Source organism: Bos mutus, chromosome 17 (assembly GCF_027580195.1).
Source record: "Bos mutus isolate GX-2022 chromosome 17, NWIPB_WYAK_1.1, whole genome shotgun sequence".
Taxonomy (NCBI): Eukaryota; Metazoa; Chordata; class Mammalia; order Artiodactyla; family Bovidae; genus Bos; species Bos mutus.
Window position 1 is genome coordinate 2,990,421 of NC_091633.1, and position 265,028 is coordinate 3,255,448.

General features: G+C 50.6%; 7 protein-coding genes across 17 annotated transcripts; 2 read left to right on the forward strand and 5 right to left on the reverse strand.

Annotated features, from left to right (window-relative positions):
* Positions 1 to 9,372: 9,372 nt before the first annotated feature.
* TUG1 (taurine up-regulated 1) lies at positions 9,373 to 10,105 on the reverse strand (the record flags this gene model as incomplete). Its single annotated transcript, XM_070385848.1, has 1 exon — positions 9,373 to 10,105. A coding segment is annotated over one exon (465 nt), but the record flags the coding sequence as incomplete, so codon positions are not given.
* MORC2 (MORC family CW-type zinc finger 2) lies at positions 10,043 to 59,074 on the forward strand. Of its 10 annotated transcripts, none has more exons than XM_070385847.1 (28): positions 10,043 to 11,144; positions 18,112 to 18,165; positions 20,250 to 20,284; positions 28,457 to 28,771; positions 31,313 to 31,381; positions 31,870 to 31,960; positions 35,356 to 35,464; positions 38,877 to 39,036; positions 39,149 to 39,260; positions 39,663 to 39,788; positions 40,222 to 40,301; positions 40,927 to 41,009; positions 41,498 to 41,583; positions 42,879 to 43,019; positions 43,112 to 43,266; positions 43,388 to 43,516; positions 44,002 to 44,107; positions 44,397 to 44,529; positions 45,560 to 45,634; positions 45,713 to 46,093; positions 46,607 to 46,741; positions 47,114 to 47,168; positions 47,564 to 47,705; positions 47,810 to 48,052; positions 48,142 to 48,235; positions 49,973 to 50,161; positions 50,849 to 50,902; positions 51,302 to 59,074. In XM_070385847.1, the coding sequence occupies exons 5-28, from the start codon at positions 31,342 to 31,344 to the stop codon at positions 51,368 to 51,370; spliced, it is 2,988 nt and encodes a 995-aa protein (XP_070241948.1). In that variant the 5' UTR covers positions 10,043 to 11,144; positions 18,112 to 18,165; positions 20,250 to 20,284; positions 28,457 to 28,771; positions 31,313 to 31,341; the 3' UTR covers positions 51,371 to 59,074. The 10 variants fall into 10 exon arrangements, with proteins under 10 accessions (XP_070241948.1, XP_070241942.1, XP_070241943.1 ...); XM_070385841.1 differs by lacking the exon at positions 28,457 to 28,771 and adding an exon at positions 11,547 to 11,645 and having other exon boundaries at positions 51,302 to 59,073; XM_070385842.1 differs by lacking the exon at positions 28,457 to 28,771 and having other exon boundaries at positions 10,043 to 11,645; positions 46,610 to 46,741.
* A 19,032-nt stretch (positions 59,075 to 78,106) lies between these two features.
* Positions 78,107 to 201,108, reverse strand: OSBP2 (oxysterol binding protein 2). 2 transcript variants are annotated; one of them, XM_070385560.1, is made up of 14 exons: positions 200,248 to 201,108; positions 174,161 to 174,369; positions 103,186 to 103,442; positions 92,026 to 92,218; positions 91,479 to 91,596; positions 90,554 to 90,602; positions 90,232 to 90,378; positions 89,228 to 89,473; positions 87,311 to 87,431; positions 86,957 to 87,060; positions 86,788 to 86,883; positions 86,523 to 86,707; positions 79,768 to 79,994; positions 78,107 to 79,607 (listed from the first exon to the last, which is right to left on the reverse strand). In XM_070385560.1, exons 1-14 carry the CDS (start codon positions 200,901 to 200,903, stop codon positions 79,465 to 79,467), a joined length of 2,751 nt encoding a protein of 916 aa, XP_070241661.1. In that variant the 5' UTR covers positions 200,904 to 201,108; the 3' UTR covers positions 78,107 to 79,464. The 2 variants fall into 2 exon arrangements, with proteins under 2 accessions (XP_070241661.1, XP_070241662.1); XM_070385561.1 differs by lacking the exons at positions 103,186 to 103,442; positions 174,161 to 174,369; positions 200,248 to 201,108 and adding an exon at positions 98,620 to 98,820.
* Positions 201,109 to 211,851: 10,743 nt separating this feature from the next.
* Positions 211,852 to 216,554, reverse strand: C17H5orf52 (chromosome 17 C5orf52 homolog). Its single transcript, XM_005906399.2, has 3 exons — positions 216,282 to 216,554; positions 213,891 to 213,999; positions 211,852 to 212,318 (listed from the first exon to the last, which is right to left on the reverse strand). The coding sequence occupies exons 1-3, from the start codon at positions 216,545 to 216,547 to the stop codon at positions 212,121 to 212,123; spliced, it is 573 nt and encodes a 190-aa protein (XP_005906461.1). The 5' UTR covers positions 216,548 to 216,554; the 3' UTR covers positions 211,852 to 212,120.
* Positions 216,555 to 216,679: 125 nt separating this feature from the next.
* On the forward strand, positions 216,680 to 222,309 carry DUSP18 (dual specificity phosphatase 18). Its single transcript, XM_070385849.1, is given in 3 exon segments — positions 216,680 to 217,083; positions 219,566 to 219,843; positions 219,846 to 222,309. Coding segments are annotated over 2 exon segments (564 nt in total). The 5' UTR covers positions 216,680 to 217,083; positions 219,566 to 219,635; the 3' UTR covers positions 220,202 to 222,309.
* Positions 222,310 to 232,806: 10,497 nt separating this feature from the next.
* Positions 232,807 to 239,972, reverse strand: SLC35E4 (solute carrier family 35 member E4). Its single transcript, XM_005906402.2, has 2 exons — positions 238,600 to 239,972; positions 232,807 to 233,791 (listed from the first exon to the last, which is right to left on the reverse strand). Exons 1-2 carry the CDS (start codon positions 239,216 to 239,218, stop codon positions 233,358 to 233,360), a joined length of 1,053 nt encoding a protein of 350 aa, XP_005906464.2. The 5' UTR covers positions 239,219 to 239,972; the 3' UTR covers positions 232,807 to 233,357.
* A 5,005-nt stretch (positions 239,973 to 244,977) lies between these two features.
* On the reverse strand, positions 244,978 to 261,103 carry TCN2 (transcobalamin 2). The gene is given in 10 exon segments (XM_005911482.3): positions 244,978 to 245,523; positions 247,647 to 247,762; positions 250,018 to 250,189; positions 251,751 to 251,937; positions 252,061 to 252,095; positions 252,098 to 252,232; positions 253,370 to 253,531; positions 256,182 to 256,351; positions 257,083 to 257,275; positions 260,573 to 261,103. Coding segments are annotated over 10 exon segments (1,296 nt in total). The 5' UTR covers positions 260,637 to 261,103; the 3' UTR covers positions 244,978 to 245,461.
* Positions 261,104 to 265,028: the final 3,925 nt, after the last annotated feature.

Genomic DNA, 265,028 nt, shown 5'->3' on the forward strand with positions numbered 1-265,028 from the left:
CTTGTCAAGGTTGAACAGTAAGCATTATATTTAATTTTTAAAATTCTTTATTTTGAAATAAGAGTTTAAATGTGAGTAGTGTAAAATATTCAAGTACAGAAATGTATAAAGTTGAAAGTCATGTAATCTACACTGAGACTTTGCATTATGAACATAAACAAATTCCTAGATGAGTTCATACTACACATTTTTCTAGCAATGGTTTGTTTCACTTAATAAATTATGGCCATTTTTCCATGCCCATATGTAATAAGTGTATTTTATTCTTTACAACAGACATGTAAATGTCCTTATATGGTTGAACCAGGTGTTTTATAGTGGTTATAACAAATTCTTTGCTGATAAGCATTTAGATTTTTTACTATATTTTTCTACCATGTAATTAATTTTTATGCTTCTGCAGTAACTTAAATATGTCAGCTCTTGTTCCACTCTATCTTCTGGACTGGAAAATAATATCAGTGTGGCCTTGACCTCTAGTTTAATAAAGATTCTGATATTGGTAGACAAGTATCTTAGGACTCAATTTCAAGTAACAGAAACCCAACTCAAAGTAACTTAAGCAAAGAAGGGTATTTATTGATTCACATAACTGAAAAGTCCAGGGGATATACTAGCTTCAGGCACGGTTTGATCCAGGGGCACAAACGTTGTCATCAGGACTCAAGTCTCTCCATCATTTGGCTCCATTTTCCTCTGTACTGGCTTCATTCTCCGACTGGCTCATTTGATATGTTGGGCCCTGTTGGTTTGAGCTTTTCATCCTACAGAGCTAAGCATTCTCAGTAAAGAGCTTCTCTTCCGTAGTTCACTAAAACTCTTAGGGTTGAGAATCACTGGACCAACTTGAATCACATGACCAATCCTGCATCAATCACTATGGTCAAGGAGATGGACTGTGCTGATTGATCAGGTCTGAATTACATGTCCATCCATGAAACCTAAGATTAGGTCAGACTGAACCATGTGGACTGAAGAAAGGGAGAGGAGGTTCGAAGAAACATCAGGGAGTCGTTACAAAGGAATGGAATGGAGGCTGGTCAATCAAAAACAACTGATGTCAGTGGTAAGACCAGATACTGAAAAAGTTTAATCTGTGCTCATAAAGTTGAATGGTAACCACTAGCATTGTTCCTTCCTTGATGATAAAAGTATTCTCGAAAAAATCATGAGTAGTAAGTTTGTCTTCTACTCAGGAGGCTTGTAATCCATCTGAATGGAATAATCATGTCCAATAGCATATCTGGATGATACAAGAGTTTCAATGTAAGTAAACTCAGTCGGCATGAGCCTGAGAGCCCAACTGTCTTGCTGACATAAAACAGGACAACCAGCCTCCCACTGGCAAAGAGTTCTGTGAGACTTCCTCAAGTCAGTGGTAAATTTTAAGTTCAGTGGAAAAGTTTTATGTTCCTTTAAGTCTTTTGCCAAGTTGAACTGGTACATTTCTGTGAATACTGTAAATCAGATTCATCTCCGTATGACCATAGAATGGAGGAATGGACACTGCTTTCAATCTGCTCTGCTCCTTCAGATCTGGCAGAGAAGGTCCCAAGTGCTGAAAATGATGATCTAATATATATAGGCATAGAGACTTACTCTGCAGTTAAAAAAAAAAAAAGCTGCTGGTCAAGGAGTATGTAGCATGCTCCTTCCTGTTGTGAACATCAAGTCCTGGAGACTACAGAAGTACAGGTTGCTTCTGTTCAAAACTTCTTGGTGGAAACGGATATAAGATAGCCGAGATCAGCTGTAGTCTTCTGAAGGACAGTGTCGGATTGCAGCAATATGTCAGAAAGGCAGGCAATGGCTGAATCAGGTAAATAGACAAGTAAGTAAGGTACCTTCAGCAGGGCCAGTCATATCAGTAGCCAGGCTAAGATCTAGAAAAACAGGCAGTTTAACGTTGAAGTTCTGTAAATTAGCTTTAACCCTGAGTATTCCAGGGTTAATCCATACGGTTTACTCTAGATACAATTTTCTGATCTTAAAGGGCCAGTCAGGTATAGCAACTTTCACTTTCCTGCTGATCTGTCCAAGAACTTTCAGCTCAGGAGAAGGGTATCTCTTAAATCCAGACTTGAGGTTCTGTTTAGGAGTCTATGCTACATCTGGGAGTGATAGGGTTGGGAGAGCCAGGTTCATCAAGGTTGGCCCTACTTTCTTTGGTAATCAAGTCTCCATCTTCTGTAATTCAGCTCATCTCTGAGAAACATCTTATCAACAAGTGAAGGCCTCAGACTGGTTGAATGGTACTGCTGCAAGATGAGATCTGAGGCATGGAGACAGTTACTAGGTTTGAGTTTTAGGCTTTTTCCACCATCAATTCTTATACACAGCATACATTAGACTCTTGAACAGATGATCATCTTTACCTTTTTAAGTCTCTCATTTTAACAGGGTTAAAGGGAATGACTGGCAGTGATAGATCAATGTATCTTCCGGTCAAGTCCAGGAGAAAAAGAAAATCGAGTTGACATTATGAAGGTAGTGAAAAAACCGAGTTTGTAGACAATTTCTTCTTTACAAATAATAGTTGTATATACACAAGCAGGCTAGTCATCAGATTTTGTTGAAAATGAGCAGTATAGAATAACCACTTAGGCTTTGTTTGATGATTTGTACACTGAGTCACATAATCACAATTAGTGTAGAGGATAAGAGACAAAGATATAAACATTCCCAACTTTTAACCAGTGCATTCATTAAAGTAGTTGAGGACAGCTGGCCCTTGAGTCAATTCTGAAGAAATAAGATTTTTTTCTCAGGGCATGGATTAAAGTCTACTTGTTCTACATGATCTGGTCTGGGAATTCATGTATCAAATCCCTCCTGAACAGACAAGTTGTCTTAATGCCTGAGAGTACTTCATGACAAGAAATGAAGTCAGCCACTGTGATTCAGTTAAAACAACAGATGAAATTCCATGGAAACATCCACAAGGACAAGGGACTGTGGTCTTGTGACATTGGGAAGACTCAAGAAGCTTGAGCCTATTGCTAAAACTCTTTAGCTGCAGGCTTTGTAGATTTCCTTTCACGTTAGTCTACATTTCCAGCAAAAAGGTAGATATGGAATTTGAGATGCCCACCAAGTAAGCTATCAAGGCCTGATCCAAAGGCCTACCTCTAAATATCATTAACATCAACAACTGATGGTATCAGACATCAAAAGATTCATCTTAAACTCTCTCATTGGCTGGAAGAAAATTTTTACAATGGCCACATTTTAAATTACACACACAAGAAAAGGGTGTTCAGAGATTGTCTCTTGTGGATCAGGTATTACATGTAGAGCTGAGTACTAATTTCTGAGCAGAACAGGCAGATGTGCCAGTGATGGAGGAATTGTTTTAGCAGTTTTTCAGAGGTTATTTGCTTCTTTATTCTGGAAACAGCAGTTAAACGGAATAAAAACCAAGCAGTAGTGTAACTGCCAACGGCTGAGTGATAGTGACGTAGTTTGAGAAGATGAATCATCATCAGGTGCCCTTTTCGGTAATGTTGCCAGTCTCTGAATTCTGCTTTCACAGTTTATGGTTATCCCTTGCACACGAAGTAGAGTACCATAGCTGAGAATGGGAGGTCCAATGTACAACTGGTCTAATACTGCCTCAATGAGGCATCGACTTTAACATCAGCTTCAATACTTGGTGTTCACTGTATTCAAGGAGGATCAAGACTTCAAAGTCATGCATCTTAAGTGCCACTAGAGCATCCGGTGTTTGTGGAAGAAGTTGAATAAGGGGGTTTGTCAGTGTAACGTACAAATTGCTCTGTGGCTGTATCATTCAGGAATCACTGGAAGTCTATTTGTGGTTAGAGGGCTATTATTCTAGGTCTCTTTGATATTACCTTCAGCCCATATGACTAATCTTGGGGGCAAAGATATGTCCATCTTCTTGCACTCTCTGAGTATTCCTAAGAATGCTCATTATCAACTGAACACCGACGTGTTGGGTAGAGGTACAGAACAGAATGCCATTCAGGTCGTACTGTTGTCTAGGGCAGTGGTTTCCAAACTGTGTTCTGAAGATTTCTAGTTGTTGTAAGGAAGTCTCCTTAGGTGTCACCATGATGGTAAAGTAAGATGCTTGTGGCAGGTTTCAGGCCCCCCACTTCTGCTTCCTCCAGAGCAGCTTCACTTTTACTCTGGGCTTCCATAAAGTTTTCATTCAAAGTGCTTCATGGCCACAAAGCCTTTGGAAAACCAATGATCTAAGAGTAAGTTGGTTCACAAAATGCTGAAATAAAAAAAATAGGTCACAGAAACCAGAAACTGTGAGCAAAGCCTGTGGTAAGCCAAAGCATTTTCCTATTTATTCCTTCTCTAATGTGGGTCACATTATAAAATGAAGAAGTTAACATTCCAGTCTGCTACAAACTCAGATCGCCTGATTGGGCTTTAAGTGACTATCAGGGCAAGGGTATTGGTTTTAAGTGACAATAGCGCTGGGTTTTCTGCAGTCAGCAAGTGACTGCAAAATGCATTAGTTTCTTTGTAAATATTATTTCAAGAAGTCCTTGCCTGGATGACTCTAAGTATTATAAGATTTCAATGGGCCACAACTTAAATCCTAAGAAAATATCTCCTTCTCATCCATTCCCTTTTACTCTATTTTTCTCCTCTTCCCTCCTCACTCACCTGAGATATAGTTCCCTTAAACTAGATTTACAGCACAATTCTATGAGACAAGTATATTGCTAAACATCATAGAATTAATCCATCTTCCTGGCAGAATTAACTTCCCCACACCCCTCTCCCATGTATCCCCACAAATCTTCTAGAGGTTTCTTTGACAGAAAACAAAGCTAACTGTCAAGATGTAGGGTTCTCAGATGATAAAGACATACTAATTCAAGAAGTTATTGACAAGAAAAAGGGGGGGAGGTGGAGAGTTCCAAAGATACTGTTTATTCCTAGGTCTCCAGGGCAGTTATGTTGGCAATCAGGAAACACTGGCTATATTGCTCTAAAGAAGTTTTCCCATTCCATTAAAAGAAATGCTACAAAAATAACATTATGTATTTGATTAAACTTAGGACACACTGGGCCAAACAACTAAATGAGGCTCTTTATGTAAGCCTTTTGAGATCCTTTAATACACTACACTGCATTAACAATCAGGGAAGGGGACACATTTTACAGTATTTTACCACATTATTGGACTACAGAAGCTCTTTATATATGATACATATTACATGTGTATATCAAATATATACATACACACATACATATGAACAGTACTGTTCTAAAAAAAACTGATGGCTCATTCTATGTAAATATTAATTTGGGGATAGAGGACCACAGAGTTGGTGTCTGGGAATATTAATAAGAATTAAAAAAAGAAAAAGGAAGACATGGAATCAACAGGGATTCCCAATCAACTAGGCCATCTTTGGGAAGACCACAAAGATGGATGAAAGATCTAAAAGTAGCTTTGTGTTTTCTAACAGGTAATCTTGTTGTCAGATGAATATACTGCCATAAAGACAGTCTACTACTGCCAAACCTCAGAGAGGGTGCCATGGACTTCAGGTACAGGCACAACTAGGCCAAATCACATCTCTGACATCCTGACTGACTGAGGGCACTGACTGAGATCAGGAAGTTGAAAACTTTTCTGGGGTTCCAAATCTCCAGTTATTTTAACACTGCACATAAAATAGAGGCTAAGTTAATTCCAAAGACAGAACTGGACTGGGAGTCAGAAGGCCTGGCTTCTACCATTTTGCAGCTGTGTAACCTTGGATAACTTTTAAATTTCCATTTCCTTATCTGCAAAAAGGGATTATAATTTGAGTTATTTGGTAATTAATAAGATTAATACAAGTGAAAGTGCTTTGAAACTGTAAAGTGCTAGATAAACGTAAGGGATTACCATATAGGTTCTACCTGGATGTATCAAGAGGCCTTTTCTGGAATCTGATTGGAGCTTTATGAGATGCTGTTAGGTAAAGGGATTCCTTGGTAGAATTTCTTACATTTGTGTGAAAAGTTCTGGTTCCTGAGTAATCCCAAAGAAGATGCTGTGAGTTCACTGTGCCTTTGTTTTGATCCCAACGGGTCAGAATATCTGCTTGCTCATTCAGTAGGCTACTACAGATTTGAAATGGAAAAAGAATGGGGTCCAGATTAGACAATTCCTGAATTTCAATCATTTGAGACAGTGGGGCGTGGTCCGATATGGTTCTCAAAAAGATGCTGCCATTCTTCAGACAGTGCTGATAACTAAAAATCCCCTGGTCCAAATTTATTATGTGTCTCTGAAAGCTTTAACTGGAGAAATGAAATGCACACTTATGGAACAAGCTGAACCTTTGTTGTGATAAAACAGCTTCAGCTATTTGGCTTGAGAAGTTGAACTTCACTACAAAAGGCTGTGTTGAATCTGGGTAGAACAGGACAGGAGTGGAGGTGAAGGCCACATCATGATTCGCTGGATACGCCTCCTAGATCACAGTGGTCCACTGGAATGATGTCTTCTTCAGCACTGAGGTGGCAGAATCCATCACCATGGGCAAAAATCCAGGTACCAGATCTGTAGGCTGATGGAATAGCACAAAGGTGATCAGAAGATCCAGATGAACACTCGGCAACCAGGAGGCACAGGACTGGAGAGGAGAGTGACAAAACATGAGATAGCAAATGCTTGGCATTAGAAACACAGGACATTGGGGTGGGGCTGCTGTCAGCACACCCACTGCCTGATGGATACTGATTCTTGACAAATGCTGGGGGGCGGGGAGCGGGGGAGCTTACGATTAATAATCAGTGATGCTAAGAACAGAGAGTTCTCAGACAAAGACTGTTTTTGGACTCTTGAGGACAAACTGTTTCAGGGAAGCAGCAAATAGGAATGGCTCCAATTCTCATACTCTGGGGGAGTAATTTATCTGTATTCAGATTCCTGGGCAGTGGTTGGTGGGGGAGAACAAAGTGGCTCCCAGGTGGTCTGAGAACTGGATTTAAGTTGATATACAAACACCAAAGCAAAGGAGACACTGCTGTTCTTCCTTTTCCAATGCCTTTCACAAACTGTCTTATAACATATCAATACTTGTAAAACTTATCCTTAACTTTAATTTTAATGATTCCATCTTGAGCAGGAGAGAGTAAGGTATACAGGAACAAAACCCTTGCCCTCCTCTATTATACCCTATGCAATATGGTTGTTTCTCTTCATATTTGAGGGGTCCCTAAAATCTTTTTAAAGTTAGAATTAAAAAATAATAAAACATTAAGTAAAGGAGGAGACATGGCCCATAATTAGTGACTTTTTCAATAATCAAGAATTAGGTTATCACACAGCAACTAAGCAAATATTGAGTGCTTATTTGGCGACAGCCTGGTCTCTAAATTTCTTCTTTCTACTAAAGCTTCATCATATGTGGTTAACATGTCTGGGCAAAAGTTCTGCTTTCAAGGGGCTGTTACCTGTAAAGAGAACTAATGCAATGCACACAAAAAAGTACTTTATAAGCTACTGTATATAATGATAGATATATTTAAAAAAGAAAACATTAAAAAACTTAAAAAAGGTTAATTTCTGCCTAAGGTTAAGAGATTCATGGAGAAGAGAGCATCTGAGTTGGATATTGAGGAAATGGCAGTTTTGACAGATGAAGAAGCAGAGGAGGGTATTCCAGGATACAGAACACAGCATGAACAAATGTGCAGAGATGGTAAAGAAAAAGGCATTTTGGAAAATGGCAAGTACCGTAGTTCACTTTGGATGAAGCATCGCCAGAGTATGCACTGAGCGTTTGGTGAAAACTCAGGTCTCCGAATTTCCAGTAATAGCGCTGGTGGCAGTGCTTGCTCAGTCATTGTCTCTTTTTCAAAACAAGGACAACACTCCTCAAATTCAAAAACAAGTCCAGCTCCCGAGTTCCTGTCACACCCTGGTATTTTCTTCCAGGTCCCAGATCCAGTTCTTGAAATTCTGGAAATCTGGAGCCCACGCGGTGATTACACTGAAAGACATCGGTTCCAGCGAGTGCAGAACGCTGTAGTGAAACCCTTTCAACCTCCTATTCTGGACAGTTCATGTTTTGTCACAGAATTTCAAGCTTTGAGTTCCAGTTGGTTTTCTCCTCCTTTCTCCTGAGGAAAGCATAGTATCACCACAGTCTCAAGATTCTTTTGAGGTACATCCAGATTTAATTACAAAAGAGCTAAAAGACCAACACATTTGTCTCCAAAACAGTCATTTCTCTGGAATTGAGATCATTTGTCTCTGCCCTCCAGGTAAAGGGAACAGTCAATTGATTTTTTCCAGACATTTGTATGAAATAGCAGAACCGGCTAACACCTAACAGACAAAACACTTAAGTGTGTTTGCATTTGCTTACTTAGAGCTGTACCACGGTAAGCACCACTCCACAAAACGAAAATGTTTGAAATCCAAGTGTTCAAACATTTCTATAGTGTTTGCTGGACAATGGCCTGGAATCTGATAAAAAGCAGCTGACAATTAACAAAGAAGCAAAAACTGGCATTTTGGCCATCTTAATAACACACTTGCAAGCAAAGAGAATACAAAGCAGGCAGGGAGGAAAGTTAAGGTTTGAAACACTTCCAGACTACTGACTTTGAGGTTCAGAGGAAGTTCTAACAAAACTTTTCAGAGAATGTCAACCTTCAATTAATAAAAACAAACATCTTCAGGAATTCCATGTCTAGTTCAGTCTATTCCAGTGAGACAGCTTGCTAAAAACCCACCTGCACCATTAATTAGCTGGACTTGGCAGCACCATTTAAAAATAAGCCTGCTCACTACCAACCACACGGAGCTAAGAATATAAAACAAGAGCAAGTAACGGATGGCAACCATGGTCATGGAAAATGGTCAATGAAAGAGTCAGAAAGGTAGTCAGGCACCAGAAAATAAAAAGTTGTTGGGCCAAAGATTGAATAGGCTTCTTGACACTAGAGAACACATCCACTCCTAGTTTCAGCTGCTTTATATTGGGTGTCACTGTACCATAAGCATCAGCCGCCCTTCAGGCAACCCATAGTGAAAGGACTCAGAACAGAAGCCAAGCAGTGGAGTGTTGTTACCCCGAGTAGCCACTATGCATAGAACAGCTCACATATCCCAAGGATTCAACAGGGGCTTCAACTTGATTGTTACGGGTCCCAAATGACATCTAAGCCTCAGTTTCCTCCTTGTGGCAAAGGAACTGCGGTTCTTAACTCTTCCGGGTCACAGCCCCCTCTGAAAACTTGATGGCGATGGATCCTCATTTCCCTTAATTGCATATTCCCACTAACTTCTGCACACAATTTCAGGGAGTTTGGGGATCTCCATCTCCAATCCAAGGTTTCCAGGTTCAATATCCAAGGACTGGGAATTTCTAAGTTTTCTTACAACTCCAAAAAAAAAAAAAAAAAAAAAAAAGCCAACCATAACGAACAATAATCATTCCTTTCATCCACCGACGCTTTATGGTTTACAAAGCGCTTTCAATCCCACAAACGTTGATAGAGGAGGAAACTGAGGCGCAGACAAATTACTGAGTGACTTGCTTAAGGTCACTCGGCCAGCTGGTGGCTAGGCCCGGAAGCAAACACAGCTCTTCCGACTCCGGAGCTCGCTTCTCCACCCCGGAGTTGCCGCCAGAGCTCCCGCCCCTCACTAAGGCGGCATAAGGAGGAAAAGGCAAAGTAGAAAGCCCACCACCAACCATCCCCCGGCTCCCTCCTGCCCCCCCAACTGGGTCCTTGCAGGCCCCGAAGGGTGGCGCCAGGCCTCCAGGCCGGCCCCGGCCACCCCAGCTTCCCCGGCCGCGCCAAATCCCGCCGCCGCCGCCTCCCCGGGAGCGGGGCGGAGCAGCTGCCCGCCGCCGCCAACAACCCGGACGACTCCTCGTCGAATCGCAAACGCATAGGCCGCCGCCCGAGTTCTGCGTACGAGAAGAAAGACGCGGCGCGAGCGCCAACGGCCACCGGGCGCGCGCCGCGGCGGCCGGGCCTGCGCCCCAAGAGCTGGATGCCAGAGCAGGAGAAAGAGCCGCCAACCGATCGCTCGATCGACCGCGCGCCCGCTCCTTCGCCCTACCAGACCGGGAAGGGGGGGAGGGCGCGCCAGGGCTTCTTTGAGTTAGGGGCCTGACTCCCCGGCGACGAGACAAGATGGCTCCTCCGGTCCGCGCTGCAGCTGCCGTCCCGGCTGCGTCGCTCGGCCCGCCCCCGGTACTGTTTCTTTAAATGGCGGAGAGGGTCAAGAAAGCAGGAAGAGAGGCGCGCGCACTCACGTGACAGGGGCGGGCCCGGCAACAAAATCCGGTCACGTGGAGACACGCTACCCACCAATCAGGAGGCGTCACATCAGGGCGGGGGCGGGAGGAGCTGCGGCTCTATGATTGGCGGAATGCGCCGCGGAGGCCTCGGGGACTTGGGGCGTCGGGGAGTGCGCGAGGCGGCCCGGGTTGTGTGCACTAGCGGAGACAAAGAGGTGGCCGTGGCGGGAGCGGCGGAGCAGCCCTAGTCGCCGAATTTTGTAGTGCTGAGTCCCGTCACCATCTCATCTAGCGCGGCGCGAGGGCGGCTGGTCTCGCGGCGGCGGCGGCGGACGCGGAGGTGGCGGCAGCACATGGTTCCAAGAGCGCCCTGCGGTTGTTGGGTTCCAATTCCGTGGGGAGGGACAAAGGCAGCTGTGAGCGCTGGGCAACGCCCGGTCAGGTGGTGCTCTCGCCACTGCCCTCGATCCGGGCCTTGAAAACTGGGACTAATTTGTCTCCGTGAGGAGGAGACCACGGGACCGAGGCCCAGTGAGGGCCTGAGAGGCTGAGGCCGCTGTCTGAGGGAAAGGGGGAGGGGCGCGGTCCGCCCGAGTTGATTGGGTGGGTCAATTCTGTGGCGACTTAGTGGGCCACTGTGAGGTAATTTGACTCACTACCCTGAGGAAATTGGGGCGCACAGCAAGCTAGGTTTGATCTGGCTTTGAAAACGGAAATCGGTCTTCAGCGCTTAGGAAATCTTTCAGTTGGTAGGTGGTGAAGCCGAAACTAACGCCATATGCACTCGAGCAACATCGTGATCGCCAGTCTGAGGCTTATTTAAGGATCCTGGGATCATTGATGGCGAAGACGTGTGTGGCTATCCAGTTTTATGACTGCAGTTGCTAGATTTCCGGATTGGTAAGTTTCCGGATTGGTGAAATTTCCTCACAGGAAATTTAGAGGAACAACAACAACAAAAAACTCGGAAGAACGTGAAGATGGAGCAGTAATTAAATCGCCAACTCCAGTATCAGCTACTCTAGGACGAACCACATCCACTCAGTGAATTATCGCAAATTCATGCTAAAGTTCCTTAAGACTACAGATTTATGACGTAGTTTATTCCAAAGTATTACATCGTAATCATTGAGAGGATAAAAAAGATTAAGAAATCAGTTTTTGTTTTAGACGTTTTTTTGAATATATTATAGATGGAAAAGTAGATAACTTTGCTTAACTGAGGAGCAGAGATTTACCAACTCTTCACTGGAAGGAGTCCTGAAAAATCTATTCCATTGTAAGCTTGTATTTCCCAATTAGTGGTTAAAGAACTGGAGACATCACCGCAATCATGGCTTTCTCGAATTACAGCAGTCTGAATCGAGCTCAGCTAACCTTTGAATATCTACACACAAATTCGTAAGTATTCTGTAGGTGCCTTTGAGGTCACTGATAACTCATTGCTCGATATTCATATGGAAGTCTTTCCCAGGAAGTCTCGCATTTTTTTTCTTTTTTTTTGGGATGTGTCACTGGAGGAGTCTTGAGCTCTGTATGGAAGAACTGAGATCAGTGAAATGTCTGTTGCTAATCCAGAAGAATATGATCTTCCTTTACTGGATCAAAATTTATTTGATAGAAGGCAAACTAATTCCTTGGAGTCTGTGTATTGAGTTTCATTCAAGTGTTTGATAGGAATCCAACAAATACTCTTCTTGGATCGCCAAAAATTGGACTATTCAACTCCTTGTCTTTGGTGTCAACAGCCAATACAGTTGGGTAATAACAAGTCTTTTTTTTTCCCCCAAAACCAGTGTCGGCGTTGGATTTTTCATTCAGCCTGTCTGATGCAGAAAAAGAATGAAGACATTTAAATGACAACTTGTGAGAAGTTATTTCCCCCCCTAGAAAACAGTTTGCTTTATTTTTCTGGGAAATTTATCCTCATCCAAAATAGTTTTTAATATGTTAAGCAGGAAGTGATAACTGGATTAAATCCATGATTTAAATAGCCTTTCCACCAAAGTTTCACAAATCATTGAATACATGCTGTGTTTGTAGTTCTTTGAGTTTGTGAAGAGATTGCCATCACTCCATTGATCTGAAATATTTCAAGGTTAATCCTTACTCCCACTTTTTTGGAGTTGATGCAATGAGGGCATCATTGTTTAGTCTTTTAGTACATTCATTTGGCACTTTTGAGATGAAGGTAAGTTTCTCATTTTAGTACTGGAGAAGTGGTGAGCAGCTTAATGAATGGTCCAGAGATCAGAAGAACCACCTTCAGGATTGAGAATATAGACTCCAGTTTTCAAGTAATAGTACAGTAACTTTAGCTGGCAAGTAATAGTACAATAATGCAATAACTGTTTACGGAAAATAACCACGTATTTGTGATAATATCTGTAATTTTTTGATTGCTGTTTTTCTTATGAAGGAAATAAAATTTTTCTGAGTAGTGAATTGCCAAATGAGAGCCTGGTTTTGTTTAGGAAGGTTCTTACTGAACCAGAGTATTAGAGTAGGGATTGTGGAGGTCACCTAGGTGTAGTTTTGTGTCGCAGCCTGATGAATCTGAAATCCAACTAGATAAGGTCTCTGATCAAAAGTTATACCCATCTTGCTCATGGCATAGCCAGGAGCAGAACCTTTAGTATCCTTGTTTGTATTTGAGCTGCCACATTAAGAACAAGCAGTTGAAGGCCACTTTGTTCACAGATTGTGTTTGATAAACTCAGTTCTGAGTTTTGGGGTGAGGGGCCAAATTTGGAATGACAGACTATGTGATGATCTTGGAAGACCGTTGAAGGAGACTGGAGACATTAGATTCTGGGTTCTTGTTTTAGCTTACCTGAAGATTGTATTTGATAATAAAACGATAGTGAAAAGTGAAAGTGTTAATTGCTCAGTCACATTTGACTCGAAGCTGCATGGTCTGTGGCCTACCAGGTTCCTCTGTCCGTGGAATTCTCCAGGCAAGGATACTGGAGTGGGTAGTAGCCATTCCCTTTTCTGGGGGACGTTGCCAACCCAGGGATGGAACCTGGGTCTCCTGCATTGCAGGCAGATTCTTTACCATCTGAGCCATACCATCTGAATTACCAGGGACTGTGGCTTCTGCCAGTCACATTTAAACATGGTCAAAAATCATCGTTTTAGCAATCCTACTAGAGTAAGGATTATTCTTGTTTTGCATTTGAGAAGACTGAAGTTCAAAGAGATTATTACATGCCAGAGGTTACACAGCTTCAAGGCAGCTTCAAGGCACCGCTTCAAAGCGGTAAGATTTATCTGGCCACATGATTAGTGCTTTTAACCATTAGGCAACACCAGCTGTAGTCAGTTTTACCTTTAAAGGCTTGTTTCCTTGTATATATGCCAGAAGGTTTACTTTCCGTTTTGAAAGTCTTCAATTTTAGACTGGGCTTCCCTTGTGGCTTAGCTGGTAATGAATCCGCCTTCAATTCAGGGAGACCTGGGTTTGATCCCTGGGTTGGGAAGATCCCCTGGAGAAGGGAAAGGCTACCCTCTCCAGTATTCTGGCCAGGAGATAAATTTTAGTTTATCTCAGTGAACCTCTTAAATTGAGGATTCTGGGATATTTCATTTCTGTTGCTATTTTATGGCTTATTGAAAACAGAACAGAGCAGAGGGAAAGAATTGAACCTCAGTTAAGTCTCTTGTTTGAAATTGGAGAATTTTCTGGGAATTTGCCTTACTGTGTTGAACTGGAACCACTTGCTTGCATAAATGTTTTTGAGAGTCAGATGTATCATTTTGGAAGCTCTGGAATTTATTATCTGGATCAGACCTTAGAAATTGTTTACTTTTGAATGTATCCAGTTCTACGAGAAGAAAATATGAAGCCCAGAACACCTAGATAAGTTTTTGGTTTGTAACCAGTTTCAAGACCTTTATTGTGACCGGACTGGAAGTTCATTTCTAGAGGAAACAAATTTAAAATTTTTCAGAGAATGTGACTTGTTAATGGTAAGGATGGTAGATGTGTCCACTGGGTTAAGTGGTATGGTGTTAACCTTCAGAGAAGGGAGGGTTTCCCTTCTCCCTTTTTATAATTAAAAAAACACAAGACCATTTTAGGCTGTCTGATATCTATAAATTGCCATGGTGTATATTGTGAAAGAAATGACTCCTTAGCACCCATTTAGCAGAATCCAGGATAGAAGGGTAGGAATCAGTGTGATGCAGTAGAAAGAGCATGGGCTTGGGAGCCAGCCAGGCTTCTCTTTGCTTCCTGGCTGTGTTCTTGGGTAGGTCTACTTATATGAGCCTCAGTTTCATCATTTACAAAACAGGACTAATCTGACAATGTTTATGAGGATTGTATAAAATAATGTTTATAAAGTAATTAGATTGCACATAGTTCATAGTAAATATCAAATAGATAATGACAGTTATTTGTTCTAGTTATAATATTAGCTCATATAAACCAAAAATTGGTCAGTGTGATAGCAACTTGATGTTTGGGGATGGTCATTAGGCAGATTAATTTTTAATAAGTTCTCGAGCATCTGTTGAAGATAATAAACACCTGCTTAGAATTATTATTGTTTTGGTATTGTTCTACATTAACTTGACTATATCAGTAAGGGTTTGAGGCAGGTCTGGGAAATTCTAACATGAAAGTCTTAGGTGAATTTCTTTAAAATACTGCAAATTGGTGATACGAGATGATTGAAATTAGGGTTTTTGAATAAAAATAGTTTTATGATTTTACTGCTGTTTGGTGTGGTGGGTTTTGTGACTGCTGCTGAAAAGTCCATGAGCAGTCTAGGTGCTAGATTCAAGATGGAGTAATAGTCGTGATGTTCCTTTGGCAGAAGGTACATATCTTAGGTCATTCTGTTTGCAGTATTGTTAAGCGGTTTGATAGAGCAGGGTGCTTATGGATAAGATGCCTGCTGTGTATGTCTACTCCTGTTGGCACATTTAAAAGCTTACTGTCCCGGCCATTTGATATCTTTGAGTTGTTTTATTGATATGGGAAGTGAAGGTAGAGGAACCTTTCAACTTTACGTTTCTTGTGATTTATATTCCTGTTGAAATACGGGTTCACACTAAATATATTAAAGCCTTTGAATGTAAAAAGGTTGCCCTGGAATTTTTCAGCTTTATTTTCTAGCAGTTAAGGCAATTAACTCTGGACTGCATATCTAAGAACTCAGTATTACTGTGTGATGGGGTTATAAATATTCTATTGCTTTCAATTCAGACTGAATATAAATAGACCGTTTTCCTTACATAATGAGTAGATTTAAACTTGAATTTGTCATTGGAAATGCTGAGATGCAAAGCTATTTTGATTGTGGCACAATTGGTATAAAAGCCACAATCAGTTGAAAGTGAAAGAGTTCGTTAAAAATCTTTGTCTTTTTCCAGATGGTTGATCTTTCTTGGATTACATGTAAAGAATCTTTATGTCTGTGAAGAAAGGAATTTCCTTTGTTCCTTATATAAATAACTCTAAACTGCTTGCTAGCAACGAGTGCATCTCTTTGAATATTATTTGAAAAAAAGGGAAGATCTTTTATAGTTGGTATTTTTTTTTGTTATGATTTGAGAGATATTTCGAACTTTAGCATTTATTAGTAGGATCAGTTGAAGGTTTGAAGATTCTGAGTGTCGCCTCTGACCTTAGCAGCAGTTGTCGCAAAAGGCGAAGTGTCAGTGCACATTATAAAAACACCCCTTAGCTACGTTGAAAGATAGGTTAACTTACCTGAAATCCGTTTTGTGGAACAGCATTGATACTGTGTGGAACAACGAAGACATTTGGGATGTTTTTAGATTCTAAATATACAAAGCAGTTTTCTAATTGTGTAGAAAACAGTGAAAACTTAGCCAGAAGTGCTTTGTCCTTTCCTTTTTGAGATGTTACTGAATTCTGAATGTCTTTAATTTTCATGTGAAGTGACAAAAAATAGGTTTTGTGAGAAGCCATTGCTATATCTGGTTTTTTTTTTTATTTCTTTGCCTGGATGGCAGAGGTATCAGAATTAGTTTTCCAGATTATTCATAGTCACCACTGTCACTACCATAGGCCAGATATTTCATTCTTCCTTTATTTCTACACAGATTGTAGTCTCAGATTGTATTCTTGTGTCCCCCACCCCTACCCTAGGAGCTTACTTCTGAGATTCCTTGAATTCAAGGAAATGAGAAGTATTGCAGTGGAATTTGTTATTTTACATTTTAACCTTCAAAAAATTTTAAAATGTATAGAAAACTAATTCACTTCATAAGTTACTTAGTCACTACAAAGTCAGACAGGAAAATGGTTGGTTGAAAGCTTTAGAGCAAATACTAGTTTTTACTTTTAACTTGTATTACTTTCAGCAAATCAATTTATTTAATCTAGCTTATTTCTCCAAATTTAATACATGGAGTGATATGCAGAAAATTTTTTGTTTCTTCAGTAGGTAATTTGAAGAATTTAGGGTGATACTTTTGGAGACAAAAATTTTTGAATAATTAAAGATATAGATGTTTTATGCAGGTTTTTTTCCTTGCGAAAATTTTTTTATTTCATGTAAAATAATTAAGAATTAGATTTAGAGGAATTTGAGGTCTTTTCAGGGAAATTGGAGATTAAATTTCTACTTTTTGTTAAAGCATGGTACTTCATTTGGATCAGCAACAGATATATTCACTGTTCTCATGGGGAAAAGTTCTTCCTAAAATTCCAAGGACTAGTAGTTTTAATTTAAAAAATTGCATTTATAAAAATTTGAAGATTTATTTGAGGAAAAAACTGTTCCTGGACAGTTGAGTTTTGGTATTTATTTTATAAACAAGTGTTTTACAATTTGTTTTGAACAATACAGTAAGTACTCACAAATCCTAGATGCTGGCTCTTTAATATTGGTATATTCTAAATATATATAGAAATTTTCACTTCATCTATTGACTGAAACTTTGTATACAAAAAAATTAACTGGAATAATATGTTTTTTTTTACATTATGATAGTAATATATTATGTGGGTTAATGCTTACAAAAGTAAGAGTTTCTTTATTTCCCTGGCAGTCCAGTGGTTAAGACTGCTGTTCCATTGCAAAGGGCATGGGTTTATCCATATGTTTGCACCACAGGGCCAGGGGAAAAAAAAAAAAATTCTAGGTGGTTCTAATGAGGGCTATTATGGGAAATAGCACAAATTAAAGACGGTGTAAATAGAGGAAAACATGCATTAATACCATCTTTATTGTGCTGTGAATATGGTAATTGTGAATTTATCCTACCTAAATTTTGAGTAGCCTTCTAGAGGAGGAGATGACCATTGGCTATCCTTCTGGAAGGGACTAACTTGAGCAAGGACCCTAGGAGACCACACCAAACCTTTTTCCTCTTAGGAAGGGGTTGTTCAGGAGTATTATGGATTCCTTTATGTGGAGAAAGTTTTGGTTTTGGCCAAAATCAGGGAGCATCAAAAACTGGATTATTTTCTCCTTTCTCCCTACTTTCAAGTAGAGTATTTTTGCATATAAATTACACAAGACTGAATGGTTTTTCACCAGTAAATCATCACAAAGGTATTGGTAAAGCTAAATAGTAATGATTTCTCCATTGAGTGTTCTTACAGATGTGCAAAAACTGACAGCCGGTAAAGGCAATGATAAATAAAACATAGATATTTTTCTAGGTAGAATATGGATAGTGAAAAACATTGCTTTAGCAGTAGTACATCTGAGCTCTAGAAAGAATTGTGGAGAAGTTTAAAACTTGAGTAGTGTAAATTGATGCAAGTAGCAATTTTAGTTTTTTCTCCAATAAACCTTTTAAATATTTTATAACCTTGACATTTTATTAGAACTATAGCTTAATTCATAATTCTTTTGCTGATTCTTAATATTTATCATTTCAGAACCACTCATGAATTCTTGTTTGGTGCTCTTGCTGAACTAGTTGATAATGCAAGGTATGTAGTCCTCAGGTGTGCAGTCTGTTCTTGAAAACTTATTGGGTTTTTGTGATCTCTGATCTCTGAAGGCTTGGGAGGAAGGCAGTTCTTTTGCATATGTGACTCACTCCTAGGAGGCATCTTACCCAAAAAGTATTTTAAATAGCACATTGGTTGATAATCCATTCATTTGTATGTTGCAGACTAAAAATAGTGAACTTACAACCTCCAAAGCTACTTTCCCTATGTGTTAGAACAAGATGATTGTTGTGAAACACAGGGAATTAAGATAAAAACTTAGGGATCTAATTACTAGGACAAACTGTTTAAATTTGCGCTACCAGGACAGTAAACCATCTATGTCTTTAAAATTATTTCAGAGTTCTGTGTCTTCCCAAAATGTACAGTCAGCCCTCTGTATCTGCAGGTTCTGCATCTGTGGATTCAAGGAACCACAGATCGAAAGTATTGGAAAAGTTCCAGAAGGTTCCAAAGGCAAAACTTGAGTTTGCTGCTTGCTTGCAACTATTTACACAGCATTTACATTGTGTTAGTTACCATAAGTAACATAGAGATGATTTGGAGTGAACAGGAGAATGTGCATAGATTATATGCAAGTGCTACACAATTTTATAGAAGGCAGTTGAGCATCTGCAGATATTGTTGTCCTTGGTGGTCTTAAACCAGTCCCCTGCGGATGCTAAGGAGTGAGTTTTTTTGTCAGATTAGACTAGTTGATCAAAGCATCTTCCATTGTTAGCAGCTGTGCTTGGAAGAAATCATTCTTCAGCACGGTGTTATACTGAGTTCTTAGTGATAGAAGCCTCTAAATGTTACTGTGCAAGACTGAAAAGAAGTTTGGATTGGTTCAGGGATGGTGAAGTCCTAAATCAAAAGTCTGCCTATAATTATATCACAGATTTCTGAATGCACACATAAAATTCAGACATGGTGTTTATTGACCAATATGACTAATGAAGAAGAAGATGATAAGAGTTGACAAAAATACTTTCTAAACAGATGTCCAATTAATGACATAATGGTAATTATGTCTACCTATGTCTACCGTTATACTTTTATTGTTATTATTTACTGGACTGCGCATGGAAGTGTGCTAGTTAACAACTTGTTTAACCTGAAAAGCCCCATTTTCAGTGTTTTTCAATTGTTTCAGTCCTGGTGGACTCAATTTTTATATTTAAAAATGTAGCTTAATGGAACTATGTTTGAATTTGCCACTTGTTTAGTGATACGACAGTGTGTTTTGGCAGGCTGCTTTTTTATATATTACATGGTGAACTGGAGATTGCCTGGGAGTGTATGTTCCTGCTCATACACATACTTTGCCGATCTCTTCTGTTTTTGAAATGTTTTTATGTTTTTGGGAATAAGTAGCTGTAGAGTTGTATGGATTTGAGTGGATTATTTTGCATTTAAAAGCACTGAAACTCAGTGCCTCATTTTCTTTGCCTGCAGTTGGCAGAATTGGGCTAGATTACTTTCAAGCCTTTATGGAAGACTTCACTGATGACTGAGCTTTTATTTCAGCTGATGACTGGGACCTAATGGGGTGCCCTAAACTTCCTTTCAGGTTTAGGGAGGATAAGATTATAGGCTCATGAGTCAGTGTACTGACTGTAGTGTATATACCGTAAGACCTGATTTTCTTAGGCTTTGTGGCAGAGTATTGTTTTCCTTTTTTTCTCAAATCTTGGTGAGAAAGAACAATGGATGAAATATTGGAACATTGTTTATGATCGCAGTCAAACGAGTGATTGGAGTCATTTAGTGTGTAAAGGAATGTTCTTATTTATCCTCTAGCTGTTTTCACTGTGAAATTTTTATTTAAAAAAGGTGTATTCAGACCCTATGTATCTTGTGATTGTTTTAAATAACTTGGAGCTCCAGAGGTGTTTCACAGACATATAAGGAAAAGTGTGTTACCAAATGTAAAAGTATATCTTTAATGTATATAGAATTTCTTTTATGATTTCCTGAAAATAGATTCAAAATAGTATGTATCCCACTCAGTACTGTGCATCTTGATGGTTATACTTCATATTCTCATTTGAATATTGATTTTTTTTCCCCCAACTTTGCAGAGATGCTGATGCCACGAGAATTGATATTTATGCAGGTAAGACAGATACCAGTCTTCCTTCTCATGCCCAGTTCCCAGAAGAATTTACTGTTGTGCCTAAAAGTAAATGAGTGGGAGATAACTAGTTTCTGGAGTCTGGGTAGACAGCCTGATTACTCCAGGTTATTAGGCAAGACAGGTAGCCCTGATCAGGTATTTAATAGAAATCAAGAATATTGGTATTAAGGGAACTACTGCGAGGTGCCCAGATCTATCAGTCAGTTCACTTCAGTCGCTCAGTTGTGTATGACTCTTTGCAACCCCATGGACTGCAGCACGCCAGGCCTCCCTTTCCATCACCAACTTCCGGAGTTTACTCAAACTCATGTCCATTGAGTTGGTGATGATATCCAGCCATCTTATCCTTTGTTGCCCCCTTCTCCTCCTGCCTTCAGTCTTTCGCAGCATCAGGGTCTTTTCAAATGAGTCAGTTCTTCACATCAGGTGGCCAAAGTATTAGAGTTTCAGCTTTGTCATCAGTCCTTCCAATGAATATTCAGGACTGATTTCCTTTAGGATGGACTGGTTGGATCTCTTTGCAGTCAAAGGGAATCTCAAGAGTCTTCTCCAACAGTTCAGAAGCATCAGTTCTTCGGTGCTCAGCTTCCTTTATAATCCAGCTCTCACATCCATACATGATTACTGGAAAAACCATAGTTTTGACTAGATAGACCTTTGTTGGTAAAGTAATGTCTCTGCTTTATGCTGTCTAGGTTGGTCGTAACTTTTCTTCCAGGGAGCAAGCATCTTTTAATTTCATGACTGCAGTCACCCATCTGCAGTGATTTTGGAGCCCCCCAGAATAAAGTCTCTCACTGTTTCCATTGTTTCCCCATCTATTTGCCATGAAATGATGGGACTGGATGCCATCCATGATCTTAGTTTTCTGAATGTTGAGTTTTAAGCCAACTTTTTCACTCTCCTCTTTCACTTTCATCAAGAGGCTCTTTAGTTCTTTGCTTTCTGCCATAAGTGTGGTGTCATCTGCATATCTGACGTTATTGATATTTCTTTCAGCAATCTTGATTCCAGCTTGTGCTTCACCGAGTCCAGTGTTTCTCATGATGTACCCTGCATATAAGTTAAATAAGCAGGGTGACAGTATACAGCCTTGATGTACTCCTTTTCCAATTTGGAACCAGTCTGTTGTTCCATGTCCAGTTCTAACTATTATTTCTTGACCTGCATACAGATTTCTCAGGAGGCAGGTCAGGTGGTCTGGTATTCCCATCTCTTTTAGAATTTTCCACAGTTTATTGTGATCCATATAATCAAAGACTTTGGCATAGTCAATAAAGCAGAAGTAGATGTTTTTCTGGAACTCTCTTGCTTTTTCTATGATCCAGTGGATATTGGCAATTTGATCTCTGGTTCCTCTGCCTTTTCTAAATCCAGCTTGAACATCTGGAAGTTCATGTTTCACGTACTGTTGAAGCCTGGCTTGGAGAGTTTTAAGCTTTACTTTGCTAGTGTGTGAGATGAGTACAGTTGTGAGGTAGTTTGAGCATTCTTTGGCATTGCCTTTCTTTGGGATTGGAATGAAAACTGACCTTTTCCAGTCCTGTGGCCGCTGCTGAGTTTTCCGGATTTACTGTCCTACTGAGTACAGCACTTTCACAGCATCATCTTTTAGGATTTGAAATAACTGGAATTCCATCACTTCCACTAGCTTTGTTCGTAGTGATGCTTCCTAAGGCCCACTTGACTTCACATTCTAGGATGTCTGGCTCTAGGTGAGTGATCACACCATTATGGTTATCTGGGTCTTGAAGATCTTTTTTGTATAGTTTTTCTGTGTATTCTTGCCACCTCTTCTTAATATCTTCTGCTTCTGTTAGGTCCATACCATTTCCGTCCTTTATTGTACCCATCTTTGCTTGAAATGTTCCCTTGGTATCTCTAATTTTCTTGAAGAGATCTCTAGTCTTTCCCATTCTACTGTTCTCTATTTCTTTGCATAGATCACTAGGAGGGCTTTCTTATCTCTCCTTGCTATTCTTTGGAACTCTGCTTTCAAATGGGTAGATCTTCCCTTTTCTACTTTGCTTTTTGCTTCTCTTCTTTTCATAGCTATTTGTAAGGCCTCCTTAGACAACCATTTTGCCTTTTTGCATTTCTGTTTCTTGGGGATGGTCTTGATCCCTGCCTTGTATACAGTGTCACGAACCTCTGTCCATAGTTCTTGAGGCTCTGTCTGTCAGATCTAATCCCTTGAGTCTATTTCTCACTGTATATTCGCAAGGGATTTGATTTAGGTCATACGTGAATGGATGCTTTGAACTGTGGTGTTGGAGAAGACTCTTGGGAGTCCCTTGGACTGCAAGGAGATCCAACCAGTCCATTCTGAAGGAGATCAGCCCTGGGATTTCTTTGGAAGGAATGATGCTGAAGCTGAAACTCCAGTACTTTGGCCACCTCATGCGAAGAGTTGACTCATTGGAAAAGACTCTGATGCTGGGAGGGATTGGGGGCAGGAGGAGAAGGGGACGACAGAGGATGAGATGGCTGGATGGCATCACTGACTCGATGGACGTGAGTCTGAGTGAACTCCGGGAGTTGGTGATGGACAGGGAGGCCTGGCGTGCTGCGATTCATGGGGTTGCAAAGAGTCAGACACAACTGAGCGACTGATCTGATCTGAGTGGTCTAGTGGTTTTCCCTACTTTCTTCAATTTAAGTCTGAATTTGGCAATAAGGAGTTCATGACCTGAACCATAGTCAGCTCCTCATCTTGTTTTTGCTGACTGTATAGAGCTTTTCCAGAGCTATGTATCTATTTAAAGAAAGCCACTGGGATATTAATTGGGTTGATGCGGAGTGAAATGACCAAGTACCACTGATTTTCTTGATTGGAGTTAGCAGGTGGCCAGGTTTGTGGGGTTCGTAGTTTCTGCAGCCAAAGAAAGATCTTGTTGAAGGCCATCTTATCCCTCTGTAATCTTGGTGAGGACAAATCCCAACTTGAAGAGCTGCTGGTGTCAGTTGTACAAAACAGTTGTGTAACTGGATTGGCACTGAGGTTTGCAGAGATGTTCTCAGGCAGAGGAGTCAGGTGGGAAATAGGGCTGCTTTGCTTAGAATTTTAAAATATTGACACCGTCTATTATTTTTGCCTGATTGGCTTTGCTCTTTGGCAGTAAAGTCCTTTCTTTGTTATGGAGTGTGTATAGCAGTGACAGAAATCTTAGTCATTGTCGTTGCCCTACTGCTGCTGTTGCTGCTAGGTCGCTTCAGTCGTGTCCTACTCTGTGCGACCCCATAGACGACAGCCCACCAGGCTCCCCCGTCCCTGGGATTCTCCAGGCAAGAACACTGGAGTGGGTTGCTATTTCCTTCTCCAATGCGTGAAAGTGAAAAGTGAAAGTGAAGTCGCTGAGTCGTGTCTGACTAGTAGCAACCCGTGGACTGCAGCCTACCAGGCTCCTCCATCCGTGAGATTTTCTAGGCAAGAGTACTGGAGTGGCGTGCCCTTGCCTTCTTCGTTGCCCTACCCACCTTTTAATAAACAGCTTGCTTTCTGCCTGTTCAGTGTTTGTACCGGCACATTTTTTGTCATTTGAGTGCTAAAAATTTGGAAGTGGAAAAGAGGAAGATGGCTTTTAAATCCAGTTTGGCTGGCATTGCCTCACTTTTGAAAAACTTGAGTTTTTATGGGAATATATGGTTATCATATAACCCCCCTTTCTCTTTACAGACCCATTTTGATCAATGGAAATAAGCCCTCAATAGAAAGTAATTCTTAGAACTTCCAGTGTCATATAATTGTAAAGAATATTCCCAGATACGATTTCCTTCTGCCTGATACACTTTGGAGCAAAGAAAATACTCAAAACAGTTAAAAATCAGCTATCCTGCTTAAGTTCTAAAAACCTCTGTTCAAAAGGCTCTGCCAAGTGGTGAAAATAAGACTTCTTTTATTTTTAGAAGAGAATAACAGGAGAATGGGTCATAACATAAGAAAGTTAGAAGATGGTTTTTAATAACCCTTAGGCCAGGTGGAACTTTCTTGCTTTTTCCATGATCCAGCGGATGTTCGCAATTTGATCTCTGGTTCCTCTGCCTTTTCTAAAACTAGCTTGAACATCAGGAAGTTCATGGTTCACATATTGCTGAAGCCTGGCTTGGAGAATCTTGAGCATTACTTTACTAGCATGTGAGATGAGTGCAATTGTGTGGTAGTTTGAGCATTCTTTGGCATTGCCCTCCTTTGGGATTGGAATGAAAACTGACCTTTTCCAGTCCTGTGGCCATTGCTGAGTTTTCCAAATTTGCTGGCATATTGAGTGCAGCACTTTCACAGCATCATCTTTCAGGATTTGGAATAGCTCAACTGGAATTCCAACACCTCCACTAGCATTGTTCGTAGTGATGCTTTCTAAGGCCCACTTGACTTCACATTCCAGGATGTCTGGCTCTAGATGAGTGATCACACCATCATGATTATCTGGGTTGTGAAGATCTTTTTTGTACAGTTCTTCTGTGTATTCTTGCCACCTCTTCTTAATATCTTCTGCTTCTGTTAGGTCCATACATTTCTGTCCTTTATCGAGCCCATCTTTGCATGAAATGTTCCCTTGGTATCTCTAATTTTCTTGAAGAGATCCCTAGTCTTTCCCATTCTGTTGTTTTTCTCTATTTCTTTGCATTGATCACTGAGGAAGGCTTTCTTATCTCTTCTTGCTGATCTTTGGAACTCTGCATTCAGATGCTTATATCTTCCCTTTTCTCCTTTGCTTTTCGCTTCTCTTCTTTTCACAGCTATTTGTAAGGCCTCCCCAGAGAGCCATTTTGCTTTTTTGCATTTCTTTTCCATGGGGATGGTCTTGATCCCTGTCTCCTGTACAATGTCACGAACCTCATTCCATAGTTCATCATGCACTCTATCAGATCTAGGCCCTTAAATCTATTTCTCACTTCCACTGTATAATCATAAGGGATTTGATTTAGGTCATACCTGAATGGTCTAGTTGAGAAATCTGTATGCAGGTCAGGAAGCAACAGTTAGAACTGGACATGGGACAAAGACTGGTTCCAAATAGGAAAAGGAGTACGTCAAGGCTGTATATTGTCACCCTGTTTATTTAACTTATATGCAGAGTACATCATAAGAAACGCTGGACTGGAAGAAGCACAAGCTGTAATCAAGATTGCCGGGAGAAATATCAATAACCTCAGATATGCAGAGGACACCACCCTTATAGCAGAAAGTGAAGAGGAACTCAAAAGCCTCTTGATGAAAGTGAAAGTGGAGAGTGAAAAAGTTGGTTTATAGCTCAACATTCAGAAAAGAAAGATCATGGCATCCGGTCCCATCACTTCATGGGAAATAGATGGAGAAACAGTGTCAGACTTTATTTTGGGGGGCTCCAAAAATCACTGCAGATGGTGACTGCAGCCACGAAATTAAAAGACGTTTACTCCTTGGAAGGAAAGTTATGACCAACCTAGATAGCATATTCAAAAGCAGAGACATTACTTTGCCAACAAAGGTCCGTCTAGTCAAGGCTATGGTTTTTCCTGTGGTCATGTATGGATGTGAGAGTTGGACTGTGAAGAAGGCTGAGCGCCGAAGAATTGATGCTTTTGAACTGTGGTGTTGGAGAAGACTCTTGGGAGTCCCTTGGACTGTAAGGAGATCCAACCAGTCCATTCTGAAGGAGATCAGCCCTGGGATTTCTTTGGAGGGAATGATGCTGAAGCTGAAACTCCAGTACTTTGGCCACCTCCTGCGAAGAGTTGACTCACTGGAAAAGACTCTGATGCTGGGAGGGATTGGGGGCAGGAGGAGAAGGGGACGACAGAGGATGAGATGGCTGGATGGCATCACCGACTCAATGGACATGAGTCTGAGTGAACTCCGGGAGTTGGTGATGGACAGGGAGGCCTGGCGTGCTGCTATTCACGGGGTCGCAAAGAGTCGAACACGACTGAGTAACTGAACTGAACTGGAGGCTGGGTGGAGGTATCATTCGTGCACCACAGTAGGTCTCCCACCCCAGAGTGCTTCAGTGAGGAGCAAGAACTACCACCTCTGGAAGAAGTCGAAGCTGTTTACATCATCGCACAGATGGCAAAGCAGAGAATATGTCTCCACTGCAAGTGATGTGGAAGGGGAAAAAATCATCCTGTTTTGGAAGAAGCTTTTTTTTTTTTTTTGGCTGTGTAGCTTATGGGATTTTAGTTCCCTGACCAGGGATTGAACCTAGGGTCACAGCGTGAGAGCCAGGAATCCTAGCCACTGGACAGCCAGGGAATTCATGGGAAAAACTTTTTTTTTTTTTTTTTTTTTTTGTGTCACAATTTTATTTTTTTATTATTATTTTTTTTTTTTTGCCATTCTCCCAAATCTTCCCACCCTCTCCCTCGGAAAAACTTTTAAAAGAGATCATCTCTGCTCCTGTTTACCACCTTTGACCTTTCATTTCAGTCTTTCAGTCGTTTACCACCTTTGGTGGGTGGATTTCAGCAAAGACGCAGTGCTTTCACTTGGAATGCAACAGAGCAGTTGGATTTCAATTTAAATGCAAATGGCCCAGTGTACTTTTATTGTGTGCTCAGTGTTACCTGTTGTGCTTTGGGAGGACTTTGGGAGGAGTCCAGAGAGTATGAGGTGGGGCCTTTGCTAAATTGCCATTAGAGAATTTAGTTGTTTATCGATGGCAGGACTCCACAGTTGATTAGGGAAGAATAACTTGATCTAGAGGGAACTGTCAAGGTAGTTACAGATTAAATGGCATGATAGAAGCACTAAGCACTCTACCGTTTTGGGAAAAGACTTCATTTACTCCGAGTGCCTTGAGACTGGGAATCTTGACTGAGGTGCCCCAGCTTCACACTCTTCTACTTCAGTGTTACATTAGCACATTCAATAGAAATAAAAGCTACCTCATTTTACAAGTAGGATAATAGAATTTGTTGTTGTTCAGTTGCTCAGTTGTGTCCGACTCTTTGTGACCCCCTGGACTGCAGCACTGCAGGCCTCCCTGTCCATCACCAACTCCTGGAGCTTGCTCACACTCATGTGCATCGAGTTGCTGATGCCATCCCATCATCTCATCCTCTGTTTTCCCTTCTCCTCTTGCCTTCAGTCTTTGTTAGCATCAGGGTCTTTTCTAAGGAGTCAGTTCTTCGCATCAAGTGACCAAAGTATTGAGGCTTCAGTTTCAGCATCCAGTCCTTCCAATGAATGTTCAGGACTGATTTCCTGTAGGATTGACTGGTTTAATCTTGCAGTACAGGGGACTCGCAAGAATCTTCTCCAACACGACAGTTCAAAAGCATCAGTTGTTTGGCGTTCAGCCTTGTTTATGGTCCAACTCTCACATCCATACATTGACTTCTGAAAAAACCATAGCTTTCACTCTACGGACCTATGTCGCTAAAGTAACGTCTCTGCCTTTTAATATGCTTTCTAGGTTTGTCATAGTTTTACAAAGAGCAAGCGTCTTTTAATTTCATGGCTGTAGTCACCATCTGCAGTGATTTTTGGAGCCCAAGGAAATAACGTCTGTCAGTGTTTCCATTGTTTCCCCATCTATTTGCCATGAAGTGATAGGACCGCATGCCTTGATCTTCATTTTTTTTTTAATGCTGAGTTTTAAGCCAGCTTTTTCACTCTGCTCTTTCACGTTCATCAAGAGGCTCTTTAGTTCATAAAGGACAAACTGTATGGAGGATAATAGAATTAATAATATAATATGAAGTTTTTGTTGTTAATCTATCAGGGAACGTATTTTCCTGTCTCCCTTTCTAAAAGTAGCTTGATCCTGAACTTAGAAATCTTCCCAAACATCAAATGTAGTTTGAATTTGCCACAAATTCACATTACAGCTTAAAGAAGGGTGAGAAAGAAACCAGACTCCAGTACCCAACGTGTTCCTGTTAGATGGGGCCAGACTAGAACATGCCTGTCAGACTGTTTTTATTGACTTTCTGGACTTCCTTCGATAGGGACTGCTGTGCTTCAAAGAAAGATTCCTCTTGTGATGCCAGGTCAGTGGTTAGTAAATGGAAACTTAGAGCAAATGCAGCTGAAATGAATACTGTTCAAACAGATTGCAGAGTACGATGAATAACTTGACGGTCGTTCTGTTACAGCCTCTGCTGAGGACAGCGTTATCTTGTTACCTCTGATGGTTCACTTAAAGCTCCATTTTATGTCTCCTCCAGCTTCTTTTTCCTGTTCTTCCCAGTGGGAGCTGGATGGAGGAATGTTGCAGTAATTGGGAGAAGCCAGACTTGGTCATCTAGGGGTAGCTTAGATGGGCCGCCTCCCACACGGTTCTGTGATGTCCTAAGCTGCCACCAGCGTCTGAGGCCAACTGCACAGAAGGCAGTTTGGCTCTGTCCTCCTCTAGGATGTATGCTGAGAGGGGGCGCAGACAATCCCCAGCTGCCCAGAGCCCCTCCTCTGTCCAGAACTCCCACCAGCTTCATAGAATCCTTTCCTCGAGGCTTCGGATGTCATTCAGTTGGTTGATTAAAGTGAGTAGAAGGTGTGAGGAATGCATGTCCTAACTGCTGGAACGTCTGGGGGTTTTGTTGCAGGCAGGGGAGCCTCTAGTTCTTGCTAACTCTAGCTCTGCTTTACAAAGAGTGGTCCAGTAGTGGACAGTATTGGCATCACCTGGGAACAGTTTAGAAATGCAGATGGAGACCTCAGATCCTCCAGGGTGGAGCCCAGAATCTGTTGTAACAAGCTCTTCAGGTGATTCTTAAACGCACACTGCTTTTGCTCGAGCTGACGCTCTTCTCTGTCTTCTGCTTAAACCCTCCTTAACCATATGCTTGCAGGGGATAGTGTCCACTGGACTGGAAGCTCCCTGAAGGCAGTGGTCATAGTGGCATTGTTCTTGGCTATTATCTTCATTACAGGGCCGGGCACATCAAATAAATGTGTGATTGTGAAGCATTGTGAAGATGCCATACTGCCTGGTTTGGTTTTGTTTTGTTTACGAAGTTGAAGGAGTTACTGCCATGTCAGCTAGTCTGTCTTGGCTGCACATGACCATGGACCTGAACACTGCTAGACGCTTTCAGGCTGTGTGTCATTTATATGGCCAGGAGGACCCTCCATAGATGTGTCTCTTAAACGGTATGAAAAAGATTTAAAATGAAGTCCTTGAGCAAGAAAGGGATCTCAGAGCCAGCGTTAAGAGATGACTGTGTGTTAAAACAGCCTGTGAGTCCTATTCTACCAAACGCAAGGGCCTGGAAGCAACTTCCTAGGTAGTGTTCAAGAAATACCAGTAATCCTTGGAGATTTTTCAGATGCACTTGGCTTGAACCACTTTCTAGCTCCCAAAGCAGAGTCTTCATGTGCATCTTAGGCTAAATCATCAAGCAAATGGCTCTTGGCTACATTTAGAACACTTCCTGTACCATGCTCTGTCCCTGACCCAGTTGAGTCTCCATCTGACACTTTGCTTCCTCCAGAAGAAAACTGAAGATTTTTGTCCCTTTTCTGCACTTGGTTCTGCTCACTAGATCTCATTTGGATTCTCCAGACTGATAAAAGGCTCTGCCACAAGGAGAAATTTTCTTATCTACAAGTCGGGCTTCCAGGAAGGTCCTTATGCTTGAACTATCAAGAAGCATTTGTTAATGTTTCAGTAAAGTTCAGCCATGAAATTAAAAGACGCTTGCTCCTTGGAAGAAAAGCTATGACCAACCTAGATAGCATATTAAAAAGCAGAGACATTACTTTGCCATCAAAGTCAAATTTAGTCTAGTCAGAGCTATGGTTTTTCCAGTAGTCATGTATGGATGTGAGAGCTGGACTATAAAGAAAGCTAAGTGCCAAAGAACTGATGCTTTTGAATTGCAGTGTTGGAGAAGACTCTTGAGACTCCCTTGGGCTGCAAGGAGATCAAACCAGTCAATCCTAAAGAAATCAGTCCTAAATATTCATTGGAAGGACTGATCCTGAAGCTGAAGCTCCAATACTTTGGCCACCTGAAATGAAGAACTGACTCATTTGAAAAGACCCTGATGCTGGGAAAGAGTGAAGGTGGGAGGAGAAGGGGACGACAGAGGATGAGATGGTTGGATGGCATCACCGACTTGATAGGCATGAGTTTGAGTAAGCTCCGGGAGTCGGTGATGGACAGGGAAGCCTGGCGTGCTGCAGTCCATGGGGTCACAAAGAGTTGGACACGACTGAGCGACTGAAGTGAACTGAAAGTTCAGCTTCCTGAACAGCAAGTGATACTTGAAAATTTCTGTGGCTTATTGTACTTTTGAAATAGCATTTTAAATTACATTAACCCATTTAAGAGGCAATTATAATTTACTTGAATCTTCAGCCGGAGGGGAGGACAGAGCATTTTAGACTGAGATTCCCTTGCTTAGGTAGTTGTATAAAGTTGGCAAACTGTAGCTTGGTGGAGATAGAAATGTCCTCAGTTAGGAACTAGACTCCAAAGCCAGTTTGGACTTACCTCTGTAGCACTGTAAACTGGCCTTCCTCCTTTTAGTGTACATGGTCTCCTGATTCCAAGACCTGCGCTGTTCCTCCTTTGCCCATGTCAGCCTCGTGACTGGCGTCGAAGGGCACCTTGGAAACTGGTTTAGCAGCCCTTTCCCTATTTGGGAGACTCTTATATGGGTTCATGGTGTACTTGGACCAGACTACTCTGAGTGACCACTTGTTGCTGCAGCAACGGCCGCTGCAGGGGGCTTCTTTTTTCCCTTGGAATGGTGGCCTTACTCCGTGGGGTTCCTTCCCATCAGCCAGGATGCCTGGCCACAGCTGCACCGTATTTTACTGTCCAGTGACTGCCCCTCCTCCCAGGCCCTTCGAGCAGGTGCAGGGGGAAACCAGGCGGCTCTCACTGCGCTCCGTTCGGTCTCGCTCCTGGGGTGGGGGGTCTTGGGTTGAATGAGGCTCAGACCTTTGAGTTTTGAGAGCCTGGGAAAGAAAAGGCTTTTTGGGCCCAGCTCCACAGGGATCCGCCTTCCAATCATACCCAAGTCACTGCCCTCTGGTGGGTAACCGCCTAGTAATGGCAGCTCCTCCTTTTACAGAAAGGCGAGAGGACCTTCGAGGAGGATTTATGCTTTGTTTTTTGGATGATGGAGCGGGAATGGATCCAAGTAAGTGATGGGCTGATTGCTTCTTTTGGGGAGGATGTAACTAAGCATTTTTATAAAATGCTTATTGTGTTAATTTGTTTTTCTGTTGCCTCACTCTTGTGACTAGAAGGGTGAGGGCAGTCTCTTGCAACATCTCAGGCTTAATTCCACTCACAGATTTGCCAGGTCTTGTCCTAATGTGGGAGATAGGATCTGAATGGCAGCCTTAAGTCCGTCAGGCTACCTGTCTGTTGACATTGGCTTGCATAACATCCTGGAGCTGGAACTGTGGTGGCCTGCCCCAGCCTAGTTAGTGCGTTCTGGTAATGGAACTAGGACCTCGTGATGGTGGTGCTGACAGGCCAATCGGAGGTTTCCTCCATTTGCCTCCCAGTTGTGAATTTCCTGGCAGAGGTTTTCAGTAGACAGACAGCCCCGCTTGGATTTATTTTTGAGAGCCTGGGAAAGAAAAGCACACTTTGCCCTTTTTCTCTCGCCTGCCTCTTCAGGTGATGCTGCCAGCGTGATCCAGTTCGGGAAGTCGGCCAAGCGAACGCCTGAGTCCACCCAGATCGGGCAGTACGGGAACGGGTTAAAGTCGTAAGTATACCACAAGCCCGTCACAGGACTCAACAAAATCAAGCGTTGCTCTCCCTGTCACTTCATCACCTTAATCCTGGAACAGGAGGACAGTCAGGAAGGGGTGGTGGTTAGGGACTTAGCAACTGATGGCCAGAAACGTGAACTAAACCAACTTTCAGTCTGGTTTATGCCACAGATGAAAGAGTGTGAATTTCCAGAACCGTTGAGGAGGAGAATCTGTAGGCTTCTCTGAGCACTGTGTTCTGGAAGGGTGCCTCCCCTCTGGTTGGAAATTCTCATTTGTACCTGTGATTGAGGATGCTCGTGGTCGTTTTGTGTGCTGGGGATGCATCTGAGGTGGTGAGGGTCTCCCGGTGCAGCATTGTTCCCAGAGCAGCTGGCATGCTTTGTGCTAGGCACTGGGGATCCAGGGTGAGAGACCCAAAGCCTCCCCCACATGGAGGGCCTGGTTGCTGCTCACATGTCCTGCCAGGCCCTGTAGCAGGGACTTACCTTATGTCTTCATATCCCTTGGGACTACTTTCTGAGTCCCTTGGTTCCCACTTGTTTGGTGTGTGGAATGTGTTGTTCTGGTTTTGAGCAAAGCCCCAAGAGAAGGGTTTCTATTTCTGAAATGCTCACTTCCAGCTGTACATACCTTTGGATGGACTAAGATTTATTGGGATTAGAGTTTGTACAGATGGAGTTCTGAGTCATGTTTCTGGTCTTGCTGTGGAAGCGTGTTGTGCTCTTTGAGGCGTGTTTGGCCGGGCGGCAGCATCGGCTGTGCGTCTGTGCAGCAGGCTTGGGCTTGTGCGGGAGAGAGACGATGCCTCCCACGACTACACAGACCTAATGCCTGGACTTCCCACTCGTCTCTCAGTGTCAGGCACTTAGCACGTGCTGGACACTGTGCTGAAAAACTTCACCTGGGTGATGTAGTTTAATCCTCACCCAAGCCCTGTGAGGTGCAGGGCTTCAGATGCAAGAAGCAAGGTTTATCTGGGTGGAGTGACTTGCCCAGAGGTGTGAAAATGCCCAGGGGCTGAGGTGTGCACCACGTCTTTCTGATGGCAAGGCCGGAGCTGCTGTCTGCCTCACTTCAGTCAGATGAACCAGGGTTCGGATGTGATATCAGTCACTTACCCTCTGAGGCTCGGCTTCCTCCTTTGTAACGTGGGGTGTAACGCATGTGAGTGGGTTAAGAACTACGTGCTCTCGCTCAGGGCCGTGAGTGCCCTAGCCTGGTTTCTCACTTCTGATTTTCTCTCTCCTTCTTTAATCTTTCCATGCTAAATTTTTGGCCTGCTTTGGTGGACCTGGGGTAGGGTCTGGGAACCTTTCTTTTGCCCCTGACGTGTTCCCTAGGTGATTCTGGTGTGGTCATCTAAGTCTCCAGCCACTGATGTGTCAGATGTAAGAAGCCTGGACTTCCCTCCGGGATGGTAGGCAGCCTCCTCCCATGTGGTTTCATCATCTCTATGGCTGCAGACAAGCCCTTTCACCTCTCTGAATGTCTGCTTCCTGCTGTAAAATATGGGTTTCTAATCCCTGACATTCTTCCTTACTGAGCAAGTTTCGGGAGCAGATGAAATGTGAGTCTGAAAGTGCTTAGAAGACCGGGAAGGAAAACACACAGAAGTTGGGAGTGTTGTCATCAGCGTATTTTAGTAGAATGCCTTTTGGGGAGGAGCCATTGAGATGGGGCCATCTAGTGTTCAGACTGAATTCATTTTGAGATGAATTTAGAAATTAAGAGTTTCAGGAGGAAGTGATTTGTGGTGAGAAGAGGGCTAAGAAGCAGAGAAGTCAGCAGAGAAGTGGCATTTTTGAGTGGTTGCTATTTATTTCCCCTCCAAGGTCAGGATCAAAGACAGAGGGAAGAGGCACAAAAGGGAGGTTTTGCCAAATTAGGGCATGAGCAGGCTTTGACAGAAGGCAAGCTGGCTCGCCGCATTTTGCCTCTGGTAGGCTTCAGGGAGGAGAAGGCGATGGCACCCCACTCCAGCACTCTTGCCTGGAAAATCCCATGGATGGAGGAGCCTGGTAGGCTGCAGTCCATGAGGTCGCTAAGAGTCGGACTCGACTGAGTGACTTCACTTTCACTTTTCACTTTCCTGCATTGGAGAAGGAAATGGTAACCTGCTCCAGGGTTCTTGCCTGGAGAATCCCAGGGACGGGGGAGCCTGGTAGGAGGCCGTCTATGGGGTCGCACAGAGTCGGACACGACTGAAGTGATGCAGCCGCAGCAGCAGCAGGCTTCAGGAGGAGGACCATGGGATTGTGTGGGGAAGGGAGCATTGCCAGCGCCTCGAAAAACGGAGAACGAGAGACATAACTTGGCAGCCCCCAGGGTGTCTCTGGATAGTGTCCTGGAGTTTTCCCGAATGTTTGGGGAAGTGGGTCATGGCATTCACTCGTGTGCTTGGCATGCCGGCCCGGCTTGTGTTTGTACACAGAAGAGAGTAATAAGGTTTCGCACCACCATCACCGCCCTGGGGTCTTAGAGGACTAATGAGGTAACAGAAGCTGCTCAGGAGACGGGAACCGCGTGGCCATTGTTCGGTGGGCACCCCTCCGCCAGGGTTTCACGCTTTTACCCTGTTTCATATTGTTGGGAAAGGTGTGTCCTTGTCTGCTCCTCAGAAGGATTAACTCGGCCAAGTTGAGGAAGGGGCAGTTGATTCCATTCAGGCTTCTGCCTTCTGGAAGTCAGCCTCGAGGCATATTTCTCAGAAATCACTCGGGTCCTACAGCAGGAACCAGTGGCTTAATGAGTAGACATAACAATACAATTCAAGACCCAGGATGGCTGTGGTTATAGGCCGTGAGCCAGTAGTAGAACGCCTTGAAACTCTTCAGCAGTGATGCTTTGCCTGGTTAGCCCTGTATTTGGCTGAGCCTCGAGGTCACCCTGGTTTTTGGAGGACTTGTGAGCACAGGTATTGTGGGCTGTTCCCTTTTCCTGACAGTGCTGTCCTTCAACGAGTGGATGGGGTGGGTTAGTGTCAGCGGAGCAAGGACAGGGTGAGAGCTGGATATGCTCAGTGTGGAAGTCGACATGTTGAAGGTGTTACTGGAGTGAAGCCTGTGTGACTGGGAGGTGCCCAGAGCACGGAAGTGACAGGCTGGGGCTGGTGCTCGGTGGTGAGAGAGGAGAGAGCCTAGTGTGGTGGGGCCTTGTGGAGAAGGTGGTAAGGAGAGCTGGGCCCGTGAAGGGCAGGAGGAGGAGTGTCACAGGGGAGGAAGGGGTTCAAGGGCTGTGGCGTTCAGCAGGGGGTCCTGGGCCCCAGGGACGCCTTCAGGAGAATCCTCCAAAGGCAGTTTCATCACACCCAGAGCAGGGATTTGCCCTTTTTTCAGTCGAGCTTTTGATTCCCTGGGAGAGTAATCCTTGTCTGCTTCCCTTTCAGGGGCTCGATGCGCATCGGGAAGGATTTTATCCTCTTCACCAAGAAGGAAGACACCATGACCTGCCTCTTCCTGTCACGCACCTTTCATGAGGAGGAAGGCATTGATGAGGTGGGTCCCCTCCTCACGTTCCCAGTCACCATCCCATGTCTCCCGGTTCTGTCCAGACTCTTCTCGCAGGTCACTTGTATGCTGAGCTTGTTGGGGTTTCAGAATTGCAGCCACATCCCTGGTTAGGGGATTAGCCAACTGGTTGTATGAATTAGTTAAGGGGTTAAGGCAGGTATCATTTCACAGCTTCAGAGAACAGTTGTTCTAAGAATGGGGCTGCACATGGCAGGAGCCAAGACGTGCATTTGTATCTCTCCTAGATCTGCAGCTTGAGTTTGGTCCTGGGGTGTGGGGCGGGGCTAGGGGTGTCCCTCCGGAGAGCTGTTTTATCAGGGGGAGTGTTTGGGGCCTCCCCCACTACGGGTGGAGACCACAGCTGGTGATAATAATAGGAAGAGCGCTGTCTTTCCGGTGTGATGGTGATTCAGTGCCATGTGCCCTGAGTGCATTTTCTGTTCACCGTCGGTATCAGAGAGGCAGTCTGATTACCCGCAGGGGCCTGGGTGGGTAGTGAAGCAGGTAAACACATGGGAAATCAGTGTAAGTTCTTCGGTAAGTGGCAACTGTCACTCGGCCCCAGCTGATTATTGTTACACTAGAAGGAAGGCCTAATGACTCTAGAATATTCTGATTTTGAAACCTTTTGGTAATTAAAAACATAAGTCACCCAGCTGATTCTGGGCCTGGTGGCTCAGATATCTGCAGAGCTAGTCTGGTGAGGTCCATGCCCGCTCACTGGAGGATCATGGAAGGCCTTGGCCTGCCCAGCCTCAGGCTGGACTACCTCCTTTGCTGTGAGAAATGGAGGCAAGAGGTTGAGAAAGGAGGCCGAGCGGGTCGGCAGAGAACATGTCTGTCGTGTAAGCAGGCGGATTCGGTCAGAGTTTCAGTGGCTTTCATCTGTGTTGGCTGGCTGTGCTTAGACGGGCCCTGGCCTTGTTTAGATGTGAGGTTGCATCGCAGTAGATGAGCTCGTGCGCGTTTTCTTGGTGAGCCAGAGAGCGTTTGCCTTTTCAGTGAGTCAGGTGCCGCAGCAGGAGGGCATTCTTGGGAAGGAGGGGCCGGAGGGTGCAGCCCCTGCTGGGCTCTTCGGGTCTTTTTGTGAATGACTGAGGGGGGCAGGAGGAGGGGTGCATGTCAGCAGAAGTGGTCCAGGTCCTGAGAGTGGGTGGGGGCTTGGCAGATGGTAGAAGCCTCTGGAGAACAGGGAGGGCAAGTTGGACTTGACCCCCAGGCCTTGGGAAGTGTGTGAGACTTTATTAAAAGCAGCCACTAAAGGGAATCTAAGCAGGGGTGTGACAGTGTCAGATTCTCTTTGGAAAAATCAGTTTGGCTATTTGGTGGCTGGACTGGAAAGATCAGGGCACTGGTGTTTAGAGGCCGTGGCTGTTTGTAGCCTGGCGGGACTCCAGCAGGAAGTTGGATAAATATGAGTGGTCGTCATCTCGTGGGGCCTCAAATTTGGTGGTCAGTCAATTGGACAGGGGAAGGGGAAGGAGGAGGGTTCATGGACGGCTGAGGTCCTAGTGTGCAGGGGAAGCCAAGAGAGTGGCGACACCGAAAGAAAAGGAGCTGTGTTCCCACGGCAGGCGATGCCAAAAGCGGTGAAGTGCCCACAGGTTACAGCGATGCGGTTGTCACCTGGGGTGCTGAGAAGGATGAGAGGTGTGGCGAGAGGCGCAGACCATAGAACACAAATGGGGCTCAGTACCCCTGGCCGGAAAGCTAGGGTGAAATTTTTTCCTTACTTGGTGCTAGAAGGTCACTGTTTTGGATCCTGCTCTAGTGTGAACTCAGCCAAGATTTTAAAATAAGATCATTTTCAGCTGGGTAGGAATGTGTCCAAACCAGCCCCAGGGTTGGTTCTTAGAAACCAGTGAAGTGCCTCAGAACTCTTAACAGTTTATCACCACAGAGCTTGTTAAGTCACAGAGTCCCCTTCTGCACAGGGTGGGCATCAGTTTCGACCCTGCTGGGGTGCAGAGCTTGTTCCCTCGGGAGAGGGAATCCCAGGCCACAGGGCTCCCTGGGAGCTGCGGGAGGTTCAGCTGATGCCTCTGGAGAAGTGGCATTTGCTGTAGGGTTTTTGAAGAATGAGTAGGACTTTTTCCCCCTAGCTTTACTGAGGTATAATTGACAAGAGTAGGATTTTTTTAGAAGATTACTTAGATGTAAGATTAAATCTCATACATATGACAGGGCATATTAAAACTGGGTGTATGTAACTGAATCGCTTTGCTATAGAGCAGCAGTTAACACTGTAGATCATAAAGCAGGTACTCACATAGCCACCGTCATAGACTGAGGCTGGGGGTCCCTCTGTGCCCCTCACCCACCATATCCTCACTTCACCTCCGAAGAAGCTGCTTTGGGGATGATCGTTTCCTTGTTTTATAGTTCTGTCCCCTGTGTATGCATTCGTGAACAGTAGTTTAGTTTCCTAGTTATGAATTTTATATAAATGGACCCGTACTGTAGGGTTGTTTTTAACTTAACAGCAGGATAACTGCTTTACATCGTTTTGTGGTTTTCTGTCATACATCAACAAGGGGACCCACGCCCCTCCTTGCGGAGCTCCCCCCTCGGCTTTGTTGTTGATTCTGTACGCTGCCACTTTCACGTCACTGTCTGTGAGCTCCGTCTCTGCTGACGCAGTAGCTGTAGGTGGTTCATTTTCATCACTGCCCAGAATTCCGTGCTATGAATACGCTGTAGTTTAGCTTATCTGTTCCGTAGTTATTGCTGTTTTTCTTACACATGTGTCGGTAAGTACATACAGGAATCTCTCCTAGGGTAGATAACTGGGGTAGAATTGCTGAGTTGTAAGTTATGTCTGTGTGTACCTTCGGATTCACTTCAGTTCAGTGGCTCAACTGTGTCCGACTCTCTGCGGCCCGATGGACTGCCACACGCCAGGCCTCCCTGTCCATCACCAACTCCCGGAGTTTACTCAAACCATGTCCATTGAGTCGGTGATGCCATTCAGCCATCTCATCCTCTATCATCCCCTTCTCTTCCTGCCTTCAATCTTTCCCAGCATTGGGGTCTTTTCAAATGAGTCAGTTCTTCGCATCAAGTGGCCAAAGTATTGGAGTTTCACCAGATAGTTGGAAATATATTTTGCTTAGGGGAAAAAGTCGAATTATTACTAAAATGGGGGGGTGACCAAGGACATCCCAAGCAGGGACCTGCTCATGCAGAGACCGCCTGGCCATCAACCAGCATATGTACCCAGAGGACCTAGCACCTGAGGCTGAGCCTTGGGAAGGGGCCAAAGCTAGAGCCTCTGCCACCTGGCTGGAGACTCTGGGCCAGTGTGGAGCCACTGTGGGGAAGGACAAGATGGATGCATATTTGGGGGGAAGGCTGTTCTGGGGCTTCCTTCAAAGCATCTGCTGTGCTCACTCCAAAGGTGATAGTCCCGTTGCCCACTTGGAATGCTCGGACCCGGGAACCTGTCACAGACAACGTGGAGAAGTTTGCCATCGAGACAGAACTCATCTACAAATACTCTCCCTTCCGCAATGAAGAGGAGGTGATGACTCAGTTCATGAAGATTCTTGGGGACAGCGGTAAGGAAGCTCTGCACCTGCAGCTCTAGCATCGGACCGTGCCAGAGCCCTGAGTGGTGTGGGGTTGGCTGGGGTTGCCTGGCAGAACCATAGGAGGATTTCTGTTTCCTAGGAACGCTGGTAATCATCTTCAACCTCAAACTCATGGATAACGGAGAGCCAGAGCTGGACATAGTCTCAAATCCACGGGATATCCAGATGGCAGAGACTTCGCTGGAGGGCACGTGAGTGTGGCTGGGGAGGGAGGCAAAGGGAGGTGGCCTGAGGGGAGGGGTGAGCATGTGCCCTGAACTCCCCAGCTTTAGAGCTGGCAAATCTAAGAATGCATGTCTTCCTGCCATGAGGCAGAAGGGATGAATAGGATGACAGCAGGTCCTCAGCTAATCCAGATCCTTGCCCCAACTCCTTAACTGAGGAAGAGACAGAGGCCTAGAGGGGCGCAGAATTGCCGAGTCTATAGTGGGGATGTGGTGGGCACGTGCCCACCCAGGGAAAGCACCCCTCGACAGCAAGAGAAGCCGAGGTGGGAAGTGGAAAGGTGGAGAGCCTGAGGAGAGGCTGTGCAGCCAGCCCTGGAGTGGCCTGGGAGTGGGGCAGAGACAGACACTCTGTTCCCGCACCTCCAGGAAGCCAGAGCGCCGCTCCTTCCGTGCCTACGCTGCCGTGCTCTACATTGATCCCAGGATGCGGATCTTCATCCATGGGCACAAGGTGCAGACCAAGCGGCTCTCCTGCTGCCTGTACAAGCCCAGGTAGGGGCCTGCCCACCTGGGCCTGCTGTTTCCTCAGGCCTAGGACGGGGCCTGACCAAGTGTCTTTGGGGCATTGTTGGAGTCGTGGTGGATGAGTGGCTGACAGTGTTGACTGCATTTGGGCCTTTAAACTGCTTGCGATTTACTGCGGAGAAACTTGTTGGGTACTGAGGGAGGGGTGGAGCTGGCTCGGGGGGCTCGCTGAATGTGCCTTCTAAGGTGGAGGGTGCTCAGCTGGCACAGGGGGCTATGTCAGTGAGTGCAGGGAGGCTGCTTTTCAGAGATGGAACAGGAGGCAGAGGGCAAGTGGAGTAGGGAATTGAGTCTTTTTGCTAAAAGAAACCCAGCTTCGACTCACGGGGTGGCCGGCGAGGACCTTTGCTGCCCTGGGTCCCTCTTACTTGGGCCCTGAGGTTACCTACCTCTCCCCCAGGATGTACAAGTACACATCAAGCCGGTTCAAGACCCGTGCGGAGCAGGAGGTGAAGAAAGCTGAGCACGTGGCGAGGATTGGTAATGAACCCTTGGGCAGGAGGGTTGGCAGGATTGTCTGGGGACTTGTGGCAAAAGCTCCATCCAGCACCCAGGGGTGGGCTGTCCTGAACCTCTGCTCCGGTTCCTCTTGTACCCTCCCTCCACGTTCCAGTCGCCTCAGCAGTTTTTCTCCCCAGGCTACTCCTTCACCCATTTATAGGCACTTACCTAAAGCAGCACTAACTCCTTAGCTCATCTGCCCAAAGCGAAGAATCCCACGCTGGCCTCTGGCGCAGATACTCATGAAATTGGTTTTCTTGACTCCAGGGCAAAAATTTCAAGGTCTCTCATGCTGGCAGAGCTTCTTGGCCGCTTGCAGAGAGTGATTTGCTGAGGATGTTGGAAACTTGCAGCTCCTACTGACCGTTTAGTTTTTGCTGCCTTGGGCAGTTTTTTATTTGTCTGATTTATTTGTAGAGTTGGGAAAATGTGTCTATTTTCCTCGCAGCCTCCTTGACTTTCCAAGCAAGTCTGTGCTCCGGCGCTCCCGTGTTCCCGGACAGTGTCAAACATCGCATCCCATGGGGACTGCACACTAAGGGGGAATTGACCAAGAGTTTTGACCTTTTGCGTCCTTATCATGGTTTCTTCTTCTGGGTTTCAGCTGAAGAGAAGGCACGGGAGGCAGAGAGCAAAGCTCGGACGTTGGAAGTGCGCCTGGGCGGAGACCTCACGCGGGACTCCAGGGTGAGACTCAGTGTTGCTGACCTGGCTCCATGTCCTGCCAATCACGAACCCTTGCGCTAAAGCTGTGAAATGGGATATGTTGATGTTTCTGTAGTCACTATTGCACACTCATGGCACCTTGCCACACGAGGAGGACACTGTTATAGTATCCTCAGTTCATAGAAGGAAATGGAAGAGGGTCGATTGCCCAGGTCACACGCAGTAGTAATGGTCGAAGCAGTTCTCTGCCCCTCCTCTGCCATATGCACCTCTGTAGACTGTGGCTTTGGTTGGGGTTGTTTCCTTAATGTCAGCAACTCTGATAACATGAAGCACAGCTTTTGAACTTGTCCCTAGTAAGGGCCCTTTTCTGCAGAAAGCTAAATTTCCAGGTCTGGTCTTGGCGTCCACATGATTCAAAGTGAGCAGTTCAGGCCTGTTGTTGCGACATTCCCAGCTGTGGCCCAGAGGCCTTCCTCTCCTTATCTGGAGCTGGCGTGTGTCTCTAGGTGATGTTGCGGCAGGTCCAGAACACAGCCATTACTCTGCGCAGGGAAGCCGACGTCAAGAAGCGGATCAAGGAGGCCAAGCAGCGGTGAGTGCCCGGCCGCCCGTGGCTCTGGTGTAACCATGTACTTCTGTGTGGATGATGGACAGAGAGCTCGAGGCCTCCCTCCCCACCCTGCTCGGTTGCCCTCTGTCACACATGGCTCCCTTGAGAAAGCCTTTAGTGCTGTGATTCCCAGGAGTGGCTCCTGGCTTAGCTCCTTCCTGAGCCAGGACTCGGCGGGCGGAACCGGCACCGTGAGTGGGGCACCAGCCTGTCCTCCGGGCACTGTCTCGCCTTCCCTCCCCTTCTCTCTCTCGCCTCTGCTCTCTCCCCACCTTTCCTGTCCTTGTCCTCTTCCCTTCCTTTTTAGTTTTTCTTTTCATTGAAAGCGTGGATAAAGTGCTCATCATACAGAGCTTGTAAAATATAGGACGTGTAAGAAATACAATTGTAAAGTTCCTTATATGTCTCCCACTTGGTGATACCGACTCTTAATTTTTATCCCTGGTTACAGATATAGAATAATGCTATAGGTTGAGTTTGTTCCTTTTCATCTAAACTGGGCATTTGTCATGCTCATTGCATGATCTCCGTGTCTGCCTGCGCGTCTGGAGTCTCTGCAGGCTCGGTGTGAGTCCTGCTTGCTTCTTGACCTCCTCACCACAGGCCTAGGTGTCCAGTTTCTGTCTTGTGAGTCCGTCCACTGGTTGTCTATCTGCTCTTCAGTTTCCATGATTTTGTTAACATCCCATGAGATGTTTGTTCTCTCACATGTTCATTGTTCTTGTGAATTTTTGTCTCTTCAAAATTACTGTCACATTGGTGGAGTGTTTATGCAGACTGTAGTGAAAGTGTTAGTCGCTCAGTTGTGTCTGACTCTCTGTGATCTCGTGAACTGTAGCTCACCAGGCTCCTCTGTCCATGGAATTCTCCAGGCAAGAATACTGAAGTGGGTTGCCATTCCCTTCTCCAGGGGATTGTCCCAACCCAAAGATCGAGGATTGAACCCGAGTCTCCTACATTGCAGGCGGATTCTCTACTGTCTGCAGATTACCTTGTGTTTATTCCAAAGTACAGCTATCTTTGCAGAGATTTGCAGCAGCTTCACAGAATCTGCTTCATTCTTAAATCCATTCCTGTTTGATACCAAAAGCCAAAGTCATTTGCTTTTAATTAGGGGGAACTAAGAGTGACTGCACAGTGACCTTACTGAGTCTTAACAGGTTGCATATTGAATGCAAAGGCAAAACGTCTAAGTGTCTCAAGTTTCAGCTTAATCATAAACACTATGGTGTGTGTTAAGGGGTTGATCTGCTTGAATTTATCTTTCGCCTTCTCAGAGCACTTAAAGAACCTAAGGAACTGAACTTTGTTTTCGGGGTCAACATTGAACACCGGGACCTGGATGGAATGTTCATCTACAACTGTAGCCGCCTGATCAAGATGTATGAGAAAGTGGGCCCACAACTGGAAGGTGGCATGTGAGTGCTGCCAGGGAGGGCTTCTGCGTGGACAGGTGGTGGGTGGGCTTTGGCCAGTGGGTGAGCGCGGTGTCTCCCTCTGTCTCCTGCAGGGCGTGCGGCGGGGTTGTCGGGGTCGTTGATGTGCCCTACCTGGTCCTGGAGCCCACACACAACAAGCAGGACTTTGCGGACGCCAAGGAGTACCGGCACCTCCTGCGGGCCATGGGGGAGCACCTGGCGCAGTACTGGAAGGACATCGCCATCGGTAGTGCCGCGCCCCTCCCTGCCAGCTGGCGCCCTCCTCCCTGCCAGCCGGGGTCCTCCCCGTCCAGGGGCCTGATGCCTCACTCGACTCCTCACTCGACACACGGCTGTTTGCCTTCCAGCCCAGCGGGGAATCATCAAGTTCTGGGATGAGTTTGGCTACCTCTCTGCCAACTGGAACCAGCCCCCGTCCAGTGACCTGCGCTACAAGCGGCGGCGATCCATGGAGATCCCGACCACCATCCAGTGTGGTGAGCTGGGTGTCATGCAGCCCCTCTCCCCGGCTCCTTTCCATCGTGGCCCCGTGCTGGTCTCTGCACTGCGCTGACAGTCAGGGACTTCTGTCTCGCTGGGTATACCAGTCTGTCTGGTGATGGCCCTGGGAACTCAGTCTTGGGACTGTGCCTTGCCCATGTGTTCCACCTGAATGAGGCAGGAGGTCATCTAACCCAGTGTGGTACCACATGGGTAGAAATGTGAGTGATGACTGAGCCAGGATCCTGCTGGAAGCAGGAGAGGGCTGGGGCCGCTGAGGGTGTATGAATAAAGTTTCCATCCTTGCTGGAATCACTGTCCCTGGGAAGAGTGACTGTTCTGTTAGGAAGGCAGAGGTGGAGCCAGGCTGAGGATCTTTGCATAGACAGTCAGGGGCATCTCTGTCTTGGGCCTGGCTGGGAGGAGCCTGACTGTTATTGGTGGGCATGGCCGACGCTTGGGGGTGTTTTTTGTGTCACAGATCTGTGTCTGAAGTGGCGGACACTCCCCTTTCAGCTGAATTCTGTGGAGAGAGATTACCCTGACACTTGGGTTTGCTCCATGAACCCTGATCCTGAGCAGGACCGGTGAGCTCTTTTTCTAACAAGGAGTTTGTGGGCATCCCCCCACACCCCCTGAGCTTCCTCCACCCTTCTACTGTGCTTCTTGAGGTCACTGCTCTATCCTTACATCTCTGTCTTGCTGTGCATACTAAGTGCCTGGAAATACAGAAGCGTGTCCTGCAGTGAGTATTCTGTGCGTTTGGGAGGTCTGAGGTTGCTCTGATGAGAAAGAGCACGGGCTGGCTGAGGACAAAGGACCCTGCCCTACCTGGAACCGTCTTGCCATGCCTGCTCTAGCACTTTCTCTCCACAGGTGTGAGGCTTCAGAACAGAAGCAGAAGTTTCCCTTGGGAACATTGAAAAAGGACCTGAAGACACAGGAAGAGAAGCAGAAGCAATTGACAGAAAAAATTCGCCAGCAGCAGGAGAAGCTGGAGGCCCTGCAAGTGAGTGGGCAGTGGACAGATGGGCAGGGCCCCTCAGTAGCTCGTCTGTCCCCTCAGGCTAGTTTCACTCTCCTTTTGAACCCATAAGCACTGCCCGAGCTTCCCAACACCCTCTTCTCCTATGCCGTGATTATTCTGAAAAAAAATTGTATATGACAAAGAGGTCCAATTCATTTGGAATGTTTTGAAACTCCAGGAAATATCCTATTTTAGAGGTAACTGTTAACTTCATATCCAGCTTTTCATGACCACTAGCATAAATACATGTATTTCTTATTGGAAATATGGAGATCATGACTTTTGTGTCAAATCACACAGACATACTTTTTTTTAGGTCTAATTATTTTTATAGGATAGTTTTCCAGAAGTTAATTTGAAAGAGTAAAAGGATTTTTAAAATTCTGTGGATTTATTTCCAAGGTATCCTCCAGAAGATGTAGTATATCGTAGGTTTTTTTAATACAAGTACTTTTTAAATGTTTTTGAAAACTTGAAAAAAGATACACATCTTATAATTTGAATTTCATATTTCTAAAATTGAACCATTTTTTTCACATATTTCTTTTCAAAACTGGTTATTGTTTTTTCCTTAATTGATTAGTCAGGGTTTTTTAAGGTATGTATGTAGCCTCCACCTTTTATCATGTTTATTACAAAAGCGTTTTCCTTTCTGGCTTCTGGTCAGGCAGGTGCTCTCATCGTATTGTATGTTCCTCCATCTGCCAAATCCCATGGGTCCTTTCTGGCTTTGTCCATCAGGGATCTCCCGTCTTTTTTGCCTTGTTTTGTAGGAATTTAGTCCATTGATACTTTTCCCGTCTCTTGATTGCTGGAATAATGATGTAGAATCTTGTAATTTGCTGGTGGTTTACTGTCTGTGAGTTTGTCTTCTCAGTGAGAATGGGAGGCTTGTAATATTAGGACTGTGGTCCAGATGGTCTTTATTTGCCCACTGTCCCAAATAGAGAGGGCTCCAAAAAGAGTTGACTTCCAAGCACCAGACAACCTACTCATCCTGTTTACCCTGCAGAAAACCACACCCATTCGCTCCCAGGCTGACCTGAAGAAACTGCCCTTGGAAGTGACCACCAGACCTTCCTCTGAGGTGAAGCCCTGGGGTGGCGGGGGCTCTTCTTGGGTCTCATGCTGGGATTGGTATTCTCACTCTCTGAGCCTCTTTCAGGAACCTGCACGTAGACCTCAGCGTCCTCGGTCGCCTCCTTTACCTGCTGTGATCAAGAATGCCCCGAGCAGACCCCCTTCTCTGCAAGCACCCAGGCCAGCCAACCAGCCCAGAAAGGCTCCTGTCATCAGTAATGCCCCAAAGCCTGCTGCCCCAGCCGCCCGGGAGGAGGCCAGCACTTCCCGGCTACTCCAGCCTCCCGAGGCACCCCGGAAGCCTGCCAACACTCTGGTCAGGCCTGCGTCCCGGCCCACCCCCCCGGTACAGCCACCGTTACCATCTCCCCAGCCCAACTCCAGGAGCCCTCGGGAGGTCCCTTCCTCCCGAGCTCTGAAGACTCCAGTGGTCAAGAAGCCAGAGCTGCCCACTAAACTCTCCCCGGTGAGCTGCTGCAGCTCCCCCAGCGCCGCCCGCAGTGGTACAGGGATGGAGGGGCCGTGTTGGTTGCATGGGGGCGGGGCTTGGTGGAAATCCGGCTTCCCTGCTGCCCCTGCAAAGGAGAGGGATGTGAAGGCACTGGGTGGGGGGCACAGAGCTTGTTGGTCCCCTGTCCAGGAAGTTCTCTGGTACCCCTCTGAGGTTGGGTACCCCACAGACTCAAGTCACCTCCACTGGCTTCTCCTGCTCTGGGCAGAGGGTGCATCTTGGTGACAGCAGTGGTGGGTGTGGCTCAGTGAGGTGTGAACCGAGAGGGCCCTGCCGTGACAGCTCTGAGCAGAGGTCCTCGTGGGTGTTGGGCCTGGGGGTTGCCCTGTCCCTCGTTGTGTTGGGTGCCCAGCCCTGGTGGGCATGGAGACCCACAGGCCCCTCTCTGAACGGCTCCTTTACATCACATGGGCTCTTCCAGCACCTGAGGGGCTGAAAGAGTCCCTCACATTCCTGCTGCTTTTGCAGCAGGCCACTCCCAGTCGGAAGCGGAGCCTCGGGGTCTCTGATGAGGAAGAAGCAGAGGAAGAGGCTGAGAAGAGGAAGGAGAGGTCCAAGCGGGGCAAGTTGGTTGTGAAGGAGGAAAAGAAGGACTTGAATGAGGTAGGTCCTCAGCCTCCTCCCCACCCCTGCAGTCTGACACGAGCTGACCAGAAGCCCAGGCCCCCTCTGAGGGGCTCACAGTCATACACACGCCTAGAAGCCAGTGCCTGGGAGGGTCTTGAGATGCATTGTGCCTCTGCTCAAGGCCTGAGCTGACACCCATGCAGATCTGTGCCTCTCTGCCCCTTGCCTCCTCTTGTTCATCGAGGTTTTTGGAGGCAGGTATGTAGATACTGAGATAGTGGTTGAGAGAGTGGTTCTCCGTGAAGCTCGGGCATTTAAGAGGCTGCCTGAGGTGGCATGAGATGACCCCAGGCAGATGGTCTGCTCTGCAGGGACACTGGCGGTGTCTCTAACAGACTGTCCTTGCAGCTCTCAGACAGCTCTGGGGAAGAGGACTCGGCTGACCTCAAGAGGGCTCAGAAAGGTAAGTTCAGGAGGTGCCTGGAGCCTCTGGGGCAGTGGGAAAGGGTCCCTTGGTCAGCGGCACCTCATTGCGAAGGCTTTGTTGGCTCTGGGCTCTCCTCCAACAGTGGTTTCAAGTGTTAATTCGGAGAAGCCTTCTGAGGATAGCACAGCTTCATGTTTATTTTTAGCGTCAGTTCCTTGGTGTTCACCTCTGGCTGTCACTCATGCTGCTGCTCTGTGGCACCCTCGTGAGGGGGAAGTGGGGGAAAGAGGCCAAGGTGGCTGGGCTCCACGTCCCTGGCGTAGTGGGATCAAGCTTCTAGGGATTCTTGTCTGTGAACCTGGGTGGCCCTGGCTGGGTGGGGGGCTCTAGTGCATCCACTTTTCTGACTCCAGCCCTGCTCCCACTCTCAGATAAAGGGCTGCACGTGGAGGTGCGTGTGAATAGGGAGTGGTACACAGGCCGTGTCACAGCTGTGGAGGTGGGCAAGAATGCGATGCGGTGGAAGGTGAAATTTGACTATGTGCCCACGGACACAACACCAAGAGACCGCTGGTAACACCCCTTCCAGGAAGATGGGTTGACAGTTGGCCAGGGCAGGGGCAGGCAGCCCGCCTGGGAGCCTGGAACACGTGTGGCAAACACTGGGTTCTCCCTAGGGTGGAGAAAGGCAGCGACGATGTGCGGTTGATGAAGCCCCCGTCCCCAGAGTATGAGAGCCCAGACACGCGCCAGGGCAGGGAAGAGGCGGCGGTGGCGGCGGCCCCGGCGGGGGATTTGGTGGCCCAGCAAGCTGTAGCCACGGTGGAGCCCTCCACCTCGGACTGCATCCCCATCGAGCCTGACACCACCGCCCCCAGCACCAACCACGAGACCATTGACCTCCTCGTCCAGATTCTTCGGTGTGTCATCGTCCTGCTCCGGGACCAGTGGTGGCTCCCTCCGACTCTGTGCCATTCTGATTTCCTGTCCCACCTTCCTTCTTGTTCAGGAATTGTTTACGGTACTTCCTGCCTCCAAGTTTCCCCATCTCTAAGAAGGAGCTGAGTGCTATGAATTCAGATGAGCTGATCTCGTTTCCTCTGGTGAGTCTACCCACCCGCCTTGGTGCTTCTTGTGACTGCCAGGTCTCAGTTGTGTGCTCCATGAAGTCTGTCCGAGAGAAAAGCAGGGAGTTTTATCTCCATTCCACTTCAAGGAAATGAGGCTAGGAGTTGAAGAAACTCAGGCTCAGAGAGGTTAACAGTCTGCTGTGATAGAGCCAAGATTTGAACCCGGAACACCTTGAGAGGACAAGGGTCTTGCTCTCCAGGCGATGAGTTCCCAGGGTTCCCAGGGAGCTGCTGCGCCTCAGTGCTCGCCCTTGTTTGGGCTGCAGGCGTCTTCTGCAGGTCCTGGGAACACACTGCTGATAGGCCAGCAGGCTTGGCCTGCCATCCTCTTGTCAGCTTCGTTGCTTTTGGCTTCAGGCTGTTGCCAAAACGAGCAAAGCCTGGGTGCAGTGGGATTTCTACAGCGGGCATGACCCAGGCCAAAGCACGGTCAGCAGGAGTGTCTGAGCCGGAAATAGTCTTTCTCTCACGCTTGTAAAAGGAGGCACCACTAATGGGCCACCTTAATAGCTCCTAAGGGAAATGCCTAAAATAACTCAAACTTTGATACTTCCATCTTAGGGACACACCAGAACAATGTTCACTGTGTCTGTGTCCGTTTGTCAACGACCATCCTACTTCTCCTCATGCTGCCAAAGCGCTCCATGAAGCGCTCAGGTGCCCTGCAATACTAGATTCAAATGTGTACTTTAAAAGTAACACAACTGCATGTGAATCTGTAATGGCTTAAAAGTGAAAAAATTCAGAAACATACAGGAATCATAGTTAGGCTCATGACATTGTATGTTAAATTTTAATACTCTTGGCACCTGCTTGAACGTTTATTTTGAGCTGCCAAGTGATAATTATTTTCTGTGCAGAACTTGAAGTTTCTGTTGCCATCTTGATTTACTAGGATAGTATTCTAGATTGTAAATAAAGCATTCTAACAACGTTTTAAAAACAGCACTGAGGAGCCACTCAGTGCTGGGTAGCTCATAGGTCTTCAGAGAAGTAAATAAATGCTATAGTTGGAGAGACTGTGGTGGTCAGCCAGACTGCTGGTTCTAGGTTTGTGTTCATCAAAATGGCCCTTTCGTTCTCACTAGTGATTCATGAGTAAATCATAATAACTTTGAAAATAAATTAAACATAAAGAGATACACCTAAATTGTTTTTCATATTGAGATACCATGTAACTTTCACTCAAAACAAGTGTTCTGCTACTTTGGAAAAGCTCCTGTCTAGAGAAGCTGCTGGTTAACATCACTACACACTGCTGGGGACTTTCAGGTGCTTGGAGAAGATGGTGAAAAGTTGTATGCTGTGTAAACATACTTCACAAACATGGATGGGCTGTCTGCTGCTGACGAGCCCAGTACATACTGGTTGGGTGTGACCTGGATGTGGATTGCTCATCAGTGCTGTTGGCAAGTTAAAAGGAGAATGGTTGAGGATCGTGCCTCATGTTTACTCACGGCTTGGGGTTTGCAGAGCTCTTTGCCAAGTGCTTCCTGTGTGTGATCCCGTCTCCACCCTTGAGGCAGCCCTGTGAGGTGGGCCTCAAGGTCTTTCCTCTCGGAGCTGCAGGGGCACTGGCTCCTGGGTTTGATATCCATTCAGGCCGAGCTTCCTGGTGCCGAGCCAGTTGGGGACACCAGTGCCCGTCTGGAAGGGCCCTGGGGACCCTTATGAGCCCACGCACTTACCCGCTGGCTTCTCTTCCGACAGAAAGAGTACTTCAAGCAGTATGAAGTCGGGCTCCAGAACCTGTGCCATTCCTACCAGAGCCGTGCCGACTCACGGGCCAAGGCTTCTGAGGAGAGCCTGCGCACATCCGAGAGAAAGCTGCGTGAGACCGAGGAAAAGCTGCAGAAGCTGAGGACCAACATCGTGGCACTCCTGCAAAAGGTGCAGGAGGTGAGCCAGGCCACCCTCTCATTGCAGCGGACCACCTGGTGTCTTGGGCGGGGGGGTGCTGGGTACCTCGTGCTCCCTTCTCCCCGCTCATAGGAATGTGTGGTTCCAACCCTGGCGGCACAGCATCCTGACCAGGAGGGCTGGAGGTGGTGCGGCTGCCTGGGCCTCATCCCAGCCAGACCCACGGTATCAGAGTTCTGCCCTTGTTTAGACATGGTGACCTGCAACCTGGTTTGAGACACTTCGGAGTCATGAAACAAAGACATTCTTGGTTTTCCAGATGACGCCTGGATGGGAGTGGGTAGCCCACAAGTGGGGAATGTCCTGTGGTCTCAGCCCTTCATCTGGGCAGGAAACTGGGGATCCCTGTCCTGTGACCCCTGGTGACCAATAGGGGCCCTGCTCTCGGAGCACAGCAGAGGGAGGAGACAGAACTGTTGACGGCAGGAAGTGCCACAAAGGAAACAGGAGAGAGCAACAGGAAGCCACTGTACTAGAGTGTCAGGGGAGCCTCTGTGAGGAGGTGGTTGGGCCCAAGGCAGAAGCAGACGTGCTGGGGTGGGGTGTGAACTGTAGGCAGAGAGAAGAGCAGGGCCCATGGCAGGGCCCTGTACCAGGTGGGAGGTCCTTGGACCTTGTGGTGCTGAGACGTGTGCAGCCTAAGACACTTACTTTGGTTGGTTGTAGGAGAGGCCGAGGTTAGAGTCCAGGACTCCACTGAGGAGGTTCCCAGTTATCTGGGTGAGAGATTCTGGAGGCCTGAACCTTGGATGGTGCCAGTGAGGAGGGAGAGAAGTGTCTGAGGGGAGGACGGGGGAGCAAGGGCGACTGCTCGAGTCTGTCTGAGTCCCTGAGTGGAGGGAAGCGGGGAGGCTTGTACTGAGATGGGAACAACCCGGGGTGGGTGGTGGGACCAAGCTGTTGGATGTGTTGAGTGTAAGAGTGAGGCTGGGGCAGGCGGGACCTGGGTGGGGGTAGGCGGGCAGGAGTGGGAGGACGGAGAGGGGATGGATGATCAAGGGCGGCTCGACAGGGTGGAGGGGGAGAGTAGAGGGCATGGCCTGGGCTGCAAGAAGGCTGGGGAGGCGGGCCTCCCACCACCCTGTGAGCCCCGTTTGACCCTGCCCTGCTCTGTTCCAGGACTTAGACATTAACACAGACGACGAGCTGGATGCCTACATCGAGGACCTGATCACCAAGGGGGACTAGGGCCCGGAGCCAGAGATCAGCTCCCCTGCCCCTCAAGGCAGAGCTCCTGAGGGTGGCGTTTCATTTATGGGTTGATGGACTTACCTTGGTTTGACTCACGGGATATCTGTGCTTTTGGTGGGAGAGAGACTGATTCTTTGACTCTTCCACCCTAAGTTGATAAATATTTATTTTTTGAAAGAAACAACATGCTGTGCCTGCTGTGAGACCATACATTTTTTTGGTGACTCTTGGGCAAAGGACAGAACCAGGATGCCAAGTCTTGAGTTGCTTCTCTCGGCTCCTGGCTCCTCAAGATGTGGTGAATTCCAGCGCCGTTTGGAAGTTGGAGGGGCTCCAGGGGCAGGGCTGGGGGAGGGACAGGACCCTTCCCAGGCTGGTGCTCCCCCAGGAGCTTCAATCCAGGGGATCTCCATGGGGCTACCATCAGCAGGAGGCTTAGCGCTGAGGAGCTCCCTGCCTCAGGTCAGGGAGGTGAGTGGTGGTCCGAGTGGTCGGTCTTCTCGGCTGTGGCACTGTGCAGTCAGCTCGGGGAAGAAAGATCCTCCTGTTCAGCTTCCCCATCCACCACCTAAATTCTCCCTGCTGGACATTTCCTTAGCTAGCGGTAGATGGTGAGGTTTCCTGCCACAAAAACTTGAGTCCAGGTTAAGGCGTGGACAGATCTGACTGGTCAGACTGCTGACCTGGGTAGCACATCATTTGCGTTCCAAAGGAGTCCCCTTAGGAATCCTGTGTGTGAAGGAGCGCTGTGCTGGTCTGGTGGTGGCCTCATCTGCCACTGTGGCAGGGTCCTGGGGAGGGCTGCTGCTCTTATTGCTTCCCCTCTGTTCACCCCACCACGCCCTGTCAGGGTCTCTGGTTTGGGGCAGATGGGAGGAGGGGGTCACCGAGCCCCTGAGCACGCCATGCCTCCCTCTGCCTAGTCACAGCCTCATACTGCTGTGGTCCTCAAACAACTCAGGGTCAAAGACCAAGGCCAGAGTCGCTGAGTTTTCTATAATGGCCATTGGAAAAGTTCTGGTTCGATTTCCCCCAACTCACTCCTTACCCCCCTGTATTTGGGGACTTCGGGTTTTCTAAAGGCACAAGAACCATGATCTTGCCCCACTGGTCTCCAATTCTGACCTCTCGGTGTGTTTCCAGCATCTGCCCACCTCTGCTCAGCAGTGGCCACGAGCCGCCCTATGAAGACTGCAGGAGATGGGGAAGCAATGGTGAGGGAGGCAGGCCACGGGAATTAAGGTCTTTGCCCACTTGTGCATGTGGCCAGAAGTGCCTATGATTTGTGGGCTTGGGACTTCTCAAAACCACACCCCTGGGCAAGGGCTGTTCCGGAGAAATACCAGGGAGGCCCTGACCTCTTCCTCGGAAGATTTTCCAAGAGTCTTGGGGTTTCTTGAGCTGGTGGTTCCTATCCTGTCCAGCTCGTTTTCTTCATCACAGGCAGCATATGATCCATTTTTGTCCTCAAACTTTGTTTTAATCTAGATAGAAGCTGATTCTGCATTTTTACCAGGGGGTAATACTCAAGGTTTTTATTTACACACCTGTAATCAAAATGCAATACTATAAACTTTTACTGGTGAGACTCCTGAACTCAGTCTGTTTTCTTCTAGTAAAACCCAGCACCTTCCTCCTCTTCATTCTTTCCACCATGTGTCTTTAAGCTGTCTTCAAGTTCTTCCTCATCTCCATCTTCATTGTCTTACATCTTCACCGTCTTTGACACCCACAGAAACTGACATACTGAAGTTCGTAAATATTTTAGCTTCAACTTCCAGGTGTTCCTACTCTGCTGTTTAAACCCAACAACAGCGGTGCTGAATACAGCCTGCTTCCAGGCAGAGCTGTTGCCATTCTGGGCAGGAAGATAAGATGCAGGAACTCCCTTCTAAACTGGGTAACTAAGCTGCTTGGAATTGTCTAACAACTTGGGAAGAAGAGGATGGTCTGGAATGTCTGTTGCAAGAAGGTGAATGGGTGCAGAAACCTGTTTTTATGGAGCAGGAGGAATATTTTTGGTTTTTTGGTTTTTTTTTTCAGGTGACACATGCACATGATGAAAATTCAAACAGTGTAAAAGGTTGGACCGTGAAAGCAGGGCCCCGCCGCCCCCGCCCCAGTGCTCTTTCTCCCTAAAGAGTATCCATTCTGAGCAAGTGCACATCTCCTCTGCTCTGCCTTAGTAGATCCTGGGACTTGTAAGAGTTCACATGGGTCTACTTTATCCTGACAGCCACATAGCGTTTCAGTGTCCTGGATGTACTGTTACTCATTGGTCCCATTTATAGACATTTAGGTTTTTAATGTTTACAAAAACTTCCATGATGACTATCTATGTGTGTGTACTTAGATCTGTGTTTATTTGGATGAATTCCAGAGAGAAATGTCTGTGTCAGAAGGTGGAGGCATTCCAGAAAAGACTTTACAATTTCAGTCCCCACCAACAGTGTATTCCTCACCCCTCTCCTTGCCTGTCTGCAGTCTCTTCCATCTTAATCTGAAAGGTGAAAAGCCTATGGATTTTTGATTTGGTCTGAATGAATTTATGTGAGGTCAATCATTGTTTCTTTCTGGGACAGGGCTGTAGTTCTGAGTCTTGGGTTAGGGACTTAAACCAAGGACATCAAACCAGTCAATCATAAAGGAAATCAACCCTGAATATTCATTGAAAGGATTGATGCTGAAGCTGAAGCTCCAACAACTGGCCACCTGATTCGAAGAGTAAACTCATGAGAAAAGACCCCGATGCTGGGAAAGATTGAAGGCAGGAGGAAAAGGGGACGACAGAGGATGAGATGGTTGGATGGCATCACCAACTCAACATAAGTTTGAGTAAACTCTGGAAGATGGTGAAGGACAGGGAAGCCCGTCATGCTGCAGTCCATGGCATCACAAAGAGTTGGACATGATTTAGATACTGAACATCAAAATCATGAAAAACAAGGGGTGAGTTTTCTGGGAAATGTCCACCTTATACTACCCCTTCAGCCCCTAGGTGTCCCGTGGATTTAGCATTAAAAACCCCACATCAGTACCATATTACTAGAAGACAAGGATTTGACATTGTTTACCAAAGGAAGGCAATGGATTAATAACAGGATGAGAGAAACTTTTGTTTCTCCTGCATGTGTGTCCGAGTGATATTGCCTTCTGGCTCCTCTTGTTGGGTCCAGGTCCCCTTGAAGACATGACTGTCTTTCAGACCTGTGGTTCAAGCAGTGTTGGGCAAGAGTTCATGGCTCTGAAGACCAACAAGTGTGAGACAGATAAAGCTCAAACTTCCATGTCTTTTACATAGAACACAGGTTTGGCCTGAGCGGGTGGTGCTGCCACTGGCTACTCGTCCCCAGTGAAAGGCTGTCTTGCAGGTGGACCAGGCTGTAAGGGACCTGTTGGCAGCTGCCAAGATGCCTGAAACATCCTCAGAATTCCACTGGAGGGTTCTGCCCTTTTTTGCAGATGGAACCTCTGAGGCTTCCTTTGGAAGGGCCATATTGCTCTTGGTTCCCTAAGAAAGTGGACAGGCAGCTTGGCCATGGGAAGCAGAGCTACAGAAGAATATTCCTTCTCTGTGGCCATACTTCAATGCTCTGACTGCCCTCAGCACTGCTGGGGGCACCCTCTCCATAGTGAGCAAGACAGACTGGACAGAGAAAAGAGTTTGGTGAGGGACCGCCCACTCAGCAAGGAGCCAGAATGTTGCAAGCCTGTGTTTCAGTCTGGTAGTTTTCATCTAGTAACTTGCAATGTGCCAGCCCCAACCAGGACTCCTGATAGATCCTGCAGAAATTTCCTTTCAGTTCACAAGGCGTCAGACAAATCACCGCCCATTCTGGGTTCCCCTTTCTTTTCTAAAAAGAGTTGGATGACAGTAGAAGTTTTCTGACTTACTAAGCTGAATTCACCAGAAATTTATCCAGAGGCCCACAGAGGCGGCAAATAACTGGTCTCAGCGAGGACAGACAAGAAAGCCTCCTTAAGTGAGAGGAAAACAATAGAATGGGAAAGACTGTAGAGATCTCTTCAGGAAAATTAGAGCTACCAAGGGAATATTTCATGCAAAGGTGGGCACAATAAAGGACAAAAACGTCAAGGACCTATCAAAAGCAGAAAAAATAAAGAGGTGGCAAGAATACACAGAACTGTACACAAAATGTCTTAAGGACCCAGTAACCACAATGATGTGATCACTCACCTAGAGCCAGACATTCTGGAGTGTGAAGTCAAGTGGGTCTTGGGAAGCATTACTATAAACAAAGCTGGAGGTGATGGAATTCCAGCTGACCTATTTCAAATCCTAAAAGATGATGCTGTGAAAGTGCTGCACTCAATATGACAGCAAATCTGGAAAGCTCAGCAGTGGCCACAGGACTGGAAAGGTAAGTTTTCATTCCAATCGCAAAGAAAGGCAATGCCAAAGAACGTTCAGATTTCTGTACAATTGCACATTTTATATGTTAGCAAGATTATGCTCAAAATACTTCAAGCTAGGCTTCAGCAGTACGGTGAACCTAGAAATTCCAGACATACAAGCTGGATTTAGAAAACACAGGGGAACCAGAGATCAAATTGCCAACATCCGCTGGATCATTGAAAAAGCAAGGGAATTCCAAGAAAAATCTACTACTACTAAGCTAAAGCCTTTGACTGTGTTGATCACAATAAACTGGAAAATTCTTCAAGCGATGGGAATACCACACCACCTTAACTGTCTCCTGAGAAACCTGTATGCAGGACAAAAAGCAACAATTAGAACCAGACGTGGAACAACAGACTGCTTCAAAATTGGGAAAGGAATACATCAAGGCTGTATATTGTCACCCTGCTTATTTAACTTCTATGCAGAGTACATCATGAGAAATGCTGGGCTGGATGAATCACAAGCTGGAAGGAATCAAGATTGCCAGGAGCAGTATCAACAACCTCAGATATGCAGATGATACCGTTTAATGGCAGAACATGAAGAGGAACTAAAGAGCCTCTTGATGAGGGTGAAAACGGAGAGTGAAAAAGCTGGCTTAACATTCAAAAAATGGTCATGGCATCCAGTCCCATCACTTAGTGGCAAACAAAAGGGGAAACAGTGGAAACTATGACAGATTTTATTTTCGTGGGCTCCAGAATCACTGCAGACAGTGACTGCATTCATGAAATTAAGACGCTTGTTCTTTGGAATAAAAGCTATGACAAACCTAGACGGCATATTAAAAGCAGAGACACCACTTTGCTGACAAAGGTTCATCTAGTCAAAGCTATGGTTTTTCCAGTAGTCACATAAGGATGTGAGAGTTGGACCATAAAGAAGGCTAAACACCGAAGAAATGATGCTTTTGAATTGTGGTGCTGGAGAAGACTCTTCAGAGTCGCTTGGACAACAAGGAGATCAAACCAGGCGATCCTAAAGGAAATCAACCCTGAATATTCATTGAAAGGACTGATGCTAAAGCTGAAGCTCCAATACTCTGGCTACCTGGTGTGAAGAGCGGACTCATTGGAAAAGACCCTGATTTGGGGGAAGATTGAGGGCAAGAGGAGAAGGGAGCGACTGAGGATGAGACGGTTGGATGGCATCACCGATTCAATGGACAGTTTGAGCAAATTCAGGGAGATAGGGAGTTCCTCATGCAAAATCATCAACTATCACAACACAGCACGAGCCCTAGTACTGGCTGCAACTCACCTGGTCCCGGCCCTCGGCCATCACTCTCCAATGGCTTTTAGGGTGTCCAACGTTCACACCCATCCGGGAGCCTGCCTTCTCTGAGGCCACCAACGGTTGCGGGACACGCAACGCCCCCCCGCCTCCCCACAACGCCACCCCCCCCAGCCTCCCCGCAACGCTACCCTCTCCCAGTCTCGAGGCAGATGTGCAACTGCCCGTGCATGGCGCCGACGCCTGGCGTGTGCGTGACGCTGACGTCCAGCGCTTGCTCTACGCCATGCGTATGCGCCTTAGAACATCACGAGCCCCGCGTCTTGCCCGAGTCGGATGTGCTGGCGTCAGTGTGTCAGGCAGAGGCGAGGCCGTCAAACCCGGCTGTGTGAGGCCCGCCCTGGGCCCACCCTGGGGACTGAGGCCTCGAGGGTCCCACACCCTAGGGCCCGTGGAAGGCGTTGGAATCCAAGCAGAGAAGCAGGGATTTTTTGTTTGTTTTCCGCCGGAGTCTGCGTGTTCAGCCTCGACACCAGTGAAACTTTTTCCCCGGTTGTTTTACTCTTGTGGCATACAGAAAGCTTTTTTGTATGAATGTCCTTAATGGTGTGGTGCATTTACATTTGCAAGACCGACGACCCACAAGGGAAGTTGCATGCGTTAAGTGTCTTCTCCAGGTAATTTCCCCTGAAGGCCCAGCCCTTTGTAGGCCTCTCACAACCTGAGGCCTCTTGTCTTTCACAGCTTCACAGCTTTTATTTTTTCTGCTGGTTTATCTGTGTTGGTGGTGTAGTTGTTCAGTCGTGTCCGAACCGCCTCTTGCGACCCCATGGACTGTAGCCTGCAAGGCTCCTCTGTCCATGGGATTTATCTGTGCTAGGCTTGGTTTATGGTATTTCTTGAAAGGTTTTGGGGTTTCCTCTCACGTTTAAGAGAATTCTTCCCCCTCTACCCAATTCTCTTGTATTTTGTCGCACTGTTCTTTTCTGTGTCCCCACTCCGTGTGGGAAGTATTTTAGTATCAGCAGTAAGGCAGGAGTCAAATTTTGGTTTTGGTTTTTGCAGATGGAAAGTCACTTACGCCAGCCCCATTATTTATTTTTTTAAACTTAATTTGGGCTGTGCTGGATCTTTGCTGAGGCGCAGGCCTCTTGGTTGCTGCACGCAAGCGTTCTGCAGTTGTGGGGGTGGGGACTTCTCTGCATGGCCGCGGTGCGCCGGCCTCTCACTGTGGTGGCTTCTCTTGTGCAGAATGGGTGCTGGGGCTTCGGTAGTTGCCCGCTGGTGGGCTCAGTAGTCGTGGCGCACTGGGCTCAGTTGCCCCGAGGCGTGAGGAATCTTAGTTCCTGGACCAGGATTCGAACCTGTGTGCCCTGCATTGTCAGGCAGATTCTTAAATTGCTGGACCACCAGGGAAGTCCCAGTCTCATTTATTAATGACCCACGTTGGCCTGTATTTATTTTTCACTCTATTTAGTTTTCAACTTGTTGGGCTTGAAGTGATGCTTGCATGTATCGGTGGAGACATCATGTTACCTGCTGGACAGGTGATTCTGATGCGAAGGGTGCGGTTCTAGGTGAAACAAACATTGGGGGCATCATCAGCATATAGATGGATCAATCTTCCTTGCTGTTTTTCTTATTAAAATATTTTCCCAAACTGTTCTTAGAATTCCTTCTCACATGAAATTTAAAATCATGATAGTCCAACTTTCTCCCATTCCTGCGCACCCCCAACCAAGTTCCACTGGGATTTAAATTTAAATTGTGCTAAATTTAGATGTAAGTTAAGGGGAGGGTTGATATTTTTATGATTTTAAATTTACCTAGATGATATGAAATGGTTTTCCATTTGTTTGAATCCTTTACATGTTCTAATAAGATTTTACTATTTCTTCATACGGGTTCTGTAACTTTCTCATTTTATTCCTATATAATCACTATTGTGAATGCAATTTTCTTCCCCATTTATATTCCTAGTTATTAATATGTAAAAAGCAGATTGTTTAACATAATTTATTTTCTATCTTATGAACTCTGGTAATTTTAAAAATAAACCTGTTTATAAATCAAATGTGCAGATTTGCCAGAGTGCTGTTTTAATTGCTGAACCTCTGAAACAGTGTTGAATAACTAATTATTCAAATCTTTTTGTTGATGAGGATGGAGATTCATATATTGGAGTTGAGCAGAATATTGTCTGTTGGTGACTGGTCTTTAAAGTGTGGAGTTTCTGTTTTTGTTAAAAACCTTGGGATGAAGTTTTTAAAAAGTGGGCTGAAACCGGGGTTGCCAGTCTTGTCTGAGTTGAGCACCAGGGGGCGCCAATTACACAGGCTGAAATGGGGACTGTGCGCCCGCCATCCGTGTCCCCGGTTGTCAAAAGTCTTTTCAGCATCTTGATAAAATCGTGTGGAGTTTTTCACCTTTAATCTCCTGTCTTAGCGATTATTTTTGTTAGACATTGAACGACTGGGTCGGGAAAATCCCCTGGAGGAGGAAATGGCAATCCGCTCCAGTATTCTTGCCTGGCAAATTCCATGGACAGAGGAGCCCGGCAGGCTATAGTTCATCAGGTCACAAAGAATTGGACATGACTGAGCACACACACACACACCTACAAAAGAAAACTGTGTTTATGAAATATAAGATAGGAAGCATATGCAGTGTATGTCCATCACCTGGTTTAGAAGACACTTTTATTATTTCTTTATAATCCCTGTGTGTGCCTCCTGGGTCCTCTCCTCTTTCCTCCTTGCTCAGCGGTAACTGAGAGAGGAACTGGCAGGAAGGCTAGGGGTCTCCAAACGGAGGAAACAGGCTGCAAGCGTCAGATGTTTTCTATCCCTGTCTTAAGCAGCAGGAGTTAACAAACTCCAAGTGTCAGATGTTTCCCTTAGGAGGTTTCTTTTAAAATTCTCTGTTGCCATGACGACACCTGGTTCCACCTGAACTCAACTTTTCTCAAACCTTAAGCTAACCGATGCGGTTTTCTTAATGGGAATGTTTTTCTTAAGCTATGTTAATGAACTATGTACTTACCTTAAACTCTTTCTTCAGGTCAGTTCCACCTAAGACTCAGACCCAATAATGGCTCAACGAACCAGTATGTTTTACTCATACAATTGTTCTCCTAATCTATGTTAATGAAGCTATGTATATTTTAAAAATTAATTTATTTTTTATTGAAGGATAATTGCTTTACAGAAATTGGCTGTTTTCTGTCAAACCTTAACATGAATCAGCCATAGGTATCTCCCCTCCCTCCTGAACCTCACTCCCATCCCCTCCCCATCCCACCCCTCTAGGTTGACATAGAGCCCCTGTCTGAGTTTCCTGAGCCATACAGCAAATTCCCATTGGCTATTTATTTTACATATGGTAATGTAAGTTTCCATGTTACTCTCTCCATACATCTCACCCTCTCCTCCCCTCTCCTCATGTCCATAAGTCTATTCTGTATGTCTGTTTCTCCATTGTTGCCCTGTAAATAAATTCTTCAGTCCCATTTTTCTAGATTCCATATATATGTGTTAGAATACAGTATTTACCTTTCTCTTTCTGACTCACTTCACTCAGTATAATAGGTTCTAGGTTCATCCACCTCATTAGAACGGACTCAAATGCATTCCTTTTTATGGCTGAGTAATATTCCATTGTGTATATGTACCACAGCTTCTTTATCCATTCATCTGTCAATGGACATCCAGGTTGCTTTCATGTTCTAGCTGTTGTAAATAGTGTTATATGTATTTGCTTGGAAACCTGCCTTCAAGATTCATGTCAACTGTTCTACCACCCAGGATGACTACCTTGTGCCACTGTTACCTCAAAATGGATGTTGTGGGTGAGGGGCCTGGTGGCACTCCAAGTTTTGAGACATTTCCTTTCTCTAATTAGCAGCCTGCTGATAGGTGTATAACATACTGCTAAAGACTAGCAGGGGCACTCTTTCTGCCCCCTTTTGATGTCTGTGTCAGAAGCTTTCTCTGTCTTTTCAGTTCAGTTCAATCATGTCCGACTCTTTGCAACCCCATGGACTACAGCATGCCAGGCCTCCCTGTCCATCACCAACTCCAGGAGCTTACTCAAACTCTGTCCATTGAGTTAGTGAGGCCATACAACCATTTCATCCTCTGTCATCCCTTTCTCCTCTTGCCCTCAATCTTTCCCAGCATCAGGGTCTTTTCCAAGGAGTCCATTCTTCGCATCAGGTGGCCAAAGTATTGGAGTTCAGCTTCAGCATCAGTCCTTCCAATGAATATTCAGGACTGATTTCCTTTAGGATGGACTGGTTGGATCTCCTTGCAGTCCAAGAGACTCTCAAGAGTCTTCTCCAACATCACAGTTCAAAAGGATCAGTTCTTCAGTGCTCAGCTTTCTTTATAGTCCAGCTCTCACATCCATACATGACTACTGGAAAAATCAAAGCTCTGACTAGATGGATCTTTGTTGGCAAAGCAATGTCTCTGCTTTTTAATATGCTGTCTAGGTTGGTTGTAACTTACCTTCCAAGGAGCAAGCATCTTTTAATTTCATGGCTGCAGTCACCATCTTTAGTGATTTTGGAGCCCCCCAAAATAAAGTCTCTCACTGTTTCCATTGTTTCCCCATCTATTTGCCATGAAATGATGAGACCGGATGCCATGATCTTCAGTTCAGTTCAGTTCAGTTGCCAGTCTTGTCTGAGTTGAGCAGTAGGAGGCGCCAGTTACACAGACTGAAATGGGGGCTGGGTGCCCGCAGTTCAGTCCTTCAGTCTGACTCTTTGCAACCCCATGAATCGCAGATCGCCAGGCCTCCCTGTCCATCACCAACTCCCGGAGTTCACTCAAACTCATGTCCATTGAGTCGGCGATGCCATTCAGCCATCTCATCCTCTGTCATCCCCTTCTTCTCCTGCCCCCAATCCCTCCCAGCATCAGAGTCTTTTCCAATGAGTCAGCTCTTTGCATGAGGTGGCCAAAGTACTGGAGTTTCAGCTTTAGCATCATTCCTTCCAAAGAACACCCAGGACCGATCTCCTTTAGAATGGACTGGTTGGATATCCTTGTTTTCTGAATGTTGAGCTTTAAGCTAACTTTTTCACTCTCTTATTTCACTTACATCAAGAGGCTCTTTGGTTCTTCTTCACTTTCTGCCATAAGGGTGGTGTCATCTGCAGATCTGAGGTTATTGATATTTCCCCCAGCAGTCTTGATTCCAGCTTGTGCTTCATCCAGCCGGGCATTTTGCATGATGTACTGTGTATAAGAAAAGGTGGCAAGAATACACAGAAGAACTGTACAAGAAAGATCTTCATGACGCAGATAGTCACAATGGTGTGATCACTCACCTAGAGCCAGACATCCTGGAATGTGAAGTCAAGTGGGCCTTAGGAAGCATCACCATGAACAATGCTAGTGGAGGTGATGGAATTCCAGTTGAGTTATTTCAAATCCTAAAAGATGATGCTGTGAAAGTGCTGCACTCAATATGCCAGCAAATATGAAAAACTCAGCAGTGGCCACAGGACTGGAAAAGGTCAGTTTTCATTCCAATGCTAAAGAAAGGCAATGCCAAAGAATGCTCAAACTACCACACAATTGCACTCATTTCACACGCTAGTAAAAAAGTGCTCAAAATTCTCCAAGCCAGGCTTCAGCAATACATGAACCGTGAACTTCCAGATGTTCAAGCTGGTTTTAGAAAAGGCAGAGGAACCAGAGATCAAATTACCAACATCTGCCGGATCATCAAAAAAGCAAGAGAGTTCCAGAAGAACATCTATTTCTGCTTTAGTAACCATGCCAAAGCCTTTGACTGTGTGCATCACAATAAACTGGAAAATTCTGAAAAAGATGGGAATACCAGACCACCTGACCTGCCTCTTGAGAAATTCGTATGCAGGTCAGGAAGCAACAGTTAGAACTGGACATGGAACAACAGACTGGTTCCAAATAGGAAAAGGAATACGTCATGGCTGTATATTGTCACCCTGCTTATTTAACTTATATGCGGAGTACATCATGAGAAACGCTGGGCTGGAGGAAGCACAAGCTGGAATCAAGATTGCCAGGAGAAATATCAATAATCTCAGAAATGCAGATGACACCACCCTTATGGCAGAAAGTGAAGAAGAACTAAAGAGCCTCTTGATGAAAGTGAAAGAGAAGAGTGAAAAAGTCGGCTTAAAGCTCAACATTCAGAAAACTAAGATCATGGCATCTGGTCCCATCACTTCATGGCAAATAAATGAGGAAACAGTGGAAACAGTGGTTGACTTTATTTTTCTGGGCTCCAAAATCACTGCAGATGGTGATTGCAGCCATGAAATTAAAAGACGCTCACTCTTTGGAAGGAAAGTTATGACCAACCTAGACAGCATATTAAAAAGCAAAGACATTGCTTTGCCAGCAAAAGTCCTTCTAGTCAAGGATATGGTTTTTCCAGTGGTCATGTATGGATGTGAGAGTTGGATTATAAAGAAAGCTGAACGCCGAAGAATTGATGCTTTTGAACTGTGGTGTTGGAGAAGACTCTTGAGAGTCCCTTGGACTGCAAGGAGATCCAACCAGTCCATTCTGAAGGAGATCAGCCCTGGGTGTTCATTGGAAGGACTGATGTTGAAACTGAAACTCCAACACTTTGGCCACCTGATGCGAAGAGTTGACTTATTGGAAAAGACTCTGATGCTGGGAGGGATTGGTGGCAGGAGGAGAAGGGGACGACAAAGGATGAGATGGCTGGATGGCATCACTGACTTGATGGACGTGAGTCTGAGTGAACTCCGGGAGTTGGTGTTGGACAGGGAGGCCTGGCGTACTGCGATTCACGGGGTCGCAAAGAGTCGGACGTGACTGAGGGACTGAACTGAACTAAACTGCACTCTGTATATAAGTTATATAAGCAGGGTGACAGTATGCAGCCTTGATGTACTCCTTTCCCGATTGGAAGCTGGTCTGTTATTCCATGTCCAGTTCTAACTGTTGCTTCTTGACCTACATACAGATTCTCATGAGGCAGGTTATGTGGTCTGGTATTCCCATCTCTTGAAGAATTTTCCATAGTTTGCTGTGATCCATACAGTCAAAGGCTTTGGTATAGTCAGTAAAGCACAAGTAGATATTTTTCTGGAACTCTCTTGCTTTTTCAGTGATCCAACGGATGTTGGCAATTTGATCTCTAGATCCTGTGCTTTTTCTAAATACAGCTTGACCATCTAGAAATTCATAGTTCATGTACTGTTGAAGCCTGGCTTGGAGAATTTTGAGCATTACTTTGCTAGCGTGCAAAAAGAAAGAAAGTGATGTCGCTCAGTTGTGTCCGACTCTTTGTGACCCCATGGACTATAGCCTACCAGGCTTCTCTGTCCATGGGATTTTCCAGGCCAGAGTACTGGAATTGGGGTGCCATTAAGATGAGTGAAATTGTGTGGTAGTTTGAGCACTCTTTGGCATTGCCCTTCTTTGGGATTGGAATGAAAACTGACCTTTTCCAGTCCTGTGCCACTGCTGAGTTTTCCAGAATTGCTGTTATATTGAGTGCAGCACTTTCACAGCATCATCTTTTAGGATTTGAAATAGCTCAACTGGAATTACATCACCTTCACTAGCTTTGTTTATAGTGATGCCGCCTAAGGTCCACTTGACTTTGCATTCCAGGATGTATGGCTCTGAGTGATCACACAATTGTGATTATCGGGGTCATGAAGATCTTTTCTGTATCGTTCTTCTGTGTATTCTTGGCACCTCTTCTTAATATCTTCTGCTTTTGTTAGGTCCATACCATTTCTGACCTTTATTGTGCCCATCTTTGCATGAAATGTTCCTTTGGTATTATTGTGGAATCTGGAGTCTCAAAACACACCTCAGAGGCCACTCAAAGCAGTGGAGCACAGTTTACTACGCCAGCGGGTCCAAGGGGAGTCACTTCCCAACAAGGACCCTGATGTTTCTGAGAGGCCCAGTTTTATACCCCTACTACGTGATTGGTTGGTTACATGTAGTCCCTTTGTTGTTATGATTGAGTTTTACAACAAGTAGGTGCTAGGAGAACAAACAATTAAGTTTAAGGGTGGTGGGGGGAGACAATGATTATACATCAAGGGGGGATGTTTCCATGGCTAATCTAACAGGGGCAGCTTGACCTCAACTACAGTCTCCATTTGCCAGCTGTAGGGAGGGAAGTCTCCAGGAAACCTGATTTTCACTAGTAAAGGTTTCCTCACTCTTGGACAGGGTTTAGGCCCAGTTCACATCCTGTCTTTAAGATGGATGAGAAGCTTCAGGATGGAGTCTCTCTTGCTTTCCTCACACTGGCCCCAACAGTATCTCTGATTTTCTTGAAGAGATCTCTAGTCTTTCCCATTCTATTGTTTTCCTCTATTTCTTTGCATTGATCACTGAGGAAGGCTTTCTTATCTCTCCTTGCTAATCTTTGGAACTCTGCATTCAAATAAATGGGTATATCTTTCCTTTTCTCCTTTGCCTTTAGCTTCTTTTCTATTCTCAGCTATTTGTAAGGCCTCCTTAGACAACCATTTTGCCTTTTTGCATTTCTTTTTCTTGGGGATGGTCTTGATCCCTGCCTCCTGTACAGTGTCACAAACCTCCATCCATAGTTCTTCAGGCACTCCATCTCTTTTATACTTTAATAAACTTTTATCACACAAAAGTTCTGAGCAGTCAAGCCTCGTCACTGGCCCCGGATTGAATTCTGCTCCTCCAGAGGCCAGGAATCCTGGCATCTTTCACAGCTCAGCAACAACCTTTCATAACCATAGTCCAGAATTCTGTGCTTTTCTTTGCCCTTTTTATACTTCCACCACATTGGTTTGTATTTCTAAGTACTTGTTTTGTTTTGCCTGTTTTTGAACTTGGATATAGTGTTTTATTTACTGTTCTGCAGTTTGCTTTCTTTTCAGTATTCCGGAAATTCACCCATGTTGTTGAGTGTAGCTACGATTTATTAATCTTCCCTACTGTGTAGTAGTGCTGAACACAGCGATGAAAGCAAACCACGTCCACCCTGAGACAGGAAAGTGCCAGCCGCTCATCGTGGCCGACTCTGCCACCCATGGGCTGTAGCTCCCCAGGCTCCTCTGTCCGGGAAATGTTCCAAGCAAGAATACCTGAGCGGATAGTCGTTCCCCTTCTCCAGGGGATCTCCCCGACCCAGGGCAGAACCTGAGTATCCTGCATTGCAGGCATACCACAGTTTTAAAAATCCATGTCTCTGTGATTGACATTTGCCTTGTTTCTAGCTTCTTGCTATTGCAGTACATTTGTGCACATTCGTGTTTATGTCTCCTGTTGCTTGGATAATCCTTGGAGTACACTTGTTCCGTCATGGGCCATGCCCAGATCAACTTTACTAGGCAATGCTGAGTTTTTCAAGAGGCAGTTGTATCAGGTCACATGCCCGTTGGCACCAAGTGCTTCATTCCTGTGCCTCCTCACCTGCCCTTGACATTGCTAAACTTGACTTGTTGTTTGCAGTTTGATGGGTGTGTAGTGATCTCATTATGATTTAATTTGCATTTACCTGATTTCTAATGTTAAGCATCTTTTCATGTCTTGGCCATTTGGATTTCTTCTTTAGTAAACTGTTTGCTTAAGACTTTTGCTTATTTTTCTATTCTTTTGTCTTTTTATTGATTTATACTTTTGCATATTTCTACATACAGGTTATTTATAAGTTATCTGTGTTGCAAAAATCTTCCATTATTTAGAGTACTTTGGTTTTCCTTTTTATAGTCTTTGATGAAAGCTCTTAAATTTAATATAGACTAATTTATCAATTTTTTCTCTTTTATTGTTGCATTTCTTGGAACTTGTTTAAGAAATCCTTTTCCATCCTGAGGTCATGAAGACACTGTTTTGTATTGTCTTCTAAAATGTTTATACTTTTGTTGTTCACATATTTAATTCATCTGAAGTTGACTTTTGTAATGGTGTGAGGTAGAGCTCCAGTTCTTTCCTTCTTCCTGATTGCCCTTACAAAAGTGTTACCTTTCTCTATTAATTGACAGCACAGTCTCTCTTGTATATCAAATGTTCATGTATGAATCTGTTTCTGGATTTTTATTTACTTACATTTGTTTTATCTCTATGCCAGTATCTCTAGGCCAGTGACTTAATTATTATAGTTATACAATAAGTTTTGATATCTAAAAGACGCTTACTCCTTGGAAGGAAAGTTATGACCAACCTAGATAGCATATTCAAAAGCAGAGACATTACTTTGCCAACAAAGATCCATCTAGTCAAGGCTATGGTTTTTCCTTTGGTCATGTGTGGATGTGAGAGTTGGACTATAAAGAGAGCTGAGCACTAAAGAATTGATGCTTTTGAACTGTGGTGTTGGAGAAGACTCTTGAGAGTCCCTTGGACTGCAAGGAGATCCAACCAGTCCATTCTGAAGGAGATCAGCCCTGGGATTTCTTTGGAAGGAGTGATGCTAAAGCTGAAACTCCAGTACTTTGGCCACCTCATGCGAAGAGTTGACTCATTGGAAAAGACTCTGATGCTGGGAGGGATTGGTGGCAGGAGGAGAAGGGGATGACAGAGGATGAGATGGCTGGATGGCATCACTGACTTGATGGACGTGAGTCTGAGTGAACTCCGGGAGTTGGTGATGGACAGGGAGGCCTGGCATGCTGTGATTCATGGGGTCGCAAAGAGTCAGACACGACTGAACAACTGAACTGAATGAGAGCTAGTTTTACCACCTTTTCTGCTTCAAGAGTGTCTTGACTCTTCTTGGTATACTAAGTGCAGGCGGCTGCGACCGATGCACTAAGCATGGCCATGAGAAGCTGCCCCACGCCCGAGGTCAGGGGCAGAAGCCGGGAGGACCCCATGCCCAAAGGGTGGCGGCCAAGAGGCGTTACCCCACGTCAGAGGTCAGGGCAGTGGCCAAGAGCGCCAGGCTGCGAGGGCGCAGGAATGGCTGAGAGGAGCTACCCTGCGTCCGAGGTCAGGGGCGGCGATGAGAGGAGTTACCCCATGTCCGAGGTCAGGGGCCGCGGCCGGGAGGACCAACCCCACGTCCAAGGAGCCGTGGCTGTGCAGGCGCAGGAGGGCCTAGAGGAGCTATCCCACGTTGAAGGTCAGGAAGGGCGGCAGTGAGGAGATACCCCTCGTCCAAGGTAAGGAGCAGCGGCTGCGCTTTGCTGGAGCAGCCGTGAAGAGATACCCCACGCCCAAGGTAAGAGAAACTCAAGTAAGACAGTAGGTGTAGCAAGAGGGCATCAGAGGGCAGACACACTGAAACCATACTCACAGAAAACTAGTCAATCTAATCACACTAGGACCACAGCCTTGTCTAACTTAATGAAACTAAGCCATGCCCGTGGGGCAACCCAAGATGGGCGGGTCATGGTGGAGAGATCTGACAGAATGTGGTCCACTGGAGAAGGGAATGGCAAACCACTTCATTATTCTTGCCTTGAGAACCCCATGAACAGTATGAAAAGGAAAAATTACAGGGTACTGAAAGAGGAACTCCCCAGGTCAGTAGGTGCCCAATACGCTACTGGATATCAGTGGAGAAATAACTCCAGAAAGAATCAAGGGATGGAACCAAAGCAAAAACAATACCCAGCTGTGGATGTGACTGGTGATAGAAGCAAGGTCCGATGCTGTAAAGAGCTATATTGCGTAGGAACCTGGAATGTCAGGTCCATGAATCAAGGCAAATTGGAAGTGGTCAAACAAGAGATGGCAAGAGTGAATGTCGACATTCTAGGAATCAGCGAACTAAAATGGACTGGAATGGGTGAATTTAACTCAGATGACCATTATATCTACTACGGCTGGCAGGAATCCCTCAGAAGAAATGGAGTAGCCATCATGGTCAACAAAAGGGTCTGAAATGCAGTTCTTGGATGCAATCTCAAAAACGACAGAATGATCTCTGTTCGTTTCCAAGACAAACCATTCAGTATCACAGTAATCCAAGTCTATGCCCCAACCAGTAACGCTGAAGAAGCTGAACGGTTCTATGAAGACCTACAAGACCTTTTAGAATTAACACCCAAAAAAGATGTCCTTTTCATTATAGGGGACTGGAATGCAAAAGTAGGAAGTCAAGAAACACCTGGAGGTAACAGGCAAATTTGGCCTTGAATACGGAATGAAGCAGGGCAAAGACTAATAGAGTTTTGCCAAGAAAATGCACTGGTCATAACAAACACCCTCTTCCAACAACACAAGAGAAGACTCTATACATGGACATCACCAGATGATCAACACCGAAATCAGATTGATTATATTCTTTGCAGCCAAAGATGGAGAAGCTCTATACAGTCAGCACGAACAAGACCAGGAGCTGACTGTGGCTCAGATCATGAACTCCTTATTGCCAAATTCAGACTTAAATTGAAGAAAGTAGGGAAAACCACTAGACCATTCAGGTATGACCTAAATCAAATCCCTTATGATTATACAGTAGAAGTGAGAAACAGATTTAAGGGCCTAGATCTGATAGATAGAGTGCCTGATGAACTATGGAATGAGGTTCATGACATTGTACAGGAGACAGGGATCAAGACCATCTCCATGGAAAAGAAATGCAAAAAAGCAAAATGGCTGTCTGGGGAGGCCTTATAAATAGCTGTGAAAAGAAGAGAAATGAAAAGCAAAGGAGAAAAGGGAAGATATAAGCATCTGAATGCAGAGTTCCAAAGAATAGCAAAAAGAGATAAGAAAGCCTTCTTCAGCGATCAATGCAAAGAAATAGAGGAAAACCACAGAGTGGGAAAGACTAGAGATCTCTTTAAGAAAATTAGAGATACCAAGGGAACATTTCATGCAAAGATGGGCTCGATAAAGGACAGAAATGGTATGGACCTAACAGAAGCAGAAGATATTAAGAAGAGATGGCAAGAATACACAGAAGAACTGTACAAGAAAGATCTTCATGACCCAGATAATCACAATGGTGTGATCACTGACCTAGAGCCAGACATCCTGGAATGTGAAGTCAAGTGGGCCTTAGAAAGCATCACTACGAACAAAGCTAGTGGAGGTGATGGAATTCCAGTTGAGCTATTCCAAATCCTAAAAGATGATGCTGTGAAAGTGCTGCACTCAATATGCCAGCAAATATGGAAAACTCAGCAGTGGCCACAGGACTGGAAAAGGTCAGTTTTCATTCCAATCCCAAAGGAGGGCAATGCCAAAGAATGCTCAAACTACCACACAATTGCACTCATCTCACACGCTAGTAAAGTAATGCTCAAAATTCTCCAAGCCAGGCTTTAGCTATATGTGAACCGTGAACTTCCTGATGTTCCTGGTTTTAGAAAAGGCAGAGGAACCAGAAATCAAATTGCCAACATCCGCTGGATCATGGAAAAAGCAAGAGAGTTCCAGAAAAACATCTATTTCTGCTTTATTGACTATGCCAAAGCCTTTGACTGTGTGGATCACAATAAACTGTGGAAAATTCTGAAAGAGATGGGAATACCAGACCACCTGACCTGCCTCTTGAGAAATTCGTATGCAGGTCAGGAAGCAAAGGTTAGAACTGGACATGGAACAACAGACTGGTTCCAAATAAGAAAAGGAATACGTCATGGCTGTGTAGAGGAACTAAAAAGCCTCTTGATGAAAGTGAAAGAGGAGAGTGAAAAAGTTGGCTTAAACTTCAACATTCAGAAAACGAAGATCATGGCATCCGGTCCCATTACTTCATGGGAAATAGATGGGGAAACAGTGGAAACAGTGTCAGACTTTATTTTTCTGGGCTCCAAAATCACTGCAGATGGTGATTGCAGCCATGGAATTAAAAGACGCTTACTCCTTGGAAGGAAAGTTATGACCAACCTAGATAGCATATTCAAAAGCAGAGACATTACTTTGCCAACAAAGATTCGTCTAGTCAAGGCTATGGTTTTTCCTGTGGTCATGTATGGATGTGAGAGTTGGACTGTGAAGAAGGCTGAACGCTGAAGAATTGATGCTTTTGAACTGTGGTGTTGGAGAAGACTCTTGAGAGTCCCTTGGACTGCAAAGAGATCCAACCAGTCCATTCTGAAGGAGATCAGCCCTGGGATTTCTTTGGAGGGAATGATGCTAAAGCTGAAACTCCAGTACTTTGGCCACCTCATGCGAAGAGTTGACTCATTGGAAAAGACTGATGCTGGGAGGGATTGGGGGCAGGAGAAGGGGACGACAGAGGATGAGATGGCTGGATGGCATCACTGACTTGATGGACGTGAGTCTGAGTGAACTCCGGGAGTTGGTGATGGACAGGGAGGCCTGGCATGCTGTGATTCATGGGGTCGCAAATAGTCGGACACAACTGAGCGACTGAACTGAACTGAAAAGTTTTAGAATCATTTTATCAAGCTTCATGAAAAAAGCTTATGGGGGTTTCATTGGAATTGACTGTATGTCATCAGTTTGAGAAAGTTGATATCTTTGTAACTCTTTCAAACCAAGAAGATGGTATAACTCCCCATTAATTTAGATCTTTCTTTAGTGTCTTTCAAGAAAGTTTTGTAATTTTCCCTTTAAAAGTCTTATATGTCTTTTGTTACTGTATGTACCTATGTATCCTAGGTATCTGATGATTTTTGATGGTATTGTAAATATTTGAAAAACTTGATTTCCTGGTAGTTTGTTGCTAATGAATAAAAATGTAATTGATATTTATATATTGATTATTCTAATTTATCTTTAGATTCTTGTGGGTTTTCTATGATACATGATTTGGGAGCAGTGATAATTTTGCCAGTTCTCATATGTTTTTATTTTTCTTGTCTTACTGTATTGGCTAGGACTCCCAATACAGTGTTGAATGTAAAGGGTAAAAATGGTTATCTTTTGTTCCTGTCTCACAAAGAAGGCCTTTTCTCTTTTGGTAGTTTTATCATTAATCAGATTAAGGAAGTTTCTTTTTAAGTGTTTTTTCCTTTTCTAAGTATCATGGATGCATGTTGAATTTTATCTCGTGTTCTCTGCATCTGTGGAGTCATCTTCAGTGCTCTTTCATTTGTTAATGTGGTTATTTTTTCATAGGTTAGACTAACTTTGCACTTCTGGAGTGATTATAGGTTTTTTATATTGCTCAGTTCAGTTCAGTGACTCAGTCATGTCCAACTCTTGGTGACTGCATACTGGATTTGTTAATATGCTGCTTTGAATTGTACCAGCCTTGTGAGTGACACTAGTTTGTAATTTTCCTTTCTCATACTGTCCTAGTTGGGCTTTGGCAACCAGATTTTGCTAGTTTCAAGAAATGAGCTGGGAACATTTGTCTGGGGATAGTTTCTGTAAGGTTGGTTATTCCTTGGTCAGCTGTGTCTGGAGTTGTGTGTGTTTATATGTAAAGCAATTTTTTTTAACTGAATTTTTTTTAAAAATGGTTATAATACTATTCAGGTTTTTCTAATTTTTGAGTCAGGTTTTATTTTTCTAGAATTTTATCTCAATTTTCAAAGATACTGTTACAGAATTGTTTATAACACCCTTAAAATATCTGTAGCATCTCTCTGTCTTCTTTTCACTCCAAATGTTTTTTTGGGGTTCATCCGTCATTGTCCTTGTCAGTAAACTTTGTCAGTTTTCGTTTTTCTAAGAGTCAACTTCAGCTTTCTTGGTCGTTTCTATTATGTTTCTTTTCTCTTTCATTAAGTTCTGATCTTTATTTCCTAACGTGTCCTTTGGATTTATCCTAATGTTCATTTTTCTACTCAAATTGGATGTTTAGTTCATTATATTTTAGCCTTTGTTCTTTTATAACCTGAGCTCTTAGGCTATAAATTTCCCTCTAAATACAGCTTTATCTATGTCCTTTAAATTTAAGTATATAATATTTTATAATTTCTATATTTTAGAAATTTAGAATAATAGAAATGTCTATAATTTCTGTATTTTCTGATTTTTGTTTTCTTCTTTGACCCATGAGTTATTTAAAAGTATATTTCTTAAGGTTCTTTTTCGAATTATCTTTTTGTTATTTATTTTGAACTGTTTTCATCGTGATCTGAGAATGTGGTCTGTATACCAGTCCTTTGAAACTTGTTGAGGCTTTACAACTGGTCCACATGTGTGGCTAATATTCATAAATGTTCTGTGTGCATTTCAGAAATAAGTATTTTGCATTTATGTGTAATTCCCTGTATGTGCCCATTATGCCAAGTTGTTAATTGTGTTTTTTGAACCAGTGCTAATATTTTTTGTCTGAGATCTCATTACTGGGCAAGATATGTTGAAGTGTTTGTGGTTTGTCTAGTTCTCCTTTTGATTGTGTCCATTTTACTTTATTTTGAGATATTAGATGGCTGTGAGTTTTAGAACTTTGAATTTTACTTATTATTATTATACAGTGGATATTTTATTTTCTAAAAGTTGACATCTAGTAATATTTTTTGCCTTAAGGTCTACCTTGTTGTTATGTTTTAGGTGTTTACCTATAAACAACATACAGCTGAATTTTGTTTTTATTTTGATATTTTTTGTTCTTACCAGAGCATTTAAGTTACTTAAATTTTGTATAATTATTATGTATTTGTTTTTCACTTATTTCCATCTTCTTATTTGTAATTATTTTTAAATTTTATTTAATTGGAGGATAATGACTTTACAATCAACGTGAATCAGCCACAGGTACACTGTGGCTGTGTACACAATACTGAACCCCCCTCCCACCTTCCTTCCCACCCCGTCCCTCCAGGCCGACCCTGAGCACTGGCTTTGAGTGCCCTGCCTCATGCATCCAGCTTGTGTGGGTCATCTGTCTCACATATGCTCATATAGATGCTTCAGTGCTGTTCTCTCAAATCACCCTGCCCTAACCTTCTCCCACTGTGTCCAGAAGTCTGTTCTTTACAGCTGTGTCTCCTCTGCTGCCATGCATGTAGGATCATTGTTACTGTCTTTCTAAAAATTCCATATATATGTGTTAATATACAGTATTTGTCTTTCTCTTTCTTCACTCTGTATAATAGGCTCCAGTTTCATCCACCTCATTAGGACTGACTCAAGTGCATTCCTTTTTATAGCTGAGTAATACTCCGTTGTGTATATGTACCACAACTTCCTTATCCACTTATCTTCTGACAGGCATCTAGGTTGCTTCCATGTCCTAGCTACTGTGAATAGTGTTGCAGTGAACATTGACACTGTGTGTGTCAATGAGTGAACAAGACACGTGTGTGTCTTTCATTTCTGGTTTCCTCGGGGAGGAAATACAGTGGGTTGTATGGCAGTTCTATTTCCAGTTTTTTAAGGAATCTCCACAGTGATCTCCATAGTGGCCATACCAGTTTGCATTCCCACCAGTAGTGTAAAAGGGTTCCCTTTTCTCCACCTCCTCTAGCATTTATTGTTTGTAGCCTTCTGATGATGGGCATTCTGACCAGCATGAGGTGATATCTCATTGTGGTTTTGATTTGCGTTTCTCCAATGATGAGTGATGTTGAGCATCTTTTCATAGGTTTATTAGCCATCTGTATGTCTTCTTTAGAGAAATGTCTGTCCGTTTTTTGATGGGGTTGTTTGTTTTTCTGGTATTGAGCTGCATGAGCTGCTTGTACATTTTGGAGATATTATTTTCTCCCATTCTGAAGGCTATCTTTTCACTTTATAGTTTCCTTCATTGTACAAAAGCTTTTAAGTTTGATTAGGTCTCGTTTGTTTATTTTTGTTTTTATTTCCATTACTCTGAGAGGTGCGTCATAGAGAATCTTGCTGTGATATATGTCAGTGTTCTGCCTATGTTTTCCTTTAAGAGTTTTATAGTTTCTGGGGTCTTGTATTTAGGTCTTTAATCCATTTTGAGTTTATTTTTGTGTATGGTGTTAAAAGTGTTCTAATTTCATTCTTTTGAGTGTAGTTGACCAGTTTTTCCAGCATCACTTGTTGAGGAGACTGTTTTCTCCATTGTATATTTTTGCCTCCTTTGTCAAAGATGAGGTGTCCATAGGTGCGTGGATTTCTCTCTAGACTTTCTATTTTGTTCCACTGATCTATATTTCTGTCTTTGTGCCAGTACCATACTGTCCTGGTGACTGTAGCTTTGTAGTATAGTCTGAAGTCAGTAAGGTTGATTCCTCCAGTTCCATTCATCTTTTTCAAGATACTTTGGCTATTTGAGGTCTTTTGTGTTTCCGTACAAATTGTGAAATTATTTCTTCTAGTTCTGTGAAAAATGCCATGGGTAGTTTGATAGGGATTGCATTGAATGTATAGATTGCTTTAAGTAGCATACTCATTTTCACTATATTGATTCTTCCAATCCACAAACATGATATATTTCTCCATATATTTGTGTCATTTTTGATTTCTTTCTTCAGTGTTTTATAGTTTTCTACATACAGGTCTTTTGTTTCTTTAGGTAAATTTATTCCTGAGTATTTTATTTTTTCCATTGCAATGGTGAATGGGACTGTTTCCTTAATTTCTCTGATTTTTCATTGTTAGTGTATAGGAATGCAAGGAATTTCTGTGTGTTAATTTTATATCCTGCAACTTTACTATATTCATTGTTATTCCACCTTATTTACATTTCTTTTTTCCTCTTCTTTCCTTTTGATTAACTGAAAATTTCTTCCCCACATACAATGTTCTTCCTGTATTTTAGAAATGTAATATTCCTTTTTTTCTATATGTTTTACATAGTACTTAACTCATCAAAGTCTAACTCTATAAGCCATTTTTTATTGTTTTAATAAGATATTTTGTTAATGTCTTTATTTTCCTTCGGTTCCTGAAATATATTTTCACTGGGAATACTAACATTTTCTCGTCTACTTTGGAGCAATCACTTCATTGTTTTCTGGCTTTCTTTGGTGGTCAGAAGAAGTAAACTCTCTGATCAGTGCTCGTTCAGGGTATACCCCACCCAAATTTGAGTCCTTTTAAAATCTTGTTTTAAAGGTCTTGCAATTTCTCTCTCTCTATATATATATATACATATATTATATTATATATTATAAATATATATATTAATATATAATAGCTGTGGATGTCTTTTTATTTATTCTGACTGGGATTTGTTGGAATTGGCTCTCTGTATTGTATATTGGTGTTTCTTGTTAAAAAGTTGAACTTTTTAGTCATCAACAGAGTGCTTCTCTTGCATTTTGATTGGACATACATGGAACGTTTGCTCTTTATCCTCCATGTCTCGTGTTCTTCACCTCTCTTGCATCTGTGTTGTTTTCTGGATACTTTGCACAGATCGCACTTCTATGTCATTAATATTCTCTTTGTGTGTAGTCTGCTATAAAATTATTCATTATTTTTAGTAATTTTTTAAAACTTTTGCAAGTTCTTTAGTATTTTTGAATGCTTTAAACTTCATTTTCAAGCCACCTGTTTCTAGAAATACATTAAACATGTTATTGTGTCTCATTAATCTCACTATACTGAGGAGTTTTGTTATGTCTGATTCTGCTGTTACTTTTGTAGGCCATTGCTTATACCTGTTTGTGGTTGTATTTCCTCGTGTGTTTGGAGCTGTTAACACTGTGAGCTGCTCGTTTTCCTTGCAGTTTTACGTCTAGGGTCCCATAAGGCCTGGAATGAAGGAGAGCGCCTCTAGAGAGGATGTGCTTCTCTCGATGACTGAGGACATTGCCAGTTTGGGACCACGCCATATTCTCTACTAGACGTTTTCGTGGACCACCCTGATAACATTTGGGCTGTGAAGCCAAGTGAGAGTCTACTCCTGATTATACATCCTTAGATTCTTTTTCCTGCTTTGCTTTAAGACAAGCAATTTTCCTTGCTTTTGTAAAAATGATTGATTCGCCATCATAGTGAAGGTATAGCCCTGTGGAGGCCGAGCTTTAGGAAGAATATCTCCTACTGGATGCCCTGTAGCAGGCGGGTCATTTGAGGCAGTGAAAACTTAGGCTCAGTGGCGTCAGTGAATGGCCGTGAGAAGCAGGCTTTAGAGCTCTGATCTCCCCAGGTTTCCACACCCGCTTAGTTCTTGGCCTGAGGCTTCCTTATACTTCTTCCAGCTCATGGATACATTTAAGGTGTTTTAGAATTTTACCCAACATGTCTAGTTTTCTACAAAGGATTATGCAGTCACCTAGCCTACCATCCAGAAGGAGAAGTCCTTCTTGAACTGGTTGGTATAATGAATGATTTACAACTAAAAACTTAACGATTTTGCCCCATTCTTGCATTTCTGTGTAAAACCAGCTTGGAGTATCAGTGTTTTGTATGTAGCTAGCTTTTATGTATGTTGGAGAAGGAGATGGCAGCCCATCCAGTGTTCTTGCCTGGAGAATCCCGTGGACAGAGGAGCCTGGTGGGCTACAGTCCATGGGGTCTCAAGAGTCAGACATGCCCGAGCGACTAAACCACCACCACCAGCTTTTATGTGCTGTTATCATATTTGGATATATGAAGACTCTGTTCTTAAAGCCCATTCCCTCCCCTAGCAGATCCTCCTCCCCTGCCTTCTGGTCAGGCCACCCTGGGGTTGCCTCACCGCTGCCCTTCTCTCCAGGGAGAGCTGCCCCTCCAGCAGTGCGGCCAGGACTCGCTGGTGCCTGGCTCCCACAGACGGAGAGGAGGGCGCTGTGTGGTTGCCAGTCTTGGACCCCACAGCATGGGGGTCGTGACCGATGGCTGGCGCCTGGCTCCCACCCTCGTGGTGCCCTGCCTGACTCCCTCCTCTCACCTGCACGTGCCAGCAGCGGGAGCACCACCCACTGGGCCAGACCAGCCGCCCTTGGATGGGTCCCAAGAGCTAGTGATCCAAGTTGCTTGGCAACTTGGCGCAACAGAGTGTCCCAGGTAATGGTTGTTGGGCAGCCCTAGAACTCACCAGGGCCAGTGTGCCTGTGGAGAGTGGTGAGGGCCTTGCCTGGGCCCCAGGCCAAACGGTGACTCTGCTGGGTGCCGCGTCAGCCCTCCGCAGCCTCCCTCCCCAGGCCTTGCCCCACCAGCTCCTGTGCCCCCTTGCCCCATCCAGGCCAGCCCCCCACTGCCTGCTGCCGGCGCCAAGCAGCATAGAGCCTTGCTCCTCCCCTGTGCCACCTGTGGGCGCTGCCTGCTCCCCTGTGGTGGCCTCGCCCACCCAGTCACAGACAGACACAGGGGCAGGGCCACGGGAAGCTCCAAATCCAAGGCTTCTTTATTACTGGTCAGAAGGTGTTCACTCCCAAACAGTTCTGAGAAGAGGAACGTTGAACAGCTCTGCCACAGTCTGTGTGGGGCTGCCTGCCCACCCTCCAGTGGGTACCCTAAGGCCTTTCATACGTTGGTGTTTTCACTTTTGTATTTTTATAAAAACAGAACCAGTCCTGGAGTAGAAAGTAAAACCCTGTGATGACTTTTCAGGACCAAACCAAAGTGTGACGGGTTGGAATAGGAGTTCTGAGGGGCTGGGACAGTGGCCACAGTGGTCCAGTCCCATTCCCCCCAGTGGTTGGCAGAAGCCACTGGAAGGGGGTGTGAGGAGAGGGCAGGGCATAGCTGACAGGAAGGCCAAACTCAGACAGGAGCACCCTGTCTTCATCATTTTTTCACTTCTACATACCATAGAAATTTAAGCAAAATAGCTATTTTGTATATATTTATATCTCATACATATAAATCAGGCAAATAGAGAGCTCACGGGCGCTGAGATGGGGTACCCCGGAGGTGGGACGCTGGGTTCTCGGGCACCCAGGCCACCAGCCCAGGCTGGGCCGAGGCTCGGCTCTTATTGCTGACGTGGCGTGGTTCTGTGGCCAAAGCGCCTGCGGCCCGCCGGGCCCCTCGGGGCGGGAAGTAGCCCAGGTGGCCGGGCTCCACGGGGCGGTTGTCCTCAGACCCACGCGGCGGCCCCGCAGGGCCCCTTCCCAACCATGGGTGGGGCTGCAGCTCCAGAGACTTGTGCTCTCCTGGCTCCTTCCTCTGGGGGTCCTGGGCTTCCGGGGGGCCGGCAGCTCAGACACAGACGGCCTTGCTATTGGGGCTGCACAGCGCTCCCGACCCAAAAGGGTCTAGCTGGCTTCCTGATGTCTTAAAGAGAAGGGGCTCTTGCCAGGACACTTGTGTGGCAAGAAAGCACAGTTAGGAAGTGGTCCACTAAGTGCTGTACTAAAAATATTTACTGAACATCTTGGCTGAAAAGAAATGGGAGATAACTTTTTCTAAAAAACTCGGAAGTGGCTCCCTGGGAGGGGCCGGTTCCTCCCTGGGGGGCTGGTGACTGAGGCAGCCCAGGGCCTGGACCAGCCTGCCTGAGTTGTGGGAACTGGAGCTGGGGGCCCCAGGGGGCCCGAGTCCATGGTGAAGGCGGGTGGGAGACCCGGGGCACCTGGGGGCTTGAGAGAACCCGGGTCAGCACTTCCTCCTTCCAAGGTGAGAGCCCCAAAAAAGTGTTATTAAACCAGAAGGGAACGGTGGGGTGGGAGGGCCACACAGCGCTAAACTGAGTGCGCGAAACAGGAGGTGGAGCGGCGTGCGGGCGCCTGTGTCCGCAGGACGGGCGGAGCTCAGAAGATGTTGGGGCACATGTGCCAGTCCTGCCTCTCCTTGGCCTCCCAGTAGCCCCCCTTGTACACGCAGGCCATCTCCCCGGTGAGCGGATCCAGCTTCTTCTCGAACCACAGTGGCACATACACTTCGGCCTCCTTCTCTGTGGGGCGGCACAGCGGGGCGGCGATGGGCGGCCTGCTTCCGACGCTGTCCCCGGAAAGCCACTCCCTGCCCCCTCCCCGCGGCCAGCAGCCCCCAGCCCTTCCCAGCTCCTGGGCGACCCCGCGGCTCTCCCGCCGGCCCCTCTCCCAGCGGCTCACCTTCATCCACCCCGCAGCCCCGGGAGCAGGCCTCCAGCCGCCGGCGCCGGTTGGCGCGCTGCTTCTCCTCCAGCCGCTGCTTCTCCGTGTTGGCCTCGTCCCAGTGGCCCTTCTCCATGAGCCGCTGGTCCGGCCGCAGCCGGCTGTCTGTGGGCGCCACGCCCTCCTCGTTCTCATTGAGGGTCAGGGCCAGTTCGGAGAAGTAGTACATGTTCTCCGCGTTGTCCCTGCGGGGTCCCGTGGGTGAGCAGTCGGGACACACTCGGCCCCTCTGCTTCCCCTCCTGCGTGTCCACCCGCTGAACCCCCAAACCCAGCCTGGCGCCCGCCTCACCCTTCCCTCCCTGCGTCTTGCAGGCTCCACCAACCTGCATCTGTTTTGCCACCTTATACTTCTCTGGAAACTTGCCCATTCTCTCCGATTTTTCATGTTATCTGCCTCAAGTGTTATAATGTCAGTTCCTTTAATGTGTGTGAAGGCACGTCCTGTGCTGCTTTTTTGAAGCCTTAAAAGCAGCGCGTACTGCTGCTTTTTTGGGCCTCAGGCGCTTTGGATTAGTCCTGATGCTTGGTACGTTGGTCCTTACACGGCCTGCTTGTATTAATGCAGCCTTCCCACCTGACCAAAAGGTAGAATCCTGACAAAATCTACGTGTAGCCATGAGGAAAACTCACCAATCCACTACCCTTCTCAGGCAGCCTCTGGCGGGTCTCCTGGGTTTATCAGTCCTTTGCTTTCCTTTTGCTGCTGCGGCTGCTAAGTCACTTCAGTCGTGTCCGACTCTGTGAGACCCCATAGATGGCAGCCCACCAGGCTCCCCCGTCCCTGGGATTTTCCAGGCAAGAGTACTGGAGTGGGGTGCCATCGCCTTGGTACAGTTTTATTGCATCTTTGTGTAGGCTTAAGTGTGTGTGTATGTCTCTCTGTATTTTAGGTACTTGTTTTTAAGTATAAAGAGATGTCATAGAACCTTCTGGGAGTTGCTTTTTTAGACTTAATGTTAAATTACCAACATGTACCTATACTGTATGTTGCTGTTCATTTGTTTCATCTGCTGTATATACTGCACTGTGTGAATATACTAGTTATTCACCCCATACATTTGGGTTGTTTTGGTGGTTTCCAAGTTTCTGCTTTGGAGTAATCTTACTCATGTTTCTTGTTATACACTTAGAGGAATTCTCTTGAGTACCTAAAAGTGGGACTTCTGGGCTGCAGAGTTTGTGATATCCTTCTTTAGGAGGTAAGGTCACGCTGCTTTCCAGTGTGGTCCTACCAGCTCACATTGCCACCAGTAATGTGTAAAAGATACTGTGGATCCATATCTTCAAGACTTGATATTACCAGACTTTTCATTTTTTCAAATCAAATGATGGTAAAACTGCATATCTCATGTGATTTTGATTTGCATTTCCCTGACTACTGATGATGTTGATAATTTTCATATGATGACTGGTCATGTTGCTTTTTCTGTGAAATTCGTGTTGATGACCCTTGCATTTTCCTTGCATTTTTTTTTTGCTTTATTTATTAGTTAGAAGTTTAAAAACTTTTTCTTTATTCATTTATATTTGGCTGTGCTGGGTCTTTGTTGCTGTGTGGGCTTTTCTCTAGCTGTGGTAAGCAGGGGCCACTCTCCGGGCGCAGTGCACGGGCTTCTGATTGCGGCGGTTTCTCTCGCTGTGGAGCGCAGTCTCCAGGGCACGTGGGCTTCAGTAGCTGCAGTTCCTGGGCACTGGGGTACGGGCTCAGTAGTTGTCGTGCAGGGACTTAGTTGCCTCATGGCATGTGGGATCTTCCCGGACCAGGGATTGAACCTGTGTCTCCTGCATTGGCAGGAGGATTCTTTACCACTGACTCACCAGGGAAGCCCTAGGCAGAAGATCTCTCTGTATTCTTTTTAAATTATTGTTTTTAATTGTAGTAGAATACATACGTATCCTTAATACTAATTGTTAGGTGTAAATATTGTGATTACTTTCTCCAAATTTATTTATTGTCTTTTCACTTTCTTTAAATCATCTTTCAATGAGCAAAATTTCTTTTAATGAACAAAAGTTTAATTGAATACATCATTGTTTTTGTCTTACTTAATATGTAGTTCCTTAAGTTTTAGAAGATACTCATCTATATTTTCTACTTAGAGTTTAACTTATTGTTTAACAGTAAGTCAGATGGATGGAGGAGCCTGGAAGGCTGCAGTCCATGGGGTCGCACAGAGTTGGACACGACTGAAGCGACTTAGCTGCAGCAGCAGCAGACTTAATACTTATTCGAAGTCCTTTATTTGGAGTTGATTTTTGTTATAATGTGAGGGAGTCATTTAACCTTCTGTATGGATAACCATTTTCCCTAGATCCTTTTAGTGCATGGTGCCATCTTCCATGGATAGGATAATGCCACCTTTGTCCGGTAGCAAAAATATATACACGTCCAGGCTTCTGTTTCCAGGCTCACTATTCTGTTAAACTGCAGCTTCAGAATAAGTCCTGGGGTCTAGTAGGGCAAGTCGTCTTTTTTCTGTTCTTCTTTAGAAATATCCTGGCCTTTATTCTTTAATATAAACTTGAAAATCATAATACCAAGTTCCATGAATAGTTCAGTATCAGGATTTTGCTGGATTTGCTGACTCTGTGTGTGCTGAGTCACTCACGTTGTGTCTGACTTTGTGACGGCATGGACTGTAGCCTGCTAGGCTTCTCTGTCCGTGGGATCCTCCGGTCGAGGATAGTGAAGTGGCCATGCCCTCCTCCAGGGGATCCTCCCAACTCAGGGATTAAAACCCATGTCTCTTATGTCTCCTGCATTGACAAGTGGGTTCCTTACCACTGAGCCACCGGGAAAATCACTATTGGGATTTTGTTTGATTTACTGACTCTTTAGATCATGATACTTTTATATTCAGTCTTTCTACCCATGACCATGGTATCTTTGTCCATTCATTAAGCTCTTCCTTGATATCGCAGCAGAGTTTTAGGCTTTTCTCTGTAGAGGTCTTGCATATATTGCAAGATTTACTGCAAGGTCCTTGATATTCTCTGATGTGATAATTGGTGTCTTCTCTTAAACTGTACCTTCTGGTGATTTCAGTGTGTAGAAAGGCAACTGACTTCTGCATATTAATCTTACGTTGAGGCACATAAGATGCTTTTTCTGTATCTGTTTACATCTGTTAATGTAACAAAGTGATTGATGGATTTTCTAGTATAAAATCACCCTTGTGTACCCAGGATAAACTCAAAATATGATTGAAGAACGTTTTTGTTTTGTTTAATACTGTTGGATTTTCTGGTGTGTCATTTTAGGATTGTGCTTATTATCCATGAGTGGAAAAGGGTTTATTATTCTGTGTTCCTACTACTCTTTTATCCTCATTTGGTACCAGTTATCTTATATTTGCCTCACAGTATAATAAAGTATTTTTTCTTTTTTATATGGTCTGAAAGATAAAATTGGGATATTTATTTCTTAAAAACTTGGTAGAATTCACCTATAAAATGACTTGGGCTTTGTGTTTTCCCTCTAGGAATTTTTTAACCACTGCTTCAGTATCTTTAATTATAGGACTATTCATGCTTTTTTATTTCTAGACTCAGTTCTACAAGAAAAATTGTATTTAGAAAAGATATATTTTTCTAAAAATTTGTCTTTCCAGTCTGAATTTTAGTGATCTCTTTATACTTTAAATATCAAAATAGACACAATGAAAACATTAATAATACGTATTTCTATATTCTCTTGATCAGTCTTGCCAGTAGTTTTCTATTTTTTTCCCTCAAAGATCTACTTCTTACTTTTTAAACTTTATTTTATTTCTACTTTTTAACTATATTTTCTTTTTAAACTTTATTTCTACTTTTTAACTATATTTTCTTTTTTCTTTCAGTTTGTATGTTGAGCTTTCCCTAATTTCTTAGAATGACACTATTTATAAGCTTATATACCTATTTAAGGCAAAAATTTCCTTTGAAGCATTGCCTTTGGTACATCCAGCCAGTTTTGGTTTTTTTCTCAGAAGAATTTAAAACTTCCCATTCAAATTTTTTACTTTCCCCATGAGTTACTTAGCACTTAAATTTTTTCCCGACTACGTGGGGACTCTCTGACATACCGCGTGTAACTTTGGTTGTCTCCCGTGGCCTGTGGTCTGCGTGCCGCCTCTTGTGCAGTGTTGAGGCTCTCCTTGGGCTTAGTGCACAGCTGAGTTCTGCATAAACCCCGTGTGTGTTCGAGAAGAAGCGTGTTGTCTGTTGTAGCCATAACCATATGTATATCCTGTGGCTTTTTGCTCTCCATTTTGCTGAGTTGTTTCCCCGTTTTAACTCTCAACGAGAGGGAGGAGCGTATTGAAGTCTGTCTTCCGTTGGGCGGCGGATTTCCCCGTTTTTCCCTTCACTGTCAGCATGTGCTTTGTGTGTTTTTGAGGCCCTTGCACGACACACGTGATGCTTGTATCGTGCATACTGTTCATATCTTCTCAAAGAACTCAGCCTTTATCATGTAGCAACGCTTCCATTCCTGGTAATACTTTTGCCTGTTTTTACTTGAAATAATAGCATAGCTGTTATAGTTTTTTTGGTTAGTGTTTTCATGATCTATTTATCTTTTACTTTCAATCTTTGCCCATCTTTATACTTTGGATATTTCTTAGAAGGTGCATGCATCTGGATTTTTAAAAATTCAGTCAATATTTTGCTTTTATTTGCCTTTCTTAAAAATATTTTAAGTGGTTTAAAAATCTATCGGCCTCCGCCTTCACATCCCTTGTCCTTTGTCTCTCCAAACCCCACTGTGTTAACATCATCTACACTCTAATTCTGGATTCTTGTGGGAATGTTTGCTCTTTTTTTCTTTGGTCTTAGTCATTTTAAAAAAACCCTTCACACCATCTTTTATTCATGTACTGTAGCACCTTCTGGACTCTTCCCTCCCCTTTTAAAGTTATGTCCAGTACTGTTTTCTTTGTGGGTTTTGTGTGCCAGACCTTTTGGTGCTGTTCACCTGAGAATGTTTTTATTTTAATCACAGCCTCATATTTTGAATGATAGCTCGACTGGACAGAAACTTGTACCTTCTAATTTAATTCCCTTCATTACTTTGAAAATATTACTCCAACATTGGCTGTTTAAAAAATCTGATGTCAATTTGATTTTTCATTCTCTGCTGAAATCTTCTCTGTTGGGAAGCTATTAGAATTTCCTCCTTGGTATTCTTGGTTTTCAGTATAGTATGATCTAGGCAGCTTTTCTTTATTTTTTGTTTCTGGAATGCTGATGGGCCCTTTAATCCCAAGGTCTTTCATGTCTTCACTTTTATACAGGGAAATTTATCTCCATTATTTCTTTTAACTATTTCTCTCTCCTTTCTATTTTTCTTTCTTTTCCTTTCCTTCTAGGATTCCAAGTAAGCATTAATTTCATGGTTAATCTAGAAATTACAGTATCCACCGTAACATAGTCAGAAGTTAGTGTGCCTCTTGAACCTCCTCTTGGGTAGCAGAAAGGCCTTTGAAAATTTTCCTTCCAGTTAATCCTTTTCTGGGCTTCCCTGGTGGCTTAGAGGGTAAAGAATTTGCCTGCAATGCGGGAGACCTGGGTTTGATCCCTGGGTTGGGAAGATCCCCTGGAGAAGGGAACCAGCTATCCGCTCCAGTATTCTGACCTGGAGAATTTCATGGACAGAGGAGTGCAGTTGTATTTAATGTTTAGATTTTGAACTTCATGAGAGGTTCTTATTCCTTCACTGTTCACGTAGGTTTTGTTCCTCATTTCACACGTCTTGGTTTTTCCATCTGGGAGCTCTGTCCTTTAGCGCAGGTCTGCTGGTGGCAAAAGGAGTTGTTCGAAAATGCCTGTTGCAACTTCAGTCTGTAAAGATGTTCTTGCCAGGTGTGCAACTAAGTCTAAGCCGGCAGCAAGTCTTTCTGCACATGGAAGATGTCATTTGACTTTTCAAGCTTCTGTGACGTTGCCCATGAGGAGATGTCTGTCTGTCTACTGGTGCTTGGAAAGTAAAGTCTTTCAGAAATCTAGCTACTTACTATCTTCTCTGAGCTAGTTTTAACATCTCCTTGTATAGACTTAGATGTGGAAAATTCTCTGCTGCTTTCTCTGCTGGTCTCTTTCTTCTGGACTCTGACCTGCCTGCTGGACCCTGCTCTCCAACCCCACATGCACTGCACATCCCCACTGCATCCAGCAGGCTCCAGGGGTGCCCGTGCGCTGCTCCCGGGACTCTCTCTGGGTCCCCAGGTGGTCAGCCTTCTCACTCTAGCTTCTTGTCTTTTTCAGGGTTTGTCTCTTTATCTGAAGATTTCGGTTATTTCTTCTGACCTGTAGCCAGTCAGTGGGTTCACTCTATTAATCCTTTCTGTGGAGTTCTCAATTTCAGTTACTTGATCTTTCTTTTGTAGAACTTGCTTCCTTTTCTTTGGAGTCAGCTGCACTACTGTTTATAGCTTCCTGTTTGCTGCGCTTCCTGTCCTTGCGTTTGTGTCCCTGCCATGGCCTGTGGGGCCTGCCCGAGTCTCTGTGAAGGACTGGCTGCTGCCCATCACACTGTGTCACGCGTGACTCCAGCTGCACATCTGCCCCTCATGGGGGGACAGAGCGCTCTCTGTGCTCCCCATGCTTCCCACCTGGCTGAGCGGTCGCCTCCGCCCGCGGCCCTCTCGCCCCCGTGCCTCCCACTGGCCCCGCGGCCCGCTCGCCCCCATGCCGCCCCCCGCCTGCGCCTGGCCCCGCGGCCCCGCTCACGGCAGCGGGTGCTTCTTCCACAGCAGCTTGGCCGGCAGCGTCTGGTAGACCGTTTTCTGCTTCCCATCTGAGCTGGGGCTGCTGGGGCTGCTTTGCACAATCTTGGCGCACTCCATCTGCTCGTCCCAGGAGCCGGACAGCACGTAGTGGGCCTTGCCCTGGCTGTCACTCACCACTCCAGTCACCTGTGGGCATTGGCAGGGCCGGTGTGGGCACGTGCCCCACCCCGGGGTCGCCCAAGACTTGGAGAGGCGGCCGTGCTTACCTTCCGGGCCACCTCTTTGGAGAAATAGCTGTAGGGCAGGAACTTCAGCTGGCACCGGTCCTTTGTCTTATGGTTCACGATCTCAACGTCCCCTGTCTGGACAGGCAGGGGGTGCTCAGTGGCTGCTACCTGCCCGGCCCAGTGGCCCTCCCCTGGGGCACCCCCTGACCTGGTCAATCCAGAGCTTGCCCACGATGATGTTATGCACTGTCGAGGTGCTTTTCCTCCATACGTAGTGATTCCCACTGGCCTGGAATTCTAAGTGGATAGCACCTGGAAGCCAGATACAGGGTCAGAGGTCACAGCCTGCCAAGCTGGGTCCCAGCCAACCTGCCCCACCCACCCATAATCCTGGGGTCCTGAGGACCAGAAGAAGCATTTGTAGAGACTGGGGACAGGGCGCAGGCCAGGGGGGATCCAGGAGGCCTCTGGGAGGACTCCCATTACCCTCGGAGGCCCCAAGCTGGCTTCGGGGTCGGCAGGCCCTCGCCCTTGCCCAGCACGTCTTTCTGCCCCTGCTCACCTAGCGGCATGATGGAGAGGTATTTCCCCCGGAACTTGCTGGCGATGGTGATCTCCTGCCAGAGGCTCCAGCCATGCTTGGAAAACACGTAGTGCGCGGCGGACGGTGGGTGGTGGCTCACCTGAGACCAGGCCCACGGGTCACGAGTGTCTGTGGACACGGCCCAGGCCCCTCCCCTATCAGCTGGGGGACAGATGCACGGGGGGCCCTGGACCCCCCAGAAAGGAGAGCCACACAGCAAGGGCGCGGCAGTGGGAGCAGCTTGGGTGGGGGGAGGCAGGGCGGGCGCCCCACCACCGCGGGCCTGAGCCAGCGGCCTGGGGGTCTCCACACCTGACTTGGGCTGTGGGGCGGGGTGAATGAAGTGAGCGTGATGGGCTCTAGGGAGGCCTTCGGACCCACTCCAGTCACGCCGTGCGTGTCTGCACCGAGGTGGCCCAGACCAGGAGGCCCCCAGCCAGCCCGGCTCCTGCCCCAGCCCGACGGCGGTGCCGCCTGCTCGGCCCGCTGGGCACCTCCACCCTGTCCTCTCCCACACCGAGCACCCCGACTGTGTCTGAGCACACCACAACCACCGCATCAGCGTTCCCGCACCTGGTCCTCCTCGTCTCTGTGGCTGCTGGCCGCAGGGTTGGGGTGAAGCCCCTCCCGTCTTGCGGCCACCTGGCGCGGCGGCTGTGGGCCCAGCCCTCCCCCAGAGGCTCCTGACACGCCCCACAGTGGCCCCCCCACTGCCTTCCACAGCCCAGACCTGCCAGCCGCTCCTGGGTGACGAGTGAGCCGCCAGGGTCCCCACTGGAGCCCACCCCCACACTCAGGACGTGACCCTGCGCCCTGGAGCTCTGCTCGGCCTCCTCCTCGGGCAGATGACCCCGTCCGTCCAGCGCTCACACCAAATGCCTGGCCCTTCTCACGTTCCTCCTCTAATCCTTAGCAAATCCTGGCTGTTCTTCAAAACAGCATCCAGAGTCTGCCCTGCACGCTGCACTCTCCCCATGGCGGCGGCGGCGGGGGGCTCCCCATAAAACGGCCCCCTCTACCTCCAGTGACTCCTCCACACAGAGAAGAGCCAGAGGCCTCCTGCCGCCCGCCCCCTTCTCTCTGACCTCAGCGGCTGTCTCTCCCCCACTCTGTCAGCCAAGCTGCTCCCAGACCACCCCCCTTCCTAAAAGAGCCAGAACCGTCCATTCACACAGTATCTATCCCCGCCCCGGCCCATGAGACCCCCCAGCGCGAGCACCTCCTGGTCCATCGTGGGCAGGGCTCAGCTCTGTTCTGCTCAGGAACCCTGGGCATCGCCGCCGCCTTCCCCAGCCCCGCTCCTTACAGCCACCCCTCCTGAAGGTGCCTCTGCTTGACCTCCGACCTCCCCTGGTCCGGCTTCCCACAGCCCCATGCGGCAGGCCGAGCATGCCTTTGAAACCAGCCACTGGACTGCAGACTGTCAGCGTCCTGACTCATCCCTGGGCCCGCGGCAGCGGCCGACAGAGCAGACGCTCAGCGGCAGCCTGACCGGTCTGCCCTGGCTGCCTTGCCCCCCCAGCACGCAGTGCCGCATGGCTGGAACTGCCCTTCTGCAGACGAGGGTGCCAGGGTGGGGCCTGGGGCTCATCACCCCCAGCCTCCACCGTCGCTGACCACAGCGCACGGGGCGCAGGCCTTCAGCTCAGCGGAGACCCCAGCAGCTCTAGCCCCGCGGGTCCCTGCAGACGCCCCTGCCCACCGCTCCTGGCCGCAAGGGGCCTCCTCCCCCGCAGCGCTCCTCCCACGCGGCCCCCCCGCCTCTCTGGGGAGCCTGCCCCCCACGGGAGACCCAGCCACCTGACCAGGCCTTGGCCTGATGGCCCCCGGGGTCAGTCCGTGTCCCGTCTGTCTGACCCTGACCCCCGGCCTGGCTGGAGCGGGCATGGGCCTCACCTGCTCGCAGAGGGAGCGCAGGCCCATGTCATCGAGACGGTCCAGCTCGAAGGTCTCGCCCAGCATGGGGTTGAAGGGCTTGGCGATGCGGTGCACGGTGGTGGAGTAGGAAGACACGGAGAAGGCGGCCACCAGGCACATCTGCTCCACTGCGCTGCCGCAGCGCGCTGCCGCGTCCAGCAGGCGGTGGTACTCCAGGTCCTCCGTCAGCCGCTGGAGCATGGACAGGGGCTCGTTGAAGTTCACCTGCAGGCGGGCGGGGGGTTGGTCCGGGGTCTGCACGGACCTGGGGCCGTCACCACAGCCTTGCTCTGCTCCCGTCCAGGGACGTCACCGCTCAGACCACCGTCACTGGGAGGCTCCTCTGCCACCCTGCCTGCCCTCGCCTGCCTCCGTTTTCTCCAGGTCCTCACCATGGTCCGACCTGCGGCCTTGGCAGAACGGTGAGGTTTACCTTCAGTCTCCCCTCCTAGGATGCAGGCGCCCCGGCAGTGACTCCTAGGAGTCAGGGAGCGAGCGAGCGAGCAAGTGGACGACGTGGGTCCACCTTGCACTCTGAGCTGTCACGCAGCTTTCTGCCCTGGGTCACAGAGCGAAACCAAGTCCAACCTGGAGCCCCGGCTCCCCTCTGTGGGGAGGCCGCTGTGGTCAGCTGCCTGCAGTGACCTCGCTGGGGTGGGGGCCTGGGGCAGCCCAGCTCAGAGAGGGCAGGCCCACTCGGCCCACACCCAACCCAGCCCCACCATTTCCTCTCCTGCCGGGGCAGGTGGCGGTCCGTGAGCCCCACGTCTGATCAGCAGAGCCCCTCCCTGGCTCCTTCCCTGAGTCCGAGACCTCCAACCTGGGGGAACGTCAGCAGCGCCGAAGGACACGATTCAATAATGCGATATGTGCTCAAGTGTGCCGCTAAGAAAACAACATCAGGGCTGCGTGCACTTCCCACGGGCCACTATGTCCCCTCCAGGAACCAGCACAGACCCCCGGGGCCCCTGCCTGGCTCCTACCGGCATGGGGATTTTGGAGAGCTCCCGGCCGATGCAGTTCTTCATGATGCTCCAGAGATTAAGGCTGTAGTTGGGCTTGTCAGGGATGCGGACACGCCTCTTGACTTTGGGGGGCCCCTGGGGCACAGGCGAGGCGCCATCCAGCACCTGCCAGGGACGCGGAGTTCACCCGTCAGAGGCGGCGCCGGCTGGCACGTTGCTGGGGGAGGGGCAGGCTCTGCCAGGGCTGAGATGAAGGCCCCCAGGGTGCAGGGCCCCCCGAAGGGCCTGAGGTCAAAGTGCCGGCCTCCCCGCTTACCCCACCCAGGGTCCCCTCACTCACGTTGTCTGCGGTCCATTCCACGGAGCCTGCAGTCCCTGCCTCAGCTTTTCTGTGGGAAACAAAGGAGAGGCAAGTTGTTTCCAAATCCCAAGGCCTCCTGGGGGCCTGGCCCCCTTCTATCCAGCTCCCTGGGCAGCCAGAATTTTCAAGACTTTGTTTCAAACATTATTGGGAAACAGAAGATGACTCTGAGTTGGAAATATCCTGCTGAGCTGACCAGAAATTCCCTAAGCGGGTAAGAGGACTCCAAACCAGGCCTCTCCCTGGAAGAAGCCAGGACAGGGAGGTGGTGAGACGTGCTGGTCCACGAAGGCAGAGGAGGAGCAGCCACAGGTTCTCACGGGCCCCTCCTGCCTGGCTGGGTTTCGAGGGGCAGTAGCACAGGCGTGGGTCTGGGGCTGCCGGGAAGCCAGACACGCCTGGGGACGGGCAGGGGGCTGCAGTTCTGTCGGTGTCCCCAGGACGTGGAGAGGCAGCTCCTTCCCAGATCGAGTTCAGGGCCCCCATGCCAACCAACGCAGCCCCCCTGGGTGTCAGGACCTGAGGCGCCCTGGCGAGAGTGAGCAGCCCTGGTGAGGGCCATGCCCTAAGCCCGTGAAGCCCGCGCTCCCGCCCCGCGCGCTCCCCTGCCCACAGCCCCACCTCCCTTTGCTCCTCCAGCACGTCCTGCCAGCTCCCGCACGCCTGGCTGTGTCCTGAGGCCCCGAGACTGGCAGCGTGGCTGTCAGCTGTCCCCGTCACTACTAACGGGTATTTAGACAGATCATTTCTGAAAGAGCTGGCTTTTACGAGAAATGAAACAAAAGCTTCGAGGTGGAGAATGAGAGGCTTCCCGTCTGGACCACGACTGAGAAGAAAACCCGAGTGCAAAGAGCGGAGGCGCGTGAGGGGCAGGCCGGCCCGGGAGTGGGCGCTGGGCGCTCACCCGTCCTCGCTGGGCTCAGTGGTCACGGTGATGAAGGACGCGGCATCTTCCATGGCGTCGAAGTACTCTGTGTCCTCATCGTCCTCACTGTCCTCGGCTTTGCTGGTGAAGAGGCTTCCTAGAGACACACCGCGCTGCCTCAGCCGGCAGCCTCCTGCCCCCACCCCCTGGCAGTGCAGAGCCTGTCACCCGCCAGCCACCCTGCTCCCTTCCCCGGAATGGGCTTCCCTCTCAGCCTCCTGCCCAGGGAGCCTCCCTCCTTCCGGAAGCTTCTCCCATCTCCCAAAATGCTGGCCAGTGGCCCGGCTTCCCTTTCCCGGGGCGCCTGTGACCTCCGAGCCCCAGGTTAGGTGGGCGGCCACCTGGCACCCAGGAGGTCTGGCCACAGGGCTCGTCTTTGGAGCCTGTGCCCGTCATGGGGGTGCAGGGGCACGGGTGGGCAACAGGTGTGGGCAGGAGGGTTGTGCATCTGGGGGGCCGCAGAAGCCGAGCCAGCTGGCAGAGGGGACGCCGAGGGAGCAGGGCGGGTGGACAGGCGCCCGCTCACCCTCGCTGAAGCTCTTGCTGGGGTTGGCGGCCCGGCCCGGGGCGCTGCGGAAGGCGCGCTCGAGGCTGTTGTGCTGCTTGGCCAGTTGCTCGATGGTCTCCTCTAGGTGGACGCGCTGCTCCTGCTCATACTGCAGGGCTCGCTGCCATTTCCGGCTGTGCGTCTCCGCTAGTTCCAGGAAGTCCCTGCAAGCCTGGGGCGGGGGGTGGGGGGTGGCCTGTGAGCAGAGGGAGGCCACAGGAGTCCATCCCCAAAGGGCTCAGAAATACCCACGCTGCCCCTTGTGCCTGTCGTGGTGTCAAGAGACCCCGGCTTTCTCAGAGCCAGCCTGGCGTCTGCCCTGGTTGGCAGCCCGCACTTGAGACGCCCTTCGAGAGCAGCAAGCTGGTGCGGCCAGCAGCAGCCAGCGCTCTGGGTGTTTCTCAGGGCGGGGCCCCAGCTCTCAGCTGCCACAGCTTCTCTGTGTGCGGGGCCTGAGGTTTGTCACAACCCCGTCCCCGCTGGAACCAGCGCACTCCTGGCAGCCCGGGCCAGACCCTGACTTAGGTGCAGAAGGAAGGAAAGCCACCTGCTTTCTGCTGCACTGCCTGGCCCGGAGCTAAAGGGTCTTGTCTGGCAAAGGAGAAGTGAAGTTGCTCAGTTGTGCTCAACCGTCTGCGACCCCACGTACTGTAGCCTGCCCTCCATCCATTGGATTTTCCAGGCAAGAGTAATGGAGTGGGTTGCCATTTCCTTCTCCAGGGGATCTTCCCCACCCAGGGATGGAACCTGGGCCTCCCATACATGGGCAGAGGCTTTACTGTCTGAGCCACCGCGGAAGCCCCCAGTTCCAGCAAAGGAACTGGGACTCAGAATTTTGTACCGAGTTAGCACACAGTCAGTTACCACAAGTTCCCTTCAGACTTGTGGCCGCTTTGACACCCAGATTCTGCTCAGCCTGCTGGGTCCACAGGTGGTTCCGGCCCCCACCGAGGAAGCGGGGGATGGCCATTCTGCCCCCATTGCCACAGTGCAGAGGGGGCCGGGCCTCTGTTGTCCCTGGGGGGCAGAGAGTTCCAAGCCGGACACTCTGGACTTGCCCTTTCTCAGAAAGGACACTGGCTCCCAGCCCAAGCTGCACTGGTGGTCTCAGGCCGCCACCCTCCCCAGCCACTGCGCTCCATGAACATGGCACGTGGCCCCTCCCCGAGGACTAGAGAGCTGAGTCCTGCAGGGAGAAAGGCACAGGGGCCACGCAGCACAACCTGAAGGGCTGCTGGGAGGAGCCAGGGGCAACGCAGAGCTCAGGGCCAGGGAGCACTTGACGGACACCCTGTTCATGAAGGTCAGCACCCTGCCCGGGCTCAGCCGGCTCTCCCGCCCCACAGGGAGCCGTGCCCCCAGCGGGGGCGGCCTGGCCGGTGGAACGGGCCCTGGCCTGGGGCTCCAGAGGGCCGGCTGCTCAGCTGGTCCTGCACGTCGCCCCTTAACAAGCTCTTCCCAGGCACCTTCCCTCCGTCACCCCATCTCCTCTCACCGCCCCCCAGCCCCCACAGCACACAGTGGGCAGGGCTCTCCTCAAGGAAACCAGAAAAGGGTGAGAGATCAGAGTGGGAATGCCCAGTTCCTGCATGGGCCACTCGGCTTCTCTGAGTGCACGTCCTGTCCGTGAACCCCAACAGGAATGCCCTGCAGACCCCGCACTCGTGAGCCCCTGTCCCTGCTCACCCAGCAGAGTCCTCAAGGTGGGAGGAGAAGGACTGTCCCTATCTGACAAAAGAGGAAACAGGCTCAGTCCCCAGAAGCTCCCCTGCAAGGCTCTGGGGAGCGGGTTTGTGCAGGGGCCCCTGCCCTCCCTGGCAGGTCTGATCCCTGCCCAGCCACACCTAAGCCACTGTAACTCACTTCTCCAGCGGGGCAGGGATTTGTGACAGGTGTCCCGACACGGGCTGGGGGAGGGAGAGACTCGTGGGGAAGGGAAGAAAGCTGCTTATGTGCTCAGCAGGCTCTGGAGGTGAGAGGCTGCAGCCCGGCCCTTGCAGGCCTAGGGCTCAGTGGGCTCCGTAAGGCTCACCCCCTGGACTGGAGCTGCAGCCACGGACTACCGCACAACCTGGGGGCCCCAAGGTGGGTCTGAGGAGGCCTGCTCTAGGCCCATCTGTCCTGCTCCCGAGTTTGTGACCTGGAGCCAAGCCTCCCACCCTGGGTCCCACAGTGGCCCCAGCTTCACCCTTGCCCCGCCCCTCCTCACAGTAAACCTCAGGGTAGGGGCCCTGACAGCAGCCGCTGACCGCCCCTGCAGGGGCCAGACTGGAAGGCACCTCTCTCCTGGGTCTGCCCCCTGGCAGGTTAAGAGGCAGCAGAGGGATGGGAGGGCCGAGCACCCCCTCAGAAACGTCCCCCACACAGGAGCCCCAGGACCCCAGGTCCTTGACCCAGAGCTCAGCCCACCCTGGTGAGCTGCCAGCCTTCAGTGACCCGAGCGCACGTCACCCCTCCCCTGCTGACCCCAGTGACCCGAGCACGCGTCACCCCTCCTCTGCTGACCCCAGTGACCTGAGCACAGCCCCAGCGCCCCGTCAGGTAGTCTGGACTCCGGCCACCTGTTTGCCACCCAAGGAGGGAGCCCTAACTGTAGGGTACTGGTCCACTCCGCTGCTGGTCTGGGCAGCTCTCGGGCCACTGAGCTGGGTGTGTGGTGTGTTAGAAACTCACCCCAGAGGCCTAGAGTTGGTGGGAGGGGTGTGCCCTTGTCTTCTTGGGCCCACCGCTTCAGGGAAGACCCTTGCTGGGGGCTCCTAAGCCCCCAAAACTGAGGCCCAGGGAGGAGGGGCTGCCTAGGTGAAGAAGGGGCGAGCAGGACAGGATGCCAGGGCCCCTGGCTTGCCCGTCTTGGGTAGGGCATGAAGGGACCAGGGCTGAGCCATGCGTGGAGCCCTGTTACGGGAGACACACGTGATGGGTGCTCACGGTTTTCTGGTTCTTGGGGTCTGTGGGTGCCCTGCCCGGCGGCACTTGGCCTGCCCCACTGGCCTGGCTTGGCAGCTCCCCAAGGGCCTCTGCCGAAGCGCTGCTTCGTGGCACCTGCTGCCGTCACTCCCCCCAACCCTGCAGAGATCCTGCAGCCACCCCTCCAGTTTTAACAGAGGTGGATGCTTTGCTTTTATATAACTCACAGCATTTAAAACAATGCTTGTGAAAGAGCCACAAACAACAGTATATAATAGCCCTAAGGTCAACCTGCATAATTCATACAGACTCAGAGAACTCCACGTGGCCTCAGCGCCCTGCCAGCAAAAGCAAGGAGGGGAAGATAACAAGGACTACTGTCCAGCACAGGGAACTCGACTCGGTATCTTGTAATAACTTGGAAAGAATCGGAGAAGAATGAATAAATAACTGAACCATGTTGCCATATACCTCAAGTTAGCAATGTAAATCAGTGTAAAAAGGGGCTTCTCTGGTGATCCAGTGGCTAAAATTCCACTCCCCCAACGCAGGGGCCCCAAGTTTGATCTCTGGTCAAGGAAACAGCTCCTGCAGGCTGCAGCCAAGACCCAGCACAGCCAAATAAACACTTAGAGAACGACAAAGCCAAGGAGGGAAAGATGCTTGTGGTATGAAGATGAATTAGCCTCCCTTCCTCCTCCTCTTGATGTTCATGAGGCTCTAAATACTCTAGAAACGACCATTTTCTCGCCCAGCTTCTCTCAGACCTGGTCCCGGACCTCCTCCACACTCACCTCTGGGGCCCCGTCCCTCCCCACACTCCCCCTCCCACGTGGCCCCTGTGTCTTCCTCCCTTTCTCCAGCCCCACTACCCTCTGAGCCCCCCACAGGCTGGGGTAAGGGCTGTCAGGGGCATCCTCACAGCGCTGAGGAACCATTACAAGTATGGCGAGGACATGCGGCTCAGGGAGGCCAAGGGACCTGCTCAAGACAGCGGGTTGTGCTTTAGGACCAGGGTCCGAGTCTCCCTTGTCAAGATGGATACTTACGCCTGTCTGGGCGCCCCTTGGGCTGGTGTGGCCTCCAGGGCCTCCCTGCAGCGGAGCCGGGCTCCTCGGGATGCTGCCCTGCCTGGTCCCTGAAGCTGAGACTGTTGCTGACATGGCCAGGGCTGCCCGCCAAAATCCCGGCGCCCCCCCACCTCACCGTCTCTGAAGGACAGGTCGACACGGAGCCACAGGGGCACAGGGAGTCCAGGGCCGCCTCTGGATCGCATGTGGCCGGGGTGGGCCATTCCCACCGACGCCAGGGATCAGGGGTGGGGGTCTACAGGTGATGGGAGCCCGTGCCTTCGCCGCCCCGAGCTGCCTACCTGGTGTCCGTCCCCAGAGGCAGTGGTTTCCCCTGAGGCTGCCGCCCTTCCCCGGGCCCCATCCCGGCCGGTGCAGAGGGAGCAGGGGCTGGCCTGGCCCCGCCGCCCAGAATGCTGAGCTGCGCTCGCTAAGCTGGATTAGGCCTGGGGCCCGGCGATGGGCAGGCAGCCGGGGGTGGCTCCCGGCAGCCCCGGGAGGGCCTGGCTGACCCTGGCCATGAGCACGGTCATATCTCATCTCCCCCGAGGCCCCGCCCTGTACAGGAGCAGCGCCCCAGGCCGCTGCAGAGCCGCCCACACCGCCCTGGGCCTGCACCGGGGCCCCTCACGGCATCGCCTTGCCACCCACCTGGGGGCAGGCCTGTGAGGACAGCTGAGGGCTGCCCACCTGGGGAGCCCGTTGGGGCCCAAGGGAAGCAGCTGCCAGTCACCCCAGCAGGTGTACTGTGGGGCAGACGCCGAGGGTCTGGGCTGCGCCCCCAGCCCAGCCGCACCCAGAGGAAGAAGGACGCGCACTAAATCGCTTTTGTCCCCCCTAATCCTAATCCTCATCGCAACCACAGCCTCCCTGCTCCCCACACGCGGGCTGGCAAGCAGAGCGTCGGGCCTCCGCCTGGGTCTCTGCACCCCTCTCTACCTGGCCCAGGAGCCTCTCAAGGTCTAGGAGGGTCTGCAGAGCTGGGACCCCTGCTTGGGTCTAGCCTTCCCAGCAGCCACTCAGAAACCATCGGTCTCCTGCTTGGCCACAGCCACCCCGGCTGGGCCACGAGGGTGCCGGGGAGTCTGTGGGTGTCAACTGGGTGGCCCTCAGAACCACAGAGGAGGTGGGTTCAAGGGCCAACGCCCAGGACTGAGCAGGGCAGGCACCCTCGGCCACAGGGCCAGCTCGGAAATGGTCTCCAGCCCTCGACACCCAGCAGGTTCCGCTCACCCAGCTCACAGGGAGGATGGGGGAAGGGCCACGCCTCCCCTGCAGCAGCCAGGCCCTGCCCGGGGTGCATGGCCCCGTGGCTGGCTCTCAGCCTTTGGCTCCCAGGTTGGCAGGCGGCCAGCCACCTTGCCACATCGACCCTCCTGTGGGCCGCATCGTCTGGACCCGCCCCCACTGCTCTGTGGTACTAAAGGCGGCAAATAGGGGGAAATTCTCTTGAGTCAAAGGTTCTGTGAACCCCTCTGTGTGGCCAGCAGCTCATGCCAGGTCTGGGGAGCCACCTTTCCCTCCCACCCAGGAGCGGCAGGCTGGCCTCTGCGCTCGCCTCCCAACGGTGGGAAGGGACTGCCCAGGTCACAGGTGGCCACCTGGGGAGAAGCACAGCCATCCAGGCTCTGAGACTGAGAACAAGGGCCCCCGAGGAGCCACAGCAGTGCCGAGCTCTCCAGGAGGCCCCTGTGGCTCAGGACCAGCCATGTGGCCACATCGTGCGTCCACCAGCCTCGCCACCCCTCTGGGCTGAGCTGCTCCTGGGGCCAGGCCCCCTGCTCCTGTGGGCTTGGCTCAGCCTGGCTCCCTGGACGCGGAGGGCACTTGCTCACGACCCTGTGGGGGCGGCTTCTCACTTCCCTCCACATTTTAAAGTAGCTCCTTCCAGACTCAAAATAGTTCACCCTTGTGGGCAGGAGCCGGCCCCATCTGGATGCCAGTTCGCCGATGGATTTTAGGCCGTCCCGGAATCTATTTTTACTCCTCTCCCCAGGCCCCGAGTGAGCAAGCTGCTGGGAGCCCGCTTGCAGGCCCTGGAAGGACCTGGAGGGTGGCTCCACTTGGGTGGGTGCGAGGGGCCTCCCATGCTCTCCAGACGGGGCTCAGAGCAGCCCCAGAGGGTCTCCAGCGGGAAAGGGCCACTTCTGACCTGGTCTGTTCCTCCGACGCCCCACAGGCGAGGCCCCGGCCCAGTGCCCGGAGCTGCTGCCTCTGCGTCCACGTGCCTGTCCTGCTGTGGCGCTTTCCTGCTCGCCGTCCGCCTCCCCAGCCCCCAGCACATTTGCTCAGCCCGCCTTTGTCCTCACAGCTCCCCCAGCTGGAGCTGGCCCCCGCCTCAGGCCCAGCTGTGCTGGTCGCGTCCGGTGCCCCTGCCGTCAGGGTCCGCAGCCCCCCCGCTGGCCAGCTCTGCCGCGGGCAGCAGGGCGTGTCCCTTGTGGGCGGCTACCTTCCCTGGCACACGAGGGACCCAGTGCGCAGGTTCTGTCCTGCTGGGCCCTCGTCGGGGGTCTTGGTGGCCCCCACCCCTCAGCTTCCGGCACCTCAACTGTCTTTGGTCTTTTGTGGGGCGCACCCACCCCCCAGCTCTGCTCACCTGTCGGTGGCCCTCATTCTCTTCCTGCCCAGCTCAGAGGGGCCGCGTCAGGAAGGGGTCCTGGGCTGTCAGCCCACCAGGGGGCCCGGCACCTCCACACTGGGGCTGCCCTCGCTCTGGGCCTCGGGGTAGCACCTGAATGATCCAAATGACGGTGACAAGGAAGCTGTAAGGACACCAACCAGGTGTGGCCATTGCGGGGAGCAAACAAGACACCAGGAAGGAAGCGGGGCATCCTGGGCGCCTGTTGTCACTGCCACGCCCCAGAGGCTGGCCCCGAACCAGGGCATCTGCTTCACCACAAAGACAAGCTCGGGGGAAGAAGACGGGAGTGCATTCTTTCACCCCGTGGAAGCTAACACCCAAAGATGCACTGGTGACGTGTTAATTCTGCCTGTCTCCACCTCAGACCCCATGGCGGAGCCACTGCTGTAATACAGGGCGTGTCCTGGCTCTCCGGTGCGGCTTGCGGCCTCCACACCCAGGCCAGGGTTGGGGGTGCCCTGCACACACTTTGAGGCTCAGCCTAGGAACCCCGGTCGCTCACAGTGCGGTCAGGCTCCTCCTAAATGGCAGTGATGCAGTTACCTGGTCGGCGATGCCAGCACAGGCCCGCCGGGCTGCCTTTGATCAGTCTCACGGAATCGCTCACTAGGGAATTTTGCCAGACACGGAGCGGTTCGCTCGGTCGCTCCTGCGTTCTTTCACAAGCCTCTGCCCCGCCCCGATGTCTTTCTCTTTCATTCACTGACGCTCCCACATGCCAGACTCTGTGCCACGCCTGGAAGTTACAGGGCTCCCGCAGCATGAGGGAGACCGTGTCCAATCCCTGCAGGCGCCCAGCTCAGCGGGGAGGACAGGCACAATGCTAGGGCAGAAAAGCCCATGAAACAACAAGGTCCTACCTCGTCAGCACCCTGGATAAGCCACAGTGGACGAGAACAAAACAGGAACGTGAACACGTGCGTGACTGAGACACTGTGCTGCACAGGAGATACTAGTGCAACATCCTAAATCAGCTACACTTCAATTAAATAGATTTTTAAAGCCCCAGAGATGCGTGGACCTGCCAACAGGGCAGAGTGGGATAGGCGGGGATGTAGGGCTGGAGGTGGGGTGAGGGTGGGCAGAGGGGGGCTTCCTGACCCTCCTGCCCCCTAGGAGGCCACAGGCTGGAGTCGGGGGCTCTGGAGCCTCAAGACCTGGGCCCTTATCCTTAGCAGCTGTTTCGGTTTCCCCACATACGCTGCTGAGTGGGCCAGGTGTGCAGAACGCCTTGTCAGCAGTGTGACCACAGGAAGTTGCTTCTCTTTCTGTCTGGCTCCTTGTGGGCCATGGTCCATCCCAGCCCCTGGCACCAGGGCTGAGCCAGACAAGCGGACTGTGAGACAGGCCTGGGAGTAGCTGTTGGGCTTGTGGGTGGGCTCCGGGTGACCTTCCCGTGAGAAAAATGCGTTTACGATCTGACAGCATAAAGCCCTGTTCCTATTTCTCCACAGCTGGGCTGGGTCACGTCTCTGTAAGGCCAGGTGACCGGGTGGTTCTGCACCGCGCTCTGGGCCTGGCCTGGGGGCAGCACCCGCACTTTCTTACTGACGCGGCAGCTGAGGAAATGGGGCTAGGATGACTTTGTAGCAGGTTACTGAGACCTGGGCCACTTGGAACGTCTTTCCTGAGACGTGAGGCCCAGTGAGACCACAGCGTGGTGTCTCGGGCAGCCCATGGGGCCACTGTTAGGGCCACAGGTAAGACCTGCACTTGGCCTGAGGGGTACAGCGTCTGGTGGGGATCGGACGCGGAAATAGCAGGTTAAATCTTGGCGGGCTCAGTGGTGCTGCCTGGGGGATCTAACAGGAGGACCTCCTGGCCGTGGTGATGTCCAGGGGCCTCGGAAAGATGAGCAGGGATCTGCCCAGCATCGGTGTGGAGGGGGAGGGGTGTTCTAGAAGGCGCAGCACAGCAGAGGCAACACTGCAATATCCCTGATGCAGAACCCCCCAGCCTCCTGTAACTCGAACACGCATCACAGGGGCTGCCCTCGGTTGAGGCCGGGCGCCCTTGGGGAGCAGGGCCACGGAAGGCCTGCCTCAGTCGCCACAGTCCCTGGGGCCTTGGAAACTCCAGCGTGCCTCCCTCTCTGCCCTGCTGGGAGCTCAGGATCTAAAGGCTAAGAACGACGCTGCCTCCCCGCAGATCTGAAGGAGGTTCAGCAGCCTCGCCCTGCTTCTCTCCTGAAGGCTGGGCAACCCTGGACTCCCGAGGAAAAGTGAAGGTCCAGCAGCCGCCTCCCTGGGCCTCCCGTGGAGGTGACCACCTGACCAGCTGGCCCTCGCTTCCTGCTCCCCTGCCACGACCCAGGCTCAACTGGAGTCTGTGAGGTGGAGAACCCACAGCTGTTCACCATCCACAGGAGGTGGTGGAGAGGTCCCCAGATTCCCATGGAGGATACCCCCTGGTCAGGGCGGGGTGGGGGCCAGGAGTGGGTGGGAGGAGAGGTCCCCCAGGTTCCTGTGGAGGGCTCCCCACAATCAGGGCAGGGAGCTGGGAGGGGGTGGTAGAGAGGCAGGGGCTCCCAGCAGTGGGAGATCTGGCCTCCTCCTCCTCCCGTGAGACCTGGGGGATCTAGGGGACAGATGGGGCGGCTCCCGCCCATCCTGGGTCCCCACCATTGCAGGAAAGAACCCGGTGCGGCTGCTGCCCAAAGGTGAGAGGCGCATCAGGGTCTCGGCGTCTGAGACGGGGCTTGGGCCTGGGCAGAGGCCACCTTCCATGTGTTGACCTCAGAGTAGGAGGGGCCTCTGTGGCCCTTGGGGGTCTCACCCTGATGGTCACGAGGACTGACACTCCCCCCGCAGGCTGCACAGACCTGGGCTTGTGTCCAGCTTTGGTGGCCCCCAGCAGCTCTCCACGTGGGTGTTAATGGTGAGGCCATGGGGAGGGTAAGGGGTCCTGGGCGGGACGGGCCTTGGTTACAGCTCCTTGGTCCAACCCCTCCTCAGAACCGGGGTGGAGGCCGAGGCCTGGCCAGGGGTGGGGACGTTCCGCCTGCGTGGCCCTTCTGCACACGGTGGGGGTTTGGGCACTCGGTGTCTGTCAGCCATGCAGACCGCCCTCCCAGAGCCACGCCGACTCCTGCCGGGTGAGGAGCAGCTGAAGGGAAGGGTCCCCGGAAGGAATGGGGCGTCTGCTAGAGCCTGGTCTCCCAGCACCTCACTTCTCGGCCCCTCACAGGAGCCAGACGGGGCGGGGCCCTCCTCAGGGTCACGTTCGTGGCGGGCAGAGCGCAGGCTCCGCCACGCAGCCACGTCTTCTGGTACCAGAGCTGCCCACGGGCTTCCTGACCAACCCCAGGGCTTCAGCTTCCTTCCCGCCACACAACTCATCACGCGCTCAGGTGGCAAGCCGTCTTGATGGCTTTGTAAACACAGATGAGCCTCTGATGCCCGATAAATTCTTTTGCCTAGAGATGCCAACTGAGCAACTCATTATCTGGGAAAACCCAGAACTGCCCGTGGAGATGATGCGGCTCCAGGCTTGGCAGGCGGGGAGGCCAGGTCACGGGAGCTGTGGGGACCCACGAGCCCATTCTCACCCTTGAGCCTGTTACCAAGAGACATGCGCTGACCCAGGCCCCTGGAGTCCGGGGACGGGGTGCAGGGGCTGGGCATGCAGTGGGCTCCAGCCCCCGCCGTCCCACTGCCCTCGGCTGCCCTGCTGCTGAATGGATGGCCCAGCCTCCGCCCAGGCCCCTTGCTGCAGGGCCCGAGTCCCCAGCAGGGAACTACCTGCTGCCACTGTGGCCAGCCCGACACCTGCCCCAGCCTCGTCCTCTGGACCCGCCTCCACTCCCCACGCCTGGCCCTGGCTCCCAGTGCCGCCATCCCAGCCAGGGTGTGCCCTCCTGGGGGGCTCACCTGGAGGGGAGGCTGTGGCCGGCAGGCCTGTGTCCAGAGGGAGCACTCATCAGGCCAAGAGAGGGCAGGCCCTGCGGCCTGGCTCAGCCTTGTCCTCCGCCACCACTGAGACACCCTCTGGGTTCCTGGTCATGTTGCCGTGTGGCTCCTGGGACCCGTGCAGAGGGTGACCCCAGGAGCTGAACCCTCAGTCCACACACGTGGTCCCTCGTTCAGCCCCTTACTCTCAGGTGGGCAAGACTGCGGCAGCCTCAGCTGGGAAGCTCTGCTAGCTGAGGGATACCCCCCAATGCCAGGCCCCCTCCACGTGCACGAGCCCCCCTGGTCAGGGGTCCCGGACACGCCACGTCTGGGCTGGGCACCCGAGAACGGGGGGTGGGCAGCAGCTGTGTTGGGACAGTGTGGCAGCTGCATCCCTGTTATGGGCACAGAGCTCACTGCTCCGCTCAGCACGGCCTCCTGTGCCCAGGCCTGAAGTGCCCGGCCGGTCCCCACGCCCAGCTCCGGGCTCCACCTGACAGTGAGGGCCAGCAACCTGGCCTGGCCCCAGGGGCATGGATGGGGTGACATGGAGGAGGCGGAGAGCAGGGAGGGGCAGCCCGGACCACCCACCGGGCAGCGAGCGGCCCCTCCCGCGGGCCCGGGCACTCACATTGATCATTGCATTGGACGTGATGCGGAAGAGGGTGGCCCGCTCGTTGACTGCCTTCAGCTTCTCGCTGCTCTCAGCTGGGATCCGGAGGCCGTCCAGCTCGTTCAGGGAGCGCTGCAGCGCCACGCCGTGCTTGGCTACGAGCTCATTGCATGTGCTGAGGTCGTCCAGCTTCAGCGAGAGGCTCTTGATGGTGCTGTGGAGCTCGCTCTTGTCGGCTGGGGAGGGGGTCCCGTCCTCGTCGTCCCCAGAGTCATCTGTGGAGAGACGCGGCGTGGTTCTCAGGGACCAGCGCACACCGAGGCCCCCGGGGGGGGGGGGGGTGATGCCAGGACGGAGGGGCAGGTAGAGCTGCCCGGGAGAGCGAGCGGGTGAGGGCGGGGTGTCCCGCAGCCCCCTGGTGGGTGGGATGGAGAGAGGAACCAGCTTGAATGACAGGGCCCGGCTGAGCTCTGCGGGATACAGGCAGGGGTGGGCAGCTCCCATCCCAGACCCTCAGAGGCCCCGAGTCACAGGCTGGGCCCGGCGGACCCCGCTTCCCCCGACTCCCCGCACCTCACCTCCCTGTCCGCTCTCCGCCCGCCTCCCAGCAGCACCCAGCCGCCCACTCCCTGCAGACACAGTGCTGCTCGTGCCCCTGGGCTTGCCCTCTGTGTCCCTGGCATGACGTCGGCCCACCTTCAGCGCCCCCCGGAATGCCCCACAGGCCACAGTCACAGCCCCTCCCTGCTGCTGCAGGGCTCCTCCAAGGAGCAAGGCCACACTCGCCTGTGGGCTCTTCTGCGTGGAGACACTGGCCGTGGCCTCTCAACGGCCTTGTCAGGCAAGGACTGTACCGTCCCCGGGGGACAGACAGGCAACGGGGCTCGGGGAGGTGAAGTCCGCCCCGTACTCCCCCCGCCCCCTCAACTGCGGGCTAGTCTATCTGCCTCCAGAGCAGCCCCCTCACGCCGGGCTGCAGGGGTCCCTGGCTCACTCCCCTCCTGCCACCCCCTCACCTCTCATGGGGCCCCAGGTGCCCTCGGCGCCCCGTCCTGGGAGTCTGGGGTACCTTGGAGCCTGGCCCCCGGCCGGCCCAGCCTGCGTTCGAGGGGGCCTCTGTGGCGAGTGGGGCGGGGTGGACGGCTGGCCCGGGCCCTGCAGCTGCTTCGATACCAGCCTGTGAGTGCCCAGGGTTTCTAAGACGCCTTGTTTCAGAAATAATCAGCAAGAAACTTATATATATATATTTTTTGATGACGAAAATCTGTAACCCAAGATACAGATTTTTGAAAAAAGTACACAGCATGAGGAACAGACTTCCTTCCATGGCAGGCAGGGTGCGTGGGGGCGGCCATGGCTGAGTCACCGCTGCGCACACCCTGAGCTGGGGGCAGTGCCTGGCCAGCCGCAGAGGGCCCCCCGGCAAGGAGGCGGTGGGGGGGCAGCCGGGCCAGGGACAGGGCTCACCCCACCCATCCAGCCCCACGGCAGCCCTGAAGCAACCCGGAGTCTGGAGACCACACGTGCCGGGCCAGGTCCTGACCCCTCGCCCGACCAGCGAGAACGCTGAGCCGCAAGGTGGCTGGCAGACAGCGACGGTTCCCACTCTGCAGGCCTGAAAACGCAGCTCCTGACACTGAATCGCGGGTTTAGGGCCCTGCCGCTAGGGGGCAGAGGTGGATCTGAACCCAGGCGGTCTGCACGGAGGCGGTTCCTCCTCCTGGATCACCTGAGAAAGGCTCAAATGGCTGGGACGTATCTGGGTGCCGGGCCCTGGGCAAGGCGCTGCCTTGGTGAGTGCACGCTGATGACCTGATGAGGTGGGTCTGGGGGGCAGGAGGTGCTCTGAGATCACCCAGGGCCACAGTTGTGGGTTCTGCAGCCTCCAGGCCTGCCAGCTTCAGAGCTGGGGCTCTGAGTTACAACGCGACCTCCTCTCGCTTCCCGGGTTCACCATGTCTAATAAGCAGAACGGCCACTGATCGGTCAGCGTGGCTGCTGCTGGGCACCGGGAGGGGCATGGGGCGGGGGAACCCTGGCTGTGGTCAGCCGGAACGTGAGCCCCTGTACTCCGAGCCAGAACTGACTGCCCAAACTCTGAGCATCATCCTGCAGGGTGGCCAGGAGTTGGGGTAGGGGGCAGGTCATTGCACCTCAGCAAGTAGCTCTGGGGTCCAGGTCAGGTCCAGCTGCCCGGGACACAGGGAGCTGCTTGCTCTGCTCCTGGGGCGCTGGCTGGGTGTCTGGGGGGGGATGGGAAGGCACTAGGTCAGCAACTGCTGAGCAGTACAGTCTGCCCTGTGGGGAGGGGCAGCCAGTGCCTCCCAGAGAGACAGTGAGGGCACGAGAAGGAAGGGGAAGGGGAGTGAATGGACGACTGATCTTGGGTGCGTCCCAGGAGGCCTGCACAGAGGCGGCAGTCACACACAGGAGGGCAGGGTCGGGAGAAGGGGCACAGAGCTGCAAGCTGGAGCGGGGAAAGGGCACGCTGAGGAGCCTGGGCCTCCATCCTGTGGCCAAACGGACTGTGTGGGCATTTGAGCAGAGGTCCACATTAAAGAAGAGGCTCTGGTGGCGGAGTGCAGGGAGGAGCTTAATGAGGAAGGGGACCCTGGCCCCCAAATGGTGCACTCTGGCCATGTCGAGTCCCAGGTCTCAGTTCAGGGGTCTCTGCAAGCAGCAAATCCATGCTGGACACACAGATAAAGCTCATCAGAGACGCAAATGAGACCACTCGATGTGACCGTGCTCAGGCTGGCAGAAAGGACGGGTGGCATTAACTCCGCTCACACTTTCTGAAAAATGGACCGGCAGATCCCCTCACGTGCATGAACAGGGCAGCTTGCTTCGCGCCCCCCACCTGAGAAGGGAGCTCTGCTGGCGGGCGTGTCGTCCGGGGAAGGAAGACGCTCGTGTGCAAAGTGGCTTAGGCTGCGGTTCTCGAGCAGGTGGCCTTGGGGGCTCTCAGGCTTTTCTGACCCCACATGTCCTCTGTGTCCCCACTTCCACTGGGACTAAAACTCGTGGACGATGAGCTCGTGAGAGGAAGAAAGTAACCGCCCACATCTGAGCAACACGGCAGGCACTGAACTATCCGTAGACTCAAAACCCTACAGAGATGCTACAAGTGCGAGAGCAGCAGCGCCTGAATCCCAGGGCCGCGTCGGAGCCACGCTCCCAGCTACAGGCGCCCTGGCTGGTGGCAGTGCCCACGTGAAGGCCAGGACTCGGCACAGCACAGCCGTGGGGAGGGCCTGCCAGACTGTGCTGGGGGCGAGAAAATGAAGGGGTCAGAGAGCAGAGGCTTGGCCCAAGGGGGCTGAACGGAGTGTCTGTGCCGGAGGAAGGATGGGAGAGCTGGGGGGCACGGCGAGGAGGAGGCCGGGGCAGGAGGAAGCAGCTCTGCCCGCCCGGCCTCCTGCCTCCTTCCCCCCGGCCTGGCCGCCTCTGTGCTGAACCCCTGCTGCCTGCCCGCCTGCCTGCCTGCACGCTGCTGCTCCTGGGGCTTCTGGCATTCAGATCAAACCTGCACACAGGACTTCCCTGGTGGTCCAGTGGTTAAGAATCCACCTACCGATGCAGGGGACACGTGTTCAATCCCTGGTCCAGGAAGATTCCCCGTGCTGCGGGACAGCTAAGCCCGTGAAGCACAACTGCTGAGCCTTGCTGCTTCGCAACAAGAGAAGCCACAAGACTGAACACCGCAACTGGAGAGTAGCCCCCACTCGCTGCAACCAGAGAAAGCCCGTGTGTGGCAACGAAGACCCAGCATGGCTAAAAATAATTAAAAATAAGAATATTAAAACAAACTTGACAGAAAAGCAACTAAGCAGGAGCCCAGCGAGCTGCTCCACCAGCCGCAAAGGCCACGACTCCTGAGAGCCGACACTGGCCTGCAGGTGGGGAGGCCAGGTCTGCCCTTCCTCCCCAGGGAACTCCAGGCCAACGCGCTGGCACCTTCTAAGAACGACGTTCCTCAGCCAGGGGTGCCCGGAGCCTCCCTGGCTCAAGTGACAACAGCAAGCGGCAGCTCCCGGCTGTGGAGCTTGGGAAGAGCCCCCAGTCTGGCCCACGAGCCGGGGAGTGGGGCTGGAGGGGTGGTCAGGGAACGATGCCGGCGGCTCTGGGATGGCGGGACCATGTGCCGCAACAGCCCGTGGCATCAAGGGCTCCAGCCTGTTCTCCCGACACCACCATTTCTAGAAAAGCACCAACTCCCAAAATACCCATTGGATTTCACTGGCTAAATGCAAAAACGAATCCTCCTTTTTGCTAGAAGAGAATAAATCCATGACATTGAGGTTACTGATGCGTTCCCAAGGCAGCGGTCGCAACTTCTCCATCCACCCCAACCGGGCCAGCAGAGCATGGCAGTCCACAGCCAGTGCAGGAGTTTCCAACCCTTGGGGGCTACCCTGGGTTGGCTGGTGTGCCCCCCCAAATTCATGTCCTTCCTGGATCTTCAGAATGTGACCACAGGACTTCCCTGGTGGCACAGTCGATAGGAGTCCACCTGCCAATGCAGGGGACGCGGGTTTGATCCCACATGCCACGGAGCAACTAAGCCTGTCGTCCACAACCCACCGAGCCGAGAGCCGCAACTGCTGAAACCCGGGTGCCTAGAGCCTGTGCTTCCCACACGAGAAGCCGCCCGATGAGAAGCTGCAACTGGAGAGCAGCCCCGCTCACCCCAACTGGAGAAAGCCTGCGATGAAGACCCACTGTGATCAAAAGTAAGTAAAAATTTAAAAAGAATGTGACCTTATTTGGGTTGCTGCAGGTGCCATTAGTTAAGATGATACCGGAGTAGGGCCGGTCCTTGATCTGCCATGACGGATCTTACCGTAAGAGGCAAAGAGGCAGAACACACACGCGCTGATGGAGACTGGAGTGAAGCACTTACGAGCCGAGGGCTGCCGGCAGCACCAGCAGCGGGGACAGGCCTGGACACACTCTCCCTGGGCCACCAGGGAAGAGCCCCGCCCACACCTTGATTTTGGACTTGCGGGCTCCAGAGCCGTGAGAAGGTAAAATTGCGTGGTGTGAAGCCATGGGTTTGTGGAGACTTGTTACTGCAGCCCTGGGAAATGGTTCCTGCGGCTTCAAGTGGCACAGACTTAATTTCCTACAGCCGTGGAGGGCAGAGGCCCTAAGTGTGGGCTTGCCGCGAGGCTGCGCTCCGCTGAAGGCTCCTGGGGAGGGCGTGTCCTCCTTTTTCTGGCTCGTAGAGGCCACTCCCATTCCTTGGCTCGTGGCCCCTTCCTCCATCCTCAGAGTCAGGAGACCGGCATCTTCCAATCTCCTGACTCTGACCCTCCTGCCTCCCTCTCACAAGGACTCAGTGATTACCCCAGGTTATCCAGGTGGGTCCTGCGTAACCTCCCCAGCTCAGGGTCCTCAACTTAACCCCGTGGCCACAATCCCTCTGCCACGGACGGTAACACGTTCACAGGTTCTGGGAATCAGGACACAGACACCTTGGGGGCCGGCACTCTGCCACCACACCGAGGAGCAGCATGCAGAGGCCTCACAGGCCCCTTCGAGCTCCCGCCAGCCTGGCACACACAGCTCTCCCTGACCACTTGGGGGTCTCCTAAAGCCTCCACTGGCCGGCTGTGACTGAGGAGCCCCCGGGCACCACCCGGACCAGGGCTGCTGGAACCCTTTCACCTGGAACTCCTGGGAAGGAGAGGGTTGCCACGGAAACAGCCAGCAGAGCAGAGCCAGGTGGGCTATTTTTAGAACTTTTTTTTTGCCCATCTTTGAGGAAAATGGATCAAGTTTCTGGGTGGGCAAGCCCTGTCAGGGGGCAGTGCAGGCTGGGCTGGAAGGTGCAGGACGGGCACGGTGGGGACGTGGAGTCGGGCGCCCCGCGGCCGCCCCGTTTTGCACTGTTTCTCGCTTGTTTCTCAACCTGGCTTTGCCCTCACCTGCCCGCAAGCACCTCCAAGTCCAGCACAGGGTGAAGAGGACCGTCTCCCCTCCGCCACTGTGGCTGGAGATGAGGAAGAGTTGCCCTGAACCTACCAGCTCGCTCCCCAGTGCTCGGCCAGGACCTGCCTCCATGATGGGAGGAACACCTGAAAATGTGAGAAGAAGGTGGGGGCTTCTCGGAGGTCAAGGCTCAATCCTTGCTAGGCAGGTACCAGGTCACAGACCAGGCAGGGGCCCAGAGTGGGCAGGACCATCAGGGAAGCCCTGTCCCGCTCCCCAAGGAGGCGACCCACAGCCGTTCGGGGTGGGCCGCCAAGGCAGGTGGAGACCAGCAGACAGTCAAGGAGAGCCACTGGCTGGCGAGGGAAGGCCGGGGGGCAGGACCCGGGCTGAGCGCTCCCCCGGCCGGCCCCCTGCCACTCCACAGAAGACAGGGCGGGAGGCCTTGGGAGGAGGGCGCTGCCTTGCAGGTGCACCCTGTGGGAGGCTGGCATGGCGACACCACGGAGGAGGAGGGGGCTGCCCCAGGGCGGGGTAGCAGGCGCGCTAGGCCGCAGGTGGGGCGACCAGAGCCTGGAGGACACGCACCCCTGAGGTGCAGCCCCCAAGGCAGGCCAGGGGCCTCCGTGCCGGACGGTGAGGCAGGGGGACCAGCCCAGACGTGACCAGCGCCACCGAGGGCCCCTGGGAACAGGGCTGCCCCTCCACCAGGACACTGTCGGTCCTTCCTGACTGGGGAACCCAGAAGGAAAGCAGGGCTGTCTTCCCAAGGCAGAGTCTGTGGGTCACTAGTCCTGCAGGGGGCTCTGCAGAAAAAGGAAACAATGATTAAAAAAAAAAAACTTTCAAAAACAGAGTGAATAATGTCCCTTCCCCCGAAGCAGATAGGTGACCAAAAGCTCCGAGAAGCTCGGCCTTGAGGACCCTGGAGGGCATGTCGGGATCTGTTAGAAACATCAGGTAACAAGAATAAATCGCGAAGCCCTGGCAGGCAGGGGAAAGGCGCAAGCCAGAGCGCAGGCGTCAGGTGGCCTGTCTCCCTTCCTCCCTCTGGCGGTCGGCATGGTGTGCCGAGGGCGGCTCCCTTTGCAGCGGGGTGCAGGGGTGGCCCCCTGACCAGGACAGCTGTCGACGAGGCTGAGTGGGCCACCAGGGGTGGGCGCCCCGGGCTTTGCTCCGCTTCCACCAGAGACGTGGGGGCACAAACCGCACCCCACAAACATGAATCTGGAGGCCGTCACCAGCATGACTCTGCTCTCCCCACGGAAAAACACCCCCTGGGGAACCTGCCCTGGCTGGAGAGGCCAGCGGAAGGCTGGGCAGAAATCTCAAGACAGCAAAGAAACACTCTCCCTTTCCTCTCCCTGGAGGGGCTGGGGCCCAGGGTCAGAGCCGTGAGCCACGACGACGAGTGAAAGAAATCCAGGCGCCAGAGACGCCCCCCGACCCGGCGCCTCCCTCCTTGGCAGCGCCCAGGACCCGGGGCCACGCAGCGTCCTCAGGGTGACGGACGGCTCTGGCCGCAGGGCCCCTCTCCGGGGAGGCGAACACTGGTGCAGAGATGGAGCACAGAAATAGACGCGCAGTTCCAACTGCGGCATCTGCTGCGACGCTGAAGGCAACCTGCCAGCCACAGCCCCTGCCCGCTGGCAGAGCGCCCAGCCCAGCGCGCTTCCACCCTAGCCAGGAGCCCACGGGTCTCCTGAAGGAACAGGGGTGCGCTGCCGGGGCTGCTGTTCCATGGCCCCCCCACCACCACCCCTGCCAGGCCTCTGGACTCACTCACCTGCCTTGTCCTGGTCTGCGGCTCGCCCAGGGTCCCAAGGGGCAGAGGTGGGCTGCCCCTCAGCCAACCTGAGGCAGGGGTATAAGAGCACGACTCCACGCCGGCCGGGTGTGGGCGGAGACACCGCAGCCCACCCCCTGGCATGTGAGCCCTTGTTAAGGGGCACGGACGCTCCCCTCCCTCTGACCTGCTGGTGTTGGGAGCCATCCCACCTGCGTCTCAGCACGCAGACCCTCCCCGAGGTGCCAGGCCCGCCCAGACAACAGTCAGCCTTGATGGGGGAAGCTGCTGCGCTCCCCCAGCCTCCACCACAGGCCCCCAAACTCCACCCCACCGACCGCTTGGCCCCTGGCTCACAGAAAGCCTGGCAGGCCCACCCTTCTTGGGAAGGGCCTCAGTATTTTTGGAAAAGTGTCTCCAGGAGGTTTTACACTGTGGCCGGGTGAGAACTGTGAGGCCTCCCCAGCTGTGTTGCCTTGATGCTCTCTGTCCCCCTGCACCCCAGCTCGGGTGTTGCCCCCTGCCAGCTCTGCAGACAGCCAGCAGGGCTGAGGGGCTCCCATGGACCCCAGGCGTCTGGCTCTGGGGGCTCCATATTTCCGGGGCCCTATGCTGCCTTCTGAGTAACCAAAGAAGATGAAAGTTCTATCGTCTTGGCAGCTCAGGAGATCACACAGAATTTCCACGCTGGAATCCAGCCTTTGTCCACAGAGCCCAAAGGCAGCTTGGGTGTCGGGGTCTCGCCTCTGCTCCGAGGCCTTTTCTCCACGGCAGCATCACCAGTTAGCAGCCGCCCGGGTCCCATCGCACCATCAGCTGCGACCCCATGGACCGGGGCTGTGCTGGGGACGCCAGGATGGCTTCTTTCTGCCCCCGTCAGCCCAACCCCCCTCCCGTTCCTCCCCGCCAGGCAAGGGCACCCACCCCTCCGCTGCCTGTTGTGGGACCAGCGACCCCAGAACAATCAGAGCGTCCTGGGATGGATAACAAGGAGCTCCACCTGTGGGAGTGTTTGGTTTTAGCTCAGCACCCACACCGGTCTCGAGTTCGGAGGTCTGCGGCTGCACGAGAAGCCGCTGAGCTGGGGCGGCACAGCTGAGCCGTCACAGGAGCCACCGGCTTACATTTCCCTGGCCTGACGACGGCCACGGCTGCTTATCCTCGGAAAAAATCAGACTTCCACGAGACCACATGAGAGAACTTTCCATGCAGGGCTGTGTCTGGGCCTCAGTGACAGAGAGTGACTGAGGCAGGGGGCTCATCACCTCGGAGCCAAGGGGCCCCGGGCGGCAGAGGCAGCCTCGTGTCTCTGATGGCAACCCTGGGAGAGGAAACCTGGCGGAATGTGTTCAGAGTGAGGCCAAGAGAAAGCAGCAGGGGTGGGGTGTGTTTGGAGGCTGTCCGGCTCCTCCAAAGGCCCTTTTATTCCTCTCCTTGTTCTGGGTCCCCATCCATGCAGCGGGAGCCTGGCCAGGCCGTGTGTTTGCATGCCTCTGAACATTCCTCCCGGAGGACATGAGGGACAGTGGACAATCCTCGTCGTGACCCACCGTCCTGGGGAGCCCCGACCCACAACTGACCGGGGAGGCTGGGGACAGGGGTTGGCGCGGCCGGGGAAGGCATTCCTGCCCCTGGACGACATCGAGGCTTCCCAGTACCAGTCCAGCCTCCGCTGTCTCCTATGTCCCCAGGTCACTAGGGAGACTGCCGGGCCAGCAGGGCCTTAGCTCAGGTGTTGGTTTGGCCACCAGTAGGCTGTGTGACTTTGAGCAGGTCTCTACCTTCTCTGGGCCCCAGAGTTTGCTCCTGAGAGGAGGGGTCTACCGGGCAGACCCACACTGCTCTGGGGGAAAGGCTCACTGCTACGGTTAATACAGAAGTTAACGCAGATGTGCACGTGCACTCTATCCTGGGGGCGCCTGGGAGGGGGAAGGGAAGGGGGAGGAAACGGCCCTGTGACCAAGCAAGCAGCCCCACCCCACCCCAGTTTGCTGAAGAAGCCCTGGGAGCCAGGCCACCGTGAGACGGGGCAGAACGATGACTGCGAGAGTAACCGCATCCCAGCAGAGCAGGCAGAGCCCAGATCTACCACCTGGGAGTCAGAACTGGGGCTCAGACCCAGAGCCGGGGGAAGGAGACGGGGCGGGGGGAGAGGCTCAAGGGAACCGGACCCCAGCCCCAGCCCTCGGCACAGTTCCTTCCCCATCGCCTCCCCACCTGCTGGACTAGGAGGGCGGGCAGCCACCCCACAGCTCAGAGGGCCCTACCAGCAGGACCCCTGCAGACACTACCACGGGCAGGGGCTTCCAAGGCTTGGCTGGGAAAAAGCCACTTGAGCCGTGACGGCTAAGGAGGAAAATCAATCTGAAAACAGACCCCGGAAAAGTCCACATTCGGGAAGGAAGCTGGGCCAAAGATGAACGAGGCGGGACTTCACTGGCCCTTTGCTCCCGAGAACGGGGTCAAGGCTTGTGACCACGGACGTCTGATGGCCCCGGGCTCCGCCCTCCAGCTCGCCCAGCCTCGGTCGGAAAACAGTTCCTACAGGGCCAGGAGCGTCGTTCTCAGGGTCTTGGCTGTTACATTTCTCACTGTAAATCAAGAGGTTGGCTTTCTGCTTTCTAGAAGAAACAGAAATTGGAAATTCCAACTTGTGATGGTATTTGTGAAGACGCTGAAAGTGACTGTCCCTAAAAACTGCAGGGGGTGACCAGGAGCTGGTGCCCAGGGGCAATATGGCCATGGGGAACCGTGGGGAGGGGCACGTGGTGGAAGCGACAGCCTCTGTGGGGCCCGGGAGGGGAGGGGCAGCAGAGACGGGGGACGAGGGGGCGTGGAGGGAAGAACCCCGTCTCATAGAGTAGGGCCACCCGGCCGCCTGGGGCCGTGCCGGCGGGCACCCTGCCCCAGTCCTGGGGACCCCTCCTCAGCAGCTGGTCCCGAGCCCCCGGGGAGGCGCCTGAGCCTGAGCTGAGGTCCTCTGAGCCTGTCTGGGGGCTTCCCCTCAACTGCAGAGCCCAGGGAGTTCTCACTGAGGCGGCGGGACGGAGGGAGAAACCTGGACATACTGAAGGAAAGATACACACAGCGCTTGCGGGCGTCGGAAGACAGTCTCGCACGGTCTGACACCCCACGGCCAGGCGGGCTTGAATTACAACCCCTAGCTCTGCAGAGACCCAACATCTTTGGGCCAAGTTTCCACCCGAGACCCGTCTCCAATTGGCTCCACAGTGGCCTGGGTGGGGGGCTCCCCTTAAATAGGTCAACTTTCTGCAGTCCTAGTCCCAGGCCCACCTGGGCAGGAAGGGGAGGGACTGATGGAACAGGTTGGTGGGAGGCTCTGGGGGGCTGTGTGGAGGGGTTTTTCAAGGCCACTTTGGACTGGAGGACCTCGGGGCCATGGGCTGGCTGTGTGCACAAAAGGCCCCTTTCCTGGAGCTGGCGAGGCCGGGGCAGAGACCCAGGCAACGACAGAGGCTCCCTGCCTGCTGACAGCACACAGTCAGCCTGCAGTTTCGCGCAGCCTCCCGGCCCGGGTCTCGCCACACCCCGGGGCTGTGGGCTCCACTTCCGGCGCCCTTCGGTGTCAGGGGCGCTGCAGAGGTCCTGCCCCCGCCACCCAGTGGGCAGCTTGACTCCGGGATCTGGATGCTGGGGCCCTGAAAGCAGATGTGCCGGGGCGACGGGCACGTGAGCCAGAAGACAAGGAAGGAGCGGCTTCCTTACAGAGCAGGGAGAAAGGACCCTGGCACTTTATAGTTCATGAAAACGTCCTTCAAAAGTAGAGGTGGAATAAAGATGTGTTCGGATAAATAAAACCTGAGAGAACTTGTGGTTCGCTGCTCTACAGTAAACGTGAAAGTAAGTTCGTCAAGCCGAGAGGAAGTGATACCAAATGGCAACTCAGATCCACACAGAGGAGCGAAGAGGGCTAGAAATGACGGCGGGCAGGACCCTGCAGGGTCTCTCGGGTACAAACGCCCCTCTGAGTCTGGTTTGTAGGAAGGAGGCTTTAGTCCCCCCGGGTTCCGAAGAGCAGGCACAAACAGTTACTAGTCAGGGAGGAGGGGGGATGCAGAACGAAGGAAAAGCGGTGAAGGGAGGAAAGCGATGACACGACTCAGCATAAACCGAAGTCCCAGTTCCTCCACAAGGCATTCACACGACAATCAGACACGCGTCTTTGGACTCTCTGCAGGATGGTGACCCTCACGCAGGTGGAGGATGCAGACTACGCTGAGCACAGGCACACACACCCCAGGCTGGTCGGAACCAGAAGGCTGACGATTCTGATTCCGGAAACGTTCCCCTGTTACCACCCACCAGTCAGAAGAAGGCCACGCAGCCTATGGACCTCACCCCAAATGTCGCCTTTAAATTCAAACCGTCCCTGAAAGCCATCGGAGTTTGGGTCCTTTGAGCAGGAACCTTCTCCTTGCTTGGCGCCCTGCAAATGAGCACTGAACTTCCCTTTGCCACAGACTGGTGCTGAGAGGACCCAAGTCCGGTTCGGTAACAGAAAAGATAAATGTGTGAGTGAACATAACAGAGGCTGGTTTTCCTCCCTTTTAAATTTTGTTTAAAGGTAACTCATATAGCAAGTTAAAAAAGTGTGTTGTATCTTCAAAAGTAAAGCAGGATGCAGCAGAAAGAGGGGGAGGGACCATGGAAGTATATTGTTGTTAAGGGTCTTACTTACAGCTGAAATGGTATATGATTTGAAGGAAGACTGTAATAAGTCAAAGATGCCTAATGTAAACCCTACAGCAACCACTGAAAAGAGAGATATACAGTTATGAGCCAATAAAGGGGAAAAATGAATACTAAAAATATCACAGATGGCAGGAAAAGAGAAAAAAAGAACAAAACAGATGAGACCAAACAAGCAGCAAAAGAGTAGATATAAACCCAAACACATCAAGAATTGTTGTTGTTTAGTTGTTAAGTCGTGTCTGACTTTTGTAACTCCATGGACTGTAGCCTGTCAGACTCCTCTGTCCATGGGATCCTCCAGGCAAGAATACTGGAGTGGGTTGCCATTTCCTCCTCCATGGGATCTTCCTGACCCAGGGATCGAACCCGAGTCTCCTGCATTGCAGGCAGATTCTTTACCACTGCGCCACCTGGGCTTCTCATATCAATAATTACATTAAATTAAAATGTTCTCAACATTCTAAAAGTCAGAGCCTTTATCAGACTGGATTAAAAAGCAAGACCCATTATAGGCTATCTTCAATAAAACCCCTTTAAATATTAGAGCATAGATAAAATAACCAACCACATGCTTTCTACAAGAAACACACTTTAAATATAAAGACATTGATGGGTTTCACTTTTAAGTAAAATACTAGGAAAGGAAACACCAGGCATTTGGCAATTACAAGAAAGCTGAATGACCTTAATAACATCTTAAAAGAGGCTTTAGGATAGAGATAAAGAGGAAAGTTCCATAATGACAAAAGAAGTCAATTCATTATGAAGACAATCTCCTGGTTGGGCGTGCACTTCCTAAGAGTCTGAAAGTAGATGAAGCAAAACCAGAAGTGAAATCTGCAGTTACAGAGATTTCAATACCACTCTCTCAGCAATTGCAGGAAGGTACAGACAGAAGAGAGATTTGGGAGATGTGAATCTTCAAGTATCCTCCACCCATCAACTTGAGTTAAGTGACGTTTATAGCACACCACACCCTGCAATGGTAGAATACCCATTTTTTTCCAACAATATGTGAAGTTTTCACCAAGACAGAGCAGTGCTAGGCCGTAAATCAGATCTCAAATTTAAAGTGATAAGATGTATGTTCTGTGGCTACTACAGAATTAAATTAGAAAGCAATACCAAAAATAAACCTGGAAAATACCCTAATATATGCAAATTAAATCACACACTTCTAAATGACTAATGGGTGAAATAAAAACCCCAAGGAAAATTAGATAATATTTGTAATTGAATGATAAAGAAAGTACAACATATCAAAATGTTAGGTAGTTAGAACAGGGAAAAGGAGTCCAGAATGGCGGTTGCTAAAAGATAAGGCCGAGTTAGGGTTAGCCCGAGAAGATAGAACAAAGGAAGGTCCAAGGACCGGAGTGAGGACCTCAGGTAAAACAAACAGCACTCCTGGCTGGCCCAATTTACACAGGACAGGCCCAGGGGAAAAAGCATATAAAAAGAGGAGCCAAAGGGCTCGCTCTCTCTCTCTTCCCCCACCACCCCGCCCCAGCTTTGGATCGACATGCCCTCACTCCTCGAAGATGGGTTTTCCTGCTATCTTCTACATAAAATAGAGCTGTAACACTGAGCTGTAACACTGATTTGTCTAAGACTTATAACACATTCTGTCCAAGACCCTAGAGCTGTGACACGCCGAGGGGGCTTTAATGTCCATCACTCCAAATCTTTGTAGCGAGACAAAACCGAGGAGCATAAACTCGCCTGAGAAAAATTTATGGGATGCAGCCAAAGCAGTGCTTGGATGAAAATGCATAGCTTGAATAGCTTCTTACAAAAAAAGAAGGGAGGTTTAAAATGAGTGATCTAAGCTTCCACATTAAGAAAACTTCCCTGGTGGGCCAGCGGCTAAGACTCGATGCTCCCAATGCAGCGGGCCCGGGGTTCAATCCCTTTTCAGAGAACTAGATCCCACACGTCACAGCAAAGAGTTGGCATGCCACAACGAGAATGATCCCGCATGCCACAGCAAGGATCAGAGATCCCCAGTGTTGCAATTAAGACCTGGCACAGCCAAATAAATAAATGTTTCTTAAAAATAAAATGTGATACAAATGAATTTACTCACAAAACAGAAACAGACTCACAGACATAGAAAATAAACTTATGATTACTAAAAGGGGAAGGGGGTGGGGAGGACACGTTAGGAGTTTGAGGTTAGCAGATACACACCGCTATACATAAAACAAACAACGAGCTGCTACTGTGTAACAGGGAACTGTATTCAACCTCTTGTAATAATCCATAATGGAAAAGAATATTTCGGTGTGTGTATGTGTGTAACTGAATCCCTGTGCTGTACATGAGAAAGTAACATAACACTGTACTAATAAATCAAATGTACTTCTTTTTTTTTTTTTAAAAAAAAAAGGAGCTCAGCTGACAGATTCGACTAAACATTTAAGGAAAAAACAACATAGGTTCTACACAAACTCTGTAAGAAAATTAGAGGAGGGAACACTTCCCAATTCACTTTATGATGCCAGTATTACTTGATAACAGAACCAGACAAGGACATTACAAAAAAAACCCAAACAACAACAAAAACTGCAGCCCAGTAATATCCTTCACGAACAGAAACAAAAATCCTCAGAAAGATATCAACAAATATAATCCAGCAATACATAAGAAGGGTAATACATCTTCATTAAGTGAAGTTTGTCCCAGAAAAGCAAGGTTGGTTTAACATTTAAATATCAATCAAGGAAAGACAACCCAATTAACAATGGAATTTGAATAGACATTCCTCCAAAGAAGATATACAGATGGTCAATAAACACATGAAAAAATATGACGCAGCTGCTCTGGAAGACTGCTGCTGCTAAGTCGCTTCAGTCATGTCTGACTCTGCGCGACCCCATAGACAGCAGCCCACGAGGTTCCCCCGTCCCTGGGATTCTCCAGGCAAGAACACTGGAGTGGGTTGCCATTTCCTTCTCCGCTCTGGAAGACAGTTCGGCAGTAATAACCCAGCAATCCCATCCTGGGTATCCACCCAAGAAAAATGAAAACTTTGTCCACGTGAAAACTTACACACGAATGTTCACAGCACAGCAGATTCCTAGTGGCCCCAACTTGAAACAAACCAAATTTCCGTCAACTGATGAATGGATAAAAGTGGTATATCCATGCAGTGGAATACTTATTTGACAACTTTTAAGGAATAAAATGTCAACCCTAAAGGAAATCAACCCTGAATATTCATTGGAAGGACAGCTGCTCAAGCTGAAACTTCAATACTATGGCCACCTGATGTGAAGAGCCAATTCACTGGAAAAGATCCTGATGCTAGGAAAGATTGAGGGCAGAAGGGAAGAGGGTGGCAGAGGATGAGATGGTGAGACAGCATCACCAAACTCAATGGACATGAGTTTTAAGCAAACTCCGGGTGACTGAAGGACAGAGGAGTCTGGTGTGCTGCAGTGCATGGGGTCACAAAGAGCGGGGCAGAACTGAACACACACACACACACACACACACACATGTGCTGTAACATCTGAGAACTTGTTAGAAATGCAAATCTTCAGGCCCTATCCCAGACCTTCCAAACCAGAAGAATCTGGGGGTGGTGCCAAGGGCCAAAATATAAGAAGCCAATATAACTCATCATTTTTACAGACTGCAAGAAAAATATTCAACAAAATTCAACATCCATTCATTATAAAATCTCTCAGCAAACTAGGACTGAAAAGGAAATTTCTGCAACATTGTAAGAGACGGGCAGGGACGTCCCTGCTGGTCCAGTGGCTAAGACTCTGCACTCCCAATGCAGGGTGCCCAGGTCTGACCCCTGGACAGGGAAGTAGATCGCACACGCCCCAACTAAAAGGAGAAAGAAAGATTCCGCACACCGCAACGAAGACCAAACATCCCGTGTGCCACAACTAAGACCCAGAGCAGCCAAGGAAGTAGAGAAACACACAAATATTAAATCATCTTTTAGAAGATCTGCAAAAAAACTTATATAATGTACATCAAAATGTTTGTATGTTTGTGGGCTTGCGCATTTTTATTTCCTCATGTTTTGCTGTATTTTTCCGTTATTCTATAGATGTGAGTCAGGCCTGATTCTTATCCTTTACGTGCTCACATTCCCCAGGGAGCCCTAACACTGGAGCCCACGTTGGAAGAGAGGCACGCTTCACCTTCAGACTCCTTGTGCCTCAACCAAGGACCGCACTGAGTGCTTCGGTTCCACGAGGCTGTTCCGAGGACCGTCTCAACTGGACAGCTGGGTGCCACCGAGGCGTGGTGATGAGCTCCAGATGTTAGGAGCTGGGCTTGGTACCACCGAGGCATGGTGACGAGCTCCAGATGTTAGGAGCTGGGCTCTACCGGTCACTCCAATATGGCCCGGGATGTCACCTCTCCAGTTTCAGCTTTCTTATATGTAAAATGGGAAGAACTGAACAGCACACACCCTGAGATAAGCTGGGGGACTTGAACTACAAGATGTCAAAATGTCTTTATTAAGTACTTAAGGCAGGGTGATACCAGCACATGAGGGGGAAAAAAAAAACAACTGACCTGGGAAATGTTCATGGCAATTCAAGGCTATTATTCATCATTGCCAAAAAAGGAGAACCAACTCTGCTACAACAGCAAGTGTTGCAGAGGATGATAAAGGGCATCCATCTACTGCCAGTGGAGGGTAAAAATAATACTGGGCTGGCCAAAAAGTTTGTTTGTGTTTTTCATAAGATGATACGGAAAAACCCAAATGAATTTTGGGGCCAACCCAATATAACCACTTTGGGAAATGACGTGGCATTATTTTTCAAAGCTCGTCATTCACATATTACACAACCAGAAATGGCCCTCGTGGGTATACCCTTGACAAACTTCTGTACACGTGTGCCTGGAGATGTGTACAATAATGTTGTCCGCAGCAATGTTCATTTTGCTAAGCATCAGAAACATATCCCATGTCCATCAACAGAAGTGGCGTGAACGAACTGTGAAGGAGTCAGCATTTCCCCTCCTGGGTATTTATCCAAGAGGAATGAAAGCAAATGTCAGCAGAAAGCCTTGCATGAAAACGTCCAGAGCAGCTTTGTCTGAAACAGCCCCCAAACTGAAAAGAGGTCAAGTGGCCATCAGCGGGAGAATGCATCAACTATGCTGCATTCATACAGTAAAACAAGTACTAAGCATGAAAAAGCAAACTTATGATTGTGTGACAGCACGGATGAACCTCAAAAACATTAAGCTGAGGACTTGCCAGGTGGTCCAGTGGCTAAGACTGAGTTCCCAAAGCAGGGGGCACAGGTTCAATTCCTGGTTGGGGGACTAAGATCCTGTATCCTGCATGCCGCATGCCATGGCCAAGAGAAAGAATAGATAAATACATTTTAGTTTTTTTAAAAAAGAATGAGATGCCATTCCTAACTCTCAGCAGGTTGTGTGTATGTGTGTGGGTGCTCAGTCATGTCCAATTCTATGCGCCCCCATGAACTGTACCCCGCCAGGCTCCTCTGTCCATGGGATTCTCCAGGCAGGAATACTGGAGTGGATAGCCATTTCCTCCTCCAGGGAATCTCCCCAACCCAGGGATCGAACCTGCGTCTCTTATATCTCCTGCACTGGCAGGTGGATTCTTTACCACTAGCGCCACCTGAGAAGCCCCAGCAGGTTTCAAAATGCTATTGAATGCTGATGTGGGTGTGTGGCAAGATTAGCTCTGGGTTTGAATATTTATTAAGGTTGTTGTTCAGTAATTGAGTCGTGTCCAACTCTTTGCCACCTCATGGACTGTAGCATGCCGGGCTTCCCTGTCCTTCCCTATCTCCCAGAGTTTGTTCAACTCATGTCCTTTGAGTCAATGATGCCATCCAACCATCTCATCCTCTGCTGCCCTCTTCTCCTTTTGCCTTCAATCTTTCCCAGCATCAATATCTTTTCCAATCAGTGGGCTCTCTGCATCAGGTGGCCAACATGTTGGAACTTCAGCTTCAGCTACAGTCCTTCCAATGAATATTCAGGGTTGATTTCCTTTAGGATTGACTGGCTTGATCTCCTTGCTGTCCAAGGGACTCTCAAGTGTCTTTTCCAGCACCACAGTGCAAAAGCAGCAATTCTTTGGTGCTCAGCCTCTGTTATGGTCCAACTCTCACAGCCACACATGACTTCTGGGAAAACCATAGCTTTGACCACTGGACCTTTGTAGGCAAAGTGATGTCTGCTTTTTAACACACTATCTAGGCTTGTCATAGCTTTCCTTCCAAGGAGCAGGCATCTTAATTTCATGGCTGCAGTTACCATCCACAGTGATTTTGGAGCCCAAGAAAATAAAGTCTGTGACTGTTTCCACTTTATCCCCTTCTGTTTGCCATGAAGTGATAGACCAGACGCCATGATCTTAGTTTTTTGAAAGTTGAACTTAGATTTTTGAATGTTTACGCCAGCTTTTTCACTCTCCTCTTTCACCCACATCAAGAGGCTCTTTAGCTCTTCGCTTTCTGCCATTAGAGTGATGTCATCTGTATATCTGCGGCTGTTGATATTTCTCCCTGCAATCTTGATTCCAGCTTGAGATTCATCCAGGCCAGCATTTCATATGACGTACTTCGTATAGAAGTTAAATAAGCAGGGTGAAAATATACAGCCTTGACGTATTCCTTTCCCAATTTCGAACCAGTCCATTGTTCCAGACTCCATGTCTGGTTCTAATTGTTGCTTCTTGACCTGCATACAGGTTTCTCAGAATACAGGTAAGGTAGTCTAGTATTTCCATCTCTAAGAATTTTCCACAGTTTTCTGTGATCCACACAAAGGCTTTTGTGTAGTCAATGAAGCAGATATTTTTCTGGAATTCTCTTGCTTTCTCTATGATCCAATGAGTGTTGACAGTTTGATCTCTGGTTCCTCTGCCTTTTCTAAACCCAGCTTGAACATCTGGAAGTTCTTGGCTCGTGTACTGTTGAAGCCTAGCTTGAAGGATTTTGAGCATTACCTTGCTAGGATGTGAAATGAGCACAAATTTGCAATAGTTTGAACATTCTCTGGCATTGCTAATTCTTTGAGACTAGAATGAAAACTGACCTTTTCCAGTCCTGTGGCGCTGCTGAGTTTTCCAAATTTGCTGACATATTGAGTGCAGCACTTTAACAGCAACATCCTTTAGGATTTGAAATAGCTCAGCTGGAATTCCATCACCTCCACTAGCTTTGTTCATAGTAATGCTGTTGTGAAAGTCAAAGTTGCTCAGTTGGTCTGACTCTTTGTGACCCCATGGACTATACAGTTCATGGAATTCTCCAGGCCAGAACACTGGAGTGGGTAGCCAACTTCAGTTGGCAATATCTTCCCAACCCAGGGATCGAACCCAGGTCTCCTGCATTACAGGCAGATTCTTTACCAGCTGAGCCACAAGGTGAGCTCAAGAATACTGGAGCGGGTAGCCTATCCCTTCTCCAGGGGATCTTCCCGACCCAGGAATCGAACCAGGGTCTCCTGCATTGCAGGCAGATTCTTTACCAACTGAGCTATCAGGGAAGCCCATATCAGGAAGTAATGCTGTTATTGGGGGTTATTTCTATGCAATGGAATTATAGGCACTTTTAATTTTCTTCTAAATGCTTTACTAAATTTTCTACAACGAACTGAATTATCTTTGCAATCTGGAAAAAAATGTCAAAAATTATTTTAACCAACAAATGGCAATCATCCCACTCCACTCTGACAGTCGGGGATTCTGTGGCTACATGGTTTTCCTTTGTGTGGATAAGTGAACACTTCTCAGCCCAGTGTGAGAACTCTCACATTGACACCTTCCTGATTCAATCTTTGAAAAATATGGAAAAACCCCCACAAGTATAAGGCTGCATTTCCCATGAGAGTAAGAGCTAAACCAAGCCAGAAAGCTCCAAACTCTATGCAGTTCATGGGGAGAAACTCCTGGAGTGATGCTCCGGCTGCTGCAGCCAGCCTAGGTCCCATCCCCCGAGGAATGCCACTTCCCAGAGGACACACAGGGTCATCGCCCTCCTGCTATGGAGGCCCAGAGTCCCCTGCAGAGTTAACACGGCTGTTTAGAAGAGCCTGGGGACTGAGATCTGGGGGAGAGATCGGCATCTCTGATTACAGCAAGTGCGACCAGCCTCCCTGATGACCCACAGTTATCCACAGCCACTGGGATTACCAACTTCTCACTATTTAAGTAGCAGCTCCTCCTAGCCCCAGGCTGGCAAGGAGAAGGCTCGGGGTGGGGCGGGGGAGGGAGACGTGGGTGAGGCCCAAGTGAAAGCTCCAGGTGGAGAAACAGCACAACATGTTAAAACATCCCGGATGGTGAGCTGGCCAAAGAGGCAAAGACGAGCCAAGGGCCAGCTCTCCACCAGGAAGAGCCGCCGGGGGTCAGGGCGAGGTGAAAGTGGGCACAGAAATGGCCACAGAGAGAAGGACAACTATCTCCAGGGCTGAAGAGATGGGGACGGGGTGGGTGGGTGCGTGGCTAGTGTCGCTCAGGAGCAGGGGCTGCAGGCGGCCACAAGCGGCCCCACGTCAGAAGCCCATCCATGCCTGGATCTGTGTCTGAAGAGACCCTTGGTGGCTTCAGCCCAGTCAAGCAAGCCACTTCCAAACTCTGTCCACTTCCAGCCACGTGACTCCACGGCACGGGGCAGCGTAGCTGTCACAGGCGTGTGACCTGTGCAGTCACTCCAAGGCCCCCACCCAGAAGGCTCCCTCCCTCTGTTTAATGCGTAGCTGTCTCTGTCTTGAAACCTAATACTCTTTGAACAAGGGGCTCATAGGTTACACAGCAGAGCCTGCTAGAGGAAGACTGGGTCCAGGGGCCGCGCCTCTGAACCCCACCTGCTGAACAAAGTCAAGCAGTGTCAGGGTCTCCAGAAGTCCTGTCTGGTTTGTCCGACATAAACCAACAAGATTTTCGACGCTTCCCTTCGGGTTTCTACACAAGGGCAGGAGAAGATTTGGCTGAGGAGCCACATGGGGTAAAAACAAATAATAACCAAACTTGGAGGGGGGGTGAAATTCATCTTTCTTTGTTTAGTCTGCTAAGTCACTTCAGTCGTGTCCGACTCTGTGCGACCCCATAGACGGCAGCCCACCAGGCTCCCCCGTCCCTGGGATTCTCCAGGCAAGAATGCTGGAGTGGGCTGCCATTTCCTTCTCCAAAGCATGAAAGTGAAAAGTGAAAGTGAAGCCCCTCAGTCGTGTCCGACCCTCATCGACCCCATGGGCTGCAGCCTACCAGGCTCCTCCATCCATGGGATTTTCCAGGCAAGAGTACTGGAGTGGGGTGCCATTGCCTTCTCCGTTTGTTTAGTCAGTTGCAAGTTAAAAGCCTAACAGCACAATTTTATGCCTGGTCAAAACACACTCGCAGAAAACAACGAACGCAGGAGAAGGAGAAGCAGATCTTCACACACAGCCCTGAGAGCATCACGGACCAGAACCCTCTGGCCAAGGGCGATGGGGTGCCAGATGGAAGCAGTCACACCCCTTGACTCAGCGACTGCACTCTTGGGAGTGTGTCCCAGGATGAAACAGCAGAGAAAAATTTCACATGCTGCAAAGACGCTCAGGCGGCAGTCTGGCTCTGGAGACGACCAGGGAAGGGGAACGTCTAACAGAAGGAAAAGGCGTTCCGCAGCCATTCAGCGGATGCACATTAGGCCTGTGATAATATAAGAAATTGCTTATGATGTATAACCATGAGACAATGGTGATGTTTTTGTATCTCAGTGATGTCAACAGGACGTTCACAGAGAAGAAAAACACTAATACAAAGACCTGAAAACAGCGGCACTAGGGGTGATGAAGATGTGGAGACACCATGATCTTAAACATCTGATACTGCTGCCTTCATGGTAAATTACCCTTAGTGAGTGAGTCAAAGTGGCTCAGTTGTGTCCGACTCTTTGCCACCCCATGGACTATACAGTCCATAGAATTCTCCAGGCCAGAATACTGGAGTGGGTACCCTTTCCCTTCTCCAGGGAATCTTCCCAACCCAGGGATTGAACCCAGGTCTCCTGCATTGCAGGCAGATTGTTTACCAGCTGAGCCACCAGGGAAGCTCAAATAACCCTTAAAAATACTGAATGTACAGGGTGCAGAGGACTGGCCCAGATGAAACTCAGTCTGACCATGAACAAAGCGTGTGTGTGTGTGTGTGTGTGTGTGTGTGTGTGTTGGGGACAGGGCTGGGGCGGGGATGTCATCAGTCAGGTAGAGCGGTTGCCAAATGGTTAATGAGCTGGTAAGAGTCAAGCTCCAGGGGCCCCATCCTGTACAAACTGCACTGCTTCTAAAAACATCCCGGGTGGAGGGGTGCACCCGGGGCTTGGCCGGCTCTCATTTCTAGCCTCCCCAGAAAAACATGTATCTTTGACCAGCTCCCACAAGGACCACAAGGACTTGGGGCACGCCAGGCCAGCACGCGGAGGGCTGCCGGGGGTGGGGGCAGGTCCATCTCCAGCCTCGCCACCCCGCCCAGGCTGAGCAGCTACTATTCCTGAAGATGTGCGTCAGGCATAACAGCACACACGTCAGAGGGAAACGGGACATAAAAGGAAATTTGTCTTTGGCAGCCCGAGGCCCGTAACTTCATCTTTATTCATATTGCTCATCTATTTGATCAGACGCTGCTGCCGGCCAGTCTGAGCTCACTGGTTTTACAGGAAGACTGGGTGTTGGGGTGGGGGGTGGGGCTGGCTCGTGTCCGTAGCGGTGGGTGCTGGGAGCTGTAGGACACCCCGGATGAGGTCAGGGGAAGATGAACCCAGAGCTGACCTCTCAGCCCCGGGTAGAAGGCGCCTGGGGCTCAAGCCTGACCGCACACAGCCAGTCTCAGGCTGCCCCTCTCTCCACAGTGGCTTGGAGGCCCCTCCCCACCCAGCTTCCCGGGACCACTCCAAGCCTGGCTCCCACTTTGACCTCCTCCAGTCCCCATGTGGGGTCACCTGGCTTGGCACTTGGGGAGTCCATCCACTCTCTCTTTGCCTGGAGGTGACAGAGGGCACTGTGTCATCCTCTGGACCAGCCAGACGTTGCTCCTGATCTGCATTTATATGAACAGGGCTGTTGCGTGTGGTTGAGCAGGTCGCGCACTGCACAGCTGCAGGAGGCACCACTCGCCAGACACGGGGAGCTTTCTATTATAACACGCATCCAGCAAATTAGAAAAAATATCATTGCTCTGACAAACCAGAATATGACAACAAGTCAGAATATGACAACAGTCTCAGGACACGTGGGAGCAAGGAATCTTGAGGAAGGGGTGCTCTTCCTAGAGATGGGCGCTGAGTGGGTCATCGTAGCCCTGCACGTCCAGCCATGAACGCGAAATGAACCAGCTCCCCAGAAAGAGCTCATCACCCCTGTGTCTGTGAGGTCACCGATGACAACAGAACCGCGGCTGGGGCAGCCCGGGACCTGTCACGGCCTTGTCACCTCACGCTGCCAGTCTGCTGGGTCTGACAAGGGGTAGCTCGAGTGCCTGGCTGGGTCCAGTTCTCTGCTGCCCCCGAAGTAGAGATCGTGACCCTCTTCCCTCCAGAGCCCTCAGGACCCGCACACCCTTCCCCACCCTGCCTCTCCTCCCCTCCCCCTGCCCTTAGCGCCCTGCCAGCCTGCCCCCCAACACAGTGCCACCCGCAGGCTGTTCCCTCACCTGGGACAAGCCTGCACGCAGCCCACCCCTTAGCTACCTGCCCACAGAGGGCCCTCCATGCCGGTGCCCTGCCCACCTCTCTGCCCCTTGGAGCCCAAGGACCACTGTGCCCTCAGGCTGTGTGAACACGCTCAGACCTCTTCTCCACGGCATCTGGGTACCTCCCGTGCCCCGAGTTTGGCCAGCCAGAGCTGTTCCCCGCCACCTGTCCCTTCCCAGCAGGGACCCGGATGTGCAGGGGGAGAAGGACGCTGGCTGGCCCGGCACCCCCGGCCCCTCGGGGTTCAACTCCGGTCACCCGGATGTGGACACCACAGGTCCTACACAGCTGCTGGGCCACGTTCTCACACAGTGTGCAAGACTGACCAGACTTTCTCCTAAACGGAAGAGACAGGCTCTTCTGTTTCCTCCTACCATTTACTGCTCTTAACTCTGACTCAAAAACATCCACACATTTTGAGACTTCTCCTGGCATTCAGCCTCTTTCAAGAAGGAACTCCCCCAAGTCACCACGTTCTATAATTGGCAGGTTCTGCCCCAGAAATTGGACCCCTGGCCCCTCTCACTGAGGCTCTGCTCAGGCCAGGCTCCCCGGGAGTCCAGCGGATTCTCAGTCTGTAGTTCCTGGCACTTAGCCCCGTCCCTTCCTGCTTCCCTGACACATCACCCAGTCTTTGCCAAGCTCAGTTCAACTCTCTGCAAAAAGTGCCGAGCTCAGTTCAACCCGCTGCAGAAAGTGCGGCCAATCAGAAGGTGGAGGCTGGCTGGTGGGCACCCAGGGGGCCCTTTGAGGCACCAGAGGAGAAAGTGGCCCCCTCAGCAGTGCCATGCACAGTGCCGCCCAAGGCCACCTGGCCCTGACTCCTGCCAAGTCTGCCCTGCCAGAGTGAGGAGTCTCTATATTCTGCACTGTCATGGCTTTGCGTTCTGACCAGAAAAGATGCAGAAATCCTACACACTCCTGTGCGCACACCCAGAGACAAAGGAGTGCCTCTGTCAGCTGCCGGGGGCTGAATTCAGAGGTGTCCAATGACCCTGGAAGGGCATTTCCGCATTTGAGGCACCTGTCTCAGTTTGAAGCACAGAGAAAGAGAGATGCAAATAAACAGACAGACTGATGAGTAGGTATAGACACGGATTATCTCACTTCAACCTCCCGGCCACCTTGTCAGGTAAGGCGGTGCCACCCGACTTAAAGCCATCCTTTAGACAAGGAAATTAAAAATCAAAACGGCTCAGGGGACTTCCTTGGTGGTCCAGGGGTTAAGAATTTGCCTTCTGATGCAGGGGACACAGGTTGGCTCCCTGGTTAGGGACTCACAAAGAGGTGGACACGGCTGAGCAACTGAACTGAAACTGAAGGGAAATAGGATCCCATATGCCTCAGAGTAACTAAGCCAGCAGGCCACAGCTGCTGAGAGCACACGCCACAACTAGAGAAAGTCCATGCGCCGCAGCAAAGACCCAGCACGGCGAATATTAAAAAAGTAGTAATAATAATCTTAAAAAAAAAATGCTCAGAAGCTAGTTGGAAGGTCAGGCAAGTGGTGGGGTTTGAACACACCGGTGCCCACTGATGACCTGCCTCCTGTCAACGGACTCCTGGGCTCTTCCTTCTATGCCCTGGTCCTTGTTAACCCACTCCTGCCTTCGCTGACAGGGTTGGGGGCAACTGAGGCCCACTGAGGAGCAGACACTGGCCCGTGGTCACAGAGCCCAGCAGCAGAGTCAGGACGGTAACCCAGGACCCCTGGCCCCCCTCCCCCACCTACCCTGTAGGGACCCTAGAGCCCCACCCCCTGTGAAGAGCCTCCACGAGCCCAGATGCTGTCCTGCCACTGAATCAGTCACTGCCTGGAACTCAAGGCCTAGTTCCCCGGGGCAGGCGGCAAGCCCAGGTCCCCTCCAGCCTGCACAAAGCTGGGCAATTTCACTGGGACCTTGTTCTAAGGGGAAATTTGTCTGGAGCGACCTCTGGAGTCTGAAAGGAGACGTGAGACCAGTCTCACCCTGTCTGCAAGCTGGAGACGAGGGCCCCTGCCTGTGTCTGGCACACCCAGGGAGTGAGGGGCCAGGAAGCTCACACCCCCAGCCCCTTGGAGCTGACAGCTATCCAGGCCTCCCACAGCCCCCAGCTCTGCCTCGTGCGCCTCTCTCTTTGGCCAGCAAGGTTCATCAGGCATTATCCTGCCCGCAGACATACTGTTTGACCTTGAAGAGTGTTTTTAAAAAATGTTTTTTTGGCCAACCTTTAAAAACTGAGAGATCTCCAGTTTCTCCTGAAAACTCCTCCATTCTGGCCTTCCTAGGCCCACTTGACACTGGATGCCCAAGGGAGACACTCTGTAGGCTGCCCATGGGGCCTCGACACTGAGGCCATCCTGGCACCGTGTGGGCTCTGGGGCCTCCTGTGCCCAGCACGGCCAGCCCTGCTCCAAGCACCGTGTCAGACATACCATGTCCTGAGTTCCTCGTTCCCAGACCCGCCGTGCAGAGTGGATCCATGAGGGGTAGGAAAGCAGGCCTGGCCTGCGGGGCTCTGCCAACAAGAGGCTACCCTGTCACCACGCTCCAGGTACAGCTGCCCTGGCCACCTGAGCTTCCTTCCAGACAAAGGTGAGCGTCCCTCCCACAAGCAAGCAAAAAGCAAGTGCACACCAGGCCCAGGGCACGCGTTAGCAGCGAATCTTCTGCAGAACGGCAACCGAGAAAGTCATCAGCCAGGCCAGATGAAAAACAATTTTAACACTTAACTGATATGAGCTGTACCTTTTTTTTCCCCAGGCTCTAAAATTCACCCTCAGAATAAATCCATCCAAATTGATAATAGGAACATCATTTAAACTTCACATAAAGAACAAAGCTGCATTAGAAATGACACTACATCCAGAATAAAAACTAGAAATTAAGACCAATCTTCTAAAACCAGAGAAAGCAATATTTTGGACAAAATTCACTTGCAAGTTTCTTTAAAGGATTCTCAAGACGGAGTTGTGGTTATTAGTTCCCCATGAAATAAATTTAAAATGCGTACAATTACAAACATCCTAAGACTTCAGATGGTGTTTTCAGTTGAGCTTGCAAGATTAAATGTGGCTCCGGGAATGAAGCTTGGGAATTGGCTCCTGGAATGAGGTCTATGCTGGGCCTGGGCCTTAGGAGCTGTGAGTGTGATCGTCAAGCAGGTGAAGTTAATTACAAGCTTTATTACAGATCAGAGGGCGTTAATTCCTAAAAGGAGCCAGTTTCTAATAAATTGGTGTTAAGTGAAATTAACTCCCTCTGTGTCTTTCAGGTCTACACGGTCAAAAAAAAATCCCAATTTTCCCCCAGTTTCAAATGATAACATAGACACCAAGGAAACATTCATTAAGGAAAACACAGCAAGTCTCACTCATGCAAAATCTCCAATAATGAAGGCTTCGCGCATCAGAAATTGCACTAAGGAACTTAAGAAGTTTGCAAGGCTTTACCCTTAAGACAACCAAGAAATTTTTACCCCCACTGCTGACAAAGGGCTCTCAGGCCACTATGCCTGCACTGTCATTCAGGACCGCTGTGCCTGAGGGACAGCATCCTCAGGGCTCGCTCAAACCCAGGCGGCCACGTACAGTGACTCTCCTGGTCTGTAGCAGCTTGCTCAGAGGGCAAACGTGGAGGGAGCGGGTCATGCACTGAGCAGAGCCAACACGCAAGGTGGCCCTCGGAAGCCAAGAAGCCCTTCCGGGCAGAGTAGGAATTCTGCCCAGGCACCACAGCACGCGGGGGCCCCCCAAGCAGACTCTGGAGCAGGAGAGCTAAGTGGGTGGATTGAACAAGGCCGCCACTTCCCCCCTTCTTTCCAGAAAGCTCTGGACTGTATTTCAGTTCCTTTTTGCAGAGGTTAATCACGGACACATCTCTAGCCGCAGCCCCCTCTCCAAAATACCCGGTGCGGTAAGCGAGTTCGGAGCTCACGCCAGCAGGGAACCGGGACAGGGGTTCCCCGAGTCTCCCCGCGCTCCCCACGCCGCGAGGGAGTGACATCAGAGGCTCGCCGGGGCTGGTCATGCAGCAAGCCGGGCGCTCCGGCGGGCGTGCGCGGGGAGCCGGGCCTCCGGGTGGAAGCTGGGCAGAACTAACCCTTCTTAAATTTATTCAGGCAGCCGGAGCTGCAGAAGGAGCGCACGGAGGCCGCCTCCCAGCAGCCGCGTCCCTTCATCCCCGCGGCGGGGCGGCCTCCGAGCGGCCGGGCGCTACATGGCGCCGCGCCCTGGGGGGCTCGCAGGGACGCGCGCGCAGCTCGGCGGGCCGCCCGGCGGAGGCGGCGGGCACTCGCGGGTCCCGGCGCCGCGTGACCACAATGCACCACTGCCGCCCGCCGGCCGCCCGCTGCCCGGTGCACGAGCCTGCTGAGCTCGTTAACCCCGTCGGCGCCGTGGGGGCCGGGCGCAGCGCGAGCAGTGCGCCCGGCCACGGGAGCGCGGTCTCGGCCGGCACGCCGCCTGCTCGCCCGTGCGCCCGTCCCAGGGCAGCTGAGACCTAGGCGACCGGCAGGACCCCTGCCCCATTTGAACGTCATATTCTAATATGAAAACCCGAGCGAAGGTGCCGCCCCCTGCAGCAGCCGCTAAGAGTTGCTTTATTTCAAAAGTAAAGATGCCCTAGAGAGACAAGCGGCACGTGGGAAATGGGGATTTCCCCTCCCACCCCCACCTCCGGGCCCAGCCCCACTCGCTAGCCTCAGCCCCCACCTCATCCCACCCTGCATCTTATCGTTCCCACCATCAAGCCCTGGGATTGCTTGTCGTTCCCACCATCAAGCCCTTTGCGTCCTGCCCTCCCCAAACAAGCCCTCCTCAACACCACCACCTAAGGCGGGCTCCGTCCATGCAATTTAATGAAGCTGAATCAATTTTCACCAATTTAAAGGTTTTCAAATAGTCCCTGTTGTAACACGTAATAGACTCAGGGAAGATGGTGCTAAGTCAACACTTCCCTTCTGGGCCTTTGAAGCGACGGCTACTTCTCCTACCTGAAGAACGAATCCTTAGTGATCATGTCAGCTTCACTGGTTCCGGGGGATAAGGCATTTGGCCACTGTGGGCCTTGGTGCTGGGCTTACAAAATGAAGAGCATAACAGTGAAGCAAACGGCCACCAGAGATGGACTGCCGACCCAGTGCTGAGTGCTGGGCTGTGAGCTTCACCTGCATTCCCTGAGTTTCTGCATTTAATCCCCAAGGATGGGTTCCTCAACACCTTCTTTACAGATGGGGAAACTAAGGCTCTGACGTACAGGATCAGCGTGCTTGGAGCCGGCCTGCTCTGGCTGACCTCAGAGGCCACACCCTGAACTGTGCTCTGTGGGGTCCTTTAAGCAGACTGCTGCTCCCTGGGCCTCCAGGCGCCTCACCAGGAAAGATGAGGTGAGACGGGAGCAGGGTCCTGGATGCTCTGGGACACGTTCATGAACATACAGGAGACTTTCGCAGGATGTGTGTGTGCAGTGAACCCAGGATATTGAACCAGACACTCCGAGGGTCATGGACTCAGAACTGGAAGAATCTTCTGAATGCAGAGCCGTGCCCTCCGGCTCAGAGCCGAGAAAGGGGAGGCAGAGGGGCTGCGGGCCTGGCACTGTCGTCACGGCCAGTGAGCACTGGGGTCGCTGACCCATCCATCCCCACCTAAAGCCACGCCTGGCCGACAGAAGACCGTGGACAGAGCACAGCCGGGGAGGAAACTAAAATAGTGAAGGTGAATACAGAAGAACTCATGGATCCTACTGTATTCATCTTTACTGTTTTAGTTTCCTAAACTAAAGAGCAGTTGCTCTTTCTTCTTTCTATCAACATATAGTTCTTTTGGGATCCCCTGGTGGCTCAGCGGTAAAGAACCTGCCTGCCAATGCAGGAGACGTGGGTTTGATCCCTGGGTGGCGAAGATCCCCCTGAAGGAGGAAATGGCAACCCACTCCAGTATTCTTGCCTGGGAAATTCCATGGACAGAGGAGGCTGGTGGGCGCTACAGTCTAGGAGGTAGCAAAGAGTTGAGCACGACTGAGCACGCACACACAGACATAGTTCTTTTACATTACAAATCACATCAACAATGATCAGATTCTGTTCACGCGAAATACTTAAAAATCTACGACCCAGCTTCACAAGTGCTCAGAAGAGTGCCGGTTTGTCCTCAGAGAAGGAAATACAGGGATTTCCCTGGTGGTCCAGTGGCTAAGATTGTGTGCTAACAGTGCAGGGGGCCCGAGTTCCATCCCTGGTCAGGGAACTAGATCCCACTTGCCTTTGGCAAGACCCACCGCAGCCAAATAGATAAATTTCTTCTTTAAAGAAAGAAGGAAATACATTAGCTGAAAAGTCTTAGTTGGCCCAACAGTCAGAAGGCCAAGAGACCAAGCAAATGACGACGGGTGGTTAATGCCATCCATTCTGCCAGCCACCCGTCCAAGTTTGCCTCCTAACCTTGTGTGGGTGAGGCTGAACCCCAGCCCTGCTCTCGCCCTTGTCTGCATTCCCACGTCGAGGGCATCTCCTGAACAGCTCTATGGATGGCCCCCAACACGCTAAATGTGACTTTCTAAGACCAAGGCATTAACTCCGTGCCCTTCCTGAGGGCCACTCAGCCCCAAACATCCCGTGCTGGCAACCCTGGAGGCAGCTGCGACCTCCCCTCTAAGCTCTCTCCGACCTCCCATAAAGGCCGGCTGATCTGCTCACCTCCGCGTCTTTGGCTTGCTCTCACCGTGACAGTGACCGATAGCGTGTCGCGTCCCACTTGGGTGGCAGTGGCTGCAAGTCTCCCTAGAGGCAGGCCTCCCGGCTTCCACTTGCTGCCAGAACACTGTTCAACAGAGTCTAGTTCTGACACGTTCCCTGAACTTGCTCAATAATATGGCGCGCACACCCACTCAACTAAAATCCGTACACACGTATCCGAGCGTGTTGGTGGGTGGGTGGATCTGTTGTTCATCCCAGTGCCGGAGGCAACGGAGAAACAGGTGCCCGGAAGCTGGTGTGAGGCGTTGCGGGGGCGGGCATGTGGTCGTGCTGTATAAAAACCATAACCACGCCCACACCCTCCGGCCCAGTGTGAACAAGAGGGAGTGCAAGGCTCTGCAGCCAAGGAGCCTAACGGCAGGTGAATGCTTATTTCACCACCTTCATGGACTATCCTGGGACCATTTAGAAGTGTGTATGTGATGACTTTGTAGAAATAAGAAACTGCGCTGAAACACAAATTGCTGAGAGGAAAAAAGCAAATTGTGCAATATAGCTGTGATGGTGTGAAAGACATGTATACATGGAAATGTTAAAAATAATATGACCACAGGGAATTTTCTCAAGTCTGGGCTCCCAGAACGCCTGGAGGCTTCTTTCCTTCCCGGGACCTGGCGTGCCCTGCTGTGGGTTCCTGTTTGCTTGTCTGTCTCCCACACCAGACTGTGAACCGCGGAGGGCAGAGACCCCGGTCTTTGCTTATTGCGCTCAGCCTCCAGCGGGGCTCAGCACACAGCACGTATGCACTGAATGAGTGAGCCCGGGAATAAACACATCAACCAGTTGACCAATGAGTCCATGGATGAAAGCAACTGTGTCACTCACAGGAGCCCTGTCTGGCTCGGTCTCCACACCCACACCGCCCACTGGCCTTGCCACGTCTTCCACTGCTGACCCTGTCGCTGACCCCCTCCCCGAGCCGGCACAGGGCATTTCTAACGCACAACGCCACGCAGGCCCTGCCCCTCTGCCCTTGTCTGGACCCTGACTGGACCTCGCAGAGGGGAGCGCAGGCTTGGGAGTCCCACAGGGGCAAGCTCTGACTCAAGTGGGCCACAACTTCCAACCACCGTGGGGCTCAGGGCCCGCCGGATCCCCCCAGGGCCCCGGGCTCACCACTGAGCAGGGGCTCGGCCTGCAGAAGAGAAGTACTGACCTTTTCTGTGTTGTCTGGAGGACCAAGTTCTCTGAGGGTCTGTCTTGCACACACACTCCTTGTGGGAATGTCTTAAGAATGAAGCCCTTTAAAACAGCAGTGTTCTAACAATAGCTGTGCATAGATGCTGACTGCCACCATCATTAATAAAGGATTCCACACTGAAGCCAGAGAATTAATTTGAGAGCAATTTATGACAATGTGTTGCTAGGCAATTAAAATAAACTTCCGAGGGGGGAAATTTTTTTAAATTTATCGTTGATTATTTTAGATCAGAAAAATGGAATGGGGGAAGAGCGCATCATTCAAGTCAGTTTGAAAGAAGGTAGAGATGAGACAGATTCCACCAGGGACAGTACCTGGGCCTGACGCTGCTCACACGTGCCCTCCGCTTGGAGAGGCGGCCGAAGAGGCGGGGGCCAGAGGTAGGAAGCTGAGTCTGCCGGGCTTTGCCCGGGGGTAAGCAGGGGCTACGGGAAGGGATGGCTGGCTTGAGGACCGGCTGGAGAATTAGGATCAGGTCCCACCAGGTCACTCTGAGGACGTGGCCTCTTCTCAGCCCCTTCTGCTCCCCGGAATGACCAGCCCACCTGGCCCCACCTCATAGTTTGTGTTCGTTATTGACCAAAAGGCCTTTTCTCTCAAAATCAAAGTACTACTTTTAGCAACAAATCCCTCAAGAAAACCAAAGAAGAGCTGGGATTCCCAAGGAATTAATATCCATCTGTCTAGTCTCCAATTCTTTTTTTTTTTTTTTAAAGACAGTGACGACAGGAGCTTCCCTGGTGGTCCAGGGGCTAAGACTCCACACTCCCAATGCAGGGAGACCGGGTTCGATCCCTGGTCAGGGAACTAGATCCCACATGCTGCAGCTAAGAGTCTGCGTGCCTCAAATAAAGATGCTGCGAGCCACAGCCAAGACCTGGCACAGCCAGATAAACAAACAAAAACAAATATTTTTAAAAAGAAAGCGACAATAAAAAGTGTTGAAAATACAAATCTATCGCAGAATGTTCCTCCTTCTTTGTTGCTTATTAAGGGAATACAAATTAAAGCCACCTTGAGGCAGGCCCCCTTTTAAGTATATTCAAATGGTCAGAAACGTATTTAATTAACACCTAATGCCGTGGGAGTACAGTGAAGCTGGCGTGCTCACTCGTTGGTGGCACAGGGCGCTGCAGGCTCCTTCCATAAAGAGACATCCTAGCTCATCAAGGCCTGTGATGACACCACCGCCCTTAATTCAGTAATCTGACTCCTGGGAATTTTCCCTCGGGAAACAGTTCAAGAGAAGCAAAATGCTTTCAGTACAAAGACATTCATTACATCGCTGTCTATAAAAGTCCAAATGGGAAACTCAAATGCTCAACAGCTGGAGGAAGATTCAAACCATTAGAGTATTACCACTCAGTGGAATATTATGCAGCCATTAAAGTCGTCGTTATAAAGACAGGGAAACTGATAGTGATCATGTGGAGTGAGAAGGGCAGCGCCTGAGGGGCCCTGTTTAAGGTGATACCGGAACTGTGAAACACGACTGTATGTGCTGAGGGGCGAAGGGAAGGGGACGTGCAAAAATCAAGAACGGTTTTGTGAGGGTGTGAGGTTACCGGGGAGTTTCCTGTATTCCAGACGCTCTTTATCTTACTGTGAGATCTTTCCCACAAGAACAAAAGTTGAACAAGATATGGTCAAAAAAGTGAATTCTTATATGAAATCCTTTCTTGCGGGGACAAAGGCGATGCAGAAGAGTGGGCGAGGAGCAGCTACCCTGCTCCGGCGGTGAGTTATGAGGCTGCAGGATGGCGGGACAGAGACCAGTGGGCAGGAAGTCAGGGCAGAGGAGCCAAGACAGTCTTCACGGCAGTCTGGTTCCTCCCAGGAGGTGTGGGCCTGGGGGGTCAGATGCACGGGTCTGAGTTGGGATCTGCAGCCCACTCCCTGGGTGACTGGAAGCAAGTCCGGGAGCACCAGCTCCCTGATGCTCATCCAGACACGGGGCTGTCTTCCTGTTTTGTGCTGAATTGTCCCCCAAGTTCACATGTTGAAATTCAGATCTGCCAGACCTCAGTATGTGAGTCTATTTGGAGATGGGGCCTTTAAAGAGGTGGTTAAGGTACAAGGTCATATACTGGGCCCTGATCCAACATGACCGGTGTCCTTATAAAAAGAAGAGACTGGACCCAGATCAAGGGTGACCATGTGAGGAGACAAGGAGAAGGTGGCCACCGACAAGCCAAGAGAGAGGCCTGAGGATGAAGCCAGCCCTTGCCGACACCTTGACCTTGGATTCTGGCTTCCTGAATGGTGAGAAAAATTCATCTCTGTGGTTTAAGGCCCCCGGTCTGCGGTATCTGGTTATGGCAGCCGGAGCAAACGAACACACTTCCTTTGCAGAGTCATGAGGTGACATCACCAGCGTGGGGCAGGCACTCAGGAAACACCTGGTAAGGGGCTCCCCTGCTGGTCCAGTGGCTCCAGGGCAGGGCTCGGGCTCCAGCCCTGGTCAGGGAGCTAAATCCCACGTGCCCCAGCTAAGGTTCTGCATGCTGCAGCTAGAGGATGCCACCTGCCATGACTAAGACCCGGCACATCCAAATAAACAAATAATAAGTACTGAACAACAACAACAACACCCGGGAAGAGTCAGAGGCAGGGTCCTGGCACCCTGAAAACCACTGATGCAGACGCGGCCTGTATCAAGACTGGCTGTCGACGTCCATCAACACATCGGTTTAACTGAAGTTCAGAATGGCCGTGAAGCCCGGGAGACAGCTTCTCCCGTGACGCTCATGGCCGGGGGCAGGGCAGGGGAGGCCGGGAAGGACAGACAGCCCTGTGATACGGCCGGCCGGCAGAATGGAAGCTCAGTGATATTGGGGGTTTTGTTCAAAGTCAAAGAGCAAGCACAGGCCAGAGAAGGGTGGAGAATGCGATGTTTTAAACCTCCAAGCTCCTTTTCTTCCCCCAGTACTAAAAACAAGCCTCTGATTGATAGATCGTACAACATAAACATTGAGAAATTCCATAGCACCACAGCCGCCATAAACAGATAAGCAAGGAAGAGAAAACACTTGCAAAATATATAACAACAAAGGAGAAATAACCATGACTTAAAACAAGCTCCTACATACCAGCATCAAAAAGAACAAAAAAAGATACACAAATCGAAACAGTAAAATGGCAATGAATATGAATATACAAGTCACAGAATGCATATGATTGGTCAATAAACAGAAAAAAAAGTGAATTCAGTCTCACTGGTAATAATAGAAATGCGAAAAAGAGCAAGGAAATGCCTTTTCATTTGCCCATTAGAGTAACAAAGAGTAAAAAGAATGATGGGGTAGATTTTGTTGACAACTCACACTGTTGGGAGATGTAAGTCTATGCATTTTTGGGGGGCTGACAATTTAATAGTGTCTATTGATATTTATCATGGCCATGCCCTTGCAACCTAGCGATTCCACTCCTAGGAATCTATACTTTGGAAACGTTGGCACGCGTACACAAAGATGCATGGACAAGCAGGAGGCTCACCAGGGGACTCCCTGAGATGGTAAAAGATAAAGGAAACACCTGTCTGAGAGGAGGAAAAAGACTGCACAGATTACGATACACGACAGAGGATGAGGTGGTTGGATGGCATCACCGACTCAATGGACATGAATCTGAGCAAACTCCTAGAGATACGGAAGGACAGGGAAGCCTGGCGTGCTGCAGTTCGTGGGGTTGCAAAGGGTCGGACGTGACTTAGTGACTGAACAACAACAACAATAAAATCCCATGCTGTTACTGTTTTATTTTTTAGCTAGAAATTATAGGGTTTTTTTATTTTTTAAGACAATAAAAGCAAAAATAAAACAAAAAACCACCACATATATCAATAATTGTGACATATGTGACATAAAAGTGTACATATACACACACAAATATATACTCATATGTGTATTATGAAATTTCATGAAGAAAAAGCTTAGTAAGATGTTTGAAACCACGGATGATGATGGATGCTGTTTAGTCGCTCAGTCGTGTCCGACTCTTTGTGACCCTGTGGACTGTAGCCTGCCAGGCGCCTCTGTCCATGGGATTTCCCAGGCAAGAATACTGGAGTGGGATGCCATTTCCTCCTCCCATGCTGTTATTTTAAAAATGAGGTACACCTGGTACTTCCCTGGTGGTCAGATGGTTAAGACTTCACCTTCCAACGCAATGGGTGCAGGTTTGATTCTTGGTTGGGGAGCTAAGATCGCACATGCCTCACAGCCAAAAAACCAAAACATAGAAACGGTATTGTAACAAATTCAATAAAGACTTCAAAAATGGTCCACACACACACACACAAAATCTTTTAAAAAAGTGAGATACGCCTATTTGTATTGACATGTAAAGATCTACAAAACATATTGGTAAGGGAAAAAGCAAGCTGCGTGTCAATATGCGTGATATGACCTCACATATATACATGCAAGTGTGTGTGTGTCAGTGCCTGGGGACTTACATGGCTTTGTAAATGCATGGGGAGAGCTGAGAAAGGACCATTACTAAAAAAAAATGGGTGTGTGTATCTCTTTAGCAGGGCATGAGATGTAGGGAGGTAATGATGGATGCCTAAATTTTGTTAAGTTGGGTTAGCCAAAAAGTTCATTCAGGTTTGCCATACGGGGAAACCCCAAACAAACTTTTTGGCCAAGACAATATATTCTGGAATCATTTAAATATTTTACAGTCTTGCGTTTCCTAACCTAAAGCAATCTCTCAGCCAGTCATCGCTGGAAAGAGTGCCTCAGAATCAGCTCCTGCTCGTGTTGAAACGGGAGCCTCTCTCATGGTGGAAGGTCAGGCACAAAGAGGGCACAGGAGGAGTGAGCGGGTTCGGGAGCAGGAGGGCCCGGAAGTCGCGTCAGCAAAGCCAGCACAGCAGTGCACACGGACCAACCTGGCAGGCAGCAATCAGAGAGGGGCTGGAGCATTTGCCGCACCCGTGGCACAATCCCCATGAGGCGGAGCGGCAGAGCCGCCCATGGCGATGGGCCCTGCAAAGAACAGACACGGACACGGCTGCAGCCGGGCGTGGGGGACAGTGGGCTCAGGCACCTGTCATCCGGGCTGGCGGCAGGCCTCGCCACCCCAGCCTGCAGCGACCAGGGAAGAGGCTACCGCGTGGGGTCTGGGAGTCCTCTGCACTCCCCTGGCCAGGCTCGCTCTGGGAGAGCGTCATAGGGAGAGGTGCCAGAGGGGGAGGGAGGGTGTGGTCGGTGGTGCCTACAGAGATGCAGGGAAGGGAAGGAGTGATGGACCCTCTGCTGCTCAGAAGAGTTTCCCCGAGCACAGCCCTCCTGATGCCCAGTCTGATGCCCTCCTGGGGCCCTTCCTGGGCCGGCCCAGGTCACACCAGCCGCCCCCTGCTTCCTGGCCCATTGCCACACATCCGTTGCCCTCCAGCCTCCTCTGCCCCAGCTCCCAGGCAGGAGTCGGCCCTCACCCTGTCCACTTCCTGCTCCGTGCTGGGCCCAAGGGATGGTGTCCATGGCCAGGGCGCCAAGTCCCATCTCCCTGCTCACGCTTCCCCATCTGGACCTTCAGAAGAGTCCTCCCCTCCAAGCTCTGGACCTCCACAGCCACCCGAGTGTCCCCCAGCTGAGCCCAGCACCTCTCCTCTGCTCCCTCAGTGCAAGCTTTCCCTCTCCAGACAATTTTCTCTCTCAGCTGACCTGAGGGTCAGCTCCCGGGGTCTCTCCCTCTCCCTGAGCCCCTACATTTGAAGGGCTGCTGGGTCCTGACAATATTAAATCCAGAGCAGTTTGCAAATCTATACACCTTTTCTCCAGCCCCTGGCTCACCTCCAAGGTCTCAGCTTCTTTTACCCCTTCTGATCCATCCTTCCTGCTGCCATGAAATCATTTACTGAAAATACCATCTGTTCTCCTGTCACCTCCTTTCCGTGGTTCCCTGACACCCACAGCAGCAAGTTTTAAGTTCCAACTCCTTGGCCAACCGCAGCCCACCAGGATCAAAGCCCTGTGGGCCTCAGCGGCCCCCAGCTCCCTGCTCCCTGGCTCGCCTGGCTGCCCTTCCCTCTCAAGCCTCTGCTCGCCTGGCCTGGGATGCCCTCCCTTTCCCCCGCGTGGCTGGCTCCTGTCACCTCTGGATACTGGGGTGTGGGCCTCCCCGAGGGAGCCTTACTGACCGCTGTCCACCTGGAGAGGGGATGGTATGCTGCTCAGAGGAGGGCCCTTCCTCGGGGTTCCCATCACAACAGCACGCCTCTCTGCGCTCATCACACAGACTCAAAAGGATGCTGTCTGCCCCCTGCAAACAGTAAGCACCTCTCGGGCCAGGAAGGGCTGGGACTCACTGTATTAATTTTCTACCAGGTGGCTTCAAAGAACGGAAACGTATTCTCCCACAATTCTGGAGTCTAGCAGCCCCCGCCAAGCTGTTGGTAGGGCCACGCCCCTCCCCGCAAGGGCTGCAGGGAAGGATCCCCCCTTGGCTCTTCCAGCCTCTGAGAGCCCCTGCCCTGCCGCAGCATAACTCCAGTGTCTGCCTCCTTCTTCACATGGCATTCCTCTGTGTCCGTCCTCACATGACCTTCTTGTGTGTGTGTGTGTGTGTGAGAGAGACAGAGAGAGAGAGAGAGAGTCCAAATTTCCCTTTCTGTAAGGACACCAGTCATATTATATTAGGGACCACCCTCTTGATCTCATGTTGATTATATCTGCTAACATCCTATTTCCAAATAAAGCCACATCCAAAGGTACTGGGGGTCAGGACTTCAAAATATCTTTTGCGGGGGGGGGGGGGTGCGGTGCACAATACAACCCAAGCCCGCTCGCTCTGGCAACCCTGGTGCCCGGCACTAAATCTGAGCCTAAGCGAAGTTCTGCTGATCCCTGTGATTGAACGGATGATGCAGCCAGTGTGTTCTGGGTCCAGTCAGGGGAGGGAAAGTCAGAGAGAGAGGGCAGCTTGGAGGAGGAAGCTCTGAGGCTGGGCCTGGAGAAAGTGGGGGCGAGAAGAGACATGTCCAGGCCCTGGGAGGACCACTGCCTGGGAGAGGAGGAGGGCTGGGCTGCACGAGAGGCCTTGGCTCTGCGCTGCGCAGTGCGGGGAGCTGGGCTGGCCTGAGGCATCAGCCCTCGTGCTGGAGGCAGGAAGGGGCCAGGGAACGTCTGTCGGGAGAGCGGTGACAAGAGCAGATCCGGTGTTCCTGAAAGATGAGTCTGCCGGAAGCACACTGGGACGCGTCTACGAGGGGCTGCCCGAAGCAGAGAGGCAGCTGGTCAAAGGCTTGGGCAGAAAGTCAGCAGATAATGAGGAACTGAATCAGAGCAGTGGTAGCATGGCCGGGGGGGACGGACGGAAGCCAGAGGAAGTGCGGTAGGAAAATGGACAGGGCGCGGCCGGAGGAGCTAAGAGAGGAGGAGTCCAGGCCCACAGGGGCTGAGGTTCAAGGCTGGAGACTTAAGAGGCCAGGAGCCAGCGACTGCCAATAATGGCAGCCCAGGAAGAGCAGTGCGCCCGCAGAGGCTGCCGTGAGTTTAGCCTCATGAAATGCCATTCAATTAAAAAAGCAAGCTCGTGGGTACACTCATTAAGGCACCGTTGAGACGGGGCATGTGTGCAAAGCAGCTCTGAGAGACCCACGCACTTCGTCAATAATTTGAGTTTATGGGCAACAAGCACGTCTTTCTATATCAACGCCTGGTGCCCAGGCTATTAGCAGCAGGCGTTTTCAGAGGAAGGCCTCAAGCCAGGGGAACTAACAAACTCAACTGAATAACCTTTAAATTACCTCATCACCCGGAAAATGGAAATCGGTGCAGTCTGCAAATGCACCCACGTGCCAGCAGAGGCCAGATGGAGCGGCTTCCCAGGCCGGGCAGCCAGACCCGAGGGAGCTGCCCACTCGGGTCTTCTCTGGGATCATAGGGGCCCCTGGGCCTTAGGGAGCCGTTTCTGACAGAGCCACCAGCAAACCCCAGGCTCCCCAGAGAGGTCAGTTAAGGGGGGCTTTTACCCTGGGAAATGGAATAAAGACCCTCCTCCCGAGGATGAGTCAGTCCCTCTCAGTGCCTCAGGCTCTTCGTATCCTGGGAGGTCAGTCTTGCTGATTTCCAAGGACCCTTCCCCGCCCAGCTCTGCTCACGGCCTTGGCCGCTGCTGTCCTGGCCCTGCCCCGGTGTGAGGAGGAGCCGATCCGGCGGGCTGGGAAGGGAAGGTCTCAGACGCTGAGACCTTCCGCTGAGACCTCCTCCTGCCAGCCTGATGCTGCCAGCGCAGCGTGAGGAGGGGCACTGGCTGTGAGCCTGGTGATGACAGCCCCTCCCGCGCCATTGGCTCGCCGGGGGCCCTCTCCTCGTGCTGGGGAGGCGGGGGCTGTGGTCAGACCTTGGGCGCCTGTGATCGAACCTCTCCAGGCCTCAGTTTCCTCATTTGTACCCCAGGCGTGGTAATGGTTCTCACAGGGCTGTCATGAGGGTGGAGGGCAGGCAGGAAAGCCTGGCCTGAAGTGAGCTCCCACCCAGGTCGGCTGCTGTGACCACGGGGCACGTGGGACAGAGGTGGGAAGAGAAGACACACCATTGTTGGGAGAAAAACCCTGTCTCAGAGAGAAGAGAGCCTTCGGGAACAGCAGCAGCCACAAACCCTTTCCTGGAAGGGGCTTCTCTGGACAAAGACCCCCTCATGGCCTTTGGCATTTGGGGAGAACAGTCCTTTTATCTGAGCTCCACCACTGGCCAACCAATGTCCCCAGACCTAGGGACAGTCCTCACCTTGAATACCACCTCCAGGATGGGACCAGGCTACCCGAAGGCAAACTACTGAGTCCGGTCATGGCCCGCGTGGTTTGAGACTGAACACCGCCACGTGGAGACTTCTGTCTCAACACACTCACATTGTCCTATTAACCGGAAGCAGGGACTTCCTGGGCAGTCCAGTGGTTAAGACTCCCTGCCTCCAAGGCAGAGCACGTGGGTTCGATCCCTGGTCAGGGGACTAAGGTCCTACATGGCGCGTGGTGCAGCCAAGACATAACAAAACAAAAAAGCAGTGGTGGTAGACTGTGAATATTATTATTATTAAATGTTATATAATAATAATATATTATATTATCATGGACATTATTATTCGGTGTAACACTGAGCTCATACCGTCCTACGCTAAGTTTACATACCAGGCAGCTGTAACTTTCTCTGTTTTACAAATGGCAAAACTGAGGCTGAGAGAAGCTACATCACAGCATACCATAAATAAGAGGTAAAAATGGGAACTTGAACCCCGCTCTCTCAATCTACAAAGCTGGGCCTCCTTTCATTCCCTTATATGACGCAGCCGTTATGCCATCCCTGACACCATTCCACCGGGAAACCAAGATCAACTGCTTTCATCAAAATAAAGTTTCATTGTTGTGTCTTCACTTTCTGCCTTGGCCTTGAGAAATCCATTCAGAAAGGTTCCTTTCCTACTTTTCACACCCATTTGACAAATGTGCACAGACGCAGGCTTACACGTGATACAACCAAGTGCAGGGCTTCTGAGCAGAGACTGAGAGTTGGGTCTAAACTGCACCCAGTCAACCCTCAAGTGTTATCTTCTTCAGTTACAGAGAACTTGAGCCCACCTTAATTATTGAGGAGGTTTTAAGTTGCTCAGACTGTGAATAAAAATAGGTAGCCTGATTGCATTACAGGTGTGGAGCATGCTAAAAATATACACATACCTCAATTTGATCTAGATATGGAAAACTTTGGGGCTATAAATGTATTTTCAAAACAAACAACACGTGAAGCTCAAATAACCCTGTTTCCCCAAAGCAGAAGCACTGGCCTGCTGCTTAGCTGACCAGCCATTATATACTTTCAACTTCGTATTTTAATGAAACAAGGATGTCAACGAGGATGTCAAAGTACAGTTATGTGTCAGTCATCCTTCCAGACAATTATGCTGGATCTAAAGAGGTTTATTCACCTGGCCAAAATACAAAGTGTTTACATGATAGGAAAAAACTTACCTACTCAAAACAAAAATGCTTTGGGGTGGGAAAAAACAATCAAGAATCATGTAAACTGAGTACATGCCAGAGGCGCAGTTATCGTGCTTTCCCTGGTGACCTTTCCTCTTACAGAACATTGGTCAGAGATAAATGGCACCTGGCTACCAGTGGTCTGCTTTACGCAAGTAATGCGAGCACATCCTTGGCATGCATTTCTGTCAACACTGCAGCTCCACTGCAGCTCACACTGACCCTAAAATCAGCACATCATTTCACACACCTTCTCCACCTCTCTTTCAGCGGCACAGTCACACACCCCATGATCCAAGGAAGCTGCCCACCAGAGTCGCTTCTGATGCCCACAGCCTAGGCTAGACAGTCGGAACAAAACACAGACCTCAGTCCTCCAGCGCGAGCCTGTCGAGACTTAGAAGCTTCACTTGCATCCATCACTTCCACCCATTCAAGAGTAGAACGAGCACCTCACACAGCTTGGAATCCTGCACAACTAGACTTCTCCCCTTCCCTTCTGGCCCCTCACCTCCCCAGTACAGCCGAAGCCCTCTCTTGAGGCAGGAAAGGCCCCCCAACAGCCCGCCCAGCAGGAATCAAGAGGTCTCTCTGTCTGACCTTGCCAGGTGATGGAGATGGGAACCGAATGCTGGTGGGATCGAAGGCAGAGGTGACCCATCAAGTTTAAACACATCTCCCCCCAGCGGACGGCGAGGCGGGGGGCAGCTTTAGGGACAGAGGAAGCCCAGGGCTCCTCGGACTGGGTAGTTGACCAGCGTGACCTCAGACTGCTTACTCAGAGGCACAGGCCGGCTGGAGAAGGGCTTTTCCTGTGACAGGCACCACCGGAGTTTAAAATCCCCTTTGCGTGCTGGGAAAATAGCCACACACACACACACACACACTAGCAGGGAGTGCCTGCCCAGTATCCACTCCAGAGCTCCTCTGCCTGAGTCCAGCCCACTGGCCACAGCCAGGTGCACTGTGACCCTTGGCCCTGAACCCCTGCTCATAACAGCTCAGGTGTCAGGAGACCGGGGGAAGGCAGGGAAAGGTCTTTACCTCTCACTTGCAGCCCCAGTGGAGGCTCAAGCCTGTTTTCCCTGCTAAAAGATGGCTGGCCTCTGTCTGGGCTGAATTCCAGTGGCCAGGCTGCCCAGAGCCATTCCCTCGGGGACAGAGAGGGGAAGGTGCTGTCCTTCTGACAACAGCCTGGACAAACAGCCCTTCCCAGTGCCATACAGTGAGCTGCATCCAGGGTTGGGAGGAGGACATGCCTTGGGACGGTCTTTAGACTTCTGGCTGAACCCTTTGTCCCCTGGCTTGTGAGGGCAGAGGGACCTGCCCTCTATCCCAGAGCTGGGGAAGTACCAGGGCAGAGATCTGAGCTCTCAGCCCTGTAGGTTACTCAAGATCAGGGCTGGAAGAAATTTACAATGGGGAAGGGAAATTTTAAAGCCCAAGAGAGCCCCATGCTCCAGTACTCGTTCGCCCCAACCTGGCTGCGCCTGCCCCTTACTCACCCCAGGGAGGGGTTCCTGGGTGTGGAAGCGGGTCTGGCCCCGAGGCTGCGGGGGCTCCTGTAGCTGCCGCTGCCGCCGCCGCCGCCGCCGCCTTTCCGTCGCCGCGCTCTCAGTCCATCTCGGTGCAGTGCCGGCTTCCACCGCCGCGCCGAGCACGGGAGGAGGGCGGTCCCCGGATTGGGTGTGTGTTGCCCGGCGGCCCCGCGCCAGCCTCCCCGCCGCGGCCGCCCCTTCAGCACCGCGGACAGAGGCCAGCCCGAGCGCTCCGAGCCGAGAGGAGCGGCGCGCCCCGCTCCGCCCGCCGGTCGGTCAGCCTGAGCGCGGCAGGGGCGCGGCGCGGCGCGATCTCATTCCTCCAGCCTCCTCCCCACCAGCCTTATGAGGCCACCTCTGCCCCCCAGGGTCCCGCTCTCCAAGAGCGAAGGGCTCCCCACGAGGCCACTCGCCAGTCCCCGGAAGACTGGACACGCCGCTTCCAGCCCGGTCCCAAGCAGGGACTAGCTCTCCCCAAGCCCAGCAGGCTAGACAAAGGCTAGCTCTCTCCGCGGCGGGACGAGGACGGCAGCGGACAGCGCAGCTCAGCCTCTTAAAGTGCGCGAGCATGGCCGGGAACCTGACCCGGCATAAGGGTGCTACCCAGCCCCATGGAGGCCAAAGAAGGCTGGCCCTTCACCAGAATCCAGAGAGGGAGGGACCCTTGGGTGGCCCTTGGCTCAAGCCCTCGTTTCCCCACTGTCATACACCCTGGGGATGCGAGGAGTTCACCAATTAAGAGTTCCTTTCAGAACCAAGGGAGGGAAGGCTGTTAGGGGGTCCCCTCCTCACCTGGAATCCAATTCCCTCCCTCATATCCTTGGTGCCAGCGTATCAATCAACCAACAGATGGGGCTGCTTGGGGCCTGGTGATGTCACGAGGAACTGCTTCCACGTTTCTTCATTTCTGCTCAAATCCCTCCCACTGCTCCTCACTCCCGGCCAGGAAAGTCCCAGACTTCGATGGGGGAACCCTGGCTCTGCCACAGACAAGAAAAACAGCCACCGTTGACCACCCTCACCTCCATGCTCAGCGAGGCTCAGCTTCCCTATGGGACATGCAGATGGTGGGCGTGGGGGGGGGGGGCTCCCTCTGGTTGCAAGTCTGAGAAAACCAAGCCTGGCTGGCCAAGCAGAGGGGACTCCACAGACTGGACAGTCACCCAGACCCCGCCTGCTTCATGACCTCCCTCAAGCCTTTCTGGAGTCCAGGACAAGGAGACCCTTCCCTTCACTGGCCTAAACTGCCCACTCCTGCTTTAACTCTCTTTATAACAACAACTTTTATGCCTCATTAATTCAGGTTCAAAGACAACTTCATTTTTACCATTTGGAAAAGGCTCCAGTTGAAGGGGGAAAACCAAATGGAATGAGTTCAAGTCAAGGTTAATAAGTGCTGTCCAAGCAGGCATGAGGGACTCTGCTCAAGCATTCATGGACTGTCAGCGCAGGGCTGACCACTCACAAAGGGCGCAGGAGTGGGCATCGGCTGTGCGGGAGAGAGGCAGGCCGAAAGGTGGGGGGACGAGCTCCTTCCATTTTCACACCAAGCAAGAAGGATCACAAGCCACATGTGGTACCTTAAAAATAAGCAAAATCATGACCTCGACCATCTTTTAACTTAACATCTTCTTTTTCTCCTTTGAAAACAACTTCCAAGAGCATTTTTCCCCTTTAAGGTAGCATAGCATCAAAATCCAAAGATAAGAAACAAGTCAGGGGACTCTCCTGGTGGTCTAGTGGTTAAGAAGCCACCTCCCAACACTGGGGATGTGGGTATGATCCCTGATGGCGGAACTAAGATCCCACAGTGCCTCAGAGACCTTGCAGGCCGCAAGTAAGACCCAGTCAAATAAATAAATATTAATAAATAAATAAATGTACTATTCTACAGAAGAAGAAACAAGTCAGGCTCCAGGAGAACGGCGTTGTGTGGGCTTCCTGCTTCAGTGGTCACAGGCATCAGACGAGGGGGGTGGGGTACCTCCCAGTTACCTTTCAAACATGCAACAACTGCCAGGTGGACATACTGACACTTCTGAGGAGAGTCTCAAATCTTGGTGCTTTTCCTCACTTGGAATGGACTTTCTTGAGCATTTTGTAATAAATGATTCCTTCAGTTTAATTCCTTTGTCTAATGTATGGCATATCCAGCAACCACCAGCATGCTTGCATCCTCACCATCCCAGAGGGCAATGAGAGACCGAGGGAAGTCCATTTCTACACACACACACACACACATCACTAGCACAAAGCCCAGAATCTCTACTGACATGATAGGCCACGTCTATACTGAAGACCCCCAAATATTCAAGATTTGGAACTAACAGAAACAATCCAAGTCATACAGCAAGATGTTAAATTTCTATTCAGTTATTTTCTAGGTTCTGGAAAAGCTAAAGAACTGGAACACAGGCCACGGATTCTTGTCCACAAAAGCAGGAATACACTTCTGCCCGCAGGATGTCTTCCCTGCTCTGCCCTGCGGCTCAGGCCTCGCGCATTGACCTTCTCACTACACACTCTCATCCTGGTGGGTAGACTGACTGCCACTGCTGCTGACAACCAGTAAGCCCCTCCTGACCCGCCGGGAAGGCCGCCTTTATTACTGGTGTGGCCGGTAAACCCCAGCCAGGCCCGCCCTCTGCCCTCCCAGCCCAGCGGTGCCCTGCTGGGCCCTGAAAGCCCAAGCCCTTGCATGGTGCAGCCCCTCCTCCCCGCCCACGAGCAGCCTGCCTCAGCTCCACCAGCCCTTGGCCCACCCTTTCCTCCTGACCCTTCGGGGGACCTGCACCTAGCCTTCCTCCTCCTCCTCCTCCTCCTGGCCCACCATGGCAGCCTGCCGCCAGCGCTCTGCCTCCCCTCTGGCCACTTGACTCTTCCTAAGACACTGGCACAGACTGTCACTGCCCCTGTTATGAGCCTGAAATGCCATCACCCTGCTTCTGACCAAGTAGGGTTCAACTTCCCAGCCAAGGGGCTCTCAGTTAGGTGGCTCTGAACTGAGACAACTGAAGCAGATAACCTCCATAACTCTGGAGGCGCATGTCCCCACAACTCCTGGGAAGTTCTCAGAAATTTAGTATTCTCCCTGCACGGAGCACATGGGCAGTTAGGGAAACCAAAGATGAGAAATGTGGGCTTTCAGAAATACAGATGGCTGAAATGTCAGGAGCCAGTGAGAAGAGCCACTTGGCATGTTGAGTGTGTCCTAAGCAGCTTGACTGGCAAGAAGTTAACTTCAAAATAATGATGATTAATAAGTCAAATAAAAAAAGAGGAAAGGACAAGATGGGTACATAGATGGAGCATTTCAATAGAATTGGAAGTCTATAAAAATAATCAAATGGATATTCTAGGATTTAAAAATACAGTATCTGAAATTAAGTGTTCATTGACTAAGCTCCATAGCAGAAAGGGTAAGCAGAAAGTAGAATTAATGAACTCAAAGCTTGGTTAATCAAAGATTTCCAGAGAATAAAGATGGAGAAGACAGAACAAAGCCCAGAAGCTGCGTGGCAGGTGGTCAAAGGGCCTAAAATGTGTGTATTTCGTGGCCCACGAAAGGAAGAGGAGGGAGGGCAAGCCAGAAGCAGTCAGAGAAGAAACAGTGGCCATGAATTTTCCCAAATCGTGTGAAAGATTTTTAATCACTTTCTTCAAATCATCCTTTTAGCTGAAACACAAGCTTTCAGATAGCATGGTAGACCGAACAGGGCAGAGGACTTACAGACAGCCAGTTCAGTTCAGTTGAGTTCAGTCGCTCAGTCGTGTCCAACTCTTTTCGACCCCATGAATGGCAGCACGCCAGGCCTCCCTGTCCATCACCAACTCCCAGAATTCACCCAAACCCACGTCCATCAAGTCGGTGATGCCATCCAGCCATCTCATCCTCTGTCGTCCCCTTTTCCTCCTGCCCCCAATCCCTCCCAGCATCAGACACTTTTCCAATGAGTCAACTCTTTGCATGAGGTGGCCAAAGTACCGGAGTTTCAGCTTTAGCATCATTCCTTCCAAAGAACACCCAGGACTGATCTCCTTCAGAATGGACTGGTTGGATCTCTTAAGAGTCTTCTCCAACACCATAGTTCAAAAGCAGACAGCCAGACCTGGGTCCAAAAGCCAGGCTCGGCCACTTACTAGCTCGGTGACTGTGGGCAAGTTACTTGAAGGATGACGCATAAAGCATGTAGAAATGCCAGGCACGTGGCAGGCACACGCGGCAGTGCTTATTGTTACTCCTGTGAGCTCCAGGCACCTCTCTGATGTTAGGTGGGGTGGGGAGTGTTCGACTCTGGGTTCTCAACGTGCCCTGAGGAACATAATTGAGGGGACTTCCCTGGCAGTCCAGTAGCTAAGACCCCTAGCTCCCAAAGTAGAGGGCCTGGGTTCAATCCCTGGTCAGGAAACTAGATCCCACGTGTGGCAACAGAGATCGAGGATCCCAAGTGCCACAACTAAGACCCAGTGCAGCCAAAATAAACAAACAAATTTTAAAAAAAAGAAAAACAAGATACATGAGGCTTGTGTGTTGTTTTTCTCCCCACAGACAAGAACCCAAACCAAAACATGTAACGGCTGCCAATAATCAACGTTTATCCTGATAAGACATGTTGCCAACCAATGATAACTGGCCAAAGAGCATTTTACATTCTGCTGGAAAATACTGTTTCTATTCATCTGAGTTTAACTGCCATGCGCTAGTGGCAAACCCAGATTATGAATGATTCATGCATAGCCACAATGACTAATTAAACCCTGGAGAGACGATTCATTAAAAAATACAAATGGAAACTTTTGTCCGTGGGCTTGCAAGTGGATGTCTGCCAGAAGCAACTGCAAGAAGGTTTATAACCTCAGTTTCTTCAGTAAACGAGACTGCAGATGGTGGATGAAAAAATACTTGTATTCATAAATGATTTCTTATCATGCAAACCCTGGTGATTGAAGCTTCTACACATGATTCTTAAATACTGAGTTTCTTTCTGCTTTAATAAATGCTTACAGACTTTTTTTTTAAATCATCAGCCCTCTGACTCTATTGCTGACTTTGGTGATATGTACCCACTAGGGACAGAGAGGGAGGTTAGCTGGGTTCTGAACCAAGCCATTCACAACAAAGGCTTCTGTAACCCCGACTGGCCTGTGCCCAGCCCTGGGAGACGACCGTGACCGTCTCTGTCTTGCCAATCTGAGCTAGCTAAGGCACTCTGCCGCTCCATACACTTTTCTCTATCCACAAAGTAGAATTAAGATCGACAAGTATTTCACAGGACAGGGCTGTGGCACGGACACCAGAAAGAGGCAGGTATATGTATCTGTAAGGTCTCACAACCGGGTGAGGGCAGTGTTTGGATCAGGGATCATGCTGGCCCTGACTGTCAAAGTCCTTCCAAGCAATGGACTTTAAAAACCAATTATCAGGCACTTCCCCGTGGTCCCTTGGCTGAGGGTCCGCACTCCCAGTAAAGGGAGCCCAGGCTGGATCCCTGGTCAGGGAACTAGATCCCACAGGCCGCAACTAAGACTCAGCATAGCCAAATCAATTAATTTAAAATATATATATGTGCATAATAGGAAAATGATTCAAGAGGAATATTCCTCTGATATGAGCTGAGTGTCTCAAACATGTATACAGAAAAGAAAACAATCAATTGTAACGAACAGCTCATTTACCAGCAAAGATCAAAGTCCTGCGTGCCGCAACTAAGGCCTGCCGCAGCCAAATGATTAATTTTAAAACTCCGATCATCAGCTCTTAGTCCCCTTAGTTTCGGGGCAGCCATTGTATGCAGCGAGGCAAGCACAGACACAACAGAAGAAAACCCCCTTGACTGATATTTAAATGGCTTATCCAAAAGCTTGCTGGTCTTGAAAAGACCCTAGACCTCGTTCGCCAGTGCAGTCTCAGGAAGTTACATCTCAAAGCAAAAAAACAAGCAAATAACTAACCAATAACCTATCAAGTCTTCCCCCAACTCTCTCCCTCTCTCTTTAGCAAAATGCACTTTGCCCTTTCCTTTAGGGTTGGTTTTTGCGTTTTGCTGACAGTCTTGCTATTTTGTATGACCTGAAAGCTACCAGCACACAAGCTGTAAGAGCAAACAGCTGTGGAAACTGCGGGAAACACATAAATACACACGCTCCAAATCCAGCTCCCACGGGCAGATCCTGAAGCCTCAGGACTAACAAGCGCACTCTGGCTTTGTTCTTTCGGCCTCCCCCTCAAACCCATCACGATCATGTATGTGTGCAAACCAGGCAAGCAGCTAAAACTTGTACAGAACGGGTGACGCCGTTTCACCCTGTCCAATCTTTGCCATCCCTCCTTTCTCTCTCTCCCTAAAAACTGGGGCTCAACAGCAGGGTCATGTGGGGCTACATATCCAAAGTCTTTCCTGACCTGGGAACACCCGCAGGCTGAGGCTCAAACCTGACAATAAGCCCTGCGTGTCACCCAGCCAGCTTCACCTCCAGCCCACGGAGCCCACCACCTATGGACACCTACAACGAAACGTTCTGCGTCTGCCAACCCTAGGAGCCCACATCATCTTCCTGCAGCCCGACCGCCTTGGACCAGGGGTACAGAGTCACCCCCACCACCTCGGTTTCTTTCGGACGACTGCCAGGGTTGCGTGTGTGGAGAAGGACACAAGATTCACATCCCTCCCACCCTCAAACAACCCGCACAAAGTCAAATTAAGCTACACTCTAAAACGGGAACAGAGTTTCCACTGGAGGAGGAGGCAAAGCTGTTACAGAGAAACAATCTCAAGGAAAGGAAATCTTGCTGTGCTCTGTGTTCTCGGGGTTAGTACTGAGGTTTGTCCATCAGAATTCCGGTCTGTGGGGCTGCCTTCCAGAAGGGCTGCACCCAGACCACCTCCAGTCAAACGTTTCTCTCCCCTTAGGGTTCTCCAGGGGCCTGGGGAGCCCAAACAAATGCCTGTTCCAAGTGCTGAACCCCTCAGAGCGGCACCAGGTGGTCCCAGGGGCTCTTCTGTGTTTGTCTCCTGATGTTTGTGTGCTCTGTAGGTTGATCTTTTCTCTCTGCAGTATCTGACCTGAGTTGGTGAGGTCAATGGAAAGGAAACCTCGCCCATGTGTGTTGGCTACTGGCCCCTGGAAACAGTGGGAGACGTGCAGTCTGGAAAGAAGATGGGCCAGGTCGTTTCTAAGAGAGGGCTGGTCTCACAGCCCAGAAATCCTGACTTTTGCATCTGCCGAGGATGCGGTCCCCATGGGCTTGCCAGACTCAGGGCCTCCCCTCTGGTCAGCGCTGGGCTTCCTTTCAGAACCTCTCCCTGAGGCCTGAGGGTGGACCTCAGAGACGGCGCAGTGGACGCTCCAGGAGCCTCCCTTCGGGCTGCGGCTCGCTCAAGAGGCTGCCACAGTCCGAAGCTGCTTCACCAGCCCCAGGAGCATCCCCCTCACGTTCACTCTTCCTGCACGGTGCGGACTCTGAGGCGGCCAGCAGAGTTCAATACCTCTCAACGAGCTGATGTCGAGCCTTTTTTTTTCACCCTTTTATGATATCTCATGTAAATTTGTACAAAGCTATTAAAATTAATTGCTCACCCCCTCCCCAAGAAGCCTTGAATCAAAAGTCAACGTTTACAACTTATTAATTACCACAGTCCCCGGCATTAGAGACTCATTATGCTGGATCCACAGGGCTAATCTACTTTTACATGAAAGGGGACATGTCATTGTGGGAGCTCTGCAAGCCTGAGCTTGCAGACTCGTTTTATGCTCCTCTTGGAGTCTGTCAGAGTCAATCACACCAAAGGCCTTGGCTGTTCTGTCAGCCACCCGAGAGCATGTTCGGCCTTTGGAAAGAGGACGCTGAGTGCTTGCAGCCCAGGACCTGCTCTGGGCACATGGCCACCACTCGCTCGCCACGCAGCAGAGGCCCGGGGGCTCCCTGCTGAAGGTTATCCTTGCAGGATGAGGCTCCCTGGGAACCGGGTGGGACTCTGCACCCTGTGCCCCAGCAGCAATTCCAGAGGGACTGATGGGACACCAGGGAAATGGGAAACCCTCAGGGCCCAGCAGGACGCCTTCCCCTCCCCTTTCCTAACCCGCAGGACACCCTGCAGCCAATCGAACTCCCCCCCACCATCACCACTGTCGCAGGTACTGGTGCCACGTGGGCCAGGCAGTGCTGGCACTTTACATGTCCTCATAAGAAGCCGATTCTTCAAAATAAAGGAATGGGCTGACTGGGAACGGAGTTCTGCTGCTTAGCCTCTCGGTCGTGTCCTCCTCTCTGTGGCCTCACAGACTACAGCCCGCCAGGCTCCTCCGTCTATGCAATTTTCCAGGCGAGAACACCAGAGTGGGGTGCCATCTCCTACTCTGGGAGGGGGTTGGGTTAGATCATTTGTCTTGGGTCATGTGGCTAGAAGGTGGCACAGCCAGGATCCCGGTTCAGTTGGGTTCTGGCACCTCACACACCATGAGGAGCAGGCAGGACACAGAGCCCGGCTCTGCCCCGAGGCTCTCTCAGATCCCAGTACTCTTCTCCTTCCCCACAGCCACCACCCCCGGCTGGCATCACTTGCCACCTGGACCCACTGGCCCCTCTGCCACCCACCGTCCAGCCTCACTCTGATGCATTCTCCACCTGCTGCCAGAGAAGCAGAGCTGAGGCACCCACTGGCAGCCCTTGGGAATCCAGCCTGGCTGGGAAGGCCTTTCACAGCCCAGGATCTGGCCCGGGCTGGTCTCTCCAGCCTCATCTTGGGACGTCCTCACCTCCCCACTTCTCCCTGCTCCTGCCCCCTACCCCCGCCCCCACCACCAAGAACTGTCTTCAGCTCAGGACCGCCATGCTCTCTGCCCCCTCGGAGTCTCACTTTCACTGCACTTCACTCACCATCAGCCCTCTGGGTCTTGGCTTATGCATCCCCTCCTCCAGGGAGCCTTCCCTGACCATCCAGACTGGGTTAGTTGCCTTTCACTGTGCTTGCTTTGTCCCGGTCAAGTGTCAGACACAATCCACTGTGACTGTCTGTGGCTCTGTCTGCCCTCTCCCAGCAGGCAGTGAGGTCCCTGGCTGCACAGACTGGTTCTGTTTTCCACTCAATCTTTATCTCCAACACTGTCTGGCACAGAGAGATGTGCAGTAAGCATTTGTTGTATAATAACTTAAAATATACTGATCTCCATAAAATTTAGCAAGAAAGCAAGTTTTCTAACTCAGAAGGCACTGCCTGCTCCAGATCTATGATTAAAACTCATCAAAGGACAAACATGGTCTGCAAAAACTGCTGTTTCTGAGGCCTCTTTGTGGGAGGAAGCAGTCATTCTGCAGGTCTCACATCCTGGGGATCACTTTCCCTTAGCACAGTCCTGAGTGACCACCTTCATTTCTCAGACAGGGTGGTCTGCTCCAGCACTGCCTGGCTGACCTAAGTAGCAGGGCTCTGGGAAGCTTCTGGGTCCCAGGGACAGGGTCGGCAAGGGACACCAGGTTGAGAAAAGGCATGTTTTGCATCAAGGTGTCATGGTTTTTCTATTTCCAAAAATAACGAATCTCCGTGAATTGCATTCTCGCTCAAACATTCCCTAAGGCAAAGATCTTACACGATCAGTCATATTTTGGGAGCGACAGTATTAGCGGTATTGCAGAGCTATTTGTCTACTTTAAGATGTGGCGTTTCAGGCCCCAGCAGAAAGAAAAGAGGAGCAGCCTGTATCTACAGTGACCTTCCTGATCCCGCTCCACACTAGGGGTCCCAATGAATGTGATCTGTGCACAGGCCCCCTGTTCTTTGAAGCAAAGAGGACATATAAAATGCTGTGATGCCTGAGAAAAATGTCCAGTCATTTTTAAAAGGCAAAAGGAAGGCTTCCCTGGGGGTCCAATGGTTAAGAATCCACCTGCCAGTGAAGGGGACGTGGGTTTGATCCCTGGTCCAGGAAGATTCCACCACTTGCCGCAGAGCAACTAAGCTCTTGGGCCACAATCACTGAGCCTGAATGCCTAGAGCATGCGCTCCACAACCAGAGAAGCCCCCGCACTGCAGTGAACAGTAGCCCCCATTCACTGCACTAGAGAAAGACTGTGCGTAGCAACAAAGACACAGTGCAGCCAAAAATAAATACAGAAATTAAAAAAAAAATAACTTAAAAAATGGCGAAATGAGTGTGTTCATCAAGAAAACGTGACTTGAACACTTCCTCTGGTTTTCCTGGGTAGGCTGACTTGGTCTCCCTGAGCCTGGACTCCCCCACACTGCTGGTGGGCGTATAAAATCGTAGAATCACTTTGGAAGACAATTTGGCAACTACTTAGAGAGTTAAACATCCATCTACCCTCTGACCCAGGCATGCCACCCCTGGGTATTTACCCAAGAGAAAGGGAGGCACATGTCCACGCAAATGCTTGGACAGGAATGTTCATAGCGGCTCTACCTGCAGCAGCCAGAACCTGGCAACACCCTGAGGCAGGAGGCAGTGGGTAAGCTGCGGCACATCTCCAGGGGAAACCAGTGACACGCGCACAGCGTGAGTGGATTTCAAAACAGTTACACTGGGCGAAAGAGGCCAAACGGAGAGGAAGAAGAGACTTACTGTACAAGTCCACCTGCACACAATTCCAGAAAACGCAAACGTTACTGTGCCTGGAAGCAGGTCAGTGTGGCCTGGGGAGGCCGGAGGGGCTGGACACAGGGCAATTTGGGGTGGTGGATATGTCCCTAATCTTGACTGAGGTGGTGGTTTCATAGATATGTACTTACCTCAAACTTACCAAATTGTACAGTTTAAATACAGGCAGTTATGCTCAGACCCTCGGTTGTGTCTGATTCTCTTCGACTGCATGGACTGTGGCCTGCCAGGCTCCTCTGTCCATGGAATTCTCCAGGCAAGAATACTGGAGTGGGTTGCCATTTCCTTCTCCAGGGGGTCTTCCTGATCCAGGAATTGAACCTGGATCTCTTATGTCTCCTGCACTGGCAGGCAGATTCTTTACCACCAGCGTGACCTGGGAAGCCCATAGGTAGTTATGACACGCCTATTTTTCCAGTAGTCATGTATGGATGTGAGAGTTGGACTATAAAGAAAGCTAAGCACCAGAGAATTGATGCTTTTCAACTGTGGTGTTGGAGAAGACTCTTTGAGAGTCCCTTGGACTGCAAGGAAATCCAACCAGTCAATCCTAATGGAAATCAGTCCTGAATATTCATTGGAAGGACTGATGTTGAAGCTGAAACTCCAATACTTTGGTCACCTGACATGAAGAACGGACTCATTTGAAAAGAACCTGATGCTGGGAAAGATTGAAGGTGGGAGTAGAAGGGAACGACAGAGGATGAGATGGCTGGATGGCATCACCGACTCGATGGACATGAGTGTGAGTAGGCTCCGGGAGTTGGTGATGGATGGGTGATGGACAAAGAGAACACATGTATGTGTTTTATTTTCTTCTCCCAGTTTTATTGATATCGTTGACATACAGCATTCTGTAAGTTTAAGGTGTACAGCGTCACGATTTGATGGACAACCATTCTCTTTGGTGTTCAATACATGTTTGTTTTAATGCTGTTACTGAGCATAATCAGTTCAGTTCACTTCAGTCGCTCAGTCGTGTCTGACTCAATCCCGTGGACTGCAGCACACCAGGCCTCCCTGTCCATCACCAACTCCCGGAGTCTACTCAAACTCATGTCCATCGAGTTGGTGATGCCATTGAACTTCCTGATGTTCAAGCTGGTTTTAGAAAAGGCAGAGGAACCAGAGATCAAATTGCCAACATCCGCTGGATCATGGAAAAAGCAAGAGAGTTCCAGAAAAACATCTATTTCTGCTTTATTGACTATGCCAAAGCCTTTGACTGTGTGGGTCACAATAAACTGTGGAAAATTCTGAAAGAGATGGGAATACCAGACCACCTGATCTGCCTCTTGAGAAATTTGTATGCAGGTCAGGAAGCAACAGTTAGAACTGGACATGGAACAACAGACTGGTTCCAAATAGGAAAAGGAGTACGTCAAGGTTGTATATTATCACCCTGGTTATTTAACTTATATGCAGAGTACATCATGAGAAACGCTGGACTGGAAGAAACACAAGCTGGAATCAAGATTGCCGGGAGAAATATCAATAACCTCAGATATGCAGATGACACCACCCTTATGGCAGAAAGTGAAGAGGAACTCAAAAGCCTCTTGATGAAAGTGAAAGTGGAGAGTGGAAAAGTTGGCTTAAAGCTCAACATTCAGAAAAGGAAGATCATGGCATCCAGTCCCATCACTTCATGGGAAATAGATGGGGAAACAGTGGAAACAGTGTCAGACTTTATTTTTCTGGGCTCCAAAATCACTGCAGATGGTGACTGCAGCCATGAAATTAAAAGACGCTTACTCCTTGGAAGGAAAGTTATGACCAACCTAGATAGCATATTCAAAAGCAGAGACATTACTTTGCCAACAAAGGTTCCTCTAGTCAAGGCTATGGTTTTTCCTGTGGTCATGTATGGATGTGAGAGTTGGACTGTCAAGAAGGCTGAGCGCCAAAGAATTGATGTTTTTGAACTGTAGTGTTGGAGAAGACTCTTAAGAGTCCCTTGGACTGCAGGGAGATCCAACCAGTCCATTCTGAAGGAGATCAGCCCTGGGATTTCTTTGGAAGGAATGATGCTAAAGCTGAGACTCCAGTACTTTGGCCACCTCATGCGAAGAGTTGACTCATTGGAAAAGACTCCGATGCTGGGAGGGATTGGGGGCAAGGGGAGAAGGGGACGACAGAGGATGAGATGGCTGGATGGCATCAGTGACTTGATGGACATGAGTCTCAGTGAACTCCGGGAGTTGGTGATGGACAGGGAGGCCTGGCGTGCTGCGATTCACAAAGAGTAGGACACGACTGAGCAACTGATCTGATCTGATCTGGTTCTCCAGTGGTTAAGAATTTGCGGGACTTGGGTTCAATCCCTGGTCGGAGAACTGGGATCCCACATGCTGGCCCATGCACCCAAACCACTGAGCCTGCACGTCACAAGTAGAGGGTCCATGCACCACAACGAAAGATCCTGCGTGCGGTAACTGAGACCAGACACAGACAAATAAAAATAAATACATATTTTAAAAAAATGATACCTCAATCTTAAAAAATGAAAGCTAACTTTTAAAAGAAAGAGAGAGACAGAGAAAGGCTGTCCACCGAGAAACCCTGCGCTCCACACCCTGCAGCTGGGGCAGCTGCTGCAAGCCTCTGAGGCCACAAGACCAGCACCTTCACGTGGTCAGATCTCCCACCTGGCCTGCTGAAGGCCCAGTTGTGCCCTGGGAAGGCCCCACATTCCCTCACTAAGAAGACCCTACCCGCCCCCCCACCATCAGCCCACATGAGGCTACCGTGCCGGTCATGACGCTCGGGACCACCATTCAGGTTCCCCAGGGCATCCCCCTCTAACTGGCCAGGACTGACTGTTGCGTGAGGCAGAGGTGTTCTTCAGATAGAATTCAATTTGTGATTGTAGATTATCTTCTTTAGCTGCTTTTAGGCAAAAGGACACCATCACGATGGCCAATGAAAATCCCACTCACATGGCCCATTTCCCTCTCCCTGAGGCTCAATGCAATAGAACAGAGGTGATCCCAAGAAGGCGGGAGCATGCCTGGGCTCTGGGGAAGCTGCAGTGACTCCTTCAAGCTCCAGGGCCAGCGTCTAAGCAGAGTTCCCTGTTCCCGGCTTCCCCCACCAGGCAGCAAGCAAAACGACGCTTTCTGCTCCTGCTCTTCACTGGGTCCTCATCCAGGGAATGTGGCAAAGCACAGCTCCGAGCTGCAAAACTCTACATCAGGATTTCAGCACCACTGCTCACACACTCATTCAAATCCTGGGCACCTACTGTGGCAGGCCCGGTGCTCTGCACGTTCCTGGCAGCCAGCAATCTAGCTGAACGGACAGATGTTGAACAAAGCATCTCCACTTCCTAACAGAGATCTCGGGCAAGGGGCTGAGGTCGCCCCTGTGAACAGGGGTAAAGCACCTTCCTCTCAGCAGACCATTCATGACTCACTGAGCCGCTGCCCCGGCCGTGCCTGCACCAGACCCAGCACCGCCCGGGGTCAGCCTCGGCGGTGGGGTGCAGGGAGAAGAAACGGGGTGTGCTCCTTAATGGGTCTCTCTCCCTCCGGTTGGCCCCAGGACAGAATGCTCCGGCCCACCTGCAGTCACCTTACACACAGAGACACCAAGAGGCGTGTGTCTGAGGAGCGCAGCCTTCAGTGGAGAGGTGGACAGTGGGTACCCTGGCCAGGAAACCCCCAAGACCGGCCTCTCCACACCCACAACTCGGGTTGGGGCCTGAGCCCAAGGACAAATGATTCAGTGTGTGGTGGGACCATGACGAAGGAATGATGGAAGGCTGTGGGCAGGGGCCGCTGCTTCCCACTGTGAGCACGACTTTCACTACTCCTTCCCCCTGTGTGTGTGTATTAGTGGGACAAGAAAACTCCATTTTTAATATTAAAATAAAATTGGGACATGGCATTTACTTTTGGGTTGCTTGAAACGCAGTGGTCTGACAGAAGTCAGATCCACAAATGCCAAGGGGATTAAATCAAAAGGGCTTAACGGTATTTCAGTGGCCTGAGCGCACTGCAGCGGGCTGTGGGAAATGGCAGAGTCACAAGTGTGTGGCGTGTCCCCATCTCACAAGTGACGAGTCGCGACTCCACAGGGGCTGCGCCGAGGACAGCGCGCTGCTCAGAGTTTTAGCAGCCCCGCCGCTCACTGGTGACCGAATGTGCCCTAGGACCTGCTCTGGACAACTGCTTGGCCATTTTCCGAGAGGAGATGGATCACTGCAGCACATTTATTGCAAAAGGACTGGCACTGGCAATGAGAAAAACGGCACTGGACGACTCGCAGTTTTTAAAATAACACTAAATAACTGTGCCTTTCTGCTGGCTGGGGCCTCTGAGCCCCAAGCGGACTGAGCTCTCAGCCCGAGCAATCATGTGGTTCGGGCACCTTCATTTGGTTTTAAATAGACTATGGACAGATTAAGGGTTTTCGCTTCGTATTAAATTGAGAATCTGACTGGCACACATGAAATACTATGTAAGAGGGAAAATAATGAGCCAAGGGATACGGAAGAGCAGGAAGCGCGTCTGAAGCAAGGGGGATGGGCTGGTTTCTGTGTAACAGGAGCTAGACCAGACGTGAGGGGAGGAGAAGCAAAGGGCAGGGCTGGGCAGGGGGCGTCGGGCGGGGCACCTATCAGCAAAGGCGCCCCATCACCCAAGCTCGAGACTGAGCCCTCCTCTGTCCCTTCGAGTCTATTGCTACTTCATTCTGCAAAGAAACTGGGGGAAAAAAGTGTTTCCTGGGACTTCTGAGGTGATCCAGTGGTTAAGACTTCACCTTCCAATGCAGGGACTACAGGTTTGATCATGGATCAAGGAGGTAAGATCCTACATGTCTCACGACCAAGAAGCCAAAAAACAAGAAGTATTGTCACAAATTCAATAAAGATTTTTTAAATGCTCCATCTTTAAAAAAAAAAAAAAAAGTTTAAAAAGTGCTTCCTGGCCTTCCCTGGTGGTCCAGTGGATAAGAACCCTTCTGCCAATACATGGGACACGGGTTCAAATCCTGGTCCGGGGAGATTCCACACGCCTTGGGGCAACTAAGCCCGTGCATCACAACTACTGAGCCTGTGTGCTCTAGAGCCTGGGAGCCACAAGAGAAGCCACTGCAGTGAGCCGCCCGAGCTCCGCAACAAAGAGCAGCCCTCACTCGCCGCAGCTACAGAAAGGCCACTCGCAGCAACAAAGACCCAGCACCGCCAAAAATAATTAACTATTCTTTTGGTTTAAAGTGCTTCCTGTTTTTTCTGGCGCTCTTTCAGGGAAGGACAGGCGTGGGTCCCTGTTACTCAGAGTCTCATCTGTCCAGCTCGCGTAGCTGCAAGCGCAGCCCTGGAGGTGCAGGGAGGCCCGGACGGCAGAGGCTGGAAGGGGGCAGGGCCGCCTGAGGCTGCCTTTCAGAAGCACTGTCAAATGTCTGTGGGACGTGCTGACCACAGGCACAGAGAGGGAGTAGAAGGTCCTAGGTGTCCAGTCACTTCAGTCGTGTCCGACTCTTTGCCACCCCATGAACCGTAGCGCACCAGGCTCCTCTGTCTGTGGGACTCTCCAAGCAAGAATATTGGAGTGGGTTGCCTTGCCCTCCTCCAGGGGATCTTCCTGACCCAGGAATCGAGCCCATATCTCCTGCATCTCCTGCATGGCAGGCAGGTTCTTTACCCACTGAGCCACCTGGGAAGCCCTGCAGAAGGTCGTACTGGTCCTCAAAGAACCCACAGGCCACACCACCAAGCTGTTAGTGGTCACGTATTCCATGCGAGAAAAGATTTGATCAGAACCCACAGGCCATACCACCAAGCTGTTAGTGGTCACGTATTCCATGCGAGAAAAGATTTGATCAGAACCCACGGGCCACACCACCAAGCTGTTAGTGGTCACGTATTCCATGTGAGAAAAGGTTTGATCACGCGTCCACAGTGCCTGAGCATCTCTAGATGATGCACACGCACGTCGTGCTGCTTGACTAACGCCTGACGAACCTGTGCTCTCTGGGTCAGCGGAACTCATATCCTTCTTGGAAACAACAAGGCCAGAGGAGAGGGGAGTCAAGACCCACGACACCATCGCACCAGTACCCAGCACAACGTCTCCTAGGGAGGCATCAGCAAAGAGAGGGAGCTGCAAGAGAGACAGGGTCCGCAGGCCGTCACCTGTGCAGCAGGCTGGAGCCGTAAGAAGCCCAAGCGTCCAGCCGAAGGATGGCGGGATGAGGAAGCTGGGGCACCGGCTCTGCACAGAACAGAAGCCAGGCGTGAAAAAGGGACAGGCGAGGCTGCAGAACACTGGCCCGGAACACGGATGCTGTAATGCTAAGTGGAGGAGAGCTCGGCTCGCTGTGCGGGGATGTGTGCGGGGAGCTGGGAGGGAGTGGCGATGGCTGGATCACGGCAGTGTTTTCATTGCTTCTTTCAAGCTGCCTTTCCTGCCATGTTTTAATGGCACAGAGAGTCAAGTTGAAGCAAGAGCGGAGGATGATTTTTCCCACCGGTTCCCCCTTCCTTCCTCTTCTCCACAGGAGAGTGTGGATTTCCTCCAAGTGTCCCCGGCTTCCAGCCTGACGGGCGTGTTTGCGAACCAGCCTGTCTCTGCCCTTGGGGCCTCCTGAATTCATCCCTCTCCAGGACAGCTCCTGCCTCCCTCCGCGGACAGGCTGCCTGGGCTGTGGCCGCAGGGGCGCCCTGGCATTTTTCTCCTGAGTGTGGGTATCAGTTGATGGCCGTGAGCTGTGATCGCATCTGGGAGACCCTGAGCCCGGTGCAATGGGGGCATTTCCATAAAAATGGACAAGCATAGGCCCTTCTGGATAAGTTATGATGGCCAAGGCTCACGCGAGGGTATTTGTGGGTTTACCTTCCCTTAGCCATGCTGCGCACTTTCTGCTGAGGCAGTGTTTGCTGGAACAACCTTTATAACTCTCCAAGTATCAAAATGGAAAGTGTGCATTCAACCCAGTAATCCTTTCTCTAAGAATTTACCCTTAGGAAATAACCACACCACAGCCAAAGAAAAGAGAAAGCAAGCACAGAAATGCTTGTCCCAGTGCTTTTTTTGGATAATAAGGAAACGCGGCAAGCAACCCGAATGGCTAAGAAAATGTTTGATTAAATTGTGCTATATCCACCCCATGGATATCACGCACTATTAAAAATGACATTACAGGGACTTCCCTGGTGGTCCAGTGGTTAACGACCCCGCCTTTCAATGCAGGGCCTGCAGGTTCGATCCCTGATCAGGGAACTAAGATCCCACGTGTCACAGGGTGCAGCCAAAGAAAGAAAAAAGACACTGTAATTAGATACCCGAACAGGTGACAAGATGAAAGAATTGCTGTTTCAGGTGTGACAGTGGCCTCGAATGGATGCTTTTAAGAGTCCTTGTATTTTGATTATTCATTTACTTGTTGGCCACACTGTGAAGCACGTGGGATCTTAGACCAGGGATTGAAACTTCGTCCCCTGCAGTGGAAGTCTGGAGTCTTAACCACTGGCTTGCCAGGGAAGCGCTGAGTCCTTGGGTTTTAGAGAGACATGTGAAATATTTGCAGATGGGGTTTGGTTTAAAATAACAGTGGGGAAGCAGATTAGTGGTTCCCAGGAGCAGAGGGAGGTGGGGAACAGGGAGTGAGCGCTAATGGGCATGGGGCTTCCTCTTGGGGATGATGAAAGTGTTCTGGAATTAGAGGTGACGGCTGCACGATGCTGTGAGTGTGCTAAGTGTCACTAATGGTGAATTTTGTGTCATGTGCATCTATCACAATAAAAAAAAATAATAATGGAGGGTTACCAGAAGATGGGATGAGGTGAAATACGACTGGCCATGAATTGATACTTGTTGGAAGGTGAGTGATAAGAACGTGGGGCTATGTGTGGTATAAGTGTGTTAGATACACATGCATGAAACATATTGGATAGCTTCCATAATAAACAGTGATGCATATTTTTTTGGCTCAGAATGTCTGCAACATGTTGAATTTAATGAACCAGTTTCAATATTGAATATTGTGAATTTTCCAGTGGTGTGAAATTACATATAAAAATGCATCTGTATGCATAAATTAATGTTTGCGATGCTATTCCGTAAAGATTTAACTGTGACCATTTCTAGGTTAGTACATTTGAGATTTTTCTCCATTTTGTTCATTTCCCAGTATGGTTTGCACTTTTCTTTTTTCCATTCAATCTTTTTACAAAACAATAAAGGTTTTCATCTTAAAAAGCAGAAATGTTTAGAACACCCTTTTTACCTCAGGCAGTCTCACAGAATGGTCCTGGGAAAATGGCAGATTCCCAGCAAGAGCCACCTGGCTAGCTTGACACCTGGGCGCTTGGTGGCACCGCCCTCTGCAGTGGCCATCTCCACTGCTGGACGCCCCTGCCAATGGTCATTACTTACCCTCATGACTACCTGAAGACACAGCAATGATCCTCCCTTTGAGGAGCAAAGAAATGAAGGCTTAGCGAGGTTAAGGGCCTCGTCAAAAGTGACACAACGGAAGGGACTTCCCCGGTGGTCCATGGTTAAGAATTGGTCTTGCCGTGCAAGGGACACGCGTTCAAACCCTGGTCAGGGTGCTGAAATCCCACACGCTGCAGAGCCCGAGTGCCACAACTTGAGAGTCTGCACCTCAACAAGAGATCACACAACTTGGGAGTCTGTGCACCTCAACAAGAGATCACACAACTTGGGAGTCTGTGCACCTCAACAAGAGATCACACAACTTGAGAGTCTGTGCACCTCAGTAAGAGATCACACAACTTGGGAGTCTGTGCACCTCAACAAGAGATCACACAACTTGGGAGTCTGTGCACCTCAGTAAGAGATCACACAACTTGGGAGTCTATGCACCTCAACAAGAGATCACACAACTTGGGAGTCTGTGCACCTCAACAAGAGATCACACAACTTGGGAGTCTCTGTACCTCAACAAAAGATCACACAACTTGGGAGTCTGTGCACCTCAGCAAAAGATCACACAACTTGAGAGTCTGTGCACCTCAACAAAAGATCACACAACTTGGGAGTCTGTGCACCTCAGCAAGAGATCACACAACTTGAGAGTCTGCACCTCAACAAGAGATCACACATGATGCAGTGAAGATCCTGAGGGCGGCAACTAAGTAAATTTTAAAAGCTCGTTACACAACGGAAAAGACAAACTCTAATTCAAAACGGTATGGGTGCCCCAGTGTTCACAGCGGCGCTGGTCACAACAGCCAGACATAGAAGCAGCCTGAGTGTCTGTCGACAGAGGAATGGGTAAAGAAGATAAGGAATATATATGTGTGTACACAGTGGAGTATTACTCAGCCACAAAAAAGAGTGAATGAAGCCATCTGCAACACATGCATGGACCTGGAGACTATCATACTAAGTAAAGTAAGACAGAGAAAGACAAAAAGGGACCTCACTTATTTGTGGAATCTTAAAAAAAAAAAAAAGAACTTATTTACTAAACAGAAACAGACTCACAACCAATATAGAAAATAGTATTATGGTTATCAAAGGGGAAAGTGTGGGGGGGGGGGCAGGGATAAATTAGGAGTTTAGGATTAGCAGATACACACTACTATTACTAGATAAGTAATAAGTTCCCTGTACAGGACAGGGAACTACATTCAGTATCTTGTAATATCTATAATGGAAAGGAATCTGGAAAAGAATACACATACATACATATATATGTATAACTGAATTACTTTGCTGTATTCCTGAAACTAACATAACATTGTAAACCAACTTTCAAAATTTGTTTTTAAGCTACACAATGACTCAAGGCAAAATTAGGGTCCCAAATCTTGTGCCCCCTTTACTAAGCCACAGCCCTGCACACTGTCATGCAAATGAGACTCAGCTATGCCCCCTGTTGGGGTGAACTTGCCCGCCTGCTGGTGCCACAGCCCCGAATACCTAGCCTTGAGCTTTGTAAGTTTCTCTCCAAATCAAAGCTCAAGCTGGCAAAGTCGAGTGCAGAAGGAACCCAGGAAGATGTCCCATCCCAGCTCACCTTGGGTTCGGGTCACGTACTTTGCCGAAACGAGCTGCCAACCCCACCCACGTCAGAGACCGGTGCTCATGCCCACAGATCCACAAGTAGGTTAACATTTAAATGGCAACAAAGCATGGACCTTCTCAATCTGATAATTACAAAGATAAGTGCTATTATGCCCTTTAGTTACAAAGGAAACAATTAGTATCAGGATAATTGCCCTGGCAGGAAAATGATGCTTAAAGCATCTTAATGGTAAGAATGGACGGAATGCAGACAAGTGAGTCTTTAGTTTATCTTTCTGGTCAAACGACTCTGACCTATTAATCCTCATATGAAGTCCACCTCCAGTACAGACATTTCAGAATGCTTCTTTTTCTACTGAAATAAGGGGACCACCTCTGGGCCATGGGCTCCTGGGCTCTGCCAGCTGGCAGAGGGTCTGTGGGAAGAGTCGGAACAAACACCACCCTCGCTTTGAAAACCCAGCTCAGCCTCCCTGAGAGCTGAGCTATCAACCTGCTCGCGTTCTCGTACATTCCAACTCGCTGGAGAGTGACCCAGTTACCCTGAGCCTCTTCCGCCAGCACTGACTTACATGAGTCCCTCAGGGTAAGCCGCTGCCATCTGTATGGGCACAGGGTCACATCTGAATCCAAACTGCCAACACCGCTTACACAACAGGACACTGTCGCTCTGCAAAGTTCCCTCCTGGTGGCTCTCGCCTTTGCTGAAGAGGATACTTGAGAATTGACTCCAACTCACGTCCCTTCCCCGCCCTGCAAGCCCTGGCAAGGCCGAGCCCTCCGAGGTCTCTGTCCTTCCAGGAAGCCGTGCCCTATGCCAATTCCTGCTTCTTCCGGAAGGGCCAGAATTCTCTCCCAGAGACACTAACTTTCTCCTTGGTTTCTTCAGACTCTGAAGAGAGCCCAGCCTTCTCTGCTGGAAGCACGTGTGTGTCCCCCTTTCTCAGGCCCCGACCCCCTTTTCTAGTTCCCTCCTGACCTCTGAGTCACCAGGGAGAGTACAAGTTCCTTTAAAAAAGCCTCAGTGCACTGCATTGTTAATTTTTCAGATATGATAACGGTACCTTGACTATATTAACCTTTTTAAAAAGGCATCCTTATCTTTTAGACACACACCCTGAAATGTTGACAAATATTCAAAATGATGCAAGGTTAGGGAAGAGAGCAGAGACACAGAAACAAGACTGAGTTGATAACTGGTGACAGGTATGGGCCGGTTCCTGAGACTTCTGTCTGCTTCTGTCGTCCCCTGGGTTCCGCAGCATCCTTGAGTCCACCTGCACCCTCCTGAGGCTTTCATGCCTCTTTGAACCGACGTGTTTACTGAGCAACAACTCCACACAAGGCGCTGCTGCAGCTGCAAAGTAAGAGCGACGGGCGCTCCTGCAAAGAGCCCTCAGGATGAGGAGGCTGGGCCTCGATTTTCACAAAACACCCCCCTGCAAAGTAAGAGCGACTGGCGCTCCTGCAAAGAGCCCTCAGGATGAGGAGGCTGGGCCTCGATTTTCACAAAACACCCCCCTGCAAAGCAAGAGCGACGGGCGCTCCTGCAAAGAGCCCTCAGGATGAGGAGGCTGGGCCTCGATTTTCACAAAAACCCCCCCTGCAAAGTAAGAGCGACGGGCGCTCCTGCAAAGAGCCCTCAGGATGAGGAGGCTGGGCCTCGATTTTCACAAAACCCTCCCCTGCAAAGTAAGAGCGACTGGCGCTCCTGCAAAGAGCCCTCAGGATGAGGAGGCTGGGCCTCGATTTTCACAAAACCCCCCCAGGGACTCATTTCTCAAACTGAGCACAGATTTTTCTCTCCCCAGATACCAGGGTGGGCCTGTGAAGCGGAGTGGGGTGAGCTGGGCTTCCTGTCCTGGCATCGCTGAGGGGAAATCTTAACTGCCCCCACCCTGTGCCTCCCTTGGTCTTACTGGATGAAGTGGCCCAGATGTGAGTCAGGGCAGAGAAGAGTTTGAGGGAGAGAGAAGCTGACTCATACACGTTTCAGAGGGTTTGGGTGGGCTCAGCCCCTCTGTCCCACAACCTGTGAGCCAAGGACTACAGGCCAGGAGAGGCCTGCCTCTCACCTGGGCTAGAAGCTTGGAGGGAAGTGCTGAGACCACCAGGGGCTTCGAGGCCTGAACACCTGAACGCCGGACACCGCCTAATCCAAAGGGCTAGAAATCAGAAGCAGACCCCCCCACCTCCTGCCAAACTGGGCACAGATCTGTTTATCTGTACAGAGGGCCGTGTGGCATTCTGGGGGCCCCGGATCCACAGCCAGAGCGACCAGAGAATTCCCATCTCGAGCTGCTGACCTATCGATGAGCAGTGGCTGCCCACCCCCCTGCCCCCAGTACCACTGAATGTTCATCCTGGGGCCACTAGAGAAACGGAAGCCAAACCCTCTGGTCAGCAACGCCTTTTTCGCTGCTATCAGCTTCGGTGAAACACAGTTCACACCCACAGTCCCACTCTCTCAGTCCAGGTGAGGACCGTGGAGCCAGAGTCTTCATGGTGAAGGGCGCAGCGTTCCCAGTACGGACACAGTCCCTCTTCTCAGGAGGAGAGAAGGCTTCACCCATACCAGGAAGACAGCGGCCAAGGATACAGGTACAAGTGCCCCCGGGGGACTCCCCACACTGCCCGTCGTCTCTCTGGATCCCGTTCATTAAAAAAAAAAATACATGGCAGTAAACCAGAATTAAACCCTCATTCCATGGAAAACGTGCAGTCTGGAAATGGGGGAAGCAAGACGGGTGCAGCAAGCCATCCAGGAAGTCTGAGTAGACCGTGTTTCTCAAAGGAGATCCGTGGGGGGCTGACAGGAGCACTGCCTGGAATGCATATTAAAAATGGGGTTTCTCGGGCTTCTCTGATGGTCTACAGGTTAAGACTTCAAATTCCCAGTGCAGGGGGCCCCAGTTCAATCCCTCTGGGGAACTAGATCCCACATGACACGACTAAGAGTTCATACCACAGACTTCCCTGGTGGTGGTGCAGTGGATAGGAATCCGCCTGCCAGTGCCGGGGACACAGGTTCAATCCCCACTCCAGGAAGATTCCACGTGCGGCAGAGCAACTCATCCCATGAGACACAACTGCTGAGCCCATGCTCTAGAGCCTGTGAGCTCTGACTCCATGGGTCACAACTGCTGAACCCCTTGCGACTGGGGCCTGTGCTCCGCGAGAGTGCTAAGTCACTTCAGTCATGTCTGACTCTTTTCAACCCTGTCGATTGTAGCCCACCAGGCTCCTTTGCCCATGGGATTTTCCAGGCAAGAATACTGGAGTGGGTTGCCATTTCCTCCTAAAAGGGGTCCTGACTCAGGGATCGAGCCCGCATCTCTTACATCTCCTGCTTTGGCTGCTGCTACTGCTATGTCGCTTCAGTCGTGTCCGATTCTGTGTGACCCAATGGACGGCAGCCCACCAGGCTCCCCCATCCCTGGGATTCTCCAGGCAAGAACACTGGAGTGGGTTGCCATTTCCTTCTCCAATGCATGAAAGTGAAAAGTGAAAGTGAAGTCGCTCAGTCGTGTCCGACTCTTCTCGACTCCGTGGACTGCAGCCTACCAGGCTCCGTCCATGGGATATTCCAGGCAAGAGTACTGGAGTGGGGTACCACTGCCCGGGCCTTTTACCACTAGCGCCACCGGGGAAGCCATTGCAATGAGGAGCCCGTGCACTGCAATGAAGAGTAGCCCCTGTGTGCAGCAATGAAGACTCAGGGCAACCAAAAATTTAGGGGAAAAAAAAGTGTCCACACACTGAAACTAAAGACCCCGCGTGCCGCAACGAAGCTTGAAGACCCCGGGCACTGCAACTCAGGCCTGGAGCAGCCAAGATAAACAAAAAATTATTTTTTTAAAACAGAAATGTGTACATTTAAAATGGGAGTTCCTGAGCACCACCTGATCATCTCGTCAGAGTCTCAATGGTCCTCCCCTAAGAATTTTAACGTGTTCACCCCAGTGGCCTTCGTGCCCACCTAAGTTACAGAGAAGTGTTTCTGGGTGTGTGTGTGTGTGCGTGTCGTGTGTCTGCGTGTGTACTGTTGCTGTTGTCTAATCCATGCCAGTCAATATTTTACTACCTTAATCAGCTCGTGAAAGACTTCAGTAAACCTGTCCACCTCAGCGGATGAGGCTTCTCCTTCTTGGGCCCTGGGAATCTGAGGGGTAACAGCTTGAATGTGCCCGTGTTTTCCGTTTGTCCTGAGACGAGCGCACCCCACCCCCGCTCAGCCTCTGGGGGTGGCCACGGTTGAAGCCATGGCTCAGTACTTGCAAGCATTCTCCGAGCACTCAGGAGCAGCGCCTCCCACCCACTCAACAAGCCAGAAACCCCCATTTCAGGAAGCCACTCCTCTGAATGAGAAGAGTGCCGAGGGGACCAAGGAGAGACCACTCTCTCTCCAGGCCACGTGCGAGCCGAGGCACAGAGGCAGCAGGCTTTCCAGGGGCTCTCTCCAGAGCCCGAACAGCCCCCTCCCCACTCCCCAGGGATTTATTTTCACCTGGAGGGATCACAGCCAACAGAGACAGCAGGAAAGCCTTCCAGGTCCTACCTTTAGAGGATTTTCATCTTGAAGCTCTAGGACGGCAGGCTGCCCAGATGTTCTTTAGGCTCAGCCCCCAGGGCCACCGGCCAGCCACCCCCCTGCAGCCCCTGCCTGAACGCCCACCTTGGTTGCTCTAAGGGCAGAATCTGGGTGGCCCGGGGTAATTCCAAGTCCCAGGCTGTGATATCAGAATAGGGCTATGACATCAACGTGGGGGCAGGTCAGCCTGGGGGAGCAGGGCAGGAGAGGGAGCCCCCGAGGGGCTGGATTAGCCACCCCATGGTGGGAGCAAGGCGCGAGATAGGGGGTGTCCGGCAGTGGCTTCACGGCTCACAACCTCCTGGCACCCACTGGGAGGCGGGCCTGAAGATCTGAAAATGATTCACAAATCCTGAAAGGTACGTGGCAAGCCAGCCAAGCGGCTGGCGCTTCGGGAACTGATTCAGGCACCGATTCAGGAGCAAGGAAAGCAAATGAACCGTCTTCTAGCGCCCTCCTGTGTCAAATGAAAGGACATGCTCTGGTTTCTGACTGAGAAAGTCCCAAGTGGGCTGAGCCTCACGTCCCCGCAAGATGCAGCTAAATGCAGGTCGATGAAAGGCGAAAGACGCTTTACATCTGAATAAGAATAAACAAACTGCAGTATGAGTATGCCCCAATCATTGTATGGGACACATTTACACTAAAACATTACTTGTTGTGTGTCTGAAGTTCAAATGAAACTCGGGGGCCTCTATGTGTATTCACAAAAATTTGGCAATCTTATCCAGGGAGATTTTTTAATGCAGGTGCCCTCTGCCCACCCCATTCCCAACACTGCTCTCATTCATTCAGATTTATCACTGCCCAGCGACCTGGGAGTCTGTGTTATTTTAAAGCTGCCAAGGTGACTATTATCAGTAACTACAGCTGACTTCCGTTAAGCATTTGCCAAGCCATGTGCCAGGTTCATATCACCCACTATGTCAGCCCTCACCGCACCTCCAAGGGGGTGGTTCTATGATTAAGCCCATCAGAAAGCAGCACCTTGACCAAGGTCATACAGCCATGAAGGGAGCCACGGTTTGAACCCAGGCGTACTGGATCCCACTGACTTAGAAATCTTTGAATTGGAAGGATGCTGGGAGGCACACAATCGGCTGGTGGGGGAGCCCCTTGCCAAGTTCAGCATCGCTGCTGACACACTCAAACACCAGAGTGTGGACCCCAAGGAAGAGAGTCATCATGGTAAGGGGGACCCACATTCTAACTAGTGGAGACCAGAACAGAAGGTCGGACTGACAGTCAGTGACCTGCCTTCCACAGGCACTGAGAGGCTCGTGCTGGCGGGACCCCAGCGCAGGGACACTGCAGTGCTATAAAAACAAGGAGGAAGCTTTTCATGCACTCACAGGGAGAAATCCCAAGATCTACTATCGCTAAACAGAAAAAAAAAAAAAAAAAACAGCAAAGTGGGGGATTGCACTTTTTAAAAATAAGTACTTATTTGCGGGACTTCCCCTTAGTCCAGTGGTTAAGACTGCCTTCCAATGCAGGAGGTGCGGGTTCAATCTCTACTCAGGGAATTATGATCCCCCAGGTTGCACGGTGCAGCCAAAAAAAGTGTACTTATTTGAATATACACACGTAAAGACACACGATCCCGGAAGCTCAGTGGCCCCGTGTGGCAGAACAGGGTGGTCAGCTGGGCAGAGTCAAGGCCAGACTTCACAGCATGCGCCTTTGAAACTGTTGGTTTACGAATCTTGTAAAGACATTACATGGTAAAAAAATGAATGCATGAAAGTAAAATGTAAAATGTCTTGCTTAGGACTTCTGAGCCAACCTTCCACCTTGGCGAAGGGGGCAGCTCTGGCTAAATGGTTTTCAGTCTCCGAAGCAGACCTCAGAGAAAGTCTGGCCTGAGGCACAAGCCCACCATCCTGGTCTCCCGCCCCGCCTTCTGCCTCTGGAGCTGACCCATCACAGCATCCAAAGGTTCTGCTGAAGCCCAGGAACCAGGGTTGACCCAAGAAAGGCACACCGAGCCCCGCCCACCACACACATCCCCACCCCGAGAACTGCCGGCCACCCCTGCCGTCTAACGTCCATCCGGCTGCTGAGGACGCGGAGCTGAGTGGGCAGGGCGAGGTGGGTCTTCCGGTCGGTCACCATTGTCCCCCCAACACTCTCAGCTCCCTCGGCCTCCAGACCCGTGACACTGCACGTGCTCCCGCCACGCCGAGCGCTGGCTACCTGAGTGGTTGCTCATCATGCGGACAGCCCTGGCCTTGGCCAGCTCCAGGGCGGTGATCCACTGCTGCCGCTCCACCTCCGAGCCGGCCTTGAGGTGGTAGGTCCTGCCCCCGCTGGTCAGCACGATACCGCAAGAGTCCTCCGTGTCGAAGTGCGCGGTGAACAGGTTGATGGTGCCACGGCAGGTGTGGGCCATTTCCCCCTGGTTTCTGTGGGATGCGAGAGGAGGGATGGCATGAGGCTCCCAGACTCGGTGGTTCTGAACCAAGGGTCCCCAACCTCCAGGATCTAATGCCTGATGATCCGAGGTGGAGTTGATGGAATAATAATGCCAACAAAGTGCACATTAATGTAACCCACTCGAATCATCCCCAAAAGCATCCCCCGCCTCCAGGTCTGTGGGAAAGCTATCTTCCACGAAACCGGTCCCTGGTGCTGAAGAGGCTGGGGACTGCTGTTCCAGACTGAAGAAGAGACCTCAAGGCCCATCCCTGGAGTCTCGGACCCTTGGAGCTGGCCGCGGCCCTGACGCCAGTGCTAGGAGAGAACGCCTCTCAGGACTGACTGGTAGAGGCTGGGCCTTGGCGGGGGGTGCTCTCAGCGGGGAGAGGGGCTGAGGGAGGAGGGCCCACGTCAGGGCCACGTGCAGGGCATGCTGGCTGTGCTCTGAGCCCTTGCAGACACCGGGAAATGGAGAGGGGAGACAGCCAGGGCCCTGCCAGGCAGCATAGACTTCTGACTCCACCCCAGGCTCTTTCCACCGAGTCTCAGAACCACAGAGTTGGAGCATGGTGGGAACCCACTGCTAAAACTGCGATTAGAGACCCGGAACCCCAGGGGGTGGACTTGGAGGGCCCCCCCAACCACTTGCCAGAAATGACCTGGGAACTGAGACCTGAAGAGCAAGGAAACCACCGTTCTCTTCTAGCCCCAGGGGATGAGGGCAATGGCTGGGCTGATCCAGTACCCCCAGTGACAAGGGACTACTCTGTGCTGGTTACAAGATCATGGAGCTGACGGTACCAAAGTAAGGGGAACATACATGTGTATCACTAAGTCCCTCTGCTGTCCCCCTAAACTATCACAGCACTGTTAATTGGCTACACTCCAATATAAAATAAAAAGCTTAAAAAAAAAAAGGTAAGGAAAAGCAGAGGTGACTAAGGCCTGGGCCATTTCCAACTGTGATCAATGTCTGAAAACTGAGCTCCAACTACCATGACTGGATCTACTTAACTCACTCCTCAGACACTCACTGGAAATTCAGACACCAGTCCTCCTCCCCACGACAAACCAAAGCTCTGTCCACAGAGCGGGTGGGGACAAGGTCAGCCCGTAGCCCTGCCGGTGCTGGAGTCCCTGTGGCAATTCTGCTGCTCTTCAGCGCTCACTTACTTTCCCTGGCTGCTCATCACCTGTTACTCTCTCAACTCTTCTACCAGTTCTAGAGTCAAATGACACAAGACGTTCATCTTTCACTGGAACAGCTGCTGCTGTTTCTGATTCTCTCCTGCTTTGGTTACATTCCTTAGAGAAGATGATGTGCGGCTGACATTGAACGACACCGGGGGTGAGAAGCACCCAACCCAAGCATAGGTGAGATCTGCTGGGTGCTGGCGGAGGCTGCGGTGGACCTAGAATGGCCAGCGGGGGAGGGGAAGAGGATGAACACAGAGAACAGCGTCGGGACCCGCCACAGCACCAGACAGAGGGGCCTGCTCCACAGCCTGCCTGCGCCAGTCTCCCAGGCGACCCCAGCGGGCCACCAGGGCAGGACCCTGTCACTGACCGGACTTCCTATGTTCCCTCCCAGGGAATGAGGCAAGGTGTCTTGGAGGACGGTGGTCCCCCTATCACAGTTCAGTTCAGTCACTCAGTCGTGTCAGACTCTTTGTGACCCCATGGACCACAGCACGCCAGGCCTCCCTGTCCATCACCAACTACCGGAGTTTACCCAAACTCATGTCCATCGAGTCGGTGATGCCATCCAACCATCTCATCCTCTGTTGTCCCCTTTTCCTCCTGCCCTCAATCTTTCCCAGCATCAGGGTCTTTTCAAATGAATGAGCTCTTCACATCAGGTGGCCAAAGTATTGGAGCATCAGTCCTTCCAATGAACACCCAGGACTGATCTCCTTTAGGATGGACTGGCTGGATCTCCTTGCAGTCCAAGGGACTCTCAAGAGTCTTCTCTAACATCACAGTTCGAAAGCATCAATTCTTCGGCACTCAGCTTTCTTTATAGTCCAAGTCTCACATCGATACGTGACTACTGGAAAAACCATAGCCTCGACTAGACGTTAACAAAGTAATGTCTCTGCTTTTTAATATGCTATCTAGGTTGGTCATAACTTTCCTTCCAAGGAGTAAGCGTCTTTTAATTTCATGGCTGCAATCACCATCTGCAGTGATTTTGGAGCCCAAAAAATAAAGTCATCCACTGTTTCCCCATCTATTTCCCATGAAGTGATGGGACCAGATGACATGATCTTAGTTTTCTGAATGTTGAGCTTTAAGACAACTTTTCCACTCTCCTCTCTCACTTTCATCAAGAGGCTCTTTAGTTCTTCTTCACTTTCTGCCATAAGGGTGGTGTCATCTGCATATCTGAGGTTACTGATATTTCTCCCAGCAATCTTGATTCCAGCTTGTGCTTCTTCCAGCCCAGCGTTTCTCATGATGTACTCTGCATAGAAGTTAAATAAGCAGGGTGACTATATGCAGCCTTGACGTACTCCTTTTCCTATTTGGAACCAGTCTGTTGTTCCATGTCCAGTTCTAACTGTTGCTTCCTGACCTGCATATAGGTTTCTCAAGAGGCAGGTCAGGTGGTCTGGTATTCCCATCTCTTTCAGAATTTTCCACAGTTTACTGTGACCCACACAGTCAAAGGCTTTGGCATAGTCAATAAAGCAGAAATAGATGTTTTTCTGGAACTCTCTTGCTTTTTCGGTGATGCAGCAGACCTTGGCAGCTTGGTCCCTATAGAAGCGGGAGGGCTCACGCCATCGGAGGCTCGAGTGGACCAGACTAGCGCAAGGTGTGGAGCGTCCTGGACACAAACCTTGTGCGTTTTCTCCAGTTCCCCTGACTGCCTCCTCCTCTGTCTCTGGGTCAGTGCCTCCTCCTTGTCCAGCTGTCCCTCTGCTTATGGACTTTCGTAAAATGACAGCGGGAATCAGGAAATGGGGGCAAACAGGGCAGATACCACCTCCCCCCCCTTTGCTTCTGCGGACTGCTCGGCAGCACGCTTTCTCCTCACATGTGTTCTGCTCGGCGGCACGCTTTCTCCTCACATGTGTTCTGCTCGGCGGCACGCTTTCTCCTCACATGTGTTCTGGAGGAGTCTGTGCGCCAGGCCCACTGTGTCTCTGCCGCTCAAGGTGAAGCGACATCCAGCAAAGCAAGCGCACTGCATCATCGCTTCTGTCCTTCCACTCCCCAATTCTGCTTCATTGCCCTGTGATCGCACCTCTCAAAGTGTTGACTCTTTAACATTTCTTGCCTTGGACTATGCTTTCTGGGGGATTTTCACAAAAAAATGTCTATGGGCAAGGGAAAAAAAAAAAAGGACAGGCAGCAAGTTTCAACCCAGACATATAGAAAGACAAAAGCTGGGACATCCCTGGTGGTCCAGTGGTTGAGAATCCACCTTGCAATGCATGAGACATGGGTTCCATCCGTGGTCAGGAAACTAAGATCCCACATGTCTCAGAGCAACTAAGCCTGGGTGCCACAAGTAGAGAGTCCGTGTGCCACTAGGAAAGATCCCCCATGACGCAATAAAGATCCCAGGTGCTGTAAGTAAGACCCAACGCAGTCAAATAAACGAATGCGTATTTTTAAAAATAAAGAAATAATAGGTTAGATTAAAAGATTCCTCTTACCCAAATCCAGGACAACTTGAGCATCAAAATAAATGATAATGATAGATATTAACCCACTGGATAAGCTAGAAATCCATGAATTCACTCTGACATAAATAAGTGAATAGGGAAAAGCTCTTTTTAAAGAGCAACCATCAAAGTTATAACTGAGTCCAGCAAGAATCGCCAAACAGTGTTAAACACCAGTGGGGATGCTAGGTGAGGAACAGTTTTACAGAGCCTCAAGGTGTCTCCCCATAAAAATATTTTCTAATCAGTCATTAAATTAATATTATAAAAGTAACTTCACAGTTGGAAAAACCTGGCAAACACCATCTTAACGAAATGATGGAAGCCACATTTGTTAGCAGTAGGACAAATCAACACGGTGTGCCTCCTGGGACTGCCCTGGTAGTCCAGCGGTCAAGAATCTGAGCTTCCCATGCAGGGGGTCTGGGTTTGATTCCTCGTTGAGGCAACTAAGATCCCACATGCCAGAAAGAAACAAAAAAAAACCATGGTGTGCCTCCTGATACGGAGCACTGTGAAAGACAAGTATTCGTCCTATGGTGTTCCTGCCGCAAATGCAGGACTGCTTCTAAACATAAGGGAACTCCAGGCAATCCCATACTGAGGCATATTCTACAAAGTAACCGGCCTGAATTTCTCAAAAACTCTCAGGCCACCAAAGACAAGGGAAAATGGAAAACTGTTCCAGACTGAAACGAAAGTGACAAGACAGGACAACCAAATGCAATCTATGGTCGGGAGTGGATCTTCTTGAAGGGACGTGATTGGGACAACTGGCAAATACAGACGGGGTCCACGGGTTGGATGGGAGCGCCGTGTCAGTGGTTACACTCTGCGTATGTCAGAGAACGTTCTGGCTTAAGGAATGCACGCTGATGTGTTATGTGACCACAGGCCTCGCGTCTGATACTTGTTCTTAAAGAGTTAAAAAAAAAGAATACAAATATATTGCTGTGCTAAGTGGCTTCAGTCGTGTCCAACTCTGTGACCCTATGGACTATAACCCACCAGGCTCCTCTGTCCATGGGATTTTCCAGGCAAGAATACTGGTGTGACAAGAATACTGCCATTTCCTTTAGAGACTGATAACATAGATGACGTATATTAACAGTTTGGGGAGGGACTTCCCTGGTGATCCAGGGGCGGGGATGCTGTGCTCCCAATGCAGGGCGCCGGGCTTTGATCCCTGCTCAGGGAGCTGGAGCCCTGATGCCATAACTAAGATCCAAGACCCTGTGCGCTACCCCTGGGACTGAAAGTGAAAGTGCTAGCTGCTCAGTCAGGCCCGACTCTTTATCACCCATGGACTGTGGCCCCTCGGGGTTCCTCTGTCCATGAGACCCTCCCTGGAGTGGGCTGCCATTCCCTTCTCCAGGGGATCTTCCCAACCCAGGGATCCCATCCGAGTCTCCCACACTGCAGGTGGATTCTTTACCATCTGAAGCATGGTTGCTGCTGGGACTAGGGGCAGCCAAATAAATGAATATAAATATTAAGAAAAATAATTGAGGGATCTGAGAGGTGGGCATTCTTGGTACTATTCTTGTAATTTTTGAAATTATTTCAAAACAAAAAGTTTATTTTAAAAAATCTGAGAAGTAGCAACAGTTATACTGAATGGACTCTATTTGGATTTCTGGAAACTGTAAAAAAAATTTGTAATCAATGGGGAAAATTTATTATAGGATTATATGAAATCATGTGTGTGAACCTTGTGAAAATTATAAAGAACCATTGAATTTAAAGAAATTTTCATTCAATAAATACCCATTGAGCGCCTACACGTTTTTAATTTTTAAAAAAATCAATGGGGAAATTTTAATATTTACTGGATATTTGATAATATTAAGGAATTATTGTTAAATTTTTAGGCATTTTAATGCCATTTAGATGAATTTTTAAGAAACCTTCATCTCTAAAGAGATACATAATATTTACAAATATTCACTATTATTAAAATTATTTTTAACGTAATTCTTGGCATTAAGTAAAAGATGTCTGGGACTTACTTCAAATTTAAAAAGAATTTTTTTATGTGGACCATTTTTAAAAGTCTTTATTGAATTTATTACAATACTGCTTCTGTGCTTTATGTTCTGGTTTGGGGGCAGTGAGGCATGATCGATCTTAGCTCCCCTACCAGGGACTCAAACCCGCAGTCCCTGTGCTGGAAGGCCAGGTCCCACCCACTGGACTACAGGGAAGTCTCCACAGGACTGACTTCACATCAGGGGAGGGCAGGGAGGCCTTATGGTGAGACTTGCTGACACCAGGTGATGGGTATCAGCTACTTTTATGTGTTTGAAAATTTCCATAGTAAATAAAATCCATTTAAAATCTGTCACATTTTAAGTTCGTCCCTCCTGTGTACGCTGATGGCCAACAGCGGCGCTGAAGGACTCTGGGGACAGGTCCCTGTGAGCCAGCCCAGGAATGGGGCTGCGTGCGCAAGTGTCTCTGGAGCGAGATGACGGGTCCCTAGGGCACAGGACAGGATCTATTTTGAGCTCAGTCATGAGCCTACACAGAACAATTCAGGGTACTTGAACAGATTTAATTTTTTAAATCATCACACAATCCATGGAGCTGCAGTCACGATCTACAGCATCCTAGATTCTTCCTTTAACAAGCGATCTCTGAGCTTAAAAATTCAGCAGCACTAACATAACCCCCTCCCCAAATGCCACATCAAGCAAAGGAAAGTGAAAGTCATGTCCGACTCTTTGCAACCCCATGGACTGTACAGTCCAGGGAATTCCCCAGGCCAGAATACTGGAGTGGGTAGCTGTTCCTTTCTCCAGGGGATCTTCCCAACCCAGGGATCAAACCCAGGTCTCCAACATTGCAGGCAGATTCTTTATCAGCTGAAAGCCCACATCAAGCAAAGGAAGCTCTAAAAAAGAAAATCAGTTACCAAGACAAGGGGAAGATTAAAATGTCACTTAAGAAGAAATCAGAATTTAACACACTATGACAAATCTTGACAGCATATCAAAAAGCAGAGGTACCATTTTGCCAACAAAGGTCCATATCATCAAAGCTGTGGTTTTTCCAGGAGTCATGTATGGATGTGAGAGTTGGACCTTAAAGAGGGCTAAGTGCTGAAGAATTGATGCTTTTGAACTGTGATGTTGAAGAAGACTCTTGAGAGTCCCTTGGACAGCAAAGAGATCAAACCAGTCCATCCTAAAGGAAATCAGTCCTGAATATTCACTGAAGGACTGATGATGAAGCTGAAGCTCCAATACTTTGGCCACCTGATTTGAAGAGTGGACTCATTGGAAAAGACCCTGATGCTGGGAAAGACTGAGGGCAGGAGAAGGGGGTGAAAGGATGAGTTGATTGGATGGCATCACCGTCTCAATGGTCATAAGTCTGAGCAAACTCCAGGGGATAGTGAAGGACAGGGAAGCCTGGCGTGCTGCAGTCTATGGGGTCACAAGTCGGACGTGACTGAGCAACTCAACGACAACAGCAAAGGACAATTACAAATTTAAATGTAGATTATGAGTTTACTGATGGTGAGACGTGTAATTTATTCAAGAATTCTACTTCTTCCCTTCATGGCCTCTGGTATTATAGGCACTGACATTAATATTACATGAAGTAATCTTACATAAAAGTTGACTCCTACCCAGCTTCAATGGAAGCAGAAACAGCAGCTCAATTCCTGTCAAGCCATGACAGCAGCCTGCAAAATCAAAGTTCCCACACCATCGTCATGGACTCCCGAACAGAGGCTGAGTTCAAAATCACCTTCACCCCCGTGCACGTTCATTCTTTCCTTCAGTCAACATGGCAGGCCAGGCCCTGGGGTCTGGTCGGAGAGTAAGACAGAGGCAGTTAGGGTCTCTGTGGGACAGTCTCTCTCTCCCGGGCCCCCACAGCATCCAGCAAGGGTGTGTGGCCTTCTGGGACTCCCTGGGCGGTCCAGTAGCTAAGACCTCACACTCCCAATGCAGAGGGCCTGGGTTTGATCCTTGGTCAGGGAACTAGATCCTTCCCACAGGCCACAACTAAGAGTTCAAATGTCTCAGCTAAAGACCCCACGTGCCGCAATGAAGACGAAAGATCCCGTGTGTCGCAATGAAGACCTGCAATGGCCAAATCAATAAAGATTCAAAGAAAAAAAGAAAAGAGCACGTGGCCTTCTGTCCCTCCCCCAGCATCTGGACTGAGCGAGGGAAGGGTACCGTCAGCAAAGAGGGGTCTCCCCACGACACAGTTCTTCAGCTCCAGAAGGAGAGTCCACAGCGTGGCTACCCCTGAGTATGTTTCTTCATCCTCTGGCAAATCCAGCCCGCTCTCCTTGACCGGACCAGTTAAACAGGAGTGTGGGGTTACACAGGAGGCTCTCACTCGTTAAGCATTCGCTGCCCGCAAAACTCTTCCATTCAGAACATCCCCGTCACTTATGAAAGAGCTTACCGAGTGCTTCTTCCTGCGTGCTCACTCCTGGATCACACCCCCCAGGGAAAGCCAGCAGCCATGCTGTGAGGACACTTCGGACAGGCCCACGGAGCCAGGAGCGGAGGCCTCCTGTCCACGGCCAGCGCCACTTGGCCCCGGCGGGTGGAGGGAGTGGCCTTGGACGTGCATCCTCCAGCCCCGGTCGAGCCTTCAGGTGAGTGTCGCCCTCATGAGACCATCCCCAGCCACGGCTCCTCCAGCAACCCACCTGCTCATGAACTCCTGACCCACGGAAACAGTGAGGTGCTTATTATTGTTTTCTGCCACTGAAGGTTGTGCGACCGTCGTGGAACAATAGAGAAGACACAGGATGCTAAGTCAGTCTCTCTGAGGATGAACAGCGGGGCCACACGGACAGGGAAAGTCCAGCCATTGCGGGGCAGAGAATCACCCCCAGCGAGGACAGGTGCTGTCTGGAAACCCAGCTCGGATCAACGGAAGAAGGGCGCTCTAACAGAATTATCCAAGGAAGCCCAGCTTATCTTGGGAGACGAAGGTCTATTCTCCGTCACCTGAGAGATTTGCGCAAGGCTGGTGCTGAGGGGGCAGAAATGCTACCGGAAGAAATCAGTGTATACGCGCTACCAAGTGTAAAACAGACAGCTAGTGGCAACTTGCTGTAGAGCACAGGGAGCTCAACTCGATGCTCTGCGATGACCTAGAGGCTGGGACGGGGGTTGGAGTTCGAGAGGGAGGCGATGTATGCGTACTTAAGAGCTGGTTCACTTTGTCGTACAGCAGAAACGAACGCAACGTTGAAAGGCAACCATACGCCAATAAAAAATGATAAATGAAAAATAAAGAAGTCAACGAACAGACAGATGGTTGGACAAGGTGACCTTTGCCTTCCTTTTCTACCTAGACATTCTCCCCCCACCAGCTTCCCAGGCCCCAATGGCAGGTCTGTGCAGTGCGTGGCCGGCTAAGTTACTCAACGCTGATCTAACGTGCGATGGGCCTTGTGGGAGGAAACATGACCTAGGGTCCTGGCCTTCAGCAGCTGCACGTGCAGAGACAACACAACGCCACCGCCTACAAACTAGGACCGCAGTGGGAGGGGGGACGGGTGGGCTGCAGGCAACAGCAGGTCGTGAAGCTGACTCCGGTGGGAGAGGAGGCACCACGGGAGTCTGCTCAGAGGCCGAGAATGTTGTAATCCCACGTACAGGAGGCACAGACTCGGTAAACCGACAGGCAAAATAAAGTCAAGTTTAGGACAACTGCGGGACTCAGATGAAGAAAATCGCTCTGTGCCTGCATCTGGCAAAATAATTTAATTTTCTAAAAGCGGAAAATTCAGGGGCAGTGCCTTCCTTGTCCCCACCCAGCCTGCTCACAAGTCTCCCCAGACTGGGACCTGGAAACGCCATTAGCTCTATTCCCATGCTCCCCTGGGCTCAGGGCAGGGGCCTCCGCTGCCCCCAGACCAAATCCAATATCAACAGTAGGAGGACGAGCACCTGGATGCCGCTGCTGCAGCCCCAGAGAGCTCCCACAGGTCTGTGCAGGAGCAGGGAGGCCAGAGGACACGGGATGCCCAGCAGAAGCATCCATCGGTCCTCCTCTACCAGCTCAGCCACCAGCTCCCGGCTGCCTGGACTCTGACCTCCAAGCCACTGAGTCAACAGACCTGCGCCCCTCAACGTGCCAAGCTCAGTGCCAGGCATAAATCATTTCTGATAGCTCATCTCCCTTTCTTCCAGTTGGTTGAACCATCAAGTTCTCAGGAGGCTGGGGCTGGAAGGAACCCCGGAGCTCACCCTGCAAATGAAGAGTGTGATAGCTGAAAGGGAGGTTGGAGGTTGGGATAAACTGAAGCTTTTTTCCCTCCCCGCCAATTCTTAAAATCCTCCTTGAATTACACTTACATGCCCATGTCCTTTGCCACAGGGCTTTGCAGGATCACACACTGGAGTGGGAAGTGGGTGAATTCCCACCCCACCGACACTGGGTGGGGTTATGTGCTTGGACTCGGCCAGTGGGGTGTGGACAGGAATGTGGGTGCATGGCTCCCCCAGCCCACAGGGCAGAGGGGGGAGCAGAGTGTCTCTTGCTGAGGCAGAGCTGGGGAGATACGCAAACAAAAATAACTGCCTCCCTTGCTTTATTTTTTTTAATGTTTTTTAAATTAATTTTTATTTATTTGGCTGCACCAGGTCTTAGCTGCAGCATGTGGGATCTAGTTCCCTGACCAGGGATGGAGCTCAGGCCCCTTGTATTGGGAGTGCCGAGTCTTAGAAGTCCCAACCCCTCCTTGCTTTAAGCCTCTGGGTTTGGGGGTGGTCTGCTTTGGGGCTGCCTGATCCAGGAGGAAAGTGAGCTGAGGACCCAGCTCTTCTCCTGTCAGGACAGTCAGAGCCTGCTGTTACCAGAGTGTGACTGTGGAGGACGAGGTCAGATGACCCTGGAGAGGCAGAGCTGAGGCTGGTCCTGTGGGTGAACGGGTTGCACGCGTACAGGAGGAAGGGAAGGTGGAGAAGGAGGCTCCAGTGTGGAAAAGCAGGCGCCTGTCAGCAGCCTCTGTGGGCAACCTCAGCGTCTGCTCCTGATCTCCGCCCGCCTCCTCTTAGGCTACTGCAAACACTCTGTGTGAGTAGAGGGCTCTGCAGCTGGTCACAGCGGTCTCAAGAAGGGAGACGCAACCAAAGAGGTCCATCTTCCTGGACTTCGCTTCCCACGGTCCCTGGGGACAGAGCCACAGCTAGACCCTGAGGATGACAGGCTGGCACGTTCAGTGAGTGACCACGTTTTCCAAAAGAGTTTGGTTTCCACCTTTGCATATGTGGTCAAGTGATCTTTGACAGGGTGCCGAGACCGCTCAATGGGGACAGGACAGTTCTCTTCAACAAATTTGCTGTCATGTGCAGGCTTAGTCGTGTCCAACTATTTGTGTGACCCCACGGACTGTAGCCCGCCAGGCTCCTCTGTCCATGGGATTCTCCAGGCGAGAATACTGGAGGGGGTTGCCATTTCCTCCTCCAGGAAATCTTTCCGACCTAGGGATGGAGCCTGCATCTCCTGCGGCTCCTGCCTTGCAGGGTGGATTCATTACCACCGCGCCACCTGGGAAGCCCGCTTCAACTAATGGTGCTGGAAAACCTGGATACTGTATCCACACGCAAATAAGTGAGACTGGACCCTTAGCTTACACATACACAAAAATGAACTCAAACTGGTTTAAGGATCTAAGACAAGTCTGGGTCCAGCGATCAAAGCAGTGCTGCTGAAAACGCAGTCTCCGGATCAGAGGTCTGGTCCGTGCCTGTCTGCCCTGCTCTCTTGGGATGCTCCCTCTGAGGGAAACCAGCCCCAAGGGAAGCAGCCTATCTGCTCTGAAGCTACTGTGCTACAGCCCAAACCAGCCATGTGGACAGCACAAGGAGGAGCTCTGAGACCCTGTGGATTGAGAGAGAGGCTCGGCCAGCCTCCAGATGCTCCAGAACCTGCCATCCCAACCCCAGCCACCAGCTGACTGCAGCCCCACTCGAGGGCCTGTGCCAGAACTGTCCAACCAAGCCCTTTCTGAATTCCCACCCAACAGAAAACTGTGGGCAATAATAAAAGCATTGTTGTTGTTTTAAGCCTCAGAGTTCCGCGGCAGTGGATAGCGGGTAAGCCTAGTGCACTAGGCAGCTGACCTTGCCAATGGTTTCAGTGTTTAGCAAAGACCTGATAACAAAACGTCCTGCTTAAAAAAGGGGGGAGGGGCCTGCTGTGGGGTCTCATGCAGGGACTGACCCTGAAGACGGGCGAGGCAGGGTATCTCCTGAATGAAGGGAACTGGTGGGAACCGAGAGGGGACAAAGGACCCCCACTATCTCTTCATGGGGGAGGCTGCCCACCCGCAGGTCTCCCAAGTGGGACCCAGAAGTGTCTACATCAGGGGGATCTGGAGGGACGGCTTGTTTGGGTGGGAGACACAGCTTCTAACACTAAGAGGACAGGCTCCGGTGGTGCAATTCCAGAAAGTGTGGGGTTCAGATCTTAGCTCAGCCACCCACTAAGCAACACCAACTCAGTGGAACAAACCCTGGCTTTCTCAGTTGTTACCAGGACATGATGGCAACCTTTCCCCCTGGGTGTGTCATCCAATGGGATGACGCAGGCATAAGCACCTTATACGCCACTAGTGACAGTCACTCAGGCGTGCCCAGCTCTCTGCGACCCCACGGGCTATACAGTCCATGGGATTCTCCAGGCCAAAATACTGGAGTGGGTAGCCTTTCCCTTCTCCAGGGGATCTTCCCAACCCAGGGATCGAACCCAGGTCTCCCACATTGCAGGCAGATTCTTTACCAGCTGAGCCACAGGGAAGCCCTATACACCTCTAGTCACTGTTCAAATATAGTCATTAGTGGAATCTAAGATAGAACAGGGTAAAAATACAGGGTACTGTCTCCGTCACAATTTGTGTGTCATGTGTTGAAGATTTCCTTGATGACTCAAAAACCTTAAATACAGCTAGAACAGCCTCTGCCCAGCTCACGAAGACATCGGGCAAACAGAACATTGAGGTTTGTACCTCTGCCTCCGTTCCTTTTAAAGATTCCTGCAAGTCAAAGCAGGCTGGTGTCGAGGCCGTTTCCTGTTTTCACATGACTCATCCGAGCACCCGCCAGCCTCCCCGTTGGAGTATAGTCAGAAATGGCCGACTCCAGGGCTGAGCCAAGACAAGAGCAAGAAGAGCCTGGAACATCTTTCCAAGCCGGACACGGGATGCTATCAGCACCATCAGGGTCCTTTCCAGAGGACTCCGGAACCAACCGAAGAGGCTGCACTAGGCAAAGAGAAGGCCAGATGAGATGAGTATCAGTAAGGACTACGCAGCAGCGGGTGGACACAGCATTTATTCTGCCTTTCCTGTGTGAACTGTATCCTTGAGTAACCCAAGTAGATGAGGGTAAATTTCTCTTTATAGAAGTATTCCTGCAAATAAGTGAGGAAGAATGATAGAATTAGGCTAATCTAAGACTGACTGCTACCACCCGCTAACGTCAAAGACCAAGAAGTTACCAGACATCACGAGCTCCTGATGAACACGTCACCACCTGATCAAGTTTCCAGCTCCATCCGCCAAGCTAGGGAACCACAGAGGACATAGGAACATGTTAACCTACACCAAGAGGAGGCAACCAGCAAAACTAGAGAGACATCCTTTTTTTCTAACTTTTAAGAAATTGATTAATATATTTGGCTGCATCAGGTCTTGGTTACAGCACTCTGGATACTCGCTGTGGCGCGCAGGCTTCTCTCTAGTTGTGGTGAGCGGGCTTCAGAGCACATGGGCTCAGTTTCCCAGTGGCTTGTGAGGATCTTAGTTCCCCGAACAGGGATCAAACCCACATCCCCTGCATTGGAAGGCAGATTCTTAACCACTGGACCACCAGGGAAGCCCCACAGACATTCTACATAGGCAGACCTTATTTAGGTCCTGATACAAACAAATGTATCAAAAAACACTTAGGAAAAAAACTTTATGGCATTTGAGACCACTGAAACTTTGAACACTGACTTGATATTTGATGATAATAAGGAATTATTGCTAATTTTAGTTGTAACAATGGTGCTGTGGATATGTTTTTTAAAAATCCTTATCCTTTAAAGATACTGAAATATTTACAGGTGATGTATGATATTTGAAGTTCACTTCAAAATGATGTGGGGTAAGGGCACTCAGATGAAATAAGATTGGCCGGGAAGTTAATAATTGTTGAAACTGGAGAAATGGATGAATGCGGGTCCATTTTACTCTTGTCTACTCTTACAGATGTTTTAAATTCTCTATAACAAAGAGTTTTAAATGTAAATGAATACAATGAGATCTCAAATTCATCACATATCCTTGTCTTAGGATAAGCCTCTGAATAGGAGCTGAGAAGCTGGGTCATGTGTAGCTTCTGTGGAAAAAAATCCACTGGCATTTGGGAATCTACAAGACACCATGCCCAGCACCCCAGGGGACACCATAGAGAGAAGACACAGCCCCACGCTCTGGCGGGGAGGAGACGGGCCAACAGCCAGCTAACAGGAGTACACAGCCAAATGACACCACGCAAAAGGGCCGTCAGAGGAACGATGGTTCTGCCAGCCCCACTCATCGCAGGGGGATCCAGGCAGTTTCAGGCTGCGATGACCTGGAATTCGGCTGCCTGGCTAGGCTACCTGCAGCAGTGGGCAGGGTTGCTCTTGCTGGGAGGTGGTAGGTGCAGGGATCTGAAGGGAAGAGTGAAAGGCACGTGGCTGGCAGAAGGAGAATAAGGTCGGCTGGGCAGAAGAAGACTTGAAGACAGAGAAGGAGGGTGGAGGGAGCTGACTGGGAAGGGCAGTGAGCACTGAGTCCAGGGAAGCCACAAACTGTAAGTTATATTTAGGGAGACAACACCTACTGCCGCTTCAGAGGACAACACAGCCCGGCTCCGAGCCAGCTCAGCAAGGCCATCTGCCCTCTTTTTGGTTTAGGCAATGGCCCAGCAACGCAGATCAAAAGGTGTGCATCAAGGTCATTAAACCGGCATCCGACGCACAGAGCTGTGGCTGAACAGGTGACGAGTGGCCAAGAGGGGTGAAGCTAAGTGATCGGAACTCTAAGAACTTTTAAAAGCGGAAACACGAGGGAAAAGAGTCGCTCGTAAAAGAAGAAAAGCACACAGTGCCCAGAGACTCGCTGACAGTTTGCTTCGTGTGTGCAATTACCAAGGGAACCTTTTAAGCCACGTCCGTGTGGGGACACCTGGTGTGTGACTCAACACACACTAAGCTGCCAATATCAATTTTAGTTCAGGGCATCGCTCATCATCTCCTCTCCGCATGTCACCATCCAGAGTCGTCGTCCAGGAAACAGGCCCATTTCCTCCATATTTTGTTCCCTCCTGGGATAAACAGATATTGATCTTGGTTTAAGGAACCTCACATCCTTTTCACAAGCCTGTCTTTCTTTACTGACATCTTTTGCCAACTGCATCCCAGAAGACTAAAGGAGGTGTGAAAGCCACAGGCTTGAGTAGCCAGCCCCCTGGGAAGCCCCACAGCACTTTGCCTGAACCCGCGGGCCTCTCACTGACTGGCCAGGACGGATGCAGAGGCTTGCAGGGATTGAGCTCCGCCCGTGGCAAAGGTCATGAGGAAGGAGGCTTGGCATACGCAAAGGCGGGATCAAGCCTCAGGGGTCTCCCTGGAAATTCTCGAGCATCTATCCCCAAAACCAGTCTGCCTACTTTCTGCTTTGTGCTTTCACCTACACCTCTGACTTTACAGGGGCTGTCCCCCACTACCTCTCTCTGAAAAGAGTTAGCTTACAGCTCCAGTTAATAATTCCTGGGTGTGACAGTGTTTCAACCTACAAACTCCTTTGGAAATCCTCTAGCCTGCCTGAATAGGTTTTTCTGGCCACATGTGATTGTTCAGAGCCTCCCAACTGTGAGAGGCAGGAGATGTTCTAAACTGTCTAAACACAGATTCCTTTGAGTAGTTAAAAGATTGATTAGAAATTGTATTGGTGAAGGGTTTTTCACTTATTGGGCCAATGTTTGCTGCTAAGTCTCCATACCCCTTACCTACTGTGTCCTTGGCAGTGTATTGATTGATATAATGGGTGTATAGAAATGTAAGTAGTAGCCTCAATGTTTGTAACCTTGGACCCTTGAGTTAATTCTTTTCTTGATTGAGCCCACCTCACCTTTGCCCTATAGGAATGCAGCTTTGTCCAATGCTATTTTGGAGGCTGGTGCCTGACTTTGGAATAATCACCTTTAGAGAAAGATAAGTTTCTTAAAATGTTAACAGGCCTCCTGGCCAGAAGATGATGTAATTCACCTGAACTTTTGCATATGATAAGTTTGAAAGCCTGGCTTCGATTAGGACCAGGAACTGCTGTCCTTGCATGACTCCACCCCTTCCCCCATTATCCTCTATGCACAACTTAAGGTATAAAAACTACTTTGGAAAATAAAGTGCGGGCCTTGTTCACTGAAACTTGGTCTCCCCATGTCGCTCTCTCTCCCAAATTCTGGCTGAGTCTCCATCTGGTGCGCGGAACCCTCCATGCTTACTAATTATGCCTGGGCTTCTAAGATCCGAACGGGGAGGCCTCAGTGTCTCCTCTCCTTCGGGAGAACGGAAGGATGCCTGCGGCCTACGTAAGTGGTGCAAACTTCTTGTCTTGAAGTTTTATTGGTCTCCCGCGTAAACCAAGCTACTCAGCCTCTTTTCTCCACTGAATTTTCCTACTGAGCTATCCTCATTCTATTACTCTTTACATCTTTGATAAATATTTTAATAAATAGGTCGCCTATGCCGTCTCTCCTTCGAATACCCTGGATCAGCCGGGGCTGGACCCCGGCAGAGGCTGGCCAGGAACGTAATTACTGCTGAAACTGGAGACTGGGCCCCTCCTCCTCCACCCGTGGTTCCACGATGCGCACGTGCTTGTCTCCCACGCTGCCTGTACATTGTTGGCCCTCGATAAGTGATACAACCAAAGCTGCGGTACGTTCACTGTCACCATGTTCCAGACTGCGTGCTGGCTCTGATCCTGGATTAACAGACCCTCCCTGAAGAAGGTACAAGGCTTTGCAGCAGCTGAAGAACTCACACCAGACATCTCACCAAAGGTGTAAAAGGGAAGGTCCTGTAGAGGAAGGAGGTCCATGTGGCGAGTGTACCCTCGTCCTGGGCAAACCCAAGTCAGGCAAACCCAAGCCTGACAAATCCAAGAAGGGCCTTGGGGAAGGTCTAGTCAGAAAAGTGCCTGAGATGAGACGTCCCTGGTTGTCCAGTGGTTAGGATGCTGTGCTCCCAGTGCAGGGAGCCCAGATTCGATCCACGCAGCCTCCCCTGCCAAAAGATTTTTTTAATTAAAAAAAAAAAAAAGGAAGATGCCAAACTTGGCCACAGTGTCCCTTTGGCACAAAGCTGTCTGCAGAGGTGCCCACACAGCAACCCTATAAACTCCCAAAGGAGAAAGATGTGGTCCTTAGGTCGGTCTGGGGCCATTATGGATATTTCAAATGTGAGAAACCCACAGTAGGCAACTGCTAACACAGGGGATGGGACTGTTGAAAGAGATTCCTGGAGAGGACAGGGAAATATAGGGCCCTTGGGGCGGGCAGGTGGCCCCACACCAGGGCCCCCGTCCAGGGCAGAAGCTGGAGGCTGGGACACCAGCTCAGCAGAAGGCAGACCTGAGCCATGACGCGGCACCAGCAATGGGGAGGAGGGGTGGACTCGGAGAAGGAGGCAGGCAGGGCTTGGCTGTTCCATCTGATGTAGGGTGAGGGTGGCAGGAAGCAGCGTGACTTGGGTTTCCAGCTATTCAAAGAAAGGAAGGTCAGGAGGAGGAGCGGGTTGTGTGGGGAAATTATAATTTGTGTGACTACACCTCACTAAAAGATGCCTTCTCCTTGCAAGGAAAGCTATGACAAACCTAGACAACATATTAAAAAGCAGACATCACTTTGCCCACAAAGGTCTGTATGGTCAAAGCTATGGCTTTTCCCATAGTCATGTATGGATGTGAGTGTCAGACCGTAAAGAAGGCTGAGCATCAAATAATTGATGCTTTCAAATTGTGGTGCTGGAGAAGACTCTTGAGAGTCCCATGGACTGCAAGATCAAACCAGTCAATCCTAAAGGAAATCAACCCTGAATATTCACTGGAAGGACTGTAACTGAAGCTGAAAATCCAGCTGAAGCTGGCTACCTGATATGAAGAGCCGACCCGCTAGAAAAGATCCTGGTGCTAGGAAAGTTGAAGGCGACAGGGGAAGGGAGTAGGAGAGGATGAGATGGTTAGACAGCATCACCGACTCAATGGACATGAGTCTGAGCAAACTCCGGGAGACAGTGGAGGACAGAGGAGCCTGGTGTGCTGAAGTCCATAGGGTCCCAACGTGTAGGACATGACTTAGCAATTGAACAACAAGACCTTGCTAAGAACACTGATGTGCCGTGCCTCCTCCAAAACATACTGCCAGTCCTCTTGGAGGCTCTTTGCAACACCTTCGTGCTAAACATTAAAGAAATGTGTACACATTTTCAACCCATGCATTCCTTCCCAGCTTCCTTATGGTCTCATAATATAAAATACTGGACGATATTTCAAATTAAAGCTGAATCCAATATAATAAGGCCACCTTCTGGGGTGGATAACCTAGTGGCTTAACCTGAAGACTTGTACTTTCAACTTCATGTTTTCAGGGACATTTTGCAACTGGATGGTCTTTTCTAGCTCCATCCTTTAAGCATCACCTAAACTGACATCATGGAGAAGGGAATGGCAACCCACTCCAGTATTCTTGCCTGGAGAATCCCATGGACAGGGCAGCCTAGCAGGCTACAGTCCATGGGTCACAAGAGTCGGACACAACTTGGTGACTAAACCACCACCAAACTGACATCAAAAAGACTGTCTCAGGGGATTAAGATAAGACTACACTTTCACTGCGCAGTCACATATAAGACTCTGCTTTCTTTGATGAGGACAAGAGTTCAATCCCTGATCGGGGAACTAAGAGCCCACAAAACTTTCAGTGCTGCAAAAAAAAAAAAAAAAAAGGAGTCATAGCCACAAAAATGAATGGGCATGACTGTGTCCCAATAAAACTTTATTTAAAAAAAAATACTAGGCCTCCCTGATGGCTCAGTGGTAAAGAATCTGCCTGCCAATGCAAGAGACAGGGGTTAGATCCCTGATGCCAGAAGGTCCCACACGTTGATGAGCAACTAAGCCCGGCACCACAACCACTGAGGCCGTGCCCTAGAGCCCACGCTCTGCAACGAGAAGCCTCCGCAATGAGGGCCTTCGCGCTGCAGCTGCAGAGCAGCACCCGCTCACCACAAGGGCAGAAAAAGCACATGCAGCAACAAGGGCCCAGCACAGCCAAAAAATAAACAATAAAACTATATACATAGAGGAAAAATACTGTCTCCAGGAGAGCTTGCCTCTGAGAGTTGGCCTCACTGGAGGAGTACTCGATCCATCCTACAGGCAAAAACGTCTTGGCCTCCACCCTAAAGTGGGCCCGATTCACCCTGTGTTCAGTGGGCTTCCTCAGCTAGAGGACTTGGAAAACTTACTTTTAATTGACTGAAGCCTGCTTTCTTATAGACCCAGACTAATTTCCTTGGCCCCTTTCTCGATAACTGGCTTCGCCATTCCTACCCACAGATTAGCCTGAACAATAATAAATTGAAACCTTTTGGGTGGACTTCCCTGGTGGTCCTGTGGTTAAGAACTGGCCTTGCAATGCAGGGAATGCGGAATCAATCCCTGGGTGAGCAACCAAGTCCACTCACCACAACGACTGAGTCCACGCGCTCTGGAGACCACGTGCTACAACCAGGAAGACTGCGCACCAGTGAAAAATCCCACACGATGCAACGAAGATCCTGAGTGCCACAACCAAGGCCCGATGCAGCCAAACAAATATTTTTTTAAAGTTTTCGCTTCATGATTTGCTTGAAATCATTTCCTGGGAAGCAAATGTCATTTCTAATGTCACTGAGCAGGCAACCTGTACAGAACAAAACAGACTTTTGTTTAATCAAATCAACTGTGTCATTAACGTGGATAAAGCTTATGTGTCAAACACTCTCACCATAAGGACTTGTTGAGGCTAATACTTTTTTTTAAAAGATTTCTTTTTTTTCCATTTATTTTTTTAAATTTATTTTAATTGGAGGCCAATTACTTTACAATATTGTGGTGGGTTTTGCCATACATTGACATGAATCAGCCATGGGTGTACATGTGTTCCCCATCCTGACCCTCCCTTCCACCTCCCTCCCCATCCCATCCCTCAGGGTCATCCCAATGCACCAGCCTCGAGCACCCTGTCTCATGCATCAAACCTGGACTAGTGATCTGTTTCACATATGATAATATACATGTTTCAATGCTATCCTCTCAAATCATCCCACCCTCGCCTTCTTCCAGAGTCCAAAAGTCTGTTCTTTACATCTGCTGTCTCACATATAGGATCATCGTTACCATCTTTCTAAATTCCATATATATGAGTTAATATACTATATTGGTGTTTTTCTTTCTGACTTACTTAGCTCTGTATAATAGGCTCCAGTTTCATCCACCTCATTAGAACTGATTCAAATGTATTCTTTTTAATGGCTGAGTAATAGTCTATTGTGTATATGTACCACAGCTTTCTTATCCATTCGTCTGCTGATGGACAACTAGGTTGCTTCCATGTCCTGGCTATTATAAACAGTGCTGCAATGAACATTGGGGTACACGTATCTCTTTCAATTCTGGTTTCCTTGGTGTGTATGCCCAACAGTGGGATTTCGGGGTTGTATGGCAGTTCTATTTCCAGTTTTTTAAGGAATCTCCACACTGTTCTCCATAGTGGCTGTACTAGTTTGCATTCCCACCAACAGTGTAAGAGGGTTCCTTTTTCTCCTCACCCTCTCCAGCATTTATTGTTTGTAGACTTTCTGATGGCAGCCATTCTGACCAGTGTGAGATGGTACCTCACTGTGGTTTTGATTCGCATTTCTCTGATAATGAGTGATGTTGAGCATCTTTTCATGTGTTTGTTAAGGGCTAATGAGTTGGACTGTGAAGAAAGCTGAGTGCCAAAGAATTGATGCTTTTGAACTGTGGTGTTGGAGAAGACTCTTGAGAGTCCCTTGGACTTCAAGGAGATCCAACCAGTCCATTCTAAAGGAGATCAGCCCTGGGTGTTCTTTGGAAGGAATGATGCTAAGGCTGAAACTCCAGTACTTTGGCCACCTCATGCAAAGAGTTGACTCATTGGAAAAGACTCTGACGCTGGGAGGGATTGGGGGCACGAGGAGAAGGGGACGACAGAGGATGAGATGGTTGGATGGCATCACTGACTTGATGGAGGTGAGTTTGAGTGAACTCCAGGAGATGGTGATGGACAGGGAGGCCTGGTGTGCTGCGATTCATGGGGTTGCAAAGAGTCGGACACAACTGAGTGACTGAACTGAACTGAATACCTTTGAAGAGTGAAAGTCGCTCAGTCGAGTCCGACTCTTTACGAGCCAAATCTATACAGTCCAAGGAATTCTCCAGACCAGAATACTGGAGTGGGTAGCTGTTCCCTTCTCCAGGGGATCTTCCCAACCTGGGGATCAAACCCAGGTCTCCCACATTGCATGCAGATTCTTTACTGGCTGAGCCACCAGGGAAGCCCATACCTTTGAAAATTCTGCATTATTATTATGAATTCTTCCCTAATTTCAGGTAGTTACACATTCCCTGTGAGATGAGAACTTGGGATGAAAGTTTTTAAATGGGAACTAACAACCAAAAAAGAGCACAAAACCATATTTCCGTTATTGGTATTCAAATAGTCAAACAAATACGTGATTAAGTGTGCCAGGCAATAGAATAACCTTGCCTCCTGTATTTATATTCCTAGCACATTGTTGGAAAGAAGTAAAAACCTGCCAACAATTACCCAGACCTCCCAGAAATGCTTTCAGTATGTGACAATATTTACAAAGAGCGTCTTGTTATTCCTGATAATACGAATGTTACTAAGCCCAGCTGTTGGCACTGTGTACTTTCTCCCTTGGAACAAACTTGACTTTGAGTGAGCTTTTCCAGCAGAATCTAGGACAGAAACACTCGAGGAAGCCACACTTAATGGAGAAATTCTAATCCAACCCCCACCCCGCCCCCGATTTTCTATCAAAGTAAAAATAACGGGGACTGAAATGCAGGTCAAGACTGTGATGCAATACTCATTTAATTGGCAAAGTCAACTCTGACAATACCAAGAGCTGCAAAGGACAGAGATCAGAGATCCACAAAAAGCTCTTATTTGTTCCCAGTGGGACTATAAACTAGCACAACTGCTCTGGAAAAGAGGTCGGCGTTCACAATCTCCACAACCCAGTGATCTCACCTGCAAGGACTCCCGCACGCATTCAAGTGTTTCTGTAATCACTCATCAAGAGGAGCAGGGCTTCCCAGGTGGCTCAGTGGTAAAGAATCCACCTCTACTGTGTCTCCTCTACTGCAGGAGACACAAGAGATGTGGGAGCCCACTCCAGTATTCTTGCCTGGGAAATTCCACAGACAGAGGAGGCTGGCAGGCTACCGTCCATGGGGCTGCAGTCAGATGCTACTGAGCAGGCACGCACTAACAAGAGGAGCACACACAGGTAAAAGGTACACTTTCAACCCGGGCTGTCATAGAGCACCCAAAATTAGTCCCCCCAAATCATATGTTGTACAAGATCCCTTTTCACACAGTTAAAAATGGTTGAGGGACTTCCCTGATGCTCCAGCAGCTAAGACTCCATGCTCCCAATTGCAGGGGGCCTGGATTTGATCCCTGGTCAAGGAACTAGATCCCACATGCCGAAATTAATACCTTGTGCAACCAAATACATAAATATTTTAAAATAAAATAAAACAAGATTTTTAAAAATAAAATTAAAGTGGTTGAAATGAAAAACTTTTTTTTTTAATTGCATATAGATGTGCGAGTGCTTAGTCACTCAGTCATGTCCAACGCTTTGTGACCCCACGGACTACAGCCCACCAGGCTCCTCTGTCCATGGGATTTTCCCAGGCAAGAATACTGGAGTGGGTTGCCATTTCCTTCTCCAGCATATAGATGAGATAAAACTAAATTAAAAAAAAGAAAATGGATGTTGATCAGGATTTGGAATGATAGTTATCCTGGAGAGAGGCAGGCTGGAGCATAGGATCAGGCAAAGAACACAAGAAATGTCCAAACTAGGCTTTGCTCAGTTTCAAAACAAACAAACAAACAAAATCTACAGTTTTTCCAAAAGGGAAGCTACCAAGAGAAGAGGCTCCAGTTCCTTCCCCAGCAGCCACGTCACCCAGCACTAACGCTGACTCCACCACGCCCCTAAGGAAAGATCATGAAAGAAATGGTAACTCTGGGGATTTCCCTGGTGGTCCAGTGTCTAGGACTCCATGCTCCCAGTGCAGGGGGCCTGGGTTCAAACCCTGGTCAGGGAACTTAGATCCCACATGCTGCAACTAAAGATTCTGCGTGCCACATCTAAAAAGAAAGAAAAGAGATCGTGAAAAAAGAGTTCTCTTAATCTGTGTGCAACTCACAAGCACCAGAATTTGCCTCTATTCCAGCCACACACACTTAAAGAGCCACGGACCTGGGTGCAGACGGAGGCCTGGATAACCCACCCTGAGCTGTCGAGACTGTGAGCAGCAGGCCTGGAGGCTGCTCAGCCCTTGAGCCCAGCAGGCAGGATGGCCAGGCCTGGTCTGGAAGGCAGGATTCAGATCACAAGCAGGGACAGCAGAGTGGTGTCAACACCTGAGGCCTCGGGAGGCCTGAGGAGAAGCAGACCAAAGCAGAACTGGAGTGCAGGGGAGAAGTGAGGCGTGATTCCACTGCAGAAGGGCCTTTTCTGCACTCGGAGACTAACTCAGTTTCTGTGGCACTGGAGACACCGCCTTCAGGCTGGGCACCTTGGCATATACCACCCCTTAAGCTCACTATTCAGCCTCAATTTCCCTTCCTGTAAAATGGGACTGAGAACATCTTCGTGGCGGCCTCACATGGGGCTAAAGGAGGGAGAAAGCTGTATAAACGTCAGGGATCGTTCATCCCACCCAAGCGACTGGAGCAACAACTTGGCCCATCTTGAAATCTAGAAACGTCCACGAATCAAACTACAGAGCTGGACTGTGCAAACACACACACGAGAAAACTTGTTCCCACCCCTTCCTCTCCCCTAAACCAGTATTTGTCCCCACAATCTAATCAGCAAACAAGGAGAATTTTTCTTCACTACCCAGAGAATCTAGACATTTCAAGTTACCTTGAAAGGCCAACTGTCTATACATAGTTATTCATATCCAAAAAAAAGGGGGACATTTTTGTTCTACTGATTAAAACAAAACAAAAACACATGAGGTCAGGTTTTCCACTGATGGGTTTTCCTGCCACGATGGGACCCTAGACTCATAAACATTACCTTGACCCCAACTACTGACTCTTAGTACCTGGGAAGATACAAATAACTCAGAAATGCTGAACTCAAGTTGGAACTGGCATCAGTCCTCACATCTGGGACAGGCACAGACTCTGGAGTGCAAAAGGCCTAAGTCAGACTCTCTCTCCACTGCCTACCTGGCCCGGTGGCTCTGGATAAGACACGTCCCTCTGGCAAACCTCAGGACTCCTCATCTGTACAAGAAGACAATCCGGAACCCACCTCACAGTGTGATTTCGGGGATGAAATAAGTGAACATTTATTCATGTGTGGTCCACAGTCGACATGTCCTATGCGTTACGTCCCTTGCCTATAAGAAGACAGGGTGACACTTCTTTATAGCAAATCACTGATGACCTCTATCACTGCATGCGTAGGTGAATGTTTACACGCCAGACAGGGTAGGGAAATGGGATAAAAACATCATTTGGAAAAGGATCTCAGTTTGCTCAGTCGCCTAGCTCTGAGAACACTCTGTCCTGTGATGTGCATGGTGCAGCCGAGAGGGCCGAGGGGTACCACAACACCACACGAGACGGTCGCGTGAGAAACACAGGTCAGCTTTCCCCCCTGCCGGGAATTAAAGACAGCGATTCGATCCCCACTTAGAGGGGGAACCATCGCTTAAGGTCAGTCTCAAATAATCAAGGGCGTCACAGATTCAACTATCCTCTAGAAATCGTGTTCCAAAAAGGCTAGGAAGGACCACATGAATGCTCCAGTGGGTAACCTGAAGAGACTGCCCAGCTGAGTAAAGTGAGCAGAGTGACCTGAGTTTCAGAAAGGCAGGGCTCTCCTGTTTGCATTGACAATGGAGCCTCGCTTCTTAGACTGTGGTCCTGAGCAACACCGCCTGGGAACTCGTTAGAAAAGCTGACTCGTGGGGCCCCTCCTAGACGCCCTGCAGCAGAACTCAGCAGGATGGCGGAGCCACGTTTCAACAAGCCCTTCAGCGAATCCCAATGCTTGCTCAGGTTTGAGAATCTATTATGGTAAAGAGTGATCTAAGATCTCAAAGTTTAAACCACCCGTCCCCAGGAAACATACCAAGGCAGCCTTCAGGATCTTTCCCCCTTTCAATCCGTTTCAGTGGAATACAGTGTTAGGTATCTCACCACTAGACTTCAATTTTGAGCCCCATGCTGCTTCAGGAATAAGAAAGGCCACGGTGGGACACTTCCTGATTCTCTATTGAATGTCAAGATGGGCTCCTGAAGTGTCTGAGGAGGCTGAGTCTGCGGTGCCCCCAGGCCAAGGTCGGCAAACAGCAGACTCTAGGGAAAGTGGGAAGCAGTCTGACTCACTGAGGAGGGAGCAGGAGCCTTTCCCACATGCGGGTCCTAAGGGCTGAACAAGGTTACTGCCCCCTCAGCTCCAAATACAGTAATTTTAGCTCAACTAGAAAGCTCTTGTTTCAAGGATGTGGGGGGTTCCGACTGTGGATAGCTGCCCCAGGTCCCACAGCCACCAGGGCCAGAGGGGTCCCCAGGCCCCAGATCACTCCCTCACTCCAACCTCCCTGCTCACTCGGCCAGACTCAAGCTCTCCAAAGGTCGTGTCCACAGGGGACTCCCCTGCCAGAGTTGAAGGTTGGCCAGAGGCGTTACTTCTCCTGTTAGACTGCCTGTTCCCAAACATCCTGGGCCAGTGGTCACACCCTCCAACCCTGGATGCCCTCCATCACTATGATGGCAGCATCTCCACCCTTCAAACTCAGCCTCTACCCTGACACCTCCATACCTGTAGTAAGACAGGAGGCCATTGCTGAGCACGAACCAGCGGCGCTGGTAGCCCTTCAGGTAGTTGGTCCACTTGAGAAGCCAGCCCTTGAAGTTGTCCAGAGGAAGTGAGACCATGGGGACAACGCCCGGCGAGCTGCTCCGGGGCACTGCCATCCCAAGGTGTGTTTTCACCTGCCCCGGGCGCGGGTCCTTTGATGCCGGCAACAACCCTGACTCAGGTTTGATCAGGGGCACGCTCCCCACTGCTGGCCCCAGCGCCGGCACCTGCTCAAAGGGGGCCTTGGTGGGGGGCCCAGGCCCCGGGTTTGAGCCCCACTCTTCCCGGGGCCCTGACCCGGTCCCCAGCGCCGGCAACAGTTCCAGTTCCTGTCTGAACCCTGGCCTGGGCTCAGACATCTTCTTGGGCTCAGGCTCCGATCCTGGCGCCCGCTCAGAAACTGGCTCCAACACCTGTTCTGACACCAGTTCCCGCTGAGGCTGGGGCACCGGCTGAAGCTGAGGCTTGGGCTCCGGTCCGGAGCCGGGCGTGGGAGCGTTCATGCTCGGCGCCGCCGTGTGGCAGGACAGGCAGGGGACAACCGTGAAGAGCGACGACAGCCCGCGGGAGCGGCCGCCGCAGCCGCTGCCTCGGCAGAGAGCGGCCGCTTTCCCCATGGAGCCCGCCGACCCGAGCGCGGCCGAGCCGGGGGGAGGGGGGACGCGGGAGGCGGAGGCCTGGGGCGGGGCCGGGGGCGCCGTCACGAGCGCGCGGCGGGGGCGCGCGCGGGTCCCTCCGCGGCCCGTGCGCCCCGCAGCGCCCGCACCAGCGCTTCGTGGTCTTCGCGGCGCGCAGCCGGCTGGACTTGAACCCCCGTCCTTTCCTTGAGTCGCCAGCTCCCGGCTCCCGGACTGGTCCTCGGAAGGCGCTCAGGAAACACTTGTGGGACGAGAGCTCGGGGAACGGGCGACACAGAAGGGCCGGCGCGCTTCGGATCACCAACCCTGCCTGTGCCCCAACCCGTGCCAGGCGCTAGGGGAACAATGATGAATGCGGAGCCCGCCGGCTCCCATCGCAGCTCTGTCCGCGGCCCCGCGCCGGCTCTCCCCGCCTCCGACCCGGGGTGGGGTCGGGGACGGGGCGGGGGTTCGCTCCACAAAACCCAGAAAATGCGCCCACAGCACAGGGGCCCAGCCGGATGACGCTAGAAGCTGAGGAGGACGCCCACCGCGCACCGCCCCGCCCCTGTGGCAGCTGTTACCTGTCTAGGGGTCCCTCTCCCTGCGACCAGGCTCGGGGCGGAGCCACCGCGCCCCCACCTACTGGGCCAGCTAGCCTCTGCTTCATCCAGGGCACTTCGCTGCAAGTGGCAACGAAGTTCAGACTCTCTAAAGGAACAGAGAGAGTTTAGTGGGCCAAGCGGTGTAGTACAAGGACCACCTCCAAAAGAGAAGTTCCGGACTCGGAGCTCCTGGACACCCCTGGGGAATTTTGGCTGGCCTCTGTGAAGCTTAGCCTGTGGAGTTTAACGTGTCTGTGCATTTTTCTAGAGAGGTCCCTAGTTTTCATGGGCTTCCCAAAGGAGTCTGTGATCCCAGAAAGATTAAGCACAACTGATTTTAAAGTATCTATCCCAAAGGGAAGGTCATGGTTGCCACAAACAAGGGGAAACACAGCTTGAAAGGTTGGGTACTGCGCTTCCATATTCCTCCAGACCGGACTTGTGTGTAGGCTCCCCTCTGCTGGTCCTTACCCGCCCCTCACTCACTGTCCATTTCTGGTCTTGTGAACCACCTGTGCAGGGACCAGCCCCCTACTCAAAGTGATGGCAGCAGCTGAGCAGATTGGAAGGTCCTAGAAACAGAGGCTGCAGATATGCACCCAAGCAGAAGTCCTACCATCTGGTGACTCTGAGACCCCTTCCTGGGGCACCTGCCCCTGAATGATTGATGGCCTTGCCTGAGGGTTTTTGTGAGTTCTAGGGTGCAGAAACCTACCCATCTTGGTATATCCCGCAAACACTAAGATGGGCCTCAAACTTCAATGTGCTGAGTCAAAGAAAAGTGATTGCCTCTTGGGGACAGCGGGTAGAGGGGAAGTGTGCAAGCAGGGAAGGCAGTGGGGGGCTCTCTCTGCATTTATCCCATTTTGAACCTCTTGAATATTTTAACCAAGTGTCTGTTTCACCTGTTCAAAAATAATGTTTCAAATCTCTCCAGGGAAGCTTACTATAAATTCAGTTTTCCATCCCCATCTCCCTGGGACTCCGGGTCAGTAGGTCTGAGGTGGAATTCAGGAGCATGAATTTTAGTTTTTAGTTATTTGTTTTTGACCTCACCATGCAGCATGCAGGATCTTAGGACCCCAACCAGGGACTGAACCCATGCCCCTGGCAGTGGAAGTGGGAGTCTTACACTGGACCACCAGGGATGTGCCCGGGAGCACGTATTTTAATGAGTTCCCCAGGGGTTTCTGAGTGGGTGAATCTTGGACCACATTTGTTTTAAAGGTTGTTTTTTTTTTTTTTTTTTTAATGTGGCCCGTTTTAAAAGTCTTTATTGAATTTGTTACAATATTTGCTTCTGTTTCATGTTTTGGTTTTTTTGACCACCAGGCATATGGGCTCTTAGCTGACCAAATCCACACCTCCTACATTGGAAGGTGAAGTCTTAACCACTGGACCATCAGGGAAGTTCCCATCATGGACCACATCTTGATGGGCAGTGATGTGGAGGGAAAATCTTGGGCTTTGGGAGTCAGAGCCACTAAAGAAATCCCAGCCCAACGACTCTCATAGCTGTGGGACCTTCAGCCACTTCACTGAGCTTCCTCTTATTCATCGGTGAAATGAAAATGAAGAAAATAATCCCTGCCTCACAGGTTGACAGTAATAGAATCATGTATGTAAAGTTCATTTAACATAGTAAGTGCTCAGTAAATATTCTCTATTTAACTAAAGAGGTTCTGTGAAATGCTTGGCAAAATGAATAAAACAGGCCAGTGAAGTTTGATGAACACCATGCTTTTCGTGCCACTAAATTTAAGCATCTTGGGGTGGGGTGTGCAAGCTCCGTGTCGCCACAGCTTCCACTGCTGCCTATGGTCCTAAAGCCATGGGCACTGACCTCCCTGGCCCCTAAAGATATGTGATTTTGTGATCGCCCCAAGGGACTGGAACATGAGTTCCTTTAAAATTTATTTAATTTTAAATTTAAATTCTTTAATTTCTTCAACTTTGAGATCGTAATGCTTGCACTGTACAGAACTGAAGTAAACACATTATACTGTGAAAGAAGGACTCCCCTCTTCCTCCTCTCTGGGGCTACCATACGGATAGTTTCTTTTTTAAAAAATATATATGTTTAGTCATTTGCACTTGTATTGGTTTGGCTACATCCTTCATCTAGTTTTTGATTGAGGTGTTTTTCTTTTTTGGCTGTGCCACATAGCATGTGGGATCTTTAGTTCCCGGACCAGGGCTCGAACTCATGCCCCCTGCAGTGGAAGTGTAGAGTCTTAACCCCTGAACCTCAGGAAGTTCCAAGTGTTGATAGTTTCTACGTATCTCTCCAGAAGAGAACAGGTCTTTAAGATGAAATGTATAGTTTTCGTAAATTACATGTACATTTTAAATATAAGTTCCAACTTGTGGTAGGTTTCATTATAATCTTAAAGGGGCCCATGACCCCTTCACAGAGAACCACTGACACGGAGACTCCTAGCTCAGGGTATTTAATAAGAACCCATGTCTGCCTCCCATCTTTACTGAGACCCAAAGAGACCCCACTGAAACAAAAGTGGGACAGATTGCCAAAGTACTAAGCATTTACCAACAAACAGAACTAGAAACAAGACTTTATTTAACAAACGTTCATGGAATTCATATCATACTCGAAGTCTTCTTCTAGGCCCTGATGATGGAGCATTGAAAGAAACTTGACAGGGATTTCCCTGGTGGTCTAGTGGTTAAGACTCTGACCTTCCAATGCAGGAGCACAGGTTTGATCCCTGGTCAGGGAACCAAGATCCTACATGCCATGTGGGAGGGCCAAAAAACAAAAATAAGAGTAATAAAATATTAAAAAATAAAAAAGAACTCTGACAAAAATCCCTGTCATTCTGGAGCTTACGTTCTAATAAAAGAAGACAGAAATATGCCAATTAAATCACTTAGAAGGTGACAGATGCCATGTGGCAAAAGAGAACAGTTAAGAAGGCTTGGGAAGGTCATGTTACAATTTTAAAGATGGATCACTAAGGACTCAGTGTTTCCACTACAGAGGGCCATGAGTTCGATTCCTGGTCAGGGAACAAAGATCTCACATTGCATGGCCAGAAAGAAAGAAAGGTCACTGATAAATTGTTGGGGGCCAGAGTGAGGTACTCCGCCCATGGCAAAAGTCATGAGGAAGGAGGCTCGACATACGCAAAGGCGGGATCGAGCCTCAGGAGTCCCCCTGGAAATCCTCGAGCATCTACCCCCATAACCAGAGCCTGCCTGCTTTACTACTTTGTGCTCATCTACACCTCTGACTTTATGGGGGGCTGTCCCCCACCACCTCTTTCAGAGAAGGAGTTAACTTAGAGCTCCAGTTAATAAAAACTCCTGGGCGTGACAAGAGTGTTTTAACCTACAAACTCCTCTGAAGGTTCTCTAGCCTGCCTGACAGGCTTGTCCGGCCACATGTGATTGCTCACAGCCTCCCAACCGTGAGAGGCACGAGATACTTTAAACCTTCTAAAAACAGGTTCCTTAGAAAAGTTAGAAAACTATTAGTATAAGTATAATGGGCTGATTAGAAATTGTATTGGTGAAGGGTTTTTCATTTGTTGAGCCAATGTTTGTTGCTAAGTCTCCATATCCCCTGCCCTTACACACATTAATGAATATATAGAAGAAATAAGTATTAACCTTTGATATTAATCATGTTAGACCTTAGGCTAAGTAAATTCTTTCCTTAACTAAAACCCACTACACCCTCATCCTATAGGAATGTAACTTTATTTGGGTGGCATCTGTTTTAAGAATAACCACCCCAGGAGAAATAAGTGTCCTGGTTGACCGCTGTCACAAGGAGAGGGTCATAAATTGTCAGCAGGCCCCCTGGCCAGAAGATGATGTAACACCCCTAAGACCTCTGTATACATTTGTATGAAGCACCTGACTTTGATAAAAGTCAGGACTGCTGACCCCGCGTGACTTTTGCATAACATCTCAGTGTATAAAAGTAGACCATGGAAAATAAAGAATTGGGATCAGTTTCTCGAAATACTGGTCTCCCCATGTCGCTCTCTCACTCTGGCTGAGTCTCCATCTGGAGCGCGGAACCCGCCATGCTTACTAATCATGCCTGGGCTTCTAAGATCCGACCGGGGAGGCCTCAGTGTCTCCTCTCCCTTGGGAGAACACCTGCGGCCTACGTAAGTGGTGCAAACTTCTTGTCTTGAAGTTTTATTGGTCTCCCGTGTAAACCAAGCTACTCAGCCTCTTTTCTCCACTAATTTTCCTACTGAGCTATCCTCATTCTATTACTCTTTACATCTTTAATTAATATCTAATTGAAGCTATTGTATCCTGATCCTTGCCGACGCCGTCCCCGCTTCGAACTCCCTGGATCAGCGGAGGCTGGACCCCGGCAATAAATGGGAGATTTCAACAAATGCTTGGAATATGGAAAGAGGATGCGAGCTCTTACGAGGGCAACAGGTGGAAGCAGTGGCTGAGAAGTCTCTCAGCCAGCTAAACGGGAGGTGGGAGCCAGCTGACTTGAGAGAACCCAAGGAGGCTTCAGGCTCAAAGTCAACAGGTTATGGCAGAGGGTAGGAGCAAGAACAGGGAAGTGAAATGGGGGATTTTATTCCCAACTCAGTGGATATGAGTTTGAGCAAACTCCAGGAGACAGGGAAGAACAGGGAAGCCTGGCATGCTACAGTCCATGGGGTCACAAAGAGTTAGACACAACTGAGTGACGGAACAGCAGATTCCAAACTCGTCTGTGAGCTCACAGGCATTTTGTGCTGATGTTGTTTGTATGCCGCACACATAGTTTCCAGTATCCTTTTGTACCTGCTCAGTTTATAATAAACATAGACTCACATACCACCTTGAGCAGGGGTTGGGGAATAACTGCTCCAACCCACTGCCCCACCGCTCTCTACACTGAAGGTTGCAAAGTGAAGGCAACACTTCTCCCAGGCAGAAAACAGTATGTCTCTTCTCTAAAGAGACTGAATGAAACATCTGAGGCCAGCAAAGGCTGGTGGAGTGGATGTCGGCATCACAGAACAGAGCCCTCCTGACTCTGTTATTTCTGATTCTGCCCCACGCAAAGCTTCCAGTCAGATATTCTCATTCGGCAAAGGCACCAGAGGTAAGCCAAACCTAACTGCATAATGGCAGAGGAAACGTACACTGGCTTGATTAAACAGGGCACTTGCTAAGGGACATAAAGCTGGGAAAGCAGCTGACTTGGGATTTGAACTGAGGCCTTCCTTCCAAATCTGTGCTCTTAGCTACATGCTGTCCTGCCTCCCTCTTAGCTTGTACATCTCTTTCCCTGGGTAAATGGGACACAAACCAGCATATATACCTTTGTGTCTGTGGCCACAAGCTGACCTGGATTTTTCTGGCTCTGCTCAGGGCAGGAGTTGCTCAGCAGATATTTTTGGAGCATCATGTGTGCAAAGCTCTGTGCCACATCTCGGGCTTGAGAACGGAAGTGAAGAGATCAGCCACCTGCACCAACCCCCTCGGAACAGTTGCAGGCGAGAGAGCCGAAGCCCAGATAAAGGTTACTGGGGACACAGGGGGACCCAGCCAAGGCCTGCTCCGGGCTTGGCCCCTCAGCCCTCAGACCCCTGCAGAGTCAGCAGCTGGGCCAGGCTCTGAATTGTAATAACTAGTAGTACTTCCCGCTTCAACAGTGGGCTGGGCTGCGATGCGTCCATCGTCTTGTTTGTGCTAGGGGTCCCCAGGAATGAAATGACCCAGACCCTGGCTCACAGAAAGTGCCTTTGAGCAGATCCCAGCTGAGTGCACAAGCATCTGCTGACCCCTTGTGGTCACCATTGGATCTGCACTGGCCTGGCAGCAAGGGCCTAGGTTGCAGCTCTGGGACTTTCTGCCCTGGTGACCTCATTTCTCACGTCACTTTCCTACCACTTATCTCGTGGGGTCCTCCCTACAATCCCAGCAAGTGAGGAGAGCCAGAATTCCCATTCCCGCTTCACAAACGATTGGCAGCCCCCCGGGATCTAGTCCCAGATCCACCAGTAATTCCTTATCTGACCTTGGCAAGTCAATTCCCCACTCTGTCTCAGCTACCTGTTGATGAAATAAGAGAAGCGGCCTGTTTGAGGCAGCTCTGAGATTTTCCCAGTTCCCCAGACTCTCGGCAAAGAGAAGTGACTTGCTAGAGGTCAGAGTGAATCAGGGCAGAGGCACTCCCAGCGGGCAGGTCACCCCAATTCCCACAGCGGCGGGGGGCAGTGAGGGTGTCACGGCAAACAGGAGAATCAGCTTCTCCACATTTGTGTTCCGACTGTGGGCTGAAGCGCCACATGGACAGATGGATAAGTGAGTGATGGGTGGATGGATGGGAGGACAGGCGGATGGGACGAACATGTAAGAACTGTGGGATCACTCTTAGCTGCGACTGCCTCCCCTGCTCCCCAGCTATCTGCCCCTACGGTCATCTGCGGAGGCCCCTGGCAGGCTGCCCCACACCCACTTGCTGGGATCTGATGCCGCTGCCCTTGCCTGACACCCTGGAGCTGGGACCTGCCATGACGTCCCAGCATTCTCACCCAAGACTTCCTCCCTGCCGTGTCAGTGACCACATGGTCAACGGTGGTAGCCTGTGAGGAAAGTCAAGGGCCAGGGCTACGTATGGACATCTGTCACAGAGCAGTTCCTGCATCGACAATGGCTGAAATTGAGGGTGGTGCTGGAAATGAAGCTGAGCATCACTGGGGCAGCCGAATGGCAAGGGAAGAGCACGCCTTATGCATCTCACAGCCTGGTTCAAACTGAGCGACTCTGAGCAAGTTTCTTAGCTTCTCTGTGCCTCAGTTTCCTCATCTTAAAAGTGGACATGGGTCTTCCCAGGTGGTCCAGTGGTTAAGAATCCACTTTGCAATGTAGGGGGCACCAGTTTGATCCCTCGTCTGGGAGGATCCTACATGTCTTGGGACAGCTAAAGCCCACGTGTCAACTACTGAAGCCTGTGTGCCCTAGACATGCTTCACAGCAGGAGAAGCCACCACAATGAGAAGCCCGTGCTCCCCAACTAGAGAAAGCCCGTGCCCAGCAATGAAGACTCAGAGCAGCCAAAAATAAATTTTTTTTAAAGTGGGCGTGATATTTGAAGAGTACTCTTGTGAACACTGAGGTAGGATATCAATGTCTTGCGTGTAACAGATGCTTGGTAAACAGAAGTTCCCTCCTTTTGTCCCAGGTCATGGAGAAAATCTAAAGGAACCCACTGTGCACTCAGCAAGATTTTTGAACTGGGAAGTTTTTTCCAAGTGCCCTAAAGGAGTGACGTGTATCTAGTGAAAGGGCAGGAGGGAAGGAAATGCCATCAGCGAGAATTAGAGTACACCCAAAACACTAGATCCCGCTAAAAGAGTATCATTCATCTGTCCCCTGCCATCAGCATGGTTCTTCAGACACAAAGGATGTTCCACAAAGGTTTCCTGAGGACCAAACTAAAGACATCTTTTCATAGCTAATGGGCAGTGGTCAGGACTCCTGTGTCCTGTTCTCCACTTCCTGGGTGGGCGTGTGCCTCATCCACATCTCTGTAACTCTCCCTCAGCCTGTCCAGCCCAGAATGGGTGACAAGTTCCCCTTAGCCACCTGGCAGAAGGGAGACCTGGAGCTCCTTCCAGTTCTCTGTGAAACAGCCAGTCTCGGGTAACTGACGTCACAGCTGAGGTTCCACATCATCTGTGAACTCATGCTCCAGAGGGGCCCCGCCTCCATTTCTGACTACAGTGACGAAGACTGGGGGCTTATCACATGCCGTTTAGGAGATGGTCTTCACATTAGACAGGCTGAAGGTAGACTTTGTCGCTTACTAGCTGCCCAACCTTGGGCAGGATTCTGGCTCTCTGAGCCTCAATATCTCATCTATAAAGTGGGCTAATAAAATTACCTACTTTGTTGTTGGGAGGATTCAATGACTCATGTTTGAAAACAACTGAGCTCTGTGCCTGAAATATGAGTGCTCAATAAATGTGACTATGTCAGTGATTTTAGTTACGGGAATGGGATGCCAAGGGAGATTTCATTTAAACTAGGAGTTCCACCTGTGTGTGTGTGTTTGTGTGTCCACTGGACTAAAGAATCCCTAAGGCCGTCCTTAGCTTCAGGATTCTATTTCTCGAATATCTTCCTATCCAATACTCCTTCATTTCTCTCATTGATTTTCCTTCCCTTTTCTTTTCTCCTCTCTCCACAATTAGGCCACCTAATGCCCACAGGTTCGGCTGACCCCACCCACCCTCTGCACCTACCAGGCTTGGAGATGCCATCTTGTTCTTGCTTTAAGTCAGGAGTCACAAATGACACTTTTTTTAAATTAAGAAAAAAAAAAAAACCTCACAGCTCCACCGTCACGCCCACCAGGAGCATCTGCATTGCTGTTCCCTTCTCTCCTTCACTGCTGCTAATGACAATATGATGATTTTCCCTACTACTCGAAAAACTATTTTTATGTAATTAATATATGCTTGCTTGCTTATAAATGCCTAATTTAAAAAGAAAAAAGAGCTTGGCAAATTTCTATTAAAAAAAATTAGGGGCCTCTGCAGAATTTCATTACTTCTTGTTCCTTACTTAAATGCAAAATCCTCTGGTTTTTAATGCAAATATGGGAAGATTAAGTCCACCCGTGAGTTAGTGGTTTATAAAGTGACTTACTAGGTAGACATCCCAAATCTCCCACCCATCTCACTCCCAGGGTTCCCCCAGTCTGCTGGGCCACAGCATAAGACTGCAAAGACCCTCTGCCAAGACCAGCCATCCAGAAGAGAGGAGAAGGGTGGGTGTGGCTGAAGGCTAGACAGGGGTGAGGCTTAGAGAGGCTGCATTAGGGGAAGATTTAGGAGGGGCACAGTTCTCTGGAGAAAAGAGGAGCTTGGGTGGCTTCGTGGGCCTTCAGAAGACATCAGGATCCCCGAAGCCTTTCTTTCCCCTTTCTAGGCACAGTGCCAGGGAAAAGGACTGTTGTTGAAATGAAACGAATACTCAAAATATAAGAAACACATCAAAATGCTAGCAGTGCTTGGTCTAAGGGAAGAGTTTTTGTTTTTGGCAGATGTGGTCATATTGCTTGTATAATAAAACTTAAAGTTTTAAAGTCAATTATTTCAATTAGTTGTGCTTAGCCAAGAAAACAGACAAAAACCTAGAAAAATAAGGTTTTGGCTCCCACTGAAAAGTAGCGTATTCTCAAAGGAAGACCATTAAAAGGGAAAACAGAAGCTTCGTGGACACCTGGCTCTCCATCCCTGGATGAGGACTGAGGTCCTTACCTAGCAGCTGTGGTAATGCAGAACGACCACTCCCCGGCAGCCAGGAAACCTGCTTCTAGTTCTCTGCCACTAACTTGCTGTGACCTTGGGCAAGTCAAGCCACCTCTCTGGGCCTGTTTCCTCATCTGTAAAGTGAGGGGACCTGGTTAACTTTAAAAAATATGTACCGTGCCCTTACTCTGGGCACTGTGCTGAAGCTGTTTTTATTAAACAAAGGAATAATCACTTAGAAAACACTGACTGCTCAGTGTTATTGGGCATTGTGGTTACAGAGGTGAACAGATGAGTAACCCGGTCATTGACATATTCACAACATGGTCAGGAAGACAGAGCAAAGAGATGGCCAACCACACACTCAGTGCAGAGACACGTCAGCACACGAAGGGGAGGCCTCTGCCGGTGGGGTGGAGTGGCACAGGAGAGGCCTGAACTGAATCTTGGGGATCCCTGGCTCTTACTCTCAAAGGCTGTATAGTCTGATACAAGGCTGGGACAAATATCCAAACACCTACCTCGAAAGGCAGAGCAGAGCCACCACTGGTAAGCCAAGTTCAGAGAGAGGGGAACCCATGCGGCTTGGGCTGGGTTGTGGAGGGGCAGGCAGGAGGCAGATCAGAGAAGCTTGTGAGGGGCTGGTGGGGAAATGGCATTGGGATAAACCTTGGAGGGTGAAGAGAACTTCCTCAGAGCCCTGAAGATCATTCTAGATGAGGAGCCTGCAGGTGCAGCTGGGGCAGCGGGCAGGCCAGAGCGGCAGGGCTGGCAAGGCTGAAAGCTAACTGAAGGCACTGTGGTGAGAGCCCGTGGAATGATGGGCCCTGGGCTGAGTGCTCCGCAGCCTCACGCCGGTTCTCAGAGGCAGGTTCCCTCACTGCTGCCTCGTTTTTTCACATAAGGAAACAGAGGCTCAGAGAGGTTACAGACTCACAGCTGATGGACGGCAGAAACAGCCCTTAACCCAGGTCTGCCTGATGCCCCACCTTGACTCAACACTGGAATGCCAGGCAGTGGCATTACCAAGCCCTTCCCATACAAGGTACCACTGTCCCAGCACACCTGGCCTGGCATTGCACCAAACACGTGGGTACCAGAGGTCAATTCCTGCCTTAACCTTGGAAGCTGGCTCAATTCAGCCCTTTCCACTTGGGCAGCTACAGGACTATCAGGATTGCCTTCACCAGAAAAGGGGGGATGGGACTGGGCAAGAAATAGCAGCACTGCCAAGCGGCTTTGTGCTCCACTGTCCACAGGTCTCATTTATTGCTCTTCTACAATGGTGTAGACTGGCTCACTTCCAGCTTGTCTCCAGTCAGCCTAGCGTCGTCATGGCCCCAGGATGGACCACTCTGCCTTGACTAGGGTGGCTGATTTTTCCTGTTAGGCTGAGGTTTTAATGGGACCTTGTTCCCTCGGATGCTATCCAGGTACTGCCGGATGTTCGTGGATTCCCGTCGCCAGCGCCCCAACTTTCTGAGCTGGTCTGTCATGAATTTCTTTTTCAGGTGGTCATACAAGTGGTTCATCTTTTTCTTGGTCTTGTCTGCAGCTCTTATCTTACAAAAAGCAGAGGTGAGATTACTTCACAGTAAGAGAGGGATCTGTGCTGCTGCTACGAGGTGGAAAAGGAGCCAGATGAACTCAGTATTCCATCAATAACTTGGCTCACAGGGAGCTCCATTTCCCTGTTTGTAGAGGGCCTCTAGCCAGCTCACTCCTGTGGTACCTTCTGACAGTCTGCAGCCTCAGAGACTAACATCTCTGTTCGGAGAGTGGTCAGAAAGAGGGAGGGAAAAGGGTGCATCTTGTAACCCCCCTCCTTAACTCTTATCACTCAGTCCCTATTACTCACTTGGTGCCCCCCACATATTGTCGGTGACACCCCCTATGTCACACTGAACTGGACTTCTTTTTGGCCACACCACACAGCTTGTGGGATTCTAGCTCCTGGATATGAATTGAACCTGTGCCCTCAACAGTGAAGCACAGAGACCTAACCACTGAACCACCAGGGAATTCCCTACTTATTTCTTCTATTACAATATATTGCCAAAGTCCCCACAGGGCATAGCCATCCCAGTTGAGAACCATGGCCACACATGCAGGGATACCAGCCATTATCCACTGTTCTCAGAGCACTGTTCAGAGGGTTCCCAACACACTAGATATTTGCTGCCCTCCTGGAGGCCCTGAGAAATCAATGGCTGGCCAGAGCCATCTCCTCCCCTAATGGGAGAACTGTGTGTGGGAGAAACACTGCTCTAATTCCACTACACCATGCCACTGGAAGTTTAGCAGAGAGACACTCACACCTCTACTCTTCTTTTGGTCTCGGTGACATTTAAGATCTGCCACCATCTCTTAAATCTTTCCCACTGTTTTCAATGTCAGAATCTCACGGGTCCCTCCAGATTTGGTCCTGGAAAGTGGAGAGGGGCTCAAAAAAGTCAAGAAGGGTACAGCAGCTTAACTCTGGCCCCCTGCTCTAGTGGAAAAAACAGGCACATTCTCAGAGTCCATCAAGTTCACTAGTCTCTTCCTCATGCCCAAAACACTGCCTGTCCCAAGTGAGCCCTGAAGATGCATTTAATGAATTAATCAGTCAGGGCCTGTGGGATGATGACACTGTGGTTGCTCTCTTCTTCTGAGGGTTTTTGGGTAAGCAGGTCAAACCTTTCTTGTCCATAAGCAAAAAGTAGAAAAATCTCAGTTCTCATGTGGAAAAGTGGGAGATAATCCCTGAAGGTAAAAAAAAAATGACCAAATGGTGTCAATGCCAATTCAAGCTCTAGAAGCAAGACTTGTTTTTACAGGAGATTGTAGGAATACACTCAGGGGCTCCTTAAATAGAAAGGTAATGTGTTTTGAGGGAAAAAAATCCCACAGGAACCAAGAGATGTGGAATCTTCCTTGGCTCCTTTAAACAAGGAATAGCTATGACACTTGGGTGAATCAGTAACCTGGAGTCTCAATTGTCTCCTCTGTAAAAGAGGCTTGTATTAGAGCACCTTGATGGCCTCCTACCACTTCTAAGATCTGAGAGCTCCCTCCAAGGTTTCCGGGAGAGTGAAATGAACATGGATCAAGCCACTAACACCCTCTAATGGAAAGGCTTGTGATGACTTTACCTCCATCTCATAGATTCGCTGTGCACTGAGGTTGTCACGTATTATCACCCGAGATAAGTGGCTCTTGGGTAAAAATTTTTTCACTGCTGCTTCACTGGAATTCATTAAGCTGGAGAGGGAGGAGAAGGTGGTACAGGCTTGATGGCTGGGGTCAAGACTAGAACACAACCTGATCTGATGGGATCCCGGGGTAGTGGCTGACCCTTCCTCAAGTTTCTTGGGAGAGGCACTGCCTTGTCATAACTGTCAGAGGAGCAAGGGAGTAGGCTTAGGTTTCTTCCTGTGGAGTATGTGTGCCTAAGGGGTGTTTCTTGGAAGATGCTGAGAGGAAAATAAAATCCTGAGAAGGATGTAGAAAGGTCAGAGTAATCCATAAAAGAAGTGTCAAGAGGGACTTATAAGTGTCCAAAGGAGCAGTCAACTGAAGAAAATGCAGGATGAAATGGGAGGCAAAGGTCTTAGAGGAAAGAAGCAAAGTCAGAGGGATAAATTTGAGGAGGGTTGGGGAGGGGCACTGTTCAGCCTAGGTCTAAGGGAGATCCCGGTGGGGAAGGTCAAAGGAATCAGGAAAAAAGAGAATAAAATCCCTGGACACAGGTTATGTTGGTTAATTGGGAAATTCTAAGGGAAAAGGGTTTGGGAAAAGTCTAGAAAGGTAAAGAAAGTCTGAAGTGGACAAACACTTGAGGAGACTCTGGAGGGTGAGAAACAAAAGTTGGGATGGGATGGGGTACGGTAGAATGAAGCCAGGTGCTCCAGGCTAAACTAGAGGTAATAATTTGGTTAAAATGAGGAACTGGTCAAAAATGGATAATACCAGGCATTGAGTTTTCACTTTTGATAATTTGGTGACACCATGAAGTGGTTTTGCAACTATATAAATATTTTTTGCTTACTTGAAAATAATTATTCATAATATTTTCTTTCTAAAATTTGGAAACTATTTAAATATACAATAAGGAAGCAACTAAATAAATTGTGATTAGGCCATACAATAAAATACTAAGCAGCTATGGATAAAACAGACATCCACAGTGTATGGGGGGGGCGGGGCAAGTTTACAAAATAATAAACTTTTTTGTGACATATTCCCTCTCTACCACTAAAAAAAAAAAATGCAAAAGCATGTTGCAGTATGCATTTATGAATAAATCTGAAACAATATACACCACAATGGTAGCAGTGATTGTCTCTAGCCATTCATTATGCTCATCTGATTTTTCTATGTGTATATTATTCTGATAGGACAATAGTACAATTTTTAAAGGATAAAACACTTTGAAGGACTAAAAAACTCTTTATCCTAATTCATTTTCAGCCCGTTTGGAACAGTGATTGTCTCCAGATTATTCATTTTGCTTGTCCATCTGATTTTTCTAGAAGTGCATACTATTTTCACAGAAAAAAAAAAAAGGGGGACAAATTTTAGAGGATAAAACATTTCGAAGGATTAAAAAAATTTCCCCCTAATTCATGTTCAGCCAGTTTGAAACTGTGCTTTTCTGAATGCTTTTACATCTACAAACAAGTAGAAAGAAACACCCTTTATCTCCCATTTATAATTTTTCCGACAGAAAAGACATGAGGGGATAGAAAAGACTCCTTTAGAGATCAAGATGCTCACAATCAAAAGTCCCCCGAATTCTGCTGGGGGTAAAAAAAAAAAGCGTAAAATACCTAAAGATACACTAAACAGTTCACCCACTCAATGGTGCACCAAATTACCAATACTTCCTGGGAAGGGGGGCGGGGGGGCGGGGAGATAAAGGCCATGACAGGAAATACTCCCTTTCAAGTAGTAATATCATTTTGAAACATAAGGCTGCCAGAGCACGGCCTCTGTGGGAGCCTGGGCAGGGGTGCGGGGTGCGGGGGCGGGTACTCTGAGGGAGTGTGAAATGGAGGCGGCGAGGGGAAGCTGAGGTCTGTGGGGACATGGCCACGGCTGAGGGAACGAACGGCTTTCCCTGGGTCACTGTGGAAAGCAGACTGAGGAAAGCGTCAGGCCTGAGAGAACCTGGGCTTCACCCGGCTGGTAAGGAAGTTCGACTCGGCCCAGGGGGCGCTAGGAACCTTCTGGACAGACGACGTCAAGCCTGGGAGACTACAGGCCGGGCCCGGGCGTTCGGAGGATATATGGGTTGAGTTGGGAATCTCAGCCTCCTTCAGAGTCCGGGCTGAGGGCGTTCGGGCTCCGGAGAGGGTGAAGACCTGGACTGGGACATTCAGACTCTCCTGGGGTCTAAGAAAAGCCCCGGCTCTGAGGCGCCCAAGGTTCTGCAGAGCCAGGACCAAGATCCCCGCGGCTGCCTGAGGGAACAGAAGTCTGAGAGAGTTCGGCTTCCCAGTGGGTCCGGGCTCTGACGAACGCTCTGGGTACCCGGGCCGCACCTGAAGAGAACAAGCGGCTGCGCGGTCCGCGGCCGCAGGAAGCAAATCTTCGGCTGGCTCCCTACGTGAGTGTCCCGGCGGTTACTGAGCCTACTGTGCCGGAAGAAGGCCGACGCCGGGTAGGTGCCAGAACTGCTGGTCGCCTCACCGGCAACGGGCGAGTCTAGGTTCCATGTGACCGAGGGTCGGAGCTGCTGGCCAACCGCTGAGTTTTCGTCTCCCGCTTTGGCGAGCAACTCGGGAATGGGAGCCTTCTCGGGGTCCATGTTCTTCTGAGCGCGCGCAGACACGGAGTGAGCGCCTGCGCAGACGCGGTGCGCGGAGCACGGCACGTTGCCCGGGAGACACGCAAGGAAGGCGGGACCAGGGGGTGGGGTGGGGCGGGCCGTGTGGGCGTAGCCCGGAAGCCTGCGGATGCGGCCGGATTGTCCCTTGGCGACTGCCGTGGCGCCGCCCGGTGCGTTGCCATGGAGACGGGCTGGGCGAGAACTAGTGGGCTGCGGCACGCAGAGCCTGGACCCTACTTTTCGACTAGGACTGCTGGGGTTCCCGCGTGATCGCAGGGCGGTGGCTGGTGAGTCCGGGCCTGGCAGCTCCAGGACGGGGAAAACGAGGCCGGGGTTTCTCCGGAGACCCGGCACGGCGCATCTCTTTCTGCAACAAGGGACCATTGCTATGGAAACCGGAGCCCCTGGCCGGTGGGGACAGTGGCTCCTGGGTCGTGACCGATCTTCTCTGACCCGGAGACGCTCGCCCAAGGTTGCTTCCTGAATGCACTTGCCCTCCCGCCCGCGAGAGAGAGGTAAGACCCCGAGGTCTTGACACAGCGGGCAAATAAGCCCATTCCAACGCCAACTCCCCGGGAAATCTACCTGACTCACCCCTGAAGTGGCGCCTTTCTCCCATCAACCCTTGGACTATGTTCCACGTTTTATAACCCAGTATTAACGAAAGCCGCATGGCGTTTGCCCACTTTTCTCTCTAGAAAGATCGGCTGTTTTGAGCCTTGCTTTGTGACCCTAGACAGGTCCTTTTCCCCACTCTGCCTCACTTTCCCCGTGTATAAAATGGAGATATTAACCCCAGACACCGGCTTGCTATGCTGTTTTGTAGGCTGTAGAATTGTGACACTGAGATGCCGCCGAGTCGCTCTTTCTCCCGCTCTCTCCCCCTCAAGTTAAAAGTTCTTCAGATCTTTGGGTCATTTCTTCAGGCGATCTTTGCAACTCTGTAGCCCCAGCCTGAAGTAACTCCATTTATTCTTCATTCTCATAATGCCCTAGATTTTAACTTCCCTAACAACAGCAACAGTAGTTAATTATGTGCCAGGCCCTGTGTTAAACACTTTACATGGATTACCTCATTTAATCCTCACACCATTCTTTTTTTTTTTGAAATGTCACATTTAATGTTTTCACCACTGTACTTCAGACCTACATTGTACAAAGTGACCAGTAAGTATGCCACAGTAATTAACCAACCTCTGAGATGTACTTTCACACCAGTGTCTTGGGCTCTTTTGATACTAAACACGTTTCTCATTCAGTTGAATTGAGATGCTGCAGTTGGGTTCTCAGGAGCCTTGTGAAAAAAAAACAAGCATACCACACCATCTTTGTTTAGTAAGTCAGTATTTGTTTCTTGCACAACAAACATTTACTTCATTGAAATTAAACTTCCAAATGTAACTTATTAATAGTCTTCAGGTTCAGCTCAGATCACTCAAGATGCAAATTCTCTGCTAAATCCAGATAACTTAACAATAATTTTAGCAGTTAATCATCCATAACACACACCAAGGTCTTTCTCCTAGAGCACTTTTAGGTATTCATTGTACAGGTGAAAAATGATCTTCAATTTTCTTCTCTTTTTAATCTAAAAGTTGGAAGGGAAAAGATTTTTTAGGGTAGGCACTATTATCCCTATTGCTCAACTCTGTTGCACCCATAATTGCCTATTTAATGTCTGTCTTTCCCATGAGACTTTGAGTTCTGTGAGAGAGGGGGCCATGGCTGTCTTGTACATTTCAGTATCCCCAGCACCTACCACAGTGCCTGATAAGTGTTTCTTGATTAGCATGAAAATGACTTTCCTCTCATCACTATCCTCACCTTCCAGAGCAGTGTCTTCTCACCACACATTTTGTCCCTGTAATGAATGGCAGCCTCCCCTAATTCCTGTTGCCCGCTGGGCACTAGTTTTGGGGGCCTTCTGTCCACTTCTCTCTGAGTTTTCAGGTGATGAGGCTCCAGAACATCCCTTAGCATTTGGGCTTCCAGTTGGTTGAGGGTCGGGCTTTTCCTCTGCCCCTGGTAGCTCAGACTGTAAAGAATCTGCTTTCAATGCAGGAGATCCAGTTTGATCCCTGGGTAGGGAAGATCCCCTGGAGAAGGGAATGGCTACCCACTCCAGTAATCTTGCCTGAAAAACATAGACAGAGGAGCCTGATGGGCTACCGTCCTTGGGGTCTCAAAGACTGAGTGACTTTCACTTTCACTTCACGTAAGACTTTCAGAACAAACCAGTCCCATCCGCCCTACCTACCTGGGGTGAGCCTATTGCACTGGACTCTGGGGGTACTGGCAGGTAGGATTTGTCTAGGCAGCCTTTGACCTTCCTCTCTAGCAGCCTAAGAACCACCCTCACCTCCAGCCAGCTCCTCTCCTGAATTCTAGAGAAACATGGCCAGAGATCCCATCTTTTCCAGAAAATCTCTCGGGAGGCAGAGTCTTGGTTGTTGGAGTCATTTCTTCATTCAGCAAATATTTTTAAGCACCTGCTTGTGGGAACATGCAGCTTGGCACTGGCGATATAGTAGGAACAAAGGCAGAAACAGTGATAAACCATGAGAACTCACACACAGGGCATGGCAAAAGCACATCTTCAGGAAATGTTAGGAAGGAGGGCACCTGGGACCTGCCTGGAGCTGGTATTTGATCACGTGTAGGGGAGGGTATAGTCCCAGAAAGTTTCCCTCAGGAAGTGGTTCTTGGCCAAGATCCCAATGCTCAACAGTTCTCTGCTGAATGGGACAGACTAGGACTTGCCAGGCTTGTAAGGAAAGGGGGTTCTGGACTGAGAGCAGGAAGGGCCCTAGAACAGAATAGGACTCAGCCCAGCCGAGGCCCTTCAGGACATGAGAAAGGTTAAAAGCGGGGTGGAGAGATGGGCAGGAGCCAGGCCACAAGTGACCTTGACAGCCACACTGAGGGGTCCCACTGAGTTATATGAAGCAGGGGGCCCTGAACTGGGGCTCCTCATCTGTCTCCTCTCCCTCCCTGCAGTTTTCCATGGACACAGCCTAGCAGGAAGAGGGCGCCTTTATGTCTCACGGGCCGCTGACCCACTGGCCTGATGACAGCATCCCCGTGTGCCTTCCCAGTTCAGTTCCGGCAGCCCTCGGTCAGCGGCCTCTCACAGATCACCAGTAGCCTGTATATCAGCAGCGGGGTGGCCGCCAACAACAGGCTCATGCTCTCCAGCAACCGCATCAGCACGGTCATCAATGTCTCAGTGGAGGTGGTGAACGCCTTGTACGAGGACATTCACTATGTGCAGGTGCCGTGGCCGACACACCCACCTCGCGGCTCTGTGACTTCTTCGATCCCATCGCAGACCACATCCACAGCGTGGAGATGAAGCAGGGCCGCACCCTGCTGCACTGCGCCGCCGGCGTCAGCCGCTCGGCCGCCCTCTGCCTCGCCTATCTCATGAAGTACCACGCCATGTCCCTGCTGGACGCCCACACGTGGACCAAGTCCTGCCGGCCCATCATCCGGCCCAACAACGGCTTTTGGGAGCAGCTCATCCACTATGAGTTCCAGCTATTTGGCAGGAATACCGTGCACATGGTCAGCTCCCCCGTGGGCATGATCCCTGACATCTACGAGAAGGAGGTCCGTCAGATGATTCCACTCTGAGCCATTCCGCCAGCACGTGCCCCAGGGTCACTGATCTTCCACCAAGATCTGTGCTCAGACACCCTCCTTTTGTCAATACAGGAAAACCAGGTGACACCTTTTATAAGGGCAAGGAAAAAGGAAGCGTGCTGTAAGCTCTTAATCTTATCATTCACATCTTTAAAGAGTCAGCTTACTACATGCAAGATGGTGAAGATAAGTTTTCTCCCCAGTGAGTGACAGGTCATGGCTGCTGACCAGGGGAGGGTGAACCAGGTGGTGCCCAGGTCAAGTGGACCAGCGCCCAGTGCACGTGGCAAGTCTGGAATCCTGCAGTCTTCCCCATGACCAACTAACTAACTGAATAAGTCTAATTAACTAACAATAAGATAACTAACTGAATGAGTCTTTCACAATTCCACCTCATTCTTTTGAACCCAAACGCCAGCCTTAAGCATCATGGCACCTCCTGTGCTTCTCACGGTTTAGGTGCCAACCTACTGGATGAGTAGCCTTCAAGCAGTGTTCCAGAAACTCTGGGAGCCCCAAGGCAACCCTGCTTTCACCTTTAGCCACCATTGGCCAAGTCTGGTTTTCTGGATGGATTGGACTTACACATAAGATAGTTTTCAAAGGATGCATTCTGTTGTGTTAAATTTTTTTTAACATTTTTTTTTATTTGAGCACTGCTCTACACGGCAAGCTCTTCTCCAGCTTTTGATGAAAGGTGGCATTGGTCTCTGTTTCGGGGCACGTGTTGGAGAGCAGGCCTGACGTCAGGCCTCAGCCCAGAAGGCTGGAGCTGTGAACCGAAACGCAGCCTTGTCACCTCCTGCTCATGTGACCTGTGGCCTCATGGAGCCTGAGTTTCCTCATCCCAGTGATGACAGCCCTTTCCTCTTAGGGTCATCGTGAGGATCAGTGCTTCCTTAGCGCAGTGCCCCAGCGCGTGGTAGGTGCTTGTGTGACCAGCCGCTCTCCGCACGAATGATGCCCTGGCCCCACTGGCCCGGGTCTGAGAGTCATCCTCACAACAGCAGCTCCCTGCATCTGTGTACAGCCCCTTATTGCTCAGAAAGTGCTCTTTCCAAAAGTTGTCCTGCATGGGGAAAAAACGGTTTCAGTCTTCGCGCACCCCTGCCTTGCAGGAGGCCTAGATCTCAGAGCCTTTTCAGGTTTCCCACTGTGTTTAACCCCATGTCACCTGGGAGTCCTAGAACAAGGAGCACACATCCGGCTTCTCCCAAAGGGCCTTGTTTAGATCACCGGCCATGAGAGCCAGCCCTGGCCTAGCTGGCTGCTGGGGTCCATGGGGGCGTGTGCCAAAGGGATGAATAAGCAAACCTCACCTGAAGGTCCTGAAATCCAGGGTGGGTCCAAGGTGTGCAAGGATCTGGGTCAAGACCAGCTATTCTAACCCAGAGGTTTTCAGACCAAAGGACAACTGCTCCATCTGGGTCCAGAGCCCAGTGGAGGCCAAACACGCCTTCTCTCCACGCCCACCCCTCCCCTGCTTTCACAAAGAGCCTGCCCACAGGTGTCATTTTAGGGTCGGGGGAGACCCGTCTCATTTTCTCGAAGGATAAACAGACCCACAAACACCAGAGCTGGTGTGGTGAGGCCCCCACAAAGCAGAAGAAACCCATCTGAAAGAAACCCAGGTGGAAAATTTCGTTGAAAGCATTTTTTTTTTTAAGAGAAGTTTATTTGGGTCTATTTTGTTTCAGGTTCTAAAATGGTTAAATCAACATACCATAAAAGTAACTGTGTCCTGTGTAAGGTTCTATGTGTTTTAACACGTTTGTGTCACTACCTCCACAATCAGGATGCAGAGCAGTTCCGTCCCCTCAGAATTCCCTTATGCTGGCCCTTTGCCCCACCCCAGCCTCTGGCAAACCCGTCTCTGTTCTCCATCTGTACAGATTTGCCTTTTCCAGAAACTCACATACATAGGTCATAGCGGGTGTAGCCTCTGGAGACGCTTCTTTGAGTGTGTCTGAGGCTCACACGTGTTGCCTTTCGTGGCCGTGTGCTGTTCCTTTGCACAGGTGAGCCAGTGTGTCTTACTTTCACCCACTGAAGGATATTTGGCTTGTTTCCAGTTTTTGGCAATTTTGAATAAAACTGCTACAGATACTTGTGTTTAGGTTTCTATATGAACAGAAAATTATCTAAGGTATGTACCTAGGAGTGAGATTGCTCAGTCATATAGTAAAGGTTTAACTTTAAAAAACCACCAGATTTCCAGAGTATCTACTTTTTTGCCTTCCACTATGAGATCGGTTCCTCTCTGGTCTTTGGAACGGCCAGTGTTTTTTATTTTAGCCGTTCTTACAGGTGTGTGGTGTTAACTCCTGTGATTCTGATTTGCACTTCCCATGTGGCTGATGATATTAAGCCTGTTTTTGTGTGTTTAATTGCCTTCCATGTTCCCTCTTTGGTGAAGTGTCTATTCAACGATTTTACCCATTTTTAAATTGAGTTGTTGTCTCACCATTGAAGGTTGGGAATTCTTTGAATATTCTGGATTGTTGTTGTTCAGTCATTAAGTCGAGTCTGACTGTTTGCAACCCCATGGACTGCAGCACAGCAGGCTTTTCCTGAAGTTTGCTCAAGTTCATGTCCATTGAGTTGGTGGTACCATCCAGCCATCTCATCCTCTGTCACACCCTTCTCTGCCTGCCCTCAATCTTTGCCAGCATCAGGGTCTTTTCCAAGAGAGTCATCTCTTCACATCAGGTGGCCAAAGTATTGAAGCTTCAGCTTCAGCATCAGCCCTTCCAACAAATATTCAGGGTTGATTTCCTTTAGGATTGACTGGTTTGATCTTCCAGCCCAAGGGACTCTAAAGAGTCTTCTGGATACAAGCCCTTTATCAGATATGGATCTGTAAGTATTTTCCCCCTAATCTAGCATGTCTTTTCTAGCTGCTCTTTAAAGTGTCTCCTGCAGAGCAGAAGTGTTATATGTGGATAAAGTGCTACTTTCCAGATTTTCCTTTTATGGATTATTGTTTTGGTGCCACATCTAAGAACTCTGCCTAACCTCCTATCACAAAGATTCTCTCTAGTGTTGGAGAGTTAAAATTTTCTCCTTATTTCCGTGATCCTTTTGTATAAGGTGTGAGGTTTAGTTTGAGGTTCGTATTTTTTCATATGGGTGTTTGATGGTTTCAGCTGCTTGTTGGAGGCTGTCCTTTCTCCTCCACTGAGCTGCCTTTACAGGGTCTGTTTTTTATGCTCCTCATTCAGTGTGATATATGTGTCTCTCTCTCTTTACCAATACCACATTATCTTGATGATTGTAACTTTAGAGTGAGTCCTACGGTATTCTTACTCTTAGAGAAGTGTCCATTATTTTACCGTTCACTATGATGTTAGCTATAGGCGTTTTTGTAGTTGCCGTGTATTAGATTAAGGAAGAGTTGGGAAGTCTTCTCTTCTGTTTTCTGGAAGAGATATATGGATGGGTGTTTCTTTAAACGTTTGGTAGGCTTCTGCAGTGAAACTGTTTGGGCCTGTAGATTTTTTTTTTTCAAAAGGATTAACAGTGAATTCAATTCCACTAATAGTTAAAGGATTAATCAAACTGTCTGTTTCATCTTTGGTGTGTTTTGGTAGTTCGTGATTTTCAAGGAATAGATTCATTTCATCTAATGGATCCAGTTTATGCACGTGGGGTTGTTCATAGTATTCCCTTAATATCCTTAGTGTCTGCAGAGTGACATCACATTTTCATTCTCCAAACTGATCATTTGTCTTCTCTATTTCTTTGTTAGTCTAGCTAGATGTTTATCAATTTAAAGAATCTTTTTAAAGAATAACCTACCTTGTGTCTTTAATTTTCTCTATTGTTCTTCCCTTTTCTATTTGACTGATTTCTGTTATTTGTTATTTTCATAGTTCTTCTTACTTTGAGTTTATTTTTCTCTTTTTTCTAATTTCCTAAGGTGGAAACTTAGATTATGGATTCGAGAGCTGCATCCCACAAAGTTTTACATGCTGCATTTTCATTTTTGTTCATTTCAAAACATTTTTTAGTTTTCCTTGCAATGTCCTCTTTAACCCATGTATTATTTAGAAGTGTGTAGTTTAACTTGTAAGTATTTGGAAATTTTACCACCATCTCTGTTGTTGGTTTCTAATTTTAAATACTGTCTAGGTCAGAGACCATAATATTGTATGATTTCATTCCTTCTAAATTTGTTGATGTTTACTTAACAGTGTAGGATATGGGCTGTCTTGGTGAATGTTTACTATGCACTTGGAAAGGGGGAGATGGTTATTTGGGATAGAATGTTCAGTAAGTGTCAGTTAGGACCAGTTGATGGATGGTGGTTTTCTGTTTCCTTGTCGTATTGATTACTGAGAGAAATGTTGAGGTATCCAACTAAGATTGTGGATTTGTGTACATCTCCTTTCAATTCTATTAATTTTGTTTCATGTATTTGAAGTTTTCTTGTCCAGTACATACATACTTAGGTTTGTTACATCTTCATGGTGAACTCACTCTTGTATCAACATGCGGTGTCTCTTTTCCTTCTTAATTTTCTGAAGTCTATTGTCTGACATTAACATGAACCACTCCAGCTTTAAGTGGTATTTGCATTATATATCTTTTCACATCCTTTTACTTTTAACCTAAAGTGTGTTTCCTGTAGACAGCATTTGGCTGGGTCTTTTTTTAAATTTATATCTTCAATTTGTCTCTTAATTGGTGTGTTTAGGCCCAAATTATTGCTATTTGGGTTTAGGTCTACCATTTTATTGTTTTCTGTTTATCCTTTCTGTTTTTTTATTCCTCTGTTTCCCTTTTCATGCCTTCTTTTGGATTACTAGTATTTTAAAATTATTCCACTTTAATTTTGTATAGTTTTTTCCAGAGATTGTACTAGAGATTTTAACATACATACTTAACTGTTTGTAATCTACCTAAATTAGTATCTTACTACCTCTCACTGGTATTCATATTGGATAGTGTATTAGTTTTCTCTTGCCACCATAAGAAATTACCACAAACTTAGTGGCTACAAACAATACCTATTTATTACTTGACGATTTATGTAGGGCACAAGTCTGGTCGGGCTTCACTAAGTCTTCTGCTCGTGTATGTGCTCAGCCATGCCCGACTCCTTGCCACCCTATGGTCTGCAGCCCTCCAGGCTCCTCTGTCCATGGGACTCCCAAGGCAAGAGTACTGAAAGGTTGTTGCTGAAACACGAAAGAGGTCAGGATTCTTGGCCTCCGGAGGAAAAGAATTCAATCCGGGGCCAGAGACGAGGCTTGATCGCTCAGAGCTTTTGTGTAATAAAGTTGTATTAAAGTATAAAAGAGAGAAAGCTTCTGACATAGACTTCAGAAGGGGGCAGAAAGAATACCCCCGTGCTAGTCTTTAGCTGGATGTTATATAGCTACTAGCAGTCTCCTAATTTAAAAAAAATGAAATGTCTCAAAACTCAGAGAATGGCACCAGGCCCCTCACCTACAAGATGCATTTTGAGATAATCTTGGCATCTGATGAGTCATCCCGGGCCATAAAACGATTGACTTGATTCTTGAAGAAAGGCAGATTCCCATACAAATAAATTGTTTCATTAACAGATTAGGAGAACAATGAATGAGTATAACATACTGGTTTGTCAAGTTGGTTCTGAGCCTTTAGGCAAACCAACTTGAAGACAGAGTCTGGGATAAATGCATAGCACATTAACATAGCTTAAGACAAACATTTCCATAAGAAAGATGCACTGGTTAGCTCAAGGTTTGAGAACGGTTAAATTCTGGTGGAGCCATAATCTCATTATGGCAACACAGAATTTTAAGAGAAACCTTGTTAAATTTGTATAGAGAAGGGGAAAAAATGTAACAGAGTTTGTTTCCTCCTGCCCTTTGAGAGAGAAATGTCTGACACTTGCAGCCTATTTCCTCCATTTGGAGACCCCTGGCCTTCCTGCCTGTTACCCTCTCAATACTAGAGTGGGTTGCCATTTCCTCCTCCAGGAGATCTTCCCAACCGAGGGATTGAATCTGCGCCTCCTGCACTAAGGTAGATTCTTCACCCTGAGCCACTGGGGAAGCTTGAGGCTTCTGCTTTGGGTCTCACAAGGCCAAAATCAAGGTGTTTTGTCAGGCTGAAACCCTGTGTGTTTTGTTTTGTTTTGTTTAACTGGAGGCTCTGGGAAAAGATTCTTCTTCCAAGCTTATTGACACTGTTACCTGAATTCAGTTCCTTGAAGTTGAAAGCGACCCCATTTCCTTCCTATCAGCTGGGGGCTGCTCTGTGCTCCTAGAAGCTTCCTGCATTCCTTTCCACGTGGCCTCCTCCAACAGTAGGAGGATTGTTGAATCCTCCTCAGGCTTTGAACACCTCTGACTTTTCTTCCTGCCGCATCTCCGAATCCAGTCAGACAGCAATCTCTGCCTTTAAGGATTCATGTGATTAGACTAGGCCCGCTCAGTAACCCAGACAGTCTGGATCTTAAAGTCCATAACCTCAATTACAACTGCAGAATCTCTTCTATCATGTAAAGTATCGTTCACACTTTCCAGGCAACCGGGCATTTGACAGAGGTGGATATCCTGCTGATTGTAGCTAGTTTTCTACTGACCTGTCTTCAAGTTCACAGATTTTCCTCTGTTGTTCTGCTACTAGAAGCATCCAGTATATTTTCAAATTTTGATTGATGTATTGTCTTAGTTTAAAATTTTTTAATTGGTGATTTTCTGTATCTCCTATTTTTCTCTGCTGAGACTTTCTGTCTTTTTATTTCTAAGGTCCTTTTCTGATAAGTCCAACATTGGGGTCATCTCAGTGTTTAGACTCTCCTGGTTCTTGGTATGTAGAGTAGCTTTGGATTGTGTCCTGGGCATTTTGAATTATTACTATATTTTGAGACTCTAGGTCTTGGTTAAATCCTATGGAAAATGTTGAGTCTTTGTTTTAGGAGGCAGTTGATCCATTTAGGATCATTTCCGGTCTTTGTCGTCTGGGCCGTTAAAAACAAGAGAACAGCGTTAAAGTGGAGTCTCTTAATGCTAAAACCCACGTCACCAAACCGAGACTTGGCAATAGTTTCAGCTCTTCCAGAAATGGAATATTAAGCCAGTCAATTTGTATCACCAGATCAGCACAAGTTAGGTAATCAGCCTGATAGACTCTGGCCATCCCCTAAGGAAAGTAGACTTACAATAACCAAAGCCATTTTCTGCCTGGAATAGCTTCCTTGTGCCTGCTCCCTCCTGCCCCTAAAAGTCCCTCAGAAGGGCCTCAGGGCCCCTTCTGTTTGCTAGATGGATGCTTCTCAATTCATGAATCACTGAATAAAGCCAACAAGATTTTAAAAACTTACTCAGCTGAATTTTTTTTAAACAGTGCCAGAGTTCGATGGTCGGTTTTCTGAATTTTTGCAATGTTAGGTCAAATCTGTCCTAAGCTAGTGCCACCCAGGGGCCAGCCTGAAATCTGAGTGGTCTGCCCAGTAGTGTCGAAGTCACTGGGATGCCGTTTGGGGTCAGATCCACACACGTGAGCCTGTGGGATCCATTTCTCAAGCCTCCCGCTCTCCGTGATTTCTCCCAGGCTCTCCAGTTTTCAAGGCCGCCCTTCCCCGGGTCCTCCAGCTAGAAACTGGGGCTTTTAGTCTCCCTGCCCTGCTGCACGCATCCTGTGACCGAGTCTGTGCTCTGGGGCCAGGTGACAGGACGAAGAGAGGAAAAACAGCAAGGGGACTCCTGCCCACCACACATGCCTTCAACCACAGTTCTTTGGGTCAGAACGAGTTCCCCTGAGCTTTAAGTGTTTCCTGGCTTCCACCGCCCGGTTTCCACTTCACGTGAGGCTTGCGCAGGGATGGCACTGTATAAGGGGGGAAAAAAAAAGAACGAAGAAGGGGATTTCTGTCCTGAAGAGTCCTCAGACCAGGAAGACAAGGCTGCTCTTGAAGGCCTTTCTTTCCATGTCCATTGCACAGTCCCAGGGTTCACGCTGCCTCGGAGACCAGGCCAGCAGATAACAGGGCAAAAAGCAAAACAGGAGACTCGTCATCAGACTTTTATATCCCAAATTCTGGTTTCCTCTCCTAGTCCACCTGCTACCACTTCTTTTTGAGAGTCCTCAGAGAGCTGCTTCCTGCATTCCATCCTGGGTTGTTAGTTGCATTCAGAGGAAGGACAGACTATATTTACTCAGTCTTAGAACTGGAACCCTCAGAAATGTGTTTTTAAAAATAAAGGCTCATTTGTGGAAAAACGAAAATACAGTGCATCTACAATACGATCCTCAAGTCAGCACTTTGGTGTTGTGGTATATTCCTTCTTTCTATATAATTTTTGTTCATCATTGAGAAGATATTCGAACCTCTTTTTTAAGTTATTCTTTTAATATTCAGGATGGGATATGGCAGGAAGGATTTCACATCCTAAGTGGGAGATGTTGGGGTTGAGAGGTCCTGAGAGGGTCCAAGCCCACAAATCTTTCTAGACTTCCTTTGGCAAAATACCGGTAATGCCTTTTCCCTGAAGAAAAAAATGTTTTGCTGGCGGAGTTGGGGAACACCCAGCAGACACCTCATGTGAATCGGGCAGACCCCACACACCCCTATAACCTCACACCCTGGCTCTGTGGTTCACAGCAGAGTGGGAAGCAAGGAGTAGCAGAACCCCAAGAATTAGGGGGTGAAGACCACACCTTGCTTTTCCATCTCTGTGCAAGATGGTTGCTATAACCTGAATGTGTCTTCCTAAAATTCACATGTTGAATTTAGGCTTTTGGGGGGTAATTAGGCAATGAGGTCATCAGAGTGGAGCCCTCATGAATGGGATTATTACCTTTATAAATGGAGCCTGTGACCCAGAAGCAGGCCCTCACCCGACCATGCTGACACCCTGGTCTCAGACTTCCAGCTCCAGAACTGGGAGCAATACGTTTCTGTTCACAAGCCACCTGTCTACGGCATTTCGTTACAGCAGCTGGACAGACTGCGGCCATCTCTTTGGGCTTCCGTTTTCTGTATATGTAAGGGCTGAACTGGACCACCTGGGAGACTTGGCAGAGGTGCGAAGGGTTGCTGGTTCATCTACTGGCAAGCTCGCTTCAGCTGATTTGATGTTGGGCTACAGCATAAGAAGCATGGACAAGGGTCCTTCCGCCAGAGAAAGTTTCAACATGTAAAGAGAAGTGCCCAGCCCAGGCAACAAGAGCTGCCTGGTTGTGTTGACAGGAGGCAGGAGGCACATGGTGGCCATGGCGGTCAGGAGGGCGCAGATGGAAGCTGAGATCCCGGGAGGCCATGACCAGAAGTGTTTGTTGTTCCATCGTGGTCCTTGCGCGATCAGAACCTCCCATGGTGCACCGCGGTATTCCGTGTCATTTCCCGGAAGTATTCACCACTGAGCCGGAACAGTGTGATGGTCAGTTCCTGGCATCCCTGAGCTGATTTGGGAGCAAGAGTCCTCGTTTGCCCTGGCCCCCTGGAATGAGAATCCAAGGCCCCCCTGCGGAGGGTGGGCAGGGGCCCCCTGGCAGCTGGGCCTGAGACAAGGCAGCCGCTTTGTTCTGAATCCACAATGGCAGGATGCCCAGCACAGAGCCAGCTTCCTCCAAGGCAGGGCAAGGGGGTGGGAGCCAGGCCAAGGGCATGCCCTGGGGCCCTGGGTGAGCAGGGGAAGCCTGCGAGGCGGGAGCGCACAGCACGGGAAGCCTTGGGAGAGGAACTGGGAGGCGCCTGGAGTGAGCCCGTCTGCTCACATGGCTCAAGGACCTAGTAGGTTTGTGAAATAAAATTCACACCCTATGTCAAGACAGGAAAAAGCTCAAGACAGTACACTCTCCTCTGCCTTTCCGACCTCCCCTCTCCCCACACTGTGCATTCTGCATCTGCATGTACCCATCGACCAGAACATCCCACCAGCAGGAATACCTGCTCAACCACAAAGAGCAGAATTTCTCCCAGCATCAAGACAACGCCTCAAAAGATAACACTCTTTCTTGAAACTTGTAAGGGGTCACATGATCCACCACGGCGACGCTTAGACCCGGATTATGTAAACTGTCATTTGATGTACAGCACCCCCCCCCACCGCCGTCTCAAAAATACTTACATAACTGTTCCCTGACTTCTAACGGGCAGAACAATTCTCAGAGCTTTCTGAGATGCTCTTCCCAGGTTACAGTCTTCAAACTCAGTGCAAATAAAATCTCTCATTTCTTTCTTAGATCGACTGGTTCATTTTTCATCCAGTCTCAGCCACTATCGCTAAGCACTTGCCCCATATTAGCCCCTGCAGCCTCCCAGAGCCAGACAGGCTCGTGAGGCTCTACCCCCACCACCCCCCACCCCTTAACACACAAGAGGCACAGGAAGGGAAAACCCCTGCCCAGGGTCACACAGCTCAGACATGCCAGGGCTGGGGTTCAAACCCAAGTCTGACCCCTGCTTTTGACTGGTATCTCCCGCCTACTCCATCCACGCCGGGTTATGTGCTGGTGCTGGGGAGACGGTGGTGAGCAGACAGCTCGGTGACAAACCAGTTCTGAGAGCGGGATGTGCTGGCGGCCCTGCTTGGAGAGGTGCAGGGAGCTGGGGTGACCTTCAACTGTGGCTGTCAACCCAGACTGGCGTGGGGTGGGGAAGGGTGGGGTAGGGAACCTCCCCCAAGGAAGGTGACATCTGTCATCCCGAGAAGGCTTCCCAGCTGGCACTAGGTACAAAGAGGGAGGCTGGGGAGGCCAAGTGACTCACCGGAGGCAACGGGACAAGTTAGAAGCAGAACCTAGAGGGCTGTCCATGGGAATCACCTCCTAAGCCCCTCACTGTGAGGTTCTCTGTGAAGCCAGGTCAGACGGCGAGAAAGGAGACCAGGACATACCCCCAGGCCAGCATTCACTGTGCCCACTCCAGCAGGGAGTGATTAGGAGGGGTGTACCTCTGACTTTGAAGGAAACACCTCAATGCTGGGTGGTCCCCCGATCAAGCATGGCTCCAACTGCCCCCTGCCCCCCCACCCCCACCAGGGGCTGGCTTTGATCAGACAGGAGGCTCACTCTGAAGCCAAGCATTCCCCGGGGCCCAGGGCGCTGCAGGAGGTGCCTTGAAAGGGGAAGGGTCCTGAGGACCAATGGGGCCCACTCGCCGGAAACCATCCATCCTCTGTCCCGTCTGGCCAAGCCTCAGGGTGGAGCCCAGAGGTATCCAGGCTGCACCAGGACAGGGCTGGGCTGGTGGTTTCTCTGACTCACACAGAGGGTGGGTGTCCAGTGACTCAGCCGAGGCCCACTTCCCCTCCGCTAGACCCGCCTGCACAGAGGCCGGGACAGGCAACCCTGCACCAGTCCTGCCTGTGCCAGGCGTTCCCCAGGCCCTCGCTGCCCCTACCCCAGCCTGGGCCCAACCCTCCGTGTAGCCCTGACCACAAATTCCGGCCATGTGAAGGAATGAATGAGTCTTAGCTCTGAGTCCCAGGCACCCTAGACCCCAGCCCCAGCCTGGCCAAGCTCCCATCCTCCCATTTTCAAGATGTACCTAGAGCCTGAGAGAGTGGGTGACTAGCTCATGCTAGGGACCAAGCCCACTAGCCCCATCGTCCCCTCTCCACCCCTGGCTCTGCCCACCAGGTCCTCACTGGAAGTCCTCTCCCCGGGGATCATCAGCCCATTTTGCAGATCTGGAAACCAAGGCTCAGAGAGGGGAGGTACCTGCCCCAGGCACAGTGAGGCGGGCAGAGTGGGATTAGGTCCCCAGAATCTCTAACCCAGGCAGGGACGTTATGGTTTTTAACAGGGGGCCTGCAGTGGAGACAGGTGGGTGGCTGGAGTTAAGTGCCTAAGCCAAGGGAAGGATGGGAAGTGAGGCAGCTGGGTCAGGCCAGTTCCCCAGACGCTCCACCCCCCACCCCCAGTGCTCCTCCTGCCATGGGACCACCCCATTCCTTGCCCTCTGCGCCCACAGCCCTGGACACGGCCCCTCACCCAGGCCTTTCCTTCCTCAGGCTTCTTTTCTGGGTTTTCCTTTAGAGGAGAGTTGCACAGTTTGGGTTTTCACCCCCAGGCAAGGGTTTGGCCACGAGAAGGGAGAAGCTGATGTAGGAGGAGAACCACAGACCAGGGACCAGCGTCTGTGGAGACTCCAGTGGGCAGCTGGGTGTCACGGGGTACCTGATGGAAGCAGGTATGGATTGAAAGTGGTGCTGATGATGGAAAAGATTGAGGGCAGGAGAAGGGGCCGACAGAGGATGAGATGGTTGGATGGCATCATCGACTCAATGGACACGAGTTTGAGCAAGCTCCGGGAGATAGTGGAGGACAGAGGAGCCTGGCTTGCTGCAGCCCATGGGGTCGCAAAGAGTCGGACACAACTTAGCGACTGAACAATGACAACAAAGGAGGGGAGAGGGGAGAGGCCATGGGGCTAGGCCTGACCTGGTCCCACGAGCAGCGTGGAGCCACAGAAACCATGTGTTTTAAGAGATTCCCCTCGAGGCTGTAGGAAGATGGTGTGAGGGGTCAGAGCAGCGGTCTGGGTGGATGGGGGGGGGCTGGCCAGGCCCCAGTGAGGGTGGGAGCAAGTCCTTGTTTCTGGGTGGGTGGATGGTGTGCCTGTGTTTCCTTGGCCGCTACCCCGAGGAATGACACAGGTGTACAAGCAAAAATAGTTTATTTGAGGACGGAAGACCCAACGTTGGGGGGCCCAGGGCTGAGGCCACAGCAGCTGCCTGGAGTTGGCACAGACAACCCCCAGCTCCCTAGGTAAGCCGAGTAGCAAAGCTGCTCTTCCCTGGGCCCCCTAGCTGCCTCCCCCACTTCCTGCAGGAAGGATTGTGCGACCGCCAAGAATCATTGCCATCATCACCACCATCACCGTCAGAACGTTGGTGAGGTTTTCCAAGCTTAGCCAGCAATTTTCAGCACAGTACTTGACCCTAATCGTCGTGAGTCCTCTGACAAGCACCGCGACCGTGCCTGGGTGCACCATCCAGCGGTGAGTGGGGTCTGTGATGAGGAGAGGCAGGCAGGGACAGGAGCCGGGGCGCTCTAGGAGACCCCATTGCAGCCTCCACAGCAACCCCGCAGGAAGACCTGTCTCCCCCGACGGCCCCAGCGGCTGCCCGCTCTCCCATGGCCATGGGCCAAGGCTGGATTCGGGCCAGGGCAGTCCCGGGTGGTCCCTGTGCTCCCTCAGGTCTCAGAGACCCTTACCAGGCTGGTCCCTCCACCGGAAGCCCCAGCGGGCAGCCCAGGAGGCCACGAACTCACAGTTGTGGTAAAGGAACATTCCAGAAAGGGTGAGCGCCACGCCCACATAGCTGAGGGTGCTGAGGCGGCTGCCAAACAGCAGCCGGGACAGGACGAGGTTGCCCACGACGGTGAGGTTGCCCAGGACGTGGACCGTGAGGGCCGAGGTGAGGGCCAGCAGGGAGAAGCTGGCCAGGTTGTAGAGCACGGACAGGAGGCAGCTGAGCAGGACACAGGCCCAGAGGTGGCAGTCGGTGGGGGCGGGCGGCGGCGCCACGCCAGCCTCCAGCACCAGGGCGGCGCCGGCCAGCAGGCAGAAGCTGGGCAGCGAGGTGGCGTACAGCAGGGTCACCGCGTCCAGCTGCTCTTCCTGCAGCAGGGCACCTGCAACCAGGGCAACAGCCGTCAGCACTGGGCTCCAGACGATCCCCTGCGAGGCCAGCCTGCCACGACCTCCAGGAAGCCTGCCCCAGCCCCTCTGGCGGAACGAGGGGCTCCGGCTCTGTAATGGGAAGGTCAGACCACCTGGGTGGTGACCTGGTCCGCTCCTGGCCAGCTGTGACCTGGCCCTTAACCTCGGGAGGCCTAGGTTTCCTCACCTGCAGAGTCAGAGGATAATAAAACCTTGTGCATGCTATGTCGCTTCAGTCGTGTTCGACTCTTTGCAACCCCATGGACTGTAACCCGCCAGGCTCTTCTGTCCCTGGGATTCTCTAGGCAAGAAGACTGGAGTGGGCTGCCATGCCCTTCTCCAGGGGATCTTCCCGACCCAGGGATCGAACCCAAGTCTCTCCCGTGTCCCCTGCATCGGTAATCGGGTTCTTTACCACTAGCGCCACCTGGGAAGTCCCAATAAAACCTTAAATATGCAGATTAAAATAATGTACATAAAGCCCTTACCAGGTAAGCTTCGGTCAGTAAGCGTAAAAAGATAGGAGAAATAAGCCTGTTATCACTGACTCCTCCCACAAGCTGAAACAATAATCTGTGATATCCCACTGATGAATAAATGTGAAAAAAAAAAAAATCTTCAGGGGTTCTCCAGGCCCTGGAGACAAACATCCTGGACTCGTAACCGGCTTTGAAGGTGCTGAGCCAAGGGGGCCCAAGTCTGCTTTCTTGGCTTCGGCCATTCTGGCACCCCCGCCCCACAGTGTGGCTCCCACGTTGCTCGCTCCAGCACCCCCAGCTCTGCCACGTACTAGCTATGTGGGCCTTTACGTTACAAGAGGGAGAGTTTGAAAGCAAGGTCACGTTCAATCACTTGTGACCACTGGGATGACAGGCACAACAAGGAGGTCATTGTTGCGCCCAGCTGTCACTCACTGTGTGAGTGTGTGTGTGTTTTGTTTTGTTAAGATTTTTTTTTTAATGTGGACCATTTTTAAAGTCTTTATTGAATGTGTTACAATATTGCTTCTGTTTTCCGTTTCGATTTCCTGGCCAAGAGGCACGTGGGATCTTAGTTCCCCAACAAGGGATCGAACCTGCACCCCCTGCACTGAAAGGTGGAGTCCCAACCACTGGACCGCCAGGGAGAGTCGCTGTCACTCACGTTTGCGGCAGATAGTTAGCACCTGTCACTACGGACGCTGGAGCTCGTCAAGACAAATCCAGGACACGGAGGAAACCTGGGGCTTTGCAAGGAAAGAGGGCATCCTAGCATCTTGCCCATGTGTGCCTGTGTGTGTACACGTTACCACCCAGTCGGTTCACAAAGGAAGCAGGGCCCATCATAAAATCTTACAGGGCTGAGCTGAAATGATAGGACTTGCAAAGAGGCAACGGCGGTTTTGTGCCTTCTCCAAGCTTTCGTGGAGAGAGATGAGTAAGGTCTCCCCAGCCCCTCCCAGGGCTCTCTCAGCCTCTATGCGTTTTCTGACACACACTTTCCAAAGAACCACAGAGGCGCTTACTCAGAGGCTATGCTTAGAATAGGAAATCTCATTTGTCTCTCGATTTCATTTTGATGTTTTGGCTTTGTTCTCTAGGCAACAGTGCTTCTGTCAAGCATTTCTAGAAATGAACAGATAACTGGAATGCCTCCTGTTCGGCTGCTCCAAATTTAGCACCATTACGAGCTGCCTGTGGCCTACGTGTTCAAGGTGCAATCACTGGAAGGTGGTCAGGATTGCAGGTGAACTTCACCTTTGGCGAATTTCACTCTCTGAGAGGCAGGCAGGCAGGCCCTAACTTCCCCGCTCGGCCCCGTGCACCTGTTCTGTAATCCATCCAGCCTCCCCCTCCCCCCACACACTGTCCCCTCCAGCCCAGGAAAAGAGCCAGTTACCCCACCGACCTGTCATCCGGGCTCTTCAGCGACCCCTCCCCTGCCTGCTTACCCCAAATCCCGCATTTCAACTTCTCCTCCTCCGAAGGCATTTCCGTTTCATCATCTGAACATGCCACATTTCAGACACACGCAGACTAACACCCTCTGGACGCCGTTCTGTTGGCTTCGGGCTTATCCCACCTCTGCTCCATCACGAGCTGTGTGATATCACACAGGCCACCCTCTCTCTATGCCTGTCCCCCCTCGGGAGCATGGGCAAAGTAACAGCATGCCCTCACGGGGCCGTGTGAGGTGCTGAGCGCAGGACCTGTGCCCAGGGGCAACTGCTGCCCATGGTGGCTGTCATGACCTGCTACGTGCAACCCCGCTGGCTAACACCCGCACCCTGGCAGGGCTTGCGTCCCGCTCCCAGAATGCCCTTTCCTGCTCTGCCCGTGTGAAGAGCTGGGCACAGCATGGGCCCATAGTCAGGGCTCGGCTGTCACCATCACTGCCTGCCTCCTCCTCTAGGCAGCCTTCTCTGGTCTCCCCGAGAAGTAGCCATCCCAATCACAGCTGTGCCCACCTTGGCTTTAGCCCTTCTTCCCTGCTTTGTGATCGTTCCTTCTGAGAGTGTCTCCCCACCAGCCTGAGAGCTCAGCGGATGGGAATGGGGTCAACCTGATGCAGGTGTGTGTAGCTGAGGACAAGTCTCAGCGCGCTGGCACCCCGTCTCCCAGCCTGTCTGTGAGGGGAGAGGCAGCATCACTCCTCTCCACGAGTGGCGCCCCCCCGGGCCTGCAACTGGCCCAGGAAGGAGGGGAGCTGCTGGGCACTCCTCGTCCTGGACTTTCATCCTCTGCTCCCTTGGAGTCTGCCATCAGGAAAGGAGCTGGTGTCAGTCACTCACATTCTAGTCTAAATTGGCCCTGGTGACTTTCCTGGAAAGTCTGCAAGTAGTAACCTCCTCTTGTCCAAAACCCACCTCAATCCTTTCCTCCAGTCTGTTCTGACCCACCTCTGTGCTGGGCTCCCAGCCTCCTAAGCTCTCTCCTTAGCATCCTGAGCCAAGTAGCTTAAGCAGCCTACCAATTCTTCCATCAGACCATTAATAAATTCACTGCTTAAGTGGTACCTTCCCTGCGCCAGGCCCCAAGTCAAGTGCTGGGGACATGGAGCTGCCCCAAAGCTAAGCCATGCCCTCCAGGAGCTCCTGCCTGGTGAGGGGCAGACAGGTAACCAAGTGGCTATAATATCAATACAAGGCACATGGAGTCCTGATGGGGGATGCAGAGGGCCCTGTGGGAGCCCGGAGCCAGCATCCAACCTGCCTCAAGGGCAGGCAGGTGACAAGGAGGGAGCTGGCAGAGCCGAGGAGCAGCCTGATGCCAGGCACCTGCCAGCCCCTGTCCGTGTGCCCGAGGCCTGGCCGGCCACAGCCTGTCCTGCTGGCCGGGGCTCTTCTGGGGTGAGGAGGCTAGGCCTTCCCAGCCTTCTGGCCCTGCTCAGGGCGGGGCACAAGGTCAAGTTTCCCACTGACTCACGCCCAGAGCTCAGGCCCCAGCTCTCAAGTAACCTGAAGGCAAAAATAGAACTGGGCTTTGGCCCTGCCTCAGGGCCCTGGAAGATGGGGACAGGGCCTCTGGGTCCTGATTCCAGGGCAGGCCTGAGCTCTGACTTCAACCTTTCCTGGCTGCAGGCTGCCCTAACCCCAGCCCAGTGCCCTTGGAGCAACCCTTTCCCTCTTCCAGGCCTGGGTCATAGGATCTCAGAGCCACAAGGGAGGGAGAGCAAGAAAGTCCTGGGACTCTATCAACTCTGACCTCCTCCATCAAACACATAGGGAGACTGAGGCCCAGACAAGATCCAGATCCGCCCCAGGTCACTTAGGATTATGAGCCCACCTGTGGCTGGAACACAGGCCTCCCTACCCTGAGTAGGGGCAGAGACAGGGTGGGGGCTGTGACTCAAAGAACCCTCAGTAGGACAGGCAAGAACGTGATCTCCACCCTCCAGCAGAGTGATTTCGCAGGGTCTGGGTTTGGAGTCTCCACTCTACCCTCTGCCCAGAGCCCCCAGCCCCCTTCCACCAGAGGTAAGGTCCAGAGTCACATGGACCAGGATTCTGGTCCTTTGGAGCTGTGTGACTCTGGGCAAATCATGAATTTCTCTGGGTCTCAGTTCCATCATCTGTAAAATGGGGATGAAAGTAGTGGTTGCCATGACAACTCAAAGTGAACACCCAGCATAGGGCCTGTTACACTGCAGTTCCCAGAAGACACCGCCCTTCCCAGACTTAGCAAGCCCCACTCCTCCGCCCCTCTTCCAAATCCTGCTTTACCATCTTGCCCTCTTTCTCTCCCACCAGTTCCCACTGTCAAGCTGGGTCCACAGTCTTATGCCACATCCCTAGGACAGCACGGACTCTGCCTGAGTGAAGTGAAAGTCGCTCAGTTGTGCCTGACTCTTTGGAACCCCCATGGACTGTAGCCCGCCAGGCTCCTCCGTCAATGGGATTCTCCAAGCAAGAATACTGGAGTGGGTTGCCATGCCCTTCTCCAGGGGATCTTCCCCACCCAGGGATTGGACCTGGGTCTCTTGTATTGGAGGCAGATTCTTTACAGTCTAACTGGGTTCAAATCTTGCCTCTGCTGCTTACATGGCCCAGGGCAAGCCCCTCTACGCGTCAAATGGGGACAAAACCAGCTGGGCCTCTAGAGCCTAAGATTGAGGCCTGGAAATCACTGAGCAGTTGGCCCTTTCTGAGCCTCAGTTCCTGCCTCTTCCAAAGCCACATGCCTCAGTTTGGTCATCAGTAAAATGGGATAGCAGCCATACCTCCTCACAGGGTTCCCCAGGCCACACTCCCACAGTCCCACCCGGGTCCCCACCTCCTCAACCAGTGACCTAGGTTACTCACTCTGCTGAATGGACTTGAGGCCACGGAGGCAGGTTGCCGCCAGCAGGAAACCGCAGCCAGCCGGGGGTGTCCGGAGCTCTCCGGCCAGGCTGCAGGCGGCCCCCAGGCAGAGCGGACCCATGGCCGCAAACTGCAGTGGGTGGTGGCGCCGGCCAAGCAGCAGCGCGGACAGGGCCAGCGTGATGAGCGGGGTGGTGGTGGTGGCCAGCTGTGCCAGGTCCAGGGGCACAGCGCTCAGGCCCACGTTGCCGCAAGCCATCGAGGCGCCGAAGGTGAGGCTGAGCAGCAGCACCTGGCGGCGGGTCTGCCCGGGCAAGGGGCGCCGCGCCCCCCGGTGGCAGGCCAGCGCGGCCGCCAGCATGTGCAGCGCCGACAGCAGCAGGGGCCGCCCGAAGCCGTGCACCGTGAAAATCCACTTGTTGAGGCTCGACATGCTGGCTCCCGCCAGCAGCCACACCAGCGCGGCCACGGCCACCCGGGCCCGGCCAGGCCGCCGAAGGGCCTGCGGGGTGCCAGGGGGCCACTCGGCGGACCCGGCCCACCGAGCGCCGCCAGCCCCCTCCACTGCCTCGGCAGAGGTCATCCTGCCGTCATGGTGCTCCGGCGGGCAACGGCACATGGGTACCAGTAGGGCCGCGGCAGGAGGCCGGCTCCCCGGTGACCAGCTCTGGGCCACCAGAGAGCCCCACCTTGGACCCGCCCCGTCTCAAGCAGGTGCAGGCACAGTCTCTGGCGCCCAGCCTGCGGCAGCGGAGGTCCAGGAGCCGTGCGGTGTCCTCGGCGCAGGGAGACCAGAGCCCAGGTCGCTTCAGCTGGGATGCCAGGCTCTCTGGTATTCAAGCCTGGCCTAGTAAACGCCGGGCACCTCTGCCCGTGCCAGGCGAAGTCTCCACTCTCCTCCCGCCCGAGTGCCCACGCTACGCTTAGACGGAATCCTCCATCCCTTTTCTCTTCGGTCCAGTCCCCGGGTCCTCCGGCTAGTTCACGCCAGGCCTGGTGGGGGGCGATCCGGGCTCCCGCGTCGTTGGTGCCGGTGGGTCCGGCTCGCTGCGTCCGACACTGCCCAGGCCCAGCAGCGGGCAGACGCGCCGGCCCCGCGCTCCGGCCGGTGTCACGCGGCGAGTTCGGCTCAGCTCGGCTCCCGCAGGGCCTGCGCTGTGGCTCCGGCTCCCGGCGGCTCCGGCGGCAGCACCGGCGGCAGCACCGGCGGCTCCCGCCAGGCTCGGGCGGAGAGCGAGGCTCCGCACTCTAGGCCCCGCCTCCGCGGCCGCCCCACGCGCCCCACCCGGAAAACTGGGCCGAGCCCGGGGCGCCACCTCGGGTCAGGCCCCGCCCCCGGAGCCGGGAAGGCCGTCTCGCCCCGCCCCGACACCGCCCGCTCGGGGCTCCTCCTCCGTTCGCAGACCACCCCCGCTAACCTGTGTGTCCTCCTCCCCGCATCAGTCGGGGATCAGGCCCCGCCCCACCCAGCGCCAAGGCAAGCCCCCAATAGGGACGATACCCAGTGGGGTATCTTCCTGATGAAAAACTCCTAACCTCTCAGGAGATTCCATCTTCAAGAACCACCCCCCCGCCCCCCGCCCCAGGAGACTTCCACTTAGGACCAGTCTCGGGACCACCTAATCTCTGGCCACAGTTATCCCGTGGGACCTCAGCATCCAAAAGAATTGGCCCACTCGGCCCCTTAATGCCCCTCCCTCGCCCCTCCCTAACCCCAATCCCTCCTCCGTCTCCCAGCCCGGGGCGGGCCCCCCTCCAGGCAGTCAGAAGGAAGCTGAATCAACACGGCCACCCGCAGCTGCAGAAGCAGGGTCCCGCCGGCCGCTCTATCCCTGGCCAGCAGCCCCTGTCCCATCCCCTGGGCGCTCAGAACTGACTCATAGCTGAACTTTCCTGGGGTTCACCCTCTGCCCTCGCTGGGAGGACAGAGAGCTGTAGGTGGGCCGGGAGCCAGAGCAGCTGCCACTAAGCTTTTGCCCCTGCCTGGGTCTTGGTTTTCTCATCGGAACAGACGGGCTGCTCTCTGAGCTCAGGGCCGGGTAAACAGCACACCCCAGAAGCAGGACAATCTGATCGGAATTCCAAGCTCGGAACTCCTCTCTCAGCTCTGGAGTCCAAGTGTGCAAGGATCACAAGTGCCCACAGCCCGCTGTGAGTGAGCCCCTTTGCTGACAGCTTCCTCCTCTGTGGAAGCTCCTGTCCCCTGGGGCACAGTTCACCCCTAGCCTTGTTATCTGACCGGCAAGCCCTTGATGACAGCAACCTGTCTGGAGGAACGAGACCGCAAAGGGGGAGCGCTTAGCTCGGTCCATGGCGCCCTCTGGTGGTCAGAGTGCAGAATGGCTGCAGGTGTCCCCTAATCCCCATTGCAATCCTTGGACTGGAATTAAAACCCCCAGCCCGGCCGTTGATTCATACCAGCTGAATCAGATACCCTCTGGTGTGTTCAGGAATGTGCTTTTTTCATTTTCCTTTGGTGATTCCGAGACCCGCAGGAGCCTGCAAATAGTCCATATTGTAGGGCAGGAGATTTCCAGAGAAAGGATCAAACTATGCAGGAATTAATATTTAGAGAGGGTTTCTCCAGGAGGGTTTGCAGGAGGGAAACCGAGCCAGCCAGGGGGGCAGATCCCCCTGCCCCACATTTCCTGAAGAGGAGGAATCAGAGCCCCTATGGGTTAGATTAGTTTTGAGATTTTTGTCAGTTTTCCGTTAAGCTTCCTTTAATTAAAAAACAAAACAAAACAGCAATGAATTAAATGCAGGAGATCCGGTTTCGGTCCCTGGGTCAGGAAGATCCCCTGGAGAAGAACATGACTAAGTGACTTTCACTTTAGTATTTTTTAATTCATTCCATCCATTCATCCAATTGCTCAGTCGTGGCCACGACTCTTTGTGACCCCATGGACTGTAGCCCGCCAGGCTCCTCTGTTCATGGGGATTCTCCAGGCAAGAATACTGGAGTGGGTAGCCTTTCCCTTCTCCAGGAGATGTTCCTAACCCAGGGATTGAACCCAGGTCTCTCTCATTGCAGGCGGATTCTTTACCTGCTGAACCACAAGGGAAGCCCAAGAATACTGGAGAGGGTAGCCTATCCCTTCTCCAGCAGATCTTCCTGACCCAGGAATCAAACTGGGGTCTCCTGAATTGCAGGCGGATTCTTTACCAACTGAGCTATCAGGGAAGCCCTCAAAAATACTATCCACCCTCCCATCTTCTCAGAGCTGAGCCAGTGGGGAGTGGTAGGCAGTGTCAACCCTCTCCAAGACTGCCACAAAGCCCTTTGACCTCCCCTGCCTAGTGAGAGGTGAGCTAAGAGGAAAGAGGATTGGTGGGAGGGAGAAAGCGGTACACCCTGGGGTGGGAGTGGGGGCAAGGGGGAGGGCCTCATGCTGCTGGGGTGGTGGGGGTGGATTCAGACCAGGTCTGTCCAGGTCCTGAGCCCTAGTTTTTAACCTGCTTTGACCTGCAGGCAGCAAGGCTCTCTACAGGATATTCCCCTCGTTGAAGAATGAGGGGGTGCGCTTAGCTTCACAGAACACAGCAGGGGCTCCTTCGCACTCCTTGCCCCCTCCAAAACCCAGACCAGCCCTGAGGAGCCTGCCCTGCCCACAGGCTCCCAGAGCCCTCAAGTCTGAGTACTGCCCTTGGGGTGTCCACCCCCTAACCCCCATCCCTTAACCCCCTACCCCCCTACCCCAGCTGCTGCGGGAAGCAGGTGATTCGGCGAGGGACCCTGAGGGCACAGGAGGGAAGAAGCACCATTTCCAGCAACTGGGCTGCAGAGGCTGTGGGACAGGTCTCTGCATGTCCCCAGCCCAGTCACTTCGCTGCAGGGCCTCAGCCTTCCTGTCTGTGATCTGACGTGGGTTCACAGGCTTGATCCAAGGTGCCTGCCCACAGCTGCGGGTTAGGGAACATGCGGCGCGAGGGGATGTGGCTTGTCTGCAGTCACACAGCTCTAAACGTGGGTCAGACACGAACCTGGGCCCCATTCCCAAGGAGGGCCTCTGCTTACGACAGTTCTTTTTCTTTTTTCACTTTTTGGCCTCGACCAGGGATCGAACCCACGACCCATGCAGTGCAAGTGCAGAGTCTGAACCACTGGACAGCCAGGGAAGTCCCCATCAGATCCTTACTGTGGACATGACTGTCCTCACCCACCCCCTCTCAGGGTCCCTGCAGATGGAGCCAGACTAGACACCTGACCCAGTGCCCAGAAGTCGGCTGTGCTGGTCGGACCCCTCCCCAAGCTTTGGGACACAGGCTGAGAAAATAAAAGGGGGCTGGCAAACTTACCACGTTCAGAGGAAGCTGGTCAAGGGGGAGGCCAGGAGAGGGCCTGAGTGGGTGCGGGGCAAGGAGCCAAGCTTCCGGGCTTCCACTGCCCTGCCCCCACCTCTGCAGCCCTCACTTGGTGGGCTGAGCCTTCCCAGCAAACATCCTTTGATTGGAGCAGGATTCAATAGCTTCCTGCTTCTTAGAGCCAAACACACCCGACTAAGTCCCTGGGGGGGTGGGGGTGGGAGGACCACATCCAGACCCTGGACCACCGAGGGTCCTTTACATCAACCCCCCACCCATAGCCTCGCCTGGGACCCGCCCCAGCCAGCACCCCCGCCATGGGAGGGGCCCTGGCTTCCTGGGGTGGGGGTGGGGGGCAACGAGGTGGTTCAGGGGCAAGGGCTGGGGTCAGTGGGTGAGGATCTTGGCTCTGCCACCCCCAGGCTGTGTGACCTGAGGCAAGCCGCAGCCCTCTCTGAGCCTTCACCTTACTGTGAAGGGGTCACAGGGCTGGTCCCGAATCCCTCTCTGGAGCACCCTTGGCCTAGATCAAGGCGGGCAGGGGGACCAGCGCTCTGGGGGGCTGGGCGTGGACATTTCACCTTGAACACAGAGGTCCTGTTTTCATGTGGCTTTCAGATCCTTTGATGTTTGTCTCAATATCAAGGCAGTTTCTATTTTTTAAAGATTTTTTCTGATATGGACTACTTTAAAGTCTTTATTGCATCTGTTACAATGTTGCTTCTGTAGTATGATTTGGTTTTTTGACCACAAGGCATGTGGGATCTTAGTTCCCTGGTCAGGGATCAAACCTGCACCCCCTGCATTGGAAGGCGAAGTCCTAACCATTGGACCACCAGGGAAGTCCCTTCAAAGCATTTTTTAAATTGCCTACTTCCCTCACCTGCCCAGACCCTGGACTGGAGGAAGAAGCACGTGTTTAATCTACGGTGTTGCCGACTCCGTGACAGTCACGGTAAAACCTGATGTGCAGGCAGAGGGTCCCTCCCAGGGACCTCCTTCCTAACCTTGGTGCAAGGGGGCTAACGGGGTGCCTCCCTGGCTAGAACCCCACTTTTCAGAGGGGAACCCAGAACCCAGCCCTTCCCGCTGACAGGCAGGGTCGCCACCCCACTGGCAGCTGAGGCCCTGACCGTCCTCTGAGGAGAAGCTCGGGGGTCCTGGGCCTCCAGCTGAATTGGACTCTGCCGTGTAATCCCAGCCATTGCCAGCTAAAAAGTGTCAGTCGCCCTCTGCCTCTACAAGGATTAAGTCACTAGCCACTGCAGGCACTGACCTTAACACACCCTGAAAGGAGTTCAAGGTGGAGATCGAGAACGAGGTACTCTGTGCTCTGGGAAAACCTGGAAGAACACGCCACCAGGTGGATATTTTCAGGAGATTTTATGAGCCTAATTCTTGCATCTTCTCGTATCTGGAAAAGCACTAACATCAGTAATGGAGCCATCTGCTCCTTGTGGTCAGCAGTAACCTTCACAAGATGAGCAGGAAGCTTCTCCTAAAATGTGTGCTTGACCGCACATAACTCCTTCACTAAAATCACATACATATATACTGACCCCCCCCCCACCTCTTTGGAGCAGTTTCTCAGAGCTATCTAAAATTCTGCCTCCCAGGCCATAGTCTCCATTTTGCCCCAAATAAAACTTAACTCCCTACTCTCATGTTACGCTTTTTTTTTTTTTTTTTTAAGTCAACACAATCTTTGAGGGCCCTGGTTTTCAGTGTTTGCGTGGAAGAGCCTGGAGGCCTCCCCAGGTCTGTCTCCTAAATCACCAGCCCACACCCCAGCCCCGGGCCACTTCGGGCAAGTCACTCTCCCTCTCTGAGGCACTGATTTCCTCATCTGAAAGCAGAGAGGAAAAGAGAAACATCCAACCTCAGAGTTGTGCACGAAAGCATCTAGCAAATACACACTCCTAAACAGGAATCTGCGTCGTCACCACCAGCCTCGGTCCCCCAGGACCCAGAAGGATGCTCACTCACCCTCCTCTGCTGCCCACGGGGCTGTCCCCCCTCCTCTGCTCCTGGCACCTGCACTGACTCCAAGCTCAAGGCATCAGGACGCTGGGCCACGTGCACAACCAACTCTTTAATCCTTCTGGAGGTGGGCTGAGAGCTCTGCAGAAACCCTCACCAGCCGCTACAATGCAGCCGGCTCTGGGGCGGCAGCCTGGACGACAGAGTGGAGAGCTAGGGTCAGGGCCGCAGGGCTGTCCTCAAGCGACCCCCATCACAGAGCGAGCGGTACTCACGAGGCGGCCGGGGAGGAGTCCGAGACGTTTACGCCCTCCGGCCTGTGAGTGACCTTCTCGGGACACCCGCCGGGCCAGGTGGGACCAGACCCAGGCAGACAGACCTCCTGGGGGAGGTGCTGGGCTCCCTGCTCCAGGTGGGCGGTGGTTTAGGACTCCCGCAGGGCTGGTGGCTGTGGGATCCAGGGACAAGTGTGCAAGAGAAGGCAGCAGGATCAGGCGTGTGCCCATTACCGGGGTGTCTGGAGGGAGGGTGGGAGACAGGAAGTGTGGGAGGCAGCGGCGTGGGTGAGCCTGGGGGGCTACCAGCCAACCAGCCTCAGCTCGATGGTCTCTCCATCCTTGGGTCTGTAGTCAGCAATACCTGCAGAAAGAGGTTGGGGGGTGGGGGTTAACAGGGCAGACCTCACCTTCTAGACCCCTGCCCTGTAAAATGGGCTCAGGGCTGGGTGGTGGGAAACCCAGGTTCTGTGCAGAGCCAGTCTGGAGACTCCGAACTCAGTGTGACCTCAGGGTCACTGAGACCCACAGGCTCACTTTGCAATGGGGTACCCCCCAGGGAGGTGGGAGGGCATGAGATGGCACCCTAATAACCATCATGAGGCCAAAGGAACCAGAGACCCTGACAACACTGATGGGCGGGGTCACCGTCTTCACGGTGCCCCCGAGGAGCCATCCAGAAGAGGGACCTGCTCCGGGAGGTCTGGGGAGAAGCAGGACCACGAGGGAAGTCAGCCTTCACTCACGAGGCACCATCCAGGCTCCAGCAGACTCCGGGGTTCAAGCCCCAGCTCTGTACTCATAGGGGTGTGGTTCTGGGCAGCTTATGTAACCTCTCCGAGCACTGGTGCTCCCATTTCTAAAACGAGGGTAGTCATGATACCAACAACCCGGCCTCCTTTTTCCCAGGGGAGCGGGCCTCCTGCTGGACCGGGGGGCCGGGTGGGGGAGGTAGAGGACACCACCGCCCACGTCTGCCTTGTGGCTGAGTCCATCAGGCTCTCCCCCTCGGCTACCTCCTCAATCCAGCCTTTATCGGTAATAGAGGCCAGATCCGGTCTCTCCATCTGTCGCCTCTTGGTTTTATTTCTCAATTTTTCCAGAAGCCAGGCAGGGAGAAAGATGGCTTTTTACTAGGCTCCCTCAGTCAGTCCCACCTTCTGTAAAGCACATGGCCTAATCCCCTGGCACATGGCAAGTGCCCCCTAGAAGTCCCAGATACCAGGAGCGGGGACAGATGATCCTTAAGAGTTTGTCCAGTGATAGGGCTGATGCTCAGGGATGCTATGATGGCGTGGGGCGTTAAAACTGGAGATGCGCTAAAGGCCCAGCGGGAGTTGATAAGCTGCGATCCACCCATCCCACTCCACACTGGGGCTGGGCCCTGACTGGCAAGCCAGGCTTTGCGACGGTCCCTTCTCTCTAGTCAGTGATGGGTGCAGAGGGGCATCTCCTGGCAACAGGGAAGGGTCTAGGAACGCGCCTGAATCCCAAGTCCACCTTCAGGATGCCAGGAGACGTGTGCTGGGCAATTCACAGACAAGTTTCCTGCCTCACAAAAGGGAGCAGCCCCGGGAAGACACAGAGCAGCTTCTCTGGAGGAGGAAGCCAGCAAAGAGAGGAGGAGGGTCGAGGGGAGGTGGGGCTGGGCCTGAAATCCTTACTCCCACTGGAATCTGGTCACAGGAGCCAAGAGATGAGCCAATGAAAGCTGCATCGTGGAAGCTAGTTCGTGTCACATTACTGTTCCTTGCAGCCCAAAGCACCCTGCTGGATGATATAGCCTATGTGGCTATTACAAAGAAAGGGGAAGATCTGCATATACCCGCATAGAAAGATGGCTACCATATGTTAAGGATGAAAAAGATAAACTGCAAAACCGTGTATCGAGTTGTGCCATTCAATACGCCAGCCAGTAGCCACATGTATCTACTGAGCACTGGAAAGGAACCAAAGAAAGATGCAAAATATGTCATCAATAATTTTGCGTTGATTACATCTTGGAATGATATTGGATGTACTGGATTAAATAAGATGTATTGTTAATGTTAGTTTGATCAACTACAGAATTCAGGATTACATGTGACGAGGCTCACGTTTTTTTTTTCTATGGGACAGCACTGCTATAGAGTATGGCTTCATTTTTACGAAAAAACATATGTACATATTTTTTAAAATTACCTGGAAGAAAATACACCAGAAGTTAAAAAAAAAAAAAAAAGTTAATCGCTGGGTAGTGGATTGTGGGCAATTTTAAATTTCTTCTTTTTTGCCTATCTGCTTTCCGAGAGTTGCCACAGTGACATACACAAAAGTTCTTAAGAATACAGTTAAATGTATTATATGCAAGCTTGAGTGTCAGCGGTGACCTGAGGCTGAGCGCCAGGAAGGTTCTGGGGGAAAGCTGGGGTGAGTTGACGAAGCCTGGGTTCTGGGACAGGGCTGGGCTGGGGAACGCGTGCGCAGGGGGCTGGCCACCAGACTCACCTTGCTGCAAGGGGGTGTCAGGATCTCGGAGGACCTGCCAGAACTCACGTTCCCCAGCCTTTCTCCCCAGCACGGAGGTCAGGAAGGGGCCAGACAGGGAGGCCTGTGTTCTAAACCTACCAAAGGGACAGACAAAGAGAAAGAAAAGGTGACTTTTGCTCCCGTCAACCCAAGGGCAGAAGCTGAACCACTCACAGAAAGCAAACCTTGCCCTCACTTTCAGGGCAGTACTGGCCAAGCCCTTCCTGGGCAGCCTCACCAGGCGCCCTTCCTCCACGCCTCCTCTCCAGCCCCCTAGACACCTCCCACTCTGGGGGCTGACCTTGCAGCGGGGTGAGAATCAGAAGCTGCCCACGCCCAGAGTGAGGCCAGCAGGAGGAAGAAGTAGAGCAGGTGAGACAGAGGCAGAGACACCGGTGGCGTTTTCGTGGCTCAGTTGTTGTTTAGTCGCTAAGTCGTGTCAGGCTCTTTGGGGATTCCATGGACTGTAACTCGCAAGGCTCCTCTGTCCATGGCATTTCCCAGGCAAAAGTACTAGAGTGGGTTGCCATTTCCTCCTCCAGGGGATCTTCCCGATCCAGAGATCGAACCCGAGTCTCCTGCATTGGCAGGCGGGTTTTTTTTTTTAACCACTGAGCCACCAGGGAAGCCCCCTCTGTGGCTCAGGGGCACCCCCATTCTCTCAGCTGGGCTGCTCAGTCTTCCCTCTGAGTCTACACACCCCATGCTGCCTGCTACTGGAAAGGCTTGGATTAGATTCCTGGCCTTTGCAACCAAGACACTCCACACCACCCCTTCCTGAGCATGGACACGGCTGCCAAAATGACTCTCTTCAAATGCTGTGGCTGTCCTCTCTCCTTATCAGTAGCACTGGCCTTGGAGATGGAGGGTTTTCATAGTTTTAAGAAACAGAAATGCCCTCAGGGTGACCTGGTCAAAGGGAAGGTTTTAGGGAGCAGCCCGTACCCAGGTCTCGGGGGCCACGTGGCTGCCCAGAGCGCTGCTGGCCTGCCTCGCTCCATTGCTCTCTCCCCTCTTTCTGTCTCTTCCTCGCCGCCTGTCTCTTCCTCTCTCTCCTTCCAGAGTCCGGCTTTCTCTGCCGTGCACTCATGTGCCTCGAACATGCCTCCCTTCTGGCCCCTGAACCCAGCTCAGGCACCCTCTCTACCACCAAGAGAATCATTTCTCAGATTGGTATCCCTCACGTTTTCTCAGAGGTCCTGCAGTTCTGAATAAAACTGTCCAAGTTGGGACTTCCCTGGTGGTCCGTGGCTGAGACTCTTCGCTTACACTGCAAGGGAGTGTGGGTTCGACTCTGCTATGGAAACTAAGATCCCACATGCTGTGGTGTGGCCAAAAAAAAAAAGTTCAATTTTTTTTTCCATTTTGATGACAATGTCCAAACACGACCTTGGTAATCCCAGGTGGCTCAGTGATAAGGAATTTGCCTGCCAATTGCAGGAGATGTAAGAGATGCGGCTTCGATCCCTGCATTAGGAAGATCCCCTGGAGAAGGAAATGGCAACCCACTCCAGTATTCTTGCCTGAGAAATCCCACGGACAGAGGAGCCTGGCGGGCTACCGTCCATGGGGTCGCCAAAGAGTCAGACACGCCTGAGTGACTGAGTATGCACGTCTGCTAGGTGATCCCAGAGCCTGCCAAGGGCACCCGGTGTGTGTGGGCCCCGCGACGCGGCCATCAGCGCACTGCAGGCCACGAGGTCCGCTGGGAGGCACTCATCCTCTGGGCCAGATCCCCGCCGGGGACCCCTCCCATCTTATTCAGGTGTGGACACGGCGGGGCCCAGAGCAGCGCTCTGGAAACACTCATCTCAGATCCATCCCATCTCAGGGTGAGAAGCAAGAGGAAGGCCATTGTCCCACCACACTCTGCAGAAGGCTTGGCCAGGTGACTCCTTCATCACAGGGATCGGACCAGGATCGTTTGATACTAAAAAGTCTCATCCTTCTGAAAGCTAGCCTGTGTTGAGCACTTACTAAGTGCGTGACCCTGTGCACAAAAAGCATGTGTTAATACCATGTCTTGTCTGTGCCCTCATGCCCTAGCTCCCGAACGGGCCCTGGCGGGTGGGAGGTGAGGGGCACCATGCCGTCCTCATGAGCTGCAGGGAAGGCATCTGGCCTGGTCCCCAGCTGGAGAGCTGGGATTCCAGGGTCTGCCTTGGGAGCCTGCTCTCCCAACCCTGACGCCTGTTTCCACCACAGCATGGGGGCGCCGGGGGCGCAGCAGGTGGGAGAAAGCCTGGGCCTCTCCCGAGGGAGCCCTGTCTCCATCCCCTGCCTCACTGAGTCCTGTTTCGGGGGATGCCAGGTCGGGTCAGGCAAGGGCCGGGAGGTGGGGAGGTCTCACCTGAATCTTCCATGCTCCTGGGCGTTCTTCAGGATGTCTTCCAGGGAGGAGCCGGCAGGGACAGAGACAGAGTGTCTGTATGAAGGGGAGATGCCGGAGACCTTCAGCAAGACGTCAATGAACTTCGGGACTTTGGCCTGTGGCGGGGTCTCCAGAGCCGGTTCCAACAGGGCTGAGCCAGGGAGAGGGGAAGGGGCAGCCACTTTGAGGGTAGGGGGCCAGGCCTTAGTCCTCCTTTCTTTCCAGGAAGACACTGCAGCCCACTGGGACCTCCTCCTTCCCCTGGGTCCCCTCCCCGTCAATACCACCACCAATACCATCCAGCTGCTTTCCCAGCCTCCCCAGCCCCTCAGCTCCCACATCCCCCACCACCCAAGCTCAGGCCCCTCACTGGTTTCTCTGCTCCAGTGTCCCCCTCCCACCTACCTGCCCCCCTAGCAGCCCCGGGGGTTGTTAACTAGAACATACATCTGTTCATGTCATCCTCCGTTACTTCTGAGGGATCCCCTCCTTTTCATCCTCCTGCCTTCCTGCCACTCCAGCTCATCCTCCCAGACCCCACGCTGCAGTGAGACCCTCCCCTCAATTCCAGACTGTACGCCTCTGAGCCTTTGCCCTTGATGCCCCCTCCCCACTCTGCCTTCCGCCTCTCTTCTCCACTGGCAAATCCCACCCACCAACCCTAGTTCCTCGCTCAGATGAAGCCCTGATTCAGACAGCTAACTTCATAATTCAGGGAGTCATTATGAGGTATGGGAGCTAATCAAAATGTTAGCTGGGGAGCTAATGTCTCTCCCCATCCATCCATCCACCCATCTATTCATCCATCTATCCATCTATTCATCCATCCATCCATCCATCCATCTATTCATCCACCCATCCATCCATTCACCCATCCATCCATCCATCCATCTATTCATCCACCCATCTATCCATCTATTCATCCATCCATCCATCCATCCATCTATTCATCCACCCATCCATCCATTCACCCATCCATCCATCCATCCATCTATTCATCCACCCATCCATCCATCTATTCATCCATCCATCCATCCATCTATTCATCCATCCATCCATTCACCCATCCATCCATCCATCCATTCACCCATCCATCCATCCATCCATCTATTCATCCATCCATCTATTAATCCATCCATCCATTCACCCATCCATCCATCCATCCATCTATGCACCCACCCATCCATCCATCCATCCATCCCTCCATCCATCTATTCACCCATCTATCCATCTATGCACCCATCCATCCATTCATCTATTCATCCATCCATCTATTCATCCATCCATCCATTCACCCATCTATCCATCCATCCATCCATCTATTCACCCATCCATCCACCCATCCATCCATCCATCCATCCATCTATTCACCCATCCATCCACCCATCCATGCACCCACCCATCCATCCATCCATCTATTCATCCATCCATCCATCCATCCATTCATTCATTCAAACATTTCTGTACTGGGCACCACACAAGGGGCTGAAGAGTCACAGCAGGCCCAGAGCTCACCGTTTGGGGTCTCCCTCCCCATACTGAGCGTCTAGAACCTGTGAAGGCATCTTAGCTGCAGGTGTGTCCCACGCACACCTGCAAACCCCTGCTGATTCAGCAAATCAAGATAGAGCAAGATCCCCCCCACCCCCACTGGGACAGGGCGACTTCAATGCAGATTGAAAAGAGTGGGGCTTTTGTGAAAAGCCAGCTACCTCTTGGAGCCTGGCAGTCTGGGGAGATGAGATCCACATAGCTCTTCTGGTTCAGGACAGGCAGCAGCTGAGAGATCATGAGAGGGTTCTGGAAGGTCTTGTGCTGTAGGCTGGCCTGCAGAGCAGCCTTGGCTTTAAGGCAGGCCGTGCCCAGCTCCACCGAGGGCCTGAGGGAGCCCATCAGCAACTGGGGACAGAATGGGGAAGAGAAGGAGGAGGGAGGTCAGAGGGGCCGGGTCTTCCAGCCCCTGGCTGGTCCACTTCCCTCCAGCCACTAGGGTAGAGCATGGCCCCGGAGTCTCTTCCCCACCTGCAAAGCTAGAGGGGTGCTGTAGACATTCCCAAGTAGCCCTCTGGGGTCTGGGCCTTCAGGATCTTCTCTTGCACTCTCTTGAGGGCCAGGTTGATCCGGTTTCTCTGCTTGGGGTTGAGGTTGGACAGCTCCAGACAGGAGAAGGCCATGCCTGCCATGGCCATGGTGTCTGCAGGGGCCAAAGTGATGTCTTTGCTTTTTCATACACTGCCTAGGTTTGTCATAGCTTTTCTTCCAAGGAGCAAGCATCTTTTAATTTCGTGGTTGGGGAAACGAAGTTTCCAAAAGCTGTGTGGTATGGCCCCCCCCACCCCCAAAAAACAAAAAACCACAAATGAACAAACAAAAAAACTCCCCTGGTAATTCTAAAGTGCAGGCAGGTTTGCAAGCGAGTGGTGTAGGATAAGGTCCTCTTGACCCTCCCTGCCCCAGTCTCTCTCACTGACCTCTATCCAGTGACTGACCATCCCAGTTTGCCATCCTGGGAACTGGGCAGACTGGGCTGAGTTGTTCCCCCTAGCTGGTGGAAACTTTAAAATGCTGCTCTGACCCTATTGCTCCCCTTCCTCCAGCCCTCCCGGGGCTGCCCATTACCCCGAGGTCCTTCCCTGGGCTGACCCTGCTTAACTCTGTCCCCTGTTAGTGGGAGATGCACCAGGGCAAGAGAGGGCCCTGAAGACCCACGTCACACAGGAAGGAAGCAGATCTGGAATCCAGGTCTCAGGCCTCCTGGTTCATTTTTGGTTGTTTTGTCCCTTCCCAGATTATTCGATGAGAACATCATAGCTGTGTGTCTAGCACTTTCTCCATGCTGGGCGCCATGCTATATCCTTTACTTATTAGACATCTCCTTGCATGAGGCAGGGTGCTCAGGGCCGGTGCATTGGGACAACCCTGAGGGATGGATTGGGGAGGGACGTGGGAAGGGGATTCAGGATGGGGACACATGTACACCCATGGCTGATTCATGTCAATGTATGACAAAACCCACTACAATATTGTAAGTAGTCTCCAATTAAAATTAATTAATTAAAAAAAAACCAGACATCTCTTACTGAGATGCTGCTGCGGGGGTTATTTTACCAGAGAAGCTGAGCTAGAAAGGCCAGCTGAGCTGCCCGGGGTGCCCTGCAGTAAGAGTGTGGTGGAGGATGGGGGGAGGAGAGTTGACTCACAGACCCTGCACCACAGTGAGCCCTCATTCCGCCTCCTAATGGACCCGAGAGGAGGGGTCCCAAGGAAAGGTGAGCCTGGGGCCAGGGGCTGCAGGGGCGCCAGCCTGGCCTTCAGGGTGCAGCCCACTCACCCACAGAGACGTGGTCCTGCAGGAGATGCGGCTTGTGTTCCACGGCGTACAGGAGCTTGCCCACCACACTGTCGTGGACTCGCTTCTGGTGGACACACAGGGCCAGGATGCCCAGGCTGTACTGGTAGTAGCTGGTGCGGGGGTGACCCTGGTGGTTGTGCCCTGGGAGCAAAAAAACCACGGGGTGGGAGCGTCACGCTTGCCCCTCCCAGCAACCAGCCGCCTGCCAGCACCCTGACACCCTCCTTTGGGTGGTGAAAGTGAAAGTCGCTCAGTCGTGTCCAACTCTTTGCAACCCCATAGACTATACCCTCCATGGAATTCTCCAGGCCAGAATACTGGAGTGGGCAGGCTTTCCCTTTTCCAGGGATCTTCCCAACCCAGGGATCGAACCGGGGTCTCCTGCATTGCGAGCGGATTCTTTATCAACTGAGCTATCAGGGACCCTTCTTTTCTTCACCCGCTTGACTCATACTTGCTGAGACACCACTGAGTGTCAGGCACTGTGCCCGGAGGTGTGAACGGTGATGACAGGCCAAGCACAGCGCAGCCAGTGCTAGCTGAGGACTTGCTCAAACCCAGCCCAGGCAGCGACATGTCAGTATGCGGCTGGCTGTTCTCGTTTTCCGAACAAAAGTTTGCCTTCTCCCTGGGCCCCCAGAAGCAGGGGAATAACAAGTCTAGGTGAGATCAATTGCTGCTTCTTTAGGGAAAAAATCAGCCTGTGTTGTTTATCAAGCCACTTTAACTTTTTAGGTGTCCAAGTAGAAATCTGGTGTGGCAGTTTTTCCTAGAAGCCATAGGAGAGAAGATTTCCCTGGGGGTTGTGGTGGTTTCTATAAAGAAAGCTGAGCACCGAAGAACTGATGCTTTTGAACTGTGATGTTGGAGAAGACCCTTGGACTGCAAGGAGATCCAACCAGTCCATCCTAAAGGAGATCAGTCCTGAATATTCATTGGAAGGACTGATGCTGAAGCTGAAACTCCAACACTTTGGCCATCTGATGCGAAGGACTGACTCATTTGAAAAAACCCTGATGCTGGGAAAGATTGAAGGAGGGAGGAGAAGGGAAAGACAGAGAATGAGATGATTAGATGGCATCACCGACCCAATGGACATGAGTTTGACTAAACTCCAGGAGTTGTTGATGGACAGGGAAGCCTGGCGTGCTGCAGTCCATTGGGTCACAAAGAGTGGGACACGACTGAGCAACTGAACTGAACTGCAGTGGGGTGGGGTCTGCCTGGGGAGGGAGGAAATGCTGAGTGCTGCCCTCTGCTGGTGGGGTGTGGGCACAACCTCGCCTCTGCCTCAGGGATATGCAATTGCTCTCCCACCTGAATTCTCCCTGTGAATTCTGAGCTGCTGAGAGGGCCGGCTGCCATGCTCATGAGACCATGATTATAACTGAATCGTGTACTGAGGTCCAAGGGGCTGAATAACAGAGGTCTCTGAATAGCTGGGGAGCTGGGGCAGGATTCTCTCTGAGGCAGTGACCCAGGGGAGGGAGGGAGGGAGGCAGAGGCCCACAGGAGTGAGCTAGAAGCGGAAGGAAACCTTCCAGATAGGGGGTTCCCTGGATCTGTCAAGACCCTGGTTTGCAAGGTGAGCTGAGAGATATGGCCGGGGTGACCAGAGCCCACAGAGGGGTGGATGAGTGGCTGGGCAGGGTCTGCAGAGGAGAAATAGGCAGACAGACTGAGCTTGAGGGCTGTGAGCACAGCAGCGAGCAGCTCCTGCAGGGTTTACGCAGCACTAACAGGATCAAATGTATATTTATTTTATTAAAAAAAAATTTTTTTTGGCCGCACCTCGTGGTATGTGAGAACATAGTTCCTCAGTTCAGTTCAATTCAGTCGCTCAGCTGTGTCTGACTCTTTGCTACCCCATGAATCGCAGCACGCCAGGCCTCCCTGTCCATCACCAACTCCCGCAGTTTACCCAAACTCATGTCCATTGAGTTGGTGATGCCATCCAGCCATCTCATCCTCCTCCTGCCCCCAATCCCTCCCAGCATCAGGGTCTTTTCCAATGAGTCAACTCTTCACATGAGGTGGCCAAAGTATTGAAGTTTCAGCTTCAGCATCAGTCCTTCCAATGAACACCCAGGACTGATCTCCTTTAGGATGGGCTGGTTGGATCTCCTTGCAGTCCATGGGACTCTCAAGTCTTCTCCAACACCACAGTTCAAAAGCATCAATTCTTTGGCACTCAGCCTTCTTCACAGTCCAACTCTCACATCCATACATGACTACTAGAAAAACCATAGCCTTGACTAGATGGACCTTTGTTGACAAAGTAATGTCTCTGCATTTTAATATGCTGGCTAGGTTGGTCATAACTTTCCTTCCAAGGAGTAAGCGTCTTTTAATTTCATGGCTGCAGTCACCGTCTGCAGTGAGTACACGCCTCCTCTATTGGAAAGTGGAGTTTTAACCGCTGGGCTGCTGGGGCAGTTCCTAGGTTTATACTCTAAGTGCTCACTCTGTGTGGGCCGGGTTGAGTCAGGAGGCAGGAGAGGAAGCAGAGGGAGGCTAAGGAGTAAGGAGGCTGGGCAGTTGTCCAGAGGAGGATAATCAGACCAAGCTTGGTGGCTGAGCAGCAGGACTTGCCAACAGAATGCATGCAGGATGCAGGAAAGGCTTGATTAAGGATTCCCCCTGGAGCAGGCCCAAGCCTCGATAAATATCAAGACAGGCAGAGCGGAGGGCAGGAAAGAGGCTTGAGGAGAAAACCCAAAGCTCTGATGTGCACGTTCCATGATGCTGTCCGATGCGCCCTCCCTGCCCCTGGCAGCCCGCGCCTCCTCACCGATGGCCCTCTTCTCGTCCTCCAGGAACCGCTTCAGCTGGGAGACCAGCCTGTCCCCCTTGCGGCCTCCGATGAACTCGCAGTTGGCCCGGAGAGCCAGCAGGTAGAGGGCCAGCTGGCCCATAGAGGGCTTGGCCTCGGAGTCATTGTCATCCTTGTTGGAGGCAGGCCTAGGACCAAGCCAGGGAACAACACTTTTGTGAGAAAGGGCCTTCCCGGTGAGCCTGCCTTGGGGCACTCTCCCTGCCAATATGACAAACTGGAAAAAAAAAATCCTAGTGGTTGGAAAGTTTCTGAGACCTGCCAGAAGCAGATGTAGTCAGCGATGTAAGTTGTGAGGTGTACATCACACATATTTCATAAAAATGACAAGTTGAACTCAAGGGCAAACTCTGAGATCTCTTGAGTCCAAGTGACCTGTCTGCCCCCCCCCCCCCACTGTGGCCACGCTTCCCCTGCAGCCTCCCTTTCTTCCTCTCCTCGCCCTGCGTCCACTTCCCAAGCAGGAGACGCTCTCTGACGGTCCTGACCCTTCACCCCTCATTCAAACTCCCAAGCTGGACCTCAGGACAAGCCCCTCCCCCCTTAATAGCCCCTGGAAAGGGAGCGCAGATAGTCCGATGCTGCCGCTGGGCTCAGTGTGAAAGAGTGCGGCCATGGATTAGTGATGTCTGCCTCAGTCGGGCAGAGGGCGGTACAAAGGCCGCACAAGGGCCCTGGATTGGGATCTCCAATCCGGTCAGATCAACCCCACTCCACAGATGGAGAGAGGCCCAGAGGAGGTGAAACTTGCTCTAAGGTCTCCCAACAAAGCAGAGGCAGGCCCAGACCGGAGCGCGGGTCTCCTGCCTCCTAGGATGAGGGGCCGCCCCGGAGAAAGGAGGAGAGAGCATGGCCGGACCTCAGGAGGCTCTGCTGGTAGCTGAGCTTGAGGCTGTGCAGGTAGTGGGCCTCCTTGGCCCCAGCCTGCAGGCTCGAGAGGCGCAGGCCCACGTAGATACTGGGGTTCAGCTGCTCCGGGGAGAGCCGGTCCATCCAGGGCAAGAGGCGCTGGCCCAGCCTCTCCACCAGCGTGCTGTCCACCTCGGTTATCTCTTAGGAAAGAGAAGAGGCCAAGTGAGGGGGCAGGGCGAGGCCACAGCAGCACCTTATCAAGGTATTTTCCAGGGAATAAACATCCCCACCTTTATGGCCACCGGCCACACACCTGACTGGTATGGGGGAGTCTGGTTGTAACAAGAGGCAGCCAGTATCCCGAAAGAGTGGCTGGAGTGGGCCAGGAAAGAGGTGGTGGGCCCAGGGCAGAAGCGGGTACCAGACAGCCACTCTGCCCATCAGAGACTGGCCAAGCGACGGGTGGTTCCCCAGGCACCGCGCCCCACCCGCCTTGGTCCTCGCGCCAGCCCTGCCTGCGATGTAGGTGCTGGGAGCAAAGAGAAAACAGAAGTTCAAAGCTGTGGGCGTGTCCCACCCATTTACAGAAACTTCGGCCCACGTGGGAACAGGTTACAGATCCAGTTTTCAAAACATAAATAGACTCACAGACGTAGAAAACAAAACGAAAGTTACCGTGGGGAAAAGGGGAGAGAGGGATAAACTGGAAGATTGGGACTGACATGCACACACTGAAAACGTTAGTCACTCAGTCGTGTCCACCTCTTTGCAACCCCATGGACTGTAGCCCGCCAGGCTCCTCTGTCCCTGGGATCCTCCAGGCAAGAATACTGGAGCGGGTTGCCATTCCCTTCTCTAGGGGATGTTCCTGACCCAGGGATCTCACCCAAGTCTCGTGCATTGCAGGCAGATTCTTTACCATCTGAGCCACCAGGGAAGCCCATGTACATACTACTCTGTCTATATATATATAAAACAGATAACTAAGTAAGGACTTACTGTATAGCACAGGGAACTTTACTCAATAGTCTGTAATGATCTATATGGGAAAAAAAAAATCTTAAAAAAAAAGTGGACATAGGTATACACATAACTCATTAACTTCTCTGTACAGCAGAAATTAACACAACATTGTACATCAACTCTATTCCGATTACAAAAAAAAAAAAACAACACTGCAGGCTGCCCGCTGGCTCACTGGGGTGGTCTGGTGAACTTCCTCGGGGGCAGGTCTCAGAATAATGCTTTTCCTGCCAACTGAGTTTAGGTGAGAAGGACCTGAGATCGGGAGCTAAACTGCTGGAAAGCCATCGTCATTGTCTGCAGCCATTTATCTGTGTGCTTCGGGATTCACCCACGAGGGAAGCAGAAGCCTCAGGGGTATTTCCCAGTCCAGCAGACAGGAGCCGGCCTCCCTCGGGGACAGGACCTGGGCTGAGCAGGTGGCCTTGGACTTTTGCCGGCTACTTCCTCCTAATTGGTTAATGGTGGCTCAGATGGCAAAGCATCTGCCTGCAATGCAGGAGACCCGGGTTCCATCCCTGGGTCAGGAAGATCCCCTGGAGGAAGGGAATGGCAACCCACTCCAGTATTCTTGCTTGGAGGATCCCATGGACAGAGGAGCCTGGCGGGCTACAGTCCATGGTTTCCAAAAGACACGACTGAGCGACTGCGATTTCACTTTCTTTCCTCCTAATTGCAGTGGGGATTCCAGCTGCTGGGCAGCTACCCCCCACCCGCCCCCACCCCCAAGAATGCAGCAAAGGAACTTGAGGGGAGGGTACTTCTCTTTTCCTTGCTCTTTCTCTGTGGCTTTCTGTGTGTCCACCGCCATTTCTAGAGGAATTTCTCTCTCTTTCTCTCTGGATCTATCTCGTTCTCTTCATTTTTCAGCCAGTCTGTCTGCCTATCGGTCCTTCCACAGTTCTCTTTTCCTCTCCCTCTTCTTCAAACCGGAGAGGGAGCCCCTGCCCCAAGCCAGGGCTCCAACCTCCAGCGGGTGAGTCAGCTCTGGGATTAGAGAGACAGGAAGAGAAGCTGGTGCTCTAAAGAGAGGCAGGTAAACCCGATTCAGTCTCAGCAGGAAGGAGCCGGGCAGATTCCCCCGAGGCAATAAAAGTGAGCCTGGGTGAGCGCGCTGCCCTCTGGGCCTGGGGTTCACAGGGCCGCCCAGCTCTGCCAGCTGAGGACTGGCTCTGACAATGGGAATTCCATGCAGGAGCTGGTGCTGGCATCCCTGTCACATTCACTACCACACGGGGCTTGAAGCTGGCAGAGCAGAAATGCTTGCGTCACACCAGGAAGAAGGCCGGGGAGCATTCTCAACCCCTTTTACGAGTGAGGGAATGAGACTGGGGGCGACTAAATGGCCTGGCAGCAGTGGGCTGTACCCCCAAACCCAGCCCAGCACTCTAAAGGGGTCAAGCCTATGGATGAATTGTTGAAAGGCTCATACCCAACAGAGGGTCCTGGGTCACCCCTGGGGACTGTCTGGACAGGAACCAAGAGCCAAGGGCTTGAGAGGTCAGAGACTCCTGGTGCCAGGGGAAGACCCTGACCTGGAGTTCTCAGAACCAAGTTCCAGCCAAGTCCTGGAAAGCCAAGGTGCCTTGGGCAGGCAGGTCACCTGGTCCCTATGACCCTTGACCGCTTCATCTGTCACCTGGACACAAGTGAGCCTGCCTGTCGGTTTCTCCATGAGTCACAAGAGATCCTGCTGCTGGGTGCCTCCCTTCCTGCCTCTGTTTCCTGCGGGTCTCCAGGGCGTCAGCAGCCCTGAGCCTGTGTGCTCTGACACCCAGACAGGCCCTGAGAGGCCCCCGGTGGAGCAGGCAGGCCCCTGGATGTGGAGTGCAAAGCTAATGCCTCGGCGTCCTCACACCCCGGGTCTCCACCTGCTCACTTTCCCTCTGTCTGGGGTGGCCCCCCCTGCCCCCCACACTCCTCTCCTCGCCGCCACCAGCGCCTTTTCCTCCTTTGGGTCTCAGTTCCTGCATCGCCTCCTGGTCCTCGGAAATCCCACCCTTTCTCCCTGAATTGGCGGCACCCAGCTCTCTCCCTGCAGGCCGGGGGCTTCCTTTGGCCACAGCCCCCAAGCCCAGCACTGACTCGCGTCTTGACCACTGTCCCTTTCACTAGAACGGAAGCTCTATCTAGCTGGGGCAGGGCTGGGACCCCTTTCTTGCTCCCTGTTTTTTCTCCAAAGCCTAGTCCCACACTTGGCATAGCGAAGGCTCGGTCAACATTTACTGAATGAATAATCAACAAATGACTGATGTCATGGAAGCGATCTTGTCTGGTAGCAAGTCAGACGTAGAGTTCATCTCAACACAGCGCGCTAAACGCGTTGAGGTTCAGGGAAGTCCAAACTGCCATGGGAGCCCGGAGGGGCGGCTAAGTCACCCCCCAAACACACATCTGAGCCTTGGTTTCTCCCCTTGTATAATGAGGGGCTGGGACAAGATGGTCCTCTCTCCAGGTTAGATCCAGTTACTCACCGCAGATGTTGGCTAGCGCTCCCAGGCCCCCCAGCAGGAAGAGGAGGGCCCCGAGGTGCCCCATGGCAGGAGCAGGGGGTGGACAGCAGGCAGGGAGCGGGACAGGCTCCTAGGGCTGGCCGGGTAGAGAGAGGCTCTCCTGACCACAATGGTCACTGCTCCGAAAGAGGCAGCTTCCTGTCACTGATTAATCCCTCCACGCCCGGCAGCACACTGCTACGTCAGCAGAGGGAAAAGGGAAAAGGTCTGTAGCTGAGGGGAAAGGGAGGCCAAAGAACAGGGGAAGGAAGGGCAGAGCAGCACGGGCCTTCCTGGAGGCGGGGGCAGGGGCGAGTGCGGCCAGCCACACTTTCCCCGCCCCCCGAAGAGCCCTGGATGGGGGTGCAGAACGTCTGACTGCTGAGTCTGTTCAGCCACGCCTGTCTGTATGCCCTCGGTAGACACGGTAGGCTAGGGTGCCTACCTGCTACCCCTCCCAGAAGGAGCCCCTGAAACTGCCCACCCCGGCCTGGGACAGGAGAACGGGACTGGGAGCTGGGACAGTCACGTGAGCAGTCAGCTGTTCTCTGCCCGCCTGCTCAGAGTGGGCGCGGCCGCGGGACCCGGACCAGACCGCCCAGTTTTCTCAACCAACCGGAAAGTTGGGCGCCTCCTGGGAGACAAAACAAAGCAATTTAGGGAGCGAGATTTAATCGTTAGACACACGAAGCCACGGTTAGCAGGGCCACTTGCAAGGACTAGGAAAGTCACCTAGAAATAGTCTCTGCGAGAAGAGAGAACAAAGGCTTCCCCGTCCACCAAGCCCCACAGAAGAATCTGTGTCCAAGAGTTAGCTCTGGAGGTGCTGTGTTACCTTGGCCTCTCTGAGTCTGAAATGGTTTCTCTTGTGTGAGTCAAAAGGGTTGGAGGAGACCATTCTAATTAAGCTCCCTTCCAGCTCAACCTTAGACCTTAAAACATCTTTAATCACTTGCAAATACAATTTTTTTCTGCAATCATTTTATGGGTAATTGCCATGGTTCATTTTTTCAAGATAATCTGGTTTTGTGCCTGACTTCTCACAAGCCAATAAATACAGACATAAATAAATACAGATATGTGCATCTGTTCACGGAAGTACTTTGCAAATACAGAATTAGACTGTCTGGTGCAAGGAGGCTGGGTGTTGCCCATCAGGGTGAAGCTCTCCTGCAGCCCCTCGGGTTCAGACTTCCAGGGGGACCTTGGAACTCTGGGGGCAACAGAGCGGTCATGGTCTGGGACAGGGCTGCCCGGCTCCCCAACCCTCGGCCATGATTCTGTCTCCTGCCATCTCCACACAGCAGCCTCTGTGAGAAGCGGCTTCCTTGGGAGAGTCACCACCTCCGCCCCCTGAGAACTTGAAGGTGCCGCTGGTGACTAGCAGGGGAGGGGGTGCATTTCCATAAACAGTAGAAATAGACCGACTGACTGGGGGTGGAATGTTTTAGGTAATGCGGTCAGGGGAAGTGAAAAAGGAAATGATAATCGTTTGGTTCAGGACTTCTGTCTCGGGGGTCTGGAGCTGGGAACGTGGCTTCCCAGGTGGCTCAGGGGTAAATAATCTACCTGTCAATGCAGGAGACATGGGTTTGATCCCTAGGTAGGGAAGATCCCCTGGAGAAGGGAATAGCAACCCACTCCAGTACTCTTGCCTGGAGAATCCCATGGACAAAAGAAGCCTGGCGGGCTACAGTCCATGGGGTCGCAAAAGAGTTGGACACAACTGAGCGACTAAACAACAGCAACAAGCCGAGAAAGTAAACACTGGCTTGGAACGGGCAGGTAGAAGTTTGCGTGTCTGGGCATCAGGCAGGCACAGACACAGCCAGCTGCGACATAAACAGGAAGCATCACTTCTCCCAAGGTCACATCACAGCTGTAAAGTGTCCCAGTAACCATGCTGTTTGAGTGACTATTACTTTTTTTACCGGGATTTCTTTTTCCCCCTAAAATCACAAACCATCAGTAATTTGCTGTTTGAAATTGTTAGTAAGAAAGACAGTATCGGAGGCGCCAAGTCCCTTTGGCAAGGGAAGCTGCTCCAGTATGTATTTTCCGGACTCAGCAGTCCCTGCCTACCTCAACTTTGTAGTTTTCAGGTAAACAGGATACTTTGCTGTCCAGACCTCAAGCTGACCCTTCTCATGCAGCCCTGTGCTGTGTTAAACCCACCAAAATACTGCTTGATTGGGACTTCCCTGGCAGTCCAGTGGTTAAAACTCCTCGCTTGGGGTGCGGGTTCCATCCCTGGTTAGGCAACTAAGATCCCGAATGCATGTGGCCAAAACAATTAAAACTAAAAATACTGTTTGGTTTACATTTTACCTAACCCAACCCTTCACCCAAATCCTGTAATAACCTTTCTCTTTGTGTGGTCAGACCCCCACAGTTCCTCCACCTCATCTCAGTGGATCAATTGAGCTGATTCTGTTAGGCTAAAGCCTTCTTAGTGGTCTCAGAATGACTGGGCTAGGACACAGCCTAAGAAGGAATCCAACAGGGAAAGAAAGTTACATTGTATCTATGAACCAGGAAACATTGCACAGCACAGGGAATACAGCCAGTATTTTGTCAGAACTAAACATGGAGTACAGCCTTTAAAATTTTTGAATCACTATGTTGTACCCCTGAAACTTATACGACATTGTACGTCAACTATACTTCAATTTAAAAAAAAATGGTGAAAAAATATATGCATGACGGTGGCACGAGGAGAATGAATATAACAAATGCATGACTGTATGGTCACATACGGGATATCCATTCTCGTAATTAAAAGTGAGTTGGGAAGACCCCCTGGAGAAGGAAATGGCTCCAGTACTCTTGCCTAGAGAATCTATGGACAGAGGAGCCTGGCGGGCTACAGTCCATGGAGTCGCAGAATCGGACACGACTGAGCAACTAACATCCTCACCTTCACATTAAAATCTTAGAGCCCATTTAACGTAGAAAGATGTTCATAATTAATCTTAAATTATAAAAATGATGTAAGTAACACATGTGGGTTGCACAAAAAATTAGAAAACATGTTAAGGGAGAAGAAGGAGATAGAGGAGGCAGTCCAGTGGCTAAGACCCTGCTCCCAATGCAGGAGGCCCGGGTCCCATCCCTGGTCAGGGAACTAGATCCCACACGTCACAACTAGGAGTTTGCATGCTGCAACTGAAGACCCCGCATCGCCACAGTGAAGATCAAAGACGCCCTGTGCCACAATCAAGACCTGGACAGCTGAATAAATAAGTAAATATTTCAAAAAGAGTGGTGGAAAGAGTGCTGACTTCAGAAACTTCTATAGCGAGTGAGGTCTGTAAGAATAAAGGTAAACGGACCCCCACATAGGCACTGCATCACGAGGGCAAGGATTGATAACTCCGCTGCTAGTAGACACTGCTGTTGCTGCTGTCCAGGAGCTCAGCCGCGTCCGACTCTTTGCAACCCCATGGACTGCAGCACGCCAGGCTTCCCTGCCCTTCACCATCTCCCAGAGCTTGTTCAAACTCATGTCCATTGAGCTGGTGATGCCATCCAACCAGCTCATCCTCTTTCGTCCCCTTCTCCTCCCGCCTTCAATCTTTCCCAGCATCAGGGTCTTTTCCAATGAGTCAGTTCTTCTCATCAGGTGGCCAAAGTATTGGAGTTTCAGCTTCAACATCAGTCCTTCCAATGAATATTCAGGACTGATTTCTTTTAGGATGGACTGGTTGGATCTCCTTGCAGTCCAAGGGACTCTCAAGAGTCTTCCCCAACACCACAGTTCAAAAGCATCAATTCTTTGGTGCTCAACTTTCTTTATGGTCCAACTCTTACATCCATACATGACTACTGGAAAAACCATAGCTTTGACTAGATGGGCCTTTGCTGGCAAAGTAATGTCTCTGCTTTTTAATATGCTGTCTAGGTTGGTCATAGCTTTTCTTGCTAAGAGCAAGCATCTTTTAGTTTTGGGGTTGCATCACCATCTGCAGTGATTTTGGAGCCCAAGAAAATAAAGTTTCTCACAGTTTCCACTGTTTCCCCATCTATTTGCCATGAATTGATGGGACTGGATGCCATGATCTTTGTTTTTTGAATGTTGAGTTTTAAGCCAGCTTTTTCCACTCTCCTCTTTCACTTTCATTAAGAGACTCTTTAGTTCCTCTTCGCTTTCTGCCATAAGGGTGGTGTCATCTGCATATCTGAGGTTATTGATGTTTCTCCCAGCAATCTTGATTTCAGCTTGTGCTTCATCCAGCCTGGCATTTCACATGATGTACTCTGCATATAAGTTCAATAGGCAGGGTGACAATATACAGCTTTGACGTACTTCTTTTCCAATCTGGAACCAGTCCGTTGTTCCATGTCCAGTTTGAACTGTTGCTTCTTGACCTGCATACAGGTTTCTCAGGAGGCTAGTAGACATATGTACTAGAATTGAACAATTAAATGTATGGCAGAC

Bases quoted from the DNA above. Each gene is read 5' to 3' on its own strand.
- MORC2 (XM_070385841.1), top strand. From the start codon at position 11,578: ATGGCTTTCTCGAATTACAGCAGTCTGAATCGAGCTCAGCTAACCTTT. The intron at 18,166-20,249 runs GTATGTAGTCCT...CCAACTTTGCAG, and splicing joins GAACTAGTTGATAATGCAAG to AGATGCTGATGCCACGAGAA. The intron at 31,961-35,355 runs GTAAGTATACCA...CTTCCCTTTCAG, and splicing joins TACGGGAACGGGTTAAAGTC to GGGCTCGATGCGCATCGGGA.
- OSBP2 (XM_070385560.1), bottom strand. From the start codon at position 200,903: ATGGGGAAAGCGGCCGCTCTCTGCCGAGGCAGCGGCTGCGGCGGCCGC. The intron at 87,432-89,227 runs GTGAGGCCCATG...GCCTGGTCTCAG, and splicing joins TGCGCTCCCTCTGCGAGCAG to GTGAGCCACCACCCACCGTC. The intron at 79,608-79,767 runs GTGAGCCGCTGG...GCCGCCCCACAG, and splicing joins GGGCTGCGGGGTGGATGAAG to AGAAGGAGGCCGAAGTGTAT.
- C17H5orf52 (XM_005906399.2), bottom strand. From the start codon at position 216,547: ATGGACCCCGAGAAGGCTCCCATTCCCGAGTTGCTCGCCAAAGCGGGA. The intron at 214,000-216,281 runs GTGCGGCCCGGG...CTCCCTCTCCAG, and splicing joins CAGCCGCTTGTTCTCTTCAG to CTTAATGAATTCCAGTGAAG. The intron at 212,319-213,890 runs GTAAAGTCATCA...GCTTTTTGTAAG, and splicing joins AGCGAATCTATGAGATGGAG to ATAAGAGCTGCAGACAAGAC.
- SLC35E4 (XM_005906402.2), bottom strand. From the start codon at position 239,218: ATGTGCCGTTGCCCGCCGGAGCACCATGACGGCAGGATGACCTCTGCC. The intron at 233,792-238,599 runs GTGAGTAACCTA...CCCTGGTTGCAG, and splicing joins CCTCAAGTCCATTCAGCAGA to GTGCCCTGCTGCAGGAAGAG.